Source organism: Phyllostomus discolor, chromosome 11 (assembly GCF_004126475.2).
Source record: "Phyllostomus discolor isolate MPI-MPIP mPhyDis1 chromosome 11, mPhyDis1.pri.v3, whole genome shotgun sequence".
Classification (NCBI taxonomy): Eukaryota; Metazoa; Chordata; class Mammalia; order Chiroptera; family Phyllostomidae; genus Phyllostomus; species Phyllostomus discolor.
In genome coordinates this window covers 1,536,252-1,783,778 of record NC_040913.2, presented here as the reverse complement: position 1 = coordinate 1,783,778, position 247,527 = coordinate 1,536,252, and the positions used below count along the sequence as shown (strand labels likewise).

Below are 247,527 nucleotides of genomic sequence, written 5' to 3'. Positions count from 1 at the left end.
GGCAGCTGGGGGGACAGGCGGGGGCTGGGGGAATGGGCAGGGGGCTGGAGGGACAGGTGGGGGAGAGGGGGGGACAGGCGGGGGGCTGGCCCGGCCTCCCGACCTGCCCAGCCTCAGCGCCCGGGTCGGGGAGCAGGGTTGGCAGGGCTGCTGATTATGACCCCACACAGGTGAGCCTCGGGCTGGCAGGAGCCTTCCAGGTGAGGCCTTCCCACCCAGCGGCCGCCCTGGGCACTTCATGCCTCCCTTCCCACTCTGCTGAGTGGGGGTGAGGGGGAGCTGGGGGCAGGGGGTGGCACAGATACCCCGGGTGAGCTCTGCAAGCAGGGCTAGCTGCCGCTCCTTCACCGGGGGTGTGGCTTGGCTTCTCGCTGGACTCACGTGGGAATTAAAGGTGTAAAATGTTCTCTTGGGTCCTGTTTTGGATCCTAAACCAGTTTCTCCCGGACAGTATTCCTACTTCCTGCTCATCTTCGCAAAGATACATCATTTTTGAGGGACACAACTAGAAAACAAAAAGCAAAACCAGCCACAGGAGAGCCGCTTTCCTGAAACACGGAGGAAATACCAGATACCTGGTGAATCTATCTAGCAGGACAGTCATGCCGTGCTGGTGTTGGGAACGGAAAGATGAATGAGATGCCCCTCCTTTCAGGGGTTTCTGAGTACATGGAAAAATCCAATAATTGCTCTTCCTTTTTATTTTAAGATTTTTTTTAAAAAAAGAATGAAGCCCTGGCTGGTGTAGCTCAGGGGACTGAGTGACGACCTACGAACCAAAGGGTCGCCGGTTCGATTCCCAGTCAGGGCACATGCCTGGGTTGTGGGCCAGGTCCCCCGCAGCGGGTGCTGGAGAGGCAACCACACGTTGATGTTTCTCTCCCTCTCTTCCTCCCTCCCCTTCTCTCTAAAAATAAATAAATAATTTGTTTTTAATTTAAAAAGCTCTCATTAAAAAAAAAAGAAATACAGCCATGCTTGTTCTCCCATCTTTTCCTACCTCCTTTAGAGGGCATGCGACAAATTTCAAATCTGAGAATAATAGCAATGAGTGACAAGTGCGTTTCCACAGCCGAGCACAGTCCCAAGCTCACCGTCTAGGTCCCGGCATCAGGCGCTCGTGCTAATCGCAGAGCGAGCGCTCCAGGTTGCGCGCAGCTGTTGGAGCTGCCGCACTCAGTGACTCGAGAGTCTTTGGAGCCACAGCGGGGTGTGGCCGTGCCGCACTGAATGTGCGGACGCTCCCGGCCCGCACCCTGCGCCGTGTTCACCGTGTGCCCTCTGAAGGCCCCTGCGGTGGACAGGGCGCCACTGGCTAACGGCCGCCGGGCCAGAGCTGCGCACAGACCCGAGATCCCCAGCCGAGTGTCACCGGGTCAGGCCCCGAGAACACTCTGTGTGTCCGGGGCAGGGGACGCGGCGCCCCCGTGAGGCCGGGGCGGGGAGAGCTCCTGCTCACACGTGGGTGAAGCGCGGGGCCGGGGGGGGGGGGGGGGGGGGGGGGAGCAGAGCTGACCCGGGGCACAACGGCAGCCCCGAGAAGAGCCCCGTGGGGGCCAGTCCCGCCCGGGGCCTGACCACACAGCTCCCCGAGGTGGCTGACCGCCCCACGCGGTTCTCCAGCGCTCTCGGCCACCGCCGTCCGCCCCTCCCGCCGCTCGGCACCGACTTTCACCGGAACGGCTGCGCTCCCCCTGCCCCGCTGCCCGAACGCCACGTGTTGCAGGTCTGCGGGCAGCGGGCAGCGGGCGACGTCATGCCGCTCCCGTGCACCGTGGATGCACTCGCCCGTGGAGGGCCCTCGGAGAGTGGACGCCTTCCCTTTCAGAGCGAAGCGTTGTGTTCACGCCCACGGGACGCCTCCCAGCGGGCGGGTGGGCGAGCCCTGGGAGCTGGTCCCCGCCTCCTGGGCCCCCTGCCGGCGGCGCGGCTCCCGCACGCGTCTCCCTCCGCCAGGGGGTTGCGCCTTCTGGCCGACTCTCCGGTGTCCTCTCCTCCGTGCAATCGTGGGAGGTCGATGGATCCGACGCACCTTGACGCCCCCGCTTCTTTGCTTTGAGCAGACGTTCAGGCTTTCTTCTTAGCTCCCCGGACCACTCGTGTCCTCCTGCCTCCGCTGCAGCACCCGCCTGTCGCTGCGCACGGGACGCGCCCCTCCGCCGAGTCTCCCTTCTCTCCTTGCTCGCAGGCTGGTGCTCTGCCGGTCTGTTTGCACGACAGGGAGTCGCGGGGCTGTTGCTGGGGTTTTGTCTGTCTCGTCCTCCAGTCTTTGTGCTACCGCGCCCCCGGCCCCCAGGGGTGTCCTGTGGCTCTCGGTGGGTCCAAAAGCCTTCAGGTCTGTGGCTGCCGTTCAGTCTACAAACCACCGGATCTAGGGTTCGTGCCCTGCCGGCGTCACTTACTGCCCTTTTGACTTGGGCTCATTTCTGTGTTTGTAGAGAGAGGGGGAGGGAGAAAGGAAGGGAGAGAAACATGGACGGGTTGCCTCTCGCACGCTCTCCTCCGACTAGGCCTGAACCTGCAACCCAGGCACGTGCCCTGACCGGGAATCGAACTGGCGACCTTTCATTTTGCGGGACGACACCCAACCCACCGAGCCGCACCTGTCAGGGCTGGGCTCGAGTGTGTGATTAACTGTTCAGCGCTGTTGTGAGAATTTACGGGGGTAAAGCAGGTGATAGCAGGGAGCCCACGTCCACGGGAGATGAGGACTTCCAGGAAGGCCCGCTGTGCTGAGTGAACTTCTTTGCACCTCATGAGATGCGTCCCCTGATCGGAGTCCCCGACACTAAGGGTGCCCTCGCATAACCCAGAACGCCAGAACACAGCCATCCACTGTGCTGGAACGCAAATCGGCCCAGCTTCTCCGGAGAGCAATGTCCCCACGGGGGCCGACCAGTGAAGGACGCACCAGCTCTCTGTCCCAGCCAGTCCAACCTGGGGGACGTGTGCTAAGGAAATAGTCAGTCTGCACGCAGATGCGGCCCTGAGGGTCCTCACCGAAGCCTTGTAGTGAACCCTGGAGACCCCCGGGAACAAACGGACCCCCGTGGGGAATGACTGAGAAGATGGCGGTACGTCCACATGAGGACTCGCGCTGTCGAAATGGAAGTGTGACCGCATCACTGACCCGCCGCCAGCCTAAAGCCCGTCAGTGGCTCTGGGCGGAGAGATGAACCACGGCTCTGCCTGGACACCATGCCAACCCGCCTCCCCCGTGGGTGTCTCCTACCAGGCTCCTCCGCCCCGGACAGATCTCAGAGGGGCTGGGTGGGGGGTGGCTGATGTAACCCTTCGTTGTGTTCTCAGTACCCAGCCCGACGCCTGGTGCATTGGGGGTGCTGAATAACCACTTGTGGAATGAGTGCGTGAGTGCGTGTGTGAGTGAGTGCCACACTAAGAAGGCTGCAAGGTGTGCTGTGGGCTTCCCTGAAAGAACACATGCGGGAAAACAAGACCATTGGACTCTGAGAAAAGAAAACCCAGGCCACAGTTCCTCAACAGGAGCGGCAGGAGATTAGGGTGCAGCTGAGAAACGAGGGGAGCCCACACACCGGCCGTGCCGGGGACCACAGGGCAGGGGGTGGTGTGACGCCCCGCAGGAGGCAAAACCGACGGAAGTTAGCCGTTCACTGGACTGGGGTGGCCGCCTGGTGGGCGAGGAGCACCCCCTGGGGGATGCACCCAGCTTTCTGGTTGTAACCGGCTCCACCTCCAAGGCGTCACGTGCAGCCCGACCACTGTCTCCTCCCAGAGGCTCCGTGAACGCCGACACTCAACACACCCAACCCTGAACTCGTGCCCCGCCCCGACCCCACCAAGCATGTGACCCTTCCCTCCCCTCCCTCCCCTCTCCTCTCCTCCCCTCCTCTCCTCTCTCCTCCCCTCTCCACTCCCCCTCCCACCACAGCACCAGGTGAAACTGCCGGATCCTGTGGGTTGATTCGGCCTTCCGGACGTTTCCTCAGTCCATCCCTCCTCTCCCTGTCTGCTGCCAGAGCCCACTTCGACTGTCCCTCTGTCGCTCCAAACCAGCGCGCCAGCCCCTCGCTGCCCGGCCAGTGGCCCGGCGTGGCCGTGCCCGACCACGCTCCCCTCCGCCGGCAGAGTCGCCCTTTAACAGCTCACATCTGGGCACCTCACTCCCTGCAGAGACCCCTCGGAGGCCCATTCATTGTTTGGCTCGGCACTCGAGGCCCCCGTGACGTCCAGAACGGCCCCACTTCCTGCCGCCTGGACTAGGACCTTGATGCCCGAGCAGACACGGGGCACCTGAGCCCGGGCGAAGACAGGCGTGTGCCCAGGTGGTGTCAAAGCCACAGCAGTGCCTCACCTGTTGGTGATCTGTGGCCCTGGCTCGGGGTCCCCGGAGAGCCCGTGTGGCCAGCTGTCTGGTGCCTGGTCCCGGCTCAGGGGGCCCTCTGGCCGGAGGACCGCATCGGAGGGAAACGGCTGTGATTCCAGAACTTTGGGCTCGAAAAACCCAGTTTTCACCTGGCTTTTCGGTGCCGCTGGACCCGAGTAGAGGAACACAGGCTTTCGCAAGAGCTGAGGGCACAGCCCGGCACCGAGTGCCCTGGGCAGCCCCGGCTGCAGCCGCCCCAACGGGCAGGAAGGCAGTGGACATCACGGCGCAGCCGGCTGACCGTGCTGTGGGACAGTAATGCCCACTGATTTCACTCGCAAACATGTTTAGGGCTCCTGTGGCCCATGGGGGGCTGTTCCCGTGGGTGTCGGTACAGAGCACCCGAGCTCAGGGAGGGGGGCCAGCCAACAGGAGACCTGCCTGGGACCCAAGTGGGGGCGCCCCCCATTCAGGGCCCGACCTCGCCCTGCTGCTGCTCGCGGACCGGGGAGACCCCTCAGACCCAGAGCTCTGCAGCAGCCTTGCTGCCCGGCTGGAGGAAGCGGGGGGCGGGGGGGGGGGTTGGGAGTGAAGGGAGCCCCGGCTGGCCTGAGTCTCCCGGACCGCTGGGAGCAGTGCTGCGGGAGCAGGAGGGGGTCTCCTCGGGGGAGGGGCTCACACCGGAGTGGTGAGGCTGCGTCAGCAGGATGCCCGCTGCCCTGTGCGCTGCAGGCTCTGCATGTTCACGGTGCCCCTGTACATGTGTGTACACACAGCAAGCGTTCATGCATGCACGCATGCACAGGTGCATGCACACAGCGTGCACACTTTGCACGCACATATACAGCATGTGTGTGTGGTACATGTGTGTACACATGCACCGCACATGTGGCACGCAGAGCATCATCGTACACACATGCACACATGTGTGGACTACACATACACACGGCACACATGCACACACAGAGCATACAGTCATATGCACATCACAGACAAAGGTCTACACACGTGCACGCACTACCACCCACACATCTACACACATACACACACCTGCACACACACACCATGTCACTCCATGGTCACTCCACAGGGACCTGGTCACAACGCCCCGCCCCCACACCCACCCGGGAAGCAGGGTGGCAACCCCCACAGGCAGGGGCAGGCGCTGCAGCTCCCAGCCCTTCGAGCTCAGTGTCGCCCGCCCGGGGGCTTCAGAGCAAAAACCCCGCCCCCGTCCCTCACAGCCCCCGGCTCACGCAGGTTCATGGTGCGTGGCTGGATTCAGGACCCAGGGAGCAGCAAACGGCCCGCAGCCTCCTGTCGCCCGGCTTTGGTTTCCTCCAAATGGGCCCCCCCCCCCCCCCCCCCCACGGGGGCAGAGGCTGCTCCTGTCCTGAGGGCCCACCTGCCTGGACACGGCTCCCCAGCGTCCGGACTGGTGCGGGCACGTGGGGGTGAAGGCAGAGGGCGCCCGGAGGCCGGTCTGGGTTTAGGGCCACATGGAGCCGCGGCGACCCTGGACGTGATGGTGGACAGCCCGCGTGGTGCTGGGTGCGGGGGGTGGGGGGGTGGGGGGGGAGGAGCCCCTGGGGAGGAAGCAGGTTACAGCCTCAGTGTCACCAGCCCAGTTTATGTGCCCGTTGTTGCTGGAGCAGACCGGCAGAGCTGGGCCCTGGGGGGCGGTCAGAGGCCGAGACCCCGGCCCCTCTGTCGCCTGGAAATGCCCTGTCCACGCGGCAGTGGTGGAGCGGAGTCGGCCAACCCTGACTGTGCCTGGCAGGAGTGACCGTGGGCCCGGGGCACCACCCCCTGCTGCGAGGGGCTGGGTGGCTGCCCCCCGGGCTCCAGTTGAGAGGGGCCCCTGGGGGCTCCCGTCAGTGGGCACCAGAGAGACCTGAGGCTCTGCAGGGGACACGGGCCCTCCCGGCGGGCCTGCTGCCCAGGCTGGCTGGCCTTCACCCTCCCTTAGCAAAGACCCCTGGGCGGGTTGGAGACTCGGTTACCATGGCGACAGCGGCTTCCTCCGTCCCCCTCTCCCACCGGGCTGCCCGCTGTGGGTGTGCACGGCAGACACGGCGGGAGAGGGGGCAATAAAGGCGCCCAGGTCTGTCGGCAGCTCTGCAGAGGGGGGTGTGGGCAGCTGGGGAGAGCCCCCCGCAGAGCCACCGGGCAGTGGGGGGCGGGTACCTGGAGCGAATCAGCGGACGCCCCAAGTTTTGTTTCCCAAATTCAGAAACCGGTGCGAACGCTTCACCTCCCTCCGTGGGGTGAGCAGGAACAATAAACGCTGTTGGTGAAGCACAGACGGTTTGCTCAGCAGGAGAACAGTGGTCTTGGGAAGTGCTGTTCAAAATAAAAGTTAAAAAGCGGACCGTGTACGAGGGCGGGAACGGGGGGGGGGGGGGGATTGTGCCGAGGAAGGAAACCGAGAATGTCCGGGCGGATCTGGGCCTCGCGGGGCCTGTCGGAAACCAGCGGCTCTTTCCCAGTGCGAAGGGCCCGCCGGGAAGGACAGGTTCACCCCCTTCCCCGGGCCAATCCGGCAGATTAGTAGGTGGTTCTGGGGGAGTAGCAAAGCCTCTCTCTGGGGCGGAACATTAATTATCACCCCACAACAGAGGAGGAAGGGGGCGGGGTGCGTGTGCCCAGGAAGGAGAGAGCTGTGTTTCGGGTCAGTGGGTCTCTCTCTCTCTCTCTCTCTCTCTCTCTCTCTCTCTCTCTCGGGCTCACTCTCCCCCCCCACCCACCCCCCATCTCCCTCCCTCCCTGAGAAGTGAAATAACCTCGGGAGAGGATGTGACTTTTCCCTGGGAGCAGGGGAGCTGACGGTTGGCTTTGTGAGTTGGGCGTCTGCTGCTTTCAGGGGCGGATGAGTGCGTGGCCTGCTCGTCGGCCCAGGGAGGCTGCCCTCTGCTGTCCTGGGGGTGGGGGCGGCCGGGGAGGGAACCGATTAGGACCCGAGCTACCTCAGGAGGTACCTTTAACAGCCCCTCAAGAAAGACCCGCCGCCCTGCTCTGTTGCCCTCCCCGCCAGCCCAGGGGACCCGCATCGGGGCGGCCCCGTTTCCCCGGGGTTGTGCCGCACCCTGAGCACACACACGCAGCGAGGACGCACGCAGCGAGGGCACAACCGGGCCCTGCACCTGTTCCCTGGCGTGGCCTCCGAGGGCCCCTGAGGCCCAGCTCCCTGGGCTGCATCCTGGCCTCGCTGGGCCGACCCTCAGCCTCCACCTGACCAGCTCCTGGCCTCGCCGTGTTCCCCGAATGCGGCCCCGTGTGTGGCTCGGAGTCCCTTCCTCCTCCCCCTCCTCCCGGTCCTGCTTACCCTTCAGGCCTCGTTCTGGGGCATTATTCTCTGAAGGACGCTCCCCAGGTGCCCCCCACCCCGCCTCCTCTGTCCCGGCCCCCCCGGTGCGGCCCGACCCCTCCCCAGGTGCTGCTCTCCCGCCAGGGACGCTGACCCTGGGAGGCAGGGCACAGGTGTTCCATCCCGGGCCGCACCTGGTCGGGGCTTGCTGGAAACGGATGCAGGTGACCCGCCCTAGATGGCAGAGGGGCGAGGGCATCTCCAGGCCGGACCGCCCCCCGGTGCGGGCTCGTGATCCGCCCTTCCACGAGGTGGGGGGCAGGCGCTCCGAGGGGCTCTGGACAGGCAGAGAGGGGGCGGGCCGTGAGGGGCGGGGGTGGGACATTCCCGGGGACCGCCCCTCCGGTGCCGTCGGTGGGGTCTCACTAGCCGCCCTGTTCTAGGGGACCGATGCACGAAGGAGCTAGAAAGAACAGAGGTCGCGTGACGTCCGTGCCAGTTCCCGGCCGTGACCCCCACCGAGCACCTCCTCCGACTGGTCTTGAGGGACACACTGTAGACGTCAGTATCCTCCCTTCCTTTCATTTAACCTCTCCCAGGGGCGCGCCCGGACTTAGCACTGCGGCAGCCCCCCGCCCCTCCGCCCTCCCTCCCTCTCTCCCCCCTCCTCTGGTCTCCCCTCGAGCCCCCTCCTTCTCGGGGTCTCCCAGGGGCGGCAGGTGAATTGCCTGGACAGAAACGGCCACAGCGGCGCTTGCACCTGGCGGGCGCTGGCTTGCCGATGGCCCACACGGACCCACACGTGCCGAGACGTGGCCCCCCGACCCGGGACTCGGAAGAACGGCAACAGAGTCTCCTTCCCGAAGGCCTCCCGGCACAGGGCTCGCCGTGGGTCCTCGGCGACGCTTGTGGAACAAACGGACGCCATTCGGCACACCGCTGGGACGCGGCTGGAAGTCGCAGGCCAATTACAGATGGCCGGGAGGACTCCAGGAGGCCTCGTGCGTCCGCGGCCAGGAGCCCCGCCAAGAGCTCCGGCGCGGGCGCCCCGCCGCGCGGACAGATGGCAGCCGCCCGGCCTCCCAGGAGAGCGTCCATGCTGCCGGCCACACGGTCGCCCTGGCGGTGGGCGCTGGGTGTCTGTACTCGGGACCACGTGTCTCTGAAGAGCCCGCGGACCACCCCGCCGGAGGCCCGCCGTCCTGTCCTCCAAGCCTCCCGATCCTCGGTGAAAACACACAGGGACACACACAGGGACAAGGGAGGCCCCCGTTCTGTGCCCAGCCCAGCGCAGCTCCTTGCCTGCCCCTGGCACTCACTCAAGACATGTTCGAGTGAGTGATCTGGACGTGCAGGCAAGCTGGCAGAGACAGCTGTCACCGTGCGGATGGCCAGCGCGGACTTGGCTGGTCCAGCTGGCTGGGCGGGGTCCTCGTCTTCCCTGGGCACCCCTCCTGGTGCTGGGGGCGGGCGGGGGGGACAGCCACGGCCTTAAGTGCGAGCACAGCTCTTCATTCCGTGTGAGGAGAGGCGCTAAGACATCTCCCGGGGGCCCCTTGCCCTGTTCCTTTGACCCGTTTACCTCCTTCCTTATCCGCATGGAACAAACCCCACCTCTCCGACCACCAGCCATCGGAGTTGGGGGACGCCTTCCTCTCCTGATCTCCTCCCGAGGCAGGAATCTCCCCAGTCCCTCACCCTCTCTGGTCCCGGGGTTGGGTCACGCGTCAGGGCCCAAGTTTCAGGTGGCAGGTTTTTGGGGGGAGCTGCCAGAGCTCCTGGAACAAGGTAAAGGGCCGTAGGGGGCAGTCCCTTGGGCCATTGTTTCCCAGCAGTTGTCCCCGGAGTCTGGGAAGGGCCCCTCCCTGGGCCTCACCACCGGGTGCCGGGGAAACCCAGCGCGAAGCAGCAGCCGGATGCGGCAGGGGAGGGGGACTGCTGATCTTACGGGCGCTGGGGGGTACGCTGGCACCTACAGGACACTAGGGGACCGGCCGTCACTCTTGGCGGCTGCCTTTCCAACCTCCGGGCATTGGAAAAGTCAGGGACAAAGGGCTGGACTGGTGGTGCCGCTCTGCAAACGTCTCTAAGGCCAGTCTTGCCCAGGGAGTGCCGGATGGGAAGCCGGCATGACGACGGTGGCTGATTCCAGGTCAGGGGCACGCACCCCCTTCTCCGGAGCCCTGGTGTGCACAGGTTGCAGGGATAACCGGGCTGAGCTGCATTGTCTTTCTCCGGGTCTCCCCGAGTCCCGGGCCCAGGCGGGATGGTCGCAGAGGGAAAGGGACATTTTTGGAATAGCTGTTTTTGGACGATTCTCACGAAACGGACCCTCTGCTCTGGGGCACATGTGGGAAAGCGGCATTCTGGCCGCATGACTAATCTGCAAAGCCCCGCTCGGAGAGCCTTCTCCCCGGGAACACAGCTGGGCGCGTCCTTTGTGGGCCGCCGGGGCCGGTTAGGAATTGAACCGGAGGGGAACCGCATTCCGCCCCGGCCGGGGGGGAGTAGGAGGGGGGCTGCAGGCAGGGCATGACGTAGCAGTGGTTCATACACCGAGTACTATTCTTTTATTAACTTTAAGAACATGGTTTACATAAAAACAGGCAACATCAAAAAAGCTCAGTTGATAAATGAACATCGTATACCACAGATGACTTCATTCCACAGTAACCTACATTTATTAGCTTAAACGGAGAGATTAGGAAAAAAATTGGATCTCATTCCAGCTTTAATCATGGATACAAATCGTTGGAAAGTCCTTCCATTAAGAGTCTCAAAATCAAAAATTAACCTATGCCACCTGATCCATGCAGCAATTGACAAATTCAGTCTTTTCAAAGGAAATATTGAACTTTCTTTCTTGCCCCACATTGAAACCTTTCAGAAACTTGCTTAAATGCATCGAGTTCCTAGCCCACCTTTTCAGTATGCATGACCAAAATACCATTTAATTTCACACTCAACTAATCTTTTAATAATTTTTCTTTCAGCCAGAATGAAAAAAAGGCCGTTATTAATTTCTTCATCAAATTTTTAAAAAGTTATCCAGGATATGACCCTAGCCTTGGACCGGTTTCAATTTCCTTTTACTTTTTTTTTCTGAGAATACATGGAAGATTAATGTCACTGGCAAGTGAGAATCGCCCCTGGAGAACCGTTCCAGGTCTTTTTCTCACCACGGCTAGGGGGACGGGAAGCAACTGACAGGTAGCATCTCTATCATCACTTTCAACGTCCCACGTTCTCTTAAACCCACAGCGAAGGCTTGCAGAGCCGTGACGGGCCTCAGCGAATGAGGAGAAGAGAGTGTTGAGGTTCCAGGGTTTGGTTTCAGGGCAGGCCCTGCCTTTCCTCTGGGGCCGGAAGGAAGAAATGAGATCTCTCCCTGGTCCCCGAGGGCAAGATGCGGTAAACCTCACGATCCGAACACCTGCCCGTGGGACACGCCCTCCCTGAAAAGTGATCTCGGCGGTTTCCGTGTTGGAGCCCCCAGAAGGATGACGGCTGTGGGGGCTGCGGGGGAGGGGAGTGAAGATAAAGGGGAAAACCCCCACCCCTGCCAGAGGCACCTGGAGCCTCTGGGTTGAGCTTCCGGTTTCCCACCAGCTCGGGACCCTCCGTGTCCCTCGGCACGCGGCCGCGTGTTCGAACTACGAGCACGTCAGAGACTGTCCCCTCCACCGCCAGGACGTCGTGACATACACACTCCAGACTCCCGTGACGATGGCCGCCCCTGGAACCCCACCCATGTGTTCCTGCTTCGTGCACAAGCGCCACTGAGCCCATTTGAGAAGCCCATTTTCAAGGGTTGTGGGTCGATGTGCTTTTAAACAAAAATCGTTTGAAGTGTGTTCATCGACACACGCCTTACCACATCTGAATTGACCAAAAGTGGTTACTTTGGGGGAGAGTTTTAATTGCTCTTTTCCCCAACAGACTTGAATTGGCTTCATGGAACTTGATGTTTATGTTAAAAAAGGAGTATCCCTGTCTCCTAAGGAAGCGGGCATCTGCCCCCTCCCCACAGCATGCAGTGCAAGGGTTCGGCTGAGAGTGTTTCTCCCAAACGCCGAATGCAAGTGGCAGACAACACCCAGGGGACGCTAACCCTCGGAAGGACCACCTTCGAGCTTTTAAACATCTTTGCTTGGATGGAGAAGATCAGGTAGCACTGAAAACTGTAGTGATTTACAAATTATAGAAAAGCGACGTTATCTACAGTATATACCAGGTGGCTCCTAATTGGATTTTTTGAAACCCACACCCAAAGGGATAATGCCATTCAGCGGCCATCTCGGGTCTCGCGGCCTTCCGAAGTTCTGAAGTTACGATGCAGGCGAAGCTGTACCGGGCTTTGTTTGTTTGTTTGTTTGCTTGCTTGCTTGCGTTTTGGTTGTTCTTTCCTCGGGAGAGTTGGGCAGAGAGCAGAAGGCGATGAACCTGCACTCCGGGTCAGACCTTCAGTCTAGAGGAAACCAGCCCGGGGCACCTTTTTATGGCCGAATTAAAAACCTTTGAAAACAGTTTATCACGGAAACGCGACAGTCTCACCCTGAGAAGGGCTGGCAGGCAACGCCGTAACGTTGAGAAAGCTCCCCCCACCCCACCCCCGCCCAGCCTCGCCCCCGCACGGGGACCCAGTCGCCCGCCGGGCGCCCGTGGCCAGCAAACAGCTGTGATTTAATGTGCGTGAGCTCCGGTCGGACGGTAGCTCCGTGACCCTCTAAGCGAAGCCAATTTTTCTTTCCTCTTTCTTTTCCTCCCAACTGAAATATGCTTCAAAGGGGGAAGGGTTGGAATTGCAGCCTTCATTCACGTATATATTGCTTTCTTTCAACAGCACCTGACGGGGCTGTTGACCGCAAGCCGAGGGGCGGGGCGGGTGGTGCCGGGCAGCCCACATGAGTGTCACCGAATACGAAACACCGAGATTTTCAGTCGTTTATTTGCGTTTTTCTCTGCTTGTTCTCATGTGCACCGTGCGTCAGGGAGGCGAGGACTCCTGTGGAAACACCTCCGGTGGCCGGACCCGCACTGCTCCTTCTAACGGCGGGGAGCAAAGGGCAGGCTCCCTGGCTGTGATGCGTGGAAGGGCTGGGCTACGGCGCCAGGGCAGGGAAGCGCTCCTGGCTGCCAACGGCTCGCGTCCGCAGAGGCGAGGTTCAGGACGCGAGGGACGCGAGAGTTCTTTCTTCACTCGTCCCCCACGGGGCGGGAGAGCTGAGCCTCACAGTCCCCTCGAACACGCCGCGTGCCGGTCCTGTGTTCACGAAGGAAAGACAACCCCACCCACCAGGCCACGGCCGCAAGCACGCGATTCAATACGGAGGAAAACCAGGGTGCCGCGTGCGGCAATGACTAAATCGGTAATTACAGAGGTACACTGCCGTCACGGTACATATTTATTCGATGACAAAATGGAAAAAAGAAAAAAATGTCGGTTTGGTCATAGGAATTCCTTAAAGAACACCACAACTTAATTGTTTCAACCTCGAACTATCCCAGGAATGTCGGGGGAAAAACAAGGAAGCGTGGGCCGAAAGCCCAGCGTCTGGAGCCTCCCCCGTCCATCGCCAGCGGGCCTTGTGCTTGTTGGGGAACTTCAAGTGCGGCCCTGGGGTCGGGGTCCCGGCGGCTTGATGCTGAAGCAGGGCCTTCCATCTGGCCCCTCGATAGCTCTACTTGGCAGGCCACATGCCACTGTGTGGGGTCCGGCATGGACCACCCCTCCGGCAGCCGAGCGCTGGGCTCCCCAGGCTGAGGGGCCCCCTGCGGTGTGCCGGGGCCACGAGCTGCGAGCTCTGTGCACCGGATGCCAGGGTGACGCATGGGGTGCCCGCGGGAAGAGCAGCGAGTGGGAGAGAGACAGGAAAGTGACAAGGTCCCGCGGGCAGGGCTCCGCCCACCGGATTCTTCAGGTCCGCACGTTCAGAGTCGGGGCCCAGCTGCCTGGCCACTCCGGAGGCACTGAGAGCGGAGCTTCCCTTTGTCCTCTGAGAGAGCGTCCTCTCTGACCAGCCCAGGGCACTGGCCCGATGGGGACCTTCCAGCATACCCTCCCTGGTGTTCCGCCCCTCGACCCCACCCGGGACCTGACTGGGCCGGGCTGCTCAGCGCCGCTGTGTGATGTCATCTCGGGGCTCCACGGGAGGCACCGCTCAGTAAATGACCTGCTGTTTACCTGCCAGGGCAACGCGGACCCAAGAAATGACCTATGAGTAGCAGGACAAAAACTTTGAGAAAACCGTGACGTGAACATCATGACACGTTAGGATCTTAAAGCCTACATCAGGAGAGCCCGCCGCTCAGGAGGGGGGGGTAAAGGGCAGCCGCTGAAGGCCGAGGTGCATCTGAAAGTAAAGGACCGACCGGGGCAAGGCCGAAGACCTGCAGGTACTGGGATGTGCTCCAAACAGGGCCAGGAAGTGCCGCTCAGCCGTCCAGGTGCGAAAGGCATGAACGTCACTCACTGGCTCTCCGGGGTCACACACTGAGCACACGGAACCCCGCCTCCGAGGCCCCGCGGCTAGCCTCTGCCCTAAGCGTTGCGGTGACCGTGCATTCCAGAAAAAACTCAACGGTGGCTGGCAGGAGTGAAAACTCAGGTCTCAGACAGGACTCGGCCCACGGAGAGGTGAGAAAGACAAGGGGTCCCTGTGGACAGCGACAGACAGTGGCCTGTGGGAAGGTCACCTTGGGAGCCGAAGGGGTCGCCCGGGAGGCACGCCTCCCCGCCCTCCTCCCCGTCCTTCCCGGGAGAGTCTACGCAGGGAACGTGACGGTGCACACTCACCAGTGGCTGGTTTCCTTAAAAGCCATGTTAGGGATGTTCTGGATCGTTCTCTCGCTGTGCTTTCTCCCCTTGGCCACCTTGCAAAGCCCTCGGCCTCTCGCCCCACCCCCCGCCCCAGCCTCCTGTGTGTGTATTGGACGGTGTGGACTTCACACTGAAGACGGCAGGGCATGAAAAGGAGCAGGTGAGAAAAACACCAGGGTCTCACCTCCTCTCTCTGTTTGAAATCCCAGCCCTAGAGAGCACCTGGCGATTTATTGCTCTTTTCCACCAGTTGTTGGTTATTTGTTTTGCTTTGTTTTGTCTCCTGGAGATGTGCCAAGCGAGACCCTCCCTCACCAAGCGCGAGCCGCGGCGGGAGGCCGCCCGCCCGCCCCGGGGTCTGCGCTGGCGCCAGCAGCAGCTGAGGTGAACGCCGCATTTCTGGGGCATCATCAGCACGTCTTGGTGGGGGAGAGCTGGGGGGGGGGTGCACCATTGTCCTCCGGGGGGCAGGCTGTTTGCCACGGACCCAGTCCCCCCCCATCTCGAGCTGTGGGCCTCACGGCAGCTGACGGTCATACCTCTAACGAAAAAAGTCCCTTTCTGAATCGGATTATGAAGAAGAAACGGGGGTGCTTATGCCTAACTCATGAACCTGCCGCGTTCTAAACCCACGGGAAAGGACGAGCCAGTTACCACTCTGGGGGCCTCTCTGGTCCAGACATCTCGGCGTCTAAAATCACTCCTGGATCCGCAGCAAAGTCAAGACACGTGTGTGTGTGTCCCGGGCCTGGACGACCCCCCGAGGGGCGCCCGCCCGGCCCATGCACGCAGAGGGTTAGCGTGTGCTCGCTGCGCACGAGCTTGACTGAGGAAAAAAGTCATCGAGTTTAGGTTTAAAAATGTTGCCAAGTCGCCTTAACCCTCTGAGGACCCTGTCAGCAGCAAGGGGCCGTGTTCGCGAACCCCGGTCCTCGTGGGGCTCGGCGAGGGGAGGTCGCTACGGACACCAGAAAACACGCTTTCTCTTCCGCCGCCGGAGCACTGGGTGCTAGATAGATAGGTCGGGTGCAACTGTCTCTCACATAAATAAATTTGGGAAAACGTCTCCGAGTCTCAGAGGGTTAAGCTGGGACCTGGAGTGCGGGGGCTGGTTAAAAGGGCGAGTTGGGGGAGCGCACGGTCTCGGAGGAGCTCGGGGAGTAGTCTTCGGACTCCGAGTTGAGCTCGGGCGGAGCCGGCTGCGCCTTGTAGCGGCTCCTCACATCCGCGTGGCGTCTTCGTCGGAAAACCTGCCTCTCCTTATCAAGAGCGGTGGTCTGGCAGGGGCATAAAATGAGAAAGAGGGCAATTAGGCCGCAGGCAGGGGCACCAGACACGCTTCCGGACGCCGCCTGCGGTCTGGGAGACCGGGAGCCTGTCCACCTGTCCACCGGGGCCGCTCGCTGCTGTCCACAGCAGGCGCCCACTGCTGGGGGGCTCTCGGTTCCCCCAGGTGGGCTCCGAGAAGCCCCCCATCCTGTCGTCCGCAGGCACAGGCAGGTGGATGATGTCCTGGGTCCCACCCCTCTGAGGCCCCACCCAGACCCGCCCAGGCCCGCAGGTCTGGCCTCCGGGCCCCCGGGCCAGCAGATGGGCCCAGGCCCGTGGCCCGACTCGGGAGGACGCCAGGCAGGCCCTCCTGGGTCGGCACGCAGCGCACGCAGCTCCAGAGCCGGGGCTCGAGGGGAGGAGGCGGCCAGACCCGGAGCAGAGCTGCAGGCCCCTCCCGAGACTTAGCGCCTCCCCCTTTCCAACCACCACACTGTCTGCAGGCCGGGGGGGGCGGCGGGGGGGGGCCGGGGGCTGCGGCCCAGGCATGGAAGAATGCCTTCAGCTTGAACGAGGCCAACGCCTGAACAGGGAAAGGCTCTGAACCCGATGAAACCGAGGGGAGCCCCTGGCAAGGATTTTACTTTTTACAAAGCCCACTTCGCTCGTGGTGTGTGGTCATTTAGGCGATGGAGACTCGATTCTGCAGATGCTCGCACGGCCGGGCCCGGCGCCTCGTTTCCCCTGGGTTTCTCCCTGGGGTGTGCGCTCCAGCCGGCGCTCTGCACCCTGCGAGCATCACAGATTTAGTGGGTGCGGGAGGGGCAGGCAGTTAGGGGAAAGCCCTACCCAGGGGGCGCGCAGCCGGCACAGAGCCTGGAGAAAAATACAGAGCCCACATAAAAAAGTTGACGGCGTCCTGGTTTGAAAGCCCCCCTTTAAAAGGACATAGCCTGGAGGTTATTCCGCTTTTAAGAGATTACTTTTCCTCCACAGGGATATCGGCCACCGTTTCTCCTCTTGAAAATTTACTATTGGCTTCTTCAAAGAGCAGAGATAAATTTATAGCCGGCCTGGTTCGGAGAACAAAGCGAAAACCCAGCCCCTCACGCCGCCACAGTGGAGCTTGAGATCAGCGTGCACTCGGGAGCAGGCCCGTGGCAGCTCCCAAAGGAGGCAATAAAGACCCGAGGGAGGCGGTGCAGGGGGCCGGCACGGGAACGGTGTGCTCGGCTCAGCCGCGCTGCCGGGAACGCCACCGGCAAACCGAACAACCGTGCTACAGGCTCCACGGGGAGGGCACGTGTGAGCCATTCACGCCGCGTTCGCTGGGCTGTCCATACGATGGTTCGGTCACGGGCCTGCTGAAATGTCCCTGTCATTCTTCCACTGGTCCAAGGTTTCGGGACTCTCGTGGAGGACGCAGTTCTTGGTCTGAGACCGACTGATTTTACGTTATGTTCGGCACCATAAACCCAAATTCCTAACTTTATTGAAAACACTGTGAAGTCAGGACATGTGGCGTTTCGCTTCCAGAGCGCGCTGGAAGTGTTCTGTTCGTGCGGACCGGAATGTTTGCGGAAGAACGGACACGCATTTGCTCCGGCTTCCACGAAATCCATTCTGCAGCTGATTCCAGAACAATACAAACTCTTCTCTGGCTCATAAAAAAACAAGTCCATGTTCTACCTTCCTGAGAAAGCAGCAGCCCTCGGCCTCGGGCCGGACGGAGGCTTTCTGGTGGGGGAAGGAAAGGGGTGCGCAGCCGGGGGCTCCGGGGGCCGCTCTGCCCGTGGGGGGCCTCGCGGACACCTGGTGCTCAGTCAGAGGAGGAGCAGGCACCCCCCCTCCCTCCCGGATGTGCTGGAGGGAAAGAGGGGTGTGCGAAGGCTTCCTACGGGGTAAGGATCCCCAGAAACGGAAGACTTTATTTTCTTTACAATTCGATTTAAGATATTGTTTTAAAATTAAAGAACTGCAGGCCGGAGAAAACCAAGGCAAGGTAAAGCTCACGTGAGAACAGATCTCAGAATATTTCTCCCCAGTCTCATGCGCACCATCTCCATGGTTACCTCCTCTCCCATAATCTACTCAGCGGCACAAGCCACGCTCGGGGCTGCGGCCACGGAAACAGGCCAGGTCCCCACGGAGACCGTAGCCCCGTCCACGCAGAAGCGGGGGACAGGGCTGAGGCCGTGCCCATGGCCCCCGGGTCCCCTTCACCTTCCCACGTCCCTACGAGGGCAACCCTACGCCCTGCCACACTCGTCCCCCTGCCCTGGCCCTTACCAGCGGCCACTTCCGGCCACCCCTACCGATTTCTCCAGTTGGCAGCCTGGCTGGTGCTCGCCCCTGGAGGGGACCCCGGGCTCACACGCCGGTGCTTTCTCGTGCTCGGGGGCACCAGGGGCTTCCTGGCAGTTGTTTTCGGAAACATATCATGGCAGGACCCCACGCCGGGGAGCCAAGGGCGGGAGGGGGGTTTCTGTCGGACTTACAGACGCTTCGAATGGAGAGCTGGTCAGGCATCCTTTGTGCACGCTCTGCCTTTCTCGGCGGGGAGCGGAGGCGCAGCCACGTGGAGGGACGTCCCTGCGTGTCCTCGCTGCCTCAGGCCAAGCAGCCCACTCACCCACTCACCCTGGGGCCGGTCACCTGACCCAGAGTTCATCAGAGCCCCGCACTCCGGCTCCCCCCGGCTCTCCGTCCCCAGCCAGACTGCGCTGCGGGGAAGACACCACCGGCAGCGTCCCCATGCCGATGGCCCAAGCCCCCCTGTCGGGGTCTGCAGGCCAGGGTCCACTGCGTCTGGTCCTGCTCTGGAGCCGTCGGCTCGGGGGAGGCCTGGGCCGGAGGGCAGAGAGGCCGTCTCCCGGCCACTCAGGTCCCTGCCGTGGTCTCCAGGGCTACACGGCGGAGGTGGGGGCTGCTGCTGGCCACGGACTGGTGCTGGAGGACGTCCCAGCCGATGCCGCCGTCCCCAGGCCTCTCCTTTGTGCCTCCGGCTCCTCTGCGGACTGTGGCTCGTTTTAGAGCTTCCTCCCTCCCTGTGTCCCCGAAGCCTGCTGCTGTCACCCCCGTGAGTCCTGGCGGTTCCAGCACGGTCTCCCCTGCCGCACCGCAGCCGCCGCGGAGGGCAAGGGCAGGGCAGGGCGGGGACCCCCTCCCTGCGCTCTCCACGGCTCACCGCACAGCACACTGCAGCCCCTCGGCGGAAGTGGTGGCGTTGGAAACGGAGGGACGTGCAGGAGGTCGCAGCGTTTCCCGCCCCAGGTCCCTCCTCCACGCAGCTGACTGGTCCGTTACCCTCCAATGTGATGTCCTCACAGCTCCTCCGAGTCCAGCCCCTCGGCCTCAGTCCCCCGTGCGGACAGCAAACACGTCCAACGTCCAGTTCCCGCTCTCACACCCCCGGGGCACCAGCGGACTCACGGTGGCCCCTCTCGTCGGCTTGCACAGCGGCATCTACTCCGTCCAGCGAGGCTGTGCCTCAGTTTCCCTCTGGGCATCCTCCCCCACACCGCACTCTGCAGCTCCAGGGAAGGTGACCCTCTGCGGGTCCCTGAGATGGGCCGGCGGGTGACACGGGAACAAACCCGAGCTCGCTGTGGTCCTCGGCACCGGCACCGGCAGGGTGGGCCCGGCTCCGTGGAAAGCACGTGGGGCACTTGTGCTGAAAATTCCTGCTTATAATGGAGCCCACTCTGGGGAGCACGGTGGGCCGAGGGCCGCTCCCCACATCCCCGGGCCACGCGAAGCCGCAGACGGAGCCGACTCCGCAGGGAGGTGGAGCTCGGGGAGGCGCAGGAACCGGCTCCGACCGCCCGCTGAGTCCGCCGCCGGTCCCGAACGGGGGGCCAGACCTCAGGCCACCCGGATCTTCCGCCACAAGGAACTTCCTCCCGGCGGACTCCGGTCTGGCTGGGGCTCCCTGCCCTGGCCGCCGAAACAGCCCCCGGGGATATTCCTGCGCGGCCTTCCCCGCGCGCGGCTCCGAGTCCCGGCTCCAGGCTGCCTCTGGCCTCCCTGTGGCGGAATCCAACTCCCCTGCGTTCCCAGAAGGCCCGGCTGGCTGCGGCGCGCCTGTTACGGCCTTATTACGGCCTTATTACGTGTTTCTTAATTAATACAGAATTACATTGTTTCCGATGAGGAGGTACTTCCTGAATAACAACAACAACAAAGAACCCAAAGCAACTCCGACATACGAGAGTAAGGAGTTGAAAGTACCACGAGTCGGTGCTTCAGACACGATTATACTTCAGGTGTGACCCAACCTGCACGTTAAATAGTCGACATTCCCTCACACGCGTGTAAAGTCGACTCACAGCCACTCGCTGCGGGTAGATGCCCGTCAGCACGGTGATGTACACACCTTTAGACTTTTAATTGCGGCTGTAAAATTATGCTCGGTTTAAGTTTTACAGCTCAGTGCTGCAGCCCACATATGTAGGACAGATGAATTCAGCAGGAAAAATAGGACAATGGGCTATCACATAATCTTTAAAAGGCATTTCCATTAAAAAATTTTATTCCATTAAAAAATATTTCAACAGGTAGTTGTCCCGCATCAAAGCATGTGAAGTGGAAATCTTTCTGCGAAGTGCTTCATCCCAAACGTGGGTTCTGAGCTCTTTCCGACAGTTCAGAAAGGCTGCTTTGCTCTTCGTCAGTCACAAAAAAAACTCCCAGACACCAAGCCCACGGGGGGCGGGGCCTCTCCTCCCTAAGGCCCACCTTGGGCAGGTAGGGTTGTCCTCAGGTGTCGGCTTGCCAGGCCCTGAAAAGGCCAGACGTCCTAACAGGCTTCTCATCCTGAGTCGTCCCCCCCCACGGCCCGCAGCTCTGCTGCACCCGCAGGAGTGGACTCGCGGCGGAATCCCCCAGCGCGTCCTCAGAAAGTGACCACTTCGCTAAGGCTCCTGAGAGAACCGGAAGCCGAGTTATCACCTCTTGGTGCCAATGGCCCAGGTGAGAGGTGAGCCAGAAATCTCTCTGAGATTCTGGAGCTGACTGGCAGTAACCAAAAAGGACTCTCTAATCTGGTTACTTAAAATACGCACCCACCTACGACGGCTCTTCTGTGCCCTGGGCTGGGCTGAGGAGGAGCGGACCGGGGACCCTGGGACGCAGCATACATAGTTGACCAAACACAACACGGCAGACAAACTAGCATGAGCCTGTCCCACGCGGAAGAAACACACCACGCCTCTACCCCAGGCTGCAAGAGCAGGTGGGAAACCGAGGAACGGTAAAACCACGTCACAGGCTAGCGGCACACGCCGTGGCTGGGAACCCTGCAGGAGTGGGTGCCTGTGGTGCCCTGGCGGGGCCTTCCACCAGGCCAGGGAGGCGCCACCGAGACCGCGCTGGCCTCATGCCCGGGGCCCTGACTCCACCAGTAGATCCACGCGGGGGTGTCCAGCCTTGTGGCGTCTCCGGGCCACACTGGAAGGAGCAGAGTTGTCTTGGGCCACACATTCAATACCTTGTGACACGTAATCACACACAAAAATCTCATCATGTTTTAAGTGAATTTACAATTTTGTGTTCGGTCACACTCACAGGCATCCTGGGCCGTGTGCAGCCCGCGTGGGGCCTGTGGGCCGAGGGTTGGACAGCCCTGGTACTGAATTTGGCCCGTGGCCTCTTCTGTCCTGATGGAAGGGCACTGCACGCTCCGCCCAGTCCGCAGGGATTTCGAGCCTTCACGTCCAACAGACGCTTTGGAAATGGGCATATAGACGCACAGGCCAGGCCGGCTGGCGATCTAGGACACGCCGAGGGAGTGCACAGCGAGGCGGAGGTCGGTCAGGCCTTGACCGCGGTGTGCACGGGGGCCTTCGCTTTGCTGTTGGCCGCCTGCCGGGCCCCTGACTCTGTAGCGCTCGTCCGGCCGGTGGCCTTAGCGGAAACCCCTCCGGAGCAGCAGTAGGGGGAAGGCAGGAGAACGAGCCTTGCGTCCCAGCCCACCGGGAAGGCGGGTGTCGTCCTCCAGGGAAACGCTCACCCAGGAAGCACTGGGAGCGCCGCATCACCACGAGCCAGTGTGAGGGGTCCTGGTGGTCTTCCAGCGAGCAGTGGGCCGTGCGCGCCGCGGGACCGAACCACCGGATCCGTGCGCGGGGCCGGGCCGGAGACGCGCCTCGTTGATGCGCGCGCCGCAATGAGTTCTGTCGGGGCGGCGATTACGGGGTCCAAGTAACTGCATTTTCGGAGGCGCGCGTGGACGGCCGTTCCTAATTTACTGCCAGCCATCACAAATCGTCTTCATTTCCTTAATAAAAGAACTGTGTGTGCGCTGCCTTTCACTCATGCATTATTCATACTCCCTGGGAGGCGGAAGCCGGGCTGCGGCAGCACCCGCACCTCGCACCCCGCACCCCGGGAGCCCTCTCCTGCGCTCGCCCTCGCCCTGCGGGGACCACGGACGGGAGACACACCGGCCCCTTCCAAAGGGTTTGGCTTGCTAGTAAAATTTAGCCAGGAAACCAATTGAAACAGGCACCCTCCTCATTTGATGCGGCTTACTGCCACGGTTGTTACTATTGTTTTGTTTGGCTTCACTATCGTTCTGGGGCCCTGCCAGGAGGGGCAAGTGTCTACATATGAGGTGCGGCATTTCCCTACAGCGCGGCTGCCATTTAAACGGCCAAAGGAGGCCTTTCGGAACTCAGCCTGGTGGCCGCTAAGCTGCTTTCTGGGGGCCACTGTCTTGGGTGTGAACCCTCGGTCGAATCCCTGGGCAAAGCTGCCCCCCCGCGTGTCCCCCCTTCCTCTCCGAGGCTCCCGTGGCTGACCTGGGTCTTTCTAGACCCCCAGCCGGGCCAGCTCTGTGGGGGATGCCCCCCACGCTACTGCGTGCACCCTGCCGCCGGATTTTCTCAGCGTCGTTTTTCCCCCATCGCCCAGTAGCTGGGGAAGAACCGCAGGTGTGGTGTTTGGGATACACCTAGGAGCATGCAGACCTCACCGAGCGGGCCTGTTAGAGGGTAACTCCTGTCGTTACGGAAGCAAGAACCTAGCTCGGCCGGCAGGCTTGCTCCCGGGCTGCTGACCCGTGCCATGTTAGTCGTAAGCATCTCCCGGGATTTCACTGTCCAAACTTTCATCTACCCCAAACCCTCCAAAAACACATTTACCCTTTGTGTTAACTGCCCCGTTCACTGGGAAGGTTGATCGTTTATTCACAAGTCAGTTAATAAAACAAACATTTGTGGCGGATCTACTGTGTGCCAAGCTCTCCGCCAGGTGGTGGAGAGTGGGTTTTTAACAAGCCCGGCAGGTGGTGCCTTCTAATTTGGAAACATTTCCCCCCTAGAACGAGCGCTGGAGAACTTCTGGAAAGGCCAAATGATGAATATTTTAGGGTTTGCAGGCCATATGGTTCTCTGACACAGCGCCTCAACCCTGCTGCCGCAGGGCAGACGTGGCCACAGGCGATTTATAAATGAACGGGCAGGGCTGAGTCCCAGGAAAACTCTGTTTACAGAAGTGGGCGGCGAGCTAATTGGGCTGATTGGCCACGGTGTGCCGACCCCGGCCGGGAAGGAGGGCCTTTTAAGCCCAGACCTTATCAGGATTCGGGGCTGCAGCCTCCTTCAGTAAACTGTGATGCGGCTGGTTCGTGGCCCCCCAAAGAGTTCGGGAGGTTGATGACACTGCTCTCCTTGCTACAGACGGGCCGGCTGAACCCCAGGGAAGGGACGGGCACCTCGGCCAAGGTCGCCCTGCAGGAGGCAGACGCCCCGACGGCAAAGCCGCCGAGTCTCCAGTCAAGTTCATTTCAATTCATACAGCTTTTCTGTTTCTCTGACGAGAACTGTTTGGCTTTGGGGTGTGGGAGACATCACACCCGTTCTCGAGAGAGCCAGTGTGTCAATACTGAGGATTCGGGTCGGCCCGATCAGGTCTTCCTGCCCGCTCACACCTCCTAACATCTCCATCGTATCGGTCCGTGAACATTTGCAAAGCGTGGCAGGGAAGAACACATTGAAAAAAGTGTGGATTTTTTTAAAAAACCAGAAACAGGGACAGAGGTTCGAAGCCAGGGCAAAATAAACGGCACCACAAAACACTGGACCTGCCGCACAACATCAAGGGTCTCAGGAAAAGGCGTAGGATCTGATTTCAGTTTACACCTCATCAGTAAGTCCTGGAACGCCATGGCAACTCCTCATTTCTAATAATAATAATGACGTTACATTTTAAAAAGACACATATACAGGATCGGGCAGAAATAACGCCACTGAGTGTGGCTGGTGGGGGACATGAGTGTGGCACACGAGATGGGCGGCGGTGTGCACACGTCGCCTACAATGTCGTACGTAGCGTGTGCCGGATGCAGCGTGACACTGCTATGTTCAGAATTACGTGCTTGTGATTCTGTAATAAAATATCTCGTCATTAAAAAAGGGCATTATTTGTGCTGGACCCTGCATACTCTCGGGCTCCTCTCCTCAGGAACCTCTGAAAGGAAAACATGGCGAGCAGCCATGTGACCTGGTGAAATAACACAGGCGCGTCACCGTCCCTGTCTGTCCTGCAGCCACGGCGTCAGCTAGCGCCCCCGCTTTGATCCTCCCCATACCCCCCCCCCCCCCCCCACCGCCGCATCGCTCCCTTGCCAGCCCCCAGGCCTCCTAGCCACGAACCCCTCCGAGTTCCCCGGCACCTGGCTCTGGGACCCCGTTTCGGGTGGTTTGAGGTTTCCACCTATGCCGTTTCTGGGTGCTAAACTCTCTCTTCCAGGGGCGGGGCAGGGGGAAGACAGAGGCCCCCGCCCCCTGTCCCGCGGTGCTCGGACACCAGTGGCACACGTGTCCCCGTGGGCAGAGCCGCCTGCAGCTGCCATGGGGCCCTTCTCTCTTCCATGGGGCTGGGGGTCCTCCCCGGCTTCACGGGAACGTTTTTTCAAACTCATGCTGAGCAAGACGCATCGATCGGATCCTGTTCCTTGTAACAACTGAGCACGACGGCGCGGCACAGCCTCGCAAAGGCCGGGTGCGCTGCGGCCCCGAGCTCTGCTGCGTCACTCAGCGGTCGGTCGAGGACGGCGCGCCGAGCCAGGGCGCACGCGGGAGCCCCCGCCGCCGGGAACTCCACCGCCCCTTTGTCCTCACTCCCCTCTTCGGGTTACCTTCTGCGGCGCTCTGAGCGTGCCTTGTTTTGGCATTTGCTTTCTTTAACTGGGTCCCCCCGTCCTGGGGGGGTTCTTCTCCACGTGCCGCTGGCCTTCACACCTGCTGCAGGACAGCCCCGCGTGAGATAGGCAGCCACGCGTGTGACCACACGCCCTTGGGGTAAGGGTGCGTGTTTTCAGGAGGGGGCATGGACCCAGGTAGGACTGTCTCCCGGTGGCTGGTGGCAGGGCCACGAGGAGTGGAATGGCCCAGGCAGCGCGCTCCTGGCAGGGTGTCCCCCAGGCTCCGTCCAGGCGACAGGAGCAAGGTCAGCTGGAGAAACCAGCCCAGCAGGATGCCGCTTCCCTGGTTACCGCTGTGAACGGTCAGGAGGTGTGATGGGGGGCGAGGGGGAAGAAAACGCACCTCCCAGATTTCCCTCTCATCACCAAAAAGCCTGCTAGGAGAGACAGGACCACTCCCGGCTCCGAGAAGAGGGGCTTTCTCCAGCTCAGGCCCCCGCCGTGAGCCGCTTTAAAAACAGCCAGGGGCGCCCCCAAGGGTTCTGCTCGGAGCCACAGAAACAGTTGTGAGCCCTCAGAAACACGAGCAGGCGCCGTGAGGACGCCCCCCTGTAACGGTGGTTTACGCCGGAGCGTCAGTCGGCTGCCACCGTGGGCCGACAAATGCTCCCACTTCTGGGGAGATAAAAGGCGAGCATTTGCAATCAGGGAGCGGAACTCGCTCGTTGCGGGGCTAAATGGCGTTATAAAACTTCCTAATTAAGCATATATGCCAACGAGTTTTTAGCATCATTTCTCCAATTTAGCTTTACATACTGGGTGCGCCGTCTCGGGCGGCATTAGCTATAAACATCGTTGTTACTGCCCCCAGCTGGAGCGCAGAGCGGTTTATGGGGGAAAGGAGGAAGAGATTATCCCCCATCTGCTCCTGCCCATTATTCAGGGATGCGCCGCTTTGTCTGCCGACGGGCCCGTCGCCGGGACCGCAGTCAAATGGCCTTTGCACACTCGGCTGTGTTTATTAATTGTTGTGCTTCCTTGGCACTTTGCTCCCACCTTTAATCCCACACATTTAGTGATATCATTTTTCTAGAGCTTTTTTTTCCCCCCCGAACTGAATTCACATGTGCAATTTTTGTCCTACACAGATGCACAACTGTAATTAGATATATCTGATGCCTATTTTTAATTGTATCTCAACTTTCCTCATATGTGTTCGGTTACTATGCCTGAGGTCAGGAGACACACAATTAAAAAAGGATGGAGCGTGGTGTGATTCAATTTATATAAAGGACAAAACCCAGGCAAAGCTAATTATCGCAGATAGAGTCCAGGTCGGTGTTTAGCCTGGGGGCTCTGTGACCCTCCTGTGGGCCGCGAGGGGGGCGGGGTGTTGCAAATAGTCCCTGTCTGGCCTGGGTGCTGCTTGCACGCGTGTTCGGTTTGTGCCTGTCCGTGGAGCGGTGCGCTCCCGGTACCTGCTCTCTTGTGAACAGATACCATCTCCCAGGAGCACGTGAGAGATGGACGGTCACCTTCACACACAGAGTGAGAAAGGAGAGCCCGCACAAAGGCCAGTGGGGGCCAGCTCAGCCCCGCCCCCAGCAAAGAAGGTCACAAATGAAGCTGGGTCCTTTCTGCACCTGCGAGGCTGCGGCACCCAAGTGGATGGAAGGGGGCGGGGGGTGCAGCTCCCGCGCGGCACGCCGCCGTCTAGATGAGGCGGATAATCTTTCTTTCTGTGCAAAACGGACTTTAAAATATTTTGTTGAAGTGTGGGTATTCTCTTGCTTTTAAAAAAGACTTAGAAACGATCACGACCGCAGTGTGTTTGGAGAATTTGTCACTGTGTCACCTTTTCTGCTTCGCTGAGTCCTTTGTTTCGAGTGTCTAATTATAGGGACAATTAGGACCAATAACGGGCGGTTTGGCTGATACGTACACAGGGTGGGGCAGAAGCAGGTTTACAGTTGTGAGTGCGGGAAACGGTTTCTTCACGTATTATTGTTTATTCATTATTCTCTTGCTTTCCATATAAACAACCGTAAGCCTACTTTCGCCCCACGTGTATGTATGCATGTACATTATCCATACATACATACACACACACACACAGTTTCTTTTTTACAGTTCAGCAGTCTGATCCACGGAGTGACATCCGGGAGCCACCGCATCACTGCATGTGGGCTCCGTCCTTTGAGAGAAACAAGTGCCAAAGCAAGTGGAATATTTCTTAGCAAATGCTAAGATATGGAGCTTTGCCGAGAGATCGTTTCAGAAACGTAGGAATGGAGAAAAGTTCCCTAGGACGTCTCGGAGTTCATGTCCCACATCATCAAAAGCCCTCCCGCCCGTGGACAACTTAAAGAGACACAAACAATGCCCCTTGGAGGCAATACCAGGGCAGGTGACTGGAATAGAAAAACGATTGGATAGAATTCTGAGCCCAGTTAAAAAAATCCATACCTCCCATAGTCCCTTTTGCTTGAGCAGATAAGCCGGCTGAGAAATCTGACAGTTACAGAATATTGAAAAATAAATTCATGCAAGAGCTAGTACATAAAGGGGTTACCGGGGGAGAGAGGGAACAATAAAATGAGAACCAAACCAAACCAAACCGAACAAAAAGGTGGAGTATTTGAAAACACAAGCTTATCAACACGCACAATGCATTCTATAGCTCACTGTTGCTCTGAGGAGCTTCCACCACTAACGTGTAAATGCATTGCTTCATTCCTCTAATACGGTCACGGTCGGGCTTGCTGACTTTAAAATGACAGTATATACTTCTATAGAACATACGCTCCGGTACGATTGCTGTTCCATTTGTTCAGGGACAGAAGAGCACTGGAAATCATTCTTTTAATTGGCACCATCCGGAAAATGCTTTGGCGTTAACACTAAATATACTGTCCTTTTAACTGCAGAGAAACTCGGTACTGAGCATGTGCAATGGAAAGAAAGCTGGCAAATGTCAGTGTGGATAATGGGTGAAAAAAAGGCATGAGGGGGTGGGGCATCTCAATCAAGATTAAAACGAAACTGATAAAGCAGCATATGGACTGGATAACAAATCAAAAGCATGTTTATCCACCGAAGGAACTGGTTAATGGAGACTGCCAGCACGTTGCCATGGAAACACTGACTGTTGAGCTGCACCATCTCATACCTTATCCAATACATTCCTGGTTGTTGGTAGTAGTCCAAAGACCCTGATCTCTTGATGGTAAACCCGTGGTCCAGCTGAGCAGAGAGAAACGGGGGCAACTCAGTGGATCGACATTGTGCTAAAGGGTTAAGACTCCACGCCAAGCTGTCCTCCGTGGCGGGCTGCATGTGCGTGTGCAGTGGCCACGCCTCTTCTGCGGGCCGACTAGCTAATGGGCTAAGTCTGCACATTGAAAAGAAAAAGGCGAGAAAAGACACTGATCCCTCGTGAATACTCGAGGGCCACTGGTTAGGGAAAAAAATCTAATATGTCAAATAAGTTTTTGAATGTACATTTAACAATAGCCTCTCAATTTCAAAAGACATAAACACCTCTGCGTGCATAGTCTACAGAATGGAAGAGGCTTTACAATGAGATCAAGCACTGAGATGAGCTCGAGCCACCGACAGGAGAGCAGGCTGGGCTCCCGAAAAACTCACCCCCTCGGACTCCAGCTGGAGGGCTTCATGACCATGAAATAAAAGGGGAACAGAATCAGGTTTGGCGCCCCCATAACCACAGCTACTTGGTTTTCCTCTCTGAAGAGTTAATCTTTAGAAGCAGAGCTCCACTTTAAAAAAAATCAATTACATTTCTGCACTGAAAAGCTAGAACATAAAACAGTAATTTTGTCTATGAAAATATAGAAAGAAAGGAAGAACAGTTTTCACTGCATATTAAAAATGCATACTGCGGGGAAGGGCTTGTGGTTCCCGAAAGGGGCAGTCACTAGCAGACAGGGTACGATCCCCGAGGGGTTTCTCCCGGAGTGGGGTGCTGGCCTGGGAGGAGGTAGGAGGCTCGGCCCCCCTGTTTGAGAAACAGTCATCTTCACGCTGTGTGGCTGGACACCCAACCCTGCCTGGAGCCTTTGGCGTTCTGATTACAGATCAGGCTCTCCCAGCGTCCACAAAACAGCCGTGTGGGGTTTCTGTTTTGCTTAAAACGCACGTTGTATTTTTTTTTTTTTTTTTTTTTTTGAGAAGAAAAATGGAAGTACCCATGGTGTTTGGAAAGGAGGCTGCACGAATCCCTCCGCAAGGGCGGCCCCTGCGTACCTAGCTCTCTGCTGCCACCTACAGGCAGCACGGCCCGCGACGCCGCGCCCGGCAGCGCCCCGCGCCAAGGTCGCTCGGGATACAGCTTCCCAGAACCACAATTACTCGCACGCTGATTAGTATGGATTTGTTCCATTAGACTGAAACGCTCTGTTTGCATGAGCAAAATGCAAAAGAAGGACCTTAAAGCATTTTGAAAGTTATTGGTTAAAATAATAAACAGCGTTAAATGAGGAAAAATAAATTGGAGCTGACATCTTAGTCACCGGTTCTTCATCAAGCCGGGCAAATCTAATAATGCCTCCCTCCCCTCCCGGAGCTCTCGAGAAGTCCACCGTTAAAATGTCATCTCTAATTCCATTTTATGTCTATAAATTGCATTTTAATAACCTTTTGTTTCCCCTTCCCTGTTCTGTTTTTTTTTTTTTTTTTTTTTTTAATCCCCCAACTACTGGCGAAGGGAGCAGAGAGACAATGGAGCCTTTCTCAGAGGCGGAGTGTTGCGCTTGGAGACACAGCGATGGGTCCCCCCCTCTCCCCGCTGCCTGACCTGCGAGTCGGGGCACCTTGTCTCCCGGGAGCCTCCAGCTGGTAATTACTCTCCCCGCCAACTCGAGGACCTCGCGCCACCCTAATATAAAGTTATCATCTGTCCTTGCTTTGGCCTTCATAATGGAGGGGGCGGGCGGGGGAGGAGAAGAAGTGTCCACCACCGAAAGCACTCCGGTTTGGAACCGCGAGCGCTTGTTCGATGACACTCGTGTCATCAGTGACACCGGTGTCTCGAGCCTGTTTGCTGCGGTGGCTGGCTCGTTCTTTCTTTGTCCCTCTAAGGAAGAGAAAGTGTCATACATTCCTTTCTAAGCATTATTAATCTCCAGTAGGCAGGTTGGTTTCTAACTGAAGAAAGAGAAATCCCAGTTAAAGACTAATGATTGGACAGTTGATTTCCTGACAAAACAGGCGGATAGAGACTACGTTCTAAATAGGATGTATTTTTTAGTGTTAAAGGGTGTGTATAATTTCCAAAGCCCTCAGTCCTAGGACGGAGGCAGTTTAAAATAAAGTGCAGTACTTGATACAGCTTCTGGGAGGGCGTACGTGGCTCCGAAGGGAAATTCTGTCTGCGGAAGACTAATGCTGACACCAGTTTTCTCTGTGCCTATGAAATCGGAGCCGTTCCAGTATTGCGTTAATTGCAGGAATTTCTACCATGGGGGTGAGTTAATAATCATACGGCATCGTGAAATTGTCCAATGGTCTTTACGGATGCAGCGTTCAGGATGCTTATTTCTCCTGCCTACCCCTTGGATTCTGCCTCCCAGCCGAACAGTGTTCCTTTGCGGCTGCGCTTCAGTGGGACTTGAAATGTCACTTGACTCCAAGGCTGCATTTTCCTGTGGTGGCCCCCTGGGACTTAGTTTTTGCCCTCTAGGAACGGGAGCATTGGCACAGAGTATGAACTGACTTCACCAGGACTATCCCAGAAGTCGATAACAAAGGCAGCCATGCAGGCCAGTTTCTGATCCCCAGCCCCACCCTGGGCCTGGGGGCGCCCCAGGGTCTCCTGGAGGGTGTGGACACTCACGGCGGGGGGGCGGGGGGGAGCGATCTGGAGAAGGCACATAAATACAGAGCTGATGGCAGTGTGGCGTCCCCAGAAACAGCTCTGAAATTTGCAGAGCCTCTCTCTTCCGGGCCTGAAACGTCCACGCCAACAGCGGGCGTGTGGATGGTGCTTCAGAGCTGACAAGGCTCTTTCAGACACTTCTCCACAAGGTTAATTATTTTGTGTCTCCATTAAGTGGATCATTATTTTTAAAAAATTTTGTAGTGGATAAAGAAGATTAAGCGTGCCGCTGATGCATAACTCAGCATCACAAAGCCCATTTTACAATTTATAAGTCTATTACCAGTTTGTACAGTTTCCATGGAAACGTGTTAGGGATGATCTCAGAAACTGCACTGAAAATGGCCCAATCATGCTATTTAGGGAAAATAAAATCAGGGGACCTTTGATCTTCAAATACCAATTAGAGTCTTTGAACTCTGCGTGGATGAAGTTTTAACAAATAGTAGGGGTTCGGTTTCGGAATTCACCCAGGTGTGCCACAAGCCAGCCTTCCCCTCACACCTGTGTCACATGTGCATTGGGAAACCCCCTGGTGTCCCTGCCCCTCATCACTACGAGACTCCCAGAACACCTTGAAGGAACCATCGCGGAGCAGCCGCGGCAAATTTAACCAAAGGCCAATTAAGATTTTAAAAAAAACATGAAAAACCAAAACCAGCACCAGCGGCAGGGCAAGCAGCCTCGCTGGCGCTGGGAGCCCTGCGCGGGGCAGGAAAACAGCCCTTTTCATGGACAAGCGTGCTGGCAGCCCGTTCCACAGGAAACCGTGGCGTGCGAAGTTTTGGAACAGACGTGCGTCTTGGATGAAGGATGAAAACAGAGTGTCTGGCTGGGTGGCGAATCACCACGAGACAGTGACCGTCAAAAATTACTGATTGAGCATGCGCTGGCAACAAAGAATGCTGACGATCTGGGAAGACAGGAAGGACGATGGACTTCTACACTGAGTCCCCTGAGAAAGGGCCGGAGAGAGGGGGCAGGGAGAACGGCTGGCCACGTGAGCCCCGAACCTCAGGAATGCGTCCTGTCTGGCACGGTCGAGCGTGCGCAGGGGACGACTGTGGTGCCCTTGTGACTCGCTGTGGGAAGGGTTCTTTCTCAAAAACCATGGGACGCAGACCGTACGAGGACGTGCGTGCATGCATGCATGCCCCCTGCGACATCTGGAAGCCCCTGCCGAGTATCTGCACCCCAGAGCTGGGCCCCGCTGTCTCGAATCTGTCCCTCACATACGTTTAGCTCTACCGACAGCTCCAGCACAACCGAAAAATCGAAAATTTAAGAACACCGTAAATGTAGCTACATTATTCAGTACCGCCAGTGAGCACGACGTACTGTTGAGCAGCACAAAAACTTTTCAACATTCGACAACAGAGTGTCTAGTTTCTTTGTTTAGAAAAAAAAACAAAACCCAGCTTGAGTGATTCCACCTCGCCCAGGCCGTTAAAAAACAGGAAGTGATTAAAGACGAGTAATCTGGGACCTGAATATATTTACTCTAGAATATGACACCAGGAAGTATGCGGTTTCATTATTTCTCTGCCCAATTTAATCTTTGCCTAGAGCTGCTCTCAGATTGCAGGTGGTGTGTGTCTGCGTGTAGAGAACAGGAAAAAAAAAAAAGAAACCCTCACGCAGCCGCCTCCATAAAACGGTAAATGTTAAAAGACTTTCAACTTTGAAAAAACAGACTTTCTAAGGAGCCAGACCCCGTGATTGCTGTGGGTGCTCACAGCCACCCGACTCCCCTGAAAATCTTACCGAGTGCGCGTCCTGCTCTGTGTCGGCTTTTCCCTGGGTCTCGCACCCCACCCCACGGGGCCCCGATTCCCTCTGCAGTGTCGCCTGGCTCAGCGCCCCCTCCCCCACCCCATCCTGGCAAGCGGGCACTTTGCACTCCTCTCCGCGGGGCCCTGAACTTGGCATCGGCACACAGTCCAGGGCCGGGGAGGTTTTCTGCTTTAAAAAAAAAATACATCATGGAATTCACAGAAACTGCAAGACACCCTGGAGGTGCCAGATAACGAGGTGCCCCTGCGGGAACTCGTCAGCAGAAACCACGGGGCGCGTCTCAGCCCTGAGCTGCCTGGGTGCTGTCCGGAGTCGCGGCCCATCCCGCCGCGCCCGGGGGCCGCCCCCCGAGGACGGCGCGCGCTCACGGAGCTGGGGTGGGTATTTCAGATGCTTACTGCTAGGACGGAGACACCCGCCGCCGTGCTGTTCGGTTTGGGGCCGGTGTTGAAGTGCTTCTTGATCTTCCCAGCGACCGACAGCTGATGCTCGCTTTCCGGGAGGCCGTCATCCTGCGGGTGGGGGCGCGGGGAGGAAGGGACGGAAGAGGGAGACAAAGGGGAAAAAATGAGATACGTGGGAAATGAGGCCAAGATCTGCTGGTAACAAACAGGCAGGGCTCTTACACCCCTGAGACCCAGGGAGGAGCCGGCCGGTGTCTCCCCATCGCACACACTGTTGTTGCTGTTGGGAGCACGCTCCGCGGCCCTGACGTTCGTTTGTTGGGCCCGCTGACCCCCGGGGTTCTGCCCCTAAACGAACATCGTTGCCTCTTTTCTGTCCCTAATAAAATCATGTTCAGTCATGGTTCTAAGGATGCATGTCAAAGAGCAAGTTAATGTAGACGACAACAAAAAATCATGTAAACACCGTTTTTTTTCTGACCCAAGGGTTTTATCCCCTCTCCCCATCACTCGGACCTGAGGCCGGGGGGGGGGGCCGCCCAGTGGCCCAGCCTGGTGGTCCCTGAGCTCCTCGGTCAGCCACGCCGCGCGGCCGTCCGGGACAGCCTTCCACGCAGAGATTCCTCCGCAGGTTTCCAGCCCTCCCCGCGGCCTCCCTGTCCCCTGTGGCTCCGACACGGTCCCCCCTGCAGCCGGCCGGAATGCAGGCCTCGGCGCTCAGCACCGCGGTGCGCGCTGCAGGTGGGCGGATGGCTCTCCGCACGCCCTGCGTGCCGCCAGAAGGACCATCGCCCGAGCCCTCAGCACGTGCCGTCACTCGCTGGACCTCGGGGACACCTCTGCCCGGTCTGCGGAGCCCAGAGACTGTGGATGGAGAGTCCGGGTTTGTCCCTCCCTCTGCAAACCCAGGTTCCGAGCAGGACTTCGCTGATGCTCCTCCTCCGCCTTCTCTCCTTCGCCCCTTCCTCGCCCGCAGGCGGCCTGCGAGTGCTCGGCCCCGCCCAGGCAGGCGAATCTGCCGCGGTTCCGCGTCTTGCCTGCCCCCCCGTGCGCGCCCTGGACTCTCCGCGTGGGGCCTGCTCCTTCTTCCAGCCTCCGGCTACTCGTTAATTCTGCCAATCGCGGGGGTGCGTCTGCGGTGGGCGGGGCCCTACGGAGGGGCCCTGGGAGGTGGGGGTGAGCCCAGGACCGCGGAGGGGGCGCTGCTCCCGGGCGCGCGGCCTGCGCTCTTTCTTCGAAGCGTGAGTCCGAGTCACCTGCTGCCAAACGCTCTCCCCCAGGACGCACGATCCACCCCGAGGATCTTCTGTGAGGTCCTGACGCCCTTTCACTGGGCGTATTTGCCCCGCTTACGTACTTTGGTGCCAGGGGATCCCGTACGTGCCTGGCACAGACACAGAACCATACGCATCAGCTCCGGACTCTCGCCCTTTTGTTCGCCGTCTTCCTCGTTGGCTGGTTGGCTGCCGTCCTTGACAGACGCGCTTGGCTCACTGCTCCGCACACAGCGCGTTCCTGGTTGAGGACATTCCGACCCGGGTTTACCAGCGGCCAGGGCCAGGGCCAGGTAGTATGCTCACTGAGTCCCACCCGAAACCAAATCCGGAGGGAGGGGGCTTTCCGATGAAGCACAGGGTGGAATCAAAATTTTAAAAAATTCCGTGTCGGGGAAAGAGGTGGAAATACGATAAAAGCCAATGAGGGTACGGTGGGGCGATGCTTGCGGAGGGGCAGAAACGGGCCGGTGACGTGGCTGCCGTGCCAGGGCGGGCAGGCAGGGTGGGCGAAGGAACGCTCTAGGACCACCAGAGACCCCCGCAAGCTAAGCGGGAGACACAGTGTGGGCGCACCTGGGCAAACCACGGCGCAGGTCAACGAGACCAGACGGGCCGGGCAGTGCAGCCCTGTGGCCGCCAGAGGCGCGGAAGGAGCTCGGGGGGGCAGAGGACCGGCTCTCAGTTGCAGGCAGCCAGCGCGGCTTCCAGCAGGACAGGGGCCGGGGCTGGGGCCTTAGTGGTGGAACCGCAGTGACGGGTAGAGAGCGGGGGAGGAGAGGTTCAGTGCGCAGGTGCGTGAGTGGGAAGCCACAGGTGTGTTTGCCAGACGGTGAGTCCCCCCAGCTCACCTCTGCGTTGGAGTTTATGGGGGAGAAGAAGCAGGAAGGCCAGGAAAAGACCGGCCACGAGGGAGCCCCCCAAAGATCCAAAGACTAAAGCCTGCGTCTCCATCAGGAACACGGTGGTGCTCCCCAGTAGGAGGGGCACACAGAGGGGAGTGTGGCGACACCCGCCCTCTCCCCAGGTGTTGTCTGGGAAGGTTTCCTGCTGGTGGGAGGGAGGCCCATCGTCACGAAGGGCGAGGACCGTGCCACCCAGAGTGCGAGGCTCGAGGGCAAACTCGGGGGTGTGTGCAAAGCATTTCTCCCTTCAGTGAGGGGATCGCAGGCCCTGGAATCTAAGGGAGAGTTTCGGGAGTACTTAAACGTTTGACAAGGGACGAGATGATGCGCCTTTCCCGAAAGCCTCACCAATATCGGCCTCACACACCTGGTGTGGCTTGGGGACCACACCAGGCTGAATGAAGCCTGAATGAAGGGGGAATGAAGCCTGAATATCGGGCTGAATGAAGGGGGACCCCCCCAAGACCGCAGGGGTGCTTCTGGTCACCTCTCAGTGGAGTTCTAGGCCACCTCAGGCAGAGTGACTCGCCCACGCTTTAGCTGACAAAGAAGCAGGTGGAGGAAGGGTTTGCTCATTCAGACAAAACCACCTCACAGCAAAGGCCTCGAGCGTGGGAGTGGTCTCGGGACGGGACGAAGGGGCCAGGTGGAAGGGGACTGAGCCGTCTGCCCTGGGGAGTGGGGCGTCCCTCATCTCTGAGGGAAGAAGAAATGAGAAAGGGGGAGGCCTGATTCGAGAGGCCGGGGAGCGGAGTCAAAGGAAACGGCAGGGGGAGGAAGGCCCTGTCAGGTGGCCCCGTGCTAACGCTGTGCACGCACGGTCTCCCCGGCGTCCAGGTCAGCCTCTATGTGAGCCACCATGGTCCCACTCCGCAGATGCGCAGACTGAGGGTCACTATTCCCAGTGAAATAAGGAGGCTCAGCCAGAGCAGAGACTCGTGCGCACACTCGCGCACACTCACACTCGCCGCAGCAACCGCGAGGTCTGCGGAGTGAGGGCATCAATCCTGAAGGCTGCGGGAGTAACTGGGTTAACAGACACCAGCAGCTGGCGCTGCCGGGACCTGCTCTGTACCTGCGGCATACGGGCTGACGACGGAGGGTTAGCTAAGGCACTGTCTTGCCTCAATAAAATAAATAGGGCCGTTAAAAACGTACATTTTATACAGACATCTTTATCGCCATTATCCTGAATAGATTATGTGCCAAAAATGTGCTACGAGTTTCCCAAACGTGACGAACCTGGAAGTGGGTTACAAATAGCCCTCGTATTACTCCCATACGTTCTGGCGTGCAGTTCCTGGGAGTGGTCCCCTGTTTGACACGGGCTGGTTTTGGTTTGAGGTTAGCGGGTTTTGATTTAGCAATTCCCATCCACCACTTGACAGAGCGTTGCAACTGACAGGAACAGAATGAGTTTGCAAAATGGAAAACGAGCCGTCCCAGCTGTCTGCAGGAGACCTGAACTCCGGGTCCCCGCTGCTGCTCGGGCGGACGTGGGGGAGGCGGCCTGGGGAGGGGGAGGGGGCTCCGACAAGAAGACACTCAGGGGCGAGAGCTCCCCCCCACCCCCGTCCTTAGGGAGAACTTTCTGGGGGCCGTGCTCCGGAAAATCCTCCCCGCCCTCCCCGCAAGGAGTTTTGTTTTTGGATCCCGGGTCTGGTTTTCGGTCTGCTCGCGGCAGACTCCGTTATTAATATCTGTAATTGTATGAGAACCGTGGCAGCCGCAAGCACTTTACCACCAGAATATTCCGAGTTAGTTTTAAACAACCCCCAGGGGACTGGAGCGGCGGTCCCCGACAGCGGCTCCAGCTCACGTCCCCTCCACGCGGGCTCGCCGTCGCCAGCTGCACGGCACCGCAGAGCTTGGGACTCCCCTCAGCGGGGCCCCACGCACCCCCTGGGCCTCCAGTTCACACGGCCCTTGGGGAGAGCACGTGGGGTCAACGAGCACCTGCCTGGGAGGAAGGGGAGGACACGACGCCCCAGCAGAGAGTGGAACTGCGAGTCCTCGCTCCCCGTTCACGGATCCGGACAAGTGGTTTCATTTATCATGACGGCACCTTCGGGGTTCTCCTACTTTCCGGCAAATTCCACCGACGCCAGAAGATGAATGTTTACATACTTTGGGGGGTAGGGCTGACTTCTATTAGCACGGAATATCTTGGGAGAGTCTCCAGGCTCTTGTTTTTTCTTTTTCCTCAGCTGCTTCTTCTTCTTCTTCTTCTTTTTTTTTTTTTTTTTGAATATTTTAGCTTGACAGTATTTTTTTCAAAAGAGCAGGCACATGAGGTAAAGGAGGTAAATTAAAATGCAAAGGCCAGGAGGCTGAGAGGAGGCTTGAACCGGCAGAGCGACTGCATCTACTTACCGAACCCAGTCCTTTCCCCCTGGACAGGGGCTGCTGGCCTTGCTCTCATGTTACAGTCGCCGGGGACTTCTGAAATTCTCCGGGCCCAGGTGCTGGTGCAGCCAGTGACACCAGAACCTCCAGGGGCAGAGCCCCGGCAGCGGCCCAGTGCTAGAGACTCCCTGAGCGCCATGCTGGAGCCCCCCATTAGTAACACTGGGGAGCAGACCGGGGGTCCACCGCAGACACGTGGAATCCACTCGCGGACATGGCCCTAACCCCCGAGTGTCCGAAAGCAGTGTGGGCGAAGGCAGGCCAACACCTGGACAGTGAAACTGCAAAACCAGGAATGCGTTTGAAACAGCAACAGGCTAACGCTTTAACCCTAACTGTGAATACCAAGTTAAGGGACTCAGCTGTCTCCCCCGTCGCCGGAATGTTCTCGACGTGGCATTGCCTGTTCCATTCCCCCACCAGGTGCGCCCGACTCCCTGAGGTTCTCCACTCGATGAGTCGTGAGGTGTATGGACTTGGCCGGGACAGTTCCTGCTGGCGTCTGGCAGCTGTGTTCAGAGGAACCAGCTGTGGCGCTGGAGGACACGTGATAACCCGCGTGATGGATGTGGGGCTTGAAGCCCACACCCACCGGATCATTTTGGGGGGAAGGGGTGGGGGGTCCTCCTCCCTAATCAAGCCCCTCCCACACCAACTGTGATTCCAGCTTGCGTTTCGTCCGCTCGGGTGGGGCGGTGGAGGACAGAGGTGGGGCCTCGATCAGACGCTCAAATGTAACGAAGATCACAGAGTCCTCTTCTGTAAAATCGTCTCCTCCGGGCCCTCAGCCTGAGAGGCTGATTCTCTCATCTCCGTCTCGCAGACGGGAAACAGGCCAATGAAGTGCCCGACCCACGCTGACGCAGGTGGGGGTGCAGGGTGCTCCTCCCTGAACCCACATTCTTCTCCTACACACCCGGCGCGGACCTCGGGGGCGTGGGTGGGGTTTGCACCCAGAGTGCGTGAGAAATCAGCGGGCGCCCCAAGGAAGCTCCTGAGCACGGTTAAAGCAAGTGGCTTCTGCTGACTGGGTTTCCCGTGCGATGGCCCTGCGCTCCAGTTCTCGAGAGGCCGCCTTTCCAACGCCAAGGGCACCGGGTGAAAAGGTCATGCTGCGAGCAGCCGGGAAAATGAGGATGCATGCGCCCAGGGAAGAGCCTTCCGACCACCTCCTTAGGGCTCCCGTAATTATTTTCTTTTTTATTTTTCAATTACAGCTGACATTCGATATTGTTCCCTCTAATTGGGCTGACGTTCCGCCGTAGGTAGCGTCCTCTGCGCTCATCAGACATAGTTTGATCTCCAAATGCGAAATGTCTTGTTACACGGACTGGCTTTGGAGTTCCCAATTTATTTATTTTGATTGCTTGGCTGTTCATGTGTTGTGCTCGGAGACCTCCACAAGCACGCAGGGCTGGCTGTGAAAGCCCGTATACACACTGCATAGTTGTTATGTTGTAGTAAAAACAAAATAGTTTCCTCATTTAGTTACTACATAAGAACATCGTATCACTTCGAAAATTAAGCAATCACTTTATACATTAAGTATTTAAAAGTGGGTTTGTTTGTTTTTTGCCAAAATCATCTATTTTTTCCCTTCAAATTAAACAGAGGGTAGTCTTTCACTGGAAGTCTCCTGGATATCTCCCTAAATGTCCCCCTTGCCTTTGGTAAACGTTTTTAGGGGACTGGAAGGCGGAACTGAAATGACGCGAAAATCGCGGCCGCAGAGCGGGCTGTGGACGCCGCGCAGTGGGACCGCGCGCGCGTGCGGGGTGTGCGCGCAGCCGGGCGAGAACGCAGAGGTTCCCGCGGAGACGTGCGTGCGCCGCCCCAGGAATACGAGCAACGTAGTCTTGCGAAGATAACAGCCAGAAATCTTCTGGTTTTTTCTTTACCACCCCCCCGTCCCCGCCCCCCCCCCACCCCCGAGCTGGGATATACTGATGCGCGGTCATGGGGTTTGGAATCAGGGGAGGAAACGGCGTGTTTTCAGTGGCGTTCCAGCCCCTCGCCTACGTGGACGAAGTTGCTCGTGGCCACAAAGTTACCTTACGACGGGTACTCGCGTCCTGTTGGACCCGCCCACTGGAGCCGCCCACTGGACCCCTCGTCCCCAGCCCCGCCCCCAGGACCCCGCCCTGGCGTCTTCCCCACCACGCCCTCCCACCGAGGCCGTGGGGACAGCCCTTCCTCACTGCGCCCCCGTCTGGTCGCATCGGACAGAGCTCCTGGAGGGCGGGCCCGCTCAGGAGCGGACCTCTGATGACAATGCACCGAAAATATCTTAGCCACGTCTATGCGTCTCTTTCCTCTCTAGCCCTTTATAAGCCTGCAAATGCCACTTTCCACACTCAGGTTTCCGGTTTATTCGCTGTGGTCACATGCTCAGTCTTTCTAGGGTGACCGGGCAATTTGTGGACCACGGTCTTTCCGATGGCGTGCCTGTCAATCAGAACCAACCGCTCCCACCAGGGGAACCTGTGTGCGTCTCTTCCAGCCTGTGCGGCCAAGGCAAAGGTGCCGTGCACGGCCCAGGCGAGCACTCTGGGAAGGCTGCTCAGCTGTATGAACCATCATTATAATCATTATAATGGTGACGGTGGACACAGCAACCCTGAGGGAGGGGGGACACGGCGTGGGCGGAGCACCGGGACGCACATGGGCTTGCAGGTGGGTGCCTCGCTGAGAACTGTGGTCAGGGACAGACGTAAGCGACTCTGGAGAAGTCACCCAGCGTGACCTCAGTCTCCTCACCTGTAAAGTGGGTACAGCGATGCCCACCCTGGCCATCTTGGCGGCCATTACCAGGCCCACGTGAGACGCTAACCGACCTTCCCCACGTCATCAAAGAGGACAACTTTTGATGAGCACCTGGGGTACAGGCTGGGGGTGGCCACTCTGGAACCCCGCTGCCCTGCCCCAGTCTCCCACAGGCTGAGGGGGTTCACACCTTTGCACACTTGTACACGACGGGGAAGCTCAGCTGGGGAAACATCCCTAAAACAAACCTTCGCTGTACATCTAGACAAGGTCACACTCACACACACCCTCCTGTCCCATGCGTCCCTCCATCCCCCCTCGTGGGGTGAAGGGGGAGCAGGTTCAGCTGCGTGACGTGCTGGAGCCCAGCCCCGTGGCTGGGGAGGGGCAGACCCGGCCGGCACGAGACCCCACCCTCACGGCCGTGACCCCTCCCCCGGGGGTGTAGTCTGTCTGGACCCTGAGCTTCAGTCCTGCCTGACCCCCAAAAGTGAATTATGCTAGACAATACCACCTGACCAACGGCCAAGGCAATAATTCAGAGACGTGGACCATTTCGTTGCCTTGGACCCCAGGCTGGATCACTCAAAGCCACAGGGAAGCTGGCCGAATCAATGGCCGCCAGCCGACAGTCCCGGACCCGTCTCTGAAACCGGGGCTGGGTCCCCGACCACACCCGCCCCCGAGCCTCAGTGTCCCCCAGTCCGGCAGGAGGGACCACCGAGCCTGGTCACAGACCACTCATGTGCCAGTGGGGGGTCACGGCCAGGTCACACAGCTGCCGGGGAGAACAGGACCGCTCCGTGTGCATAAGGCACTTGCAACAGGCACCCTGTGAGCATTAATCACTGCTATTGTTACTTTTCAAAACCAACCCTATCCGTCGCTCGCAGGGCCAGGAACCAGCGACCCTGCTCCGAAGCATCCCTTCACGGCTAAAGAGGCATCGTCAGACCCGTGTGCGCGTATAACGGGGGTGGGGGGTGGCATCTGGGAGCTTTCAGACACGCAGCTCTCCACGTCCACGGCAGTGAGTCTGCACTGTGACCAGAGCCTGGGCGGCTGGCGCGCACTGGCCAGTCAGCGAAGAGCCGCCTCGGAGGAGAGCTCCGGGGCGCACGCAGAGACCCCTGGGCCCCTTGGGTTTGGGCAGAGAGGCTGCCGAAGCAGGGCCAGCTCAGGACGCCTGCTCCACTCGAGTGACGGCTTCCACCCTCCTCGGGGCCCCAGCAGGAGAGCTGCGGGGTGAGGGGGAGCGAGCGGGAGCCCCCCCTGGCAGGAGGCCGTGTCCTCTGAGTCCCATGAGGCGCTTCGTGCGAGCACCCATCGGCAGGGTCGGCCCCCGCTGTCGGGGAACCGGTAAGGGTCTGGCATGTTCACTGGGGGGGGGGGGCAGCGGCGACAAACACGGACACAGCGTTCTCATGGGGGGAGGAGACCACGTGAGGAGACCCGCAGCCTGACGCCGGCGTGCTGGGAGTCCACGGGGAGGGGGGGGGAGGAGGGAGCCACTTACGTTCACCCAGGGGTGCTCCAGGACCTGCACGGCCGAGAACCGCGGCTGCACGTCCACCAGCAGCATCATGGTGATCAGCTCCTGCAGGAGGGCACACGGGGGTTTGCCTGGCTGTTCAGGCCAGAGCCTGGGCGCTTGCAGGCATGCCCGCTCCGCTCTGCTTGGGAACGCCCTCGATCTTAACTACAGCATCAGCTCAGCGCGCCCACCGCTACCTCGCACCTTCAAAAGTCAAAGGACAGGTGGACGTCTGGGATTATAATTACACAGCTTGTCGTCGAGGGGAAGAAATAAGGTAAAATTAATACTAAAATCAATTTAATAAAAATGGTTTTAGTGGAAAAGAAATAAACACACAAATTGCAGGATTGAAATTCCTGCCTGAGTCCAGGATTTTGCACTTTAAAAAACAGACTTCTAAATGAATTTCATATAAAAGTTACATTTCAAAAACGCTTTAAACTCTCATTTTGGAAGCTGAAAGTAAAAAAATGTGTCTTTTTCCCTCTTAACTGCAAGGTAGCATATTTCAGTCTGGCAAAAAGTTATAAGAATAGACACAGAAGTGCCAACAGCCAGCTAGCAAAGCAGAAAACTATTTTTAGTAGCCAAAGAATTCTAAAGAAATCTGTTAAAATCACTTCAAAAATTTCCAGATCCATCAACACACATAAAATAGAACTACTGAGCGGTAAATGCCTTAATGGCTCTGAGACTAATAAAACGTTCCCCTACGCGCGAATGGACTTGGACCAGGAGAGCCCAGCTTGGGTCTGGACGCCGCTGACCCTGCCGTACATCTGTCCACTTTGTCACAACCTGGCCGGATGGGTGTGCTCTGGTCCCTCGCCTTCACAGGCCCCGCATGCTGTTTCGTGACGGGGGTGACGGATTTCTGCGGAAGTGAGTATCTACCTTCGCTGTCTCACTGGGCCGGGACGCGTTCAAGTAGCTACTGAGTGTGATGCTCTCTGTCCTTCCTGTCTGTGGGCGACTTCCAGACCTCGTGCGCACGGGTGATGGCACGTTGTGGAAAGACTTAGGCTGCTGAAGAGCCGCTCACGGGAGAAATCGCCCCCACCCCCGCCTCTGGGGCCGTGTCTCAGCCCCCTCCACCTGTGCGCCTCCCCCACGCCTCTCTCAGCTCCCCCCCGTCTTCCTCGGCCCAGAGGCAGGCCCCTGCACAGCTGAAGCCTATGAGAGCCTTGGGCCCCACACGCATCCTTTTCCACGGAACAGGGCCAGGCCTGAGAGTCCGCTGTTAAACTGAACTCATACCCCGGACACAGCAAGAGAAAAGTCATACACACCGAATAGTCAAAAGATAATTAACTACTCTTCCACTTCAATGTTTCAGATTAAGTCAATGCTTGGGATACAAGTTTAAGGCATCCACCAAAACATTTTCTACGTTTTTTCTATCTCAGGGTTTACTAATAATTCAGGTAAGATTTCAGGTTTGCTTTGAGGTTGTTCTTTTATTTAGTGGAGCAGAGCCCTATGCCTTGTCACTGCTTCCTCTCAATCCTGGCTGTCCTTCCGAGTCCAAGTTAAATCACAGCTTCCCCACGGTGTCTTGCTGAGTAATTTCCACCCATGTTCAGTGCTCTCCACTTTGCTTAAGTAACTGCTTCATTTGTCCATTCACTCATTCATTTATTTGTGTATTCACTCAACAGGCCCTGAGTACCAGTTATGTACCGGTCACTGTGTAGGCAAAAATGGTACAGCAATGAACAAAATAAACAAAAATCTTTGTCTTGACGGAATTTGCATTCCAGTGGGAAGAGTGAGAAAATAAATTACATAAATAAAATGTATCCACCAATTAGTGTCTACCTAGAAGAGTAGACAGATGTAGAAAGGTAGGAAGCTGGTATACCAGATGGACACAAGGGTGTAAGCACTATGGAGAAACATAAAATGGACAAGGAAAGTAAAATGAGCCAGTAGGGTTTCAGAGCTGGGAACAGGGCGGTCTGAGAGAATGTACTGGGGAGATAAAATTAGGTCAAGACCGAGAGGAGCAGAAACAATAAGCTAAGCAGAAATCCAAGGTGGGCTGAAGCCCGGGGTGGGTGGGGCTAGAGGCTATCGTGATGCAAAGGGCAGGAGAACAGGGAGACAGAAGCCGGGGAGGTGGGGCACCCTGGGAAGGTGGGAAGGTTACGAACTGATGACCTAATGACTGCGAATCTTAGGAAAAACTAGCAATTACAGCTACAGTGTGTGCAGCGATCATATTTGCTGTATCATTTAGTGTGTGCGTACGGTGAGCCCAAACAATAATCCCACTAAGACACACGCAGGCTCTGAGGACGAGGGAGGGGCTGAAGACCCACCTTGGCAGAATCGGAAACATTATCCCAGTAGGGGGAGGGGAAGTCCACCTGCCCCATCAAGATCTGGTCAAAAAGCACCTCCTGGTCATCGCCGCTCCTGTTGGGATGAAGGACAACGGTGAGGAAAACCCAGGACCAAGATGCCGCCCCAGGGAACGTCCCATCATCCTTGGGCAGGGAGACCTGCCCTTCCCGGTCGACGGGAGCCACTCAGATGTCCGCAGGGAACAGGGTTGGTAAATTCAGACAGAGTGAGTTTTCAGATTATACAAAGATACAGGGAAGGCATGTACATCAGCAGGGGAAAATGGTAGGCACGGTAAGTAACGTTCTCATTATCGTCTTTTCCTGCTGCCGGCCCTGAGGGCAGAAGCCATGTGGACCGTTCGGGGGCCAGAGGCAGCTCCGCTGCGCTGACGAGCGGGGGGACCACGTACCCGCGGAACGGAGGGAAGCCGCACAGCAGGATGTAGGTGATCACGCCGGCTGCCCAGATGTCCACCTTGAGGCCGTACCTGGAAGAGCCACGGATGTCGGAGTTGGCGAAGTGGGGCCCAGACAAACTGTGGGGCACGGCGAGGCAGCTGCTTCTGCTGCTCTCGCTGGACGCGGCAGGACACCCACCAGCACACACGGAACTGAACCCGCCGGCCCCAGGGAGCGCGAGAGGGCAGCAGAGCGGAACCAGAGACTCCAGAAGGCCCGTGAACAGGAGTCACGGTGGGGTGCAGCTGCGCTCCGGGCAGGGGTCAGTGAGTGGGGGGTTTCTGCCAAAGGGTTATCAGGCCCAGCGGGCAGAGCGACCATGGGGGCTGGTGGTCTCCGCACACAGCGCCGCCTGCTGTTCTCGTCCCCAGGGAGACCTGACTGCCACTGTGGTCTGCTTCTGTCAGTCCGAACATCCCCTACTCTGGGCTCAGTGACTGCTGCTCTGTCTGAACCAAGGCCCAACGGAGGATTTCAACAAGGCTGCAGCAACTGGCAGCTTGATTGGAAAAACAGGAAAAAAGCCTCCTGCTTTCAAGCAAAAAAAAAAAAGAGAGTTGAACAGGCCTGGTCACTGATCCTGTCCGGGTGGGACCGGCGACCTTGTCTCTCCGGTCCGAGAAGCCGGCCAGCAGGTCCTCCGGCCAGCACGGCACGTCCGTGGCCGCGCGGGAAGCGCTTACCCGGTCTCGGCGATGATTTCCGGAGCCACGTAGGTCGGGGTGCCGCAGACCGTGTACAGGGGCCCGTCCACGATGGTGGCCAGGCCGAAGTCCCCCAGCTTCAGGGACTTGCTGCCGTCCTGGTGCTCGTACACCTGGGGGGAAGGGCAACGAGAAACCGCCTTCGCCGGGAGCTCGGGGGCGCGTTCCGGACGGAACGGGGGGCGCCGGGGTTCACACTCACTGTCCCCCTCGCACACACATCGGGCAGCCACGCGAGGACGTTCACAGGAGAACACCTCTCTTTAGGTCACCGCAGAGGGAGAAGTGTGGGGAAGGGAGAGCGAATGGAAACCCGCCCCATAAATCAGGGTGCGCTCAGACAGTGGGGAGGCAAACCCGTGTTGGCGGACACGCATCACGTTTGGAAGCGAGGACGGCAGGCAGGTTTCACACTGGTTAGCATTACACGTCCATTAAAGAAAAAGTACACACAGAGGAACATGAGAGAGATGGCGGCGTGTCTGTCTCTGGGGAGCAGAACGAGGGGAGTCCTTTTGGGCTTATGTCATCTGACGTTTCTACAATTAAAACTGATTTACACAACGCAATGAAATACGGAAGGTCTCTGGGGCAGTATCCCCAATATCCAAAAACCACTTTATTTTACCACTCTATTTTAATAGAAGAAGCTTTAGCCCCGGCTGCTGTGGCTCAGTGGATTGAGTGCCGGTCTGCAAGCCAAAGGGTTCCTGGTTCGATTCCCAGTCAGAGCACATGCCTGGGTTGAGGGCCATGTCCCCAGTAGGAGGCGCACGAGAGACAACCACACATTGATGTTTCTCTTTCTCAAGTCCCCTCTCTTAAAATAAATAAAATACTTTTTAAAAAATAAGCTTTAAAAATTAAAGTCTTCAGTAATTGAACAGAAAAATTTACACATGTTAAAATACTTTATTTTTAAAAACAAGCCGTGGAAAAGGGTATTAGCAGTTCGGTTCCCTGCGGCAGTTTGCAGAGATTTGTCAAGTGCGGAGTCGGCACGCAATCAGGCTTCCTTAGGCTACCCAGGCAGTAAACGTCTCCGGCCCTTCCCCCAACGAACTGGGGGAGGATGCGCGTGACCACAGGCAAGGGCTTCCACTGCTTTAGTTCTAGCCCAGCACCTGACCCAGTGAGTCTGCTCAGAACCGTTTCCCAAACAACTTCTACCGCGTCAAAGAAAAGGTCAAAGGGCACCCAGAACCCCGACCCAGTGCCCTGCGCTGGAACCAGTAAGACCAAGAACAGAAGAGACCCGTGCCAGGCTGGTATTCCCAGCAAAGGCAGAAGGCGCTGCCAGGAAACAAACGGTGACGCTTTCCAAGGATCGGGGTGGCCAAAAAGTCTGTTATGTTTTTTCCGTACGAGGGCTCCAGTAGCACGTAGTCATCTGTGACTTCATTCGACACAATTTTGCTAGACTGCATTGTGACAGCTGTCATGTCAGCGTGCATTTTAAAAAACCTTATCAACATCGGTGAATTTTTATGAGGCCATTTTAATATTGAAGACGGAAGAAGATAGGCAACATTTTCGGCTTTATTATGCTCTATTATTTCCAGAAAAGTAAATACACAAGTGAAACGCCAGAAAAGATGTGAGCAGTGTGCGGAGAAGGTGCTGTGACGGATCGAACCTGTCAGACGTGGTCTGTGCACTTTCTCGTTGCTACTGACACCGTGGCCGAGTCACCCTCTGCTGTGGGGCTGTCTGGTGCACTGGAGGGTGCTCAGCCGCACCCCCGGCCTCTGCCCACCAGAAGGAAATAGCAGGAAACAGCCGACACACTCAACATACTCAAATCAGTAAAGTTATGGGTGAAGATGAAAAATGTCTTTTCTTTTACGGGAAGAACGTAACGGACTTTTTGGCCAACCCAACGCAGCGGAATCCTTCTTCCGACGGGGCGTGGCCCTGTGCTCCTCCCCCACCCCACTGACCAAGCTGTGGCCAGGCCCACTTGCTACGGCCCACACCGCGCCCGCCTGCCCTCAGAAGACTGGACGGACTTCTCACTGCACGGCAGCCTCCGTGCGGGTGTCTGGCCAGCCGATCCGCCGCGTTCGAGGCGACCGCTCGGATCTAACTGTTCCGGCAGAGTCGGGCAGACCCTCCTCCCCAGAGGGGCTGCGTCTTTTCTGGGCGGAAAAACAGTCTGTTACTTGTCTCTGAGCTCCTCACTCTGAGCACGGAGTCTCTCCCTTGGGGCTGCCCGCGGCCGGGCGTGGGCTGCCCTGCACTCAGGTTGTCAGGGTGGGGACGCCACAGGTCCCTCGCAGACAGCTGTCCTCTGGGGTGGACAGCACCCTCCCGCTTGGACAGAGCAGCTGTCCGGCCCTGGCAAGCCCACACAAGTCGGAGGGATTGGAGGGACGAACTTGACGGTGTCAGAGCTGCAAAGGACAGAGTCCCCAACGGTCGCCTGAGCACGCGCCAGCCGCTCCGGCCGCCCAGCTAACAAGCCGGTGAGTCTCGTGGGGAGGAAATCCAAGAGGGAGACATGGAGTCGATCATCATTAGGGCTGTTTCCCAGAAGGAGCCTGGCCGTTTACTTCCTTAATTCCAATTTGTTACCGAACACCTTTCTAACACGCCAGGTAATCTCTTTCTCTGGTGTTCGGCGAGGTCCAAATGCTCACGGTGAGTGTTTTGTGAGGTTGCGAAGGTTTCAGCATTCACAGCTCCATTTACACAGGAACCGCGCGGGGGGGGGGGGGGGGGGGGCGGTTCCTAACCACACTCTCCGTAATCACCGGACTTGATTCAAAGCTGGACACGAGCAGGTGCTGGCCGAGCAGCCACAAGGCCCACTTGAGTTCTAAACATAACCGTGCGATTCTTGCACAGGAAGCCAGGTTCTGGTTTGGAACACCTCCACTTCGATAGGAAGTCTGTCTTACATAAAGCCGTATGCCAGTTTTATTAATAGTGCTGAACAAGAACTCCAAGTTTCCATAACTCAGACAAAAAGCACCAAGAAACCTACCCGAAATAACGAAAATGAGGATCACCTAAAAGTAACAATATTTCTTACATGAACCAATACCATTGAAATAATAAAGTACCTAGAACCTGTTGTTCTGATCTGGTTTTTCCCTCCCTTCGACCGTGTCTGCCACGCCCCGCTTGGCTGCTTCGGAAACGGGGACAGAACTCCCGTGGACGTGGGGAGGGTGCGGTGACACCCGAGAGAGACCGCGAGAGCCAGAGGCCCGCGCTGTGTGACTGAAGCCGTGTGGAGACGCACGTGCGTGAGGAACGCTTCAGCAGGAGTGTTGTCGCAGGCGAACACACATCCAGGCCCCCGGGCTGGGATTCTGTTCATAGCTCACTGACCGTCGGCAGGGCCGGAGGCCAGGGTGCTGGGGCTTTCCTCTGTCAACTCCTTGGGAGGCGGGTGCGGGAGAGCACACTGGGGGTCTCCCCTCCTCCTCCGACGGGCGAGGCCCCTCCTGGTGGGTGCCAGGGGCCCGCTCCCACCTGGGTGGGCCCTCAGCATCCGGGCTCGCCCTCCTCTCTCCCTGCACCAGCCACCGAGGGGCGCCAGGGAGGGCGTCCGACAACATAATTAAAATTCTGTGAGGCCCTGGCTGGCGTAGCTCAGTGGATTGAGCTCTGGCTGCAAACCAAAGTGTCGAAGGTTCGATTCCCAGTCAGGGTACATGCCTGGGTTGCAGGCCATGACCCCCAGCAACCACACATTGATGTTTCTCTCTATCTCCCTCCCTTCCTTCTCTGAAAATAAATAAATAAAATCTTAAAATAAAAACCTCTGTGTAAATGTCGGATGGCTAATCTGTCTGCTTCAAACACACACACACTCTTGAGAAATCATCTCCCGAAAGTCTCTTCCTAACTGGAAGCTATAAATCCACTTTGAACCAAGTTTTTAATTAAAACGTAGGAGTAGGAAAAGCTTCTAACAAGTTCGCGTTTAAGATGCTGAGCCCTTGGCTTATTAGCCCCCCGGAATCGACTCTGCCCCGGGTCCCCCCGGCGTCGCCTCAGCCGGGCCGTGTGTCCAAAAGCACAGCAAAGGCCTCCGCGGACATGTGGGCGGCCTGTGCACGCAAGCGGCGCCCCGGCGTACGGAGGACTCTGTACGGGGCTGTGTTGCAAAGCCTTGATAACACGCGACTCACGCGGGAGGCGTGGGGCATTCATCATCCATCAGAGCATCGTCACAACGACACGAGATGTGACTGAACGTCCGTCCCAGGCCCTTGGCCTACAATCGATGTCCCCCCCCATTTTAAACTCCGAGGGGCTATTAAAGAGACGAGGATTAGTGCAAATTACCCAGTGTGTAGTGCTTTCGCTGGGTTAACTAAGCAATAAAACTGTGTAATTGCACCGCACTAATTGAATGCAGCCACACGTAATGGGGGGCTGCCATATGCATCCTATTAGGTACCATCAAGGCTGCCGGCGTTTCGCGAGCCGCTCTGGTGTTCGCCGCAGATGGCTCCAGTCGGAGGAGCTGTTCTCCGGGGTTGGTTATGTGGCCATAAAGACGTCGCGTGGTTTGACAGACTAAATGTGTTAAACGGCAACAATTATGAAAAGGCGTCCAATTAGACGCCGGAGGCAGGCATGATCTGCCGACCGTGGGCAGAGCGAAAGGTCAGGTGTCACAGCCTGGGCACACTGGTGTTTCGCACAAGGGTTTTCCTTCCTAAAGACGCATTTCATCTGTGCTTCTTCCTCCTTTATCTGGGGTTTTGCGGTCGCCGTCACTTACTGAACAGTAGCTCTTTGGGTGTACGTCTGATTTCCCACGGATTAGCAACGGACACCATTTGGAGAAGTTCTTTGACAAAAATGAAAGAGTTCACACGGATCATACCATGCAGCCCGTGGCCATAAAAGAATAGGAAAGTTCACAGATAACCCAACCCCGGCCACTGGGTCTGTGATGCCTGTCACAGAGGACTAGACCGGGCTCATGGAACAGAGGGGCCAGGGCCCACGGGTCTCCATCCGGCTGGGAGTTCAAGGCTAACCCCGTTGAAACACTGCCTAATGACTCACTAGTAGCCACGGAACTAGTTTTCACAGAGGAGCTCAGTAAGTACTAAGAATCATTTCACCAAATAAAACTGAGCCAAAGTGGCATGAAATCAACAAAGCCACAGTAAAAAAAAACCACCGTGAATTTACTTGTTCACAAATTTGGTTCTTTAACAAGACCCTGGTTTTCTCCACCCCAGTAGACGGCCTTGGTGCTTCTAAGGGAAACAGGCTAAATGCAAACCTTCAGTCTTTAAGGACTAAAAGACAGGGTCCAGTGGAAGTCGGGCCTGCGTGAGTGTGGCTGGCAGGGTACGTGAACACCTCGCATGAGATGGACAGCAGTTTGAACACATCACCTAAAATGTCACATGGTGTTCTGGAGTGTGACATTGTTATGTTAGAGAATCACATGCTTATGATTTTGTAATAAAATATTTTGTAATAAAAAAAGGATTGTTATTTGTGCCGGACCCCATATAAAAACATCTACACAGGGAATTATTTAGCAAAATGTCCTTTATGACGCACATACCTTAGAATTAAATCTCCTACAGAAAAAAAATGAATTATTAGAAAAAAAACAGCCCTGGCTGGTGTAGCTCAGTGGATTGAGTGTGGGCTGTGAACCAAAGTTATCGCAGGTTTGATTCCCAGTCAGGGTACATGCCTGGGTTGCAGGCCACAGCCCCCAGCAACTGCACATTGATGTTTCTCTCTCTCTCTCTCCCTCCCTTCCCTCTCTAAAAATAAATAAATAAAATCTTTTAAAAAACCCAGTATATTTTAAAAAACATTAAATGTACAATTTTTAGGAAATCAAATGCTAAAGAAAATAATGAAATGCAGAGGAGTCCGAAAGAAGCCTGAAGAGAGGTACCGACTGACATCAGAAGGACACATGAAGAGTGTCTCAGAGGGTCACCCTAGAGGCGTCCGGGGAGACGAGAGTGGGTGTGAGCGGCAGGAGACCTGCTTCTCGCCCTCACGGTCACAGGGTCAGGCCGCTGCCCAGGGGGCGGCTCTGGGCGGGGCCGCAGGGGGATGCCCGAAGCACGTGCATCCTGGGCTCTGCGAGCTCCGGCGTGATCCCGGGCGTGAGCCCCACAGCTGTGGGGAGGGGGCGTCACTGCCACCTTAAACAATGTCATTACCTTTTTGTCTCACAAGTAACACCGATATGGCGCCGCAGGAGGACTACGGAAGACAGAGCGCTATACAGGAAAGGACTTATGTTCGCCCATCTCCTTGGCACCTGGACGTAGCGCTTGCTGACACTGGGAAGGACGGGCTCCCACAGCTGTCTTGCTCTCTCTCATATGCATCTGGTTTTGCAGTGGATCCTCCACCGCCCTGACCTTCCCTGTCTCCCACTGGGCAGCCTTGCACGCACGCACGTGCCTGAGGAGCACCACCACACTCTCCTCCGTCCGTCCCTCCCCTGGGCTACCCTCCGGGCCCCTGACGCGGTGTTCCGGTCCCTCGCCGCAGCGCCAAGCGGTGGGAGCGGGCAGCACCCTCTCCTGATGGTGACACCACCGGGGCTCGGGAGTCCAAGGGCGCATCCGTGTCTTCAGTCCTCGGGTCGCGCTGAGACTCACACGGAACGTACACCCGCCCACGAACCTCTGACCGGGCCCAGCCACCTGTTCCCACGACTGCTTTCCCGTGGCGACCACCCAGACGACCACACCCACTCGACTCAGTCCCCGAGGGTTCCTGTTTATCCCTGGGTGACTTCCACCTTACAGGTTTCCGGCCTTCATGGAGCTAAAGACGGTTTTGGACCTTAATTCTGTCCCTGGACGTGACACCCCTTTACTTCCTCGGACTGGCTGACGCCAGTCGGGGCAGAGCCAGTACAGACCCTGGGGACACGCCGGCCCCTTGCCTTGGGCCGGTCCATGAGACGACCCTGCTGGCTCGAGTTCCTCGCTGCGACCGGTGAGTGCCCCCTGTGTGGGCCCGGACGTGCTGTGCCGGCCCAGGAACGAGCCCACCACCCTGTCCCAGAACGGATTTATTCCGGGATGCTGGGAGGGGATTTGGGCAGGAGGCTAGCTGCCGTTTTCTGACCTCGGCGTGGGTGTGCCCTGGAAATTAGGAGGAGCCGGAGCGAGACCTACTCGGGCAAACAGGACGCAACCCCTGTCCTGCAGGCGAGGGTGGGAGCGGTGCAGGCCACTCCTCATGGGCCGCCAGGAGCAGGCCTGGCGGGTTCGAGGCAAGGTTTCTGCCCAAGAGCGGCGTGGCTGCTGCACACAGACTTTCCTGTCTCAAGAGCAGTACTGGGTTTATTTCTGGAATCTCATTAAACATCGCTGATGCAAGTTATATTTTTTTACCAGTGAAGACCGTCACTTTCCTCAGGAAGGGGTGTCTGCCCTCAGGGGTTAGAGGCCCCTCCCCCAGCTCCCTGGGAGGAGTACCTGTGATCTGGTGGGTTTTGCTGCCAAGGCTACAAGCCTGCCATCTAGTGGTGACCCGTGGGAACTGAAGGCAGTTGATCTTAGTTTTTGTGTCTTTTTGTTGTTGTTGTTTGGAAAAAAGCAAAAGGTTCCTTTTAGTCATAAACTACCACGCACGCACGTGTGCACACGCACACACACGCTGCGGTCCGGGTGTCAGTGCAGCTGGGAAACACCGTTCTTTCTCTTCCCATTCAGGGGGGGTCAGGCTAGGGCCCGAGTCCTCCGTGGAGGGTGGGCCGAGGGAGGACTGGGGCGGGCCACCTTGGGCCTGTCCTCTAGCTCGGGAGGAAGTTCCACTCAGTCACGTTCTCATGCAACCTCACCCGCCCTCTCCCCGCCTGTCCCTCATCCACACAACCAGGAAAACCCTGCACAGGTCACACGGCCCAGAAACTTACTGACGGTGCGGGTCACACAGATCAGAGAGACACACTCATTCCTGGTGTGCACTGGGGTGTGGAAAGGAATTAGAAACGCTGCAAACACACACAGCTAGTCATGCATGACCTTGAGCCTGTGCGCCTGGCATATGCAGCAATAGGTGAGAAAAGAGCTTGTTCAGTTCTGGCCAAGGTGCAGGCCTAGGTAGAAACGCTTCATTTCCTCGCACAACCAAAAGAAGGGTAGCGACCAATTTAAAACCAGTAAACAACCAGAACTGCCAGAAAATCAACCTGCGTGGAACTCCAACAACCAAGGAGTTAAAGAAACATTCATCCAGACTGGTAGGAGGGGCAGGGAGGGGCAGGGGGCGGAGAGGACCCTCAGCAAGGTGGTGGGCTGGGAAACCGAAGACTCAGAACCTCTGGCCGTAAAAACCTGTGGGGGTTGCGAAGGCGGGAGAGACTCCCGGCCTCACAGGAGAGTTTGCTGGAGAGAACCGTGGGATCCCAGCACGCACACAAACCCACCCACCTGGGAATCAGTGCCTGAAAGGGCCCAATCTGCTTATGGGAAGCCGGGGGAAGTGACAGAAAGTGGGGCTGGAGTGGAGCCAGCTCTCGGCACTGTTCCCTCTCGGACCCTCCCCCACAGGCAGCGCCAGGACACAGCAAGGAGGGCTGCCCTGCCCTGGCCAACGCCTAGGGCTCCACCCCTCACTGCGCAACAGGTGCAACAGGACAGAGAAACATGGCCCAAACGAAAGGACAGATCAAAGCTCCAGAAAAAATACAGCTCAGCGATGGAGAGCGAGCCAGTCTGTCAGAAGCAGAGTCCCAAGCGTCGGTAATCGGGATGCTCACAGAAGTGGCTGAGTTCCACCGCAGAACGAAGGAGGAAATGCAGGCTGTGCAAGGCGAAATAAAGGGAAATGTACAGGGGACCAACAGGGAAGGGAAGGAAATAGTGAACCTAAGGAGAGAGTCTTAAAAGCAGCAAGAGGAAAGGAAACAATTACTTACAAAGGAGTTTCTATAAGACTATCAGCTGATTTCTCAAAAACAAAACAAAACAAAACAAACAAAAAAAAGCTTTGCAGGCAAGGAGGGGCTGGACAGAAGTATTCCAAGTCATGAAAGGCAAGGACCTCCATCCAAGATGGCTCTGTCCCGCAAAGTTGTCATTTAGAATGGAAGGACATGAAATGTTAAAGGGACTTATCGAAGAAATAGAAGAATATCAAAAAGATGGACAGTACAACGACAACAAACTCACAACTAGCAACAACTGGACCTAAAACACAATAACAAAACCTACATAAACAACTAGAACAGGAGCAGAATCACAGAAATAGAGATCACCTGGAGGGTTATCAGCGGGGGTGTGGGAAGGGGAAGATTGGAGGGGAGGGTACAGGGAATAAGAAGCATAAATGGTAGATAGAAAATAGGCACGGGAAGGTTAAGAATAATATAGAGAAAGGAGAAGCTGAAGAACTTATACGTACAACCCGTGGACATGAACTAAGGGGGGAATGCTGGGTGTCAGGGAGGAGCCCAGGGCAGAGGGGGAATAAGGGGAGAAAAAAACTGGAACAACTGTAATAGCATAATCAATAAATTAGACTTAAAATATAAAATTGTAATTAATTTTATATAAATATAAATTTTGATGTTTGATATAAAACTTGTATTAAGTATAAAATTAATATAAATTTTGTTAATTTTATATAAAATATAAAATTAAACTTACTTTCAGTTTAAAAGTAAAAAAAGAAAAGAGTGTATTTGCATCTTTCAGATCAGCCACAACCTCCTCAAATCCAGCCTACAGAGCAAAATATGCCACATAAAATCTTCAGCATAATCAGCTTGTGTAAAAAAAAACTTAGTCATGATACAATAATAAAATTGTAAAAGATATTGACATTGCCTCAGTTCCCAATTTTTACCTAAAATGTGGCTGGAAACATCACTGCAAATCAAATATCTTATTACAATGCATTGACCTCGCCATATACTTGGACTTGAATAAATCATTCCTATGATCACAATAGACCCTCCCGGCCAAACTATAATGTTTTTATATTGTCCTATAAGAAGTAAAGATGGAAAATTCTGAAGTTGTTCTGTATACACAGCCACATGACATCAAATGAAATCTAGAGCTGACTTATCACTTATAAATAATACTTGGCTAGCTATAACAAATACTTAACTAGCAAAAATCTTGTTAGTAAACTAAAAAATTATAAGTTTTTTTGAGGCCCCTCAATAGAACAGCAGTGCAAACTGTGCAGTGAGACCTTCTTAGTTATTTGGTGAATTACCCTATAATAAGAAAATAGATTAAAAAATTTTTATATTAGCCCTGGCTGGTGTGGCTCAGTAGATTGAGCGCTGGCCTGTGAACCAAAGAGTTGCTGGTTCAATTCCCAGTCAGGGCACAGGCCTGGGTTGTGGGCCAGGTCCCCAGTAGTGGGTGCATGAGAGGCAACCACACATTGATGTTTCTCTCCCTCCCTTTTCCTCTCTCTAAAAATAAGTAAATCAATAAATGAAAGTAAAAATCTTTATACTCAATTTATTATAATATTTTTCAAAAATAGTGTTTAGCTCTATGTTTTGCCATGATAGAGCAAATCCATGCACGGCAAATAGTCAATTTTAAAATCCATGTCCAGAATGATAAGAGATAATTTGTATAATATAGGAGTTTTATTGTTAAAGTTTTACTTTTAGGCATAATTTAATTTTTATTACAAGTAAAAGGGGGATAAAAAGGAAGGGAGCTTATAGTTGCGTGCTTTCTTTTTATCTTCATAAAGTCCCCTTGAGGGAGGCTCGCAGGAGTCGAGGAACTCGTTCAAGGTCAGAAGAGGAGCCCCAGGAAGAGCGAAGCCCTTGGCTTTGACCCTGTGGGCGTCTGACTCGGAGTCCTGCGCAGGGGAGTGGGCACCTCCCAGGGCGGTTCCCTCTGTTCCCGTGCAGGTTACCACAGTGGGAAATTAGCAGAGGTCTCGAGTGCCGTGGGGATGTCGTGGGGATGTCGTCCTAATTTTGTTAAACTTATCCCACGCCCCCACCTGTTTTACCCCAAACCTCATCGCCAACCCTTCGTTCGCACTCCCCTAGAGCAGGAAATTCTCACGCGGGGGAAGTGGACTGACTCCGGTTTCTCGTGCGCGTGCGCGTGCGCTGAGGTCCCGAATGACTGCATGGTGCACTGTGTGTCCCTGCGCACTCAGGTACCTACACCTATTTCACACTCTCAGATTAGAAAAGAAAGAGGAAAGAACTTTTTTCTTTTCCAGCCGTTTAAAATACGCTCGAATGCGCATGAACCTGAAGGTGCAGCGGCGAACTGGAGTGGCGGGCGAGCACCGCACCATCCCCTCCCCCACGCGCTCACGGAAGCGGCGCGCTCCGCGGGGAAGCAAGGCTGACGGCGACGGGAGGAAGGAAACCGAAACTTGACTTTTCCAACGGTGCCTTCTAGGAGCTCAGAGAAGTTTTCGAACAAAGGCCCGGTTGTGAGTCTGTCCCCCGAGAGGGCCCCACGTGATTCAGGAAGGAGGATCGCAGACGGTACGGAGTGGCTGCCATTTGCAGGGCAGCTCCGCGGAGGGGCCCCCGCGGAATCCGGGGTGCAGGGGGGTCAGGCGGCCTCCTCTGACCTCGGCTGCCTCCACAAGCCGGTATCTACCAGATGACTGACGTCACTGCATTAACGAATCAATGAATTGCTTGCGTATTTGTTTGTTAAGTGCCTGTGTTCCCTCCTCGGATGTCACCTCCCTGAGGCCGTGCGCCTCTCTTCCCCGGCACGGCACCTGGCGCGCAGCTCCCACAGCATCAACCACTCTGTGCCCAGCCTGACGCAGTCCAGCCGTTCAAGCCTGGGCCCCGGAGGGGGCAGAGGAGGGCTCCGCCCCGTGGGAGCTGTCTGGGAGCCCCCAGGCACCCCGATTCCTCACCGGTCACCTGGCACAGCAGTGGAAGTTACCCCCATTTGGTTCTCGTGGGCATTCACTGAGGCGGTGAGTATGGAGCCCTTAGCCCGACCCGATGGAGAACACCCGGAAGGTTCTGCGTCACAGCCGGTCCCGTCGGCCTTGACTGCGGACCCAGCCTTGGGCTGCCCCTCTGCTCTCAGACCGTGTGGACACGGACCGTGTGGGACAGCCTGCTGCCACGCACACCTGCCCGTCACCGGGGGGCCGGCTCCAGAGGGCTGCAGGAGGCTCAGAAATCTGTGTTTTTCACAGGCATCTGGGAGTGATTCTGATGCAGGGGGATCTCTAGACCACCCTCGGAGACACGCCGCTTCAGAAAGAGGACCCTCGATTCCCAGATTTCTGCAGAGAGGCACGAGCTAATAGTCACGCATCGTGCGGGCTCTCAGGGGTGGGTAAGGGGGGGAGGGGGAGAATACCATCCTGGGGGGGAAACTGAGTTGATCTGTTAAAATTCCAGCCCCAACAGCCAGCACAATTTGTTGCTGCCACGCTCGCCAGGGACGGCGCTCCGATGCCCGTCTGCCCCTCACTCAGTTCCGTCCAGGGTTCCTTCCCCTCCCCCACGGGCTCGCAGACTGTGCCCATCTGCTCCCAGGGCGAACTCTCCATTCCTCCCGGAGTGGGGGCGGGGAGGGCTCGCGAGACGCCAGCCAAACAGCTGCCAGAGGGGTCAGAACGGCTCTGGTGTTTACACTCAGTCTTCGTCGCGGTCACTTGCATGCTCATGGGATTTATTCTCTTAGCCTTCAGACCACACGGGGGCGGGGGTGGGGGTGGGGCAGACCGTGGGGCCGCCCTCGAGTGCTCGGAACACAGACTTAATTCTCGCATTACTGCTGGTTAGTGATTATATTCTTTCCCACGCAAACAGCTGTGACCCCACTTTTGCCCGCCCCTGCATTGTCGGGATATAAATTTGGGAGAGTAAGAGAAACAAAATGGGCTTCCTTTTTTTTTCCTAAGCAAAACTTCCTAGAAAAGTGTTGCTGATAAATAACACGTGTGCAAACAGATGTTGGTCTCAGCCCTTGGCCTAGCCCTCAGCACCGGCCAAAGCCCCACCAGGGGGTCCAGCCCGTGGCCCACCGGGCGCTCCGGCCCAGGATGCCTGTGAGTTCGGCCCAGCGCACCATCGTCAACTTACTTCAAGTCTTGTTTTTGCTCATCAGTTTTCATGAGTGTGTGTGTGTATTTGCTGTGGGGCCCCAGACAACCCTTCCTTTCCCAGGGTGTCCCGGAGGCGCCAGAGGCTGGACACCCTGCCGCGCCCCAAGTTCGGGGGGCGTGCCCCGCCGCGGGTTTCCTGCGCTAACAGGCCCGTGACCCCGGCGGCGCAGTGATCTCACGCAGCAGCGGGACGGGCCCGGTGCCCGCCCGCTCCCCGAGGCCAGCTGAGGGCTGGCCTGCGAGACACTGCGTTTGAAGAACGCGGAGAAAACAGACCAGAAACTCGACGGACGCGGTCCCTGCCCCCCCACCCCGCCCCCCCTCCAGCCGCTGCGGCCCCCAGGCCCCGGGGGCGGGGCGGGGCGCGCGTCCCTCACCAGCAGGTTCTCGGGCTTGATGTCGCGGTGCACGATGTTGAGGCTGTGCAGGTACTTGACGGCGCTGGCCAGGTTGTAGAGCATCCCACTGGCGTCGCGCTCCGTGTACTTGTTCGTGGACGTGATGGCGTCAAACAGGTCTCCTCCCTGGGGAGAGACCGGCAGGCGGCGGGTCAGCGCTTGTCCCTGGGCGCTGCCCGAGGAGGGACCCACAGGCTCTCGGGACAGGGGGCCGGCCCGAGCAGGGCCTTCGTGTGCCCCGGGCCTCCCCGCCCCTTTCCGCTCCGAGGCCCGGCGACCTGACCGAGTGCCCTGCCAGGGCAGGAGTGTCCCTCCAGCTCCCCAAGGGAGGAGCTGGTGAGGGTCTCTGCCCCCAGGCCCCAGCCAGCGGGGGGCGGAGGCCTTGTGACATTCGGGTGTCCCTGCGGCATGTGGTAGGTGCCTCACCCCAACCCCTAGCAGTGCGGAACAGGGAACAATGCAAAGGAGGGCAGCCTCCTGCCCTGGGAAATCCACACCCCCCACTCCCTTCGCCCTCTGGGGGGGGATGGTGTTTCCTTTTTCGATAGTGCGTTCCTCTGGAAGAAGCAGAGAAAAGGACCAGAAACTGCCATTTCCAAGGTGAGAGAGAGAGGGAGGAGGGGAGAGGAATTTCAAAGGAGGTTTCCTGGAACCATTATGAGGGGGGACCCCCCAAAAGCCCAGAATGTATTTATAAAAATCGTGCATTTATCCTCACACGTTTAAACGTCAGTCACCCTCAAAGTGCTCCCCATCTGATGCAAAACGCACATCGAGACTCCCCCCACCGCCCAAATGTGTTGGAACTCATCGATGTCGGTGCCTTTTCATGCCTCTGCCGTTTTTTGTCTCACCTCGTCCACATCGGCAGAACGCTTCCCTTGGGAACTCTTTTTCTTATTCCCCGGGACGAGACCGGGGAATAGGGAGGGTGGGGCCTGGGGGTCATGCCTTTTTTTTGGTCTTAAACTGCTGAACACTCAGTCTGGGGTGGGCAGGTGCGCTCCCAAATCACCCATCTTGAAACGGGCAAATGCGTTGAAAGTGTCTACCAAAGAAATTTGCTGGAACAGAACACAGCCTCTCACAACAACGCCAGCTGGCACACGGATTCAGATGGGTTCTTAGAACGCTCCCCTAGCGGAGGAAGCCTGTCCTGCAAGGGGCCCACCCTCCAGAAGATAATTCCGGGTTTTGGGGGAGTCTCCCCTTGCATCCACCTGAACTTCTGTCCGCCGTGTTCTCTGCTGACCTACGGTTATTCGGTGAAACAGAGTGACCCACACTCCCCTCTCAGTTCTGTGCATTTGAACTGAGTCGGAAAACATGGGTCTGACCAGGGAACAGCGTCTGCATCCTTCTCCTGTCAGACAGCGCACCTGTCCCGCAGCTGAGCACGGTACACGGCTGCTTCGTCGGCTCCCTGGGGTGGTGGCAACGTGACTTTTCTTGTTAACTAGGCTGACAATTTCCCAGTCCCTGCGTGGCCTGACCTTTGCCCTGCGTGGTCCCCATTCAGCAGGCCCCCACCCACCGTCCACAGGGGTCCCCAGCTGCTGAAGCACCGACAGCCATTTTTGGAACGAACCCCTTCTCTCTGGACTGCCCATCCTTCTCAAAGCCGACGCCGCTGTGCAGGAGCTCAGGGGCTCACCCCGGGGCGGCGGGATCCCCACCTCGGTCTGTGTGGACAGCCCCCCTCTGTGGTGGGACGTGTGCGGGGCTGTCGAGGGCAGGTGGCAAGCCCCTGGCCTTGCCCCAGGCATCCGGGCTCCGGGCCTCATCCCTCTGCTCCCTCCACAGAGCAGCAGCTCCAAAGCCAGCCAGCCCCTCCCTCAGGGCGTGTGGGGCCCGTTCCCCAGGCCCTCCCGTCCCAGGGGGGTGGACGGGGTGGGGGAGTGGATGTTCGTTCTGTGGCTTCATCCCGGGTTGCTGGGTTGGCTGACAGCCTGCCCTGCCTCTGAGGCTCCATGCCCGCGGCACCCCCCATACTGACTGTCTCCTTCCCACGCGGCAGCGTGTGGGTGTGCGTCTCCTGTATCTCCTGGAGGAGCCAGCCGTCTGTCCCACGGCTCCGCACGTCCGGCCCCCGCACTTCCTTCTGCCTCGTCCAACCTCGAGTCTCCTGCTGCTACCTGCCCCTCTGTGACCCTGGCCCCCAGACCAGCCCCCGCCACTCTGTGGCCCAGCCTGTCCTTGTCAGAGCTCCTTTCCGGGAGTCCGTGCTCAGTTCCCAAGGCTGCTCCCCAACCGGGTCTACCCTCCTCGTGTGCACGGGCGCCCTGCTGCAGGCCAGGGTCTCAGGTCCCGTCCTGAACAGTCACGGGATTAGGCTGTAATCACGGTTCCTCCCCGTATTCCGTATTCCACCGAGCCGGCCTGGCGTGTCCTGTCGCTGCAGGCGCTCCTGGGCACGGCGCGGGACCCTCGGGCTTTGAGAAGCGCGGCCCCAGCGAAATCGCTCGGGGGGCGGGGGGGGGGGACAATGGGCACCTTCCGGGCCACGCCTTCCCTCCCAGACCTGGCCTCCCCGCGGCTCTGGGTCAGGCTGCACTGAGGGGCGGGGCCTGGCGGCCCCACGCTGGGCTCTGTGGACACTCCCTGGCCTGGGGACACTCTGTCGGTCACCTAGAGGAAATTCGCCACGCCCGCTCAGTGGCACGAGGACTTCCTTAGCTGCCCTTAGCCGTGGTCGGCAGACGCGGCCTGGGACGGGCGGACCGAGTCTCCCCGCCGCTGTGTTCTGAGCTGCTGAGCCTGGGCCCCGTGCAGGTCTCCCCTCCAACCTGAACTTGGCCTCAGCCTTCTGAGACTCCCGGGCAGGGAGCTGACCACTGGGTCACAGGGGCGGCGGGGGTGGTGCCGAGGCGTGGGCTCAAAATCAGCATCACTGGAAACACGCTATCCTTGAGGGCCAGGTCCCCAGTAGGGGGCGTGAGAGAGGCAACCTCCCTTGGATGTTTCTCTCCCTCTCTTTCTCCCTCCCTTCCTCTCTCTCTAAAAATAAGTAAATAAAACCTTTAAAAAATAGTATTATAATTTTAAAAAATTCTATCCTGGGCACTAGAGACAGTATAACGCACACCGTTGGTAACCACCACACTTTGTATGGTGATACGGCGCTGACACCCACGTCTCCTGACTCGGGAGATGACCCTTTCGTTGCCGGAGTACCCCTCCCCACGTCCATCCCCCCGGCCTCAGACAGGCCGGGGACCCTGTGTCCCTGCACACACGCCCCCACTAATCTGAAAGAAATGAGTGGTCACCTGAAGTAAAAAAAAAAGTCTCCACTATAAATACAAACAACCACTAAGTTGAAAATGACACCAACAGATCGGAAGTAAAGCAACTTCGAACAACGCAAGCTTAAAGGCCCTAGAATGACCAGCTTTCTACAAGGTCCCAGGTGAGTTTATGGAATGCTTTGCTTGTCTTAAATCCTTACAAGAGGAAACCCCAGCCCTGGCGGGTGTGGCTCAGTGGGCAAGGTCGCCAGTTTGACCCCCAGTCGGGGCACATGCTCTGCCACAGGTTCGGTCCCCAGTCAGGGTGCGTGCGAGAGGCAACCAATTGATGTTTCTCTCCCTCTCTCCCCCCGCTTCCTCCCTCTCTAAAACCAATAAGCATGTCCTTGGGTGAGGATAAGACAAAAAAAGGGCCCCGTCGTGGGCAGTGCTGGTCCCTGCCCCAGCCCGAGGGCGGGTCCAGGCCTCCCCGGCGGCACCCGCAGCGGACGCAGGAGGCGGTGGGACTGACCGATGACGCCCTGAGGCCGAACGGCCGTCACGTGCACCGTCATCAGGCCAACGGGACGCGCAGGCGCGAGAACAACAGGGACTGTGCCGTTCTCCCGGCAGATCGGTGACCCGACACTTAGGCTCGTTTGGACGGGAAGAGGACACGGTTCCCGGGAGTGAGCGGTCTCCGCTGGGACAACAGCGACCTCGGCCGGATCGGCACCAGCACTTCCTGTGTCCCACCGACCGGTGCCAGCCGCTCCTCCGCTGCCCACACTGTGTCGCCCCTGGGCGGGCACACACGAGAGGACTGAGGCACAGAGGGGCACCCCAAGGTCAAGGTCGGGGAGCTATTAGGTCAAGGCTGGGGACGTGGACTCTGCAGTGTGGCCCTAACACCACACTGATGCGCTTCGGCAACCATGACACCGGTGCCCGCGGAGGGGGGGCCGCACACCGGAGGGAGAACACGGTGCCGCGTCTGTCGCCCGGGACAGTGCAGGGCGGGGCCCCGTGGGGGCCCGCCCCTCTTCCCCGAGACGCCCACCTTCACCAGCTCCATGACCAGGTACAGCTCCGTAGGCACGTCCATCTCTTCGATCAGCAGGACGATGTTGGGGTGCTTCACCCTCCGCAGGATGGACACCTCGTTCTGGATCATGTGCTCCTGCCCGGGGCGAGAGCGGTCTCAGCAGGCTCGCCCGAGCGCTCGCCCCGCAGGGGAGCGACAGGGGCCACATGAAGGCTGAGGGAGGGGCACACGGCGGTGGGGGGGGCCGAAACACAAGGGGCGTTTCTCAGGCTCTGCCATTTGGGTCGCACAGGTGGGCCCACGGGTGTGGACGGTCCGTAGACGATACTGGCGATTTCAGAACTTATCGCACCCACTGCGAGCGCATGTGGGAGCAGGGAACGGAGCCTGAGATCGCAGGAGTAATGGGAGAAAGCAGCCAAACGAGCAAATAAGGGGGAGGAGGGAAAACACACCCCATCATTCCAGACCACTTTGTCCCAGGACCGTTTGTAAAGGAAAGTCTAGCTGGTCTGGGACCCCCGTCCCGCCCAAGGCAGCCGCTGGGACCCAGCGTCTGTGTTTGCTGGGGGGCTCGCTCCTGCCTTTCTTTCCACCCCGCCCTGCGCTTTCCCGGGGTACACCTCACACGTACTTTGCCTCGACATTTGCTTTTCTTGATAATTTTCAGAGCGTACTCCCTAGCCGTCGACCTGCAATGAGAAGAAAAAATTGTTTTCATAAACTTAATTTGAGATACAGTGAATCCTGTAGTTAAGGATGCCTCGCCTATCCCGCAGGCCTTGCCCCATGGTGTACATGTTTCGTGAATGACTCTTTTTTCCCAAGAAGCAGGTAACGCTCAGGGACCGAGCAAGTGTGGAGACGGCACGCACGCTCGTGTGGAAACACAGGGAGTGGCCTGCGGGACCACACCCGTCCCGACACCACCGCTCTCCTCCCGGCCCCCGTGGCTCCTGCTGGGGGGCCCACATGGCTCCTGCCCCGTGGTGGCCGGGGCCTGAGACGGCTGTGCGTTCCTGCCCCTCCTCCTCCCAGACTCTCGGAGGTTCGAGCTCCTGGGAGGGTGGCTGTGGCCGTTTCCTGAGTGGGCCACATGCACGGTCTTGCCGGAAGCCCTGAGGAGCAGCTTGTACTCTACAGACGTGGGTTCCGGGTGCTAGCCTCTGAGGCTGGCCAGAGAGCCCACGGCCGACGTGCTTGTGGTGCAGACAGGGACACAACCGTCACCCGGGCGTCCTGCGGCCTCTCGGGCGATGGCTGCCCCTTGCCATAGAAGTGCAACGGAGATGACAGTGAAGTCAACTCACCCTCCAAAGCCACGGGGCAGTAGAGGCCACACAAGCAGGAGCTTTTGGGGTCCCTGGTTCCCACAGACCCCCACCAACCCTGCCCCACCTCCGTGACGCATGGTGGGGGGAGGTTTGGCCACATGGTCGCCAGTAAAGAGCTTTCCCAGCTGCACAACCAAGACTGTGGTGGCGGCCACCGCATGTGCACCACCAGAGGACACCGCGCAGACACGGTGATCATCATTGGCCCTACGTGACCGGCCACGCCCCTTCATTTCTGGTGGGAAACCAGGGCCGCCGGCCTCTTTCCTGCCGGCAAAGCCAACTTTCAGGATCCACACGAACCCAGTGGGAGGGAGGTGGGCAGAGACCGGCATTTTGAAGCAGGGTTTTAAAGTCCTCAGCACGGAAAATCAAAGGGGCCTCCCAGCCCCACGGGTGGAGGGAGAGAGGCGGCTGTGAGCCGGTCAACACGCACACGCCACGTGAGCGCACACACACACACCCACTCCCATCCATCGCCTCAGCGATGGGGGCTCTGCGGGTGCAGTGTCTGTCTTTTCCGCCCAGGGACGAACGCCACGCAGCACGCGTGGCCGCGGCTCGGCTAAGCCACGTTCTGTGGGAGCCGCCACGCTGGGGACCGTGGAGAAGAGCGGCCAGGTGTGCGGGTTCGAGGGCGGGGCCCGGACCCACGAGCCTGGCTGAGGACTCATGGCGCTGAGCGATCTCGGGCTTCCTCTGCGTGTGGAACAGGAGCCACACCGACAGCGCGGAACCACTGTGACGGTTAGAGGGGGCATCCGACGGGAAGGGAAGGGTGTGTTGCGTTTGCTCAGGGAGCGGCGGTTGCTCCCGTTTTTTGGTCACATGCGGCCAGGGACATAAAGGGACCTGTTCTCCCCCTGGCAGAGACCCCACAGCGGTCAGGCCCGGCGCCGAGGAGGAGGGGGTGAGAGGGACAGAGGGCAGCGGAGGGCTTTCCCGAGCCACCGGCGACCAGCCTGCGCCCCCTCACCAAGGGTGGCTGCCCCTGTGTGCGCTGTCACTGCACAAAGATCCCGGCTGGGTGGGCCTGTGGGGCAGGGCGAAGTGTGGGGTCCCCTGCCTGAGGGTGGCTTCCCCAGGGTGCTCCAGCCTCCCTCGAGGAAGCCCCTTCCAAAGTGTGGCAGCGGGTTCGTGGAGCACATCAGGGGACGCTGACCGAACCAGGGACAGTCCTGGTGGCCCAGGCCCGGCGCAGACCTCCCAGCCAGCTGTGCTTCTAAGCCAGAGGCCGGGCGACAAGAGCAAGGTCCGCTCTTTTCCGGGCTGCAGCTTCTAGTCCGGGCTGGCGTTCGCTCCGCAGGGCACGTGCGTGCGGGGAGGGGCACCGGGCGCTGTTCTCACACTGTCCTCACACCGGTGGCGCCCCCCCGCCCCCGCCCACAGGGCAGAGGCGGGCCCCAGGGAGGCCTGCCCGCCCCACCCTGGGGCCAGCTCCCTCCTGCTGGGGAGGAGGGGGTTCCCCCTGCGCTCCCACACTCTGCTCGCCCAGCCCCGAGGAGACGCTGCCGCTGAGAGCCAGCAGCCATGCGAGAGAAACGGTTCCAGCCTGGCGCTGGGCTCAGGGTGCGAGGAGGCCAGCCCCCTGCGTCGGGGCGGGATCTCCATCAGTTGTCACCCCTCCATCTCGAGCCACCAGTTCCTGTCCTTGACTGCGTGTCGAGGTCCCACGGGCTAACCTCACCCTCTCCACCCTTCCCTTGGGCTCCCCACGGGGCCTGGCTCGCTCGCGACGAGACGCTTTAATGCACTGAGTACCATTTTTGCCGGCGATCAGCACATACATGCTTTAAAACCTTTCGAGGGTATCACAGCTAGTTTCATGATTGCATGTGACATATATAATACACACACACATATATATATATATTCTACCCAGGAATGTCTGATCTCTACACACTGCCTGAAAAAGAGTATCGGAAAAAATTACTCCAAGTGCGCATACATCTTTTTTGAACAAAATGAAAGGACTTACCTGAAAAACCCGGCAAAGTCTTGCTGAGTACATTAAAAAGAAAAATCAAAGTCTGCAATTTATAGCTTGTCCCCAGGAATCACTACATTTGTCAGTTCTTTTTTTTTTCCTTTTACATCTGGGCCCCAGGCACTAACCGGTCCCACCTGTGTCCGCCGACAGCCGAAAGAGACGTGATCTCGGAAAACGCGGCCCCGGGGTTTCCTTTCCCCGCCGAGGGCGTGCGTGTGCGCGCGCGCACGGCCGCCTCCTCACCTCTCCACGCATTCCTTGACGACGGCGAAGTTGCCGTCTCCGATGGTCCGCCCGACTTTGTACCGCTCCGTGATGGTGGCCGGGATCTGGAAGCCCTCCTCCGCCGCTTCTGGAAGAAGCGATGGTGCGCGTTTACTGGTGGGGCCGCGGGCGCGGGCGCGGCGCAGACGCGGAACAGACGGGACCCCCTCGGGACCGGGGGTCCTTTTCCAGACAGCGAGGCCAGCGCCCTCTGCTGACACTGTGCACTCCCTGCGACCTCATCCCTGGGCCAAGGCGCGCGCCCGCCCGCATGTGTGACCGCAGCGCGGGCTCTCCGGGCAGGGGGCTGTGCGGGGGACGCGGGGCTGTCTCCATGCCGCGTCAGTCTGATTGACAGCACTGATGGCAGACGCACTGCGTGCCGGGAAAGGCCATCTCTAGGTCTGGAGGGACACCCCCCCCCCGCCCCCCCGTGGCTAGACGTTGCGCGGGAAAGTGCCTGCCGTGGGCGCCCTGAGCCTCACTCCCTCCTGAAAGGGAGGTCTCCGGAAACCTCCGTGGGAACGCAGCCCCCACGGCCACCCCTGCCCGTGTCGATGAGCTGACCCTACCCCGAGTTCTCCCCAGCAACCTGCGGAGCAGATGTTGGGAGAAAACTGCGGCATCCATGATGTCTGCGAACAGCGCAGCTTTGTCGTTTCAATTACCTGAGTGCCGCTAACACAGCACACTGCCCCCTTCCGATGCTCTGAAATGTGTTACAAACGCCTAACGATGCTTTATGCATTCCGGGGGTAAAACCGAGTAAGCCACACCTTGGGTCACGTAAATACGCTGGGTAACCTTCAACATCTCAGGGGCGTAAAGGGCCTTTTACGGCTGGGGCTCTAAACTTTGCATGCTCCAGAGTTATAGATCCCGTCTGCCCCGGGCAGCCTGGGTGCGACATGGGGTGGGAGCCTGGTGCACCCTCGCAACACCCCCCTCCTGTGACCTTGAACCGTAAACCGAGACTGAACATCTCTTCTCCGAATAAAATGAAAACCTCAGGAATTCCTTCATGAGTTCTGTGTGCTTGTTTAGTCTGTATCGACGGGGAGTGACGGATAGAAACTCAAAATGGTCAGACAGCTGCTGGGGGCCCCTGACTCGGGTTGGGGGGTGGAGAGCGCTCGATTGCCCCTTCATTCTGCGGCAGGGGCTGCAGTTTCCGGAGCGGGGGGTGGGGGGGTGTACATCTCACCGCCCGTGCTCGGCCCCCACCCCGGCCCCGCGGACGGGGGTCTCTGCTCAGACAGCAAGCCCCGTGCTCACCGCCTTCTCCCGGCCCGTCGTTCTCGTCCATTGAGCTGCAGACCTTGGTGGACGCCAGGGAGGTGGACGAGCCGCCATGCTGAGAGCCCTGCAGGGGACAGAGCAAAACAGACACACACACATGCACGGTCAGGGTGCCGGGCCCCAGGGGCCGAGCCCAGCCCGAGCCCCGGGGGGAAGGGGGGCCTCAGACCCCTCAGTGAGGGTGGCACCTCCTTCCACCCCGTCAGACAGGGCCCGGTGGCGCCGACCGGGTCGGGCCCGTCCCCCTCCACAGGGATATGCCACGTGGCTTTTGTTCCTCTGGCTCAGGGCGGCCACCATCCAGCTCCGTCTCCACGGGGCAGACGGGAGCGGCCTCGCCCCCTCGCCCGCCGCCTGCCTGCCCACGGGCCTCGGACACGGTGCCCTTCTGATCACGCGGACGGTGTCTCTGTTCTTACCCCGGGAAAACATTCTCTTCAGTTTGTTTTTACCAAGTAGCCTAAAAAAGCAAAAATGATCCAGCCTTACCGCATCCCTGGAGAAAAAGCTTCAGGAGAGGGTTTGTGAAGTCCGCTTTGCCATGAAGACACAGGCCCTCGGGCATGGGGTGAACGTGTCACGTGACCCCCACAAAAATCTGGGGCCACGGCAGGAAGAGAAGCCTTGGCCAGGTGATTCCTTGTATCTGGGGGGGAGGGCGGGTTGTGACCCAAGACCCAGGAGAGCGCACGGGGTGCCCACTCAGCCAGGAGGCCCAGCGGCGGCCACAGCCAAACACCAGGTGCTCTGATCGGCCGGGGCAAGGTGTTCACGAGGAATACGCCGGCTGTGCACCTGCTCCCTGAGACGCCCCTCGGCACCTTCCAGTGCTATTTCTGCACAGCCAACACGGCTCGTCCTGGAAGATCTTCCTTCTGTCTCCCTGCTTCCCCCACTCGCTGGGCCCATGGGCGCTGGAGGCGGTGCGGGGGCCCTACCGGCTCGTGGGGCCGGCCGTGTGCGCGGCGGAGGAGGGAGGCAGCCCCTGCTGGCGGACCGACACCGGCAGGGTGCGGAGCAGCGCGGCTGACCTGCTTGTCCGCTGCTTACCTGTGTCCCTTCCGCCTCCCCCCACGCCAGCCCGGCCGGGGCGGGAGGGAGGAAAAGTGTTACATGGTTTCGTCAGGGCCCGCGGCACCGGGCAGGGTTCCATTTCCAGCCAAGATCACTCTGATGCGGGAGATGCGAGCTAACCCCCACGGGGGCGTCTGGGTCCACGGCCACGAAACGTCTTCCTGGGCGAGGCTGAGCACGTGAGCACGTGAGCACGTCCCACCGGACGGGGCCGTCCCAGCTGACGGGTGACGCGATCGGGGGAGAAGCTCAGTCCCCAGCCGTGACGCGTCCGCTTCCTCACGGGACACCCTAGAGGTCCCGTGGCCCCACTGGTGACCCTCCGGGGGGCACCCGGTCTCTGCGGTGGGTGTGCCCCTCACGTCCCAGCGCCAGCACAGCCCGCCGGCTGCTCACCTGCCTGGGGGCCGGGGCTCTGCCCTCCAGCCCCGCGTTGTGCCCCAGCAGCCGGCCCTGGTCCCCCAGCAGGCCAGAAAGGGGACTTCAGGGTGTTTCTCGGTGGGGCACCGCGTGGTCACAGCCCACTGTGTCCCCAGTGACTGCGTGGACCTCTGACCCCTGCTCGGAAACAAGACAGACTTATGCTGTGGGTGCCTGGGGGGAAAATTAACGGTCATGTTACCACGTGTGAGGGGAAGGCGAGTGCTCTCCAGAACGGTGGGGTCTTTGGTCCCCGCCTCATCGCCTTCGCTGCTGCGCGGTGGTCTCCGAGCAGAAAAGCAGTGGCGTGATTTACGAAACGTGGGCCTCCTCTTCTGGGGTGTCCCCTCCTTGACTGTCTTCCAGTGGCGTCACCAAGGGGTGCAATGATGCGGGCAGGCTGTGGTCCGGGGGGCAGGGGCCGCCCTGCCACGTGCCACGTGGGGGTTTAGAGTTTAGAACACACAGACACATCCCTTCCTCAGGCACCAGGATGAACAGATGAGTGACAAAGGTGCCCACGGTTTCTGCACACAGTTCCAAACCCTGGTTCTCTCGATCAGAACACCAGCTGCTCCACACAGAACTCTGACCCGCAGTGCATGAAGACACCTGTTGAACCGTAGCGTTCACACGCCTGCTGGAGACGACCCAGAGCTGCCCTCTCAGCTCACGGTCGATCGCGTGGTCAGCCGTGTCCCCAGAGGTCGGCTGCCCGAACACTGGGCCCAGGGCCAGCGGTGCTCCCTCCACCTTACGCACAGAAACCCGCAAGGAGTTTCCACTCTCCGAACACACGAAAGGGGGGAAAACGGGTCGGCTTGTGTTTAAACCCGCTTGCTTGTGGCTTGCGGCTTGTGTTTCTGGAAACACTCAACACTGTCCATCCTGGGCCAGAGGACGGACATTTCTAAGCGAGAGACTTAGTCTAGTTACAAATAGGCCACTCTGAAAACGAGCAGTGCCTTCTTATTTAGTGTGCTCCACAACAAAGGCGCCAGATTTCTAACGGCGTTATCCCCTCTTTCCCCACAAAGAAGAAAGGTCGCTACCATTTTATAGTAATCCTTTCCTAAGACAAGGCCCACTCCTGGGGTCAAAGAGCTGCAGGGACCAGAGTGGACCGTGACCATGGCCTGTCCCACCCGACTTCCGTCCAGAAACCGGATGCCCAGGACCAACACCCCAGGTAGGTCGCCGTCAGACGCCTGCCCGGGGACCTCCAGCCCTGCACCCACCGCTGCCCGGGGCGGCCCTTCCGCCGTTCACCTGAGGCCGGGACAGTTCTCCCGCAGGGGATGCTGACAGGGTGCTGCCCTGCCTCGTCTGCGTCCTGTTCCTCACTCCCACCCGCAGAGTGGCCCAGGCCAGTCTTGCCCAGCTCTTCAGCAAGGCTCCGGGGGGCCCTTCCAAGTCTCCCCCCATTGTCCACCTGAACGGTCTCTGTCGTTGTCGTCATCGCTGTGTCCTGTAACGTCAACCACCACCACCACCTGCTCCCAGGAATGGCCACCTGCAGGCACCCTCCCATTGTCAATCACCTGGTGCTCAAAACAAACTCCATGCCCCAGGTGCACCTGGGCCGGCCCAGAGCGGGCGGGACAGGAGAGTCCGGGGCGGGGGGGAGGGGACCTCACGTGTTCGCTCTCTCTGCCCGTCTGAGTCATGTACTGGACAGTGTGGCTCCTTGGGAGTGCTCGGGACTACCCTGAGCAGGCTTGGTGCTGGGGCACTTTGGGTTACTGTCCGTAAATCTGACGGGAGGATCTGGAAAACGGTAAAGGAAAAATGTGTATAATCTAGTTCTTCAGGAGTAACTAACTGAGCTGAATCCGCCTTTCACTCTCGACCAGCAGCAGCTGCAAACCCCACTTCTTGTCTTGCATGCTTATAAAAGTGACACCCATGCACTCGTTTGATTTCGCCTGAGCAGACAGATAAATGATTTTGTCCTGCACACGACGCTAAGATTTTGTGTTTCCTTCGAGCGGTTTGCTGGTTCCAAGGCGTCTGAGTGTGCAGTACAAAACCCACAGTTATTTCAGCAGTTAATGCGGTCGGCTGCTCTACGCGGCAGGGTGGCATTTGAAGTGTCATCACCTCCCAGCACATGCCGTGGGGGCCAGGTGGGGAGGCTGCCGGCGCCGGGAGGCGTGGCCGGCGCACCTGCGGGGAAGTGCTGCCCCGCCCTGTGTTGGAGCTCGCCCCCCGCACCGCCACTCAACTGGGCCGCGGAGCAGATGGCGAGCACGCCTCGCCGTGCGAGGGGGGCAGCTGACAGCATGGCTCTGGCCACATTTCCCCAAGATGTGTCTGCGGGCGACGTGGTAAAAAGCAGCTCGTTTTAAGTGTGGACTGTGCACGCAGCTCCTGCCATGGGTTTCGGGGGGTCGCTGACCTGGGGCCCACCCTGCACAAAGATTCCAGAGATTCCTAATCAGTCCCGAGGAGCGAGCCCTGGCAATCCCTCCACGGGACTCGATTACGAGTCCCGTAATCGCTCCCGTGGAGCGAGTCCCGTGGAGCGAAGCCACCGGAGCGCTTCGGCTTGAGCTGCTCCGCCTTGACCGTCTCCCGGCACACATCGACCGGTTCCTAAAATTCGGTGGCACACCAAAAATGCACTTTTTGCCCATGTGACAAGTTAGGTATAATTTTGATGACTTTACAGTAATCATAATAACCTAACATTTTTTGCTCCCAAGTGACTTTTCAAAAACTAAGGTGCCTGTCCTTGTGTGTAAGGCTTTCTGGTACCACGAATTAACCGATCAGACACAACCTTATTATGTGACGTGACCGATAAGATGCGACTCTATTGCATGACATGTATTCATGGTTCAAGACAGGGCGCTCCCATTGGGTGGCTATTGTTGTGTTGGCTGGTGTCAATTTTTTATCTGACAATTTAAGGGAAAAGAGGTCAGTGCCCCTGACGAAACAGTCAGGGACTGCCTGTTTTAAAGATTCTTGCGACACACTGGTTAAAAACCGCTGGCGTACAGTAATTACTTTGTCGATGTTAATTTGAAAAATTGTAAAAAAAAAAAAAAAGCCAGTTAAGAAACCAACCTGGTCAACTTTATAAAGGAAACACAACCCATAAATATCGAACAGACGTGCAAACAGCGGTCTTGATGTTGACTTGATTTGACTCTTTCAAGACGACTTCATGTAACAAAATAAAATCATGACCTTGGGGCAGAAAGCCTGAACCCGAGGACTGCTGTGCGTGCATCGGAAAACCGTCCGCGTATTCCCTCGCCAGGGGGGGTGGCACCGAGCTGCACCAACTGCTGAGGCCTCAGTATTGGAAGAAGGCAGAGGGGGCCCCGTCTTCCAAACTGCTTTGTCTGCCTTCTTCGAGTTCGTTGAGCCCGAGGAAAGTTTGCCGTACAGGCAATCATGTGTACAGCTAAGGGGGAATGCTACAACATGTAAAACGTTATCACAAAGGTGTGCCCCAAGTTTTTAAAAGGCTGAAGAACCCCTGTTCCTGAAGTGAGGCCCCTTAGGGAGAGAACAGGAGAACGGGAATATTGGCATTACATCTACTGCAGTGAAACCCCAGGAGCCACGATTTCAAAACTTGGTGCGTGTAGTTACAGCTTCGTGGCATCGGGGAGTCGGTCGGTCCACGCGCCTGCTGCGGGGCCCTGGGCTCAGGCCACGTTCTGTGAGCTCCGAACCTGAACCCTAGGTCTCGTAGGGACTGGTGTAGCGGTGCGGCGGGGGCGGGGGCAGGGGACAAGGAAGCGTCCTTGAATGAGGGACTCCTCATGAAGTCACAGCTCGACCACGCTGGAAGGGGCCCAGGAGGGGGCATCTGGCTTGTCCCCACCGGGTGAAACGGACCCCTCCCCCAGGGGGCTAGCAGCCTAGGATGAAGGGGAGCCCCTCTCCCAGGCACCCGCTGGGTTCCGCTTTAGCTCTGTCACACCAGGGAGCCGTAAGCGCCCTTGGGAGTTACACATCTGTAAATGTCCTTCTGTCCAGCGTCATTATCGCTGAATGTCGTTACTGGTGACATTCAGGTGGTCAAGGAAATCACAAAGAGAACCAATGAAAGTAAATTTTCAGGTTAAAGTGCACCTGGTACAAATAGGAGATTTACAACCAGAATTCTGAACTTCCATAATAATTTTAACATGAAGTATCGTTTTAAATAGGCCAGTGGAAATTTATTTTCTCCCTTACACCATATTATGAATGAAGCAGATTATGGACTTTTGTTCTAAATGTGAGTTGGGCGATCCGGTATTTCATTATCATCATTATGGATATCCTTACATATTTACTTATTTTACACATTTACTCAGTGCTTTAGAAATAATTTGCATACACACACTTACATTTTGCCCCCCTGCAAATTAGATGACCCTAGAAAAACCTCTTCAAACCCAGTAGACAGCTAGTATTTTTCAAAACATATGCCAATTTCTTTTTCCAACCAGGCTCCAGTGCCTGGCAAACTCACCCCGAGAGCAACGCAGAGAGGAGAGCACGTTGTTGGCTCCAGTGGCACCAGCCGAGACGGAGTTCTCCGCCAGACAGACTTCTTATTGGGCCGCGGCTGCGGGGCTGCACGCTTCCGGCGTCCCGTGGTGCCGGTCCGCAGGGGCCCGGGCATCCCTCTGGGGGGCGGGGCGGGGGGGGGGGCGCCTCACATAGGGCTTTGAAAGGGATCCTTCCCCCACACAGCCGCTTCGGTCTCCCAGCCTACGCACTGAGTTTTCTCAAAGAAGCTCGCTGCACAACGCAGGTGGGTTTTCCCGTTTATTACTGAGTGATGCAAAGGCGGGGTCACAGGTGAACTCAGGGGAGCGACACGGGTACAGCGTTTACAGGGGAGGCGCAGCGTGAGGGCGCGGCGCGGCCACCGCCGCGGGTCGTCCGAACGTGTCATCACTTGGCGCCGTCAGACTCTGCGGACGGCCTCTGCAGACGGACTTTTAAAACCGGGTAGCGCCAAACCAGTGCTCTTGGGAAGAGAACACACATCCAGGCGAGTCGAGCTGGGGGCGACCGTCTCCTAAGAGTGTCGTCCGGATTCCCAGCATCCACGGTGCATGTTGACGTGCAACGTCCATGAAAGAAAGCAACTCAGTTCCTTGTCGTCGATGACTTTGAACTCCAAACACAGATCACAAAACAAGGAATGTCCGTAGCTCTCTGCCTACGGTCTCTCCGACCTCTGCTGCCGGGCCTCCGAAGACATCTCGTGGCCATATACAACACAGACACTCACATGTTACATGCATCATTTTTACACACTACCTTGGGTTTACCCATCGTCTTTGCTAGAATGAACCACATTTCAAAGACGCTCTATATCATGCACCCCTAAAATTACAGCTGGGGCCGCAGGCCCCCGCCGTCTGCACATGCTTTACAGGCACAACAGCACGACACACATCTTCCAGCTGAGTGGTGTACAGCGCCCTGCACCAGGCAACGGGCACACTGAATTAGAAACACAGCACAATTTCCACACCGCACGTCCGTGGGGCAGCTCGGTCAAATCCAGTGATCACCGGCACGTCCAGTCAGAGAGGCCGGCGCGGCCGCCGCAGGCCCGCACACGCAGGCAGGTGTGTGCGTGTGCGGCACATCCACTCAAGTTACATTGTCACATGTGTGCGTATGTGTGTGTAGACATGCACACACATGGAGCAAGGACAGTGAGGTCACTAGGAAACAGAACACGACAGTTCAGAAGAGCGTCTGGGAGGAACAGACAACATCGCCTTACGGGTTATCTGGCTTTGTGATTGGACTCCGTTCCCATCGAACGTGGTTCGGACCCTCCTCTGGTCATGGTTCAGTGCGACGCCCAGCCCCTCACAGGTCCACAGACCGGCACTTCATTCTGCAGGGACACTGACTGGCAGTCGCTGCGTGTCCTCAGTGCGTGTGAAATGTCACACGTACTCTAGAGAAATGTCTGTGCGAGCACTCGTTTTAATAGTCGACTATCAAGACGTAACAATATACATGTGAATGCGTGCTCCTACGTAATTGTCCACAAATACTGGATTTGTGTAAATTTCGATGATTTTGTGTGTGTGTGTATCTAGATTTCAATATTTAAAGGAATCGGGACATCTGACCATTTGGAACTGTTTTTGCCGTACGAGCTCAGCAAACTACCTTTGAACTTGAACCTGCCCTGGCCAGTTTGCCACGGGTCACCATGCATGGCGTGAAGGCTGCACATGTAATTCCACAACAGCCAGCAACTCGTAAGGCTGCGTCACAAGTACCACGCTTGACTCTTCAAGGCCTGTCCACAGACACGAGTGTAAGCACGCCCATGGGCACACCCATGGGCACACCGAGGCCTGTAAATGCACACAAACATGCACACACCGGTACAGGTATATGGCCACCTAGGAACAGGCTAGCAGTCCAATAGCTGCCGTACATGGGATTATTTTCCAGAACTATTATTCTACATTTTCACTCATTTGTACTGAGACATGTGGCTTTTAGACGTCTCCATTGTTAAATGTAAAAGCAAAAAAAGAGCCCAGTGGTGCACGCATCTGCAGCGGGGGCGGCAAAGCGCCCCAACCGGCGACCCCGGGGACACGCCCGGCACGCCCACGCGGGTTCGAGTGGTTTCAGAAAACATCTGATTCGACTGTTTCATGTTTAGAGGAGCCAACATATAAACACAGGGATGTGTACAGGTGGGCGGGCCTGGAGCTTTTTAAAAGCCTCCCCCCAACCTTAACTGAGCCAAACAAAGAAGAAACAGGCCCCGCGGCCTTCAGAGCCCATCCTCTGCCTCCACCCTGAACTTCACCCCGGACGCACCGTGCACTTCTGGAGTGCGGGAAGCAGGGGGTGTTTATTAGGTCTTTTTCTATGGTATCTAAGGGAGAAAAGGGGGTGCGCGTGAAAAACTATCCAACTTTTACCTAGAGCAACAGCTCCTTCCGCGTGTGTAAGGTCACCCTAAGGACAAAAACGCATGTTTTTTGTTGGCGTTCTCTCTGGTTCAGTAGAACAATTTTAAAATCCAATGTCCCTGCTTTTCCAAAAGAATTCTGTAAGTAAGTAAATTTTAACTGCCTATCAACCATCAGGTTGGTTCCACTAATAAACTGAAAACTCTGGTTTGTTGTTCGGGATTTTTGTTTTTTTTTTTTTTTTTTGGCCCTGCTGGAGTGCAGCGGAATGACGTTCTGCACAGAAAGAGATCTCAAAGCCTGTGACTGGTGTGCTGTTTCAGCCTCCGAGGGACTTCGGTTTCAAACAGCGGGTGATATATGTTGTCCCCGGAGAGCCCTGTAATAAAAGTCACATGCCAAAAAGACGGCGTGCGAGGGCCGGCCTTCCCTTGGGAGCCCGGGACGGACAGTGGGCCGTTACACCCTCGCCAATGAGCACAAGCCCCGTTAGCCTTTCTCTGCCGTGTCGGCAAGGCAGAGCCAGGGACTCCACCTCCACTGGTCACGTCTGCCCCTTCCCCAGGACAAACGGCGTCTATGGGACCTGTCTCAGCAGTGGCTGTCCCTGGGACGGACAGTGCCGGGGGGGCTGACGTTCCTGGCATTCAGTTTTGTCCTGGACCACCCGACCCCGCCAGACTCAGGTTTGCTGTGCCCCCGCGCTGTCTGCCTTTCGGGCTGTTCGGGCAGACGCGTCCTAATCTTTTATGGACTCGACTGTACTAAGTAATGCGTTTCACAGAGACGTAACTCGGGCAGACACCCGCGCGGGCGGCTTCCCAGATGTTTGCTGTTTCCGCTGAAACCAAGCAGCCCTTTGATCTCAGCAGGAGTCTCTGTTCCCCTCTATTGGAAACAGTCCTGGGGCGGAGGTCTGGCACAGGCATTGCCCTGCACAGCCCTTTCAGGATGGGACGGTTCGGGCGGCGGTTCTCGGACAACCTGCCGGAGAAGTGTCCTTCTCCCCGCCAGACAGGCTAACGAGGCACTAATTATTACAAGGCCAAGTTCTCAACTGCTGTTGGATTGTCTGGGCTTTTTTTTCCCTTCTTCTCTTGGTTGAAATATTTTGCTCACTTGGAAAGTGAGAAGGTACCATGTGTAAGTATAAACCAGATGGTATAATGTGCTCGTTGAGCAATTTATCAAGAAGTTCAATTTCTAACATTGAGAACAGTAACATGACAACTGAATTGCTCTCCATCTTGAATCAAGCGTTTTGTTTTAAAATTCACTTTTCAAGTGAAATTTGGGAAAAAAAAACTCCAGTAAAAGCCTGCAAATGGCATCGTACATTTTTCATGTATCACCTACTGAGACACAGCCAGCCTGCGGAGTGTCAGAACCAGGCTGCCCAGCCTCACACGGTCAGCGTCCGCACCGGGAAAACTACAGGATTGCTGAGATGTGGCTTAGCTACAACAGATCATACACATTCAGCTCAGGGAACATTCAGATTTCAAAGTAATGATTCTATGTTTGAGCAAAGCTGACCACGATTTGTAAGGAGAGGAACCCGGAAGAGCAGAATTAGTGTGTTAATGTGAACAGGGGGTTATAATCACAGACTTGGTTTAACACAAAAGGAGTTTTGCATATGAAAATTTCCAAGACACCAGCAGGCCCCAGGATGCATCGGAACGGGGACCCGGCTGTTTCGGGCCCCCTTCACACGGCACCGGGTACAAGAATTTTGCTTCTCAAACTGGTTTTTTGGAAGGCATCCAGGCACAGTGGGTTTTCGGAGCCTGTGTGTGTAAAACGGAGTTTCCTGGCTTCAGGCTTGACCTGTTCGAAGAACCACACGCTGGGTTGTGAGAGGAATGGTGTAATTTGTGGTTCTTCATGCCAGTATTTAGTGTAAGCTATATTTAAGCTGTTTCCAATAAGAATTTTTTTTAATTAAATTTGCTCCATGACACAAACAAGGCAATTTCCTGATCCCCAACGATAAAATCTTCACGAGATGACTCCTTGGCGTGGGGTGGTTCTCCTCCATTCCGCTAACCCACAAAATGAGAAATGGCTCTGTCTACCAACTAGGAAAGAAATAATCTACTCGTCTATTTTAACTATTTGGCAATAAAAATGCCCTTAAAAATCAGCAATCCAAATTTTAGAATTTAACTTGGAGAAAAAAAATGTGTTTCGGGGCCATTGTGATCTACTGGACCGAAAGCACAGAAAAACAGTACCCACGTGTCTACTCATGATTACAGTGAAAGCCCCAGCTACAGAAATGGCGGCTCTGGGTCGCCCCTCGCTAGCCACTAGCACGCCGTGGTACTCGGCATTGGGTCCGTCCGGGAAATCCCCCCGGGGCCAGGCCGCACGCGAAAACCTCAGCCAAGGAGCCTGTTGGGTTCAGGTTTCTCCAATCAAACAGCGGAGGAGGTATCGAAGGAAAAACTCCTCCTGGGATCAAGGTCACGAATAGAAAAGGCCTGTACATATTTACTTTTGAAGGACGTGGGCTTCCTAATTTCAAAGTATGCAAAACTCTTTTGCGCGGTTGGCGGTTAGGTGTTTGCTGAGAAAGCGGGAGGCCTCCACCCACTCACAAACCATGCACATGGCCGCGGCTCCCTTTACACTGAGTCTCCCACTGAATCCAAATCATCCGGCGAGAGGGGGCGGTGCAGGTCCTGAAAGATGAAGGGCGTACACAGGTGTTTACTGGGCTTTCCAGGAGCCCGGCAAGGCCGAATGAGCACACCCGGCGTCTGATGTCACCACCCCTTTCAGAGCCACCGCGCTGGGAGGAGAGGGAAGACACGAACTGGGAAAACAGCCGGACAGCCCAGACAGCGCTTATTTTGCCTTCACTGACGTGACCTGCTCACGAGCTCCCGCTTCTGCGTCCAGGGGAGTCTGCAGCCCCTGAGGTGTGTCGAGGCCAACGCTGCCTCTGTGTGTGCCTCTGGGCTGTTCTTCCTCGGATGCCACCCTCCCACGCTGGGCCGAAGAGCAGTGCGCTCGCCTCACAAAGCCACGTATCAGGACCCCGCCCCCAGGTTGGCGTTCCGCAAATTCTGGCCCCGGAGCAGCCACTCAAGTGTGGCGCTTGTGCGTCGCGTTAACCCAACGGCATTTCACTGCCTTTTCGCAGTTCATGTTGGAAAGACAGACAGAATGCACACTTGATCCACCCCCTTCCTCATACTCCTCTCCAGTTCCCCAAACGCTCACCTATCCCCTCCATCCGCCCCCCGCCATCCCTTGCTGCCACGAGACCGCTCTGCTGGTCTCCAGGCAACCGGCTCAGATCTGCAGGGTCTAGAATCCGGCTTCTCTCCCGTGCGGTGCCACCCACTCCTCACTCCGCCGGAGTGATGGGAGGATCTACAACAGTCAGCAGGGCGGGGGGCAGGGGCGGGGGTGACGGGGAGCCTCCCCCAGCCCAACACGGCACGTTTCCCTCTGACTTGTCCGGACGGTGGGACCCGGAGAAGTCCACTGATGGAAAGGATCCTCCGAGACCTGCCTCTGTGGCCCGTCAGCTTTCTCTAGACAGCGATTCAAACAACTTCTCTGTAAAACCAGGGGGGTGGCTTGGACGTCTCCACAAATACTTTCACAAAGAAGAAAAAATTTCTTTTACAAAGAAAACTTGCAGGCATGAGGACTTTCACTGTATATCACTATTCTAAGCTACCAAAAACAGATGACATATAAATACGATTTTAAGGGAAAGGAAAAGGCTGATCTGATGATCATAATTAATAGAAATGAAAATATAGATTTTCTTATTTGTGAAGAAAGAAATCAAATATCTCAATATTCCTTAAAAAAACTTATGTTCTTGTATTTTAAAACAGGTAGGAAGTGTGTGTGTGTGTGTGTGTGTGTGTGTGTGTGAGGGGAGAGCCAAGTAATTTTCCTGGCCATGTTGCTAGGCAACAGAGAGGGAAAAATAGAAGTAGCTACTGTTTTTCCAGTTTGCAATAAAAAGAGTTAATTTATTCGTTGAAATGTCTTCTTTTAGCACTTGCCATCTTTCTCTTATTTCGGGGTTTCCTGCGCAGGCACCCAGCCAACCACGCGAGAAGAACCTCAGCCGAACGTGAACCGGGATCGGTTTCCGGGGGGACAGGGGTCCGTCCACCGGCACAGGGAGGGGCCATGATGCAGCTGACCCCACGCCGAGACGGAAGTGGCTGCTGGGCGAGCAGCCGGGGCGCACCCACCCCCCGGACCCGGGACACCAACGGAGGATGACCATCCATCCGCGGCCTGCATTCCGGCACCTGGGTGTCGAGCCATCTCTCAGCCATCCAGCGCTCTGCTCACAATGAGTGCTTAATAAATGTTTTCAGACAATGACAAACCCTTTCTCTAGGACAGATGGGACTGTTTTTCCCTCTCAGGTAGGGCGCATGCATTGTGGCTTTAAACAACAAAGGGAGGAATGTCTGGGACAACCATCCTCAGCAGGGGAGCTGACAATGTGCAATGGCCGCCCGCACAGCTGCCAGCCGCTGCAGGGTGGCTTTCTGCCTCAGTTGGACAAAATAACAGCGAAGTGCAGCGCGCAGCGAGCCGGGAGGGAACTCTGGCCTCGTCCTGCAGACAAAGGGGATGGTGGAGCGAAGATGTGCCCGAGAGAGAGCTCTGCATAGCCAGTGCTCGGGGAGCAGAGCTTGGGCCCTGGGGCAGGGACTCTCCACCCCTCGGCTTTCATCTCCACAGCAGAGCGGGAGCTGAACCCCGAGACTGAGCCCGCGAGCTCAAAGGATGAGGAGGAATTCCCCCGCCGGGTGCCACCTCCAGAGCCTACACTTCTAAAGAGAGGGTGTCTCACGAGAGGGGGCCTGTCCTGGACCACGTTGCATGGCTGTCCCCACAGAAGGGGCCCCAGCCGGGGAACGGTCACCAAACAAGCACCGCCCCACCCCTCCTCCACTCGAGCACAGACATTTACTCGGGAGACTGCACTGATGCGGCCGAGTCTTCCCTGAGCAGTTTGCCAGTGACGCCTGTCCTTCCAAATGCCAGGTGGGACCGTGGCCGGGAGAGCCCCGCCGTGAAGACACCAAGAGGGAACTGAAATAGAGTCCCCGGCTCCCCTCTGGGAAGCGCCCCTGCGGCACCTTCCCTGCTTCCCACTGAGGCACAAGGGGGAGGGCACTCTCAGAGAGGACGCAGCCGTGGGCGAGCTGCTGCCGCACCTGGGCCCCACCCAGTAACCCAGACCAGCTGAGCCCGGTGCCGGGAGCAAAGACAGACGCCCCCAACCTGACCTGGGCGAGCCGGGCTCCACCGCCCCCACCCCCGATGGCGCTGTGCGCACGGCCCCCGGAAGGAGGCTTGAAGGGGGGGGGGGGTGTCCATCTGGGTTGCTGTTTGAGCGCACGGAACTCAGAAGCCTCCTTTCGTGATACTCGGTAAAAGAAGCCAAACTCAAGAGTCTAGTCTTTGAGGTCCGAAGCCCCCAGGGGGTCCTTCCTCCTTCCTCGGACGTGCAGCGAGCACCACCCCGGACCCCCCCCCCAGGCCCGTACTCCTCCCCACCTGCCCGCCTGTGGCGCAGAGGCAGGGGCCTCCCAGCTCCTCCACTGTCCGCCCCCCGCCCCACCCCCCCCAGTCTCGCTCTGGCCGCATCGGAAAGACGAGCAGTGCCGGGGGCCGAGGGGGCGAACGCAGCCGTGTTCCCACTCCCCTCCCCGCAGACGGGACCTGACGCTGCTTCCAGGAACTTGGACTTGTGACCTCCAGGGCCAGTCACCTTCCCCATCACTCCGCCAGAAGCTGAGCACACAGCGCAGGCCGTGGTGAGGCGCCAGGTGCTCCGGGTGCGCTCCATTCACAAGCACCCACGGCCTGGGGCCCCCTCCCGGCCCCTGAGGCCACCCTGGAGCACCCTTCTGTGCCCAAGACAGGCCCCCACGCCTGGCCCGCCCTCCACTGCCCTTTCCTGCCCCCTCCCTGAGACAGGCTGAGGGTCAATGGCCACGACTCAAGGGGCTTGTCACAACGCAGGAGGCTCACAGAGACCGGGGCGGGCATGTCTGTGTGATTCCGGACAAAAGGCGTAGGCGGGGCGCTAGCCAGGGCGGCAGCAAGGGCCCTCTCCCCTCGGAGGTGACACTCAGACGGTGTACAGGGCGGGGAGGAGCCCTGAGGTGTAGCTAAGAGAAGCCGGGGCCGTGACGAGGGGCCTGCCGTCCGTCACCTCCCCCCCTCGGTCGCCTGGTCACCCCCGAGGGACAGGAGCACCAAGAGGACGCAGCATGTCGCGGGCGCCCGGGCTGCCCCCCATCCCCCGACCCCCGAGGCCCGAGCCGGGCTGAGGCTGACGCAGGGAGCCCGCCCCCGTGCTTACCCTCTGCTTCCGCAGGCTCCCCGGGCTGGTGGGCGACGGACTGGGCGACTTGCCCGAGCGCGGCGTGGACAGCTGGCTTCCCGGGGTTCCATTCACTGGAAGGACAAAGGTCACAGACAGCAGAGTGGCGCGTTAGTAAGGCAGTTTCCGACGAGCCCGCTTCGCTGAGAGGTGAGTGACTGCGGGGGGCGGAGGGGGAGCCCTGGCTAAGACCCCAGACGCCTCTGCACCCGTGGTCCCGAGAAAAGGCTTCGGGGGCAGCCTGCCTGGGGAACTCACTTGCTGGTGACCCAGGGTGCCATGCAGCAGCGGTCACCTAAAACGTTTTTGGAAGTGCACTTTGCACAGCCTCCCCGATGAACGGACTGAGCTGCCGTCAGCTGTGCCGGCAGAGAGGGGGGCTGCGGTCAGGGTCCTGGGGCGTGTCCGGCCGTCCTCAGCCCCAATTCTCTATTCGGCCGCCCCGTGCCCCCCGGCAGGAGTGCACGTCAGCGCCGCGGACAAGCGGCGAGCCCAGCGACTTGCTAAACGAATCCCTGTCCGTTCACAGACAACTCACTTCTAGAGGTTCCTGCTTTCGCCTCTGCCCTCACCTGTCTCCCCCGCCTCCACTCGGGCAGGACCTGACGGGCCCAGGACGAAGGAGCCGGCAGACCCAGCTGCGGCTCCCACTGGCGACAGATAAACGCTGCTTTCCCACAGGTTTAAATCACGGGATTCCACCTGATGGACGAGACTCTCCTGCAACATGATCACTAACTGAGTCAAAGCCACAGAACCTGAGGAAGCAGCTATTTCCTCTGAGCAACATCGCCAAACACTTCCAGATATCACCTAATACAGCCCCATCAGGTCACCGTTATTTCACCTACAAGAACCACAACACGTGTCCACGTTTCACACCCTCGGCCGGCGAGGCGGACTGGGCCGGGAGACACACACACAGTCTGGAGGGTGCATAGCCGCTCCCTCCCCGGAGGGAGGGCAGGCAGGCACCGAACTTACCTTCGATGACCTCTAACATGGACACAGCCTCAGGGTCAGCCCGACAACAGCAAGAGGAGCGTCCCTCCTCAGCTCTGAGCCAAGCACCGAGCACCGGGGGGAGTGAGGCGCAAGCGCACGGGGATTAGTCAGGGACGGCTCAGGCTGCTCCCCGAGCCGGCGGCGGGAGGAGAAGCCGGCTCCGCAGCAGATGCCTCGTCTGCGTCAGGCTGACGTCGTCCCGGCAGCCGTGGGAGGCGCAGGCTCCGGCTCCGGCTCCATCAAAGGTGTCGCCCGTGAGTCCCGAGCCGACGCGGGAGCCCCGGAGGTGGGGGGGGCCCTCCCCCCAGCGCTGGCCCCGGAAGCCCGAGCCCCCTGCCAGGACTGCGTGCTGAATCACACCCTGGAGCCGGTGGGGGGCTGGAGACCCGCCGAGGCGTCGGAAACTCCAAGTGACGGGCGCTCCCGTCAAGCGTGGTGACTGCAGGCGCCACAGACACCCTGACGACACTGGGAGCCCAGGGAGGTTTTCCGACACAGGAGGGGCGTGAGCCCTTGGGCCCACGAGAGCAGGAAGCTCTTTGTTCCGTCCTCTGCGAAGACCTTTCGACAATGGCCCACGCTACACTCCTTTGTTGCTTTGCCTTTGAAATGCATTTAGTGATTCAGACAAAAAAAAACTTTTTTTTTTCTTTTTTCATTTGCCAGCTGGAAGCAGGAGGCACGGGGCATGCTTTCATTCGCCTGCTCCACGTCTGTCCTGAGCCTGGGCTCAGGCTTCTGCGCCCTGGGTGTCCCGGGCAGCCGCCTCTCTGCGGGCCGGGCCGGGCTCAGAGACACGCGGGGACCACAGAGCTGTGGGCAGGGGCACAGACCCCAGCCCCCAAACCGAGAAGCAGGAGATCCCTAGGGACCCACCGAGGAACAGGTTTGATGAAGATGACGTCGTCTTTGCCCGCTTCCCCGTATCTTTTCGTCACCTCTGAAGGCAGCACCAGGCCGGGAAGACAGTGAGCAGAGGTGGAAGCAAACACAGCAGTGGGGACTCTAATCTTATCAAGCCAGTGGGGTGGGGGGGCGGATAACAAAGAAAGTGAATCCCAAGGAAAATGGCCTTAGAAATACCGTGCTTAAAAAAGCAAAATAACAACATGCTTGCTTTTAGTTAAGTACTCATTCTGTGTGTGTCTCACTTTACTGAAGGACTTGTTTTTTTACCTTGGCTGGTGTGGTTCATTGGATGCCAGCCTGCAAACCAAAGGGTCACTGGTTTGATTCCCAGTCAGGGCACTCACCTGGGTTGCAGGCCAGGTCCCCAGTAGGGGGCATGCAGGAGGCAACCACACATTGATGTTTCTCTCCTGCTCTTTCTCCCTCCCTTTCCCTCTCTCTAAAAATTAATTAATTAATTTCAAAAGGAGCTTATTTTCTGTGGAGCAGTTAATGTACTTAAACTGTGTGTTTAGGTTCATATGTGCATACATGTCTCACTTATATCTCATGTAACTCTCACAATGGCTCTGTAAGATAAGCAGTATCCTTTTGCAGATGAGGAAACTGAGGCACAAGGTGATAAGCAACGGGGCCAGCCCACGAGGGGTGGAGCCCGAACTCTCACCTCACGACCCAGAACCACGCCTCCCCAGCCCCGTGTGCCGTGGGACCACAGCCCAGCGAGCCCGGCCCTCTCCAGCCCCTTCCTAGTCTGCCGCTCGTTCCTGCGGACCGGCTACCGTCCCTTAAACGTCCTTCCACCTCGCACCGCGTCCTCAAGGTCCTCCCAGCTCTTCTGATTGTCTCGAGACCCTGCGCATCCCCGGGGGCGGGGCCTCTTCTCCTGGCAGCCTCCTGACCCCGCGGACGAGGTCGAACCCTCTTCCTCTGGGCGGCGTCACACAACTAACTCTCTGTCGTACACGCTACCGACTCCGTCTCCCAGCTGGACACCGGGAGCTGTGGCTTCACTGTTTGCGTGAAAAAGTAACGTTCGAAGGTGGTGCATAAAAAGACTTCAGGATTTCCAGAGTCACACACACACACACACACACACACACACACACACGTGTGTTTTCAGCCGGGGGAGGACGGGGCAGCCATGGGAGAAGGTCGTACACGGAGGCTCCTCCAGCTCCCGGCGTCCCCGGCCACGGGCGGTTCTCTGCGCACAGTGAACGCACAAGCGGCTGTTGCCGGCGCGAGTGTGCCTGAGACCGTGGGCCTCGGAGGGCAAGGAAGTAAAGTCCGCAGGCTCAGGCTGGAGTCGCCGGGTGGGAGGCGCCCGTGGGGCTCGGCTGGGCCTACCGCGGCTTCCGGGGAGAGCGGTTCTCACCGGAAGGCGTCCTTCTCCGACGAGCAGTGGGCCAGCCATCTCGGCGGGAATAAAAACTCCAAGACAAACAAACAACCCCCCCCCCCCAGTGTTCTGCTACGGGATCCAAAAAGGGGTCGAAATTCTGAAATCTGTGCGCTTTAAGGAGGACTGCAGCAATGAAAATTCAAGATAGATAAACACGGTTTTCCTGTATTTGTAGCATTAAAAAAATACAAAGCAAATCAAACTTTATGTGTTATTTAAAGCAAATTGGTGCATACTGTACTCTTATTTTGGAGACACTGTGTTATAAGGTGCTTGTACAGACCTTTTAAAAACTGTAAGAGAATTTCACTTTTAAATTATACATGTTGCGAGACATCTGTGTTCCCAGGAGAAAACACACGCGAATAAAGATCCGACCCACGTGAAACACGCTTCACGACGTTCTTACATGGTCTTATTCCTCCCAAGAGGCAGCTAAGACCACGTCCCTCCCCCGTGACGCCACGTTCCCCGCCCCCACGCACGGCCGTCTGGGGCTTGTTGGTGTGTGTGTGTGTGTGTGTGAGAGATTCAGGCTCCTGCTTTCTCTTTCTTTCCAGCTCCAGCGGCCCTCTCTGGGCTCCCTCTGTCACGGAGACGAGCGGCCGTTCGACAGCTGTGTGAGCAGCGCTGCAACCTGTAAACCACTCAGGGGCTCGCCCTGTGCGCCTCTGGGAGGCCCGGCCTGTCCCCTGCATCTGCGCACGGTTGGCGCCCAGCGAAGGCCCGACGCTGGCCGACCCGCACCTGGCGCTCCTGAGTGTGTCCACCAACTCCTCCTCACATTAACGAGTCGCCTCTAACTTCCTTCCGTCCCCGGAGCAGGAATGGGACCGGGACCAAGAGAAGATGTACAGAAGGGTCTCATTTGCACCCTCAGACGGACTTACAGAGGGAACGTTCTGCCTACTGCTGACGCATGTCAGGCACTGGGTGACCCCTGTCACCCCGTCGGTGCTGGGGCCTGGCACTGACTAACCCTCAGGCCTCCTCGGCAGAGTGCTGCGATGCTGTAAACTGTGACCTTCAGCCAGGCGCAGCGCCGGCTCTCTCCCGGGGATCAGAACCACAGTCCGCAGAAGCGAGGACACGGGGTCAGGACTGTCAGCCCAGAGCCCCTCGAGCCGGAGGCGCCAGCCCTGAGCTGCCCCCGTGGACTCCGTGACTCTTGGCCAACCCGGCCCCCCGGGCCCGCCTCGGCTTCCCCATTTCTAAAAATGAGCCGTGCGATCTTGTAACACACGGCGATGCTGTTGGGAGACTGTTGGGGATCGAAGATGAAGGCCCACAGAAGCGCTGAGGTGTCAGGGAGATGTAAGGTCACACTGTCACGAGTCACAGCACAGCCTGAGCACCGGGCTCACCTCACCTTGCCACTATGCCTCACTCTCCACACCGTGTGGGAGGACGACGCTGGAAGTGGGCGTTGGAAAGCGGAAGCAGAAATGACTGCAAACTCCAAGTCAGCATTTTAGGAGGGAAAATGAAGACTCTCTGTCCTTAAAAAGTCAGGTTCACGGTGGTGACGGGGCTTCGGGACAAGGTCTGCGCTCAAGAATGTAACGGGTGTGAAAGGAACAGGATGCACGTTCCAGTGTTTACGACTTCTGGAAAACACCCGACAGGCTATTTTCAAAAAATGTCGGTGCAACCAAAACAGAGAGAGCCCACTGCTCCTCTGCACTGGGCCTGAGAGCCAGAGGAGAGGAGTCCCCGCTGGCTCGGTGGGCGGGGCCACGGCAGGGCCCCTTCCCCGGCCTTCCAGCAGCCGCGCCAGCCCAGGAAAGACACAGGCACGACGGCGCACCTCCTCAACCCTGGGCGTGGGCCCCCGGAAAGGAAGCGGTCTTGGGGTCACCGCAGAACCCCTGTCTTCGGACCGGGACCGCTGCTCTGAATTGTTGTAGGACCCTCCCTGAGTTGTCGTAGGGACCCTCTCTGAATTGTCGCAGAATCACCCAGTTGTTGTAGAGGAAGGTGGTGAGGTTGGGTAGCAAGTCGGAACCAAGACTCAGACGTCTCGCAGTGTGCACACCAGGGCAGGGTTGTGGGGCATGTCTTCCGGATCAAAACGCAAGAGGCTGCACATTCCATGTGCAGGAGGAGTCATGTGAGGCAGATGTGATCAGGGCCATTGGGGGAGCTCTGGCCTGGCGGGGGGCGGATGCCTTCGATGAGGTGCTACTTCTTCCAGAGCAGGCAGACTCGGGGCCCACTCTCTTCACAGAAAGAATCACCTGGCGCGGCGCCCCAGAGGAGTGCCGGTCAAGCTGGCCAGGTTACCCAAGTTCAACTCCAGCGAAGAGCTGGGAAGGGCTTCAGGAGAATGGTAGGAACCAGAAATGCCTGTTGGAAGCGATCTTTTGATTTTTACGCAGTGTGACTTACCCGTTTCAAACTTCCGAAAAGCAGTAATCCCACATGCTGGCAGTCACAAATGCCAATGCATCTAATACATGTGCCTATCTGCTTTTTTCCTGAGTTTCCAAAATTGCTTTTGGTAAATGATACATTCATCTATATTTATAAGATTATAATTAAATAGCCTATATTTATGAGACTTATGCAATCTTAGAGATGCCAAAGAGTGACTGTGTTACCAGTTAATTTTAAAGTGAAATAATTTTCTGTATTCATTTTTTAAATTTTTTAACATTAGATTCATGATTCTTTCTATTTTAACTCAAATTTTAGATTCTTTTTTCGGAGTAAAACAGTCTCTTTACAAGGCAATTTTTGAGTTGCAAAACTTCTCTCCCCCTGCTCCCCTCCTGTGCCCCCCCCCGTTCGATACTGGCTGCCGTGCTCAGACAGGCTGGGGGGAGGGGGCCCTGTTCCTGCAGCCACGTGGACACCTCTGAGGGGACGGGAACTGCCCCGGGTCTCCGGGTGCCACTCCCTGACCCGGCACAGCAAACAGCACCCTGACTGGGTGCCTCCCCCCCTTGATCGGCAGGGACAGAAGGAAAGAAGATTTCCACCCAGTGCAGCAGCCTCTAACTGCCGATAGCTCTTTAAAACATCCTATTAAAAACCATGACAAAACCGAACAGCCAGAGCGCACACCGAGTCTCTTGAATCCTCCGTGCCGGAAGAGACAGGGTGGGGCTAGCCCCTCGCTCGCCACCAGGTGTTTCGCCCCCTCACCCACTGCACCTGCTAGTTTGCAACCCACGGTATAGACCGAGACAAAGGCGAGCGGGAAGACTAGGGAAAATGTGTCGGTGCCAGAGCTGGTTTGGGTTAGGAGCTACATCACTACTGACGACTTTTAGACGCATCGATAACGTCTCTGCTCAGACGGGCCTTCCGGCTCCTTCACACCCCGCCGTGACTGCGAGAAACAGCCAGGATTTCCGGGCAATGGCCGTCTGAGCTCCTGACCCCCTTCTCTCTTGCTGCTCCACGGGAGTTCCCCCTGCAGCCCAGGTGTGCTCGGAGAAAGTGAGGACCGTTCGCTGGCCAAGGCTGAACACCCTCCAAAGAGCCCTGTTTCCACCTGTCAGCTGGTCAGTGAACAAGCCGCAGCCGTGGGCAGCTGGTGACCGGCAGCTTCACCATGACAATGCGCCCACCTGCTCATGCATCACGTCTCTTGCAGGGTTTTTTGGCAAAACATCAAACACCCAGGTGACTCAGCCCCCCTACAGCCCAGATCTGGTGCCCTGTGACTTCTGGCTTCTCCCAAAACTAAAATCCTCTTTGAAAGGGAAGGGATTTCAGAACATCAGTGAGATTCAGGAAGATATGACGGGGCGGCTGATGGCGACTGGGAGAACCGTGTGAGGTCCCAAGGGGCCTGCTTTGCAGGGGACTGAGGTGTCATTGTCCCATGTACAATGTTTCCTGTATCTTGTCTCTTCCTCAGTAAACGCCCCCACTTTTCATAGTACGTGCCTGGACACCTTCTGGAGGGACCTTGCAGGCCATGGACTACCTGGTCGGAATCGTCTGGAAGACTCGCTAAAGCACGGCTTTCTGGCCTCGGTCAGCACGAGGCAAAGGGGGTGATTAGAGGACAACCCTGACCGAGTTACTACGTGACACTCGTGCCCGGAGAGTCGCATCCCCCTGCCGCTGAGCAGAGTCTCACTTTGGAGTTCAGCCCACGGGCGCCGCTCCTGTTCCGTTACGGGGCGAGCACTCTGCCCGCCCTCAAACCAGAAGGGGCGCCCCACCGCGTCGCAAGTGCCAGGCGTGCTCCGAGACTTAGTCCCGGGCTGATGGCGACCTGCGTAGGCCGGGCTGCGAGAAGGGGGCCGCGGGAGGCCACTGTTGCCGCCCTTAGAGCCAGCATCCAGGAGAAGGAGGTCTTTGGGGACCGCCCAGGGGCTTGGTGCAGCCCGGAAGAGAAGGCCACCCCGAGAGACCCAGGGTGGGCGGCGCGCTCTGGGGCCTAGCCCACTAAACCCTCCACCCTTGGGGCTCCCTGTGGAGATCTCAGTGTCACTCGCTGTGGGGAAGCACAGGGGACAGCCCTCGCAGCGCTGAACGTGCAGGCTGGGGCCAGAGGCCGGCCTGGTGGCCTCCCCTCCCCCCAGGAGAACGCCCCCATCCCTTGTGCCACCCCTCCGGGGCCCCATGCTGTTCAGGCCCCGCTGCCTCTGCACAGACCCTCACGGTCCCTGTCCCTGAGAGCATCACCGTCCTCCTGGGATCAGGGGACCACCGCCCAGACGTAAATAAGCATCATTTAATGACCCACTGCACAGTGAGACCGTTCACAAAACAATTAACAGAGAAACGGACCTTACACCCCAGCCCCAAACCCCCACAAAGACAAGAACGAAACAACCTGACTCACTCACGTCCACGTCAAGACCACGGAGGGACAGGGCGGGCCCGAGGCGGCCATCTTGTGCGCACGCGTCCCCTGGACACCAGTGCTGGAGCCCCGGACAGAGACAGGACGCAGGCCGGGTCCCCGCAGCTGTCCCTGCCCAGGGCCTCGCTGTTGTCACTGCCCGCAGCGCCGCAGCCTCGCGGGCACCAGCCCTCAGCAGAGAGGCAGCAAATACCCCGCTGGGAACTGCCCCTAAGCCGGCCCCACCTGCTACAGACCGGCTTTAGCCGAGACCCCCGGTTGGGGGGAGGGGGTCCTTAGCCTGAACCAGTAGTTTCGGCGCTAGACATCAATACTGCGCGAATCTGGGTGTCCCGGGTCACCACGAAGTGAGTTTTCTGAGCTCCATGGTTTGCCCTACAGCCAACGTGTCCGCCCCGGGGCCACGCCACCGCGTTCCAAAGCTCACAGCCCCGCGCGGACGCTGTCCGACCTCCGCCAGCCCTGGTCCTCCGCGCCGCGCGCCCCTCCCAGCCGCCTGCCCGGGGGGGCCTTACCTGAGCTGGTGGACGCCGGCGACTTGCTGCGCCGGGACGGCCCCGGGCTCTTGGCGGCGCCCCTGCGGGACGACGAAGCTATTTTGGTGTAAGAGGTGGACTTCACGACGCGACATTCTGCGGAGAGAACACAGGCGCGCGTTAGTCACTGCGGGCCGCGGCACACCCCCGCGGACGCGCACGGCGACGCTGGAAGGGCGAGGACGCGGCCGCCCTCGGGCGCCCCTGCTGCGGACGCAGACACCTGGGCCACGGGAAACGGTGGGCAACGGCGGCCCCCCACCCACGCTGCACGCCTTCCAGCTCTCCTCCTTTCCGACGGCGCTTTGGACGGACTGCGAGGTCCGCAGGCTAGCGAAGACGCGGGTTTGCTGGGCTCCTCTCCACGCGCCCCCCCTCCCCCCGCCCGGTTGTGTCCATGTGTGTCTTTTGGGGTGAAACATTCCCTCTCCCAAGAAAACATTAGACAAAAGGTCGTCCTCATACACCAAGGTAGGAAGTGATGGGATAGTCCACTCCTTGGGAAAGATTCCACCCACCCGAGTTCTCTGTTGGTGGGAGCCCTCCCAATAGAGCTGTGGTCTTCGCGTGGGCGGGAGAGGACAGCTTTCGCTGGGAGAGGGAAAGTGAGCCAAGACCAGGCCTCACCGGCCCCCAGCGTCCCGGAGGAGCCTGGCAACCAGGAGACCTGTTGTCTGATACAAGGTTTCGGTCGGAGGCTCGGAAACGACCTTGCCTCCATGCGCTCTAAGTCCTTCGTGTCTATGTTCGTTCAGTTCAGTACCACGCATCCTAACCAGCAAAGAGCTTTCTGTTTCTCTCCTAGTTCGCTGCACCGACCAGTGAAGATGCACCAACCCACACGCCTCGTTCTCGAGGAGCCACGTTTAATAAATAAAAACAGTCTTATGCTGGTAATGGTAATTAACACTCCCTGTGGACAGGAAAGCATGAAGAATATTAAAACCACACTGAGTGATACATTTTTTTGGAGGGCGATATACAAACCTCATTTTTTTTTCTGTTCATGTTGTGGTGAAACAACATCCAGATTCGTCTGCACATACCTAGCTGCTCCCAGCTCTTCTTCGCACCACAGTGCACCGTGAGCATTCCCACTCTTTCATTTAATGAGGAGCAGGAGGAGGAGCAGGACAGAGAGGAAGGCATAGGAGGGGAGGGGCGGCAGGGAGTTCTACCTTGGGCTGTAGTATCCGTGGCTTCACGGCCACGGCAGAGGGAGCCGTGAATCGGGACCTGACTGCATGTGGCCAGGCCGTGGAAACGGCCACTTGGGGCCACTGCTGGCTGTTCGGGCCCAGCCGGGTGGCCCTGCAAGAGATCCCCAGTTCTTGAAAAAAGAAAAAAATCTACGCACATGGACACAGCAGAAATGGAAAGACAGAAGAAAGCGAGACACTTATTAACATCGGAAGACACAAGGAAAGCCACAAGCACCGCTCACAGGGGCCGGCAGCCCCCGAGGGTGTCTGCGGAGGTTCTCATGCACAAACAGGCCTTCGGAACAGTGACGGGGACGTCCAGGCAGCCCCGGGCTCTGTGCACACACGTGCGTCCCTCGGTCATGGCCTGGCCTCTTGCACGGACACTGGCAGGCAGACTCGGTCACTGCAGTGCGGCGGGTCCGTGGGCCAGCTTCCAGCTGAACTTCCACCGCGTGTCCTCTGTGCGCCGCACCCCAGGCGCGGCAGGCCCACGGGGGACGAGCCTCGTTGGGGAACCAGAAACACCCGGTCTTGCCTGCCTCTCAGTTCACGGGCCTCGTGTTTGGAAACGTGGGCCTGCGACACAGACGGCTCTGCGTGGCATGGCATGTTCTCGTTTTAGATCAAGCGTGGGGCTGCAGCGAGGGCAGGGCGACCAGGACTCCCTGCCCCAGGGCGTGAGTGCTGAGAGCCACAAAAACTGGAAGTAATAGTTTTAAAGGCCCAGCATCGAGTGAGCGAGAACGAAGAGTGGAAACAGAAAGTCTCCAGATGGTGCACATTGGTGGCAACACCCATTTGGGAGCCACGGCGCGAACTGGGACGGCGATTTCAGGGCCGGCCGCACGCGGCTCGCTCCCAGTGCCAGACCCGCTGGCCGTGGCCCCGGGCGCCGGCCCAGGCTGGGCGTCGGCATCCTATTGCAGCACCGATCTGGCCACACTCGGTGGACATTTTTCCAGCTACCAGAAAGAAATGAGGTATTTTAGTTAGGCAGCTCAATCTCAGAGCAAATGTAGACATTTCACTTGATTTTTAAAATTAAAAAAAAATGCTTATTGTTGATCAATTACAGCTGTCCCCATTCCCCCCCCATTACTCTCCCTTGCCCGGCCCACCCCCCTTCTCCCCTGTTGCCCATGTCCATGGGTCCTTGCCACTTGCCACTTGTCCCTCTGCTTGCCCCTTCCACCTGGTTCCCCACTATCCCCCCTCCCCACCCTCTGGTCACTGTCAGTTTGTTCTTGATTTCCACGTCTCTGGTTCAATGTTGCTTTCTTGTTTGTTTTGTTGATCAGGGTCCACTTCTAGGTGAGATCATATGGTATTTGTCTTTCACGGCCTGGCTCATCTCACTGAGCATAATTTTTGAAGAACTGAAAAACACTCGTGGGCTCACACCATGCTTCTGTAGCGTCTCTTGAGTTTACTTCTCTCACTGCGTTCTCCGTCTGTCAGAAGCATCCGCGTGCTACTCGGCCATCCCCGCCCCCCGGGCCCCAGCTGGTACCCGGCATCGTGAAAGGCAGGCAGCAGCCAGTCAGTCACCGCAGTCACCGCTGGTCTGACGGCTGTCGATCCTGTGACCACGTGCATGAAGCTCTCTTACTGTGCACGGAACTGGCCCGGTGTCTCACTTCACAGACGAGGAAACCGAGCTTCAGAAAGACAAACAACGTGCATCGGAGCCTGGGCCTCTGGGTGGGCCGCCCCTCCCCACCCTGGGGTCCGACACTGGGGCCTCAGCGAGCTGTTCCATCTCGAGCAAAGTCCAGAGCGCATCCGTCCGTGCCTGAGGTCCGGGGCAAGCAGGCGAGCAGGTGAACAGTGAGGAGGATGCAGAGAACCGCTTCTCCTGCCAACACTGAATTAGAAGCCTAACACACGAGTGCCGCGAGGTTATCAGCATGTCTACTGCATCAGCAAAAAGAAGCGATGAGCTCCCAGAAGTGAAGTTTCAGTGAGGCGACAGCTCACTACCAACTTTGCACCAGTTGCCTTCAGGGTCAGAGTGGACCTTCAAGAGTTAAGGGTGGGGGTGGGGGGGAGGAGAGGATAACTCTGAAAGGTTGAATGATAGAAACAGAAACAAAACAATTGTAGTAAGGGCTTTTCCCCCCACGGAGGAAAGCAAAACCAGCTGAAGAAAAGTGCAGCTCCAGGTCATAAACGAGAAAAAAAAAATGCAAAGGACTCCAGCCATCTTTCCCACGGAAGTTCAGATTTTAACCACTGTAATAAATCTAAGTGGGAGCGGTATTTCATAGCGGAGGGAAGTGCAGGGAGGAATGTTTAATTACTTTAGAGGGAACGCCAGATCTCTGGGAGCTTAAACCCACGCACGAGAAACATTGCAAACCAGGGCCCCTGAGGCCAGCGGAGTAGAGAGCCAGGCGTGTTTCCCCCAAGTTCATTTCCACCAGGAGGAAGCAGCCACCTCCGCTCTCGCTCTTCCTCTCCCGAGGGGGCGTTTGCCTTCGGGGGACAATCCCTTCATTCTGACACCCTGGGCACCCCGTCCGCCCCCCCCGAGAGGGCTGTGAGTGAGGCGCTCGGGGGGGCTGCCGGCGGTCAGTGCTCTCGCTACTAAAGATCGCAGCCTACCCCACGCCCAGAAGATCAGGTCCAGCTCGGTAATTGGGTCTCTGGGGACTGACTCTCCCACAGCGAGTGGGCGAGGCTTGGTTCAGCCTGACCCAGAGAGTCCCCGTGGGCCCCGCCGAGGAAGGGGAAGTAGCCTTCCCCCTGTCCTGTCTACTGAGAGCCGCTTCACGGAGGCCCTGGGGGTTGGGTCGGAGAGCAGTGGAAAGAGCCCCCGCTGCCCCCAGGGCCCGACTTTGGAAGCTGGGCTCTGCCACGGACAGATGCAGGGACAGCCCAGACGTGACGCCCCCCGGAGGCAGGCCCCCACGCCCAGGAGCGGCTGGGAGGCGGACAGATGTGTCAGGGATGGCGCTGGAGAGCAGAGGCGCGTCCGAGTTCCACACGGCCACCGGCAGCTCCCCTGGGCTCCCCCGGCAGGGACACCCGTGCGGCCGGGGGGCCCACCTGCCCCTTTGGAGGATCCTGAACGAGGCCAAGGGGAAGTCCCACGCAGGTCTGGACAGAGTCTGCGACGTGCTGGCCAGAGAACGGTCTTTGAACAAGGAACGTTTTACTCCTCTATCTCTTCTGAACACCAGCCCCAGTGAAAACACTCTCGGTGGAGCCTCCCCGCCACGAATCCCCGCCCTAAGCCCAGGGGCTCCGAGCTGCTCAGGGGGCAGGCCGGTGTGCAGAAGAACCCGGCAGGGGCAGCGGGTGCTCGGGGGTTTCCCCGTCCTGATTATACAGACAAGCCCCCTCTAGCCCCCTCTCGCCCTGGCCAAGGCGCAAAGCCTCCAGGAGGGCCGCTGCTCTTCTCCGCGGCCACGTGCAGAGGAATCAGAGAAACACCTTCTGTGCTAGAGACCCCGTAGTCTGTATTGCCTCCAGCCCGTGGCCAGGAGAGAACCCTCGCCACTCCCGCTGCTCGCGAGCTCTCCGGCCAGTTGCTCTACGGGTCCCATGCCCTGGGTCGGCGGAAGGCAGCCCCTGGGAAGGGGCAGGGGCAGGGTATCCAGGTCAGTGAGTCAACTGCCGCCTGCCCTCCTGCCCCCGCAAGTCGCTGTCCGGCCTGCTCTCCAGCGCCCCCTGTGGCCGGGGGCTTCACCTCCTCCTGCCTGATGGTTCCGAGCCTCGCGGTCCGGATTACCCTCCCCCTTGCCGGCGTGGGTGAGCCTCCCAGAGCCGTGCTGGGGTGACTGATGACTCAGTTTACTTCCCGTGGGAGCATAATGACTTCCGAGCTCTGCGGCGGCGTTGGCGGGAGACCCGGGCGTGGGCGCCCGTGGGGACTGTGCCTGTCCTCCCCTCGTTTCGGTGCCGCCCGGATTGCAGGTCACTGCAGGTCACTGCAGGTCACTGCTGAAACCACAGTGCACGCCCGGCCCGTGGGCCGTGGGGCCTGTGTCACGGGCCTAAGCGGGGTCTGCAGCACGTCTGTCTGGAACAAATGCAGTCAGCTCGAAAACTCTCGACCATGGTTTTTAAAAAGAAGGTATGTAGCAGACTGACTGGGAGCTCAGGCATCTTTCGGAGTCCCAGAAACTGAGATTTTTAAGTACTTTCTAAAAATACGGCCGCGTGCGCCTAAACCCAGCACCTAGACCGGCCGCCACGCTTTCCGCCACCGGGCGGGGCCCGCCAGATGGCGCCGCGCGTTCCCGCCTGCCCGCGGCTCGCCGGGGCGCTGGAGGCGCAAAGCCGGTTACCTAACGTCTGCAGGCTCTGCTGGCGGCAGGCGCCGGGACGTTCTGTGCCGACTCCTCCCCGTCACCCCGCAGACCTGCCGTTTCGGTAGCAGCGCCGACTCCCTCCTCCAGATACCCCGCTTCCTCGAACAGTCAAGCAAATGTCGACTCCCCTGCCCCCAGCACAGCAGTGGGGGGTGGTCACAGCAGGTGGCTGGGCGGCTCTGCTCTGGGACATCGCCCGGTGGCCCGGGGTCCGCGGGTCAGGCGAAGGCGTGGCCGCCCTGAAGGTGTGTCTTCAGACCGACGCCCGCCGCAGGCCCGTCCAGAGAAGAGAACAGGACTGGTCACTGGGTGGTGGACTTGCAGAGAGACCCGGTGGGAGCGGGAGGGCGGGGCGGCGGTTCTGCGCGGAGGGTTCTCCGCTAACAGACTCTTGTGATGGCGCCTTTTTATACAACTCGGACACTTGTAATCGAGGAGAAAAAGGGGCGAAGAATGCGGGAGCGCCCCGCCGTGATTGTTCATGGGATCACCAGCGTGCTCTTCATCTCGGTTGTCACGCCCTCCTGCCAGGACCATCGACAACTGCTTGTGGTCACGTTTTCAGGGCCGTGCATCGTCTTCTACCAGAAGACTTCGACGTGCTGTCCAAGGACAGCGAGGCTGGGCTGAGGGCACAGCGTGGGACTTAGAAAGTGACTCGGAATCTGGGACGCAGAGATGGCGTCGGTTCTGCTCACAGCCACACCCCCGGCTCCCCCCCACCTTGCTGGCTGTCACCCCTGAACGTCCTAAGCTGGCTCACTGCGTGGTCCCCGAGTTCCAGTCCCGGGAGAGAGGAGAAAAGGGGGGAGGCGTCCAGACCTGAGGCCAGAACAGCTGTTCCGCACCTTGTCGTGCGAGGTCTTCGTTCCCTAGAACGGAGCTCGGTCTGTCCTGCCCCCGCACGTCCCCACCCGATCAGGGCCAGCTGCTAGGAGCACCCCTGGGCTCCGCCCAGCAGCTGCCAGCACCAGCTCCCTGGTTGTGGTGACCAGAAGTGTCTCCACTCGTCACCAATTGTCCAGGCGGGGCAGCCTGTTGCCCCTCATTGAGAACCACTGCTGGACCTTTTCCTTGGACATCATTTCCTTGGGGTCCGAGATCCCAGCTCGTATTCTCCCTTGATCGCGTGAAGGAAGCCCCCCCCCCCCCGGGCACATCTCCCGCCTTCCTTCCCCAGGTTTGGCCGACGTGGATGTCAGCTCCCTCCACCGATCACTTCCTTCCTTCACCTCGGGCCGCTGTAAAAGAATGTTCCCCGCCTTCGTTCCGCGGGACTCACCTGGGGTTCGTGGTTCCTGATTAGACCTCGTCCCTCCCACTGCAGTCCCTTGTTGCTCCCGAATAAACCACTTTGCTCGAGAGATGCCACGCCATTCATGTGATTAGGGCCAACGACGCTGTACTGCTTGGAGGACGTGACGCCGTGGCCTGGGAATGTCTACGTTCACAGAAGGACCCTGGGTGGCTGCTGCGACTGCGGAGGCCCAGAGTGAGTGCTCTACTGACAGGCTCAAGAGAAGTACCCAGGGGCCAGTTAACAAGGGCCCCGAGCGAGTGGGCCTGCCCTGGCCAGCTCGTGGCCTGGTCAGTTAAAGCAGAAAAACCAGGTTCTTGCTGGGGGGAAGGGCTCAAGCACGAAGGACATTTCCAGAACGTCACATGCCCTTGCCCAGATATTCTGTGACGTGGACATCAAGCCTGATTGGAAACAGGGATGGGCCACCAGGAAAGGCTGCCGGCGCCGGAGGTCGGGTCCAGACCGAGTCCACACTGTGTGTAAGTGAGACTTGATGATCTCTGGTTTCTTGTTGGAGGTAAAGCCGAAACTTGGGAAGATAATTCCCCCGAGTTACCTTTGAGCCTGCACTTCCCTCTCAGTGAGGAGACAGTAACAATTCAGTGGGGAGCTGAGGTGAAAAACCCTAACAATAAGAGCTGGAATTAGCCTTCAGACCCCAGTGCAGAAGAAAGCTCTGAGAAGGCCATGACAAATGACAGGCTGCACTTGCACGGTTATAAAGGGACCGTGTGACACTCAAGAATAATGACACAAATCTACTTCTGGGCAAAGTCTCCCTGGGACAGAATTTAATTTGGAGGTTTAGCCTTTAAGGAACAGGAACCATCGCAGGCGTTAATAAAATTTAGCTGCTTCAGGGAAGAAGACAGTTAACACCGATGTGTGTGTTTGCAAGAGCACAAAAATAAAATTGGGAATTGAATTAAACATCCCCTGCCCGAGGCTTCAAATTCATATTTTTATACATCACTCAGACTGCTGGGTTGTCTCCCCATCATCTCAAAATTAAAATAATCAGAGCCTTAAAATGCAAAGATAATGATTCTATAGATCAAAGAAATAAAACCTGCGAAATATTTTGTGATTGCTTCTGCATCACGATTACTACGGAGACGGTGGAAGGCATTCTGCTCATAAAATAAGAGGGAATTGACATTGTGGCGGAAATTCCCTTAGATGGCAGGGGAAGCTGCTCGATAATAAAGGAAGAATGAGATCTTGAGAAAGGTTTTATTTCCTTCCAAGGAGACACTCAAGAGGACCGCAGCCAATCGCATTTCCCCGCAAGGGTCTACATGTTGTTCGAAACATCAGCAGGCTTTGCAATTAAGGACTTCCTGGGATCTGACGCAAGTGCCTGCCCTGAAGGAACGAAGATGTTAGCACAGCGCCCCGCTGGGCCGCACAGCGGTGTTTCTGCCACAAGCGTTGTGCTGTGAAGGCGCCTGCGGAGAGACCCCCTGGAGAAGCACGCGCTGCGAATAAATGTTTTCTGCGCATGACCGACCGAACCCAGGAAACGACGATGAAATAAATTGCTTCCTTTTTGTCAATGACTTAGTACATGAGCCTGGCAATTGTCCCATTAGGACCGTTCGTACAGGCTGTCCATAGTTTTGGAGACAAAGAAAAGCACGAGGGAGGTTATTGAGGGAGTTGGGGGTGTGGGGGAGGGGGCAAAGGGGGAATCACTGGGACAACTGTAACAGCATAATCAATAAAATATAATTAAAAGAAATAAATCTTAAATAGGGCCACACACTTGAAACCCAGACAGAGAGTCCCTCGTTGGAGTAGGAGACGCATTTCTCGACACCGCCCTTTGCAGAACTGTCACCCCGTTCCGAACTTTGGGTCCCTGGCGTCCGGCTCCCGGCCACCCTCCCCAATAACAACCCGCGTTGTCAGCCCCACGGCGACTTTCCTAACGGTCAGCGCGCACTGCACCGGGAAGGCACGCTTCTGAGCAGCACGTTTGGGACGAAGGGGGCGTTCGTCCCAGCAGCCCCGCCCTGCGGCCTACAGCAGGTGAACACAGCGAGGCGCGCCGCGTGCGGACCACAGGCTTTCCGAGCGCCGCCGGTGACTGGAAGGCGAGAAGGTGAGACGGTGACGCGAACACCTGTGCACGGCCAAACCGGTGGGACAGCCCCACGCTGCGGGGCCTGGGCCCGAGCAGCGCAGATGGGTCTCGGAGCTCGGGAGCCCAGCTAAACCGCTGCCCGACCAGACAAGGTATCGGCCTTGGTTTCTGGCGCTCGCCCTGGCCGCCTGGCCGCTGGATTTCCCGGGCGGGACCTGGGGGCTCAGCGCGCATGGAGCCTGCAGTGGAAAAGAATCTACAGAACGTCCCGGGCAGCTGCCTGCGGAGCCTGACCGGAAGTGCCCGGGCCTCGCCGCTCAGAGAGGAAGTGACGCTACTGACCACCCAGGCAGGGGAAGAAAGATCCCTTCTCGCCTAGGGACGGCTCGGCCAATGGGAGGCTGCTGACACTCAGCCAATGAGAAGTCACCTTACTTCCAACTTTCTGTTTCCCCCAATGAATGATTGCGTTACAACAGCCTCACGCCAGGTTCTATAAAAGAGGGCCCTGCCTTTGTTTCTGGGGACTTGCACGTGCTTTCCCGGTGGGCTGTGTTTGCGAGTTCCTATGGTTTGCTGTTCCCGGATAACGTGACTACATTTTGCTGGAGAAATGTCTGGCTGCCTGTTTATTTAGGGCCGACAATGCTGTTAGCTTCTCAACCCTCTCATTTCACGTTGCTTCTTGTATGTCAATTTTTAGGGGAGAAGATTTTTTAGGAGGATATGGAAATGGGAATGTGGGGAGAGGCTGTTATTACCAGTTTTAAAGCAAAAGTCTGTTTCTTACTCTATGAAAACCTGAGGAAGATCGTTATCTGGGAACTGGTCTGGGGTGTAATCTGATCACTTACATCGCAGACCACGTCATTTGTTAAGGGAAGAGCCATAGCAATGCAAATAGAGGCCTTTAGAGGGAAGTGTGCTCACAAATAATGAGGTCTGTCCAAAATGTATCCAGTCGTGTACTGTGAAAAATAGAGACCCTTACTGAAGAAGATACAAGGAACATTGTGCATGGGACAATGACACCTCAGTTCCCTTCAAAGCGGGCCCCTTGGGACCTCACACAGTTCTCCCACTTGCCATCAGCTGCCCAGTCATATTTTCCTGAATCTCATCCGTGGTCTGAAATCTCTTCCCTTCCAAAGGTGATTTTAGTTTTGGGAAAAGCCAGAAGTTTCATGGTGCCAAATCTGGGCTGTAGGGGGGCTGAGTCACCTGGGTGATTTAATATTTTGCCAAAGAACTCTGCATGAGATGTGATGCATGAGTGGGCATGAGTTGTCAGGATGAAACTGTCAGTCACCAGTTGCCCATAGCTGGGGCCTCCTGAATCATCTGAAGAGTTTCCATGGGGAAATGTTCAAGCATAAGGCAAAATTTGATGCAGATTCATTGCTCTACTCATTCAGTCATTTTGAATGCAACGACCACACAGTACACATGCTCACTCAACAGCTTCTACTGCCCCCACTGACTAATACAGTGAAGTCATCATTACTCACCCATGCACATTCCAGTCCACCCTCCTTGGCTGCCAGGTGACACTGATGTCATGCAAACCGTTCTCATGATATTAACAATGGCTGGACTTTTCCCAGACCTCATATGCAGCAAATGAAAATTATGAATGACCAACATTTCCTGGATGAAAAAAAAATTCCCAAACAAACGTTGCTTTCTAAATTCTTTCACATTCATGAAACGTAAGGGAGACATTTTAAAAGCGAGTGGATACTTGTGGGTAATTCTCTGCGTCTTACTCTAAAAACTTAAGATTTCCTTTGCTCCCTTCTGCCAAAAAGCGTAATATTTACTATCCTGTTTCTCGTGCTTCCTTCTTAACTTGACTTTCTTGGTAATGAGAAGTATCCTTCGCCTCATCTGCCTAATAAAACCCTTGGTTGTACAGTTTAATTTCAAAGTGGTCTCTTTATGAGCCACACATGGGCTTTCCTTTCTCTTCTGAATGACAGGCACTAAGTCCCATCCCTGGGTGGGTGTGCTTCATCATCTGTTCTAGAGTGGGGAAAAGAAGAAAACGGTTAGGAGCATTTAAATTAAAGCCTCTTTCCTTTTCCTTTTTATTAGGAGAAAGCAGACAAGGGTCGAAACCCTGACTTATTTCCCCTAAACCTGTTTCGAGATCACCTCTAAAACGAGGGGTCCAATGGGGCTTGAAAGGGGCTCCCCATGCAGTACCTCATGTGCGTCCCTGGGTTACGGTATTTCAAGGCTAATGAATATCGGGGTCCCAGGCAGACAGCCATCGGACAGGACGGGACCCAGGGTTTTGGAGTGACTCTGGGCTTTGAATGAAAGGTCTGGTTAGAAGGGAGACATGGTGGTTGACGTGGGGGGAAGCTGCCTGATGTCACGGTACTCTGTTTGAATCTGGCCCTGTGCCATGGAACACGGGAGTCACTGTGGCAACCCACGAGGGAGTTCTCTCTGGCAAAGTAATTCACTAAATGACTACAGTGGATCACTGGCTTTTGTGGCTAGACTGATCAGCTTCAAATGCTTACCCAGTAAACTGCAATGTTGAGCTAAGGTAAACTTGTATTTTTGTCACTAATCTGGCGCTCTAGTTCCGAAACAGAGGAGAGTACCAGGCCCTGTTTAAAGACATTCAGAGGGAGAATTTTTTTCCTGACTAAAAATATTAGCAGAAATGTATTTAAGTACTTTTTATAAACCTGTGCTTGTTAAAAAAATAGAGACAAATAATCTGGTTCTCCTCATCCTCCCTGGTCCATCCTTCCTGGTACCTGGTGAGCATTAAAGAACCTACAGCCTCATTTAAGCAAAGAGAGAAGGTGCTGAACATAATAGTCTTTCAGCAACTACAGAATTCTAGTGAGGCCATCGGGCCCTACTTAGAAACATGTTTATACTTGCAAAATATTAACACAATGCATAGTTTCCCACTTTTTCTTTTAAATTAATCCATCAAAATGTTTTATAGTGGATGTATTATCTTAAGAAAGATGACAAGTACAAGTAATAGAAACCGGCAATGCTCTTCACAGCGCAGTCTGGCAGGGCTCCGCCACGGAGCGCTCTGGCGCGGCTCCTGCGCGGCACCAGCACGGCGCAGGAAAGGCGCTGTGGCCTGGGCCAGCTGCCCTGGGGGCCGGGGGGAGAGGGTGCATCTGGACTCAGACAGCGTCTACATGCAGCATCCAGCGGGCTGGGACAGGGGGCCGAGGGCCATGCCGGGGCCTGGAAGCCCAGAAGAGGGACACATCCCCTCTGGGTGTGCGTGGCCGGCTCCCGGGAGAGGCCAATGCCAAGGTGACCCCGGTGAAGAGAGAGCGCGTGAGTCGGGGCAGGAGAGGCCGGAGGCCGCGCAGCGCATGGGCAGTGAGAACTGACGCGGTCCACGCCCGGCGCATCCGAGGAGAACAGGGAAGGAAAGAAGAGCCCGCAGAGGCAGGGGCAGCCCCTGATGCGGGGTCTTCGGGACTGTTTAAAGGAATACGGGCTTTACCCCCAGGGGACAGGCACAGGGTGGCAGGGAGGCCGCTGGTCTGTCCAAGTGTTTCAGAGAATGGGAAGGACGTGACCGTTTTACAGGGGACATGAAGACTCGGCAGGAAGGGCGGATGTAAGGGACGCAAAGCTGGAGGCGAGCAAAGCAGCCCGGGAGTCACTGGGGATGCCGTGAGACCCGGCGTCTGCCAGGAAGGCGGAGGGTGGGGGACGGGGTGCAGGGGTCGGACTGGGTCGTGGAGAGAAGCAGCGAACATGGAGCTCTGGGAGCTTGATGAACAGGAGGGGACGGCTGGGCTGACGACGAGCAGGATGCGTCACTTGGCAACGTTGCTCGAGGGATGGCGAGCAGCGTGGGAACAGTGCGGCACTCGGTTAACCTCCGTCCTGCTGAAGGCTAGGTGACCACAGGCTGGACACGAGAACCGGGCATGTGGTTAAAGCGGCAGACCAACCAGCTCCTGTCATCAGTTAGGTGGGGAATGCCACCGGTGGTTCTGGTAGGCGGAGGGCTAACTCTCCCCGTCCTGTGAGTGCAACCTAAAAATTTCGGGGCACCCGCTCCCCAATGCAACAAAACTGAGAACAAGGAACTCAGTTCGGAAATCCCACAGAAGCACTGGCACCTGAGAAAGGACAATGTAGCTGACAGAATTGTATTTAACCTTCACGTACGCACAAAACTAGTTTCTTGTATTTAAAACACTTGAATTTTTACTCTTAATTTTTGAGTTCATAATAATAAAATTTTAGAAGAGACCATCTATATCACCAACAAGCAACTTTATTTTTTAAATGATTTTATTTAATTACTTTTAGAGAGAGGGAGAGAAACATCAGTGTGTGGTTGCCTCTCTCTCACACCCCCTACTGGGGACCTGGCCTACAACCCAGGCCTGTGCCCTGACTGGGAATCGAACCAGTGACCCCCTGGTTCACAGGCTGGTGCTCAATCCACTTGAGCCACGCCAGCCGGAGCCCTAACAGGCAGCTGTATTAGTACTGCAGAAGCCTTCAGACACACCTACGAGAGTGTCCCATTACCTGGGCCGACACTACGTGACCTGTGACAGCGCACGGCACAAGATGTGGCTGATCAGGTTGACTCTTTCCTCCTAGTGTGGGTCTCTTTAATCCCCTTCCATTCCTGCTTCCCAAGGTCAACTTCAAACACACACTGCAAGGCTGCGAAGGCCTGAGTAAGTTCCAACTACAGGCACAAGATTATCCCCCGGGCCGACACAACATCGGTAAACACCTCGCCCTCGAAGAGCAGGCCGCGGTGAGTTATCTCCTCACCTGTGCGCTAAACGGCGGTCCCTGCCCGGTCTTCCAGGGGAAGCTCCAGGAAGGAGTAAGACACACTTCTCATTACCCCAGGCCCTCGAGGAGCTGGTTAGCTCCGTCTCGCGAGGACACGTGAAGTCGGGATGCCGGAGAAATGTCCACCCCAAAGAGCGAAAGGGCACGTTAGCAGGAAGCGCCGCCTGTCCTGGGGAGACTTCGTGGGGGGCAACGAGACCCCAAACCGACTGTCGTCACACCTGAGCGGCCCATTTGCAACAACAACAGGGGAGGAAAAGGACACCAGCCAGGCCGGCTGGCGTAAAGAGAACCGTGGGTTTGAACGTAAAGTGGGTCTGAGAGGGGTGGGCAGAGCCACTGGGAGCTGTCTCTTCCCTCGGCGCACCACGTTCCCGTGTGGCATGACCTCCCCCGACCCCACGCCCCAGCGACCACCTTCCCGAGACGGCGTCCGACCACGAGCGCTGCACCTGGTCACTCGGCGCCTCTCCACACCTCTGGAGGGGGAGGGGTTACAAAACGGTGTTTTGTTTTCCTTCCTCAGCGTCTTCTCGAATAAACGATTTTTCATGGAGACGCACAGAACAAGGCTCTCTGGGCTCTCAAACCACTCGGCAGCCCAGGCTCGCGTCCCAAGGCGAAGTAGGAAACGGTAAATGTGATTCTTGCTGTAAGTTGTTGCGAAGTGCTTTCTCCGAGCAAACTCTGAGACCCCGGGCACGCGGGGGGGACTTCAGCCACGTCGCCACAGGCAGGCTCCGTGTCGGCAGGGACGTGAGGTCGCAGGAAGAGGGTTCGCCAGAAGGCCGCGCTGGCCAGAGGTCTCTCGCAGCGCAGAACTGAGCCTCAGCTGGTGCGGGCCGGAGAGCGTGGGACGTTTCCCCTTAATTCTGGCCTGGGTCATTTTTAGCCCAAGTTGGTGATGTCGGCGTCAGACAAAGGAAAACCATTTTAAAGAGTAGAAAGGCATTATTAGTGAAATTATTGTTAGGGAGAATACTAACCTCATATTTTTGGAGGCTGCTAAATTTTGAGTGGTTTTTTTGTTTGTTTGTTTTGTGTTGTGTTTAATGGGTTCTCTCTCCAGAGGAAAATCACAAAGGAATTCTCTGAGGGCCAGGAGCTGGCTGACTCATCACTGTACTCCCAGCATCCAGCTCGGGGCCTGGCACACGGTGCCATCCCATCGTTCAACCCAGTGGGAACAGGAGAGCCATGAACTTGAGGGATGACAATGACTGCGGAGCACCCGGGGTTGTGCAAATAGTTTTACGAGGCACTAAGTAGCGAATAAATAGTTTAAAGAAACATTTATTGGGACATTATCCTTGGGAATCGCTACTAATTGTACCCCAAATTTCCCAAGAGGAAGTTAAGTGCTCTCCTTGGTGAAAGAAAACATAAAAATAAGTAAACCCTAAGTACGATAGTATCATATTAAGCATTTGCAGCAATTAATTCATTAAGCCTTAGAATACACCACCAATTTGGAGGATGAAGAAATGGAAAGATCTTTTTTCTCCAAAGTCACAGAATTCCCACGGCTGCAGGTCACCCGTGAGAACCCGAGTGGAGGAGGTGACTCGGGCAGTGAGCGCCGGGCCACGGGGTTTCAGAGCCTCTTCCACGTTATCATTCCCCGAGGCAGCACGTCCCTAACCCACGCTCCCTACTTTCGACCCTTGGAGTTGGCTGTTCAAAACCACATCCTGAAAGTTTGATTAAAAAGGAAAAAGGACTAAGGGGCTACTCGAAGGGGAGTGACTGCACCTCGGTGGAGACGTTTCAGTGACGGCTGTGCCACAGGGGACGGCGGTTCCTACGCAAAGCCAGTCCCAACCCCCAGACCTGTGCGTGGACAAACATCCGCAGGGACCGGTAGGTGTTTCCAAACAAGGGGCCAAGCAAGCGGACTCAGGGGATTTGGTTTTAAGGATGGGAGTGACAGGCAGCCAGCCGCAGGCTGCAAATGCTCCAAATCAGACCTTCAGGCTCTGGGGGGGTGGGGTGCCTTCCAACCGCCAGGAAGACTTCCAGGTCCCAGTTGGTGAGCTGGTACCTGCAAGGAAGCCCGGCAACATCCCCGGAACCCCGGGGAGCAAACCCCTGAGAATCCCACGGACTAAACCCCTCCAACAGCCCTAGCGCACACACACCACGCATAGCCTTTGTGTTTGAACACAGAAGCCCTTCCCAGGGACCTCCAGTACCTGGCCCGTCATCCTGGCTCTGCTCCTCTGGGTCTAGCTGCCCACCCCCCACCCCGCACACCTGTCCTGCCTCTGACCGGAGCGCGTGCAGCAGCGTCTCGGGAGGCGGAGGGCCGAGCTCCCAGGAGGAGGCGGAGAGCAAAGGGGAAAGCAAGCCAAGCCTCGTGTCCATGTTCTCGATCATTTTCTGAGGCTTCCAATTAACCACAAAGCAGAAACCACTGGAAAGCGGACGTTTGTAGTTGGGAGGCTCCACCGGACTCCCGGCCACATGGCCCTCCACCTGCGTGTTTTAAGTACCCGAGGAAGTGGCGTTTGCGAAGTAATTCGTTATCCCAAGGTATTTCCAGCACAGATTAGCCCTGCGTTTCCCGTGGCAAGGCGCCAGGTGGGGGTGCCCTCTGGCCGGCTGGAGACCGCACCACGCGTGTGACCCGCACGTTGGCCCTGGAGACTCCCGGAGGGGGGGTGCGGTGTGGCCAGGGCGGGGGCCCGGCGCAGCCTGGAGCACAGGGCGGACTCGGGAACACGCGGAGCCCCGCCGGAGCCCCGCCCTGGGCTCCGTCCCCCACTGTACGTGCGCGTGCTCAGACGCCGTGCTCGCTCCCGACAGCCTAAGGCGCGCTCACGTCAAGTGGCGAGCAGAGAGAAACGTGTCCATGCCATGTCCTCTCGTAACTCACAGATAACGTTTTTCCCCCCTTTCTAAAAATGCAGCGACTAGATTCGGAACCATTGTACTCCTCCACGAGATGCAGTTTGCTCTGTAATTGCACGGGGCGCTGCCGTGCCCGCTAGTCGCTGGGGGTCACGCGGATGCAAACCTGAGACGTGGGAGGGAGGGGGCTGGGGGGAGCTCTCAAGCACGTGAGCCAGGAGAGAGGACTCCAAATACCCAACTGCCGGCGGAGAAACGCGAGAGCTGACTGATCTCCAGTGCGGGCTGACCCCTGGCGCAGGGCTGGCCTGCCCCGGGTGGGCTCCTGCCCCGTGCTAGGCCGGGTGGGAGAACAGCACTGGCCCTGGCTCGGAAGGGCCTGAACGCCCACCGCACCACTTACGATCCCGTTCGGCCGTGCAGCACGGCCAGCCCGGCAGGTGTGGCTGAGCCGCCGCCTCGGGCTGTGCGGCGCCCCACCGTCTGCCTTCCGCCGGCCCGGACGCACAGACGCCCCGGGCGGGCCTCCCCCGCCACTCAGCGAGCCGTGGGGCTCAGCCCACTAGCTTCAGGAAAGCGCTTTGAAGACGGCAAAGGCCAGTAATGATGCGAGTTCTCCTGTGTGATCAGTTGACTTACAATTTGTTGGCGAAGCCAACAAGAAGTTGTCCTTCCCAAGAGTTTCAAAAACAAGTAGATTTTGCTGCTGATTTAAGTTTAAAAAAAAAAACACAACACTTTTTCTTCCTCACCTAGAGCTAGCAGACTCACGAGCTGGGGAGTCAAGCATCTCCCTTCCCGGGTCCGGGAAGACTTCTCCAGCCGCCCGCCGTCCCCGGCAGCGCAGGCCCCAGAGCGCCTTCAACAAGCCTGCGAGGAAAAGCCTTGACTCCGGCAGTTCCAAAGGTGTTTTGTTTTTTTGTGTTTTTTTTTTTCCCCTGCAGAAGATAGATTCTTTGAACCTCCCCTAGGGCCAGGACGTGTGCCAGGGCTGTCCAACCTTTCGGCGTCTCTGGGCCACACGGGAAGAAGAAGAGTTGTCTTGGGCCACGTGTTAAATACATTGCAACCGGTGATCACAGAAACGTCTCATCGTGTTTGAAGTAGATGCACAGTTGTGTGTTGGGCCACACTCAGCCCTCCTGGGCCACGTGCTGGACCCCCTGGAACACCGATGCCCACGGGCTGCGGCCTGAAGGGGGCGCTTGCCCTCTGGGCCGTGGGCGCTGAGGCTCCTCCTGGGACCCTAAGGGGTCTGAGTGCCTTAGGAAATCACTCTGTTCTCAGGTCTCACCTGGGCTCCCCCCTTTCCTCTTCCCCCAGGAGACACTAGCATCGTGGGGAGGAAGGCCAGATCTCAGGTGAGGCCCCGGGCTGCACCCACCTCTCTCTCGGCTCCCGAGAGGGATCGTTTCCCTCCCCCGAGCTCACACGGCTGCTCTGTAATGTGGGGGGAGGGGGGCGGCACCCCCGTTACACGAATCCCTGCCCCATGCGGTGCCCAGCACAGAGCCGGGCAGAGAAGACAGACTCACAATCACCAGCTCTTGCATTCCCCTTCAAGCCCACCCACGGGGCACCCCCAGAGCCATTTTTATAGATTTTCCAGCACATCCCATGCGTCGGTCCCTGTTTCGGACCTCATGACGCTTTCCCGGTTGCTGTCGTACATGGAGGGAGTGACAGACCCTTTCTCCTGGGGGGTGTGCATGCGTCCAGGTGTACGGAGGTGCATCAGTCTGTAACCACACAGTATCTATGTGTCTCCCAGCATCCTCTGCAAGCTCATCCGCCATGCCTCCCCCCCACAGACCTGCCCTGCATCTGCCCATGCCCTGAACTGGGAGCAGCAGGACCACGTGCAGAGCGCCGTGGGTGGAACCAGCCAGAGGAGGAGGGGACAATGTCTGATTCGGATTTCCTAAGCAGAGCGGAGAGGAAGGACACGTAGCAGGAGAAAATAGCAGGCTCGTTCACCAGTGTGTCCCCACATGACCAGCAGGGACGACAGCTTAGCGTGAACAGGCTGGGGGCTGTCAGGGGCCGCTGAGTGGGGGCGTGGGAGGAGTGTGAGTGACACTGAGGAACAGGCATGCGGGGGGTGGGGGAACCTGGTGGACCCCACGGAGATGGAACACACGGACCTTTGTTGGGCGCCAGTCCCGGTCAGGGACTCTGTCAGACCCCCGGCATGCGTTGTCACCATGCTAACCCTCCCAGACGCCCGATGAAGGGACCAGCTCGTAGACACGTCCCCAGAGTCACGCAGACCCAGGGGGCCCGAAGCCCACCGCCGTCTTGGGGCTCCTCGGAGCTGGTCTCGGGGTGTGTGCCACTGGCTTTCGCCCCGAGCAAGCAGAGGCCCAGAGGGCACTCGCTCGGGGGCCAATGCTTGAACATGCTGCTCTGGGCATGGGGGGCCGGGCGGCCTCTCCTCGGCCCCTGAAACGACGGGGCGTCTCCCCAGCACCCGAGGGACTGGAGTGAGCCAGCCAGAAAGGACTGGAAACGGCTCCGGGAGAGGAGGCAGCCTGGAGAGCCCCCGGAGCCCTGCACCCAGGTCAGAAGCCAGGGGGGAGCAGCTGAGGGCGGCCAGCGGGGCCCTCGGAAACCAGGCTCTCCTGGGACCCGCGGGGGCCTGCGCTCTGCTCTGGCTCGGAAGATGCCCCAGAGTGCTGAGCTGACTCCCAGCTGGGTGCCAGGCTGAGTCACCCCCGTCCCTCCCCCAGCTGCTGGCAGGGCGTCCGAGTCACCCGAAGGCCCCCAGGGCTCGGTGAGCTGTCGGGGGCCTGAGGAACCGCACTGAGGAAGAGCGCTCGGGGCTCTGGGTACTCAGGCTGATGGGGGGGGGGGGGGGGGGGGGGGGGGGGGCGTCAGGCTGCAGGAGGAAGGACGAGGCGGGTGGCGCTGAGTCAGTCACCGTGAGTCACAGTCTGCCACCAGACGGCACAGCCCGCCTGGCATGTTGGGAGACGAGAGCGGGGCAGCCTCTCAGAAGCGAAAAGAACAGTCGCCACTGGCAGTCACTCAGCAGAGGCTAAACGTTTGTGCTGACTGCCAGCCACGAGACGCCGCGGCCACTTTCAAATCCCTGGGAGCCGTGAGTGGCCCCGATACGGTTCTCTGGGCTGAGACAGGGTGTTGGGGGTGGGGGGGGTGCAGGCAGGTCTGGGGTCACCCTCCAGTCCTGCCACGCACTCACTGTGCAGCCTTGGGGGTGTCCTATGGTCTCTCTGACCCCGGACTTCCTTGTGCCTGTTCCTCCAGAGAAAACGAGAAAGGCGCCGGGTCAAGGGGCACACACTGCCCAGCACGTGTGTAGCTGGTGACGGGGGAGAACTGTTCCATCGTTAGCAGGAGTGGGAGCCACCCTCCTTCCACGCTGTGGGTTTCCATCTACCACGACGGCTGGGCAACAGGCACCACAGTGTCCGACATGTGTCGCCCGTCCCTGCCCCGTCCCCGACGGGGCCCTGCTGGGGAGACAGCCCCTGAAGGACACAGGGGACCCTGGGGCTCTGGCGCCGCCTCAGGCTCACAGAGGTTCCAGGGTGTCAGGGGTTCGACCTGTGACTGGTAGAGACCATTCAGATGCGAGAAGGCGGTACCACAAAGGCAACTCTGGAATGAAACCTCAGAGGGCAAGGGGGACCGGGGTGGGAGCGCTCCGGGTGAGCCAAGGCGGAGAGGCTGGAAATACACGCTTTGCAGGGGGCGGGGCGGGGCGGGGAGCCAGCGCTCCTGCGGCCGGAGAGAGGAGGAGGAGGAGGAAAACGGTAGGGACGGCAGGAAGGTGCCACAGAGCGGACTCGCTTGCCCAGGAGCCCCTGCACGGGGGCGGGGCCGGTCCAGCGCATCCGGGAAACTCAACCTCAGTGCAGGCCGGAGTGGACAGGTCAAAGACTGGCCCCAGGAGAGCAGGTCAAACAGTCATCATAAGAGTCTACGCCACAGGTCGTGACCTGAGACAGTGGCAGGGGCACTGAAAAGATGGGGACAGATGTCGCTAATGAGGAGTGAAAGTGGAGGGCAGGTGCAGGACACCTCGGCGTGGCGTGGGCCGGGCACCAGTGTTGCCAGGACCCAGCGCCGGGGAGAGCGCACAGCCCGTGCATGCTCGAACGCCGGGAGCGGGGAGGAGGGACGGAGCGGGCCGGGAAGACCAGGATCTCGGCGGCGGCAGCGGCGGCGGCAGGACGAGCTGCATTTCAGGGGCCACGGGGGCTTCCGCACAACGTGCGGCACAGTCACTGGAGGCCGGAGCGATGGTTCCGGAGCTCGGGAGGAGCCGGGGCCCGAGCCGGAGACGTGAGGGGAGGCCGACCGGGAGACGGAGTGTGCTGTCAAATGTAAACACACTTGGCTTTGAACTCTGCCTTCCGCATTAACTAGCTGTGTGGCCTCGGACAAATTATTTATCATCAAAGCCTTAATTTCCTTAATTGTAAAATTGGGAAAATTAGGCATACTTCAAAGGCCCTGCTCACTGCGTACCATCTGGTTGCCATTTGTCACCCTCGCCGTCGACTGTCATTACCGAGCCCATTAAGGTAGATGAACTTGGCCAGGAGCAGAGTAATTAGGAAGCAAAGAGGGTTGAGGGAGGAATCTTAGGGAGCAATTCTGAAGGGATATAAGGCCCAAGAACAACTTGAAAAAAGACCAGGAGTGGCCAAAGAGGTAGGCAGAAGACCCTGAAGGGCAGGTGGGAGAGAAGTTCGAGGAGGGAATCACCGAAAACTTCCAAGGCTACCAAGAAGCTGGGGTGGAAGAAGGAAAAATACAGACGTCGGATACAGTGACGTAAACACGATCTTTGTCCAGTGGGAGCGCTGCGTGTGCAGCAGGGGCGGAAGGCGGGTGCAGGTGTCGCAAGATTGCGAAGTGATATTTTTACCCAGACTCTCAGAGGATGTGAATCAGACACCAAAGCACATCGCACGACGGATCGCCCTCTACAAATCTGGAAGTAGACAGAGACAAAAAATGGCACGCCTGAGGCTCCCGCCCCACCTCAGCGGTGTAAAAGGCCTGAGTTGCTCCAGAGAAAGGAGATTGGAGAGAAGGTTTTCCTTAGGGAGCGCTGCACCGCGAGCCCCCTTATCCTAAAAGAGGGGAGTTGCTTCCCTTCGGGGCCGTCGGGGCCTTGCTGGGGGTCTGGGGGGGGCTCTCGGCTGGTGTGGTCTGCGGGTGGAGGGAAGGAGGAGAAGGCGTCTGAGTGTTTGGTTCTCGTCCGAGGCCCGTCAGCGGCAGAGCTAACAGGCCTGGCCGCGCCGAGTGGCCCGCTGTCGGGGCAAAGGACACAGGCGTGTTTGGTGGCTCCGATGGAGTGAGCTGGCGTGGACCTCACTTACATTCTCCCCAAGGTGATCACCCGCAGCCAACGGAGCGAGCCTTTGGAAACAAGGACGAAGGGGAAAACACGCAGAGCTGGAGGAAACTGAATCGGCGAGATCGGAAAAGGAGTGGAAATTTCCCGCCGCGGGTCCCTGGAGGACCCTGCAGAGGCCCCGAGGAGAAGTGGGCTCCGCACGGCAGCTGCTGGCGCCGAGAGCACCCACACTGTCTCTCCCCGGCACGGTCCGGCCAGGACCTCCCCGCCCTGTCTCGTCACCCACGCCGCTCCTACTTCCCCCGGTCCTGCAAGGACCGGACCCCCGGGGAAGAGGTGAGCGGAGAGGAGAGAGGGCAGCCACCCTACCTGCCTGCTTCTGAGAGGGGGCGTGCTGCCTCAAGCCCTGGCGAGGTGAGGGACGAGAACGCCACCTCTGAGTGACTGTGCCCGTGACGCGGCCCATCCGAGTAGAATCGAGACGGTGGCTCACAGCCAAAAATGTCCACGCTGCGTTCTACCGTCTCAGGAAGCAGCAGGGCAGTCTTGAGCTGGCCTGACTGTCCCGCAGCAAAAGAACTTCTGCTACTCTATAAATCTGAAAAAAGAGTGAAAGACAATTTTTCACATGAAAAAAAGCCCCACACAATCCTTGTGTTTTCAATGTCCCACTGACCCAAAGGTACACGAAGAGAGCCGGGATGCGGAGGCGGAGACCTCGGGGAAGGGGGTGTTTTTAAATGCCGCCGGCGGAGCCGGAAAGGACGTTGTGGTTCAATGAGATGCTAGAGATGACGGGGGGCTATTTAGGATAGGGGAAACTGAGACATGGCCTCAGGTTGAGGAGAAAGAGGCAACAACGCCAAGAGAAAACAACTGGTCCACAAGAACAGCAGGAAGGGCGGGCCGACGAGGCGGGCCACAAAGAAGAGGGGAGACAAAGTCGAGAACGCGGTCATTGCCTTCGGGACAGAAAAGACTCTCCTTTGTTGGACAGGTGACAAAAAGGGGGGGAGGAATGAGCAACGACACAGGGCTCCCTGGTTGGAGGGACAGACAGACAGGACAGTGTGTGGCGAATGACGCTGATCATGCTGATGGTTGGGGGGAGCTCCCTCCCGGGAGCGCAGGCAACGGTGGCGGTCGCTGCTCTGGGGAAGAGGGAGGACCCGTGTACAGGCTAGAGAGGGATTACTCTGGGCTCAGTGTACGGGAGAAAGGTGCTGAAAACCAGCACTAGTGGCCCTGGCTGGTGTGGCTCAGTGGACTGGGTGCCGGCCTCCAAACCAAAGGGTCGCCGGTTCAATTCCCAGTCAGGGCACAGGCCTGAGCTGCAGGCCAAGTCCCGAGTCGGGGTGGTGCAAAAAGGCAACCACACATGGATGTTTCTCTCCCTCTCCTAAAAAAAAACCAGCACTAGTGGACAGTGGAACGGGTCTTCTCACACAGTTGGAAGCTTCCAGAACAGAGTTGGGGATAGATGAGCAGCTGCCGCCATGCTGTGGAGAGGACTTGTGTGTGGGGAGACAGCAAACGGGTGGTCTCTAAGACTCTTCACATGCGGGACTCACGTCCAAGGCCACATGGGCAGGGTCTGTCCCTACCGCCAACAGCTCGGGCGTCCCCCAGACTGAACACAGTGCAGGGCAGCCCGCTCCCCGGGGGCCAGGGAGACAGCGCACAGACGAGACGTGTTATGCAACGTCTCGATCTATTTGTAGCAAAGGAACAGGCTGGTCCCTGAGTTAGAGTCTGTCTCCGAAGTACAAGACTCTCTGTGTCTCCGGAGCTGGGCGGTGGATTAACATGGGAACTGTCAGTGTGTTCGGGGACAGCTTCCGTTTGTGCGTGCACTGACACGGAGCTGCGCCGGGGAGAGTCTCCAGAACACCCGTGGTCTTCCCGCTGCCAGGAGGCAGCGGGGCTGCTAACAAGAGCGAAGCACATCAGCCCGTGTGCTCTGTGTTTGAAATGCAAGACAAACAACCCCCCACCCCACCCCACCCCTGCCCCGAACCCCCGTCTGCGAACCCTCGGGCTGCCACCGACAGCTCAGAGCGGCCGGGACTCGTCGCAGCCACACTTCCGTGGGACAGGGACACGTCACGGACACACAGCCATCGCCCAGGAAGACCGCGCTGTGCTCTCTCAGTGAGGGCCGTGCCTTCCGAGAACTGACGCCCCTGAAACACAGGGTCCCTCGGCATTCATCACCACACATCTGCAAGGACTCTGCCCACAGGTTCCGTGGAAACTGGCCGTGTGACCCGATTAAAAATGTGCATCTGTAAAGAATCGTCACCCGTCACTCCGTCACAGTGTTTTCCCACAGAGAGCACATGGCCGGGGGCGATCAGGCATTTTGCATTCTGGGTCAGCGTTCAGCACCTCAGATCCTTGGGGTCTTTGTTTGTTCATTTATTCTGGTTTTAACTTTCTGAACAACTGTGGTTTCCAGGGACGGTTTTCTGCAACCTTGTTTTGCATCAGTTTCTGGCGTGAAGATGCCAGTGGATCAACGGTCACACGCTTCACAGAGCAACCCCCCCACCCTCCCAGTGCCCACCTGGCGCCACACACAGTCACGACACTGTGACTGGCACCGTCCCCACGCTGCCCTCACACCCCCGTGACTGCTCTGGGACCACCAGTCTGTGCTCCCCACTCTCCTCACTGCGGCCCCCAACTGTTCTCCCCTCCGGCAGCCGGCAGCCCGCTCTGTGTCTGGGAGTCGCTTCTGTGCTGTCTCCTCGGACGACATCATTCACTAGATCCCGCACGGGAGTGAGAGTGCAGGGCCCGTGTCTCCCTCTGTCTGACCTACTCCACTCGGCGCCACACCCTCCGGGTCCACCCCGGCCGCCTTTCGCCATCGCACGGCAGTGGCGACATTAAAAGTTGGGTTCCAGGCAGTGCCCCTATCTGCCGCTCTCCGTGCCTGGCACGCTGCCTGCCTGGCCGGCGGTGAGCTGGCTCAGCTTGCCGAGTAAATGAGTGACTGCGTGTGCGAGGAGGGCCAGTCTTCCCCCAGGCTCTGCACGCCCTCCCCGTGTCCCCAGGGACCGGGGTCCGCAGCCCAGCCCAGAGCAGGGGGCTGCCACCCATCCCAGGAGCCCAAATCCACGTGGCTGTGGAGGGACCAGGACTCCTAGGGGTGCCAGCTGCAGACGGCTGGCTGCTCCTGAGTGTGCTTTGGTTTAATCTCCCCCTAGAGCGGGACGAGCATCTCCCAGAGTCCTGAGTTCCCCCTTAGCTCCGCCCCGGGGGTGGAAGTGGGGCGCGAGAGGAGAGCGGCCAGTAACCGCCCTGCTCCCCTCGAGCCCCCCCCGCCTCGGCACAGGCCTGGTCACATCTGCCTCCCATTACGCCCGCCGGCGACCCCCCCCCCCGGCAGGTGCCCCCCCACCCCAGCCGGCGCCCAGCTGCAGCCCACTCGGAGGTGCGCTTCGACCGAGGTGTTCCTCGCTGACATCAGTCGCTCGGTAATGAGGAACACAGTTCTGGACGTGCTTTGACATTTATTGTCTCATTTGGGGTCCATTACAACCCAGGGAAAAAAAGGTGTTTTCCAGAATGGGAAGCAGGCGTGGGATGAAGAGACCACACAGCACGGAGGGCCGGGGGCCCGGGCGGACCGGCGGCTGCCACCCCTCACCCCAGGCGGGCCCTGCCGCGGTGGCGTCCCACCCGGCTCCCCCCCCCCCCCCGCCCCGGGAGCCAGGGAAGCAGGAGCGAGCGGGGCAGTGGGGGCAGCTCCCTGTCCCCTCACTCGGGACGGGAGTCCCTGGAGAGTGGTTGGGCCGGGGCGTTTCTAGGAACACTTCCCGAGCAGAGCCTGCGGCCCCAGCACCTCGGGGCCCGTCAGGGAAGCCCAGGAAACACCCCCCCCCAACCCCCTGCTGGACTCACGTGCCCAGGAACGGCTGGTGCTCGGCTGGGGTCGTGGTGCAGAGAGGAGCCGGACTTGGAGACGGGATGCGGTGCGCGCACACGCGGACACGCCTGCACACACTAACACAGACACGGGCACACGCCTGCACACACACACGCTCACGTGGGCCGCAACAGTCCCAGAGCGGCCTCAAACAGCCGTGGCTTCACAAGCATGAAAGGTACGAGCCGACAAGACGCCTCGTGGGGGAGCTCACTTGTTCCAACCTCTCCCGCTGCGCTCCCGCACTCCCCACGCCTCCCTCCGCGGCAGCGGCGTGGGTTCTGGCCGACCTCTCCAACACTGCTGGTGTTTGGCTTCGGCCACCACCGCGTGCCGACTTCGGGCGGAGGGCCGGAGGGCCCCATGACAGGCGAGCTGCGTGCGACACGGAAGGGGCCGCGCCCACAGTGAGCCTGCCTGCGGGGAGCCCCAGGTCACATTCGCAGGGGCGACGGTTCACACGGCACCGCTGCTCACCCAGCTCGCGGCGCCGGCTGCTTCTAAAAAAGTAAAAATCTCACGGGGGCGTCCCACCTGAGGCCCACCGGCCTGATGCACCCCAGGACGGCCAGGGATGCGGGCCAACACAAAATCGTGACTTGACCTAAAACCTTTTCCTTCTCATCCGTGTTCGTTAGTGTTTGTGCGTTTAACACGTGGCCCAAGACAACTGCTCTTCTTCCCGTGCGGCCCAGAGACGCCGAAGGTGGGACAGCCGAGCCGGGCGAGGGCGTTACCTGTCCGTGCCAATTCCACCCCATCTCCGTAGGAACTGCCTCCCTGCCCTGTTGCAAGTCCCACGGCTCTCGTCCCGTCTGCTGCCGCCCCGGCCTCCCCCGCAGACGGCTCCGTCCACGCAGCATCGGCCTCGCGAGGGGACACCGCTGACCCTGCTGAACCACCCAGACCCGGGCAGAGCCCCGTGCGGAGACGCTGGCCGAAGGCAGTCCCTCCCCCAGCGACACGGTGGGCCGGTGCTCACAGCCACTCCTCCGGCCCACCGGACGCCGGCCGGCCGTGAGGTCAGACCCTCTTTCGGACACGATGGCTCGGTGAGAAACACGACCCCCTCAAGCTTGCGGACCGCCCGGTTTCCTCCGGGCTCTGTCCAGTGCGTCGCCGACCAGGGCTGGCCGGCCCCCTCGTCCATTCCTCTGACCCGTCGGGCGCCCCTCCCTCGGAAAAGCCGGGGGAGGGGCAGGGGTCACAGCTCTGGGGTTTGTGTTCTCCGCCACGGAACTGAGAGCGACAGTTGTGCAAACCCGCAGACAGGTCGCGGACAGACCAACAGAAACGAGTGTACTCATCGCTCCGGTTCAGACCGACGCTGCACAGGTTCAAACACCACCTGTGGCAGGATGAATTGTGTGTCCCCCCCCTTCCCCCTCCCACTAAAAGAGGTGTGTACACGGGGGCCTGTGACTGCGAGCTCATTTGGAAACAGAGTCCTTGCAGGCAAACCAAGTCCGGACACGAGAAAGGTGGGCCCAGACTCACTGACGGGGGTCCTGAGGAGAAGAGGCAAATGTGGGCGCACAGAGAACGCCGTGGGGGCGTCGGGGCAGAGGTCGGGGTGACGCTGGGACAAGCCCGGGGACCCCGAGGTCGCCAGCAGCCCCCAGGAGCCGGCAGGGCGGACGGAGCGGGGGGTTCTTCCCAGAGCCTTGGGTGGGAGCGAGGCGCCGCCCGGGCCTCGCCCTTGGGCTTCTGCCTGCAGAGCTGTTGTTCGAGAGCCCGCCTCGGCGGCTCTGGCCCCCCTGCCCCCGCCCGTGTGCGGGACTTGGTTACAGCCGCCCCAGGAAACCGGCGCCTCCAAGCGGAAACAGTGGGTTGTGTCAGAGCGAGGAGCACTTGGGAACTGGTGGACACGAAGGAGCACACACACGGACAAACAGAAAGAGGAGGACGGACACTCAGACTCCTGAGCAGGGGCCGGCCAGGCAGCAGGGAGGTGGGGGGTTGAAGAAACTGGCCTGCTCGTTTGGGGGTGCTGGTGCGGAGGCTGGGGCGGGGCCGTGGGGGACATTAGGGACAGACTTGCCACCAAGGAGGTAACCCTCCGTCCCTCCCAGGTCCGAGGGAGGCGGTTCCCAACAAAATCTGCCACGTTGCAATGGCAACAAATCGCCAGCGTGTCCACTCATCGCCGATACAGAAGCGGGACCGTGCGCGGTTTCCGGTCTGCAAGTCGGCCTGCTCCTAACGGGTGCCTCAACCTCCCAAATTAGACGGCGGCCCGCCGGGGGCGGCGCTGCTGGCCTGCCGCCTGGGTCTATAATTGTGCCCTAGCCGCCGCCTCCGAAGGTGCTGAGACGCCGCTCGTGGATGACGGTGTCGCTGAAACAGTTTCATTCTGAGCTGGGAACAGGAAGGTGCCCCCCCCCCCGCCCCCCACGTGAAAACTGCGGGGAGGAAGGAGGCTCTCCGCCGTTTCTCCTATGGATCCGGCCCCCGGGGAGCCGCGGGAGCCACGGGTCCCTTGATGGACAGCTCGTGGCTGGAGAGCCCTGCGCGTCCCAGCAGTCATTAGGGGGGCGCATTACTGCCGGTCCCGGCTGGGGGCGGGGTTCCCTCTGAAAGGCTGAACGTAACTGCGCGCCGCCTGGCGGCACCGGCCGCAGCCCGGGGCCCCGGAATCCGGCGCGGCTGGTGGGCGGACGTGCGCTCTGCCGACGCCTGCGCCCCCTGCGGAACGCGCCCCTCAGGGAGCCGCTCTGGATGAAGCCGGCACGGCCTCCGCGTGCAAACACCGTTTAGCCAGGACCGCTGAGCGCGGGGACGTCACGCGCAGAGCGCTTTTGCAGGGAGTCCGGCTCGAACGCATTAGCTCGGGGGCGTGCCGCACACGTGACCGGAAACCGCCGCGGTCCCCGTGGGAATCTGGTCTCCGGGCTGAGTTCACCCGAGGAGAGAAAATCTCGATTTAGATTCTCCGCCCCCGCCCCTCCCAATCCACGTGTCTGTTTTAGGAGCCGGGAGGGGGCCCTGTCACTCAACAAACACTTTTCACATCAAGACACCGTGAGGGTGCATCCGCCAGGGGAACCGCTTGACGTGGGCCAGGTGCCCTGACACGTGTGTGCCCAACACGTGTGTGCCTGACACATGTGTGCCCGACACGTGTGTGCGCGTGTGCACTGCTGGCCCTGCGGAGAGGCAGATGCAGAGAGAGAGAGAGAGAGAGGGATCGTGCACATTCTATTCAATGGAAAAGGATTCCAGCAGGAAATGGCACGGGCCTTCCCCGTATTTTTCTGTTGGGTTTCCAGAAAGCCTGGATCCCACGCCGTGAGGAGGCAAAGCCCAGCCCAGGCCTCCTCGCCCCACCCCGGGTCCCCCCAGGGCGGGACCCAGATCGGGGGCTCGGGAGCCCAGGCCGACCCTACTGGTGGGAACCCGGCTGCACCCCAGTCCCAGGCGGGCGGCCGGTTTTCTGTATCAACGCGGCAAACAGGGCTTGCGTTTCGGAACGCATCTGGTCTCCCCGACCATCGTGTCAGAAGCGGCTACTTTCTGTAAATGCAACGTCCAGGCCGTTTACTGATTTCAAAACTAGGCCGTCGGCTCGTCCGCCAGCCCCCAGCCCCCAGCCCCCAGCAGCCCCTGTTCAGCGCGCTGGCCAAGCTGCCCGGTCCTGAAGGAGGGCGGGCGGGACTTGATCTGTGGGGTGTGTCTGCACAAATCGCTGCCCTCCGAGGGCATGCGTATCAGAATACAGACAGAACATATTTAGGAAAAACTTACTTAGAAGAGAAGGGGGACCTACCCAAGCCACTCTGCCTGCTGAACATTTTAACCCAAATAACTTCGATCTCTCAAACGACACATCTCTCTCTTTACTGCTGTGGGGCACTGGACGTTTTCACAGTGAAGGGGTAATCTTTCTTACCCTTACCCCTCCCCGCACTCTCTGAGTCACTGGCAAATGATGAAATCACTGCAGGACGCCTGTGGAAATGCATGTAACTGGTGTGTACACATGTCTGCAATCTCGGCGCGCCCCCCGGATGGTAATCAGCGGCACCCACCGCATCGCTGACCCGATTACGTCAAGTGCGAGATGTCCTGTCCCCGCAGCCAGAAGCTCGCTAACACGCCTCATCTGCCCTTATCTAGGCCACAGCTCACCATCACTTCGAAAACCCTTTCCAGCGGTCTAGAACTTGAATTGTGCACCACGATGGGATATCCTGTCATTAAAGTAGAAGTAAGGTTTTCACGAAAAGGCCTCTGCAAAAACCTTTTCCCTGATGCTGCTCAAGACGCTGGGACAATTCAGTGTCAGAAAAGGTGACTCCCGAGTCACAGTCTCCGCTACTTGTCGCCTAGACAACTCTCTCCCTGTTTACCGACTGTCCCCTCCCCGCATTTCCGCTCCGCTGGCAGGAAGCCACGCTCCCCGCTGGGTCCCTCACGGAGGGCGGTGGCATCAGATTCTGAAGCATTTAGAAGAAAAGGCAACAAAAGGAGGCCCCTGGAAGCGGAGCCTAGAAACGCACCCAGTGGTTGTAGGATTGCGTGTCTCTCAGGCACAAACGCTGAGGAAAATACACGATTAAAACAGTGGAAATCCACACCACGGTGTTCTGGGGAACATCGATTTAGTTATTAAATGGGTATAAATTAGCCATCGGTAATTTACCCTTCTAAGTGATTTCACCTTCCCCATTATCATTTCATCTGTTTTCTATTAAAAAAAAAATCAAAGAGACCCGAGCCGCGGGAACGCCACGCCGGGCCGGGGTCTGAAACTGATTTGGTGGCTTCGGAGCCGACATCAGCCCGGCCGGCACAGCTCACTTCGGAAAGCTGCCTCAAATTTCCCTTGGTTTTGAACTTTTTTTTTTTCCTTACCACTTTCATCTAGCAAGAAATCATCCTGGTAACGGAACTTCTCTGGTCCACATGCAATAAAAATGTCATCGTCACCAAAAAAGTCCTGAAGGCACATCACCTACAAGAGAAAAGCATGGCAGTCAGCAAGGGGTCAGCGCAGGGTGGTCGCACCGATGCACCGGCCGGCCCCCGGTGGCCCGGCCGCTTCCCGCCCCGCCCCACCCCGTCCCTGGCCAGGGCCGACCTGCCCGCCTCTCCCGAGGGCTTGCAAAGCCAGGGCTCTGGCGTCTGTTCCCAGCAAGCGACATGTCCCGATGCATTGGCACGGGAGGGCGGGAGCAGGACAGCAGATCCTCGAACCCGCACATTTCACTACTCGATAGATGGACAGGCTCGGAGAGCAGAGCCCTTCCCTTCACGGCAGAGGGAGCGTGGCAACACGGGGGAGAACAGCGCCCCTTTCCTCCCCGGAACGCAAGAGGCCCCCAGAGCCACAGAAGTCGGCTCCTGGTTTTTAGCCACAAAGACGTTCTTGAGTGGCTGGTGCCGCCCTAGGTGCCGGGTGGCGGCCACGCGGGGCGACCACGGAAGGGAAAGAGCGCTGTCATGATGTGAGTGCAATGATGTCCCGTAAACCCTTCCACCTCGAGCTGACACGCACACGGAGCCTTCCCTGGGAGAGTGGCGGACAAAGCCCGCTCTCGCTGGGATGCAGGCACGCCGGCCGCCCCTGCAGCAGCCACGCTCAGCGTAAGCGACTCACGCTGCCCTGCCTCTCACGGTCACGGGAAGGGGAGGTTTGAAACCGCCTTCTGATGCGTGTTCAACGTCCTGGGCTCCAGTAAGAACCTGGGGAGCTGAATGCCATTTCCCCACTAAGTGTGGCCACAAGGAATAATTCCAGACGTCCGGCTCTCTGTCCCGGGCTATGTGACGTGATGTTTTGTTCGCCGTGTGTCCTGCCAACACAAGGCCCCGGGGACACTGCTAATTCCGGCCTCGTTTTAGTGTCTGATGACCCCTTGGAGCAAATGCCCGAGTGGCCGTAGAAACGGTCTTTCTGACAGCATTTCCCCTGGCTGTCTGAGGACCAGCGTCGAACCTTCCTGGGGCACCCGGTCCTCCTGCCCCTGTTTAGCACGCCCCCCAACACCTCATCTGTCTGTGGCTTCATGTGCAGGGTCTCTCTGGGGTCCGCCCTTCGTCAGCTCTTGGTGACGCTTCCCTGACGCACCGAGGGGCTGCAGGACCCTACTTAAAGGCCCCCCGTGCGATGGTGCGTGGGGGTCAGGAAGTTCTCCCAACTAACCTCTTCCTCCCACACAGTCTCTTGGCTGAAGTTCTGAGAATGGAATTTCTACAACAGTTCCATAGTAAACACTAAGTGAGGTCCAACCGTGGCTCTCAGTACTTACTCTGCCTGCGAAAGCCTGGTGACAGAGGGGACTTAAGGGGGACGTTGTAGTTATCGGGGGAGAAGGGCCGGGTCCCCAAGAGCGGTGTCTGAAGCTACGATCTCGTGCTCGGGTTAGACACTGGCCCCCCCGTGTGTTCAGAACCCACTGTCGGTTGTACCGCTCCCTTTCACCTTGAGCCCAGCTGCGACGCCATCCACCTTTACATCCCTGTCACCGCTGCCGTCCTGGCCCGCTTTGGTGTGGCCCTACCCAACCCCCCGCAGGGCATTTCCATGTCACCGGCCTGGGTCTGTACTGTGCCTGCGAGTGCCAGCTAGCACACAGCCTGTACACGCACAACGAAGAGGAAGACCGGGTCTCTCTTTGAGGTGAAAAGGTGAACAGTCAACCCTAAAGAGCAGTCTCTCCCCAAGTTCAAGTGTGCGTGGTCAACAGGCTTTGTGCAAATCAACTCGGAAAATACTGAGTGCACCCGATGTCCACAGGTTTCTTTATATCTAGTCTCCTCAAAATGCTCACTGAGCGACTGTCCGATACACCACAACTCCGACACGGAGAGAGAGAGGGGGGTCTGGTGTTTCCCAAACCCGTCTGACTCCGGACTCTCCCCTCACACAGCAGCCCGGGTGGCTAGGACTCTGGTGGCGCCCAGAGGCGAGAACCCTCGCCCCCTCTCCCCCAAAGCGGCCGCCTCTCTCCAGCTACTTGCTATCTTTTTTCTTCCCTTTTACTCCTGCAGACATTCAGGACGAGCCTACGCTGTGCCAGGCGCGGTGCGAGCAGCCAGCGGCAGCTCACCGCTGGGCGAGAAATACCTTGTTCTCCAGAGGAAACTGTCCTTTCCTCCCAGGCCTCCCATCCCTCCCAGTTCAGGACACCCGACTGCCGACCCCACCACCTGCGTGCAAGCTCTGAGCTCCCGCTAAGTGGACGGATGACCACCGCAGGGCGGGGCGCACGCAGGTTTGCAGTGGCGAGTGCGAGAAACAGAGTCGTTATTATTATTAACCGTGGTATTGTCTTCCAGACGGACAACGGTCCGCCTCCATCGGCCCCACCCTGTATCGTCAGAACTCGAACACACAGCAAGGGGAGGGGTGCGGGCCCACCCCAGCCCAGACCGGGACCCTGCTCCACGCCGGAGATGCAGAGAACAGACAGCCGTCCCCGGGGACAGCGCGGGGGGACGGTTCTGTCGGGAAGCAGGCGATGAAACACGACGAGCGTTTGATGTTGCCTCCAGAGCCGGGTCCCGAGGACATGAAAGGCGCGCGGAGACTGTTGGGGGCAGCGGCTGTCATCACCCGGCACCAACAGACGTGGAAAAGCCATTCCGGTCTCAAGCAACGTGCATGCATCCACTTAGCCCTCGGGCTGCGGGACGCAGAGCCAAGAATGTGTCCAGCTGTCGGAAACGTCGAGGCTTCCCGGACCCTCTGCTCGGGGACCCTTCACCACCTCCCTGCGCACAGCCCCCTCCCGGGGAAGGGGGGCGGCCCGTGGGGGAGACTCAGACTCACAAAACCGCCCCTCTTTGGGAGACCTGGGGAGAGGTCTGCCGGCGGGGGAGCCGTCAACACCGGGTCGCTATCGAGACGGATTTAGCCTGGTCTGTGCCGCCTCCCACGCTCTCTCCTGGGTCTGTGGTGGCCTCGGTGCAGCCCGGCTGGCGGAAGGAGTCACAGCAGAACACTGGGACCCCCTTCCCCGGGCCAGCGCCTGTCGGCCTGGGTGCTGCCAGCATTTGTAACCCATGCAGCACCTGACCGTTTCGTCAGGGCCGCCGCCGCTGCCCTCCTGCACCTCGCACCGTCAGATAACGACACGGCGCCAGCCCACAGAACAGGAGCCATCTGGTGTGAGGGAATCAAAGACCTATTTGGGGGGTCAGAGTGGCAAAAAGTATGTATTTTGGGGTGCGGCACAGAATGTTAGTAATTAGTCCATGTGCCACGAGAGAAAAGGGTTGGACATCGCTGCTGGATGCCAATGCTTTGGGAACTTTCCCTTCGGCGTCACTGGGCTTCAACAACACACCAGGAAAGTGGCGGGAACACAACACCCGTTTGCGCCGCGGTCTGACTCCGCGCGTCCATGTGGGGCTGTGCCTTCGTGAGCCTGAGGCTCTCAGGATCCAGTGGGACCACCAGCCTGAAAAGCAAAGCTCCTCCCTGGCTGGTGTGGCTCGCTCAGCGGATTGAAACCAGGCTGCGAACCAAAGGGTCACAGGCCTGGGTTGTGGGCCAGGCTCCCAGTAGGGGGCGCATGCGAGGCAACCGCACGTTCATATTTCTCTCCCTTTCTTTCTCCTTAAGAGGAAAGAAGGAAACAAAAGATAAGTCCCATTTATGGATTAAAAGCACAAAAAGCACGCTCCCTGTGACGACGGGGCAGTGACAGTTTTGACCGACTTTTGGGAAACCCCTGCTCGGTGGGCGCCAGGTGCTGGAAGCACCCGCCGAGGTCGGACGCAGGGAAAGGGTGCAGGCACAGGCAGCGAGTTTGGGGGGGAGAGAGCTCCCACGCGGGGGAAGCGGTGGGTCCCTCTCCAAGCTCTCCCGCTCCACCACCGCTGCCCCTGCTGGAGGAAGAGTCAGCACTGTGTCCGTGGTCTCCCTGCGGCTACAGATCCTGCCTCTGCGACATCTTTCGGGTCCAGGCCTTGCCCCGCCCCCTTCCCGCCTCCCCCGTCACCACATCCGTCCAGGTCCCATCCTCCTACCTGCGGACCTCGGCCTCCTCTCTCGGGAACTTTCTCACCTGACCTCTCTCTGGCCCGTCGTCCTGTTTCACTCTATCAGTCTGCTCTGTCTCAGTTAACTTTCAGAACCTCTCTCCACGGCTCAGAAAAACGCCCCTGGTACAGTTCACTTTCTGAGTGGGGCATTCTGGGCTCCTCCACACCTGGTGCCAACCCACCTCTCGTGTCCACAGTCACTTCAGCCGTGACGTGGCATCTGATGCTGAGTAAGCCTTTGGTGGGTGGGTGGGTGGGTGGATGGGTGGATGGGATGAAGGAGGGAAGGAAGGGAAAAAGGAGGAAAGGAGGGAGGGAGGGAGGGAAGGAGGGAAGGAAGGAAGGAGGGAAGGAAGGAGGGAAGGAGGGAAAGGAGGGAAGGAAGGAGGGAAGGAAAGAGGAAAGGAAGGAAGGAGGGAAGGAAGGAGGGAAGGAAGGCAGGAGGGAAGCAAGGAAATGAGGAAGGAAGGAGGGAAGGAAGAAGGGAAGGAGGGAAGGAAGGAAGGAGGGAGGGAAGGAAGGAAGGAGGGAGGGAGGGAGGGAAGGAAGGAGGGAAGGAAGGAGGGAGGGAGGGAAGGAAGGAGGGAAGGAAGGAGGGAGGGAAGGAGGGAAGGAAGGAAGGAAGGAAGGAAGGACGGACTATATTCTAACCTGAAACACTCTTCAACGTACCCTCTTTACTGAGTCTTTTCAGCCGAGGGCCTTTTTCTGTCCCACCAGTGTGGTTTCCAACTGTTCCCCCATCAGCCTCTCCTACCCACCTCTGCCTGACCGTCTCTCTGCTCCAATCCGAAGTGACCCCCCCTCCCCCGCCTGGCTGTGAATGCTGAGTCCCCGTTCAGTAAATGCTCATTGGCCACATTATTTGCCAGCCACTGTGCCAGGCCTCGAAAATACAATCGCCCTCCTGCGTCCCTTCTTTTCCAGGACACGTGTCCCCGGGGGACTCCTGTCGCCCACTGGGAAGGAGCGGCTCAGCAGGGGCCCACGGGCCTCAGCTCCCTGTGGTTCTGTCTCCCGCCCGGAGGCCGGGTGCTGAGCTGCAGCCCCGTGCTCGGCTCCACCACGAACTGGGCCCCCCCAGGAAGCCCCGGCCGGCTGCCTTGAAACGGGTCCTGTTTCCGAAGGGTCCTGCACCGTCTCCTGCCGGGTGTGGTGCTGACACCTCACAGGGGCGTCACTCTGGCACAGCCACCACAGAGCACGGCCTGATGGGCGGAGCCCCGGCTCCGGGTTAAACCACCAAGATGTCAGTCTCTCCGGGCCTCGGTGTTTCAGAACCGCTGTTCTCAAGACTAGATCAGTTAAGACCATGGGTTGGAGGAAGGTGAGTCCTCAGTAAATGTCAGCCATCAGTCCAAATCGAATGCACCCCCAGCACAGGCACACCTCAGACACATGGGGGTTTGGTTCTGGACTGCCACAATAAAGCCTGTCTGGCCTCCTAGTTGTTTAAAAAAAAAAAACACGTGGACTACAATAAAGGCACAATAAAATGAAGTATACCTACATAAACAAATAAAGTTAGAGCAAAAACAGAGTATGTAGTTCCTAGGCACTGAGGCAACAGGCTTCTTCCCTAAGCAGATGTGGGGGTGCCCCTTCTCGCCTTGGGAAGAGGATTTTATTAGCATAATTATTTGGGGGGAAAGCACACTTGGCGTTGGCCTCGGGGAACGGGTGCAAGGCCGGCGCTGCGACGTGAAGCTGGGACCCAGTCCCGGCTCTGCTTCCCACCGGAAGGGGGCGCTGCGCAACGCGTTCGCCACTGGGCTCGCCCGCTCCCCCGGGTGCACAGAGCTCCGTGAACGCGTTCGCCACTGGGCTCGCCCGCTCCCCCGGGGCGCACAGAGCTCCGTGACCCGCCGTCGTCTTATCTCACGGCCTCTCGGGACCGGTCGCCAGCTTTCAGTTTTGTGGGAGCGGGAGATCTGCATTCCCCTGAGGGGACCGTCCTCCGTGGGAACGTCCCTACGTCGGAAAAGACACTGTGTGCGGACTGGACGCGATTAACAAAGCGGGTGATGGACCCGCAGCACGCGCTGCAGACCAGCCCACGGACGGTCAGCTCTGTCCTCCCGCTCCGGTGAGCGGGTGACCCTAACCCCGCGTAAAACCATTCCCCTCCTCGCACCCAAGTTTCTCTCCGGCGGTGCGCAGCGGAAGGCCACGCCCCCGGGGCCCAGACACACGACGGTTGTAGGTGCCCGGTGCGATGGGAAACCCTGCAGGGGGGCGGTTGGGCTGCCTGGGTTGCGGGCCCAGGGCTGCCACCGTCATGGTACAGACCTGGGCCGGTCACTCAGTTCCTCTCACTCCCCGGTGTCTCTGTTGGGTCTGGTATGTTTTTGCCACCGTAACTACGTGATGAAGACACAGAGGGAAGGTGGAAATTCTTCCAGGGCGATGTAGCAGGACAAGCCGCTCCATACGCATCCCTACATTTAATGCTCAACATACATCATTACGAGACACACTCTACCGGGCAATAGTTGTTATATCACGACCCCATTTCACAGGTTGAAAAAGTTAGCCAGATGACACAGCAGGCCGGTGGCAACTGGCAGGCCGGCCAGCGAGAATGCAAAGGCAGGCGCTGAGCTCCGAGGCTGCGGGAAAACGGTCTGTTCCAGCTCACAGAGAGACACGTGCCCTTCCTTTGTGGTCTCACACATTTCGGTTAATAGAGCCATTGTGACAGTCACCACACACATTCTACACTCAGAGTGTATACTAAAAATCGCCCAATAATTTTTTAAAGAAAGTTTCATTCCTTCTTTGACACAAACAAACACAGTCGGTATTCCGACTCTCTCGATGTCAAATCTGAATTCACAGCTTCTCCACTAATCTCTCATCAACCCGGTCCTCCCAGCGGACTGAGCTGCTCACAGGGTTTGGGGATTTCTGTTTTTAAAGCAGGACAAATATGGGCTTCCTCCTCCTCCGAGCTTCGGGCCTGGGCCTGCGTCCTCCGCGAGGGCAGCAGTGGAAACAAAGGCAATAAAAGCGACTGCTATTTACACATTCCCCAAGCAGGACCCTGTGGTCCATCCCCCGCCGTGAAGCCAGGTCTCCATGGTGACGCTGACGTCACCAAGCCGGCGAGATTCTGGGCGGTGCCGACGGGACAGCATCGTCTTTACACGAGCGCCCTCTAGCCACGAGATGCGGGATAGCTCCGCAGCCGGAGCCTCGTTTGTTGGAAGCCACAGTCCTTCCCAGGCGTCAAGTGATCCAGTCTTTTGTGGTCGCCTTTCTAAGGTATTTCAAGTGAGACCACAAACAAATCGCAAAAGTAAAAGCCAAGACAGTCAGTCCACTTGTTGGAATCCTTGGGCGTGACACTTCCTTTCAGTTTTAATTTTCTTTAATTTCTCTCCTTCTTGTTGACACAACAGAGGGTAAAGGTAAATGTTCGGTTGTTCACACGTTAACGAGATGCCTTTCACCAAAAGGAATGCTTGCACCTTTGTTTTTTAAAAAGAAAGGTCCATCACCGGTGAGTCTGAGGCGCCAGAATCAACAACCCCTTTCTGCACAACTGGTGAAAGGACCACAACCAGCTTTCACTTAAAACCCGGCACACGGTCCCCCCCCTCCTGCCTACACTTCGCTTTGAGGACGTTTCTCTTCCAGTGTCCTTCCAGGCATGGTTTCTCTTCTCCGCTCTCGGCTCTGCGCGTTGTCACTCCGCGCACTAACGTAAGTCGGTCACCGAGAATGTGCCTGCAGTGTGGCCACACAACTCCACGCACCTCTGACTCTAAACTATGCCAACGGTTCATTGTAGCCAGCTATTAGGAATGCATTATATTGTTGCCACAGAAATACATTCTCCATTGTTCCTTCATTACCTTGTATTTCTCTGATGATAAACTTACACAAGTGATCACTGGTTTTACAACTTTTCTCCCGGCTAGAAATTTCTGATAAAAAATCATCTGAAGAAACTCTGGTTCTTGCCCAGAGAAAGGTACAGCCATTAAGAAATAAATTGTTCAAATAATACTAATCATCATCATCATCATCAGAGAAAGGAAAAGAAAGATCCTTAAACTGTTTTTTATAAATTTGAAGTTCTAAGATACTTTCTTTGCAAAAGCGGATAATGTTTTTGAAATTCAGAATTAACTATTAGCTAACATCGGAATAAGATGCGGGTGCTTAAAGAAACGGAAAAAAGAAAATATTCTTTTCAAAATGCAACTTGGTTGGATGGGTCACCCAGAAGAAGAAAAGCCCCAACAGTCACGGAGCGGAAACGGCACCGACCCTTGGGCGTGGCCCCGCCCACCAGTCGGCATGGACACTGACCGGCTGGGGGCTGCTGCGGCGGGCACAGCCTCTCCTGCCGTCCGCGGTCAGGTGGGCCTAAGTGGACAGCGGTCTCTTTTAAATCACTGGTCTCTCATCACTTATCCTGCTTTTCAAAAATTCTAGTAATAATAATTCTTCTTCTCCCTCTTCTCCTTCTTCTTCCCCTTCTCCTGCCCTCCCTCCTCCTCCTCCTCCTCAGGTGTAAAGCCAAGCTCCAGCACCCAGTACTGACCAGCTGGCCACCTTGGCTGTGCCCCCTAATGGGCGTGTGACCTCGGGCAGCTACCTGGCATCTTCCAGCCTCAGTGCCCTCCTGTGCTCATGGTGTGCACTCCCCTGAGGGGTCAGTGGGTCCGCGGAGGGCACTCACGCCACACCTGCCCGCAGGCGGTGTGGGAAGGGACCAGGGGCTGCCCCGCCGGAGCTGGCACTGGCGAGGCCCAGCACCTCCCGGTGCCAGGCAGCGCCCGAGCACTCCGGGGCCCTGCCCCATGAGCGGAACGGGACGGAAGCCTCAGCCATCTGGGGAGAACGGAGTCTACCTGAGAGGCCTCCAGAAAGTCTGGGCTCTGCCAAGGTCACACAACCTCAGTCTCATCACGGCACGTGGCTCCGCCTAGTGAAAAGGGCTACATCTTCCGGATAATTTACTCTACTCACCTGAGGCATCAATTACATCACAGGCCGAGACACTGGAGGCGGTCCCACAGCCCTCTCTCTCTCTGGGGCGTGCACAGATAACCTCTGGTCTCGGCTCAGACGCAAACCCATATCGGTCCCTCAAGGAGGGTGTTGCGGTCCGAACAGCTGAGCCCCCCACGTCTCTGTGTTGGAACCCTCGCCCCCAGTGCGACAGGAACAGGATGCAGGGCCTGTGGGAGGTGATGGGATCCTGGGACCGGGGTCCTTACAGTGTAGGAAGCCTGAGAACGTTCCTCTGCCCTTTGCTACATGAGGTCGCCGCAAAAAGGTGACCATCTAGGAAGCGGGCTGACACTGGCAGTGGACATGCAGGTGCCTTGACCTTGGACTCCCGGCCTCCGGAACCGGGAGAGACAGACTTCTGTTGTTCATCATCCACCCAGTCCGCAGCATTTCGCCAGAGCCACCCTCGTGGAGTAAGAGACACCACGGGCGTTCAAGGTTAAGGCTGGCCAAGCCCGAAACTGGCTTACTGCACTACTCTGATTCAGGCCACCATTTCCGTGTGAGAAAGAGCCAAACTTATGTGCCACAGCTGGCGGCTCTTCTAGAAGGTCCATGCGGACAGGTAGCAGACGGTGGCCTGGTTTCTAATGAGGCAGAAGCTTTTAATTAGCCTGTGATCGTTGGGCAAAGAAGAAGTACATCTATTTCGAGATCTATCCAGCCACCCACTACAGAGCCTGTCAGAGCAGGCGAGGGAGGGAGGGGACTCCCCGGCCGGGAAATGTGGTACCGAGAGTTCATGCTTCGCCGTCCCCTCGACGTTGGAGCAGCACCGAGGGTCCTGGCTGTCCGGGGGGGGGGCACCCCCGCGCAGGACCAGCCAGGGCTGCGCAGAAACACAGCTGGGCACATGACCCGGGCAGTGACCCCAGCGAACGGGAATGTAAAGGCCGTCTAGGTGACCGGCAGCAGGCACAGAGCTCCCGGGGGCTGCTTCGCGATGGTTGTTTTACAGCAAGACTCACTGTCAAATCAGACGTCCCCTGAGTTTAAAGACTGTGCATGCCGCCGTGTGCTCACTGTCAGTGTCGCTGCATTCCCAGCACGAAGAGCGGGGCAGGGGAGGGAAGACCAGAGGGGGGTACAGGTAGGGTGGTCCTCACCCCCGGGCAGGTTTCCTGGAGGACGCGGCTTTTGAGGGGACTGTGGGGAAGTCTCGTGTGGACAGGAAAAGTGGTACAAGGGGCAGACCATTGTGTTTGGTGTGAGAGGATGAACCTATTGCTTATAAAACATCCACATAAGCTCCTTGAAGATGACACCTTCAGAAGAGACGTCCAAAGGTGATTCGTCTGTGAACATCTATTCCATGGTCTTGTGTCGGGCCTACCAGGACAAGGACGTGGTGCTCTGAGAGGCCCCACCACACGGGTGGGGTCGGTTTGGGTCACAGTGAACTCGGAGCTGAGCGGAAGAGTCACGAAGGGGCCCATGCACAGCCTGCAGCTGGCGTCCCGGCTTGCGGGGTAGGTCAGGAATCCTGCGTGTCAAAGGCTGGGCTTCCACCCACGGAGCCAACCCCAGCCCGCACAGCCCTGCCAGGGGACACCGCAGATGCGGTTGCTCCGGGCCGAGGGCTACAGACGTGTTTAAAGCACCTGGCCGCTCCCACCGGACGTTGTTCGGGCTCACTCAACACGCACAGCGGGTGCTGGGAGTCTCCCTCTGACGTTCCAAAGAGCCCGGGGCAGGGCGAAGGCCGACCTCGTGGTGGGCCGCCAGGAATCCTTCATCCCACCGATCCCTCCTGGGAACCCCTTGGTAAGCCCCATTTTTGAGCAGCTCTGTAAGAAAATCACAGTCCAAAGAAATGGCATGCATTTAAGAGAGAAACCCATAAAGACGACCACTTTGCCTCTCGTGTCCTGATGCACCAGCTTGTCACCCAAGGGCCCAGCAAAAGCATGAGGTCCCCAACGCTGGGACGTGTGCTTCTGCGGGGGCATCTGTAAGTGGGGCCTGACGCTCAAGCATGGAGTTGGCGACTTTAAATACTTCTATTTCTAATCCGCTTGTCGACATTTATAGCTTGACATTAAAAGGGATATTTTTATACATTCAAATTTGTCTTCTCAAGTAAACGATGTTTTCCAAATGATAATTCCATAAAGCTATCCCCAAAGGGATTGTTACCACCATCACCCCCCACCCCATCACCATCCTCATCACCTTCATCACTACCATCACTGCCCCACCCCATCACCATCCTCATCACCTTCATCACCCCCACCATCACCCCCACCACCATCCTCATCACCTTCATCACCCCCACCATCACCCCACCCCATCACCATCCTCATCACCTTCCTCACCACCACCATCACCCCACCCCATCACCATCCTCATCACCTTCCTCACCACCACCATCACCCCATCACCATCCTCATCACCTTCCTCACCCCCACCATCACCCCACCCCAGCACCATCCTCATCACCTTCATCACCCCCACCATCACCCCCACCACCATCCTCATCACCTTCCTTACCATCACCCCACCCCATCACCATCCTCATCACCTTCCTCACCCCCACCACCACCATCACCCCATCACCATCCTCATCACCTTCATCACCCCCACCATCACCCCCCCACCCCAGCACCATCCTCATCACCTTCCTTACCACCACCATCACCCCATCACCATCCTCATCACCTTCCTCACCCCCACCATCACCCCCACCACCATCCTCATCACCTTCCTCACCCCCACCATCACCCTCCCACCCCCCCACCCCACGGGACCCCCTCATAAAACACTGAAGCTTCCAGGAACGAGCTGGGGACGGAGCCTGGTCCCTCGGGAACTCCGTGCAGCCCGTGGGGCGGAGCCCTGCTCACTGGACGCTCGGCCACTTCCCACGGAGAACGAGGATCTCGGCGGTTGTCAGCCCGAAGGCACCTTAAGAGTCACATCCTAAAGCTGTGATGCGGGAAAGGCACCTGTACCCCGACTCGAATGCAGCTAACGAAAACCTTCATCACATAACGTCAACAGTCGTACCGGGGAAAACATCATTCCACAAGTCCATGCAAGAGGGAGTCAGCCTTTCCAATTGCTAACAAATACATCCCCTGCAACCGTTCGATTAGTCGTGACAGATCAGTGTTCGTTAACCTCGAAACAGGACAGATCAGTGTTCACGCTTCTCTGGCAGCCTCGGCTGCTCCCGGCAGCACTGGCCCATCGCCTGCGGTGGAGTGGAGGGGACTTCAGGGACAGACTCGGAGTCCTAGGACGCTCTACTAAAACGTCATAGATGCCGTGCAGGCCTGAAAGAAGGGCAAGCGCGTGGATGTCACCCCTTTCCCTGTTGCGTGAGTTGAGTTACCCCTAGTATCACAAGGACCAATTCCGGATTGGGTGTGAGAGTCGTTTGCACAGACCCTGCAGTAGCCAGACACTCTCGTTTTCTCCTTTATCTCCTCGGCTTTGTTCGTGATTAGCTAGTTGTTGTGCGTCACATATGCAGGACGGAGTATTAAGCACAGCATCTCGGCCCTGGCTGGTGTAGCTCAGTGGATGGAGCGCAGGCTGCGAACCAAAGTGTCGCAGGTTCGATTCCCAGTCAGGGCACATGCCTGGGTTGCAGGCCAGGTCCCCAGCAACCGCACATTGATGTTTCTCTCTCTCTCTTTCTCCCTCCCTTCCCTCTCTAAAAATAAATAAATAAAATCTTAAAAAAAAAAGAACAGCATCTCATAAATTTAATAAAAAATTCAATAAGTTAAAAAATTTAAAAAAAAAAAAGAAAGAAAAGAACAGCGTCGCCTCTGGAGGACAGCTCCTTGCCTGTCAAGGCGGAAACGGAGAGAACCAGTCACAACGTCGCCCCCTGGCGCCGTCAGGCGGTAACACAGCGCTTGTAACCTGGACTGGAACCGACTCTGAACCCGAGCTCCGTCCACTGTCACGGGGGATCGTGCCACACGAGCAGCGAACACGGATTCTTCCAGCGCTCGGCTCTCGTGATTTGCGAAGGAACGGTGGGACAGACAAGCCGGGGAGGCAAAGGTTCCTCGCGGCCACCAGCGCGGAGGTCCCCGGGACCAGAGGCATCCTCACCGCCGAGTCGGAGCGCGGCTCCCGGCGGGAGAGCGGGACGCGGTGCACACGGGACTCCGCAAGGCACCAGGCGCTCTGGCGGACGTTTCGGGAGTGCACACACCCACGGGAACCTTCGTTTCCTTGTTTTTGTCTTTATTTTAGTCCTCACCGGAGGACATGCTTATTGATCTTAGGGAGGGGTGGGGGACAGACGGAGAGAAACATCATGGATCAGTTGCCTCCTGTTCCAGCCCCCACCGGGGAACCAGAGCCGCAACCGGGCCTGTGCCCTGACCAGGAATCGAACCCATGACCTTTCAGTTTACCAGACAACGCTCCAGCCAACTGAACCACACCCACCAGGGTGTTCTGTGTGTTTTTTTGTGTGTTTGTTTGTGGGGTGTTTTTTTTTTTTTGTCATTTTTTGTATTAAGACTAGGATTGTCAAGAATTGATCTTACATTGAGAGACTACAGGTTATTATTAAACTTTTGGCATGTTCTTGTCAATGATAACTAAAACTTCAATCTTTTAGGTGTTTCTAGGACCAGGAAACAGTTAAACTAGGGCTGCAGCATGCTGACAACTTGGGGGGAAGCATTTATTTTTGGATGGAAAAAAATACTTCTAGAGCCAGGACTTAGTCCCTCAAGTATTGCCATTGTATTATAAAGCTAAACGTGGAGAACACAGCCTTTTTTAATATCAAACGTACGTTTTCAAAGGCAGTAAAATCCCCTATGAAACTGCAGGAGGAAACTTGAGAATCGTCGAGAAATCGCACGGCCCCTCGCCTGCGCGGAACTTCTGGAACGAATTAAATGTGGAGGATGGGGGTGCTCGAAGCTGCAGAACTAAAGACGCTCAGAGGGACTGTGCCTCGGAGACCCGGGTCCTGGGATGTGTAATACCGTGTTCTGGGGTGGGCGGGGGGGGATAAAGCAGAGACCACTTTCGCTGACAGTGAAACGAGGAGAATCCCAGGGGCGAGCAGCCAGCGGAGGGGGTGGACACGCACACACGCTGCGGGAACGTGCGGCGTGGACGGAGTTCAGCGGCGTGCGGGGGCTGCCAGGGCCCCCGCCGGGGTCCTCTCCCGCCGGCAGGCGCCCCTCGCCCCCTACACCACTCCCTTCGTGACGCCATTAAAGGCAGCTCACCAGATCACACCAGGGCTTGTGGCCGAAAACATTTGTTTCCGTCTCACAAATGACATATCCCTCAACGACTCGCCCCAACAGACTCTTAACCCGTGCGCCTCCCGGTTTTCCTGCCCACACGGAAAGCTCAGCATCAACAGCGGACATTCCTGGAAGCTCCAACCTCCACCACCGCCTGTACACTGCAGCTCACGGGCCAGATCTGGCCCCGCTGCCTGATTCTGTCCAGCCCAGGAGCTAAAGATATTTTTTACATCTTAAAATGATTGAGAAAATAAAAAGAAGATGATTTTGTGCCGGATGAAACTGATGTGAAATTCAAATGCGGTGTCCGTGAATAAAGGTTTATGGCACAGGCGGCACACACAAGGCCCATGGGCCAAATCCGGCCTTCCACCGTGTTTTATCTGGCCCGGCACCGTGTTTCTACCTGGTGGTTGTGCCGAGCTCTCGCTTAACTGTTAAGGGGTGGTTACATGTACACAGTCCTAAAGTTACATTCAGCCCCTTGAAGGCAACCTCGAGGCTGATGGGGTCCCCAGTGGAAATGAGTTTGGCACCCTGCTTCACCGGAACCTCGGAGCCACCGGCCGGCTCTAATTAAGAAACCGCGTTCTTCCCCCTTCTCTCCAAAGGACTCACTGGGAGCCGCTGAGTGTCGTGGGCCCACGCCCATTTCCCCCCTTTTCCAGCCCCAGCCCCTCACAGTGTCGGGCGAGGGGGAGGCCGGTGGCTCTCTTTTTTCTTTAATTTCTCTTTCTCTCTCCCTCTGGGCACCTATTTTCCTCTGTGCTGTGGCTGGCTCTAGAGATACTGTTCTGGGCCCAGTAGAAGTGAGAATGGCCCGCGGCCTCTGCTCACGGCAACCATGACGAAAACAGGGGCTGCACCTCCTAAGTGCGTATGAAGTCAAGGCCCGTGAGTGTCCGGAACATGTAAGTCTGTGCATGTGTCAGCGGCTGGACGTGAAGCCACGCTCCTCACAAAGGCTGGTTGGCTCGGGCCCCCCACAAGGGTCTGAGCAGACGGGCCGTCCCCCCCGCCCACTGCAGTCCCGCAGGGGTCTGGGGAGTGTGCGAGCCACACAGGGGACCCGAGTAAGTGACCCGGGAGCGAGCGAAGTTCTCAGGGGCTCACGGGCTCCTTGCTGGTGAGCGACACCTGGTCGGACGAGGGCTGCTAAGCACCCTGACCCGGAGCATACGGCCCTAAACCGCCCCGACCCGGTTCTGGCTGACGAAGTACGGACGTGCGTTTCACACCGGCCATAGCCGAGTCTGTCTCTGTCTCTCGTCCCCGACCCCCTGAGCGGTGACAGCGAGGAAACACCCGTGAGGCTGGCACGGCCCAGCCAGGGTTGGCGGAGACAAGGGGGCGGGGCTGACCGGGACACAGGGTCGGGTCTGGAAAGCGCCCGCCCACCTGCCTGCCTGGCTGTGCCCTCCTCCTCCGTGACGAAGGTGACCACACGCCTCTGAGTGCAGCCCGGGGCTCACGGGGCGACCCCAGCTCCGCAGCGTTCCCCAGGGGGAACGTCAGGGTGGGCTGGACGAGTGCGGAAAACCCTGGGCACAGGACTGCACGGCTCTCCACGGTGGGCCGGCCCCACGGGCGAGAGTTCAAACGCCGGCCCCAGAGCACGCAGGGGTGGGAGGGGACCAAGTGGGATGACACTGGCCCGGGAGGAAGTCTGAATGGCCGGTTACCGGCGGGGCCCGGTACACTGGGGCCACTCTCCAATGCGTCTCCGTACTGACACAGTGCACAGACCTCACGGCGGAGACACACGCCCGTTTAAACAGAACCGATCATCTGTTCACTGCGACGCCCCTTCCTCTGTTCAGTGCGTGCACACGCCCCGCCTCTGCAGTCAGCCCTGCACGCTTCCACCCTCGTCCTTGGAGCAACTCTACAGGGACGCGTGCGGGGACTCGGAAGTGTCCCGCGGCAGGAACCTTTCTTTGCCAGGTTAACAACAAGCACCAGAGCTGCAAATCTCGGACAAGAACGGCCAGCGTGCAGTAACACGTTTCTCCACGAGGTGTCACTAGAACGCCAGGAAAGCCCAACTGTCCGGGCCTGCGAGATGACGTCAGATTTCTACACCGGGTTTTTTTTTTTCTTTCTTTCTTTAAAGGCCCCATTTCGTGCAAACATGTTACAGAATGAGAATGCCGTGAACTGTCAGCATAATTATCGCATGTAACCCTTCTAAAAGGGTTATACCCTGAGGCTCCCTCCCAACACAGCACACGGCTATGACACATGATACTGGTAACATAGTAACCACCCGGCAGTGAGCCCAGAGCACACGCGACACGCTTCCCGTGCACCGTCTCATCCGGGCCTCAGAACACGGTCGCCCTGAGCGGCGGTCACACCTGTTTGTTTGCTTCGACACGAGGACTCTGACCGCCCCAGCGTTTGGCCACTCAGCCAGCCGCCCCCATGCCCACTCTCGACGAAGCAAGGAGCCCACAGGCAGGGGGGGCGGGGAACCCCCGTCCCTGACCGGCAGGACTGCAGTCCAGAGAGGGGGACAGACTGCCCACCAACAGGCAGCAGTTGGAGGCCAAGAGCCAGCCAAGCACGGCCCAGGGCCTGGTAAAGGCCAGACCCCACTGCCCCTGCTGCCTGGAGACGTGTGGCTGATCACAGGGGCAGGGGGTGGGGGGGCACCCTGGAAGGCAGGGGGCAGGCAGCTGGGGGTTCGGAACCACGGCCACCACAGAGAGAACAGTGAGCAGTGGCGGGGGCAGGGGGCAGATGGCTCGGGACCGGCCACTGCCAGCTCCCGGCAGATGCCAACGGCGGACTGGTCAGTGATTTTGTCCCCAGGCCTGTCCCGCCCCCTCAGACTCCTCCAGGGCCACCCGCTTCTGGCTGCTCTCCCTCCCAGAGCCCAGGGACCGACTCCCAGCATGGGGGCTGCAAGGGGAGGAGCTGCGTTTTCTTTCTCTTTTTCTTTTCAAAAGATGCTGAGCTGGCTCTTCGGTCAGATGGCAATGATTCACTGGGAACCGATCCCGGGGTGAGAGGTCGGCCGAGGTCACTCACTGACTCACACATCCCGACAGCCGGAGAGCAGCCGGCCCTGGCAACGTGGTGCCCTGCAGTGGGGCCGGTGGCAGCCTCGGTCCCGGCACAGGCAGCCCCACGCCGTGGCCGGGCCCTCCTGCAGGGGGCCCTGGGTCGGCCGGTTCTCTGCCACGCGGGGCAAACCGTATCCCGACCTGGAGTTTGCTCCTGGAAAGATTCACGATGAAATCGGGCCTACTCGGGGCCACCGGGAGCAACCCCTTCACGCGGTTTCAACTCCTGGTAAAACACACGTGCCGTCTCCGCCTTCCTTGAGCACACGGGCGGTTCCATGGAGTTAACGCACTCACGCTGCTGCGTGCCCATGGTCTCCGGCCGCCCCGAGCACTCTTCCTCCCGCTGTCCCTGCGGAAACCCTGTCCCCGGGGAACAGTTTCTCCCTGGTCTCCCCTCTGGGCGGACCCTGGCCCCCCCCTTCCCCTGCCTGGCTCTGGGAACCTGACTAGACTCCACTCAGGAGTAGAGAACCAGCATTTGTCCGTTCGTGACTGACCCACTCCACTTCCAATGTCGTCCTCAAGGATCCCCAGGGCGGCTGACGTCAGACCTCCCTCCCTCCCGCCGGCTGAATGGCAGGCCGCCCTTTGCCCCTCCGACCTTGCCTGTGTCCACCCCGTCGTGGACCGGCACTTGGGGTGCCTCCACCTCTTGGCTGCTGTGAACAGTGCTGCTGTGAACGGGGGTGCCACTGTCCCTTTGAGGTCCTGCTCTCATTTTTTGGCGGGGGCAGGGGCAGAACATACCCAGATGTGCAATGACTGTTGCATCAAGCGGTAAACCCGCCTCTAATTGCTGAGTGTTGCTATGCTGTCCTCCACAGCGGCTGCGCCATCTCCCCGCCCCACTCGCTGTGCAGAGGGCTCCCACTTCTCGGTGTTCTCACCAGCGTGTGTGCAGTTTGCTGGGCCGGGTCTTCTTTTCCTAGAGCAGCCATCCTCATGGGTGTGCGGTGGGCTGGCTCCTGTGCGTTTCTTTAAGCCTTGCCCGACGGCTGAGATTGTGGGAACAGGCCCTAATTATGAAACACTGGGGTACTCACTACAGACCCGCCTCCCACGTTTAGGGTTCAATCACCCGGTCGGTGCCTCCGGGCCCCACCCCAGGGCCGGGCAGGGGGCCAGGCCAGAACGGAGGAGCCCCGGGGTGGGCCCCCGGCACCCCGAACGCTGTTCACGGGAGACGAGGAGGAACCGGGCATCTGACCGGCTGGCTGGGTGCGGGCAGCGACGCGAGTGAACTCCAGCGAGGCGGAGTCGGAGTTCCCAGGGTCCCCCTAACGTGCGGGCCCTGACGGGGCCGCGGTGAGAGCACGACACGGACAAAACGCAGCGGACACTGCTGTCGCTAGCCCGACAGGCGAGTGCTCTTCCGTCCGCGTTCAGATCCACAGTGTGAGTTCACGAACATCTGAAGCCGCACCCTCGGTCCCGTGCTTGGGGCAGACACGCCCCAGTGTGGGGAAGCTGGGGTGCGAGAACCCGCCCCTTGGGGGGACGGCCTTCGCCCACTGTCTGTGCCAGGCTTCCTCTGCAGGGCTGGCGGGGCGTCAGCCTCCGGAGAGTGTCTTCCAAGGAGCCCAGGGCGGCCAGTGCACACTGGGCCCAGTCACCCGGCTCGGCCCCACCCCTCACGCTCACAGGCTGGTCAGCGGAGAGTCGAGGCCTGAGCCCGCCCGGCAGGAAGGTGAGTGTCGACAGGTAAGGGGCAGAGCACAGGCAGGAAGCAGTCTGGGGTGGTCTCCCCCCCCGGACTGTGGGCGAACCGCTCCCCCTCTCCTAGCCTCCCGCTCTCAGCTGGAGGACAGGGCAGGCACCCCGTAGTGCAAGGGGTGCTGAGGAGTGGGTGAGACTGCTGGCACACAGTAGGTGGCCAGCAGATGCTCCCAAATCATGGATTCTTAGAGCCACAGCCCAGCAGGACCACCCCAGCGAGCTCCCTTTTGGTCGCTGGGTGTCTCTGGACGCCTCCCCGGTATGGCGGTGGGTAGCCCTGAGGTGGGTGGCCCTGTGAGGCAGAGGAGCCAGCCCCTGCTCCTGTCACTCTGAGCAGGTGAGACCGCGCCACCTGAGCTGCGTTCTCTCCTCCTGTCTTCAGGGGGAGGCTTCTGCCTCCACAGACCTGGGCGGGGGCAGTGCTCCGCGGGGGAAGAAATGCGGCTCTGGCCCTGTCCCTTCTCCCATTCCAGTCGCTTCCGTCTGCGGTTTTCCGGAAATCCGAGCCAGGTATCGCCTTTCTTCATCACCCGGGGGGCTTCACTACCAGGTGGGGCATCCGCCCACCTCCTCTACCTGCCCAGCATCTTCCCCCCACAGCCCCCAGGACACCACGTGCACAGACACACACGTGTGCACACCCACCCACACGCACGGCACACAAGTGTGCGCGCACATGCACACTCACGCACATGCGCGCGCACGAGAAGCCTCCCCGCGTGGCCGTGCCCCGAGCCCGGCGGCCCTGGCACCTGTTTCTTCAGGGCCCCCCATCGCCATGGAAACGGGCCTCCTCCGCAGCGGCGCTCCAGACAGACCCAGCCAGCGCCGGGGCCAGCGCCTGCCAGCCCGCCCGTGCGCCCGCGCGCTTAAAATAGAAGCTCCGCGGATGAACACTGCTGCCGGTGAAATCTGGGAATCTTTCCCAACACGGTTCGGAAACAGCCCGGGGCCGGCCACCCCCCGCCACGCCGTCCCTCTCCACCCGGCCCCAGCGGAGGTGTGGACCCACCGGCAGTTGCCCTGGAAACCAGCCTCCGCAAAGGGATGAGGCTCCTCCAGGGACCAGGGCCCAAGGATTCACGACGGCAGGTGGGCACCGACAGCCCCTTTAGAAAGCCTGTCACGGACCCCTGCGCTCTGCTACAAGAGAAGCAGAAACCCCACCTGAAATGCACACTAGGTGAGCACACAGTCCTTAGGCGGTAAAACCTACAATGCAATTCAGAACGTGCCAACTCGTGGACACGGGGAAGTGGGGGAGGCTGAGGAAGGAAGCAGCAAGGCGGGTGGGCGGCTCCAAGTCGCTGTCTCCAAGGTCGCTGTCTCCAAGGTCACCGTCTCCAAGGTCGCTGTCGGGTCTCCAGCACCAGCCCAGGGGAGTGCCTCCCCCTGGTTCCTTCTTTTGCTGATGCTGGAGGTGGGGGTGGGGGGCAGCCTTGGGGCCCGGGAGAGGCTGGGACGGGCCACCCAGTCCACGGCGCCTCTCCAGGGCCTCTCCTCTTCCTTTCCAGAACCTTCCTCCCCTCTGGGCAGGTGGCAAAGAGAACTTGAGGACCATTAAGATACGTGTTACAACGGAAGAAACAGGTGTTTGGTCAGGAGGAAATGCACACGCCCAGCAGAGAGGCGTTACTCCTCCGGCCGCCCCTCAGGGTTAAGGAGCGGTGAGACATCGGGGACCCTCACCCAGCAGAGCTGGAGAAGATGAGCGAGAATCCCTCCGCCTGGCCTCGCTCAGGAACCAGAAACGGACGAAGCCGGGGTGGCTGGTGAGCCAGAGGCAGCGCGGGCCGGGGAGGGGGGGTCTCAGTCCTGAAGGCAGCCCAGCGAGCCCCCGCTGCGGCCGGGGGTTTGTGCCCGCGCCGTCTCTCAGACCCCCGCGGCCGGCTGAAACCGCAGGCACACACGGAGGGCGCGGAGGTGACCGCATCTTTCGCAAAACAGCGACTTTCGCAATCCGGCTGAGACCGGCTTCTCGGGGTGGCTCCTTGTAGGGATCCCTGGACGCTTCCCGCACCCGCCCCCCTTCTCTCGGCCAGTGGCTGGTCCGGGCGGACGAACGCAGACCCCGAGGTGACCCCGTGGGGTGAACAGGCAGAGCCCCCCCGCGCCTCCCCCCAGCGGCGGGCTGCATCGGTCGGCAGGCCCCCCACCCCCGCCCCCGTTTGCCAGCGTGCGGAGGAGCCGGGTGTGGCGTGCCCAGTGCGCAGGACGCGCGGTCACGGAGCAGAGACCCCCAGTCAGGAGGGACACGGGAGGGAGTCCGGTCCCGTTACCCCCAGGGCGTCTGGATAGTAACGTTTAAAAAGCCGTTTACACATGCACTGAGAAGGCTTAACGTTTCCGCGAAAGCTGCCGACGACCCGGCAGGGAGGGTGGGCGCGCGCCAGGGCAGAGCGGGAGACCTGCTCGGTGCCAAGACGGCGCTGACGTCTCCGCCGAGAGGCGAGCGGCAACCTGCACGCAGCCGCCGACCCGCCATCGCTCACACCCCACACCAGACACCAGGCGCCCCAGAAGGACCGGGTGAGTCCCTGAAAACCAGGCCAGTCCCCGAAAACCAGGCTGCCCCAGGGCCTAGGAGCCCCGGCCGGGGCGCTGACCTCCCGCAGCGACCCGACCTGGGGTCTGGTCCCCTCTCTGCAGAGTGCTGGCCGAGAGAAACGCTTTTCCCCCGGCGCCCAGCAGTCAGGTGCTTCCATCGCTGGGCACACGAGGTCTCCTGGCAGACGCATGGTTCCGCTCCCGAGGAGGACAGCGGCCCAGACCTGGTGTGGAGGCCGCGAGCAGGCCCTTCCCTGGCCTGGGGGTGAGGGGGGGGGGTGAGGGGGGGGGTGCTGAGGCCACCCCTGGGCAGCTCCGGTGGAACCCACATGTGCCAAACTTGCTCCAACTCCCCCCGCGTTTAGGCAACTCAACAACACTATTCGCTTCAAAGGCCACAAGCTTAGGGTGTGAAGAGTTACTTTTCCAGAGCTTTTCTTGCTCGGTCTCCTCATGGTGCCCCGCTTCTTCCCCACCGGGGCCAGGCGGCCCCATCCTGGGGGAGGGGGCTCCCCTTTCGGGCTCTCCCTGCCCCTTCTCACCACTTCTCCTCTTCCTCCTGGGGCCTCCCAGCTCCACCCACCCCCATATTCGCTCCTCCATCCATCAAGGCCCGGGGAGCGCCGTCCCTGTCTCGGCAGCCCACACGCAGCCCCCACTGGGAGGCCGCACGCCGCCACCGGCGCCCGCGGCGGGGACAACGCGCCCAGGCTGTCAGCAACGCGTGTGGCTCACGCAGGAGGCCGGGCCGCTTGTACCAGCGCTGTGCAGCCAGCTGCTCTTGGCATCCCGCCGGGCGTCGCCGGCGCCACCCCTCCCGCCCCCCGCATCCCAGGAAAGCCACCTGGAAGACGGCGGGGCACTCCCGGGCCAAGTGGCCGCCCAAGTGCCAGTCCTACTTTTTTGGGGGGGGGCGGGGGTAGAGGGGCAAAGAGTTTTAACTCCTCTTTTGATTCGCACCTTGCAGCCTCACATTTATTTAACCGTCTATGAAGACCCAGAAGGATGGCCCGCCGAGCTGGCCCACTGCAGGCAGATGGCCTTCCCCGAGCTCACTCCGTCTCCATCTGTGCTCCGGGAGCCACCCGGCTTCCAACGGCTGACCCCGGAGTCACAGAAACCGGTCGCTCCTCGCCGTCCGTCCTCTGAGGCGCCAGTGTCCCCTGGCAAACGGCAGTTTCCATGGAGATGGCGAAGGAGCGTTGCCCAGGTCGCAGGGAGCTGCTGACCTCACCTGGAACCATGAACTTCCGCCCACCGCTCGCTCGTTATTTACCTGCAGGGAGGACGCGGCCGCTGCCCAGCAGGCCCTGACCACCCGCCCCCACGACCCGCCCCGAAGACCCGCCCCCGCACGTCTGCGCCCGCCCCCGCCCCCCAACCCTGCAGCACAGGCGCCGCAGGAGCTTTGGCGGCGACTTCAATTTCCCTAAAAGATACACACACGCTGGGGTTTCAGAACGTCACCTTTACAGCGACTTTTTCACAGCTGTCACTGATGAAGACCATAATCTCTCAGTGTAACGAACCCCGGGTCCGTGCCAGGCAGAACCACGGCACTGGGAAAAGGGCCCGTCTCCGCCACAGACCAGCCTTTTTCTCTGCCTGGAAGGAAGCGCCGCGCTGGCGGTGGCCAGTCCTCGCGCCGTCCTCCTGCCCACGGCCAGTGAGGACGCGAACGTCGTATCTGACGGCCGGACCCCTGAGACTGTGCTAAGCACAGGAAAGTGCATTTCAGGTCCCGGGTCCCTGCCACGTCCCCCTCTTCAAACCCCGTGCGTGTTGTCCCCCCCCCCCCCAAGGAAATAAAAATCGGTTCGGCATCAGAGCGTGTCAGGGCGGGGCGCGCACCTGGGCTCCACCCCCCCACCCCCCATCTGGGCGCACAGGAAAGGTCTGGTCGGTGTTTTTCTCCCTCCCTCTCTCTCCCCCTCTCTCCCTCCCTCCCTCTCTCTCTAAAAGAGCCAACAAGCAGGTCCTCGGGTGAGGATTAAAGCACAAGCGAGACTTAGCATCGACCTTGACCGGCACAATCACGCCCGGTCTGCCTGGGACGGTCCGGTTTGCGGCTGTTTCCTCGGCCTCCCCACGAGTTCGACGCTTTTCCCGGGACAGCCCCAGGCTGGGCAAGAAACCACGTGGCCACTCCGTTTGCGCCTCCGCACCCCAAATCCTGTCGCCTGCCTCCTTCACAGTCCTTGGCCACCCCCTTGGTCGTCTGGACCCCCCTCTTTAGGAACGGCACCGGCACAAGTAACATCCCCCGCCTGTGTCTCTACTCTCCACTCGGTTGTACCCGGGAATCTGCCGCTGTAACAGCCTCAGCGTCTCCCCCTTGTCTCCTGGGTTGAGTGCACATCCCGGCCTTCCAGGCCCTCCGCACCCCGGCCCCCCCTCCCCCGCTGTTTCTCGGCCTTGCTCCCTGTCGCTCCCCTCCCGGACTCGGGGGGCCAACGGGGCACCTAAGCACCTGCTCGGGGGGTCTCTCTGCTCAGGCCGAGTCTGCCGTTTCTCATGCAAAACCCGTTTTCCTGTGAAGACCCAACTCCAGCCGCGCCTCCTCCCCAAAGCTGCCCCCCACCGGGTGCCCTCACCTACACGGCCTCCCTGCAACAGGCTCCCGGGCACTCACTCACGCACTCGGCACCAGGCACAGCCCCCCAGCACGCTTCTCCATCTCCTCACGTCTCTGGTCTGCTGCTGCCCACAGGCCCGACGTTCCCCAAGGTCAAGGGGAGCTTCTCTCTCACGTTCCTCTACCCTCCATGTCGAAGACAACGCAACAGGTGAGGGTGGAGGCACCTGAGACACAGCGACAGCCCAGGTCCGAGCCCGGTGGGAACTTTGGTCTGTGGCCAACTGTGAGACCAGGGAGGCGGCTTCGCCTCCCAGCCTCGGTTTCCCCATCTGCGTCCTGGGGATGAGGATGGTAGGGGTACCCCTCTGGCCTTCATCATCAGGTGGTATTTACAGCCAATAAAGTGGGTCTGTTGTAAATGACAAAGTCCAACCCATGAGAAACCAATGGCCACTTTTTGATCATGGTGGTGATGATGATTATCTAGTCACCACCCAATCAGAACACACATGCCACGGGGCTTCCGAGACCCGTCGCCTGAGCCACCCGCCCCCCAGGCAGGTGTCACGGGTCTGGGACCCAACCGTGCTCTCTGCACGCCTGGGAAGGAGGCACCGGGGGGCGTGGGTTCTGAGAGTTACCGCCCCCCACCCCCCTTTTCAGGGCTGACGCCCTTCATGCCGACTGTGGGGCTTGAAAAGCAAGGAGAAGGGGGAGAGGGACCGGCTCAGGGGTACCACGTGTCACAGGACCGTCAGGTCCTCTCCTCTCCCCTGCCGCACCTCCTCTGGAGGGCTGGGGGGCTGGCACCAGCGCTAGGAACCCTCTGGAAAGCAGGCGGCACATCAGCCTGGAGCCTCCACAAACCTCCCCCACGAACCGCTCCGTGCCGTTCAGTGGGGGTGGACTGAGGACAACGGGCCACACTTGACAACTGCACGCACGCCAATGGAGGCAGTCTGGCCCCCACAGCCCTCCCGGAACTTTCCACGTGGCAGAAATCTGCGCGCTGGCAGATGTCCGTGGCAGGCGTTGGGGGACTTAGATAAAAGGCGAGCGCGAAAGAAAGCAGGGGGCGGATCTTCTGAAGCTGCTCTCTTTTCTGGAAGCTTCCCACACCGCAGAATCACAGCTCACATGATAGCCCACAGGGAAAATCTTGAAAGAATCATGCTCCGCTGACCTCACCGTGACCACACATTCTGAACTAATAAAACACCCTTGCGTCAGCCCCCGAGGAGACAGGCTCTGAGCTCGTATTTAAGGCGCCAGTTTCTCAAGACAGTGTGTTTGCTCCCGGTGACCGTCCTAAAAATAAATGCAGGCAGCCAACTGGCGAAGCTCTCTGCCCTTGAGGGAAGATGCTTCATGTGCCTCCGAGCTCCGTTATCAATGGCTGGCTGGGGTAACGAGCGGTTTCCAGCAGCCTCTGGCCAAGCCCGGGCTCCGAGACTGTGGCGTGCTTCTGGCGGACGCCAGGCTCTGAGTCAGCCCCCCCCCAACGCCTGGCACCGAGCGTGAACTCCTGCACTGGACCGAGGGCTCTTGCGGGCTACAACATTTTCGAGCAATTGAATCATTGAAGAACCACATGTGATGGCATCACCATCTGATCTGGCAGCCCGAGACCACAGTGCACGGGTGCAGGGCAGCTGACGGGCGTCCGCACAGGCGGGTGCAGCACGGCAGGAAGACAGGGCTCCCCCGGGGGGACCCTTTCAAAGGTGCACAGGTTGTAATGGTGGTGTGTTCGATGTGGAAGAACACAGGTGTGCCACAGATTTGGGAGGCTTTAAGAGCAATTTGTGAATCTTCATCAAGTAGTCTACACTCTGAACCTTTGTTCGCCAACGTTCTTATTTAAATATTTTATTCTATGCCCTGACTGGGAATCGAACCAGTGACCCCTCGGTCCACAGGCCGGTGCTCCATCCACAGAGCCATACCAGCCAGCGCTCAAGTGTTTTTCAAAGGTAACTTGTTAGTTACAGGGTTTCTTCCTTTTCTCTTTAAACTTCTGCTTCCATAGAATAAGATCAAGAAAACAAAGTTACACTCAATTATGAGGTTTTTCTTTTTTTTTACATCAAATTGTCAACATTCCCAATTATTCCAATATCACATATTGGAAAGATACAATCTAAGTGCCCAGGTCTAAAAAACATTCAGTGGAAAATTTGTTTAATGTTTGAGTGAGATAAGCTTATGTTATTGCTAAATCTGATGTCATACATTTTCAATGTCCTGGTTGACATGGGACAATCTTTTTGAGAAGATGCCCACCAAAATGTAACAAAAGGGATGAAAAGAATCAGGGACCAAAGAGAAGGAAAGCAATTTTGCAACTGTGCTAGCAAAATCAGAGCGAATAAGGACATTTTTACTTTCAGAAAAATGTCCCTTTATCGGAGACCAATTCAAATGTGAAGGAAGAATCTTAAGGAAAGGGTCTTTGAGTTCATCGCTGACGAACAGGAGATTACCATTCAGATAAAAACCTCCCCTCCCCCCGGAACATCAGACAAAACACACTGGGCTTTCTGACGACATCCACGGTAAGCAAACAATAGAAGGAGGCGGCTGCGTCCTCCGGGGCCAGCTGGGACAGACGCCCCGGGGACTCGGACCTGGACGCAGGTGCAGAAGACCCTGTGTTTCCTAAGCCTGTTACTTTTCACTGGTCTTGTAAATAAAAACCTAGCAGAAATGGTTCACACCTGAGCAACCAGATTAAAAGAGTTTGCCTAAGGCATCTTCTCAAGAAGACATGTCTTAAGGCCAACAGTATTTTTGATCCACTTTAACTTTAAACAAAGTCATCGCTGGCTCTGAGGACAAGAAGCAGGTGAGACCAGTGTTCCTTGGAATTCACGCTGTGGTGTCTGCACTGTTGGACACGCTGTGGTGTCCAACAGCCCCTTGACGACGCCCCTCATCACTGTTACGACGGTTAATTCCGGGTGACAACCTGGTTGGGCCCTGGTCCCCAGACACGTGGCCAAACACCATTCCGTAAGTTTCTGGATGAGGTATCAGTCACACTGAAAACGTCAGGTGAAGCAGATTGCCCTCCACAATGCGGGTGGGCCTCACCCCATCAGGGGAAGGCCTCCAGAGAACAAGAGACGGACTTCCTCCTGAGCAGACAGAATGCTGCCTGCAGACAGCCTTCAGGTTCAAGGGCAGCAGCGGCTCTTGCTCGGGTCTCCAACCCGCTGAGCCATCCGGAAGATTCTGAACTTACCAGCCTTCACAATCAGCTGAGACCACTCTCTGAAAGAAACCTCCTTCCCGTGCTTATCCACCCCACTGGTGCTGAGTCTCCCGGGGACGCAGCTGACACTCCAGTCTCCCGAAGGGGGCTGCCCACTCTGTGTCACCCTCTGTGCACACCTCGCTGTCATCCACGGCAGCAACTTTCGACCTTTTCCATCTCACGGTGCACATAAATTACTAAAATTCTACGGCACTTGGCAGATCTGACCCCCAAAATAGGTGTAATTTTGCTTCATTCACACTGAATGGCTCCCGCTGTGTGGGCTGGTGTCACTTTCCTATGTGACAGTCTAAGGGACAAGAAGTCAGTGGCCCTGACTGGCTGGTCAGCGTATTGCGTGTTTTAAAAATTCTCAGGCGCACCGGTTCAAAAACCTCTGACCCATGTGAACAGAGTAATGTTATTTTTGCACAATTAGTTATGAGAGTGAGCATTGGCTTTCTCAGACACAAAGTTATACAGCTACTTACTCAGAGCTTTACAAAACCGCTCTGATTTCCCTGCCACTGTTCTGCACGCAGTTTAGCTTTTTAAAGGGCTTACTGATGAAGGCAGCAGCCCCTGAAGCGCTCCCCGCCTTTGCAAGAGGGGGCGCCGCCTTTTCTGAGCCAGGGAGAAAGCGCACTGGAGGCCGAGGGACAGGCAGGCAGGAGGCTGCACGCGGACCAGGGGCTCGCTCGCTCTCCTGGGGCCACAGCTGGGCTTCGAAACGAACTCCAAGATGGGACTCGTCCACATACATCCAAGGGCGACACGCCAAGGACAGCCCACCTCAGGGGACCCCCGCTCCGCGCCGCGGAATGTGAAACACATGGTCTGAATTAGGTTCCCTCTAACGAGAAGGAAAAAGGGAAGAGGTCCCTGGTGGAGGCAGCCGCCGCCCAAACCGAATCCAGGCAGAGGCGGCATCCGCGGGCTGCAGTCCGACCTGGGGGCAAAGGCCAACCTCACATTCCTGGCTTTTCCCAGTGGGACAGCCGCGCTCTGATTTCAAGGGCTGCGCTCATTCTGACAAAGAAAACCTGTCCCGCAGCCAATCACATGCTTACGTCCTTCAGTAGTTTCCAATCCAGCAGCCAATCACATGCTTACATCCATCAGTAGCTTCCAATCCAGCAGCCAATCACATGCTTACGTCCTTCAGTCATTTCCAATCCCGCAGCCAATCACATGCTTACATCCATCAGTAGTTTCCAATCCAGCAGCCAGTCACATGCTTACATCCATCAGTAGTTTCCAATCCAGCAGCCAATCACATGCGTACGTCCTTCAGTTGTTTCCAATCCCCATGTCACGAGGCGGTGCTGGCTGGACCAGGTCCTTTCTCATCCAGAAAGTTCCAGCTAAGTCCCGAGGCTTACGTTGGAATAGAACGCTCTCTAAACGGGATTTTTTTTTTAAAGGCAAAACAAACAAAACGCAATAAAAACCAAGCACACATCTCGTGGACTAACTACGGTCCGCGGCTTGTTTCACGGCGCAGACAGTCCTACCGAAGCAAACCCACCGGTCCCAGGGGCCCTGGCCAGCTCGGCGCAATCTCAAGTTCAACGTTTTTGCTTCGAGTTTGGATACATGAAAGTGTATCCAAAGTACAACCTGCCCATTTCCCTCATAAGCGGGGTTCACGACCTCCCTTGCTCCGGTCGCCGATTTAGACCCTTGCCTTGGAAGTGCCACTGGGCAAAGTCTCCTTTGACCTGCTGACCTTTCACCTCCCTCAGTGACCTCAGTTACTGACGCTCTTTGGGAGTGCCCTGAGGTTAAAAGTAAAATAAAAAAAAATAATAACATTTAAAGTTGCATGAAATAGTCCATGAATAGTACCAGTCTTAGGGGGAAAAATTGATTAAAATGTCCTTACGACAATGTAGAAAAATATGCCACAATGCGCTCCTACCCTCGTAAGATCCAAGCACGTCGATAAGTAATTAACTCCTCAGGCGGAGTGCTTTTGAACGGACTGACCTCTCGCCTCCTGGGGAAGGGGCCTTTCGGGAGAGGCCGGCCCTCCTCTCCCCCCACCCCCACCCAGCACCGCACCGGCGGCTCTCCCACCCCCCGGCGTCCTCTTCCTCCATGCGGTCTCTGCCCCTCTGCACGGCCTTGCTTCGTGGGTTCCGGACACCGAGACCCTCCCCCGCCACGGGGCTCGGGTCTCCGCCCCCTGCCTTCTGCTCCTGCCCACTGGCCCTGGTCCTCCTCCCGGCCTCCTCTGGCCTCCGTCCAGACCCTGTGACCGGCCACTGGAGTCACACTTCCTGCGGCAACCAGAGAAGCCCCCGTCTGCGTGGCCTTGGGCACAACCTCCAGCTCCAGGGAAACGCCGTCCATCGTCTTCCGTGTCTGGCTGAGAGCATCCTTTCCTGAGAAGCCCACACCGACTCCGTGCAACAAACCGCCTCTCGGCGGGCCCCTGGGGTCTTCGTTTCTGGGTGACGGCAGTCGCTCCCCGCAGCTGCCCCCTCCCTAGGGCTGCAGCCTGAAGGCTCGGCTCGGCCTCCCCCAGCTGGCCTGCCTCCTCCTGGAGCTCCCTGGTATCCAGCCTCTCTTCCTTCCTCCTGACCTTGGAAAGTGACATGCCCTTCACCCTCCTAAGGTGTCACTGTCCCCGTGTGCACAGGAGGGCGATGGATCCCTCCTCTCCTCCTCGGACCGTGAACTTCCTCGCATCTCCCGCACCCCCAAAGGACTCCCCCGCCGCCTGTCGTGCCCCTCGGGCCCTCCTCCCTCCCACCTTCCCACCACCACCGCCCCCATTCTGCTCACCCGCGCCCCTCCCCCGAGTTCTGAAACTCTGGTTTTCCCCAGCACCACCTTTCCTACGCCCTCCGCACCCAGGGGCCCTACCGCCAAGGATCTGGTTGGACTTGCCTGGCCCCAATTCCCCAGCAGGTGGCAGGTGACAGGTGACAAGGGCACCGGCTCCCTGCTCACAGCGTCCCCCAACCTCGAGCCCCCCCCCCACGCCCCCAGCCCTGGGGGCCGGCAGGAGGCTGCACGTGCTCCTGCACCAGCCTCTCGCCGGCTTCTTGTGATGCCGAGAGAGTTTGTCAAACATTTAGGGGTCAAAAGGGGGCGTCCAATCTTGCTCCCCCACCCCCTTCCCTCTCCCCCTTTCCTGGGCCAGCAAACAAGGCTTCCCCCTCCCCCCACCCTTCAGGCCGTCGCTTCTGCTCCACAGAAACTGCTGGTTGCCACGCACGGCACAGACTTCCAGTGAGTAGCTCTGAACGGAAGTGAACAGGAGTGTGTTTTTATTACGGGAAGTGTCTGGTGGGGCTTCCTGTCCCCTCACCTGAGGACATTTCTTCATCGCTTTTAGAGAGACAGGACGAGAGAGAGAAGCATCAATGTGAGAGAGAAACATGGATCGGCTGCCTTCTTGTTAGCGCCCCGACCAGGGATCGAACCCGCGACCCTTCTGCCTACAGGAAAATGCTCCAACCAACCGAGTCAGGGCTCGTGGGGCTTTCCTTTAAAATCAAATTACGAGCATTAAGAATGACGCTAGAAGAGTGTCAGAGAGGCTGTAGGAAGTTCCCGGCTGCTGAGTGAATGGATCCTACATTGTCAAGGTTGCTTTAGAAGAAAATCTCTCACAAAGGTCTTTAAAAACGGCTGATATTTTCTATCAAAGGTACAGTGCCCCACTGGAAGATTACTGTGACATTCTTACAGAAGACAGGGGATCGCGGTGTCGCTGTAACAGAGAAAGCACCCTCGCCTTTTAAAGACTCGCTGCCGAGACAGCGGCAGATGGAAGGAAAATGCAGGGACGGCTGGCGGGAAGGCGGCGGGCTCCACCGACAGTTTGACTCTGACAATGTGTCGAACTGGTACTGGTCTCCAGGTAGTGACTCCAAGATGTGTGGGAACGAGGTAAGTCCTGATTTTAATGGTGATAAAGGATTTTGATTGTCGGGTTTGATTTGAAAATCCCCCCAATAAATCTCTGCCCCCAAAACGAAAGGTGGGCCCGGGCACTAACTCCCCCCAAAGGGCAGCCAGGGGTGAGGCCTGAGGGGAGCCTGCACCCAGGGGTGTCGGATTTGTAAGGACCCTCACTGGCCGAGCTGCAGCAACGGCAGGACGTCACACTTTTATATCTAAAAAAAAACAAACAAAACTAAACCCTCATTTTAAAAGCTCATGATGTGAGTTAGCATTACACTCCATTTATACCCCATCAAAGTGACCTGACTTCAAAGTCTTTAGGAGTTCATCTGAAATCCGTTATTGAGGAATTTAGACTTCATCAGTAAAAGGAAGCCATGGAGACCCACCACATGATGTCCCCCATACCTTTTTTTTTGTAGAAAACAAAAGCAAAAAAAAAAAATCCCTGGATGTGTTTTCCCCACATACACCCGCGGGGGTCCCCTATCATGTGATCTGAAGTTCCAGCAGACAGCTGGCCTCCGATCCACGTTAGCTAACTGAACGAGCGGACGTGAATTTTACTCATATTATCCATGGTTTCCATGTATTGCGCATGCGCCCTACACACACACACACGTGGCTGCACCAGCGAAGGCGCGCGTCACTGGCGCCGCCATGGCAACGAGAGAACTGCTGCAGGGGACGCCGACCAGCGAGGGGCAGCGCCGCCTGCAGGAACGGACGGGCACCCTTCCAGCAGCACCAAAGCCGCGGACGGCGGAGGGAAGGGCCGGCTGTGTTGTGAACGAGGACGTCGGATCCCGGGGCCTCTCGGTTTACGGGGTCTCGCGCAGGTCATGCCCCTCCCAGGGGCCGCAGCCTCCTCCTCTGCACAGCGCAGCGCAGGGGCCGGGGCCTCGCGGCCTTCCCCGCGTCCGAACTCCAGGAAACACAGTCCCTGTGCGTGAGAGGACACGTGCCTGACCCGGGGCTTTCGGTGGGAAGGACGCTGGCGCCTGGAGCAGGCCGAGAGCCCCACCAAGCTGGGCCAGCGTCAGGGGCCACGGGGCCGCTCTGAGGAAGAGCCAACAAAACCAGGCCCATCGCGCTGGGGAATCTCTCAACAAAGCTCTCATTCTAGCCTGTTTTCACTCAGTGGGGTAAATTGCTTTTTCTTGGACGAGGACAGGCCGGCCTCCACGGTCTGGGGATCTTTTCTCTAATTAACTGGGGAAGAAAGCACATCATTGTGTGTGCAGGTCAAGCGAATTGGAAGCTCTGCTTGGCTCCCCGTCACCCCAGCCCGGGGAGGCGTGGGTGCCCTGCTGGGCTCCGACCGACCACCTTGTCCCCTTCCAGAAAGACGGTGAGGCTGCAGGGGAAACCCCCCTCGGTACAGACAACGGCTGTCCTCACAAGGTCATCCCATGTTTGTCCTTGGCAGCGGCCAGCGCAAGACCTGGGTCAGGCAAGTGCCCGAATATGCCTCCATCGGCGTTTCGGTCTTTCCTGGCGCTGTCCTTTCTGCAGCAAGCGAGGCAGCAGGTACTTTTCCCCACACGAGCACAGTACGGTCAGCCGACACACGGACAACTCTCAGATTGCTAAAGCAGGTTTTAGTTTCCCTTCGTACAGTGCAACTGAAGCCGAAGGGTTTGTTTGGTAAACGCAGCCGCCAGTGATCGCAGGAACGGCGCGGGCTAGAGGGTCGGACGGGCCGAAGTGCACTCAGCGACCTGCAGAGGGAGCTGTTCGCGGGTGTCAACTACCCACGTCCTCTTCCTTCAAGATTTGAAAGGTCAATGAGATGCTGAAAAATGAAAATGTTGTCTTTCTAACGAAGCCTTTTAAGCAATAAACAAGTAACGCAAGTTCCAATATAGTCTCGCACTGGGGAGCACAGGGAAAATCATGCTCGCGGAAGGGTCCAGAATTACAAAGGAAGTGTTGGGACCAGAAGAAAAAAGCCGTGTACACGCGTGTGTTCTTCCGTGTGCACGGCTGCTTCTCTCCACACGCCCCCATCCTGTCCTCCGCCATGTTCATGGCAACTGAGTATGTGATTTCATGATTCACTGTTTTCAATTCTACGGTAAATTAACCGAATAAAGGATAAATTCTCAAAGACCCAGAGTTCTTAAGAAATCAATGAACACATGCCACTCTAAGGAAGCTTCAGCAGTACCCGGGGGGGAGGGGGCAGGGCAAAGGAAGCGTCCCCAGGACAGACCTGCCCCCCCCCCCCACTGGCCCAGGAGCCCCGTGTCCTTGTCCTCGAGGTGGCCCCGGGCCCGAGAGTCTCCACAACCTGATATCCTCTGATAGCACAAGGAACCACTGAAAGAACATTCTGATGCCAAACTGATTCCAATCAGTCTCGCGTGACCCTGGCGACCATGAGCCACACATTCCAAGCCCGGAATGTTCCCGGAGCTCGACCTTGGCGGCCAGGCAGGAGGACGTGACCTTGAAGACCGCCATTCTGCCACAGATGGCGACGAGGAGAGGTCGCAGGACCTGGAGGGCGGATGAGGACCACGCTTCAGTTCGAGAGTGAACACACCTTTGCCAGGTCCCCACCGCCAAGGGTCCAGAGAAACAGCCCCATGCACCGCCGGAACCATGTGATTTTAAGATAGATAACAAGGCCCATAAAACCTTGTCTTATTTATCAGGAGGAAATATCTGAGGGTATACAAAATACTTGCTATAAATCACGGCCTGATTGCTTATAAGAATTTTAAAAAGCTGTAAATAGCTAATAATAGAGTGTTGGTGAACTAAATTAAATTAGATCCATACAGAAAATATAAAGTCTATAAAAACTGTTAAAGGATATTGACTGTTAGCATGAAAACAGCATAACACATCGATAAGGGAGAAGGTTACAAGACAATACGCAAACTATGATTCCATTTTTAAGAAAAGATAATTGGATGCGATGAGAAGTTTGAAATCCTAACATGGATTTTATGTAAGTAGAGATTTTTACAACTTAACTATCTGCATTTTCTTGTTTCTTTTTTGTAATAACGAACATGTATTTTTGCAATTAAAAATCAAAGGTTTCTTATTAAAAATGACCAATCAAATTTCATGTCTTTGTTAACTTTACTGGAGTTTTCTTTGTTCTACAAAAACAGTATTAGTTCCCAATTATTACTTAGTGACGTTTTTAAAATGATATTAGTGGCTCTAAAAGGAAGCAGCAAAAGCAGGTTTCACTGTGAAAAATCATGCAGTTGACAACGACAAAATCACACATGTCCTGCGTGTTCGGCCTTCCTGTGAGGCCTCCCCCAGAGCACCACATGGGAACCTGAGCCCCGACCGCTCACGAAGCAAAATCGTCTTCTGAACCGGTTCCCGTCCCTGAGCACACGGTCCCCACCTCGCCCCACGGTCTCTGGGCTCCCACACACGTTGTGCACACACTGGTTCTCGGAAGTCGCGTCTACAGAAGCAGGCCTTCCGCCGCTCACTCCGGAATCTCCTGAGACGGGGCCCAGATCTCGGCAGAGGCGCGGGGAGCGAGTGTCGGGTTACTGAGGGGGTCAGCGTGGGGAGGAGGGCAGCTGGGAGGTGGAAGGAAAGCACACCGAGAAAACCCACACATTTCATGTTGTCTTAGAGAGAGCACAGATCGCCGTCCGAAAGCAACGCAATTGTCTGCAAGTTTTAAAACAGTGACAGCAGCTGCCACTTGCTGCCTGGTTGACTTTTTCTAGGGTAAGAGCCACTGCAACTCTGTCAAGGATTAATGTCTTGACCGACGAAGAAAAGCGTGGCATTGAGAAATGGAAAACCAGCACAAAACTAATAAAAAGAGACCCGAAAGCCCAATGGAACGTCAGTGAAATACCGCCAAACGTGACTCAGTGGAAAAACAGAACACACATTTCCAAGGCTCCGTCTGTTCAGAGACTCTCAACAAGATGACTTGCAGATGTGCCCTCACACCCGAAAGCCAGAAGTGTGGATGCCGGCTGACTGCGGCAGATGCTGGCGTGAAAGGGCCGGCCAGGACTCGGCACGCGGAGGGGTAGCCGAGTACCGGGGAATAAACACTCCGACGGAGGAGAGTGAGTGTGACCCGCAAACACAGATGTGCGTGCAAACGGAAAAGCAGCTGTGGAAGGCAGCCTTGCACACTCGCACACTCCCCTCCTCCTCTAGAGGCCGGGACCCTGGGAGCCGTGAGGGTCCCAGACGCGGAAAATTTGGTGCCTCATCTTGCACCCTCCGAAACACATGCCAAACTGTTATTAACTTCTTTTTAAAGATCAAAGACGAGCCCATCGTAAACCTCTGCAGAGATGGCCAGGCGCTTTTACAAGGGTGTCTGCTGCCACTCGGGAGACACCCTCGGAAAACCGTATCAGAGCCCGCCAGAAAACACAGCCCTCTGACAGGAGCCAGGGCTGAACCTGCTGCCGGCCAGGTTCCTGCAAGCAGCAGGGGTCCGAGAGCCTGGCGGCCCACTTGCGTCTGGGCAGCAGGAGAGGAGGGTGTGTGGGTGACCCGGGAACTTTGGGAGAACCACTGGCAAAGAAAAGGGGAGGCCGCTCTAGGGCGGGTGCGTTTTCCAGGGAGCCCAGGAAAGGCGAGGGGTGGGGGGAGGGCACCCAGTTTAGGGAGCCTCTGGTTTAAACTGGGAAGTGGGAAGACCACAACAGCCAGATCTGTGTGGGAGAGCCCACCAAACACCGGGCGGGGAAACCTGACACCCGGGGGCAGGACGTTATGGACACTGTATCCATGTCCCCATTTATATTGTAACCACTCAGGCCCTGGCGGTGCAAACTCCCACTGAGAGCTCCTCAGCTGAAAACGACACTGTGGCGGAGAGCGCCCGGGAGAGCGCCGAGGAAAAGCCCACGGCCCTAAGCGTAGAGATGTTGGAGGAGAAAAATCACTTTGCTTTGTTGCCAGAGAAACTGACTTGCAGCCTCCTGGCCGCAGACCCCTCCACCTGGAGTGGCCGGGCCAGGAGCCAGTGTGGGAGTCAGGAGAGGAGGCCTCTGGAGCCAGGTGACCCGGGGCTGGTGCCCAGAGCTGGCCGACCCAGCCAAGTAACTGATGGCCTCTCGGCTGGAGTTTCCGAATGCGTAACAGGGAATAACGATAAGACGATGAGAATCGGATGAGGTCGCGGGTACTGGAAAGGTGACGACGTCTCAGTGCCTCTCCAGGTCAACATTTACACGCCGGGGCAGGTCTGCGCTGCTGTTCCCTGTGCTGAGACTCAGAACACAGTTCTTGCCAACTCCCACGGCAACTCTCCTCTCCCTGGAGGAGCATCGTCAGCACGAGGAAGCCAGGTGTCCCAGCATCGGGACAGGACAAGTGCCCACAGGGAAGGATGACACCAATGTCCCGCGAGGCTCGTCCGTCACCTGCGTGTCCCACATCAGCCTGGAAAAAGCCTGGGCTGACCACCCCAGGGGCACCTGGGAGATGAAGGAACTCCAAATGGCCGTGCGCCACGGGCCCCCGGGAACAGGCTGCAACACCTGGAATCAGGACTGCCCCACTCAGGAACGCCAATACAGCTTCTTAGCAATAAAGCTCAGTGGAGACTTTCATGACTCCAGCAAACATACACTCGAACCTGCAAACCCTTCCTCCAAGGCTTCTGTGTTCACACGAAATCCTGGCCACATCCCTCCAGCGAATCCTCGGAGTCCCCCGGGGGTGTGAACTGGGTGGAGCTAAGGAGTCTGGAAGGAGAGCAGCAGACGGAGGTGAAGGGGACGCCCACGGGGGCCCCGAATGTATTCCCTGTGGCGCCCGCGGCAGACACCAGGCCCGCAGGCCGAACCTGATCTCCACCGTGTTCTATCCGGCCTGGCACCGTGTTTCTACCCGGCGGCAGCCCCAAGCTCCTGGCCCCCAGTGAGGGAGCAGTCACATCTCTACAGTCCGAAAGTTACGTTCCGCCCTGTAACCTCGAGGCTGAGGTGGCCCCCAGGGAAAATGAGTTTGACACCCCTGCTCTATGGGCACACTGGAAGGGCACCGAACATATCTTATTCTCCAAACTGACATTTCCTTTAGAGTACCTTCCAAGTCCATGCTATCCATGGGCAAAGAAACTCCCAGAGAAAAAGAAAAGAAACATTGAGACAAAACTGGAAACAGTAACTCCAGTCAAAGAACTAAGGAAACAGATTTGTTCTAAAGAGCGTGGGAATCCAGTCACCTTGACACGTGAAAAACTCCAGTGAAATAGTTAACTGTGTCATATTCGCTGTGTCTGTATTTGTCTTTGACATCCAGGAAGTGAGGAATGATTATTTTGAATGTCACTTATAAACCCTAAAACATTGAGGAATGATTATTTTGAATGTCACTTATAAACCCTAAAACATTCAGACTATAAAGGCAATCCCTTATGACTAATTAACAAAGTCATCATTTTATGAAAATCACCAACTATATTTAGGGCTCTGCTTATGAACTAAAAATATTTCCAATTATTCCTATTTGCAATCTGATCATTTACAATCACCTAGCTACTAACAGGATGCTATTTTTAACACCCACTGTCTCCCCAGTGTGTAATGCAGAGCTGAAATTCGCATAAACAAAACACATGTTGGAAAGAATGAACAGGTTTTGGGGTTTTTGCCATTTGAAAGACTTCTCAAGTCAAACAAAGGTTACTTTGCCTTTTTCTTCAGAGTCCATATTCCAGAGAGCAAGTACTTTGCTGCACTCGCAACTTTCAATCAGGGCTGATCAGCCGTTTCCCTGGTTGTCTCACACCTGAAGTGCCTGCCACCTGGAGGTGTAGGCTCGTAACCTGTGGATGACTAACGGACCTAATATGGACTAAAGGCCAGTCCTGACTGCTGTTCTCGGTAAATGCATCCGTGGACAGAGGCTATCAAAGCCTGGGCCATCTCCCGGAACTGGTGGGGAGAAAAACAGCAGGCAAACCATGCATTAATTGATCATAATTCTCAATCTTTTGACTGCCCTGCTGAACACAAAAATAGCCTTCCAGTAAGAATAAGTATTATTGAGAAAAAAAACATAATCAAATTATTCACGATGATAGCACATTTAGATTATTTACATATTTTTAAAAGATTTTATTTACTGATTTCTAGAGAGGGGGAAGGGAGGGGGGAAGAGAGGGAGAGAAACATCAATGTGTGGTTGCCTCTCCAGCACCCCCTACTGGGGACTTGGCCTGCAACCCAGGCATGTGCCCTGACTGGGAATTGAACCGGCGGCCCTTTGGTTCACAGGCCGACACTCAATCCACTAAGCCACACCAGCCAGCGAGATTACTTTCATTTTTAAAACAACATGGATGTTTACATTTAAACTGCAGACTCATCAGAAAAGTTCCTTCAAGTAAAACTCACAAGTTTCCACCCTCGTCCCCTTCCTGCCCCAGAGGAGAACGCCCCCCACAGGGTCCTTTCTCATCCCTTCGCTCACACGCCGCTGCCCGCACCACAGCCCCCTGTCCAGCCGCTCCCTCTCCATTCCCAGCCACTCGGGCTCGTTCACACTCATCCCCCCTCCCTCCCCATCCCCCCCCACCCACCCACAGACACACACACACAGCGTTTATTCGACTGTGTCTGCGGACCCACGGGACATCGGTCCTGTGAACGCCCCTCCCCAACACATCCCCAGCCCCAGACACTCGGCAGAGACTCAACACTTGAGTGAAGATGAGTCACGCCGACACCCCCGGAGCCCTGGAGGGCCGGGAAGCCCGTGTTTTCCAGGGGCGCTGGCTCAGCGGGAGGGCTGACGACTCCCACGCATGGCCCCCTCCTCACGGACAGGTCTCCGTGCGGCAGGGAGGGAGGGAGGAGGAAGCGTCCGAGGTCGTTCCACGCGGAAGCCTTCGTGAACTAGCACCTTGCTACACGAAGCCCTCAGATCGGGCAGCATTTTCACTTTTGCCCCAGGGCGAATTCCCGTGCCCGGCAGCACGGAGCCGTGGACACGGAAGGATTCCGTGTGTGTTGTGTTGCACTGCCGGCAGGACCTGAGTTACTGGACGAGATGCACTTGAGTGTGCAGCCAGCCCAGAGCCTCTATGATTCGAAGACGTCAGCGGGGCTACACTGGAACCGTCACAGGTCCGTCTGCATCCCGCTGTCCTCCCAACAGTCCTCCCGCCCTGGCCCAGGCCGCCCCCCTGGGGCTTGCCTGGGATTCTCGCCCTCCACCCGGCACGGCTCGTCACTCCCGAAGGTGGTGGCGGACCTCATTTTGGAGGGCTTTTGGAGTCAACAGCCTTCCCCATCTCTCCCCCAGACCAATCCAGGCCTCCACTGGGAGTGTGCACAGCGGAGACGACACCTAGCCGCTGGTAGGAAGTCTGTCCCCGATGGCCACAGAAATCCTGCCACGCTTCTGCAGGTCCAAGTGTGAATGGGCTTGGAGAGCACACTGTGCAGGAGAGCAGCAGCTCAGCAGTGGCCCCCAGACGTCTCCCAAGTCCAGTCTAGTGGTCAGGCTCCTGCCGCTAGCCCTTCTCCTACGGCCTTGACCGAGTGCGTTTCCTCTCACGAAAAACTCAAACACACGTGTGCACGTGGGTGTGCTGCAGAGCACCCCACCGCTTGTCTGCGGGTTTTTAAATTTATCCTGTGGTCTACGCGGTCTCTCCTTATCTAATGGGTATGCAAATTTATTTTAATTTTGCTTTTTCTAAATACTCCGTCAACCCGAGCTGCAGTTTTTCCATGATTAATGTCAAAAATACACTCTGAATTAATTTCATTCGGTGATTTGCCTCCAAGATTTTCATTTTAATGAAGCTACTCCTTTACCTTCACCGGTTGTGTGCTTTTAGCTCCCACAGGAGCTGATGAGACGCTTTATGGCGTTTTTCTGGCCCTGTTCCCATCTGTTGCCCCTCCCCCGGGCAACTAAGAGTATCATCCACTCGGAGGAACAGGAAGGGAAAAGAATGAAGGAAAGTGAGCACAGGCTGGGTGACCTGTGGGACACCGCAAGGACACCAACACGCATTTAATAGGACTCCAAGAAGGAGAGAAGACGGGGAAGCAGGGAGAATATTTGAAGAAATAATGGCTGAAAACTTCCCTAACTTGGTTTTACAAAAGCTTGATCTGTACACCAAAGAGGCTCAACAATCCCCAGCCACGACAAAATCAGTTCAGCATCCAGGAACATCGCAGTCGAAATGTCAAAAGTCAAACACAAAGGCTCTTGAAAGCAACAAGAGAAAAGTGACCTTCAATTATTTATGATCAACGTCTGATTTGTCGTCAGAAACAATGGCAACCAGAAGGCGGTGGGAAGACATATTCAATGTGCTAGAAAAACTGTCAGCCAAGAATTCCGTATCTAGCAGAGCTAACCTCCCCTTAAAAGGATAAAAATTAAGAGAATTTGTCACTAGCAGTGATATGCTGTGAGAAATACTAAGGGAGTCCTTCAAGCGAAAATGAAAAGACACAATTAATGGATTAATAGAACAAAAAGATTTTAAACATATGTTAAAAATAACAAAATGGCAGACAGAAACCTGCTCTATCAGTAATTACAGTAAATATAAGTGAACTAGATACTGCCATCCAAAAGCAGAGATTGGAAAAAATGAATTTAAAAACCTAGGTTCCAACTGCATGCTGTCCATAAGGGACACATTTCAAATTCAGAGACATCAACAGTTTGAAGGTGAAAATATAAAATACATAAGATGCCAACAGTTACCAGAGTTAAACTGGAGCCGCTACGCTAACATCAGACAAAGACACTTGAAGACAAAAATACTAAAGAGTCAATCTAGCAAGGACATGTTCCAATTATAAACATAAACACCTGAGACTGGAGCCCAAAGCGACATGAGGGAAAAAAGACAGAATTAAATGAGTAGATAGTTAAATAATTGGATATCTCAATAGACCACTGTCAACGATGGAGAAAACGAGTGGGCAGGAAATACTAAAAAGACATGGAGGACTGGTAGGCTCCGAGACAGCCACACCTAGCAGCCCTGTAGGGGGCGCATTCCATCCAAGAGAAGCAGCATAAACATCCTCCTCAGTGCGGACAGGGAACACGCTCCAGGACACACCGTGTTCCAGCCCATAAGGTCGCTGGGTCCTTCTTTGTCCCTTGCTACTGCCTTTTTAAAGCCTATTTAATCTGGGGTGAGTCTTGCTACCCCAGTTTTTTGTTTGTTTGCTTCCATTTTCCCAAAATCTCTTTTACCATCCCATTACTTTCGATCTGTGTGTGTCTTCGGATCTGAAGTCTTGCAGATGACACGTATCATGTCCTTATTTTCTCGGCCATTCAGCCACCCTGTGTCTTTTTATTGGAGCATTTAAATCCTTTACATTTAAACTAAGTGTTGATAGATCTGTAGTGATTGCCATTTTATCACTCATATTTTTTACCTTTTTTCTTTTTATAGAAGTCCCTTTGACATTTTTTAAGATGTGAAGTACAGGATAAGGAATGTAGTCAGTGATATTGTCATAACGGTGGATGGTGCCGGATGAGTAATCGACTCATCGGGGCGACCCCTTTGTTGTGACATAAATGTCCATTCGCTGCGCTGTACACCTGAAACTAATGTTGTGTGTCAACTGCAAATGAAAAATAATTTTTAAAAAAACCTAAATCAAAAATCAAGTGTAATTCTCTAAACTGGCAATAAACAACCCAAAGATGAATTTGGGAAACAATTCCATTTACATAATATTCAAGAGAATACTTAGGAATAAATTTAAGCAAAGAAGGGTACGCCTTGTGCCATGAAAACCACAAGACGCCATTGAAAGAAGTTTAAAGAGACCCAAAGCCACCCTGTGCTTTATCGCTCTGCTGGGGTGGCTGCACCCCCTCACATTGGTCTGCAGATTCAACGCAATATCCATAAAGCTGCCTCTCTCTCTCTCTTTTTTTTTTTTTTGCAGAGATTTCTGAGCGATTCTAAAACCCATATGCAAATACAAGGAACCTAAAATAGCCAAAACAATATGGGAAAATGAGAATAAATGGAGACACGCTTCTCAATTTCAAAACTCCCCCCAAGGCCACGGCGGCCGAGGCGGTGCGGTGCAGGCCCGGGGGGGACGCACTGACCGGGGGGCAGACCCGAGAGTCTGCAGACGGACCCACACACTCCTGGCCGATCGCTCTCCGGTAAGGGCGCGGACGCGGTTCCACGGAGGAAGGAACAGTCTTTTCAACAAATGCTTCTGGGGTGACTAGACATGTGCACGCCAAAGAATAAACGCATATTCCCAAGAGAACTGAAAACTCACACACGTGAACATTCATGATCGCATAATTCCGAAGAGCCAAAAGGTAGAAGCAACCCAAATGTCCATCAAGGCATTAATAAATAAGCAAAACGAGGTCCATGGGTTCGGTGGAATATTACTTAGCCATGAAAAGGGATGAAGTACAGAGAGCGGTTACCACGTGAACCAACTGTGAAAATGCCGAGTCTGGCAGAAGTCACGCCTTCTCCAGGGTGGTGGACAGGGTGATAACACGGGAGTAACAAGTTACAATTTATTTTGAACATGCCATCTACCGTACTTAAGGGTACCCTTGTGTGCTTGCGTGGAGTCTTGTCACGTTACAGAATGACATGCTCGTGATTTTGTAATAAAAGAGTTTGTAATAAAAGGGGGCGCTATTTGTGCTGGACCCTGTGTTGTGCTAAGAGAACCCCAAAGCCATGCACAGCCGACTTCGACGCGTACAAAAGGTCCGGAAAGGCACGGGTGTGCAGCGGCCCGGGCGAGGCCAGCGCCAGTGCAGGGCACACAGTCAGGGCGGCGAAGGGGGCGGGGTGGGGGGAAAGGTGGGAGAGGCCAGGCTTCAAACACCACGGTCAGGGGCTTCCACTGCTCTTCTGCAGCATTAAAATATCTTTTCCGTGTCAAAGAGATTCAAAGCTACCATGACGCAATCTGCTTCCAAAATATCATTCTGCCAGCACCACGGAGGTGTGGACATCGCCACACTCTGAAAACCTAGGTTGGGTGATTAGGGCCCCAGCAGAGGGCGGGTGAATTGGGAGACCCAGCTGCCTTCTGGAAACTCCCGCCACCCAAGTCGGTAAATCCACCTGAATTTCAGCGCGCCTCACGGCACGGCCACAATACCCACGTTACGTACACAGTCACGCAGAGAACGTGAAGCCCCTTAGATCGTGCTGGCGAGGTAGGTACTTGAGTTTGTCTTTGATGGTTCCAACACGGGGCATTATCCCACTCGAAAACAAACCTGGTCCACTCTTTTCTTTTCTTTTTAAATCCACAGCAGAGAATACTGAATACTGCCCAGGAAAAAACGTCTTCAAGAACTCTACATTAATAAATACTTTTTTCATCAGTAATGCAAAAACATACTAGGACTCCACCTACAACCCATTTCACAACTCTGGGGCACGCGTGATTTCCCGGTACGCCCAGATTCGCACGCGTCCAAGACGCTGCCTCTCCAAACGGCGGGCGCGCCCTAGCAACGACCTCCTTCCTTTGCGACGCGTGAATGTTTGTTTAAAATACATTTCGGGTGAGTTTGTCGGATTCACGCCAGGTTCTTTTAATCGTTGCTCTGGGACCACGGGAGACCCCCCAACTCACATTTTATGACACGACCCCATCATTCTTGGCGAACGTGCCTGCTCTGCTCTGGGAGCACCTCGTGCTGACAGTGAACTAGTTGCCTTGGAAACCAAACTGCTCCAAACTCACTGTGCGCGGTGACATCTCCAGTCCACGCCTTTTCGGGCATTTTCATAGTGGGCTAAGATAACTGACTGCATTGTTAGAAACAATATATTCGCTTATATTACCCATAATGTTTGAGAAAACTGTTAGGTTCACTGGCCCCAAAGAAGGCATACCTATATACAGAGACCCACCCGTTCTTGGGATATAAAAATCAAATCCAATTCTTTAAGAACGCCAGGTATTAATTATTCTTTTACTGGCTTTCCAATTTTAAATGCTAGCTCACACAATACGGCTAATGGCTAAGATTCTCATTATTTTCACACAGCGAGGTTTTCACGGCAGCCTGGACGCGCACTGCTGAGACACGACACGGGACACGGGACAGGATAAATGTCACAGCTTCATGTCAGGTGCCCACGGGGATGGACGGGCCAGCCGCTGACCCTCCCGGACAACCTCTGCAGCTCTGGGGTCCCCGCAGAGCCTCGAGTATTTAAAGGGCCACGAGTTTCTGTGTGTGACACGCATATTCCTGTACCTAATACGTGGGCTGGGGTGACCAACCACCTCTTTGCTGCTGGCGGTTGTGGTGATTGATACGCATTCACATTTGATTTGCACGTTAATGACACTGATGCTTTTCAAAGACCTGCTTTTCCGTTTTCCTAAATCAGGCTCAGATATAATTTGAAGTTTCTGGCAGACTAACCTGCTGATGGGGGAAAGGCAGCCGAGTGGCTCTCGGTACTGAATTCACACTTGACGTACCCAAAGTCGCACTGCATGGCGGAATTATTATTTAACGTTTGGCTAAGTTTGAAACAGGTAATTTGCTATGATTCTCCAGGGAAGGGCCCTACCGGAGACCCCCGGTCTGTGCTCTGAAGTGCTGACCTGGCCACACCCCTCACAGGCTCAGGGCTCCTCGGCTTCCCGTGGGTCTGTCACAGGGACCCGCTGTCCAACCTGGGTGACCTCTCTAGCTAACTGTGCAGCCCCCGCACCCCTGCTCCCCCCATCTGCCCCGAGGCCTCCAGCCTGTGCCCACGCTGTCCTGGGCCTGGGAAACGCTCACCCTCTCGTCCCCCAGCTCAGGGAGGTTTTCCTCACCACGCCGGTCACAGCACAGGGACACATTTGTCTATGTGCTGTTCAGTGACCATCTGTGGTCCCCAGACAATCGCCGGGACCGTGGCCGCGGGGGCCGGGGTGGACCCAGAGGAGAACCGATCAAATGGGGAAAGAAAGATGATTTCCTCTGGGCTTGCTGGAGACAGAGCGTCACCCACCGTCACCTGCGTGTCGGCAGGAAGTCCAAGGCGGACCAAGGTGTGGAAACGCGTCCGAGGGGTCGAAAGGGAAGCTCTTCCCTGACCAAAAATGGCAGCTTTGGAGGGGAATGCTTACCTCCCCCCAAACGCAAACACACCAGGATACGGTTCCCCGAGGGCTGCGTTCTCTTGGTCCCGTTGGTTTGAAGGAAACCGGAAGGAGGAGTAGAGCAAACGACTTAGGGTGATGCAACAACTGTGAAGTGTTTGGGCGTGAACGTGGGTGGCAGGACAGCGGGGTCCGGAGGAGCTGCTGCGTGAGGACGGACCCGGTGGCGGCCGCACACTCACTCTGCTTCGGTCCATCGACCTTGACCAGGTTGTGAACGGGGAGGCCGTGTGTGGACGTGTTGCTATTTCACTTCCAAGCACCTGTAACCCCACGAACGCGTTGCTGCCTCCACGTTTATAAACCCAGGTCACTGCCTGCGCGCAGGGGAGAGCTGGCGGTGTGACCTCGGGCCAGTCCCTGAGCCTTCCTGCAGCTCGTGCGTACCACCAGCCTGACCGTGTTTCTGTCCCCGGGGCACCTGGGGGTGTCAGGGACGCCAACCTCCAGGTGAGCATGCGCACTGCCTGGCCTGGGGGGGGAGCCCCGGCCGGTGGTCTCCCCCATCAGAACGTGAAACTCAGCTCCCACCCAACTTACAATGCCTAAATGGTTCTCTGAAATGCACATTTTATTTGGCGACTCTTGTTTTTCTGTTGATTCCCGTGTACAAGGGAGATCAACCTGTAACCAGAACACAGGGGCGCCCCCCAAACAGAGGGGGGCTCCTTGTGCTCGCTCCCCACCCCCCTCCCAGACGCTTTCCATCCGCCCCGGCTGTGTCTCAGAACCCGAGCCTTCGCGAGGAGCGGGACACTGTCCGTGGGTGAAGAAGAGTAGCACGAGTGTTCGGTTGGGTGGAGTCTAACACTTAACATGGAAGGAACACTCCATTTCCCCTGTCCTAATGCTGATGAAAGACTTAAGGACCCGAACAGTACAGGTCACACGGTAACTCAGCCAGCGTCGCCTGGTTCGGGGCCGGGCCCTGGGATCCGGCTCTTCCCCCCCCTCCCCCCGATCTCCGGGCAGCGGTGAGTCATCACCCCCTGGAAGCTGGGAAAATCGCCAGCATCCAATTAGCAAATAATGCGTGAGAGCCAACTGGATAATTCCATTTAGGCTAAAAAAATTAAAAATATAAGAGAGTGATTTTCTCTCGGACCTCCTGGACCGGCTCCAACGCCGACCGAGGGGAAGGAGGGGCTCTGGAAATGCTTCTCTTGCCCGCAGCGTGGCGGTGAGAGGCCGCGCCTGGGCAGTGGGGGGCTTTCAGAAGCATCAGGGCTCGGCGACACATAAGTTACATGTATGCAGAATGTGTTGTATGTGCGCATGTGTGTTATCACATTTAATGTCTAAGGGTCAGTACTACGATTTTATTGCCACCAGGCCCTAAATTCCTTCCTGGTAAGAAATCTGATAATACCAAAGGGCCCCTGATTCTCGTTAGACAATTACGACAGTTTTGACGCGTTCGCGATGAAGATGAAACTCGTCCCTCGGCCTTGTTGATGGAGACGCGCTGGCGATGGCGTGATGACGGCAGGAGCTGCTTACCGGAGGGCGAGACCCGCCTTGGCACGCTCTCGGGGGGGACAGAGCCCTTTTCCGGTGACCCCCGAGGCACACCAGGATGGAAAAGTGGGGTGGGGGCCCTTCTCAGTTCCCTCCACCCTGGCCCTGTCTCTTCTCCACTTTCGTATTTCCCCTCACCGCAAAAGCCAGGTGTGAACTGGGGGGATTAAACGTTCCTTGGGTGGGACAGAATCCTTGCAACACAAACAAGGGAGCAACGAGGACGAAGCCTGACATCTGCCCCAGGGCGGCGGCTGGGGCCCAGGAGCGGAGGAGCAGGGGCTGCGAGAGCGGGCGTGCCCCCCGCCTCGGCCCCATCATGGTCCGGGGCCTCCTCGCTCCTGGCTGACCCCATCCTGGTGGGAGCCCCCAGGGCCGCCGAACCCCTCCTTCCTGGCCTGTGCTCCTCCGGCTTTCGAAACTCAAGTCTCACAAAGACATTTGTTTGTACGTGGTGTGCATTCAAACCAGCAGCAGCTTTTATGAGCAGCTTTTAAGAGTGACTCCCTCAAGTTTCTCATGAAGTCAGATAGGGTTCCCGTTCCTGCTTTCACAAGTTTGGCCATAGCAGGAGCCGCCCCAGGGAGACGGCAGGAGACCCCTCCCCCGGCACCCTGGAGTTAGCTCACTCAGGCCTCCCCGCCTTTCCGAAAACCCAGCCTGCAAAGCCGCCCAGCCCCTGCCCTGCCTCCTCCAAGGTGACAGGAAGGTTTTCAGAAAACCTAACGGACGAGAGGCGACCGGTGTGCTGTGAAGAACTGAAGCTTTGGAATCAAACCCTTTCAACTACTCATGAAGCCACTTATTACTAGTGTGACCCCAACCGAGTAACTGTTTTGGGGGGGCAGGAGGAAGAACTATACCCACCCTGCCCCCCCCACCCCCCAGGAGCCACTGGGAAGTTGTACAAAGACCACCCACATGGAGGGCCCAGCAGAGCCTGTCAGAGCCGGCACTCAGTAACGGCTCGTTCTGTTTTAAATAGGCCTTTATCAAATGTAAAGTGTTCTGAGCATTTCCTGAAAAGCACATGAGCTGAACAAGTGAAGGAGCAACTGACCATCCTTCGAACCAGCCCAAGTGAGCGAGGCGTCCCAGGAAAGGCAGAGAATGGGGGGGCCACCGGGGGACGAGGGAGCTCACTCCAACCCCTCGCCCTCCTGTAACCTCCCCCTCACTGTGTTCATCGTCACATCCGCGGAGCCACCGGTGCAGGGCTGACCTGGCTTTGCAAGACGGAAAATGTAACTTTATCACCCGCACTCTCACCACACAGGCAACGCCCGTTTATTTTGAATAGCCCTGCCCCGCCTGCCCCAGCACGGGTCGTCGGAATGGCTGGGAAGCGGGACCGGAGGCCCCCACCTCGGCGAAGCCGGACTCCACCTGATGACCCGCCGGTCGGTGTGTGCTTCTGGCCCCGTGCGGCAGAGGAAACCCAGTGGTGAGGTGCGCCGCTGACTGTGGTCACACACCCTTCTAGCTCCCGGGGGCGCGGTGCCTGGTCAGAGCCAGCGCGGGCGGGGGCAGTGCGAGCTGTGCTCCGCATCAGAGGCAGAGAGAGAGAGAGCACGGGTTCTCCTCCTCCTGCAACATTTCAAAAGATAATAAATAGCAGCGTCCAAACAAATCATATTTCCATGGGTGCTGTACGTTGCTTCTGGAAATTCTTGAGTGACAAGTCTCACAGTATTCTGATTTTTTACATAACGCTGCACTCCCGTCTGCCGCAGATTTCTGTAGCGGGGACTCCCTGTGTTTCCATGTGCTTCAGACCCAAAAAGGGTGTGTGTGTGTGTGTGTGTGTGTCTAGAATATCCCGAGTGCTTGTCGAACCATCAGATGTCACATATGTTAAGTGCCGTGCACTACAGAGATGACCGTCCTTGTCACTGTAAGTCGTAAGCGACGGCATTACCACTGTACGTTCGTCGGGCGTGCGTGCGGCGGCGGGAAGGCCCCGCCGCGGGGCGGTAAGACGTGCCCCCCCTCATCTGAACGGCCTTCCCGAGCGGCGGACCCTGGCACCCTCGGGAGAGCCGCAGACCTGCCATCGGCGCGGAGAGGGCCAACCTGCGTTTCCTGCACACGTGAGGAGTTCCCAGACGGAGCGGCCTGCAGCCTCGGGAGGCGGGGAAAGTGCGGTTTCTCGGAGGAAGAAAGGCCTAAAGGCAGTGAGTGTCCTGTTTAGGTAGCGTACGCCGAACCCTGTGCTGGCCGAGAGGAGGGCAGGCAGGGGACCCTCGGTGATGGCTTGGCAGCTGTTCTCATCCTGCAGCCGGGGAAGCCAGGCAGCCTCGGGGCCTTGACCCGAAGTCCCCGTGCTCAGCCGGGCCCTGAGGGACAGGCGAGGCCCAGAGAGACACAGGAGGGCTCCCGGGTCGGGGAGGGGGGCAGGGAGCAAGGGCCAAGGAGGTGGGCAGTGCGCCAAGGGGTGGGACCCCCCCACACATACCAAGGCTGGTCCCAGGACCAGGGAGGGTTGAGCCTTCCGAAACGCTCGCCAAGTGGTTAAAGCGTGAGGGCCCTGTGGCGGGGAGCCAGAGAACCCCAACATCAGACACACTGGGCGGAGCTCTGCAGCCTCCCTCTGGCTGGGGAAGAATGCAGTCCCGAGGGCCGAGGGACAGAGCCTGTTTCTCGAAGGTTGGGCCCCAGCAGCACCACCGTGGTGTGGCACACACATTTTCTGTCTTCCTTTTTCTAAATCCTCCCCTGAGGGTATGTTTATTGATTTGAGAGAGGAAGAGAGAGAAACATGGATCCGTTGCCTCCCAAAGGAGCCCTGACTGGGGGCGGAGCCCACAACCTTCCGGGTCCAGGTCAACGCCCCAACCACTGAGCCACCGGCCAGGGCCCTTTTTTCTTTTAATAAGCACGTCCTCTCAGAGGTGTTGTTACAGGGTGCAGCCAAGGGGGGGGGGCGCCAAACAGGGGTTTGGAATGGGGTCTAGAACACAGGGTGTCAGGAAATATTAGGATGTCCTCACCCCCCTCCCCCACAAAGGTGTGGGTTGGGGGAAGGGACACATGGAGCAGGGCCGTTGAGTGCTGTTTTGCATAGCACAGCCTTGCAGCTAACCTCTGGTGTGGTCATTTAACATAACTATAACCTTTACCTGGTTGCATAGATATGTTAAATAGCTGTGGCCATGCTCTGAGCCAGGGGAATGGAAGTAACTTCCCCACCAAGATGTAACTGGGATCCAACTCCCCCTGGTTACAGCGCCTGCGTGGGAGCTTGGAGATGATTGGCTCCGTGGCATGAGGCCACCCCTGCGCAGACTCATGATGGCAGCCCAGTGAAGCTGGAAGGATACGAGAGTGTTGGCAGGTGTAGCCAATTGTGGGAGGAGTCGAAAATGGGAGGAGTTGAAAGAGAAGGATTGGCACTGGGATTTAAAACCAAATGTGGCAGCCATTGGAGAAAGAACCACGCAGCTTTGCCAGAGTGGGGACCCCCGCAGCTTTAGAAGGGGGAACCACCACCCGGCTTTAGCAGAGATCCCGGCGACACAGCTGATGGTGCCAGGAACCGAGGGAGGCCCACCAGCCGAGACGGATTACTGAGAAGAACCGGGGGCTGCCTGAGCCACGGACTTCTATTTCTTTTCCTGAGATGCGGTACCCCAGATGGGCAAAGGGGGAAGGAAGGACTGTGTGTGTTTGTGGGTGTTTTAAGGGACTTGGGGATTTTGATGAAGACATTAGGGCACTACTTTAAGTCTGTATAGCATTAAATAAACATTTCCTTTCCTTTTCACAAATCTCTGGCACTGAGAGACATCTTTCCTATAAGGCGGCGGACACAACAAACCTGGGGGGTTCCTTTCGGTAACAGTATATCATCCCAGGCCCCCCTTGTTGTTCTGTGACAGTGTTTCCAGGGGCCCTCCTCAGCAGCTGATGCACAGCGGACCTTCCAGCAGGACCTCCTCCTGGGCTGTACTACCTGGGCAGGTGCAGGGTGTGTTCCGTAAACGCCAGCACGAGGATGAAAACGGCCAACGTCCACCGAACTTGCACGGTGTCTCAGGGAAGACGGCCCCAGCCCCCCCATCAACACTGAACACAGCCCGTGCCCCAGACCACACTCCTCTTCCTTTGCATTCCACGCTGAGGTGCCGCGAGCCTCGGGGGCTCGGAAGGGGCAGGTGTGAGGCTCAGATGGATGAAGTCCCCTCTCTCAGGAGGAGTCCCCTGCGGGCAGTATTGCTGTCAAGCCTCTAGCATCGCCAGGTTCCGTGAGGACAGAAGGTGGCTCCGGTGGTGTGGCGGTCATTGGTCCAGCTGCCTGGCCCGCCCCCAGAGAACCCTGTCAGAGGTTCCCCCGACTCCGGGTCTTCTGCTGTTCCAGGAAACGCAGTTTTCAACTTCAACGGTGACTCAGTTTAAAAAGACTGAAATCCCTCGCTTCAGGTGAGGAATGGCTAGGGAACTTGATTTGGCAACACGGACAATCTCAAAACCAGTCAAGTCTCTAAAAGGAAAGGCCAGAAATAACTCCCGGCCAACCGTGCGCTTCTGGAGCGCGGAACTGCAGCCGCAGCCAGAGCTGCTGCACGCAACCTGCGGGAAGGGAGAGGGCGGAGTCGGCAGAACGGCTCCCGCCCCGCTCGCTCGCGCTATTCTGGGCTGCGGGCAGCTCTGGCCGGCTCGTCCCCCACCCCCCCCCCCCCAGAGGCGGCAGCTGGCCTCCGGTACAAGAAGCGATGGGTGGATGAGATTCACAAGCTTCAGAATGTGCGAACGTCAGGGCTTTTTTTTTCCCCCAGTACTGCTTTCTTCCAAAGCTAAACAAGGCAAACAGTCTTTAAAAAAATTTTTTTAATTTACATTTAAGTCAATTTTCTTGCTTGGCAGTGTTGTGTGGTCAAGGTTAGTGTGTATGCATGCACACGCACACACACACAGTGCCTTTCTTTTTGTAAGATTTTATTTTATTTTTAGAGAGAGGGGAAGGGAGGGAGAGAGAGGGAAAGAAACACCAATGTGTGGTTGCCTCTCACACGCCCCTTCCGGGGACCTGGCCCGCAACCCAGGCCTGTGCCCTGACTGGGAATCGAACCAGGGACCCTTTGGTGCACAGGCTGGCACTCAATCCACTGAGCCACACCAGCCAGGGCTAAATACACTGTCTTTCTAGCTTTAAAACAAGTTACAATGACAAAAAACCATCTTGGATTCTCTTGAACAAAGACCTAATTTAATCACAAAACCCTAAAGGTATTATTACCAAGAGCCATAAATATACCCCCACATCATGTGAACCATTTACTGCAGAACAGCTCTGAACTCAGTGTCTAATGAAGCATATACTGTTTGCCCTAAATTTAAAACCGAGATGGCCCTCCCAAGGGCAGACATCTATATGACACAGTAACTTTCCTCTGAGTTTCTCTTACCAACTAGATACGTAAGTTAATTTCATAAAACTCAAGATTCTAGTCCCTTGGTTTCACAAAATAACACGATTTAAATTGCATCATCTATACACTTGTGCAAATACAGTTGTACAAATACAATTGTAGCCGTTGTGTTTTGGGCACAGTGACGGTCCAGAAGGGAGTTCCACCTTTTGCCACGCGAGGAGTTTTCTGGATGGGATTCCCCAATATTCTTCAACAGCCTTTTCTCGTCATAAACGAGAGGAGTCTCGCATGTAAACTAAACACCCACTGCTTCTTAGCTTGATTTTTGCTGTGAATGTCCAGTCACCTACCTCTAGAAAATAAATAAACTTCGTTCTTCCAACAGTGTCACTGACACAGGAAGTACTGCAGAGACAGGACACAGCTCCAATATGCTCCACGGCCAGTTCCCTGTTACCAACACCTTCCACTAGTATGACCTCGGCATTGGCATTGTGTCTTGCATGAGCATGACAATGAATGGGCCAGTGTTTTCAACTCAAGCCCACACGCTTTCTTCAGATTTCCTCAGTTTCCTCCTCATCACCTTTTCTCTCCCCAGGCCGCCTCCGTGACGCATCGGGGGTGGCTGCCTCCTGAGGGTTCTCCCGGCCGTGGCGGTCCCTTGGGCCTCCCTTGTGCTGGTGACCTGGATGGGTTGAGGAGCACCAGCCAGACATTGGTAGATGTGCCCCCCACTGGGGTCTGCCCGATGCTCTTCCTACAATGAGGCTGGGGCTGTGGGCGTGGGTGCGGGGAGCACCCGGTCCCGCGCGGTTCTCATCACATCACATCTTGTCCCCACGGCGCGGCCCCCGGCGAGGGGGTGCCAGCTGGACCACCCCACCGCCCAGCGCACCCCTCACCCTCCAGTCCGCGCTGTGCTCTGCGGAAGGACGTGCCTGTGCACCACGTCGCTGTGCCCGGCCCACACGGAGGGAGCAGGGGGCTCTGCTCCTCACGTGCACAAAAGCCCTTTTGCGTGGGAGATTTGTCTCCCCTTGCCCCCCGATTTTTAATGTATTCAATCAACAATTCATATCGGTGTGGACTCCCGGGTATGTATCTGTTGCTTTGGGTCACCATGCAATGCTACTGCGATCCGTGTGCTGCTCACGCTCCCCGGCTCGGCCGCGGGGGGTGGGGGGGGGGCTCTCCGTCAGCGGGTTCCTCGGTCCCTGTGACTCGTCATTGTTGTTGTTGTCGCCGAGGTGGGGCTGCTCTGCCCTGTCATTCTGCCCGAGCACCTCCTCACTTCCTTCCTCCCTTCCTCACTTCCTTCCTCCCTTCCTCCCTTCCTCACTTCCTTCCTCACCTCCTCACCTCCTCACTTCCTCCCTCACTTCCTCCCTTCCTCACTTCCTTCCTCACTTCCTTCCTCACCTCCTCACCTCCTCACTTCCTCCCTCACTTCCTCCCTTCCTCACTTCCTTCCTCACTTCCTTCCTCCCTTCCTCACTTCCTGGCGCTACGAGATGCCTGAGGTCACGTCGTATTGTGTCCTGCTGCAGTCCCGGAATCGCTGCCTCTCCAGGCCCCCAGGCTGCTTCTGTCCGGTCTGGGCACTAGGGGTGGTCAGAGCTGCGGGACCGCTCTAGGCCTTCTCAGACGCTACAGCAAGGACACGGGTGGGTGTGCACGACCCACGCACACCCACACACACATCTGCAGACGTTTCACTAGGGCACTCTCTGTGCCCACGTCCAGCTCAACAGGAACTGTGCTGACCTGCCCAACCCGACACAGGCCGGCCCGGGCCGTTGGAGCCTCCTGCCCTGCTCCTCCGCGAAACCCCGCCCCGCCACCAACAGCCAGCTCCCTGGTTGTCGGCCTGCACGTGTGCAGGTGCGGCTGCGCCAGAACTGCTCACCCAACACCCCTGGGAAACACTCTTATCCACCACTGACGGTGCTGAAGGGCGGTCCCAGTCCAATCCTTCAGACCCCCCTGCTGTTCCCCCACGCCCCTCCCACACCATCAGCACCCTGCTCCGCCCCCGGGGAGGTCAGTTCCCACGCCTGCCATTCAGTTAGATTGTGTGGCCGCATCCATGGTACTTGCAACAGGAAGCTAAATATTTTATACTTTTTATTTTGTCCTGGATGCCAGAATATTTACAGCAGAATGACATTTTGTCCTAGGCTCCCAAGTATTTTGAACACTGTCTTGAATCTCTGTGGCCACTGAGTTTATTTATGGTGTCTCTCTCTCTCTCTCTTTCCCCCACATCTCTGTGTGTGTCTCTCTCTCTCTCTCACACACCCCTCCGTGCCTAAACCCATTCCCTACTGTAACGTTTCATATAAATCTACATGTGGAACCACTTTATATTTTAGCTTCTACTAAGATAAACTGTACCTTCAAGAATTATGTATTTAAAGGAAGATAAAAAGATAATATAATGCACTCTCTCGGAGATGACGCCAGCTATATGTAAGATTTTAGTTATCTTTTTCTCCTTTTCCTTCCCCACCGTTTAAAATAGAAGCGAGGACCACAATGGATTGGCTACTCAGCTCCTTCCCTGACCGGAGCGATCGGAACCGAGGCCGGACAGGGAGGGGCTGGGAGCTCGTGTGAAGTCAGGGCTTGGCTGCAGGTCCTCGTCCCCAAAGCGGCGGCGGCGGCACCGCGGGCCGGGTCCCACAGCACGCCACCCCTGGCCCCGTGGCCGGTTTCACACACTTGTGAGGCACAGTCACGGTGGGACCTTGTCACTCGCCGTGGCTACGAACCACCACCACCCCCGGGTCTCAAACGGGGTGGTGTTCAGTTACACCTGTCTGCACCTGTCTCACCGTAGCCAGTGTGGACAGAATCGCCTTCGCATTTCCTTCCTTTTTAGTATAACTGGTCTAAGGAAGAGATGTTCGCCTCCTAACTTGGTGGAGAAACCAGCAGCCAGACTTCTCACCCCGACCCGGCCACCGTGGGTGGTCGCCACGCTCCGCCTCCCGTCGGAAGCACCGCCCACTGCTCCCTGCACGCATGCGCAGGCCACAGACGAGCGCTGCGCCTCCCTAACACACTGGCCGGACAGAGCGCTGCAACCCCGGTGTCGTGGCCAGGGCGTCCGCGAGGGCATCGGCAGTCCCTGGCCCCCAAACACAGCCGATGCGAGGACGACGATGCCGCAGAGGCTTCCAATGCACCCCTCATGGGAAAGGCCCCCAGCAGGCGCCCGCCGGGGCCGCGACCACCCGGTTTAACCCAGGTCTGGAAGGTGCCTTCGGGAGGGGCACAGGAAACTGGGCAGATCTTAAACAAGAAACCAATAACTCCGGGCAAAACCAGCAAGTTGTGTAACGAAGGGAAGAATACCGGTATTCAACCAAAGTGTCGCAGGTTCGATTCCCAGTCAGGGCACATGCCTGGGTTGCAGGCCATGACCCCCAGCAACAGCACATTGATGTCTCTCTCTCTCTCTCTCTCTCTCTTTCTCCCTTCCTTCCCTCTAAAAATGAAAATAAATAAAATCTTAAAAAAAAAAAAAGAATACTGGTATTCCATCTGACTCAGCAATACAATGTAAATGCCATTTATTTGCTTAATAAACATTTGCGATGCAGATACCTCCGTGTGAGCAAGGGAAATTGAGGAAAATGTAAGCTGGATCCTCACTAATCGAGGAAGTCAGAAATAATACCAAAACTTGATAAATCAAGACCCAAAACTGGCTTCAGAGGCGGGGGTCAAATGTTTCTCAGCCGGAGGAGGGGGACCAATGATTCTTTCTGAAACCGTGTTTCAGGCATTTCTGAGCACGCTGAGTCAAGTTGAAAAGACCCTCTGACGGGGAACAGGCGCACGCCCGTGCCCAGAGTCCGCCCTCCACCCTGGGCTGGGGTCACGCACGCCCACCCGGCTCCCCCCGGCTCTGTCTGGCCAAAGTCCACCTTCCTCAGGAGCCCCTCAAAGTGAACCTCGGGCATCCGTACACGTCCCCCTGAGCTCTTCAGCAAACAGTATAAATGCACCGGGAAAATTTTTTTTTAGAGAAATAAAAAATCAAGCCAATCAGTAAGGATGTCTCCCCTGGCCTAGGAAGCGTGCAGTGGCAAACGTGCTCACACCTGTCCGCGGCCCAACAGTTCGAGAGGAACATGTGACTGGCGTGAATGTCACGATGCAAAGTGCCGAGGTAATTTTAATGCAATTTCATGGTTCTCCAATCATCCAACGGCATCTAAATTAATGCAAATTAAACAGGCTCAGCCAAAGACTGCCTGAACAGCGGTGATCTTCCGACTGTGGTTTAACAGACAACGCTGAACCCAGCACGTCCCTTAACAGACTCCTGTGACTTTGTGGCCTTGCCCAGATCCATAAATTGCACCGCACAGAAGCCAAAAAGTAAATCAGCGGTTTGAAAATTTTTTTAAGATTTTATTTATTTATTTTTAGAGAGGGAAGGGAGGGAGAAAGAGAGAAAGAGAAACATCAATGTGCGGTTGCTGGAGGCCGTGGCCTGCAACCCAAGCATGTGCCCTGACTGGGAATCGAACCTGCGACACTTTGGTTCGCAGCCCGCACTCAATCCACTGAGCTACGCCAGCCAGGGCAGCAGTTTGACATTTGATTAACCCTTTCCGCCAGCATCCCTCTGGCCGCACCAGCGTGGAGCACCGAGGGGGCGGCGGGGGAGGACAAGGAAATTAAGTGGGCCACTCCACAGCGTGGCTGCACCGGCTCTCTTCGCAGAGAAATCCCGAATCGGATCCCTCCGCGGGTGGGGGGGGGGGAGTGTGCGGGGGTGATGGCCCCATTCCTTTCCAGGTAATGGTTTTTGTTGCCTATCTTTAGCAACTCCCGACTTAAAACACTCGCATATGAAATAACTAACTGCGGGGAGAAGGACGGGGACCAGCGAGACCAGACCCGCCGAATGCGACGGGGACCTGAAAGGCCGCCCCCGTGAGCACCGCACCAGGAAGCGGGCGGCGGGGTGAAGGGGTTACAGCCGTAGTCTCGTCCCCACGCGTGGAAACCAGCTGCCCAGTGAGAAGGCAGCGCATCTGCCTCGGGAGGGGGCGGTGCTGCGGGACCCCTCTCACACAACTCCTGTGCACGGTCCATCTTATCCACCCACACACCACCCTCCAAAGACAAGGGCAGGCCCGGGAGGGTGTCACAGACGCCGAGGGAAAGGAGCCCCCCGAGGCCTGGCCCAGGATGGCCGGCGGGAAGACACGGGCCGACCAGGTGCGGGCTGTTCCCATCGCTGTGCGTGGCGCGGGACCTGCCAGGCACGTGCGGTGGCCTGAGAAACAGGGGCGTGTTCTGTCGGTTCCAAGAGCCTGCCGATTGGTCCCCACCCTCACGACCCTCGTCCCCCACCCTTGCGACCCAAAAAAGCCGGGAGCGTCTGGAAGCATGTGGCAGACGTTGAGGAGACCTGTAACGTCCCAGGAGACGCTGGCTGTTGCTCACTCCTGTCCACTGAACGTTATTCTCTAAAATAAACTTCCCGATCTCTGTCCCTCCTGGTTTCCCAGGCTCCAACTCCGGCCCCACTACAAGGCTCTCCCGGGGGAAACTGGCAGAACTCCCCGCCGCCTGCATTTTTAAAATTAAACGCAAATTCACGATTTCCTACCTTAATCACCTACCACTCTTTTATATTATTTTTTGTGTACCAGATTTCATCTCTTTAAAATGTTGTCCTAACAAAGATGCCCTCCCAAAAAAACCTGACAAATTGTCCAGTTTCACAATTTAATTTTCTTTAAAATTGTATTTGTGGTTGATAAAAGGCACTTTTTTAAATGTATAGCCCTTACACTAAAACATTGGCTACAGGGAGACAGCAAAAGTGGCAATAACGGTAGAACTGTCATAACATATTCTATTCAGTTTAAAGATCATTTGATAAAAGTAGGACTTACTACCAGTGGAGAGTGGGTAAATATTTTACAGCTGGCTTCCTGGGTGGGGGTGGGGTGGGGAGGGGTGGGGGAGGAGTCTGGGAAGCTGGTTCGTAGCTGCTGCTGCTCACTGTGGTGTAAATACTCTCACCATGAAGTGTGTGAGCAATTTTTTAAAAAGCGTTTACTTATTTATTTTAGAGAGGGGAAGGGAGGGAGAAAGAGAGGGAGAGAAACATCAGTGTGTGGTTGTCTCTTGTGCACCCCCAACTGGGGACCTGGCTTACAACCCAGGCCTGTGCCTTGACTGGGAATCAAACCAGCGACCCTTGGATTTCCAGGCTGATGCCCAATCCACTGAGCCACAGCAGCCAGGGCTCTGTGGCCAATTTCAAAGCCTCTGTTTAACAAGAGCCTCAGAAAATTCTCGACATTGTAACCATCAGCTCCAGCAAGCTGCCGGGCACAAGCCAGCTGCCGCCCATGACCGGTGATTACTGTTTAAAACACTGTTCAACTTTCCCCTTACAACTGAACAGAAATTCACCACATACCTGGTGTCATCACGACAATCGTCCGGCCCATCGGCAGCTGACTCTTTAATAACAACTTTCAAATAGTGAGACCCATGCAGCAGGGGGAAGTAGGACTTCCTCGTGAACCCCAACCATCCGAGAGTCCAGAAAGCCACGTGAGAGCAGACGCGAGTCAGAGCGGCAGAGCCACGTGAGAGCACACGTCCCCGCAGGCACCGCGTGCGGAGCTGACGGTCACGGGCGTTACGTTCCTGGTGAACTTGAACAACAATCACGTAGCGGTCAACAGTGAGAATCAGGAAGAACTGACTTCCATGTTGACACTGTCCCTAACCGTGGACCCTGACCAACCGACCGACCGACCTCAGCAGAGGAGGACACAGCCACCGTTTGGTGCCACGCCTCGACGGGTCCCGACGCCACTTCCTAATCGGCCGTAACACCTCCCCACCCGCAGTCCTGACGGTGAGGACGAGTCCCCGTTACTGCATCGGTGTTTCCAGTGGGCTCTCCCTCCACGTCAGGGACGAAGCGAACCCCTTCCTCCGTTACCCATGAGGGGTACACTGTGCCCCCACTGGCGGGCTGGCCCAGGCGCCCCCCACCAGTGCTCCTCATGATTACAGCGATTCCTGATTGCGCCCCCCTGCCGTCAGGAACGAGGGCAGGCCCTGGGCGTCACCGATGCTGAAGGCAGACCCCCTACTCTCTGCCGGTCTGGGCAAGAGGCCGTCAGCATGCACATCACCGTAGGGTCGTATCCACACACACACACACACACACACACGCACACACGCACACCCCTGCGCCTCCAGGCTCAGCCTCGAACACTGGGGCGTCCGCAGGCAGGTCATTGAGGACCCCGTGGGCATGTGCGTGAGGCTGCAGAGGCGGAAACACACCCCCCCCTCACTCATGGTGGCTAACGGGGACGTGCCCCCAGTTCCTCTCCCACTGTTGATAGCACGGGGCCAAGATAAGACCCTCCCCTTAGACCCCAGCCCTCCCAGCTCACATCTGTGTCTTCTCTGAGGAGTCACTTCTGTCTGTCTGGGCGTCAAGGGCCCCAGGGAACCTGCGGGTCTCCAACTCAGCCCAGCGCCGGTGCCGTGACTCCCACCAGGGCCGCCCTCACCGAGTGTCCCCCCTGAGCCACTGGCTCGGCTCACCCCTCTCTCTGCCCAGCCACCCTCGCGCCCCCGGGCAGCAGGGGACTATCTCCCTGTGCAGACAGGGACCTGCCGCTTCCTTAAGGGACTCGCGGGGACACTCGTCTCGCGTGATTCTCGCCCGGTGAGGTCGTGGAAGTAGATTCTGTTCACCTCCAGCCGCAGTCTCACGCGCACGCTCAGTGCGTCACCCCTCGTGCCACCTCCTGAAACCCGCTGTGCCTTTCGCTCTGGCCGCTCGTCCACTCAATCCCAACAAGCGCCTGGTCTGCGCCTCCCCCGGAAACCACTTGGATTCGGGCAGGAGCCAGCCGCCGGCTTCGTCGTGGCGGGAGGGAAACCCAAGTCGCGCTGAGACCGAACGGACACTGAGGTCCGGGTCGCCTGAGTCTCCCTCTTCACGGGAAGAACAATGTCCCCTTCTTCTCCGGAGCGGGTTCTGGGCTTCGGGCCCTTCCTCATGACAGCGATAGCCATCGAGAGGGCTGTGTGCACCGAGTAATTAAAAAAAATAAAACTTAGAAGGGAGCTCATCTGCTCAAAGAGAGGCCCTCGCCATGTGAGAGGGGGAAGACCTTTGGTGAAACCCCACCGCCGCCTCAGAACCCCAGGCCGCCCGCCTGGGAAGCACGAGCCTCCCAGGGGATCGGCAACCCAGTTAGTTCCACCTGCTCCGTCCCGTCACGGTCCAGTTGGCCAAGGCGACGGCCGCTCCCCCTCCCCCAACTTTTTTAATAACTCCCCGCTTGCTCTGATGACAGCACGGCCCTTCCCTGCCAGAGCCACGGCTGCCAGCACCAACAAAACTTCCTCATGTCCCGCAGAGGAGCGCGGAGAACCCCGCTTCAGGAGGAGCCAAGTGGGGGGGACGACATCTGGGGAAGGAAGGTGGTATTGCTGGGCCACTCGGCTACTCCAGAGAGCAAAAGAGAGCCCCCAAACCTGAGCATCGGGGACTAGACAGGGGCAACCTCAGGCCGATGACGGCTCATTCGTTCTCTGAAAACCCCACAGCCTCCTGCTAAGGCCGCGGGCAAGACCCCGGGCAGGGGAGGTTACATCAGACATGGGTTTACCCTCAAGGGTGCACGGTCTCCTGAGCTTCAGACGTAGAGACCAATGCAGAAATAAAAGGGGAGACGGGTGAGAGGCAGATCCAAAGCCCCGTGGGATTTAAAGGCAAAAGGACGGAAGGGCAATGGCAACCCTGAAGGATGGATGGGGAGGGGACTGTCCCTCCAGGCCCGATTGGCGTGGCCACACACCAAGGTGCCGGCGGGGCAAACAGGGGTGGGCCCGCAGGGAAGACTCACAGCACCCAAGCCATGAAGGAGCCTCCTCGCAGCACACCCGCCCTCCCCAGCCCCACCCTGAATGGGGATCTACAGGCCTCCGTGCAAACCATGGGTGGGGGCCCCCCTGCCCGAGCTCTGTGACTCCTCAGGGATGGGGGCGCTTCCCCCTTTGAGGCCGTTGCTGCCCTGGGAAATGCCATCTGCTCCCCCTTTTACTTGGCTCCGACGCCTTTTCCTGTAGCCTCTACCCCACGGCCCCAGTTACCCCCCAGATTCCGCTGGGTGGACTGCGACGACCCGGAGACACAGCCGAGTGAGCCACGTCCCCAGGAGAGCCACCTTCCTGCCCGCTGGGCCACGCCGCGAACGGGGACAGGCGGAGCACGCTTACTGAGGGGCCGCTGTATGGCAGAGTCTGTGGGAGGGGCCAAGAAGCTGCTAGAATAAGAGAAAGGCGTTGTCCTCAGCAGACTCACGGTCCGCTGGGGAAGAACGAGGGAAGGAGCAGGAAGGCCACCCGAGTGGGGAGATCACACTCCGCTTCGCACACCCGGACGGAGCCGCGAAGCAAGTGAAACACAAAACCCACTCCCAGAACCAGCCCAGAGTTACTGACCGCCTACTGTGCGCCGGGTCCCGATGTTACAGAAGCGTTCCAAACACTCCAAGTCTTTACTTCGGGGTGCACAGACCCTACAAGTGGAAGACGGACCCTAAAGACGTAACTAGTGATGGTAATAATAAAGGGGGGGGTGGGACAGGCTCTGTCCCAGGTGGGAGAAAGGCCTCCCTCCCTGATAAGGGTCTCGTCACTGACCAGCCCTTGAGGGAGGGAGCAGGCCGGCTCCTCCAATGCCTAGGCGAAGAGACGGATCTCAAAGAGGAGCAGAGGCCGCAGCCAGAGGAGCTCAGGTGTCGAGCGAGGAGGCCCCAGGTGACGTGAGGGGACCTGGCAGGTGCAGCCTGCTGGCGGAGCGTGGGGGAGGGGAAGGCCCACGGGAGGGCAGTACAGAAAGGTGGCGACCCCACCTCCCAGTGCGAGGGCACGCGTCAAACCTTCCGCCTCCGTCCCACCCGTCTCATGTCTCCGCGGCACCTGGGAAACTGCCTCAGGCAGACAGGGTAGGTGGTGGGCAGGGTACAATCTCAGCCTTCACGGCGGGGCGGGAGGGTGACCACGGTGAGGGCCACACCTGAGCCGAGACCTGTCGTTCAGCTCGGGAGGGCCCGACGGGAAGTCGCTGGCCCGCCGGAAGCAGAGCCACGGCCGGTTAGCGTGAAATCACCTGGGGTGACGTGAGGCCACCCAGAGAGAAGCCGGCCGTGGGGGGACAGAGCACCCACACTTCCCGGCGGGCAGAGGACCTCGCCTGACCCTCACAGAGCAGACCCCGTGTTCACTCACCCATTCCTTCGACACGCGGGGGCTGAGGGCCCACTGTCTCTAGGCACTGAGGCGCCACCGGGAACAAAATCACAGGCTCGATGCCCCTCTGCCTCTCATTCTAGGGGGGAGTCAGGGAGACAACCAACCAACCAGGGAGCCGATGAGACGCCAGGCGGCTGGGCGAAGCGCCCCGTCTGTCTAACGAGGGGAACGTGAGCAGAGGCCGGAGGACAAACGAGGGGATGGCCGTGCTCATGTCTGTTTCAGAGCCGAGGACAAAGAGCTGGGAGAGGCGCCACCCGACTGGCGTCTCGTCCTTACTAATGAGCAGTGGGGTGGGGACATACACCCAGGGACCGGACTGCACGCACCCCAGCCCCTACTCACGCACGGTGCTCCCCGGGGTGGGGGCCCCTCCCCTCTGGAAGGGGGGACATGGGCCAGAGCATGGGGGTGCAGGAGGGCCGGCAGGAGGGACAGGCACAACAGGCAACGAGACGGGTTTCACACACTGGCCACTAGGCTCGCTTGGATGGCGCAGAGCAAGGGAGACTCCGGAGGAATGGAAGCCTTTGAACTTGGACGGCCGGGCGAGCTGCTATTTCTGGAAATGACCCACCGGAGGAGAGGGAGGGCGGGTAAACGGGGAAATAACCATTCGGTCTCTGCCACCCTCGGCTTGACGCACTAGCAGAACGGGCTTTGAGACCCGGACTCAGGGCTGAGCTATTCCGGGCTTCGCTCCCCTGCCTCCGCCACTGCTCCCTTCATCTGCGGACCCGAGTGTCGGCCCGGCCGCTGGACCCAATTAGAGCGCCAGCGGGGAAGGAAGCCAGCCCCCCAACGCCGCGTGTCCCTCGTCGGTCGGCGCCCCTTCTTCCAACGAACGCAGGCACGGGCTCGGTGTCTATTCCTTCGTAACAGATTCCACACTGCCCTTCCCTTTGGAACTGAGTAATAAGGGGAGAACCATCCTTTGTCCACGCTCCTTTTCATGGGCCCCTGAAGAACACCAGTGTGCGTGGTTTGATGTATCTCCTCTCCTTGCATCAGGGGTCACAAATTCAGGCGCCACGCTGTCACAAATCCACGTCCCATTTTAGCCCTTTGTGGTGAGCGTCAGGACCACCTAATTGGCCTCCATTCTCTTTAGAGTCTGCCAGCACATGCTAGGGCTGCGGCCACTTAAGAAGCCTGTTATTTCTATGCTAAAACAGTTCTCATTTTTTAAAAGATTTTATGTATTATTTTTAGAGAGGGAAGGGAGGGAGAAAGAGAGAGAGAGAAACATTAATGTGCGGTTGCTGGGGACCTGGCCTGCAACCCAGGCATGTACCCTGACTGGAAATCAAACCTGGGACACTTTGGTTCGCAGCCCGCACTCATCCCACTGAGGTACACCAGCCAGGGGCCAAAACAGTTCTCATTTTTGCAGAATTTTTAAATAGGAAATACTGAAGATATAAGTAGGTAGGAAGTTTTTTAAATTATCTGCAAAAGGGGGGGGGGGGTAAGTCGTGTCATCTGAACATCAACGTGTGCCCGAAAGTATACAGTGAGAGTATGTGTGTTTACGTGCGTGCACATGCATGTACACACGTGTGTATGCTCTCCTTTTTACCTACATGGCCGCATATCACCCAACCCTTGAGCGTGAAAACACGCTCCCTTAGAGCCGCTCCCACGCGCTCACTCCCAGGAAGGAGCGTGCACGCACGAACACACTCAGATACACACAGGTGGAATGCGGTCAATACTTCAATGCGCAGTGTTGTTTTAAAACAGTGCTCTCTCGTTATCTCTCATCATCATCATCGCCATCGTGGTCACGCCGTCACGCTGCAGCCTACGGTGAGTGGTGTGTTTGCCCAACAAACGGGACTGGTCCTGGACTGTCGTCAATCAGGACCATGGACAGCAACGCGGCCCTTCCCGCCCCTCTTCCTGTTCTCCCAGAAAACGATTTCGTTTAACATATTTTATTGATGCTGGTATTACAGTTCTCCCAATTCCTCCCCTCTGCCCTCCCCCACCCAGTACCCCTATTCCCTCCAGCAATTCCCCCCATTAGCTCACATCCATGGGTCATGCACGTAGGTTCTGCTTCTCCGTTTCCTATACTTTAACCTCCCCCCGTCTGTCCTGTTCCTACCTGCCGATTACACTTCTTAATCAACCCCTGCACCTTGGCCCCTCCCCTCCCTGCTGAGAACCCTCCCACGGTCTCCATATCTACGATTCTGTTCCCGTGCTGCTTGTCTGATTAGTTTGCTGTTTTGGATTCCGTTGTTGACGGTTGATAGTTGTGGGTTCATTGCCATTTTAATGTTCATAGTTTTGATGCTCTTTTTCTTAAAGAAGTCCCTTTAACGTTTCATGTAATAACAGCTTGGTGACGATGAACTCCTTTAGCTTTACGTTGTCTGGGAAGCACTTCATCCACCCTTCCATTCTAAATGAGAGCTTTGCTATATTTAGTTTTTCAAATAAGTGACTTCACTCCACCCTCTGCTTTCCTTTCTTTAAACACCTGAAGACTCAGGTGAGAGTAAGGAAGCTCCAGCGAGCTGGGCCCTGACAATGCTGGCGACTACGTGTCTCCGTGTGCGTGGACCACACACACGGGGAAGGAACACTGTTTCAGGCAGAAGCCAGTGGTCCGATCGGGCTGGTGAGGGAGGGTATGGATGCCACTGCAGAGCCCCTGGGGCGGGAGAAACGAGCGGTGACACTTTCTGCGTGAAGGAGACCTAAGTCTGCCCTTCGGGGGCCCTGTGCCACACTCCTTGGACTCTTGGCCCACGCAGAGCTCGGACGAGGGCCAGGCTCAGGGTGTTAAATCCAGGGCACGGACGGAGACACGCTCTCCAGCCTGAAGGTGCAGCTGCACAGGGGAGGGAGAGGGTCGAGTAGGCAGAGCCCTGCACTCGGGCGGAGCTCGTCCTCCTGCTGCCCCTCGGCTCTGAGAAGGGCCCCGAGACTCAGCCGGCCGCGAGTGTCCGCCTGTCGGACGTGCGGTCCCGTGGCACAGGTTGAACAGAACATGACGACGCCTAGTAGGGCATCTGCCCCCAACGTGCTGACAGACCCGGGGGTCCAACAAGCCTAGACACGCCCACAATGGTAGCGGTGGACATCGAGAGAAGGGAGGGCAGTTCGGGAAGACCCCAGAAAGCATGCGGGAACGAGGGGAGCCCGTGGGCTGGTGGGACTGGGAAAGTTACCGGAGCAGACGGGGATGGAAACAGGTGTTTAAAGAAGAGCGGGAAAGAGACAGGCACACACGAGGGACGGCATCTCTGTGGACAGACAGAGAGCCCAGTTCCCACTCAGCGGACGGGGCCTAACTCCTTGTAGCACTGGCCACAGGCGTCCAGGCCAGAACGGGGCTCTGGGAGCCTGCGGGCCTGGGAAGGGCAGCTCCCCCCACAGGGGACAAGGGCAGGCCGGGTCAGGAGCAGGCGGGAATGTCAGTCCAAGATGAAAACCAGAGGTCAGTGCCAACGGCAGCACCCAAGCACAGGGCTGGGAGGGGGTGCGGTCAGAGGGCAAATGAAGGCATGTGGCACTCACGTCTGGAACTAGGCTGGAGGGAAGCTGCAACGGAGGAAGCGTGAGACAATTCTAGACCTAGGCTGAGCGTGAGGTGAGGCCAGAGTCCACAGGAACATGAAAAGCCCAAAACCGGGTGACGGCACCCAGGAAAGACGTAAGGAGACCATAAAAGCAGGTGAAGAGTTCGGTACTTGTGTGGCGATTTGGAGACAAAGAAGAAGCCAGAGCCACTGCCAGGCCTTGAGGCTGAGAAGCAGGAGGACCCCTGGACGGGGAAGGCCCTGGAGAACCCGGCCGAGCTTTGCTGGCACATCGAAGGCGCCCTCCCGGCCGACAGTGAGTTCAGTCCCTCAGAGTTCCTGCACGGCCGGAACTCCCCGCGCAGGCCGGGAGCGAGGCCCACGCTTCCCTGTGTTCCTCGGGAGTGGGTAACGAGTGATTAGGAAAGTGGTTAGACCTCTCCGTTAGCGACCGTGGCAATCATGGCAATGTTGGGGTGATTCCATTCCTTTCCTAGGAAAGTTCCCACCCCCCAGAGCTCTGCCTTTGTGGGAAGATCGCCCTTTAGGTTTGGAATTATTGGAACGACCTCTCCAAATCAGATGGCGAATCACACCTTGCCAAACCCGCCATCAAACTGCATCGGGCATGGTGCAGTTTATGGCTTCTGTGCGGATGAGAAACCGATTAAATTGGGGGCTCCACCCCCGGATGGCGTCAGGGTGTGCTTGGGGTGCTCTGTGCCCAAGTGGCCGTCAGGTCAGAGGAACACGAACCCTGGAAACCCTCCTTCCCCTCCCTTGCAGCAACACTTCCCTCTCTCCTCATCTCAGCCGAGGGACCCCTCCGAAGGCCCTGGAGAGCACGCGGGGCCGGCGGGGGCTCTGTGGTATGGACGGAGGCGAGGCCGTGAGGGCAGAATTCTCGGAACCGGGCTCGGCCGAGCAGAACCACAGCCAGCTCAGGGTGACGGAGAACTGACCAGTCCCGCACCCCCCCAGGACAGGAATTTCTTCTCGCCCACGGCCAGACACACGATCCAACCTTGAAATAAGTCCTTGCACATTAAAAAAAAAGTACCATATTACCCGTCCTTCTTATCGTAAGAAGTAAAAAGCCACCTGAAGACCAGTGCTCACTCCCTCGTGAAATCAGGAAGTTAGGTAGGCATTGCTCACACCCTGCAGGGACTCCCCGCTGGTGCCTGCGAGGGCATTACAACTCTCCACCCATTTCTACCTGGGTTTTTTTTTTAGCTACTGTCTGTCCTTCCACCCAGAGGCCGGCTCCCTAACAACTGCAGGAGGTACCGCTACCCACAGGACGCTGAGCGAGATAATACTACATCTGCAGAAGCGGGCAGAGATGGTTTCCCGTTTCAGGGCTGCAGCCCGAAGCCAAGGGGCGAGTGCGTGCGTAGTGTGGCTCCGGGCAGGACCCCGCGGAGCGCCCGGCACAGCGGCCCTCCCCGCGAGCAAGCATTTAGTACAGTCACCTGGCGTCCGCGCAAACCGAAGCGGCAGCCAGAGGCTTCCTGGCACCAGGTCACACCGCCGTCAGGGTCAACACCCATCCTCCGTGTGTCACCGTTCCTAAAACACTGAGTCACAGCAGCGCCCGGGCAGCCCACCCACGTGTGCCGTCGTTGGGCCTCTCGGGGGCCGAAGGGCCCCGCCCCCGGGAGCTCGGTGTGACCTTGGGCCGCCCCCGCCCCTGCAGTTCCGCTCGCGGCCTGGCGGTGGCGCGCGCTGCGGAGGAGCTCCCCGTCCTCTGGGAAGGTCACTCCCGTCGGGGAGCGCCCATGGCCTCCGCCCACGTTTATTTACGGGGCGGCTCGGATGTTGGAGAAACACTCCGCTTCGTTCGGAGAGGCTCGGGGACTGGAGAGAAGTGTTCGAACGTCGCTTTTCAAGGACGCACACAGAGTCAGATGGCCTGGAACCGTGGGGCCTGCCCAGGCCTTCCGGTGGCCACCCGCAGGCTGCCAGGTCCCCCCAGGAGTGGGGGTGGGGGCCCTCTGTCTCGGGCGCTGCTGCGTGGCCAACGCGGAGGACGGGACCCAGTCAACTGCCGCTAAGCGACCGGATAAATGGATCGTCTCCAGACTCACGGAGGGGCGGCCAGGGTTCACGGTCAAACACACAGCCAGTGGGGAACAGTGGGGGGGAGGGCAGAGGAAGTCCCACCCGTGCTGGAGGGGGAGGGGCACGAGAGTCAGGTCTCACTTTAGGGCCCCTTCCAGGGTCCCCCCTGCCGCTCACTCTGAAAACGGAGAGAGGAGCAGGGAGCAGCAGCGCTTCTGTGACAGTCATGGACACTTCCATGGCCCACCCGCCCGCCCCCCAGAGCCCCCCAGACAAAAACCAGGAGCGGGGCCACGTGGACACTCCTCAGCGTCAAATGCACACTCCGACGGCCCGGCCCGGAGCAAAACACAACAGAGAGAGGCCCGACCATGGACAGGACTCCGCGCGGAACTTCTCTGGGGCGGGGCGGGGCTGCGTCCCCCAGAGACGGCTGTCGAACAGGCCCTGGCGGGGAGCTTGGCTGGTCAGAGTGTGGTCCTAGTACAGCAAGGCTGCTGGTTTGATCCCCGGTCAGGGCACGTGCAAGAACCAACCAATGGATGCGTAAGGAAGTGGGGCAACAAATCGACCATTTCCCTCTCTCTCACACACAAATCCATCGATAAAATTTTAAAAGCAAAATAACTGTTGCAGATCCAAGCCATCATTCAACTTGGATACGCAGTATCCCACTGCGTCCAGGTCGCTCGGACCTCTCCTCACGTCACCAGGCTGGCAGCCCCGACCCAGCTGTCACCCAGAAACTCAGTGGGCGTGGTCCCGGAGATGGCACGAGGTCTGCGCGGACCCGCGGGCCACCGCCCTCCGCGGGTGTCCTCTGGCTGCCTGCCGGTGCCCGTGCTGCCGGTGGCCGGTGGCCGTGGGGGAACAGGCCCCGTGTCTGCTTGCACCCACGTGCCTGCAGCCCGCACAGCACCCCGGGCCTGGGGCAGCCGAGCGGTACTGATGTTCATCCCGGTTCCCGTCATCACGGCTGATGGTATAAACGGTCACCTTCTAGCAGACAGGCCCTCCAAGGCCACCAGGACACTGCCAAGTTGCCTTTGGAGTGGACTCCTAGGCACCTCGGGAGGTTCCAGATGTTACCTTCCCAAGGTCAGCAACCTCAGATGTCCCAGGAGTGTGACGGAGGGTCAGAGAGAGAGGAGGGGCCGGAGGAGGGCCAGACCATCTCTCCTCCCGACAACGTCTCCGCCTGAGGAAGAAGCCACCTCGCCGGACCTGGGCCCCGCGAGGCCCTGGCCCCTTTCCAAACACTCGGAAGAGCAGGTGTGCACAGTGGCTCTGCTTCCCAGCAGTGCGCTGCCGGGGCTCTTGTTTGGGAGGAGGCGGCGTGGCATTGGTCCCTGGAGGAGGGGGCAAGGGGGCCCAAGAAGAGTACAGGTGCGCCCCAAATTTCAGGAGTCACCACACCTGCTGGCGCCCGCCCCTGGCTACACGGAAACTAGGGAAACAGTCGGTGTGGGGGAATTTGTTTCCTTCCCCTTGTGAGGAGGGGCAGCCGGGTCCTGCTTCGGAAAAAACAAGGGAAGAGCTGACTGCTCACTCAGAGGGCAACAATATCTCCTCCATCCGCCAGAGCATCTAGTCAGGGAGTCGGCCACTTAAAAGCCCTTTCGAGGGGCGGGCTTATCCCCGACACATTCCCAGTTCCCAGAGAGGACGGGACAGGAGCCCTCCCTGCCCCCACAGCCCTGTCCCATGTGGGAAGAGCCCCCCCGCCCCGAGGGAGAACACGGGCCGGTGTGTTCTCCAGCCAGGTGTTCGGTCGGGCGCCGGGCATCCCCGTCGGCGGAAAACCAAACGTCAGCAGTCCGGAGGTCGGGGAGCAAACCAGACCCACCTGCTCATAACAAGGGCTCATGTTCTCAGAGCCGAGGACAAAACCAAGTCCTCAGAAGAACATAATTAAGCAGTATGACCAAAATGATGAACCTAAAAATCTGCGACACCATCTTCGAATTCCAGCATTTTATACTGTCATCCTGTGAGATTTACAGTTAGAAGGACCCAAAGGCCTGTGAAAACATCCGTTCCTACCACTTTGGCAGTGGACGGTCTGGCGGGCTCCATTCTGGGCAATAAAGACCGGTGTCCGGTCTCCGTGTCCGGTTAGGGTGTCCCGGGCACGGCGCACCGGCATGGCCAGCTGTGCTGCCGTGGGCGCGGGCTGTAAACGTGGAAATCAGTCCCCAGCTCATTAAACAAAGCCACAATAAAAAAAAAATACTGCTTGGTATTCAGAGAATATAAATAAGCCTCTCTGCATGAATCTTAAACTCAGCTTTGATTGACTTCTACATAAAACTCGGGGAATACAGTTTTACAGGCCCAAAATTAAATAGTTATTTTTGTTCTATCCTTAAGTTTCTCTCCATCTGAATCTTGGTAGGGTGCAGTCTTTCTTACAAGATTTCATAATTCTCGTATTACAAAGAAATCTCCAGTAGTTAATAGCTACTTCACTCGGTTAACAAAGGGAGCTTTTTAAAACCCCACCTGGGAGGGTCTAGGACACAATACGTGAAATCAGACGTGTTGCCCACCACTGCCTTCTGGGATGCCTTTTCGAAGATGCAGGAGAACATCCGTCATTCATTTCACTTGTTGCAAAACAAAGCGCTTGAAATCCTTTATCCGGGAGCGTATGTGGTGAAGTGTGTGGCCTTTCAAAACACACCACACTCTCGTTAGGATGCACAGAAAACTCCAGAATAACGCACAGAGAAGCCAAGACAGAGGGGGCGAAATTAATAACGTGTAGGTTGCCATTTGCAAACGCAGCCATTGGAGAGGAGCGCAGCACCCCCCTGACTTCCGTGGAGGAAGGCGGTGCTGCTTCGGGGCAGCGTGGTGGGTGGAGGTTACACGGGGTGTTCCGTGACACCCGCCACGTGGGGTGGCCCCCCGCACCTGTCTGCGTGCACAGCCTCACAGGGCATCACAGTAACTTAGTCTTCGAGATGGTCACACAGCATCGATGCACGCTCGTCGGAAGGAGCCCCCGGGGCCCTGCAGGGGTTGAGCGCGGAGGGGGAAGGAAACCCGGCACCACGTTTGGTGGCAGAGGTCAGAAAACATTCTTGGAATGACTATCTGGAATGGGACTGCACTGGAGAAACAAGAGCCTCAGGGGAATCTTAGTTCTCTGAAAACACCCCCCCCCCCGGGATCCGAATGGTAAGGGGTCACGTGCCGGCGTGCCACAGGGGTGAGGCCAGGGGCCGGGGTGAGGAAGCCACGGGACACTACCGCTCACGGCTCTGTCCTCCGTGCGCCCGAGACTCTGCCGTCCGGTCAAACGTGTTCTATCTCTGCCCCGAGGTCCCGAGTGCGAGGCCCCTGGAGAGCGGCACAGCCGGCTCCTGCGGTGACGTCCAGTCACGAAGAAAGTGGCAGGAACGCCTTCCCCAGGCTGGCGGCCTCCCCCCTCCCAGGCCCACAGGCACCGGCCCTGTCCCTGCCCCTCCCGTGAGGCTCCCCTCCTCCCCACCCATCGACTCCAGCTCCCCTTCAGGGCCCAGGCCAGCCATCCATCCCCGGACCGGCCCCTTCTCGGGGCCTCCCTGCCCTCCAGCTGTGCCACGGCCTCACCGCTGGTCTTCACGGTGCCCTGCAGGGCTGGTCCAGCGGCCTCCTGTCCGGATGTCCCCTCTCTGTCCCTCTCTAAGCAGCGACAGTGTCTAACTCCTGGTGTATGTTCCACAGTGACCTGCAAGGCGTGTGACCTGAACCTTTTTCACATGCTAGTCCTGACCGGTGTGGCTCAGTGAGCTGGGCACCATCCTGCCACCCGAAAGGTCGCCGGTTCGATTCCCGGTCCGGGCACAGGCCTGGGTTGCAGGCCAGGTAGGTCCCTGTTTGGGGACACCCGAGAGGCCACTGATCGACGTCTCTCTCTCCCTCTCTCTAAAAATAAATAAATGAAACCTGTTTGAAAACCCGACACAAACTCTGGGTGCTGGAGTTTCGTGTTATTTCTTTAATTCCCGAACATTCTCCCCGGCGGCGGCAGCAATGCACTACAACCACCGCCTGGGCTCCGACGGAACGTCCCGGGCGTCGGAGCCAACGACTCAGGCGCCTCCGCTGCATCGTCTCACGACAGCCCCCGAGGGGAGGGCTGCGGCCGCCCAGCTCGGCCGTGAGGACGGGGCCCACCGAGGCCGCCCTCCCGGGACTCCCCTCTGGACGGTGGGACGCCCGAGCCGTGAGGCACCGGACGCGCCGGGCTGGGCTGTGCGGAAACACTCCCGCTGACTGGCCCCCTTCCACGGGGAACCGGGGTGTCCCTGCAGAGACAGACAGCGCAGAGGTACCGCCATGGAAGAGGCTGAGGGGTGCGGCCTCTCAAAGGAGCTAAAATCGCAGCCGGCCCTGCTGCTTCCTCCCCTCACCATTTCCTCCCCGTTTGCCCCCGGAACAGTCGTCTGTCTGACTGTACTCCCCACCTCCCCCGCCCCGGCGTGGCCCTGACTTGGAGGCTGCTCCATTCTGTCGTCCATTCTCAGGCCCTTGTCACCCGGCCGCGAGCAGTGGGCACCAGGCACTGTCAGTCCTGAGACCGCCCCCCCCTGGGCTCCCCGCAGGCCCCACCTGGCTGGCTCCGGCCACCCCGCAGGGCCGCCCTTCCCGGCACCCACCCCCTTCCTGGGGAGGAGCTCCAGCGTGGAGGTGGTTCTCGGAGTTGTCCTCCCTGGTCACTCATCCCTGACCTGCACGGGCAGCGCACACCCACGGCACGCAGCCATGGGGGCCTCGGCAGGCAGATCTGCACCCGAATCCCCACCCCTGCAACAGCGGCTGCAGTGTGGCCCACGGCCTGTGTGCACCAACCAGGAAGCATTCCTGCAAGAACCACAGTGTCTCACAGCGTAGCCCACGGCCTGTGTGCACCAACCAGGATGCATTCCTGCAAGACCCGCAGTGTGTCTTGCACGCCAGCACAGAAAAGGTTGGCGACCACGTTTTAATGTGATGGACCATTTAGCTGTGGTGCAAGCTCACGTGCTACAGTCACCAGCACCTCCTACTGCAACGTCAGCAAATGCAGCTCAGACGCCAGGGTCGAGCGCCACCCTGGTCTGTGCCCGCCCATGACGGTCCCCTGCTAAAGGTGACAAAGGAGGCGGCACAGCCCATTCAGTGTCTTGTAATCGAGAAAGTAGACCCCCTTGTTGGGCACATCGCTGGCATCCGCTGAGTGATGATGTAGAGAACAGGACTCAGACGCTGCAAGGGCCACCCGCCACCCGCTCCCTCGGGGCCCGTCCCTGAGCATCACTGTCGGGGGCGACAAACGTCAGGGAGACCCACCGGCCTCCTCCGGGCTGAGATCAAGATGGAGGCCCCACGTGGGCCAGCGCGAAGACCCCCGCCACCTGCCCCTGCCAAGAATGAAGTCCCGCGGAGGCCGGCTCCCAGCTCCTACGCTCCGTGCCGCCAAGGCTGCTCCTTAGCAACCAGCCGCGGCGACGACGGCGTTCCCAAGGAAACCAGAGAGCCCGGCTGGAAACACCGTGAAACAAAGCCCCGGGAGGGCGAGGTGAGACACAGGGGCGACTCCGTTCTCACCGCGGCCCTGGCTTCCTGCCGGGGAAGCGGAACAGACATCTGATTTTTAAAGGCTGAAAGATCAAAACTAATTTTTTAAGTATGCCCTGTCTCCCCCTGTCCTCTGCACTTTTCTGAAAAACAGTGGTAAATACATTTTTTGGATTCACATGAGGAATAGCATCAACATTTAAAAAAAAAAAAAAAAAAAAAAAAAAGATGGTTCTTGCCCTGGCTGGCGTAGCTCAGTGGATGGAGCTCCGGCTGGGAACCAAAGTGTCGCAGGTTCGATTCCCAGTCAGGGCACATGCCTGGGTTGCAGGCCACGGCCCCCAGCAACCGCACATTGATGTTTCTCTCTCTCTCTCTCTCTTTCTCCCTCCCTTCCCTCTCTGAAAATACATAAATAAAATCTTTAAAAAAGAAGATGGTTCTTGAAGGTGAAGTCTATTTCGGAAACACCTGCAGAGGGCACACCCCTCCCGGGTCACTGCACCCGCCAGCCTCGTCCCCACCGGCTCCGGGACACCGAGGCCACGGCTTCCTGAGTGACGGACGGGGCGTCCTAGGGCGGGAGGGGACAGATGGGGCCCAGGCCGAGGGAGAACGTGAATGAGGATGAGGCGGCCAGAACTGGGCATCGCTCAGAAGCCACGCTCACGACACCGGGAACCAAGCGCACGTCACCAGCCACCGGCCACCTGGTAACCAGTGCAGAGCCCCCAAGCAGTGCGGTAAAGGCAAGAGAACGAGCCGTCTCCCTGAAAATCTCCCCGTGCCCGCCTCGCACACACGGCAGGTGGTCACTTCTTCGCCGCCGGGGGAAACGGGCGAGCGGCCGCACCCCTGAGCTTCCGATCTGTGTCCGTCACGCGGGCAGGACTAATCAACACATGGCGCGAACAGCAGCCGGAGCACGGGGCAGGCCCGTCGCCGGGGTCTTGTCAGCACCCCCTTCAGTGTCTCTTGTGCGTCTCACCCCCATCGTCACGCTTTTCTTTTGAACCCACAACGACTGTTTCTTAAAAGGAAACAGAGCGAGTGGGACTTGCCGTGTGGAAGAACAACTTGTCTGATGGAGGGAAAAGGACGCTTCAAACTGCAGGTAAAGACACGCCGAGGTTCCCGAGCCGGGGTGTCCGCGGTGCGAACGCGGCTCCGCTTCTCCTGGGTCCCCGGAACGGGCAGAACGCACGCCGGCGGTCGTGGTCGCCTTCCTTGTGCGCGGACGCCATCCTTACCCCCCTCCCACCCCACCCCGTCTCCCCACCGGGCCCAGCCAGCCCCCGAGCCTGCAGGTGGCTCAGGGGCCGCACACGAGCCCAGCTCTCAGGCAGGATGTCATCATCGGCCGGCTTCCCGGAGCAACTCCGGGGGCACTCGGGTGCCGCCTCCGTCCCTGCTCCCGGGTGCCCCCTGGGTCCGTCTCCCGAGAATGCTCCCTCTCACACACGTTATCTGAAGATAGCTCTTCAGCCCTGGCTCTCCCCGGCAGAATAGAAAAGTCCCCGGTTCTCGCATCCGTAGTGAACCTGTATCTAATTAAGTGACTTGCCGAGCCCTTGGGACCTGTGTAGTGCCATCGCAGGGGCCACGGGAGGAGAGAGACCCAAGAATAACAGAGGTTCACCTGTCAAAGGGACTTGGGGCATCGGGTACAACTGGCTCTTGCACAGGAAACTGCCGGTCCCAGCCCTGCGGGCTGTCACCCCTGTGGGCTGTCACCCAGCTCGCCCAGCTCCCGCACACACACTCTCCTAATGACGGGGACGCCTGGCCCAGCAGCACCAAAGGCCGGATGTTCAGGCCACCCCTGTGCCCTGTACGTCACGGGAGTGACGTCTCCTTATTCGTCCTGGCTCTGGCCTCAGCTGCGACACACTCTCTCGGATGTCTGAAGGGGGTCACCCCGTCCAGGAGAGAATGAGGGACCAACGTCCAGACTGTTGTTCACATCTCCATACGCCAACCTCAAACGAATCACCTCACCCAGCTCACCTCACCTGCCGTGTCTACACACATCTTCCCACGGGGGCTGGGGCAGGGGAAGATGGAAAGGGGGAGGCGTGGGCAGAGAACTATAGAGAAAGTGGGGCCGAGTGCTGAGCACCGGGCACCAGCAGCTCTCCACGGGCCGGGGTGCCAACCAGCCACTGAGGGCTCGTGGGTGCTGCCTCGCCTCACCAAGGGACACACCGGACCTGCCCGGGGTCACAACACTCTTCCCGCTTCACCGTGACGCTGTGGCTCCTTCCTTTACTCCTGCCCTCTGCTCCCCGAATTGTAATCTGTAAACATAACGATTTTCCAGCCGGAACAACCCAGGTCATCGACCCCTCTTAATGTAACCGACAGTCAAGGATTCTGGGCAATCTGCTTGCCCCCCCGGGATGCACGCCGGCTTGCCAGCTTCCTCCTGGAACAGGTCGCTGAGGCAATTCGTCTGTCTGCTAAGAAGGAGCCATCGCCAACCACTCTCCCGGCGCTGGAGAGAACGCAGAGGAAGAGCCGGCCCTTGGCCTCAGGCAGCGAAAGGTCTGTTAAAGCAAAACGCAAGTAAACAGGAAACAAATAACATCAAGAAAACTGCTCTGCTCAAGGTGCGAGAGCCAAGGGAGATGGAAGAGCGTGAGAGCAGCGCCCAAGGCGGCTGCAACCGCAGACGGACACCGGAGGAAGGTGAACTGGTGACACTCAGAGGCCACACCCCCGGCTGCACCCGTCCGGGTCCGCACTGGTGTTTGCCTCAGCACAACACACCGTCAGTTCCTTCGGGTGACACGGGTCAGGGTGTTTTTCCGTGAACGAGTAACACCAAGCTACTGCCCCAGCCAACACTCGTGTAGCTGGTCTTGGGGACAGACACTGAGAGCCTGCAGTGTCCCCAGCACGGACAGGACTCTGTGAGCTCTGTCTGGCGCATCTTTGTCCATGTGTCACCGCCACCCAACATTCTCACTGCCCGGCACATCAGAAAGGTAAGTCCTAGGCACTGAACGTCTGTGTCTCCCCTAAACTCCCGTGCTGCAGCCCCACCCCCAGTACAAGGATACTGGAGGGAAGCTTTGGGGTGTCACTGGGTCCAGAAGGGGCCACAGGGGTGGGGCCCAGTGAGGTTAGTGCCCCAACAGAAGAAACAGAAGAGGGCGCGCTCTCTTTCTCTCTCCCTCTCCCTCCCTCTCTCCCTCTCTCTCTCTCTACCAAGGCAGTGGCTTGCACTGTGGGAAGCAGGCCCTGACCAGACCCCAGATCTTCTGGAACCTCGACCTTGGGCTTCCCAGCCTCCAAAACTGCTCACTGTGCCAGCCCCCCAGTCAGTGATGTTTAGTGACAGCAGCTACAACAAAGCGTGCCCCCGATGTCTTCTGCTGACGTCTCCGCCGACACGCAGACCGGGGCGGGGCCCCGAACGGCGTTCACAGGACGGAGGCCTGGCGAGAAGCCCCCTCCAGGCTGGTAGTGACCTGCTGGTTGGAGGTCTTCCCCCAGGCGGACACTCCCGCCAAGCGGTCCCTCACCCCCAAGGACACTGAGAGCCCCGGCGGGGCCAGGGGCAGGAGACGCGCGACTGCAGGCAGGGGTCGACGGGAACACAAAGTCGGGGTGCTCAGCGCAGAGCCCCCACACGGCCTTCTGGCGAGTGCACTGAGGGCTCTGGGATAGAAAACACGGACACACTGTCACTTTACACGCCAGTGCATCGTGCGTGAGTGGTTTCTTACAAGAAAAACCAGGCTTGGATTCCGCAAATGTGCTCTCGAACGAGGTTTTTGGGAAGACTCCCTCCTCCCCAGGAGTGGCCGCCAGGGGAGAAGGCTGTCTGGGGCGGGGGGACCAACACGGATTCGGGGAGAAGGGGCGCTTCCGCCAGGGAGCGAAGCCGAGCAAAGCGTGGGTCTCGGCCCTGCACACAGCAGGCAAAGGGCCTGCGTGTCCCACCACAGCGGCAGTGCCTCGGCGCCGCGTGGCTGGGGACGAGGCCGTGGAAAAGCCTAGAAGGTCACCCCGTGGCGCGGCAGCCGGTCCCTGACGGAGGAAAGGACGCGAGAGCCACGTGCAGAACAGAGGCTGACGCAGCCACTCCAGCCCGAAGCGCTGACAGCGCAAACGCGCACCGGAGGGAGGTGTGCGCGAGGCCGCAGGCAGCACGCACGCCCGCGGGCAGGCGGAGGAGGGCGGCTGCGGAGTCGGTTCCAGGGAACCGAGGACTCAGACCGCAGGTCGTCGGGAACAGTTCGCTTCTGCCGCCGGGACTTTAAACCACTCCTCCCAGGCCCCATGGGCCACCCCGTCCGCGGCGGGACATGCGCAGAAGGAAAGCGGGCAGGAGGGCCTTACCAGGGGTGGGGGTGGGGGTGGGGGTGGGGGTGGGGGTGGGTGAACCGGGTGGCGGGGTCGGAGGTAAAACTGCCTTTGCGGGGTGACGTCCAACCGACTGGACCCCACCGGCCTGGGCCAGAGGAACCCTCGGTCACCACGACTGCGGTAGTGGCGGCTCTGCTGGTGTCCAGTGGGCAGAGGTCACCATGCCACCGCACCTCCCGCAGTGCCCAGGGCAGTCCCGTCCGCAAAGAACGGATGTCAGCAACGCAGGGCTGAGAAACTGCTTGAAATACTCACAGACGTAAGTGTCTGGTGTGACCGTCTGCATCACCTCTACACAAAACAAGATCTCAGCGTACACAAAATGCAGTGTAACATTGAATAAAAGTGTTAAATGAGCCCTGGCTGGCGTAGCTCAGTGGATTGAGCTCGGGCTGCGAACCAAAGCATCGCAGGTTCGATTCCCAGTCAGGGTACATGCCTGGGTTGCAGGCCATGGTCCCCAGCAACCGCACATTGATGTTTCTCTCTCTCTCTCTCTCTTTCTCCCTCCCTTCCTTCTCTAAAAATAAATAAATAAAATATTTTAAAAAGTTTTAAATGAAAGCAGCTGTAAGAGAAAAAATATCAGAATTAAAAAATTACTCACATCATGAAGCTAAGAACTCAGTTTGTCTCGAGTATATTTTTCCTCAAATTATTCCTAATACGGTCTAGTATCACCAAGGCTTACACAAATAATGCGGACTTTGAAGACACAATCTTACCCCTGAGGGTACTCACTATTAGACAACTTTTTGGCCAGATTATAAAAAGATCTAATGAAGCAGAAAAAAAAAATTCAAAGTCAGATTTTTCTTTTAGAACATGCCGAAAACTACTTATAAAGACCACCCGCGCTTCGAAAGACTAGAAGACCGATGGGCGGCTTTCAAACGCAGGTTCCCACGGTCCTGACTTGGACGTCGCCCGCACAAAGTGTGGCCTTGCAGGGCAGGTGCTCGCTTTAAAGAGACGGCGTCCCTGAGAAGTGAGTGTTCTGAATTTCCTTTTTTTTTTTTTAAGATTTTATTTATTTATTTTTTAGAGAGAAGGGAAGGGAAGCAGTGAGGGAGAGAAACATCAATGTGTGGTTGTCTCTTGAATGCCTCCTACCCGGAACCTGGTCCGCAACCCAGGCACGTGCCCTGACTGGGAATCGAACCTGTGACCTTTTGGTTCGCAGGCCCATGCTCAATCCACTGAGACAACACCAACCAAAGCTGTTCTGGAGTTCTAACCCAGGTCTGGGAAGGAAGCCCAGGGCCACCAGCGGCATTCACCCACTTGCCCCGAACACACACTCACACTCACTCACACACTCACGGGTCTCACCACCGTTACAAGGGCTCGCGTGAAGCCATTATCAACACTTACCGAAGAAAACAGAAAGACTGCGTAAAGGGAGCAGAGAATCTGACTGGCATGGGCATCCTACGGAGAAACTGTCCTCCCGTAATAGCCCACGCACGCGCTGGAGTGAGGACCAGCCGCGCCCTGGAACCCCAGCGACCCGGAGAGGTCGCGGCGCCCCACCCACCACCAGCCCGCGCTGCGTGCGCCTTCGCGGCGGAGGGCCGCGAGGCCCGCAGGCGCCGCTGCTGGGCAACCTCCCTCCGGCATTGCTCTTTCTGGCAACCACGTGGGCATGTCACTTGTCCCTTAAATTCCCCCCCAAAATACAGTCTTTGGTCAGCCCACCCTAAGAGAGCGCGGTTCCCAAAGCTCACTGCAGCGGAAGCTGGCAGACAGCACTGCAGCCGCTAAAATATTTGCATATGAACCAAAAAAAGAGAGATCCATGCGCCAGTTTGGGCAAAACCCGGAGCCAGAGGACCCTCAGCGCCTCTCCAGCGTCTTCTCCTGCGCAGCCCTCCCCGCGCTCCCGGCTCCCTCGGGGACAGGTGGGACCCGGAGCAGACGGACAGACGGCCTCGGAGAGGGAAAGGGGTGGGTGCTCACGAGCCCGGCTCCTGATGAGCCGCAGTTACGGTTCCCGGGGCCGGGCTTTGCCAACGGAAGGGACTTCTTGACGAATCCCCGGGGCACAAGAATTTCTGGACTCTCAGCGGAATCCCCGACCGCCTGGCCCGTGTTAGCCACTTGCCCGCACACTCCGAACTGGTGTTTCACGGCCCTCGCAGCAGGGCGGCTCAGGGGCGCACACACCATCCACCCCTCGTTAGGCCAGGAGGGAGTGTCACATTTCGGGAGGGTGAGGCCCGGCTGTCCTAGCAGATCAAGGGGGCGGCCTCTGGCCCTAACCTGCTCGGGGTCGCAGCCTCCACGTCCTCCGTCAGCGGCTTCAAGAGCCGGGAAGTTAGGAAGTTCTTAAAAATACAGTGAAGCTTCCTAACCGGCTGACTGGCCCACGGACACAAGTCCCTACGGTTTCTCTTCCATTCTGTGATCAGATGTTCTGTTGGGTCCTTCCTCAGCGCGACTCCGGCCCCCCGGCTGGCAGACTGGCACACACGGCGGTCACCATCCAGGCGACAATAATGAACATTTAAGTGGCTGTGATAAACGGTCCAAGCCCTATGTTGTCAATTAATGCCCACGCAACCTATGAAACCTGGGTACTACAAACCAGACAAATGCCCCTCGACAAGACCGCACGTGCAAGGGGGTCTAAGAAACACACAGCGGTATTATTCGCTGTCCCACCAACCTGTGACGTCACCACCTAACAAGTAAATGATCCACGGAACTCCGCCAGAAACAATCCTTTCCCGTGAGTTTTCCCCTTCATTCTTTTAATTCCACGAGTATTACTTAAGGACCCACTGCGCACCGCCACAGTGGTGCTCACTAGCTAGGCTTCCTGCGTCTGCCCGTGGTCTCCCAAGCGTGGGGGGGGGGGCTTGTTTCTCACTGATGCTCTGGGCGCTCCATCCTGCACGGGGTCTGTGAGGTGTGTCTGCCGTGTCCGCGTCCACAGGTGCATTCCCCCGGATTTCTCCAAGTTTTGTGGTCGCTATTCTTGTAACTAATTAGAATGTGCTAGAACAGCACAGAGAAGGGCCAAAGGAAGATTTTCCTTTCTTGACAAATACCCTACGATCTCACCTGTCAGCGGAACCTGATCAATAAAACAAACGAGCGAGCAAAACAGAACCAGAGACACGGAAATAAAGGACAGACAGACAGTGGCCAGAGGGAAGGGGGAGGGGTAAGGGGGAGGAGGCGGAAGGGCAAGCAGAGGGACATGCGTACAGGACCCAACGGACAAGGACAGCGGGGGTGGGGGGGGGACTGGATGTGGGGGTGGGCCGGGCAAGGGAGAGTAATGGGGGGAAATAGGGACAACTGTAATTGAACAATAAAAAAAAATTTAAAAAGACTTTCCTTTCTCAAACAATTGCTTTTATTGAGAGGAGAAACACTAAATTATTGAATTGTCTCTTGGCATTAGCAACAGATGAGGCGAAGAGGCACTCAGGGCTAGACTATGACGGAGGAAGAAATTACGTAATTCCTGGGGCACTGGAAAGCTCACGCAGAAAGGGCAGAGAACACCCACGGGGGATCTTTCCCCGGCAGAACGACGAGGACGTGGAAACACGACACGTGGAAACACGACACGCGAGGGCGGCCAGACTGCAGCTGGAGACATCTTCTTCCCTTCCCTGCCCTTCCCTTCCCTGCCCTTCCCTTCCCTGCCCTTCCCTTCCCTGCCCTTCCCCGCCCAACAGTGGGGATTCTTGGCTCCCCAGACAGGACCCCCAGGGGCCACAGCTGGGTGCTTGGTTTTCGAATGGCCAGTAAACACCAGTGGGCCCACGGGGGTCCCGTGTTGCAGAAATCTTCCGAAAATTCTTACGCACAGTCTGGCAGAAGCAACAGCTACAGAGGGGCGAGGACAGATGTGCAGATCTGGAAGTCTCCGTAGGGAGTCACCCGCCGGCCGCATGGGAGCGGCAGGACGAAGGGCCGCAGGGCTGTGACAGCCCGGGTCTGGACGCCGTGACCCTGTGTCAGGGCTTGCCCGCAGCGGTGGGCTCTCGGTGGCAGGAGCTGCACCGGGGAAGCCGCAGCCCGCCCCGCCGCCATCTGCGTCCCCGCCGCATCCCCATCGGAAGGACCGCTGGGGAGGGACCAGCCGGCCGGTCACGGGAAGAAAGATGGAAACCGAACCGGGGGTCCAAGCCGATGGGGCAGCCACAGGCCGACGCAAAACTGCCCCGTCCCTCTTGGTCCTATGGCCCCCAGTGGGGTCTCCACAGACCGCCCCTGGGCAGACCCACACAGACCACGGTCCCATCAGAGTTAACCACCATTCCGTGTTTGAAGTCATGTGATCATGACTGCCGCAGAAGGAAAGCTCCCCCATTCCGGTCGCCGCACACCAGTTTGCCCATCCCCCCGTGTTCTCGGCGGCCAAGCACATGTAGCTGAGAGGCTGGGCCACTAAGTCACTAGGCATGTCAGCTGGGAAGTATTTTCAAACTTCACTCCTCCGTTTCTTGTACCTGTTAAAAATTCCCCCGTGACCCTGGCCAGGTGACTCAGTTTCTTGGAGGTTGTCCCAGGCACCAAGAAGGTTGTGGGTTCAACGCCCAGACAGGGGAGGCAGGTGATTGATGTTTCTCTCTCACATGGATGTTTCTTCTCTCTCTCTCTCCTTTTTCTCTCTCTTCCCCTTCTTTCTCTTCTCCTTCCCTCTCTCCCCCCCCCACCCCTCCCCCTCTCTCTAACATCAATAAACATATCCTCAGTGGAAGATTACAAAATAAAATACTGATTTTTATGCTACCACCTGTCAAGGTGTGTTTAGTTCATGGTATTCCAAGCAGACAAACAGAAATCCCAGAGAGATCTCTCCTTAGGCATCCCTAGCCCTGTAACTCTGTGGTTCTGCTTCTCAGAATCTGAGCCACCAGCTAAAACCGATAAACACCATTTGATAAACACTAAGCGTCTGATCAGGGTAGCCAAGAATACGGCAGCCGGGAAATGAAGCAGGATCGCAGTTGAGCAGGTTTTCCAGAAGGAAACTTAGGGAGAATCCAGGAGTAGCAACAGCTCAGAGAAGCACTCATCTATCTGAAATATACACTATGGTTTTCTTCATGTCTCTTTTGTGCCTTTAAACGTCTCTAAAATATCTTCAGCACTTCGGTATTTTAACACGTTACATCGAGATCTAACGAACTCCACTGGGAAAGGACACAGAAGGCGACAAAGTGCCACCTTCTGTCTCCGGGACGCACTGGTCCTACACGTGCTCACAGGCTGGTTTAACGCAAATCGGGGGACACAGGCTCAGAGAGAGGCCCGCCCTGTGCCCGGTCGCTCTGGGAGAGACTCCTCGGGGGTCGGATCATTAGGCTTCGACGGACCCAAAAAGCCTCAGTTACCTGGTTTGTGTGGATAAGACTGGACTTATTTTATCCGACACCTCTTGAAATATGTCTACAGCTTTTTTTCTCCAGGAGGGGTCTTACCAGAGTGGATAAATTCTGGCATAGTTTTAACTTCCCATAACTGACGGCACGGAGCATCTCGAGGGCCGCCCCCCACCCCCCAGCCTGCGAGTACCCAGGAGAAGTCCCGAGGGTGCGTGACCGGACAGGAAGGCAGAGAGAGAGAGAGAGAGAGAGAGAGGAGAGAGAGAGAGGGAGGGAGAGAGAGAGAGAGGGAGAGAGGGAGGAGCCGGCTTAACAAGTGCAAGACCTTTCCCGCACGAAGGCACCTGGTGTCTCGTGACATCGCAAGCGAGAAGCCAAGTTGTGCGCACAGTAGGGTCTCAATTTTTTTAAGAAAAAAAAGCAAAGGAAAGAAGCCAAACCATTAGCAAAAGCCATCTTGTTGATGAGACTGTCAGTCACTTTAATCTATCTCACTATTGTCTCACTGGCCTCACAATCCTTCGCCACGATCACACACGCGCCTGACCAGGGAAAAGCCGACCGCAGCCTGCACCTCCCCGCTGTCCTGGTCTTTCCCGGGAGGGTTCCTCACAACAGAGTCCAGGTTTCCAATTGGACTTTTTAAAGTTCCATTTAATTTCGGAACCGGTGTCTTTCGTTTAATTTAGTTTCAAGGTCGCAAACGACTCAGGAAAGTCTGCTGCAGCATCTCGTTTGTTCTCCAGCAGCACAGGGCCCCCGGCCGCCTCAGGGGTGTGTCCCACACTCGCTGAGCCAGGTGCCGGCCCTGCACGTCTCTCGTCGGCCCATCCCCCAATTTGCACACTCAGGGAGCACGCTGATGGGCTGCCTTGACTCACTGGAGTGAGAGCCACTCCCCCGACTCAGAGGGTGGACTCAGCCCTTCTGTAGAGAAAACACTCTACAATGTGACGTCTTGTCTGTTTGTTGTTTTGTTCTGTCGCCCCAGGAGCCCGAGCCAAGAAGGAAGCACCGGGAGCAGCCCCGGACAGTCCATGGGCCCACCGCAATGGGTCGACCCTCAAGGGCACGATCGACCCCTCAAGGGCACGACCTGTGAGTCCCCCTGGAGCTCTGTGCTACAGACGTTACCTGTCCCAGGTCGGGTCCCAGAGACACAGAGACAAACCGGGCACTGTCCCTCGCCTCTCCCTGGGGATCCGGGTGGGAGAGGCAGGCCTGGCGGCAGGTGGCAGGCAGCAGCCTCAAGGACGGAGGGGCCCCCTGCAGGGAACGGGGCTGTGGGTCCCACACGGACGGGGGGGGGTCTGGAAGCGGGCGGCAGACGCGGCCACCCCGAAGCTGAATATCGATGATGAGGGCATTCTTCTGGCGGCTCTGCGGGGCCGCGGCAAGGACGCGGTGAGACCTGTGAGCGCGTCACGTGGCTTGTTCCATTAAGCTCCTGTGACAACTTATTAGGTGGGTGTGATTATCGTTATCCCCATTATACAGATGAGAACGCTGAGGAGCAGCCAAGAATGGATGAACTCTTCCCGACGGGAGAACAGACCCCGCCGTGGCCGGGGTAGGGGGCAGGTTCGCACTCCGTCTACCCGTCTGAAGTCTGCGCTTGAAACTGGTCTGTAGAAACGAGTGTTTTTCCTGTGTATGATGCTATGCATCCATCTACCCTTCAACTGCAGCATATCTGAGCCAACCTCCGTGTTGCAAGTAAACTCAACAGACAGGATTTTTAAGCTGCAGTAATAGCTTCAGCGGGGACTAACTTCGCTCTCCAGGCCTGAATGAGAAACCCGAGCCAGCTCCATTTTTCAGACTGAAATCTGAGCACAGGCCCAGCTGACTTTCAAGTCCAAGTTCTGGGGGCTCTGTGATGTGATCTGGGAGCACAGCCGGCTGTTGCAAGAGGTTGGTGGTCCGAGGGACAAACCAAGGGACGCCCGTCCTGGTCTTCGAGCCCAGGTTCTTTCCATCCCCCAGCGTGCTCCCTGAGGGCGGATGCAGCTTGCAGGCCAAACTGGGGCGCTCGGCCTTCCCGGAAGCAGAAGTCTCCCCCAGAGGACGGTCCCGAAGCCCACCGTCTCACCGTCCAGTGGCCGAGCAGCCCTCTGCACACTCGAGGGGCACACGTCTCCAGAATTCTCCTCCCCGTAAACCAGAACTCGATTCCCGGGAAACGGACTTGTGCTGAAACCCATGAGCCTTCAAACACAGTCTCACCGCAGGTGCCCAGGACCAACCACGCTGTCAGGTAAGCTCAGACCGGAGGGAGAGGACCAAGGCTTCCCACCTGGGGGACTAACATCTACGTAAGGACGGGTGTGGCTTTTAAGTCCTGAAAAGCCACCTACAAAGGTAGGTGACCGAAAACCGAACATTCTATTCTAGGCACCTTAACTCCCTAAGTCAGGGGTGTCAAACTCATGTTCACTGGGGGCCACATCAGCCTCCCGGTGGCCTTCAAAGGGCCGAATGAGCAATGTGCTAAAAGCATAAATCGTCCGTGGCTGAGTCAGAGATGCGACTCCTGGCCCTCTGACATTATCAAACCTTGAACTTGGTTTCTTAAACCATCACACTGACTAACCCACAGCCAAACCAGCCACGATCCAACAGAGACACTCGGTAAATTCCTAAAAAGAAGAAAACGGCCCAGAACACGAAGGGCCTATTCCAGGAACCCATCCTCAGACCAGACAAAGGACCAGTCCATCCCAGAGTTTACTAACACAGTTAAAGGTGACATTACATTCGGCCTGTGGCATTTTGGAACCCCCAACACCCTGGAGTGAGTGGCGAGGAAGAAGGTGTACCCATAGGTATCCTTCGTCGTAAGTCGCACTGTTACAAAAACAGGTCAGCCCCCCTCGGGAGAACACCCCACCCAAAGGGGCGGAACAGCGAGAGGGCCAAACTGCTCCTGACAGGAGACGCTCATGGGTGGCCCTCCCCCGCCACCGCTGCTGTAACCCACAGCCCGGCGACGGACTTTTCGGTCACTGATACGTTGGTGACATTTGGGCTATTACCCTCCTAGACCCGGAAAACTGGGGGTCCCACCCCTCAGAATCCTTATCCACGGGGTACTCAGGGGGAGTTTCATGGGACAAGCAGAGGGTGGGGATCCATGACTGGCAAAGGATGCCTCCTTCCCTGAGGAACCTGTAACACAGAGCACTGGGTGGAGCTCCAGGGGAAGGGCCCCTCCACCATGAACACACCGTCTAGTACCTGCACCCCCTTCTAACTCACTGCTCCCGCGTGTCCGCCTCCAGGGACTTCTCTTTCTCTGTTCACTGAGATCAACCTGCTAACGCATGCAACCAGTTTTGATTGTTAACACGCACTGTCCCTACAAACCATTCACGCTGCCCCGCAAAACACTTCTTCAAAGGCGTTTGGACCGACCCACTCGACAAACTACATTCCAAGCAGAGAGGGTGCTCAACGTCACGACCCTAAACAAAGAGACGCTGGAGCACCCTCCAGGCCCAGCCCCTCGCACGGCACACTCATGGGTGTCTTTCTGTCCGGCACTGCGCCGGGGCTGCCCAACCTCCACAGAGCCCACCCGAGACCGCCGTCCGGGTCTCCTGAGCAGCGCACACTGAAGTGTCCACTCACCCAAGCCAACTGCTGTCTACCCTCTGCAGGGGGCTGAAGAACTCCCTTTCACTTCAATGCCACGGTTATGCCCTCAAAACAAGACGGGTCGTGTCTAGAAATGTGCCACCCCGAGGGAGGAAGCACTGTATCCTTCCGCAATGTACTTCCAACCTATAGAATCTAGACAGATCCTACCGGCGGGGCCGTCACCGAGAGAGTCAACTCTGTAAACTACGGTTTAGGCCAAAGGAAGGGGGTGGGGCTTTTCCTCTGCTGGCCAGGGCGTCCCCTCCATCTCAGCCACGCTCAAGGCTACGAGACTCTTGTGACCTTTGACACCAGTGGAATCGGACGGCCCGGGAGCACCGTCAGGCTGGCACACGGTCACTGCAAGTCTCGATCTCACTAGTAACCCTTCACGCTGCCCGGGTGGGCACGCTCACTTTATTCTACGTGTTTGTTCGCTAAACGACGCAACTCTCTCACCGCGTGTGAACAGGTGTGTCCGATTCCCACCCCGTGAAACGTGCCACAGAAATCCCCCCGCCCCACCCCACCCCGCCCCACCCCCGCTCTTGCCTCCAAGGCCGCGGTCCCCGCCGCCCCGGGCGCCCCTCACCTGCTTCCCGTCCAGGGTGTACAGACGCTTGACCACCCCCGAGTCCAGCTTGATGGCGTCGGTGATGTCGGTGAGCACCTGCTCGAAGGAGTGGGCGGTCTTCTTGTTGAGCAGGATGCGCACGGCCTTCCGCGGCTTCACCCCGCTCCGGATGATGGTGACCAGCTTGGGCCGGATGAAGTCCTTGTTCTCCCGCACCTCCGAGGGGCTGCCTTTGGCCGTGGCCAGGGACGACACGGGCCGGGCCGCCGAGGTGGTCTTCACGTTCACCGACCAGTTGGGGTTCACGTTCTTGGTGTACTCCAGCTTCTTGAAGGGCTCGATGGAGCCGCACACGTAGCTCTCTCCTGCGGGGGAGGGGGAGGGGACAGATTTCAGTTTACTCAAGGGTCAGCTCACTCCTTATTTCCTAGACTTTTTGTTTTCTTTCCTACTTAGGGGCAGAGAGAAGGGGTGACCTCTGGAACCAGGAAGCGTGATGCGTCATTCGTGAAAAAGATTTTCAGCTTCCGATAGGGCTCTGTCAGCCACAGACTGATATCCCGGGAGGGAAAAAGAGATCACCCGTCCTCCCTTCCTTCGCCTTCCGACTGGCGAGAGCAGCGCCGTTACTCGGGACACCTCACAGAGGCACGGAACCGAGTCCTGTGGCACTCAGGAATATTTACACCGGCAGACGACTTCAACATCGGAGGTGCGTCTACCTGCCCCCCGAAATCATGTAAAAACTAAAACTGGGTCAGCAAGCCACTTCTTAAAATAGCTGGGTAACTTATAATTTTTAAAAGATTTTATTTATTTATTTTTAGAGAGGGAAGGGAGGGAGAAAGAGAGAGAGAAACATCCATGTGCGGTTGCTGGGGACTGTGGTCTGCAACCCAGGCATGTGCCCTGACTGGGAATCGAACCTGTGACACTTTGGTTCACAGCCCGCGCTCAATCCACTGAGCTACGCCAGCCAGGTGGTGATTTATAATTTTGATGGGCCTGTTTGCTCACATCTTGTAAAATCGAGCAGAATCCCAAAAGCAAGCGGAACAGCCACTCGGCCTCTTCTGCCCGCTACGCGGGGCGCAGCCCGGGGAGCCCCACACGCCGGGAGCCGCAGCCCCGGAAACGGACTCTGAAACACACACGGCTGTGTGGATGAGAACAGAGCTCCAGTGTGGGGCATGGGGACCGCGGCCGACAGCAAGGCGCCGTGTGAAGCAGGAAGTTCCTCCTGGGAGGGGGGACTGAAGTGGGCTCACCAAAAAGATCAAATACATCAGATGATGGATATGGCAACGAATTAAATAGGAGCCGTCCTTTCTTGATATAGAGAGGCATCAAATAGATGAAACTTTTATTATTAAAAATGACTCCTCCATAGAGAACCAGTCAATGAGAACACTTGGACAATTAGGCAGGTGTGGATCACACACACACACACACACACACAGTAGTGCATGTGCCAGGCGATGACACATGATAAGATGACTGATCTTATAGATACATATTTCATAAAGTTAGTCCAAGCACTCTGAAATGGACAGCTTTCTAATGGCTTTTTCCCTCCCTGTGTTAATAGGTCTCTGTGACTGGGCATCGTTAAAATCCGTGACAAAGCCTCGTGGCCGTGGGCAGAGTGAGCGAGCACGGACCCCACAGCCCACTCGCTGTTACCTGCGTCTCCGTCCTGCTTTAAAGTGGATACCGCAAGGCCCGAGACCACAGGGTGGGCCGAGACCACAGGGTTCACAGGCAGGGAAAAGCAGCCGGGCCAGGGCGTGCAGACTAGAGAGGCACAGGGCGCAGGCAGGCCGACATGCACTCTGGGAATGTTTTTATTTATTTTTATTTTTTTATTATTTTTTAAATAAGAGCCTAGATTTTTTTTTAGCGGAAAGTACTTTTTTTTAGATTTTATTTATTTATTCTTAGGGAGGGAGGGAGAGAGAGAGAGAGAGAGAGAGAGAGAGAGAGAGAAACATCCATGTGCGGTTGCTGGGGGCCGTGGCCTGCAACCCAGGCCTGTGCCCTGACTGGGGATCGAACCTGCGATGCTTTGGTTCTCAGCTCGCCCTCAGTCCACTGAGCTACGCCAGCCGGGTGGGAATGTTTCTAGAGCGCACTCGGTTGCGTGTTCGCACGTGGGCCTCGCTAGACGCAGCACAGGCAGTACAAGTGTGGCAGCCCCCCCTTCCAGCCGCCCAGAGGGTCGTGACGGGTCCCAACTACGCTGTTCTCGGGATTAACGCAGGGAGCGAGCCAGGCCCACAGGGCTGCCGGACGGAATGTTCCTGAAGGTTCTGTGGGGGGACCGTGTGCACGGGACGGAGGACAGAGAATGGGGAGCCTGGGCTCACAGCCTCTGCACCCCTGCGGCTGCCGGTGGGGCCCCCATCTTCTCGGGCTCGTTCATTCCTCTGTCCCTGAGGGCTACCTCCTTCCCCCCCGCCCCCGCACCGTGGCCACAGGCACCCCCCCCCCCCAGGTTTGGGGGCAGATCAGAGCAGACAGGGAAGGTCCGAGGGCTCTCAAACTCGACATCGCTACACAAGTGGGAACCGTGTGCGGCTGCAGTACGCCTGGAAGGAAAGTTATAAAATGAAATTTCTAGAAACCAGCCAGCCGGCGTGCAGGGGCGTCCAACCTTGTGGCGTCTCTGGGCCGCCCTGGAAGAAGAAGAGTCGTCTTGGGCCCCACGTTAAACACACTGCAACACGCAACCACAAAAAAATCTCCCTGTGTTTTAAGTAAATGCACGACATTGTGCTGGGCCGCACTCACAGCCGCCCTGGGCCGCGTGCGGCCCGCGGGCCTCGGGTGGGACAGCCTGCGAGGCATCCACGGTCTGTCGCTGCGCAGTGGCCAGCCGGCACCGCTCCGGCCCGTCTGGGTGAAGGAGGCCCCGGACCTCCCACGACAAGACGCGCAGCCCGTCTCAGTGGGCGAAGCCGGCCGTCGGAATCCCGTGCTGTCGGAGATGCCCTGCTGTGTGCTTGTCACACGCACTAATACTGAGCTGATAACTGACACAGAAGCGTGGCGGGGGGGGGGGGGTTACACCTCGACAAAGAAACTAACGTTAGAACAGAAAATTATTTGAAAAGGGAAGAACTTTTTTACGGAACTCAAATGGATCTGTTAGAAGAGAAAAGAAACACTTTTTTTTTACGTCTCCTTCAGTAAAGCACACTCAGAATCCCTAGAAGCACGACCACTCGGGGAAGAGGTGCCGGTTTGCTTCTGGGAACGACGGTGAGAAGAAACAGAAGAAACTCCACCGACACGTCGCTGGCCCCGTGGCTCGGAGGCGCGTCCGCCTGGCGTCTCGGACTTTCAAAGGCTGGAAGGGAATCCCGGAGCATCGCGTGCGACTCCGAGAAGGAAGGTCACCAAGCCACGGGGACAGTGACAGGGGACACGCAGAGGAAGCCGCCGGCCCCCCAACCCACACCACAGCCCACGCGGCGCCACCATTTGAAACCTGCTGCATCATCTGGGACCCAGGAGGGGTCAGGATGGGTGTCCTTCTGTCGATAGGCTTCTGTTTAATCGTGAAATTTATGTGCATCGAACCTGTCTGGCTCCACATTTCAGCTACTTTTATTTTAATAAAAATTCTGAACTTCTCCCCACCATAGGGAGACCCAGTGTCTGTTTTAACTCAAAGTATGATTTTGTAAAAATTTTTAAAAACTGCTTTTAAAAATGTAATACTAGGACTGATAATTCTCAGTGAACAAATCACAATTGTTCCGAACGGGAAGAACACGTGGTCTAGCTTTGGTCCAGGAGCTCTGGATGGCCAGCATGTCATCTCTTTCTCGCTGGGGTCGTGAGTCAGGAGGTGCGTTACATTCTCGGGCAGACAATCATCCCTGGATTGCACTCAAGGCCCAACGTGAAGTGCGTATGTTAAAGGTCACGGAAAAATAACGAAGTCAAACTTGTCGTTATTACAAAAACGTGCAACTGATAATTATGCAGCTTAAAACTGCATCCTCCTCTCCACACACAGGAAGCCACCCCAGAGCTTCCCGGTGTGATGTATGTCGCAGCAACAACAACATGAGAACTGACTTCTCTGGCCAAGGTGTACTGGAGCACAGGGGCCTGGGGTCCTGTGATTTATAAAAAGAAATATAAATCTGGTCTTCCTACCATTTCCGGCACAGAGCAGCTAAACCCTTGGAACCTGCTAAGTGACGAGAGAGGAAGGTGTCTCCATACCCGGAACACACCCCTCACCCACACCTGAGGGCAGGAGGACGGCAGAACCCACCCAGGTGGGTGGGACATTTCGGTCCCTCCCACCGACCGGGGCAGCGGAGAGGAGCAAGAGGCTGGGTTAACCACCAGCGGCCGACGATTTCATCCACCCCGCCCATGAAAGGAAGCCGCCACACAACCCCAAAGGGTGGAGCTTGGAAAGCACCTAGTGGTGAGCGCGTGGCCGCTCAGGGACATGCTTGGCGGGCACAGAAGCGCCAGGCCCTTCCCCCCAAAACCTTGCCCCGTGGGTCTCCTCCAGAGCATCTTTACGACAGACTGGCACTGGGCTAGGTCCAACCTCCCCCTGAGCTCTGTGAGCCCTTCTGGCCGATGGTTCACACCAAAGGCGGGGGTCACGGGAACCTCCTATCTACCGCCGATCCATTGGCACAGAGGGACCCTGGACTCACCCTTGGCCTCTGAGGCGGGGCTGGGACCGTCCTGTAGGACGGAGCCCTTCGCCCACGGCACCTGAGTCTCGGGAAGAAAGTATCGGAATTGAGTTGAATGGTAGGGCATCTGGCTGGTGCCACAAAGAACTGCTTGCATGTGGAGGAAGACCCCACAGACACTGGAACTTTGTAGCCCAAAGCTGCTTGGAAAGCCGTGGACTATTTACTGCAGGCGAAACTAAACAAGGACCCCCAAAATGGCAAAGATCATAGACAATGTAAAGGAAATAGTTAAAAAAAAACCTATTTACAGGCGGAGCTGGCAGTTACTACACACGGTGACTTACTGGCTGGTTATGCTGTGGCCGGTTTGTTCCAGTTTATTCAAACCCAAGTCTCCCTGTTAGGACTGACCCCGAACTTGAAATTCAATGCTCCGGGTGCCCGAGGCACCCAGTGAATGTCAGGAAACACCGAAACAGCACCTGCCTGGACCTCGGTGGCACCTACACATGCCGGAAAACTAACATTTGCTTTCGAGCAAAGCCAGAGGCAAAAAAATGACAGTTAACCACAACAAAGTACGGAAATAAAGCATGAAATCCTGTTTGGATCCAACCAATACCTCCTAAAACATCAGAATATAAAATCATAGTTTCTTCCCTGAAAGGTGTAGGCATTTTTCAGGACTTTGGAGAATGAACTAACCTCTTTGCAAGCATATTAGATCATTTTCAAGGTAAAGAGGAGTCCACATTTTTTGTTTTCAAAAAATCACATGCACATTTTTAAATTATTGTATTTGCTGTCATCCTTCAAAGTGAGCAAATAAAGTTTCCTAACACAGCTTATTATTTAAAAATCTGCAAAGGAAATTCACCTTGGCCGCAGACCCCCCCTGGGAAACTAGAGAGCTTCCCTCGGTCACTGCCAAAGACTTCCGGCAAGGGGGTCCCAGACCCCGGGCGGACCAGGCCTTGGGGCGTCACCCAGGAATGTGCGTCTCTGCAACATGCCACCCAGGTTTGCCGGGTTCCTCTCCTTGCTGGAGGGGTTTTGCAGCTAAGAGCCACGATCTGTGAACCTTGGCGGTGACATTGCACGACCTCAGGCTGACAATGACCTCATCTCCACCCCTCACATCCCTGCCCACTCTGGGATCCCTTTACTTCCCACACAGGGCACAGGCCAAAGTGTTTGCAGTGAGGGACGGGCATGGTTTTCCCCCTTTTCCAGAGTGGAAACCTCCTCATTGAAAACTCTGGCCGTTACAGTGCAGTGCTGTGAATTCCAGCAAGAGCGGGGAGAGCCCCGATGTTCGCCGGACCCTCGGAAGCTGAGCGGGGCTGGGTTATAGGAAAGATGTTGTTTACAGGACGAAACACCATGAAGGGCCTCCTGGATATCACCGTTTACGAGGTGGCCTCACAGACACACACAGAGTTTCCCGATCTGCCGGAAGGCACCCGGTTAGGAGCGGATTTCCATCCCGCCCTCAGAGGTGAGAAAGCAGACCCCAAAGTCACCCCTGGACCACTGTCCCGGGACGTCTCTCATACATAGTGGCACTCAAAACAAGCGGATGGAGAGTGAGACCCTACACGGTTGGTCAGGCCTGTCGGGCTCGCTGAGGCCTCCACGCGAAGCCACAGAAAAATAACATAAAAGGAAAAACGGGGAGGTCCAATTTTTTTAAGTTAAAAACTGGTATAACTGTAAAGTAAAGCCACTAAAATAAGGAGGGAAAACAGACTGAAGATTTACAACAAAGGGTTAATATAATGTGCACATATATTGTCATTTACTAAACTACGAGGTACGAAAATATACGACAAAGGATGAAAACACAGTAACATATAAAATGCCCCTGGAGACAGGATCAACTGCGAACAACCCTTTTGGGTGGCACCACGGCAAACTGCACCGGGAGACATACAAATGCTCATGCTCTCGGCTAAAAGTTTCTCCAGACAAATAGGAGAACAACAGTAACGAAACCGAACACGGGCCACGAAATATAAAAATGTAAAGCAGCCGACTAGGTCCTCAGTAGCAGGTACCAGGCCTACGGTAGCCACTCTGGGAGGCGAAAGGAACCCTAAGTCACAAGCTTGTCTTCAGGGGCCCGAGAAGGCAAGGCATGTTGCAGGAAGGGGTTTCACCAAAAGGCAGCGAGTGGCCGTCGCTAGCGACGCGGTCCAGGCAATCCCAATGCAGAGGAGAAACCCACTGCCCTCCCCCCACCCGTCAGTCAGCAAAGAAGCAGCGGGGCCCATGCCGGCCTGGGAAGCGCGGCGAGGGTCCGACATTCAGGGGCAGAGGAGAGAGAGGACAGCCAGGTCCGAGGGTCAGGCATCACACCCGGGACCTGAGGGGATCGCACTGGCCGCGGGGTGGAGGGACGGGGGACAGGAGTCAAGATTCCGTTTGGAAAGCGGTCCCAGCAGACCGGAGGAGATGGGGGACCTTACACGCTGCACGGAGGCCGGGCCGGAGGGGACACGACAAGGGGGAGTGCGTGGCAGACGGCATGGACCAGAGCTGGGACTGCCTGGATGCAGGCCCCAGGGAATGCTGGCCCACAACCCTGAGAAGGTGACCCCGGGGCTCCCGTCTGGGCCCACCTCCCGCACACCGCAGTCGGTCGGACGAGAAGGGGACGCGTCTGGACGAGCTGCTGCGGAAGGGAACTGACCTGGGGGGGTGGGGGGCACAGACTGAGGGTGACGTTCCTGGGAGCCACCCAGGTGAGGACGGGCAGCGAGCAGCTGGCAACACAGGCCCAGAGTGTGGGAGGGGCGGCAGCTACGGGGATCCGAGGAAAGGCTCCGTGGTTGGGGGGACCACGCCCAGCCGGACTCGGGGGTGAAAGCCAGGGTGACTCCCGTCCTCCAGGCGGGCCCAGAGACAGAGGAGCTGAGAGGGGAGCCGGGAACACCCAGGGGCCTGCAGCCGGGAAATGCCGAGGTGGCGAGTCTGCGGCTGGGGCACACTCGGATGTCAGCCCTCAACGCTCGGGGGACAGCCAGTGAAGGAAAGGATGCCCGGAGGTCACCGGCCTGGCTTCTACGAGCCGCACACAACCCCGCGCGGGGGCGTGAGCCGCCCTGCCTGCGTCCACTGGTCTCGCCACTCACCCTCCCTTCTCCTCTGCTTCCAGCGCCACTAACTGAGTATCTGCAACCACCAACCACGTCGGGCAGTGAGGACGCCAGCGGCTCAGTGACGTCCAGTGACCAGTGACCGTGACGTGAGATGAGTAAGGATGGGACCGCGTGATGGGGCCGATCCAGGGCTCAGCGTTCGCGGGGGGCTCAGGCAGCAAAGGCTGCAGACGCGGTGTGTCTTCTCACGGACGGGCTGTGGGGCCGGAGGCCGGCAAGACCGAGGCAGGGCCGGGGGCTGGGACGGGGGTGCTGGGAAGGCAGGCTGGCTACCTGAGTGCCTGCACGTAGCAGGAAGTGTTCTCACCCCCGCCACCACCCTGTGAGCTGAGTGTGAACACACCCGTGTCACAGGGCACCCCGAGGCACGCAGCCACAGGCAGCGCGCTCAAGGTCACGAGGCGGGCAAAGTGGGGTCAAGATTCGAGTGAGGGGGGGTCTGACTCCAGCGCCAGGACCTGACGAGGAGGCCGTGCACCCTGTGAGGTGGCCCACCCCACCCTCCTGGGGAGACGGCAAGGAGCTGGACCAAGCGCATCGGCAAGTCACAGGAGACAAGGCCAGGCCTGGGGGGAAGGGCAGAGCTGCATCGCTGTGAGAAGCACATTAAAGACTGAAGATGCAGCGCCCTGGCTGGTGTGGCTCAGTGGACTGAGCACCAGCCTGCAAGCCAAAGGGTCACTGGTTCGATTCCCAGTCAGGGCACATGCCTGGGCTGCAGGCCAGGTCCCCAGTCAGGGGCACACAAGAGGCAACCGCACATGGATGTTTCTCTCCCCTCTTACACACTGCACTGTCTAAAAATAAATATAAAGGGAGGGCGTCAGTGGAACACTTGACGAGAGCCGAGGAAAGCCTGTGGCTGAGCTACTTTAGATTGGCACGCTGCGGCCATCGTGGGGGGTGGGGGAAGGGCACCGCGGGCCGCCCTGTCCTGGTGACACTTCTGATAAGCCCCAATTAATTCCAAATACAAATTAAAAATGAGACAGGCAGCCTGGGGGAAAATAATTGAATCTCTGCCTCACATATTGTGCTAATATGACTTCCAGGAGAATATTTTCTCAATGAAAACCTAAAAACTCAGGGAAGGAAAATGAGGGAAAGAGCTTTACAACCTCCGAGTATAGGGGGCCCAGGAGGCACGAAGAACCAAGCCGTGAACGAGACGAGCGATACATTTGAGCACACGAAATTCTGTGAATCCGCCCGGCACAAACACACAACAACCCGAGTCACAAGACGGAGGCCCCTGCTGCACGCCGCTCCCACACGCCCGGCGGAGTGTAAAGGGCGTGAAAACCGGGGAAATGGAGGCGAGGCTCAAGGTCGATCACTGCCAGGAACAGGCCTGCAGGTCGGCTTCCCTCACTGAGGGTCCTGGGTTTCCAACGTGTCGGTCCACTCGGAAAGCAGACACTGGGAGTGGCACGCACAGTGTGCTCTCGAGTGTGTGGTCTCATGCCTAGACACATGATCGATCACGCACACATGCATGTCTAGACATGTGATTGATCGCACACAGATATATGCCTAGACATGTGATTGGTCGCACACACATGCCTAAAACATGAGTGATCGCGCATACACATGCCTGCCTAGACACGTGATCAATCGTGCACACATGCATGCCTAGACATGTGGTTGATCATGCATATGCGCTCATACATGCTTTCTTCAGGCCAGCACCAGCTCTCCCAACACGCTGAGTCACATTTAGGCATCACAGTCCATGAGTAATTATAATAAAACAGTACAAGCGACCACAGGACCGTTAAAACACAGAACCTCACGAATGTCTCTGTAACTCTGAATTTTTACTCTGAGATAAGTGAGAAAGGACACACTTAAGAAAACTACAAGTTAAACACACTTGTCACTGCACCTTGTACTCGGATTTAAAACGCCAACGCCATCGCATCGGAAGGGGAACGAGGAGCCAGTAACGTGCGCTGACGTCCCCCCAGAATCAGCATGAAAAGCGGGAGATGTGAACCTAACAATGGGCGAGCAGCGGTGGTCTGCATTTCAACAGACGAAGCGAAACGCAGCTGACGAGGAAGGAGGCAGACCTCCGTGAACTCCCAGCTCCTTCGCGCGGAGTGCAGCCGCGTGCTGGCTGTCGGCGTCACGCAGGAGGGAAAAGTAAGCCAGGACGCGAGCATGCACACTCTACTGCGGCTACCGCTCGCTCCATCGGAAAAAAACACGTGTTTTTTTCCCCCAAAAGTAATTTTTAACATCAGAATATTTAGCCTGCAGTTGCTTCACATCGACTGGAAAGAAAAGTAGCTGGAGGCCAATGAAAATATTAAAAGAGTTTCTGGGAGCAGAATTCTTGGAATTCAGTCAAGGTTAAAAACGTTTGTTTTCAAGTAGGAGCTAATGCAATAAAGTTCTTTTCAGCCCTGGTGGCTGGTGAGGCTCAGGGGATTGAGTGCCGCCTGCGAACCAGAGGGTCACTGGTTCGATTCCCAGTCAGGGCGCTTGCCTGGATTGCGGGCCAGGTCCCCAGTAGGGGGCGCAGGAGAGGCACCACACACTAATGCTCCTCTCCCTCTCTCTCTCCATCTCCCTCCCTTCCCTTCTCTCTACAAATAAATAAAATCTTTAAAAAAATAAAATAAAAATAAAATAAAATAAAATTCCGTCTAAAAGCCACCAAGGCCACCTCCTTCAGCACCCTACGAGAGGCAGCCGCGAGCTCACACTTCAGCACCAGCCTCCTGGGCTGAAGCCCTGACCCTCCCCCTCCTTGGGTGCGACCTGGAGCCGATCGCTCAGCCACCCTGCGCCTCGCGTCCTTCGTCTCAGTGTCAGGGCGATAACAGGCGCCCCAGAACCTCGGGGAGAATCAAGTGTGCCCTCCCATGCGAGACACACGCCCACAAGGGGCTCTCACCGCGAGCTCAGCAGGCCCACGTCTCGGAGTGGGCGTCCTTTGTGTTGAAACCCGAGGAAGGAGATCGTGGGAAGCGCGCCGTGAGTATCTGGTTGGGTCTGAATACAATGCTGTCATTTCCCGTCTCTCACGCCCTCTGCTTGATGAATGGGATCCAGGGAGCCTCTCTGGGTCGGACGGAAGTGCCCCTCCCTCCGCAGATGCTGCACATGGAGCTCCAGGACAGAGAGAGGAGCCGGCCCGGCGCTCTGAGCGTGTGCTGGGGACCTCGGCATCTTTTCCTGATGCAATACCATCAGCCCCCCCAAGGGACAGCCTGGGGACTCGCCACGCACCTGGCTTGGCACTGGGTCTTTTACCCAGATCTTTGGGAATGACCCACCACTGTCATCTCGGCCCTTGTGTTCCCCCGGGTCATAGAAAGGACTGGGCACACAGCTGATGTGGACAGATCTCCTGGGCACTCTTCCCCTTTAATTTACTGGAAGTCCCAACATCTGAACAGAAGGAAAAAGGCCAAGTCCACAGGCATCTTGGCAGGGTGACGAGTCATCAGAAAGGGATGTGCATTCCCACCAAGTACACACGCCCGAGCCAGGCTCCCCCCACCCCACGCTCCCTGGTCCAGCCACACGGAGCCTGCCCCGGCTCGCCGGCCAAGGACAAAGGGAAGGAGAAGGGGTGGAAGACGGGGAAGCCTTCGGCCTTGACCACAGACAAACTCTGCCTTCCAAGGAGGACAGGAGGGAAGACACACCTGCCCGTGTGCGGTCAGGGCGAAGCAACCCAAACCCACCAGACCAGGGTGGGGCCAAGGTGCTGGAGGGCAGGCTTCCAGTTACCTGCCCAGGAGAGAGGGGACGTTGCATGCCAGGGGCTCCTCCAGGGCCCAGCAGGAGAGCAGGGCCCGGGCAAGTGCATCTGGGGCAAAGACGAACCCAGGGGCAAATCCAGCCGCCCCAACGTCCAGACTTCCCTGGGGCTCCGTATTCCTCCATCGGGACCTTGAGACCTCGATCTCGGGAAAACCCAGTCTCCAGAGAGGATCAGCGCTCTCTCTCTCTCTCTCGTTTTACCCCTGAGGGTGAAGTTCATCCCCATCATTTCTTTCCAAGTCACTTCCCTCTGCTTACGGACTGTCTCAGGCGATCAGCAGCTGTGTGCCCTGCTCCCCAGGGTGCTGCCGGGGCGAGAACAGCCCGGAGCAGGAAGGACATGCAGCTCGCACAAGACACGCAGCCTCTCGGGGACCCACACAGTCCCACTTCCCCGTGGAGCCTCTAAACCAGATGGTGACCGTGACCGTGACCCCGCATCGGGCTTAAAACATGAACTGAACAGACTGAGTCCCTTAAATCCTCAGGTACCACAGAGAGGTAACAATCCTGTGAAACTTCAAGGAAGCATCCTACTGAGAAGTACTGCCGGAAAACCCCGTTTGGGGTCCTGCATCACCGCCGACCACCTTGCAACCACAGACCCATGGCTCCAATTTTCGGGACCTCAGCTCCCCACCCTGCTCCCCACCCCACTGCACCCCCCCCCATGAGAAAACGAATGGGTTCGATACCCATCTAAAGTTCCTTTCAACCCTAAGGTTTCAGGATCCATTCCGTATTTTCAGTTCAAGTGCTTTCAAGACATGGGGAGAGCAACAGTTCGATTTTCACCTAGAACGAGTATGAGAACCACGTGGTTAAAGATATGACAACGGACTTTTAACAAGCACGGAGCACGGGGGTGAGAAAGGAAACAGGGTCCTCGCAGTTCGTTATTGTGAGCTAGCTGACCCCACACCACGAGGTGTGGGGGGGGGCGGTTTACAATGCGGTGGGTAACTGTGGCCACCTGCGCTGCCAACCTGTGGGGCAGAGAGGAACAGCCACCGGGGGCGAGGACGGCCGCCCCTTCCAGAGCGGGGTGGCACTGGCCAGGGGGCTGCGGAAACCCGGGTCCCCGACCGCGCCCCGGCCCCTGGGGGTGCGCGCGCCCCCCACCCACCCCGCGCTCACCTTCCACCAGCTGGTCCAAGCTGGAAATCTTCTTCAGCCCGTCGATGGAGTAGATGGTCCTCACGCCCTGGGGCAGGTTCACGTTGTCCGACAGAGTCCGGGTCAGGTCCGCCAGCAGCGCCTCGAAGGAGCGGAAGCGGTCCGGGGAGATGGCGTACACGATGCCCTTGAAGTAGCGGTCCCCGTTGCGGTAGAAGCGCACCTTCTTGGCCTTCTTCTCGGAGCTGAGCGTCTGCAGCGTGCGCGTCCGGTAGAAGCTGCAGTGCGCGCTGTGCGTGGGGCTGGGCAGCCCGTTGGCGCGCGAGCCGCGGCTGTAGCGCTGCGCCTTGTCCCGCTCGTCGAAGTGCTCCAGCTCCATGTCTCTGCCCAGGGACATGGCGCGCGCGCTCGGGTCCGACCTAGGGGGCGGGGCGACAAGAGCAGGCGCTCGCTGAGGCTATTTTGGGAGCGTGACTGGAGAGGCTCCGCCTGGGAGCAGCTGGTGGGAGCGGCGCTGTAGCTGGAGATACATTTAAGAGGAGCTCTCAGGTGGGGGGCGCGGAGGAAGCCAACAAAGAGGGAGGCGGGCCCGCGGAAACAGCTAATTCATCACCGCGCGTTGGATCAGAAACAGCTCCTCCGGACCGACCCCCTGACAACGCCTGGGGCTCCGAGCAGCTGTGACTTCCAACAGTCACAGGGAACCTATTTACCCACGAAGACACCAAGTCACAGGAAGGAACACACAATCCAAGTGACACAGCGGAGAAACGCCTGAACCCAGAACAGGACCCCAAAGCTCCGGGCGGCCGGCAGGGAGGGCAGCGGGCGAACCCTGGCGGCCGGCGGAGGGGAAGCTTCCACGTCACCCCCCGGGGGGCTACAGGGGTGGGCGGGCCAGGAAATGAAGGCGCGGGCCGCGTTTCATCATCGGTTGCCACCGTCCCTCAGCGTCTGTGCTCCCCACGGCCAGATGGAACCCATCTGCAAGTCCCACCCGCTCCGGGGAGAGGTTCCAACGCGCGCGCACGTTCAGCAGACATTGTTTGAAACAGCGAGTGCACCGCAACTCATCGACCTCCATTCAGTGCCCCGGAGAGACTGGGCTGAAGGAGGAGGAAGAGGAGGGGGAGGAAGAGGAAGACGAGGGGAGAGAGGGGGAGAAGAACTACAGAAACAGTAACAAGAAAGGATGAAAGGGCCCCGGCCTGCCCTGCACTGCGCTGCCTGTCTTGGTCGTGGAGGAACTGGAGCTCGGAGATGGGGATGCAGACCCGACCCCCCCCCCACCGGCTGTGTGACCTGGAGCGACCCGCCTGGTCCACGTCCTTCCCGAACCACGCGGGGCAGCCACCACTCAGAGTGGCTACGACTTCATGCCCAAAAGCACGTGTCCTCCCGAAATGAACCAAGTGGAAAGAGCTAATGTCTTATTGAGTGTCTGTGACGCGCCCCACACTATCGCTCTGCCGCCCGCTGTTGGGTGACAGGCTCCATGTTCCCCCCCCCCCCCAATCTCACGAGGAGGTAGGGAGTGCTGTGACTGAGGGTGAGAGCGGGGTAGACCCGGGGTCCCAGAGTCCTGACTGAGGGGGGTGGGATTTGAGCCCAGGATTCCTCTGCCTCACTCTGAAGTTGGCACACCCTCTGCCCCCCTCCATGAGCTGCGGCCCAGAGGGTCTAGACCCCCTGGGATCAGACCCTCCCGGCAGGTCAAGTAGGGACTCGGTGAGGCCCTCACTCCTAACTCGCTGTCCCCATGGGCAGCCACTGACCTGCGGCGGGGTCTGCAGGAGGCAGTGGTCAGCTGGCGTCCGATGTCTCCTTCACCTGCTCGGGCTGCTGCTGACCCCAGCCGGGATGGGGTGGGGGTGGGGATCGGGGTTGGGTGGGGCAGGGGCGGGGGCAGCCTGTGTGATTTAAACCGGGAGTGATTAGGCCCTGGGCAGGTGGCTCCGTGGGTTGGAGCATCTCCCGAAAGCGGAAAGGTTGTGGGTTCGGTCCCAGCCAAGGCACATACCTAAGCTGCCGGTTTGATTCCTGGTTGGGGCGTGGATGGAAGATGCCCAATGGGTGTTTCAATGTCTCGCTCTCCGCCCACCCCAGCCCTTCCTCTCTCTCAGAAGCAACTTTTAAAAAAATATCTTTGGGTGAGGATTTTAAAAAATTAAATCTGAAGTGACTATTAGTTCAGTCTATTTTTTTTCCTTCTAAGTAAGAAAACTACCTCATGCCTCTTAATCTGCATTTTCCGGGGAAAGTTATAGCGTATATAGTTAGGTATCAACTGGTTGCACTGATTTCGAAGTTAGATAATTTCGAACCAATTATCAGTTGATATCCTGCCCTTCAGAAAGCTATTAATTGAGTAGCAGAACCAATATTTTGCCCACGATATCACAACCCCTCCTCCGTTTTAGAATTTGTTATTAAAAGGAGCCCTTTGTCTTCCAGAGGGGGCTGGGGAGACGAGACCGCCAGTTCTCACACCGACTCACTAAACTCCTCGAACTTGTGAATCGGAAAGGCCAGACTGGCTTCTGAGGATGGTGTTTTCTCTCTAAAGCCAGGGACCAGTCTCCCGGCCCTCGGGTTTCCTCCCCACATCTGTCCACACCCAACGGACCCGGGCAGGACCCTCCCCGAGGAGGGCGCGGTGGCCCCACCAGAGCGCAAAGCTAGTCGGAAGGAGCTCTTGCCGAGTGTCGGTTTGCAGAGTCCGAAACACTGGGCGGCCATTGGAATTCCTCCGCGGGAACCGGCTTTCAGAACCGAGAATTCCACAGCAAGTGGAGAAAAAGGTCGATGAAGAGAGAAAAGCTGATTTTGTTTTATTTGCCCATTTCCTTAAACGGGACCGCATGGTCAGCCGGGCAGGGACCAGACCAGCCGCGTCTCCCAGTTCCCTCCGCCGCGCCTGCCCAAAAGTCGGCGCCAGTGCTGGCAACAAAGAGAAACCACACTCCAAGTGAAATCACCGCCACGGCTGCGGCCACCGCTAAGTGAATGTCACCAACCGCATGACACATCCGGTGATTACGGGAGGCATCGCACTAGGCGGTTTCCCGGGCCTTGGCTCAGGCACACACTGGACCCAAGCAAGCTCACCGGGCCTCTGCCAGCCGCCGCTTCCGCGCGGTGCTGCAGCCCACGCACCCAGCCACACGCGCACAGACCACTGCGGGGCTGAGGGCCAGGGCCACATGTGCGGTGGCAGCAAGAAAGTAACCAACCACGCAGCCTGAGCCACAGAGATCACAGACACCCCGGGTGGGGAATGGGGGGCGGGGGGCGAGGGGGAGCGACTCTCATCCCAGTGGTTCCTAGAAGCAGGGCCAGGCCAAGAAATCAGCGCCCTCCATTGTTCCCTGGGGACTGCTCGCCATTCCATTCGGAGGAGCCGGCCGGCCTCCTTCTCCGGATGAGCTCCCGCCTTGCCTCCCTCCACCCCACACACCGAGGCCCAAGCACCCGGGCCTCCCAGTCAATGCCGGACCGCAAGGCCCCGGGGCACGGCTCTGCGGCGGATCACAATGCAGGTGGACGGGCAGCCAGACTGAGAGGCGCACGCCGCGGCGGTGCGCGCGCCCCACCGGACGCGGACCTCGCGGGAGGCGTGTGAGTCCTTCCCACTGTTTCCGCACAGCACCTCTCTCAAAAATCCCTCCTGACCCGCGGCCATGTGACATTCCATCCTTAAAACGCTGTCCTATTTTCTGTCCCTGCCCAAGGCGATTCATTTGGGAACACTCATAAAACGTATTCAGGGAACAGCCTGCAGCGTGGACGCAGCACGCGTGTGCGCCCTAACCTGGACACACAGCCACTCGCAGGTGCGGAGAGAGCGAGCCGGTTGGAAAGAAAGGTAAAGTAGGGGGTTTATTTCGGGGTGCCTTTCACCCGCTCCGACTCCTTCCATCATCTCCCGGCCACATCCAGCCGCGCTGCCTAGCAAGGCCGGCCTGCAGACGCAGCCTCTTTTGTGGGCAGAGCAAGGCTGGGCGTGCGCTCCCGCCAGGGGGAAAATGCCGGCGCCTGTCCGCGTGCTCTCAGCACCGCAGGTACCAACTGCCACAGCAGCAGCCTGGCCGTCCCCGCAGGAACTTGAGGCGCCGCAAAGGCACTTGCGGCGCCCACACTGCAGCCGTCCGCCGCGCACAGACCGCCCCATCCTCCAGCGCACGCCTCCCTCGCGGGAGAGCACACAATAAGAGGCCTGGCCCGGCCACTCCTGGGCGCAGACTTGGTCCTCCTTCCGCGGCGAGTTCTGACAATGACCAGCCCCGCGCCCAGCCCCTCCGCCCCGGCTCTCCTTCTCCACGAACAACGGGGCGAAACGCTGGGGCGCAGGCGTGGGTGGGTGGCGCTCGCCCGACTCCCCATTTTAAGCCCGGTGGCACCAGACAAAAGAGGCAGGTGCCAGCAGCCCCGGGGCCGCCCGCGCACACCGCCCGCGGCCGGGGCCGGGCCGGCCAGGCCGGCAGCGCCTTTCGAGGAATGGCGGGCGGGGGGGCGGCGGCGGGCCGAGCGGGGCGTCCGCCCTGCCCTCAGCGCCCCGCGTTCCCCGGCGCCCCGCGGCCGGCCTCCCCGAAGCTCCCCTCCCCAGTGACGGCAAACCACGCACCGGTCCGCCGAGAGAAGCCGCCGGGGCTCTTTGTGGCCGCCTCCTGGTGCTGTCCTCGCCGGGCTGGGCGCGGCCGGGGCGGCGGGAGCCGGGGCTGGGCTGCCTGGGCTGCGGGAGCGGGAGCGCGGGCGTCTGGGCTTCGGCCGCTAGTGCAGGGGCGCGCCCTGGCCCGTCCTCATTGACACGCGGCGCTCCGCACAGCCTCGCTGCAGCCTCGCTCCGCGCAGGGCGGCGGCGGCGGGCGCGCTCCCTTCTCTTGTAGCGCTCCCGCCCGCACGCCCGCCCCGCTCCCTCCTTCTCCGCCTCCGCGTGCGCGCCCCGCGCCCCCGCCCCGCTCGGCAGGGCGCACCCACCGCGGCTGCGCCTGGCCCGCCTCCCGCCCCACCCCCCCTACTCGCTCCGGACGCGGCGACCTCCGTGCCTGTGGCCTGAACAAACCCCCTACGCCTCCCGGTCCCCAGGAGCGGTTGGTGGTCTGGACACACGGGCAGAGCCGAGGGTGGGCCTGGGCCCAGCGGAAAGGAACGTGGCCCGGCTGGGTCTGAGCCAGACCCTGTGCACGGCAGAGAGGCGCGGTGGCTCGGCGGAGAGACCCTCTCCTTCGGGGGCAGCTAGGTGAACACGGTCCCTCACACACACACCCTGACGGGACCCCCTGGCCTGAGGACACCTTTCCCAGGACCCTGGAGGCCAGGAGGGCGTCGGGCTCGGGGTAGTATAGTATCCTGCCAGCGCCCCTCCCGACAGCGCCCACCTGCGCACCCTAGTGTCACCCTTGGCGCCCCCTCCTTGGGAAGGGGCGGGTCTGCGCATAGACCCCACCCATCGTCTCCACTGAAGCCCAAGACTTGAGTCACCCTTGAAACTCGCCTGACCTCTGCTTGGAGCCGAGTATGTCACAATGGGCTCTTGCTAACTACAGTGCCGGGTTTCACTGTGGGCCCCCTCGTGGCCGCCTGCCCTGCCCTGCCGGTCCGCGCTGGAAAGCCCCGGGCTCCCCCCCCCGCCCCGGAGGCAGGAATGTGGGAGCCCGGGCTGCTCACAGCTGCCGCCGGGCTTGGCCCTCCCGTCCCGGCAGCAGCGGGCAGCGGGAGCAGGTGCGGACTTCTGGGAACCTTCCTGCTGCGGGAGGGGCAGCCTGAGGGTGGCTGCCCTGACCTCCTGGCTGCCGGCCACGAGTTAGCCCCAATGTGCTGTTTCCCCACGCGGACGCACAGACGTTATTTTTCTCCTGCTGAGCTCGCCCCCTTCGATGGAAAATCAGAATTCTGTGTGTCTCGTAATCCTTGAGCCCAGGGGTGCATGTGACTACTTATCATTATTGAGAACTATTCTGAAATAATTTCCAAGTGTGACGGAAACGCTCAATAATTGTCATTTGTGGTCAGCACAGCTCATGCAGGCTCTGGATGCAACAAGTGCTGGGATGTGGCTTTTTTTTTTTTTTTTTTTTTTTTGAACTGTGGGGTAGGTAGCCCAGGGAGGAGAGTACAATGAACGCACCACGTTAACTACACGCAAGTGCCCAGCGGATCCCTTGGAGTCCTGCGGAATGAAGGCGGGCGGGGCGGGGGCGGGGGCGGGGCCCGGGGGCCAGGGCGGAGAAGAGGTGGGGCCGAGCGCACTGTCTCAATAAGAGAAATCGGAACTGTTTCTCTCTCCAGCGGCAAACGCTCACCGATTTCTCCCGAATGCTAAACCGGGAAATAGATTCCGTCTTCTCATCTAACCCCTGCGGATCGCCTGCCAGGGCCCTTTCTCATGCGCTGTCAGTGACTCCACGGCATCTCACCTCTCTCCCAGCTTTCCCACCTGGGACCGGCAGCTGACACGTGTGCAAGGAAGCACCTTTGAGTTGGACCCGCTCAGCTGCTCCCACTGGGAACAGTGGGGTGTCGTTACCCATTCAGGACGCCTCACTGTTGCGTAACGGATAATTAAGTAGATGAGCACACTAAATAGGAGCCCGCCCCGCCCCCGCCCCGGGCCACCGCACTGTGGTCCTGTCATGGAGGCAAGGACAGCAGGAGGGCGCTACCTGGCGCCATGTGGCCTGACAGAAGTCCCCACGGAAGTGCTCAAGTCACCTCCAGGGTCGCCTCTGGCCGGTCGAACTCATTTGATAATACCTCCCACTCGAGATGAAGTTCACTGGGAAGCTCTAGCTCAGGTACTTTTCAAACCCTGGTGCTACTTCCTCTCCATCGCCAGGAGAGCCATCGGGGAAGCGACCGGAATGAACATGCACCCCTTGCCCATGGAAACCCCAAGGTAACAAAGACCCCATTCGAACTGCAAGGCCGAGGCTCTTGAAGCCGGGGACCTCGGCTGCTGTCCCCAGCGGCCACAGCTCTGCGTCCTGCAAGGTGACCGCTGGCTGGGCCACAGTTCCATCAGTGGCTCCTGCTAGCTTGCTTTTGGCTGCATGGGCGGGGGGGAGGACACATTGTATGTTTTCTTATTTCGTTCCCACCAGGACCAGTCCAAGTACGCACGCCCGTCCACACCTGCCAGGCAGGACGTGGGCACAGGAAGTCCACCTCATTGGCCTGTAGTCACGTTACATGAAGAGCCCAACTCCTTTCTTTAGACGTCCCATTGTTTTAGAACTCAAGCCAGGTTTTCCATTCCGCGGCCTCGCACTCACAAGCAACACGAAGTCCCAGGGCAACGTCTCGTCTCTCTAGGAGAATACAGCCTTCCGATCGGTGGGTTTGTTGTCGCCGACCCGACAGGGGAGAAGCCGGCAGCTGTGAGCACGGCCTCCTGGAGGAAGGGGCCCGTCTGAGTGTCCACTCGGAGCCGACGTTTCCGGGAGAGTGCTTGGCCGTCAGGCCCTGTCACAAAGTGGACAGACACCTGAATCTTTTTGTGCTTTACTCCTCCTGTGAAAGTAAACCAGGCACAAACCGGAGAGGAGAAACAAAATCGGAGATTCTATTGCCAGTGTCGGCGGCACGCGGTCCTCACCACCTCCGTCTCTCAGACCCGGCCCCGGCCGGGCAAGGGCGGCGTGACTGGGGGTCCCGGGGACTCGGTGGTCCCGGACACAGCGCTTCTCCTCCAGGAGGCTAGCGTCGTCGAAGCAGCGTCTCCAGCAGGCAGGCCCACCGCTAACTCATCCACTCAGTTAACACCTCCGTGCCTGTCACCTGGGTGGCTCCTTCTGGTCCCCCCTCTGTTCCACTTGCTCACCTGTACGGGGGGACCTGAGCCCAGTGCCTGGCGTTGTCCTGACCACCTTCCTATCGTGTCCTGCTCTTCGCTCCACCCATCTAACCTGCTGCGCGAGACCCCTCCGGGCACATCACCACCTCCCCCGGGCGCGATCCCTCCGGCTTCCCTCGGTCTGATTGCCGCCACGTCAACACCTCGTCTTGGCCGTGGACCGCAGCTTCTGACAGTGGCAGGGGCACCACCAGCTCCCCAGGCTCACCGCCCAGGCTCCTCTCCAGCGTGACCGCTGATGGCAAAGGAGCTTCTCAGTGCACTCGGGCGACCAGAGGTCAGCATGTTCTCGGCAGCCGGTAAACATCCAGAGATCCGCTGATGACTGAGGCTCCCCTTTGCACATCTGGGGCTGCAGCCTTGACTTGGACGCCATCTTGAGGTCACGAGTGCCGGATCGACCGTAGGGTTCATTCATTCACTCATTCATTCATTCACCCCCTGAGCCAGCAGGGTCTGAGCGCCTCCCACTCCCTGGACGCCGTGCTGGGTCGGAGGACCAGCACCGTGAGCTGGGGTTACCAGGGTCACAAGTACTGACACACGCCAGGTGCACACGTACATGAGCCGTTACTCAATGTCGGTATCACAAAGGGCGGTGGCGGAAAAGAGCCAAGCTCCCTCCCTCCAGGAAGTGACATTTAAGGGACAGGAAGCCTGCCAGCAGGGCCCCGGGGCGGGAGAGTCTGACCCTGCGCAGAGGATGCCGCCCTGTGGAGACTGAGCCGGAGCCACCGGTCCAAGGGGCAGGAGGCGGCTGAGCGCCCTTGCAGACAGGTGCGGCCCCCGGGGCGGGTCCCCGCACACCAGGGGTCTGGGCCACCTGACGGAAAGAATGTGGATGTTGTCCTTAAGGGGATGACAAACCACAGATGGGTGTTTCGCAGAGAACGGGCCACACCAGATTTGCACATTAAATAAATACCTCCTCCGGCTTTTCCGGCTGCTCTTGGAGCGTCCTGACGGACAGGGACGTGGGGACAGTTTCGCTGTGGAGGGGCTGCCCAGGGGGGTGGCAGGGGGTACAGCCGGGGGGAGAGGGACGCTGAGGGGTTCCCGTCTGCTGCGGTTCCTTTGCTTCATGTCATGGACCGAGACCACGCAACAGTTATCAGCTGTTGCGCACAAGATAATATGACCTCGGTGACGTAAGGCGGATCGACAGAATTATAACAAGAAAACGGAAAAATTTAAACCGAGCTCCAAGTGTTGACGTCATACAGTCAATGCTCCCTTTTACTACAATGTAATAAAAAAAAGAAATGGCTGACTAACGGAAAATTAATTTAAAAAACCCATAGATTTAGAAATTTTCAAATACGCTTTCACTAACCCGTGGCCAGAAGAAGACACAATCATGGATTTTAGAAAATATGTTAGAACACCAACCAATGCCCTAGGCATCGAATTTCAGAAGTTAGAAAGAAAATGACAAAAAGACAACTCAGGTTGTTTAAAGAGGTAAGTAGGAGAACTTCCGGTAGGAAAAATTCAAAGCCGGCTCTCAGATTTCCACCTCTGTGCACACAGACCTATTGAATATAGTAACCCCCCCTGCTGAGCGCGGTCAGGCCGCACCCCTCGGGTTTCTGCCTGCAGGAGGGGGTGGGCTCTTCCGGCCTCCAGCAGAGTTGCTGGCCCCTAGCTCCGCCTCTGCCAGGGTGTCCAACCTTTTGGCGTCTCCAGGCCACGCTGGAAGAAGAAGAGTTGTCTTGGGCCACCCGTTAAATACACAGACACTAATGAAAGCAAAACAAAGTTTCATCGTGTTTTAAGTAAGTTCACGATGTTGTGTTGGGCCGCCTTCATAGCCATCCTGGGCCGCACAGGGCCCACGGGCTGCAGGTCAGACGCCCCAGACACAGGCGAGAGGCCGAAGCTGGGGCGTTCGGAGCTTCAGCCGGGCTCCCCTGCCGGCCGGGACAGGGCCGAGAGCCACACTGTGGACCGGCTCTGGGGCCACGCGGCCAAGAGCTCTGTCTGCCCGTTCAAAGCTGAGGGGGGTCCCCGACACCACCCAGCAAGAAAACGGGACCTCACGCAACCACCAGCCAGTGAGAGCTTGGAAGGGGGTCCCCCATGTCAGTGAGAATCAGGGCGCCAGCCGGCATCTCGCTGTCAGCCTGGAGGGTCGCCCCACCCACCACCCCGCTGCCCAGGCCCGGACTTGGGTAAGGAAGGGGTGCTGCTGGAGCTTCTGGGCCTGCCGCCAGATGTCACGCAGCAATGGGGCGGTGACAGAGCTGACTGAAGGGCACAGGTCACAGAGACACAGGACGGGGAGTCCTCAAAGACGGGTCCTTAAAAACACAGGTAGTACAGACCGACCGTGGCGATGTCAGGGGAGGGTGAAACAAAGAAGGAGAAAATGAGTGCAGTTCTAGAAATTAAAAAGTGAAGCCCTGGCTGGCGTGGCTCAGTGGATTGAGCTCGGGCTGCGAACCAAAGCGTCGCAGGTTCGATTCCCAGTCAGGGTACATGCCTGGGTTGCAGGCCATGACCCCCAGCAACTGCACATTGATGTTTCTCTCTCTCTCTCTATCTCCCTCCCTTTCCTCTCTAAAAAATAAAATAAAATAAAATCTTTTTTAAAAAAGTGGACGTAACTGCCGAGTCTAGCATTGTTTAAAAGATCATGAAAGGACATTATACATAACTTCATACCGACACGCATTAGAGCTTAGACAAAATAAATTCCTAGGAAATGTCATTCACCAAACCTGACTCTGGAACTAACAGAAATTGCACCGGGATTAAAATCTTCCCACAAGAAAAATAACAGGCCCGCAAAAACAGGTAAGTTCTACCAAATATTCAAGGAACAAGTAACTTATCCCTGAGTAAAAAAAGGTTTTCAATTCATTTTAAGGGACTAGCAAAACCATGATGTCAAAACCTAACAGCAGTTTTTAAAAAGGCAATTATACTCTCACTCACCTGTAAAAATAGATGCAAAAATTACCAAAACAAATTCAGCAACACAAAACATGAAGTGCATCCTGAGCCAGGAGGTTTCATGCACAGAATGCAAGATTGGTTTAATGAGGAAAAAATCAATGACCATTATTCATCACTAAAATAGCTTAAGGGAGAAAAATCATATAAAAATCTCAAAAAGTATAGAAAAGTATTTAAAGAACTCCATATTAATTCATAATTAAAAATATTTTGGCAACAGAAGGGAAGTTCTAATTAAAAAGTCTCAACATTCTACAGTAATCATCGTACCAAATGAAGAAATATTAAAAACACTCTTTAAAATCAGGGAGTTGACAAAGTTGGGGATATTACATTATTATTCAAACACGACGAGGTAAGATGGAGACATGACAACTGTGAGGACTAGAAAGGAAGAAGCAATACCGTCAGCATTCTCAGATCACGTGACCGTCTGAATAGGAAACTCACATAAACCTGCTGACAGATTATTAGAATTAATAAAATAACGTAGCAAAGCTAATATAGAATGAATGTACAAAAAGCAGTTACATTTCTACACACCAGCAAAATAGCTAGTGAATGCAATTAGCATAACATTATTTAAAATAATATTAAAAATATAAAGCACCCAGGAATGAACTTTAGAAAAGAGGTAGAGGAACTACATAAAAATTATAAAATTACGTTGAAAGACATAGAAGACAAACAAGTGGACAGGTGTACCACACTCGTGCATTAGGCGAATTCAGTAGTACGAAGGTGATTTCTCCCCAGGCTAATCTATTGATTTAATGTGGTTCCTGTAAACGCGCCAGCCCTCTTTTCATCCTCGTTTTCACGTTGTGACACGTGACAAACCAACACAAAACTTCTGTGGGAAAGCGAACGGGGAAGGATACATGGCCCAGAGATGAAGGGGTGGGGGGCAGGGCTGGGGGACTTGCCTCGGCAGGAAACTTGCACCATTGGAGACACTGTGGGGCCGATGTGGCCACGCAGCGAGAGAAACGTGGAACGGAGTCAAGAGCAGAACCCCTCGGACGTGGAAAGTTGTCCTGTGGCCCAGTGCGCCCTGTGGGCCAGAGGGGGCAAGGGAGACTTTTCGGTAAAGACGTTTTAGATCTTCGGTTCCCCTGGGGGGGGGGAACCTAAATGAAACCAAGCCCCCGAGGACCACAGGCTCAAGCAGTCTCTCCAGATTCGTTCAAGGCCTTCACGTCCACAGAAAAACAACAAGCACATTTGTAGAGAAATGTGTTGTTGACGGCAGGACATGAGAATATTTCCTGCCGGAAAAAAGACAAAAAGTGCCGAGAAAAATAATAACATACGACGTTGAGGATTTTTGTTCACGAACAAATGGTACGCAGCGAAAAGAAAGCGAATTGTGCCCACTGGGAGTTCAGCCACCGGCCCGGGCCCGTGCCCCACCAGGCAACCAATCGGTGCTCTCCCATCGGGCACCGATGTTTCTCCCTCTAAGAGCAACGAGAACACGTCCTCGGGTGAGGATAAAAAAACAACAGAGCTACCGCATGACCCGGCAAACCCGCGTCTGGGTGCCCACGCGAGGACCTGAAGCCGCCACGTGGAAGAGGCGCCGGCACTGCCGTGTCCGCGGCAGCGGCGGCATCTGCGAGGGCCGAGGCGCGGGGAAAACCTACGCAGCTGTCCCCAGAGGAGTGGATGCAGCGTGGACAACCACAGACTGTTACTCCCTTCTGTTAAAGACAGGGAGCCCTGCGCTTTCCAACAACATGGGCAACGCCGGAGGGGGTCGCACGAGTGAAAGCAGCCATGCGGAAGAGGTGAGTGCCGCCTGGTGTCGCCTGCAGAACCTGAAAAAACTAGAAGGCCAAGTTCACAGAAACAGAGTGGAGAGTAGAGGCCCTCCCTCAGGGGCAGGCAGGGAGGGGGACGTGGGGAAGGGTTAGGAAAAGGGCGCAGACCTTCAGTTCTGGGATGAGTGACACCCCAGGACCCCATGTCTAACACGGTGACCATAGTGATCGCGGTGCATTTTGTACCTGAACTTGGCGGACAGCGCCCGTGGCCTCACACGCAAGTGCACACGGATCCCCACGTGAGGGGGGATGGCCGCGTGAGCACCAGGTGGGAATCCTTTCTCCGTGCACACGCGCGTAACTCATCGCGTCGCACACTTTAAGAATATTTCACGTTTATTTGTCAATCATACCTCCATACAGCAAAACAAACCCACAAAAGAGCAGTAGACAGTTCACCGGGATTGCCACCTGGCGATCGGATCGCCGTTCATTCTCGCTCGCACGAAGGAGAGGACGCTGTCGCCGCAGGAAACCGCAGGCGGCGGGGGCACCACCTCGCGGAGACGGCCGGCGGGCCTGGGTCTGGCGGCCGCGCCCGGGAAGCAGCTCGGATGGAAGCAGCGGGTGGACACGCTGGGTTTCTCGGCCGCGGAGGCCGCGCGCGCCTGGCGCAGGTGTTTGTGCGTCCGCGGGGACCGGCGCCGCCGACTGCCTGGGGCTGCTGGACTTCTTTCTGTCTGTGCTTCTGTCTGTGCCCCCCTCCCTCCGGAAAATGCAAGGGACCCGGACAGTGACCCTCCAGCCAGGGGCAGAGGCAGAAACGGCCGGTCCTGGGAGCAGCCGCGGCTCACGGAGCTGTGACACGCCTGCTCCCCACCCCCCGCGGGGGAAGGGGTTGGACATGCTCCTTGAATGTCTGGACACCGCTAGTTTCCAGACGCAGAGGCAGACTTGAAGGGGATGTCCAGGCAGCAGCCCCCAAGGGGCACGTAAACCTGGGTCACCCACCCGCCACGTGTGACAACAGGAGCCGACTGCTAATCGCTGGCCCCCTGGGAGTGAAAGCAGAGAGGGGGGTGGGGGCTGGGCGCCCCGCTGTCAGGCCAAGGGCAGGGGTGGTGCCAGGGTCTCCCCAGGGCAGGAGGGAGCAGGCTGGCGGGGGTGAGGGTGGCGGCAGTGACCATGTGGCACTTCCCCGGGCTCCCCAAGTGGAAACCTCCCCCCGGGTGCCCTCCGGTCGCCCCAGCAGGGCCCCTGCAGAGTGGGGCCGTCGGACCCCAGACCCCGTGGCAGCTGCCCACGCCCCGGAGGTCAGTGTGGACCCGACAGGGGGTGCATACTTCCTGGCGAATTCACACCGGGCCAGCCGCTCAAAACTGGCACCACGGGAGTGAGTTCAGTGACGACAAAACACCCCAAGACTTAGAAATGAGTCGCTTTCGGGGTTTAAACAGGCACCATGAGCGGGGAGTGTCCTGACTCCGCGCAGCATCACACCGGCCCGTGTGTCGCAGCAGCGGGGGAGGGGAGCCCCCCCAGCACCTCAGACTCCCATTCTTAGGTCTGTCTGCTGGCTCCTCCCTCACCCCCCGGTGCGTCCCCAGGTCTCGCCCTGTAAGTGGGGGCGGCCTCCGGAAGGGAGAGCCGACGCGATACAATCTCTCAGTGCCCGTGTGAGAAACACGTTACGAGAACCACCCACAAGAAGAAATGGACTTCAGTTCCCAAGTTCCCCACATCTCCACTCTCCAGAACCAGAGGAGTGTGTCATGGAAAAGCAGCGCTGTGCTGAGGATCATGGACAAAAAAAAAAATTGGGCTTTAATCTCCAAGACCTAAGCTTTCTCTTTTAGGTCCTAAAAAGAGAAAAAAAAAAAAACCTTTCAGAACGTGGGCCGAGCTCGCCCCCTGCTCACAGGCAGGACCGGCTGCCCCGGGCAGCGGACCCTCGGAGCGGCCACCTGGCCGGGCCCATGAGGCAAGCCAGCTTCCAGGAGGAGACGCCCACACAGGGGGAGCTGCGGATGCTCTCTGGGGACACGCAGGTGGCCCCTGGGGTGGAGCAGAGGGCGGGAGCAGGAGACCCGTCGGAGACGATGAGGATGAAGGTCGCAGAGGTCACTCAGTCCCGCAGGAAAGCCCTTGGCTCTCACCGAGCGAAGTGAGAGGCCCTGGCAGGAGGGCAAAGGGGTGACACCTGGTGCAAATCCCTGACCGGCCACCCTGGCCCCTGCGTGAGGGGGACCAGGTTGTGGAGGGGCAAGGGTGCAGGCAGGGGGTGAAGGTGGGTGGGGGGGGCAAGTCCAGAGGCGGCTGCTGCCGTGGCCCCCGCAGGGAGTCCGTGGGGCTGCAGCCGGGATGTGCACTGCGGGGCTGGGGCCACGGGCTCAGGTGCTAGTCGCATTGTAACAGCATTTCCCACTCATCGGGTGCGGGTGGGGGTGGGAGGACAGGGTCCCCGGCTCAGGGACGAATGCATTCATTGTCATTCACTAAGAGGGAGGCAGAGGAATGAGGGGGAAAGGTGATCCTGGTGTTCCCAGGGCCCTCCTCGGGGTCTGTGACGCGGCCCCCAGCCCCGGGGCCCCCGTCTCCCGTTGGCGCTCCTGCCCCAGCTCCCGGTTACTCTGCCTCCTCTTCCTCACGTCCCCATCACGCAGGAAACATTGGCCCACGTTGGCTTCAGAAGCTGGAAACACAGAGATGTTGGGGTTCTCCTTTTGCGCCGGCCACCAGCCGTGGAGACTCGGGGTCTCGCCTGGGCCGTGAGCGATGGGTCCCCGTGTTCCGTGCAGGTGCCGCCCGCTAGGGAGACGGCGGGAGGCCTGGGAGCAGAGGCGGCTGCCCACCCAGCAGGACTCGCGGGCACCTGCGACGTGGGGCTTCTCTGTCCCGTTGGTCTCGGACGGGGACGGCAGTGACGTCGTCCCTGGCAGCGGGTAAAACCCAGGGAACGGCTACCGCGTGCTCCTTCTCCCCTTTAACTTCGCCATAACGCCCCACGTCCCCGGGGCAGCAGTCAAGGCAGGGAGGGGTGTGGTCGCCGGTCCACGGTCACCCACGAATAAAGAGGGCAGACTTCCGTTCACGTGCGTCTGGGAACTCGCCGTGAACGCCTTGCTCTCTTAAGAGAGTTCTCCTCTCTCCGCAGGTGTTGACGACCCAGCACAGCGCCCTCGACTGGAACCTCCACGGCGCCTCCGACCCTCTCAGAACTGGGGGCTCCCCCCTGCTCACTAGCATTTATCACTTGTCTTTTTTTTTTCAGATTTTATTTGTTTATTTTTTGGGAGAGGGGAAGGGAGGGAGAGAGACATGATGCATGTGAGAGAGAGAGACATTGATCGGTTGCCTCTTGTACCCACCCCAACCGGGGACCTGGCCTGCAACCCAGGCATGTGCCCTGACCGGGAATCGAACCAGCGACCTTTCAGATTGCAGGTTGACGCCCAACCTGCTGAGCCACACACATTGGTCAGGCCATCGCCTGCCTTTCTGATCATGAACATTGTAACAGGTGTGAGGAGGCGTCCCACTGCAGCTGTGATCTGCTTTCCCTGATGATTCGTGACCTTGAGCCCCTTGCGTGTCACCGTTGGCCATGTGCATGACTCCTCTGGGGAAATGTCAGTTCATGCTCTCTGCCTATGTTTTAACTGGGTTATTTGGGGTTTTTGCTGCTGAGCTGTATTAATTCCGAGTGTATTTTGGATACCAGTCCCTCATCAGAAACGTGCAAGGATGTTCTCATATGCTGCCTTTGTTTTACTGATGTTTCCTTCGCCTTGTAAAAGCTTTTTAATTTGGTGTCATCCCTCCTGTTTGTTTTTGCTTCTGTTGCCTTAGCTTCAGGCATCACATCCAAAAAGATCGATACCAAGGCTGCAGTCAAGGGCCTGAGTGCCTGCCTTTCCTTCTAGGGTTGCTACGGCGTCAGGCCTCAGGTCGAGCCTTGAATGCGTTTCCAGCTGATTTCTGCGTGTGGCGCACAGTAGGGTTTTAGATCCGCCAAGTCCCAGCCTCACTTCCCGCCCAGAGTGCTCCGAGAACTAACCCGGAACCAAGTATTCGCATCTGAGTAGAAATGAGTTAAACCTTCCGTTTCAGAAGCTGAGAACTTTCAGGACCAAGGAAAATTAGGTGGAAACCCCAGCCGTGTGCAAACCTTGGTCCCAACCGAGTCGTTTGAAGACGGTTGTTCCCAAGGGGAAGAAGATCTCCCGTGACGTGCTGAGAATAACAAGGGGAAAGGTAAAGGGTCATGCAACACCTCACACCTGGACAGCACGCGGCCCACCGCGTGTCCAGCCAGCCCACAAACCCAGCCCTGCTGGGCAGCCAGGGCTGACGAGCCGCACCACCCCCCCCCCCGCCCCCTGGAGCTGGCCTGGCTCTGCTTCCCTGGCCTCAGGTCTCTTCTCGTGTTTGACGACGTCTTAGCTTTAAGACCCCAAGATTCAAAATGTTGAAGTGCCTCTTGATTCTCAGCCGTAAATTTTCCTATGTTAATTTTTTAAACCGCGGTTGTTTCCAACGGCTATGTTTGCCCCGAAGTTGTTACTTTCTGGGTCTGAGCCGTGATAACGGGCCCCACGACCGCGGGCCCAACACCAGGGTCGACTCCCTGTGGCTGTGTTCAGCCCCACCGAGGGGCCCCCCTGCGATGCCTTTTCTTTCTGGAGCCAGAGGATCTCCTAGTGCAACCGACCGGGTGGTCGAGACGGCTCTCCAACCAGAGTCCCTGCCTTCACGGCCAGCCCCACCCTCGGCCCCGTCTTGTCTCCGGGCAGCAGCAACATGCGCCCTTGGGTGTGAAAGTCACATCCAGTCGCTCCTCCGCTAAAGCTTCCCAAAGGCTTTATTCTGCACCTGTCTCCGCGGCTCCTCCCCGCTCTCCTGCCCATGCTGTGGTGGAGGTCAGAACCTGCGACACATGGAGGAGGGGAAAGAATTGTTTTCCTGTTTCATCAATGATTAATATGAACATCTTTTCATGTTTCTTCTTTATGGAATGCTGCTCACAACCTTTGCGCATTTTTTTTCTTGGGTTGTCTGCTCCTTACGGATGGAAAGAGCTCCTCCTGTACCCGGAAGCAAGCCAGCCAACAGCTGGTCCCATGCACCGAAAATACGGGGTGCGTGTGTGTGTGTGTGTGTGTGAGTGTGTGTGTCATGGGCATTCTCTAAAAGCAGTCATAACTTCAAGTTTATAAAAATATCCTTTGGTTTTCTTGGATGATTTTTTCAAATTCCTCAATCTTTCATATATCAGGAACTAATTTTGTTGGAATTCCAGGTAGCAATGCACCTTTACTGCTTCTATTTTTTTCTTTCTTCCAGATAGTCCCATCACTGTTTCTAGAACAATCTGTCTGAAGTGCTGACCCTGTCCTCCCCGGGTTTAAAAGCGCTTGCTATTCAGCTGGAGAGGACGGCCCTTCTGGGCCCCGTGGCGGTCCGGCAGTCCCGGCACGCCCTGCCCTCTCCTCGCTCTGCGTGCCGGGTGCGTGCGCCGGAGTTCCGACCTCAGTGTCTGGGCCTACGTTGCTCTGGGTCTCTCGCCGTGTTTCCGTCTTTACTACATTCGTTTCCCCCGTACGGCCATCGACTGAAAATAAATGGGTTATCAGCAAGTAATCAATCAGAGTCCCCTTCCTGCATGTGTCACAAGAACAGAATGCATTGCCCTGTAGGTGCTCCGTGACCTCTGTGTCGGCGGGGGCGGGGGTGTCCTTCCCTGAGGGTCTCGCTCCTCCTCTCCCACTCTCCTGTTCTCGCTCCACATGTGTGTTCTGTTCAAGAGTGATCCTCCTTAGTGATGGGACTGAAGCTACTCGGCGAGCCGGCCGTGAGAAAGCATTCCACTCCCAGCGTTCAGACAGACACACGCCTTCGGCGTTTCCTGGACTGTTCTTATCTGTGCGATTCGGACTTCCTGGCGATGCTGGGGACGGGGACCGCCAGCGTGGCTTCTGTCCGGGTCCCTGCCCGGTCACACTTCCCTTTTCCACAAACAAGAAAGGACACTTGCCAGGTGAACATGTGTTAAGATAGTCTTAAAATAGAACACAATGCCGGCTATTGAAAAGAGTGAGCGCATGCACAGATGAGTTCAGTGGGGGAGACCGTGAGTGCAGAACAATAGAGTGTGATTTCGAGTTTTGTGATGAATCTCTGTGTGGAGCTGTTTCTATATTTGCATTCGATATGTTTTCACAGGCACAAAAGAAAAATCTAGAAGGAAGCACACCACTTTGGTCACCTCCAAAGAGTGGGATTTCAAGGGAAGTTTTTTTTTTTTTTTTACTCTATTTTATGTCCTTTGGTTTTGTTTAAATGTCATAAAACCATATTGCTTTTATAACACAAATTAAAGTGCCTTTTAATCGCTACAGGTGGCACCAAAGATTAACGCTGCCCGTGGGACGTGTCTGTGGGTCTGCGTCGGGAGGCAGGACTGTGGAGGTTGTGGGGGAAACACGTGGGGACTGCGTGCTCTCGGCCGAGCTGGCCCCCCATCCCCCTGCAGGCGGCCCACGTGGGGAGCAACACCCTCACGGAGCCCCTTCCCCAGGGAAGGCGCCTCCTTGGGTGCCACGCTGCTGGCGCTGTCTCTCGCGCCCAGAGCGAACTGGCCAGGGAGGCAGGGGCTCCGCAGACCAGAGACCGGGGCTCTGGGCCCTGGGCGGCGCACACAGCTCCTTCCCTCGCTGCTGCTGCTGCAAGAGGAGGCTTCTGCCCGGCTCTGCGGGCAGCCTGGTGGGGTGGGGTGGGGTGGAGGAGAGGACGAGGGCGTCAGGTGGACAGTCACAGGGGAAGGGAGGCAGCCCGTGTGGACCCACACACACCTCACCGTTGGGAGGGTCCGAGCATCCCAGCGGCAACTGGGGGCCAGGCCGCCCTCCCCGGTCAGGGCGCAGCACGGCCGGGAGGAGCGAGCAGCATCGGACAACACCCAGCAAGCGCCAGGATTCTCTCCCGGGGGGTGTCCTCGCAGCAGGGAGGCCTTGGGAAGGAAAGGCAGGGGGGACAATAGCAGCTGCTCTTTTCGGGGGGTCGGCTGCACCCCAGGAACTTTCCAACCACGACCTCGGTCTTCAGGACCCGAGTGCGTGAAGGAAGAGCGTGACCCCCATTGTCCAGAAGAGGAGACAGGCGGGAGGAGACTGATCATTCACCCAGCGACTCGCTGCTCATGAGGCGGCACCGAGCCCCCGGCATGCCATCCTCACTTCTGAGCTCCGGCTGTCTCCCGGCACCGCGCTGTGCCTGCGGGTGGCTGCGGCACCCCAGTAAGGGGCCCCTCTGGGGAGGAGGGCACCCCTTACACAGCGAGTGGGGAAGGACAGACGGCTCGGGGCCCAGCCGGGGCCGGACCGGAAGTTTCTCAGGGCAGCGTCCCAGCCCACCGAGCGTACAGTCTGACCCCTCGAAGTCCTGGAGTGAGAACGAAGACCACGCGAGTCTGGTGAGTGAAGTTCAAGTGTGTCCAACAAACCGAGTGAGGTCGTTGTGTGTGTGTGTGTGTGTGTGTGTGTGTGCGCGTGCCCTCCCGCTCTCTGCTTTCAGAGGGACCACTCTCCCGGGCGTGAAAACAGTCTCCAGCCCTGGCTGGCGTAGCTCGGTGGATTGAGCGCGGGCTGAGAACCAAAGCATCGCAGTTTCGATTCCCACTCAGGGCACATGCCTGGGTTGCAGGCCACGGCCCCCAGCAACCACACATCGATGTTTCTCTATCTCCCTCCCTTCCCTCTCTAAAAATAAATAAATAAAATCTTAAAAAAAAAAACAACCGTCTCCAGCCGAGTGCAGGGGAGGGGCCTCTGTCTTGCACAGAGTGTCGTGTTCCCTGCTGCTGGGGTGAAACTGGCCCTCCGAGAGGATTAACGCAGGTGGTGGTGGTGGGCTTCCTGCTTCCTCGTTCCGCCCCCCAGGGAGCCGGCCGGAGGCCAGGACAAGCTGAGCTCGGGACAGCAACTGCCAAGAGGCTCAGGGTCCAGTTTCAAAGTTTCGTTGGACATGTTGGTGCCAAGAGTTCAGAGAAATGCTGTATTTTCCCAACGCTCCTTATTTTGCCAAAGCGACATTCTGCTTTCAGCCAGACCTGGAGAGCATTTTTACAAAACGCGGAAGGCTCAACAAGAAGGAGAAAGGCCTCCCCTCCCCGAAGCCATTTCTGTGGTGTCCAGACGGGCAGGAGGGACGGAAGGAGGCCCTGCCTGCCCCACGCCTCCTGCTGACCCCCTGGGTCCGCTCCCACCTTTGAATGTCCCCCAGCTCCCACCTGGGCACGGGACGCCCCTACTTTAATGGTCCTTCTAACTCACCCAGGCAGTTCCTGGGCATCTCAGCGGCCTCGGCCCAGCACTGCGGCCTGCTGACCCGGCGCCCGCCTCCCGACGGCTGCCCTCCCCCTGCCACCCCTCCCCCGTGTGCACGTGACCAGAACCTTATTAACCCGACCGGGGCTGCCCCGGCTCCACAGCAGTGCCGCCCTGTGGGCCGCACCCAGGCCCCTCCCGGAGCCGTGAGAGCTGTGTCTCCAGCAGGTGGGGTCCAGAGGCGCACGGTTCCCACGCAGCCCCACGTGCCTGGGACGCGCTGGCAGGCCGGGGAGCCGATGACCAAGGTTTTTGTTCGTGTGCATCCTGTGTGTGTCCCTCACGGGTGTCTGCACCCGCTTACATGCACGGGGAGTTCTCGAGCGGGGTGACCGGAGACTGGAGACACACGTGGCAGTTAAAGTGCTGGCTCCCCGGCCCCAGCCCGGCCACGTCTGCCCCTGACCCTGCGGGAACGGACCCGGGAGTCTGCACGTTAGCGCGTTGGTGCCTGTCCCCCACACCCCAGGTGACTCCCCCACACAGGAGCCACGCCAGAGCACCTGCAGGGGGCAGGCTGGCTGGCTGGGTGGGGGGGACCGAGGGGAGCGGCCCCCGCCCCCATGCAAAAGGCGGGGCCCCAGTTCTCTGTCGGCTGCCATGCTGCCGTAGTAGCAACAGATCCAGCGTGGCCCGAGTTCTGAAACTTTCTTGAGCTAGAAATTCAGAGATATTCCGTTTCTCACTCCTCCAAACACCGCCCGTCAGCGAACACGGCTGCCACGGGCAAGCTGTGCCCTCTCTCTGCCCGAGCCTCCGGCTGCGTGTCCCCGTGTGTGGTGCTGGGGCCTGGCCACGCGACCGCTGGTGAGGCACAGGGCGGCCGCAGGGCCAGAAGGCCTCGCGGGTCACCATCGCACGACCATGACTGACCCGTGTTCAGCGACCGCCGTGTGCCGGGCCCCGTCCCAGGGCCTCGCACACCCGAGTCCCGAGATCTTCACACCGAGCCGGGGAGGCCGGTGCTGCTGCTGCTGTGTTTCAGAGACGAGGCTGGCTCCTCACGTCCCCCGAGGCCTCGCGTGACTTCCCAGAGCGGCGTGGGCGGTGCTCCGAGGTACCCTGGTACCGTCTCATCTTCTCCCCTTTCTCAGCACTCAGAAGACTCTCGTACAAGCCCTCCGTCCCGCCGGCCGCTCCGGGAGACGCTCGCCCCTCGACAGGGGGAGGCAAAAAGACCCTGCCTTACTTACCCACAGCTGCGCCCCCGCACGCCGGCTAGCGTTTATCTGACCGGCTCACACTGATGAGCGACCGTGTGGTCTAGGGGTGGTCTCCATCGACAAGCAACATGCCAGGCACACGCACGACCGACTCTGGCCACCCCCGCCCTGCGGTGCGGGGCGAGAAGCGGGCGCACACGGACTGATCCACGTAATGAAAACGTCAGCGTTCCCTCCCCCCTCCCCTCGGACGTCCAGGTGCCTGACCCGCCTGCCGCCCTCCTCCCCCGCCCTCGTGCCCGAGCCTCACCCTCCCTCCCCTCGGCTCCCCGATCACCCCGGCGTCCGCCCGCCCAAGGGTCTGTGTGTCCATCTACCCTGCCAGCAGGGAGTTCTGACACCGACACCGAGGACCCAGAAATGGGCGAGGTGACGTCCCTCTCCTCCACGAAATGTCTAATGGTTTTCCCGGGCCACGGGAAGGGCTGGGTGTCTGCTTCTGCCCTGCCCCCCCCGTCTGTTCCGGCGGGGACAGGGGCTGCCACAGGGCCACCCGCGTGACACCTGCCGGCCGTTCTGCTTCCCGGGCAAACCCTGCACACCTCCTCCGTGACAACAGCGCTGCCACCTTCCCGCAACCCGTCCGCTGGGTTTCCCACGGGAGAACCCTGCTCTTCGCCTGAGGGCACAGGCCCAGCTGCCCTCGTCCCCTAGGCTGCAAGTTGAACTTCCGCGGAACAGCGGGGGCTGCTCGACGTGGGGCCGCGGTGTCAGAAGTGAATCCGGACTCTGCGTGGCATTCGGGGTCACGGGAACCGGCTTGGAGGGAGAACACGAAGCGTTCGCAGGGGAGCCGGTAGCCCGCCCTTCGTGTCGGGGGGAGAGAGGGGGCCGAGGGCTGCGCCCCCAGACCGTCTGCTCAGCCGCGGGCTGTCTCTCGGGGTCCCCGTGGGGGCCGAGGGGAACGGTGGTGAGGCAGACGTCCCGGCAGCAATCAGACGAGCTGTGAGTGCAGGGCGTCACCCTGCACCCGAAACCCCCCGGAGGGCTCCCTGACAGTGTGGGAGTGACCACCCCCGCAGGCCAGCGGAGTGCGAAGGGTCAGCACCACATGTAACGACAAGCGCAGAATCCTAGCTGGAAACTTCTCGTGGCTTTACAGAGTTTGCCAGGCAGCTACAGGTGCCCCCGTCCCGGCGTCCTCCAAGGGGAGCTACACAATTGCGTATGAAAATTTTAGGCCCCTAAAGCAAATTTTAAACTTCTCCAAAGCCCTGGTAGAGTTCAAACTCCCCGCCCCCAGGACTACTGAAAGAGGGAATACACATTCATGAAACAAAAGCAGGTTACCATTTGGGGGGAGGGACGAAACTGAGGATTTAATCCTAAAACACACTGTGCATAAGAACATTTCAAGGAACCATAAAACAAAAATTTTTCTCCCCTTATTTTCAGGCAGCCTTTCCTCCTACCTTTAGAGAGGAGATGAAAAACAGAAAAATAAAACCTCCTAGTCTGTGCCAAAAGATTCTAAGGAAACTTGAGCTGTCAGCTATCATTTCACTCTGCGGGGCAGGAAGTGCGAAAGCAAACACAGCGATGCACCATCGGCCCCGGGTGGCAGGCCAGCACCCGCCTCACACTGCCGTGACCCCTCTGACTGGCGACGGGCAGGGGCGGCCCTCTCAAGTGCCAAATCTGGGGGGAAAGCACCTGGAAACAAGTGACTGGCTGGGGTGTGGGGAGGGGGGAGGGTATGGAGACAGGTGTACTTGAACAACAATAAAAACAAATTCACATAAAAAGAAAGAAGTGACAGTAAGTCACAGGGAAACTGCACGTGATCACGTTGCCACGTGCGTCCTCGGCGCCGCGGGAGAACACGGGCAGCGCCCCGGGCAGGCCGCTCCCTCCAGGCAGGTGGGTCTGCTTCGTGGCGGGGTCGCAGTTTTTGATGGAGAAGCATCGCGGCGCCTAGGCCACGTGTCCTCGCAGCTCTCGGGGCGGCGGAGCCCCGATGGTGGAGGCAGGAAGCCCGTCCCTCTCTCCGCGGAGGCCCCCAGCGAGGTCATGGTCATGCAACCTCCTGCGGGACCAGGTGTCGGGATGCTGCCTTCACGGTCGTCCTGCGCCGCCGCACTGCGACCACTAGGGGCTCCAGAGAGCGAACTTCAGCCGCGCGCTACTGGTGCGCCCAAAAGGATCGCTGCCAGGGGGGGGAAAGCCACGTTAATCGTTAATCGGACGCCGGCCTGTCCCGCTCACAACGCCAACAGCACGTTCCCTGTGTCCTCAAGCGCCGTGACCAGGCCTGTGAAACCCTGTGAGATGTTCAGGTGAGTTACACCCGCAGGTTTTAAAATACACATGATTCACTGTTAGTTAGCGCTCGTCCTGTTTCTCTGACAGCAAGGACTCCGGGCTGACCGCCGGTCAGCGGCAGAGCAGCGGCGCTGCGGCCCCTCCTCTGTTCATTTGCCCGGGCCTGCCGTGGCTCTGCTCACGGGCACAAGCCACGGGGTTGCATGTGTCGACCCGTGTGTCGCATGTTAAAGCGTCTTCGTAATTCTCTAGAATAGTTTTCTCACGGGCGATTTGGCAAGGTCGCTATTTT

At 57.8% G+C, this 247,527-nt stretch overlaps 2 protein-coding genes across 6 annotated transcripts in view; both read right to left on the bottom strand.

Moving 5' to 3' along the window:
- Positions 1-10,310: 10,310 nt before the first annotated feature.
- On the bottom strand, positions 10,311-227,676 carry DCLK1 (doublecortin like kinase 1). Of its 5 annotated transcripts, XM_036011189.1 has the most exons (18): positions 227,415-227,665; positions 222,812-223,209; positions 210,082-210,428; positions 122,152-122,251; positions 91,433-91,549; positions 82,753-82,847; positions 67,957-68,044; positions 66,661-66,769; positions 63,728-63,785; positions 63,109-63,228; positions 58,801-58,947; positions 45,356-45,489; positions 44,624-44,701; positions 44,187-44,283; positions 41,845-41,925; positions 32,975-33,088; positions 28,056-28,129; positions 14,733-15,749 (listed from the first exon to the last, which is right to left on the bottom strand). In XM_036011189.1, the coding sequence occupies exons 2-18, from the start codon at positions 223,185-223,187 to the stop codon at positions 15,692-15,694; spliced, it is 2,193 nt and encodes a 730-aa protein (XP_035867082.1). In that variant the 5' UTR covers positions 223,188-223,209; positions 227,415-227,665; the 3' UTR covers positions 14,733-15,691. The 5 variants fall into 5 exon arrangements, with proteins under 5 accessions (XP_035867083.1, XP_035867084.1, XP_035867082.1 ...); XM_028526505.2 differs by lacking the exon at positions 28,056-28,129 and having other exon boundaries at positions 227,415-227,664; XM_036011191.1 differs by lacking the exons at positions 91,433-91,549; positions 122,152-122,251; positions 210,082-210,428; positions 222,812-223,209; positions 227,415-227,665 and adding an exon at positions 83,758-83,980 and having other exon boundaries at positions 12,042-15,749.
- A 19,311-nt stretch (positions 227,677-246,987) lies between these two features.
- Positions 246,988-247,527, bottom strand: part of SOHLH2 (spermatogenesis and oogenesis specific basic helix-loop-helix 2) — a 14,747-nt gene continuing 14,207 nt past the window's right edge. The window contains exon 11 of the mRNA XM_028526339.2: positions 246,988-247,095. Coding sequence (XP_028382140.1) covers positions 246,988-247,095 — 108 coding nt within the window. The remainder of the gene's footprint in view (positions 247,096-247,527) is intronic.

Bases quoted from the DNA above. Each gene is read 5' to 3' on its own strand.
- DCLK1 (XM_028526505.2), bottom strand. From the start codon at position 223,187: ATGTCCCTGGGCAGAGACATGGAGCTGGAGCACTTCGACGAGCGGGAC. The intron at 66,770-67,956 runs GTGAGCACGGGG...CGCTTCTTCCAG, and splicing joins CGACGGGCCGGGAGAAGGCG to AAGCGGCGGAGGAGGGCTTC. The intron at 44,702-45,355 runs GTAAGCGCTTCC...TGGCTCTTCCAG, and splicing joins GAAATCATCGCCGAGACCGG to GTACGGCCTCAAGGTGGACA.